The sequence below is a fragment of the Rissa tridactyla genome, chromosome 12, assembly GCF_028500815.1.
Source record: "Rissa tridactyla isolate bRisTri1 chromosome 12, bRisTri1.patW.cur.20221130, whole genome shotgun sequence".
Taxonomy (NCBI): Eukaryota; Metazoa; Chordata; class Aves; order Charadriiformes; family Laridae; genus Rissa; species Rissa tridactyla.
The window spans coordinates 2,978,033-3,264,077 of NC_071477.1; the positions used below are offsets into that span (position 1 = coordinate 2,978,033).

A 286,045-nucleotide genomic window follows, 5' to 3' on the forward strand; every position below is an offset into this window, starting at 1 on the left:
TCTGCAAGATACTAAGCAATTTTCCCCCTGCGCCCTGAAGCTGGTAAGGGCGCAGAGCTGCTAATGCTTTGTAGGATGAAGTTTTTTCTGAGACAGGAAAGCTTTTCCAGAAAAGCAACATGAGATCTGAACCTGCAGACCCAGGTAGAAGCAGTCTGGGTTTATCTTCCCCGTGCAGAGCAGACACCAAGAGTCTCAGCTCCCCTCCAGCCCTGCAGCTTTGGGAGGCGTATCACCGCTGGCGCTCTGGTTATGCTGGGTTTCTGTGCTGCCCCCAGAACAGACTGCACACGGCGATGCAACAACCACTCGCGCCTTTCCCAGGGACTCTTCTCACAAGCGGGGTAAAGCCTGACAAGCAGCAGCTGGCTAACATCAGCAAACACCGTCAGCTGGCCACGTGGGTGCCAAAGGGTTTGGTTTCTCACGGACCCAAATCTCTGCTCAGCCAAACGCTTCCTTTGACGGCAGGAGAAACCGAGTCACTATTTTAATTTCTCCCAACTTTAGGACACGAAGGATGATCGTACTTACGGGTGTGACAGCAGCAATGACACTGTGAGTTGTTCCCCCTTAGGAAAGTATTGACGTGAGCTATGGAGGCCCTGCTGACAGCAGCAACAGAAAGAAGCCGTGGCTTTCCTTGGCCCACAACGGAGATCTCACCTCAGCAAAGAAGTCTCAACTCGAGCAAAGGACGCCCTTTCTATACATCCAATGGTCTTGTCCGAGGTTCTTTTTTACTTAGTGCTTGTTCGGGGATGCTCACCAGGCCCTCTGAAGATGCTGCCCACTCATCCTTGCTCACACGTGAATCCATGAGAGATCTTACGCTACGAAGCCTTTCAAAAGGTTTCCCCCTTGATGAGAGCCGCCACTTCTCTGCAAGGAGCCACCGCGGCCTGGTGATCGAAGCCAACATCCCTCATCAGGCAGAGCTGCACTGCTGTTATAACCCAACTTGCTGCGGTGCAAAGCTCATTAATACAACTTGCATTCATCACCGGCCATTACGCGAAGGGCTGACATTTTGAAATACTTGGCAAATCACACAGCAAGGTCCCCTAGCCCCAGCGTACACGTTCCCTGCCTAAAAAAAGGATCTGTGGAGTAATGACTGACAGAAGGTCTTATTCACCAATGTCTTTTAGTCTGCACTCATGAATTTTCATCCCCATGCCTTCCTCATAGGACTTTCAGAAAGCCAAACTGATTTTATTGAATGTGACAGGAGATAACGGTGCTTTATAATAATTGCACTTTTTTTTTCCATCATGAAGACTATATAACTTAGCAACCTCCAGCTCGTTGATGAGCAAAGGGATGCTTTGCCAAGTCACAGGCTATAATGTAAGCATCTAGAGCTCTACTTACCCTCATTATATCCCACATAAAGAGGATGGCCCAGGAGGTTCGCACCGATGTCCAAAGCATCTTATGATTCAATTTGCCTCCTTATGGACAACAAAGGAGAAATTAGGGCAGGAGTAGAAACATACTGGAGTGCATCTCCCTTCTGAGAGACACCATGCTAAGATGGAATATGAACAAAATGGCTTGCTCTACCTTGTTATTCTGATTTATTCCCCGAGATGGGGCGCTAACTATTGGTTAAGGCCAGAAAGGGCCTTCATTTGTGAGACTTAAAGTAACCAGTTGCTGGAAAGTTACCCACAGCCAAAGGGAAGACTTGTGCCTACAACGTCTGCCCCTCTGAGGTGGGCGTCACTCCCCATGTGTCAAAGGGACAGGAGATGTAGACGGTTGGAACACGCCAGGCTGGAGATCAGAGGAATGGGTTCCACACGTGCTTGAGTTGTGTGTCCAGTTGCAAGTGTTGACCAGGTGCTTGGCTGCACAGCGGCTCCCAGGAGTGTCTGCAATTCCTGCCGCAAGCACAGAAAAGAAGGGCTGCGCGTTTTGCTAGAGGAAAATCAGGCAGTTCGGTGAAGATTAGAGCCAGAGCAGGAAGCAATATCACTCCCAAGTTCTGATTTTGGCACAAAACCACCGGTGCAGAGCTATCAGTATCCTAAAAGAACGCTCACATACTTCATTTCTTCCTTTCAGCCCCATCATTCAGCAGTGACTCTTGGTTTGCTCCACTCGTAATATTTTTCCTCCAACAATAACGAAGTTTAGCCTATTTTCATTATCATTCATTTGCTGCACATTCTAAATAGCAGGGAGCGTGCCGCTGTCATCGGAAAGCAAGAAATGATTACGTGTCCCGCAGCCAGTCCTCAGATTCTGGGGGACAACGGGAGGACATGGGACAACGGAAGGATTGCATTTGTGATGGCACTAAGCTCCAAGGAGACCGTCAGACGCTGCCACAGGTGCGCACACTGGAACACGCCCCGTGTTGTATACGCATACATAAAAAATACGCATGGATTCTTGCAAGTGGAGGCGGCAGATTGGCTTTCTGACTTGCCACCCACGCCAGAGCCTCGGTCTCTTCGCGTTGCCCGCTTTGCCGTTCTTTGCTTGAGATGGGGGAATTTCCCCTCGACCTCAGCCAGGGCTGGTGAGCGGCGATGCTTTCCCCTCACAACAGCACTCTCTGCATCAGGCTGACAACAATGAGGCAGAGCACAGGGGATGTAAAAAGTTCCTGAAAGCGCAGCTGATTTTGGGTGCACTCATTCAGCAAAACATTTTATGATGCCGCGTGTGAAGGACATTGTGTGAAATTAATTGTGCTACATTTAATTAGCTCTCTGTCTCTTTTTCAGGTCTGCTACATGCGTATTTCCTTTCTTCCTGTTCAATTATTCTACATTACTCTCTTTCAACTCCTTTTTCCATTTAGCACTGTAGCTAATTCTGTAGCTGGTTGTTTACTTAGGGAAGTGGAACTGAGGCAATTTGTACAGGGGAAAAAAAACCCTCCTGTGCTACAATATGCATTTCTAGTGGCAGTCAACAGAAACAGACCGTTTCTGCCTCCCCCTGTAGACCCCAAACAGCCAAAATTACCCCCGCCTGCACTTCATGAAGCAGGGCTGCAGCCTCGCTCACGTCTATGCAAGTCCTACCTCCTTGGCAGCATTTTAAAACCAGGAGGAGGAGATGCCGATGGCCTTCTGTCAAAGCAACAGAAGTACATCGAAGTCTACACCTTTGGATAGAGAATACGTCTGATTAATTCTCCGCTAAATGCCACGCGCAGCGGAGCTGTGTTAATCCGACTGTTTGGGCATCCGATCCTGGTTTGGATTAGTAGAAGTTCATGTTCCCGTGCTGGAGTGATTCCTATTCTCATACTCATTTTTCAGGTGTACTGCGGTGTCTTTCACCAGAAAGATACCTTGGCAGAAGCAGAAGGAGAAACAGGAGAAGCGATAGCATTAACTCGAATACACCGCAGCCACAAACCGATGCAGAAACTACCGGCAGCAGCAGGAGCAGAGGAGGAATAATCCAGCGAGCACTCGCTGATGGAGGGGTTGGGGTGGCCAAGCTCTAGGAAGGTGGCTGATGAGATGATGTGTACTGTGCAATCAAGGGCAATAATACATTAACTTCTGCCATCATGGGCATAAATACTGGTTAGCAAACATATCCCAGAGTCTATTGTCATACCCCTAGAAGCAGCCCAACCCGCAGCCGCCACCACTGGGTGATGGTGACATTGAAGACACACAGCAACATGGTGTCTAACGAACTGATGGCAGCAAAACCTGGGCAGCTTCGTTTTGCATCCCCAGTGGAAGAGGTCTGCCCCCCTCCCAGCTCTCACTCTGAAAAATTAACTTTGATGGGATCTTGCCTATTTCCCCCTTCTCTCGGTTGTGCTAGAATTTCTCTGAGATGTAGATACTGCCATAACAACCAGCTGACGAGACCGTCCCTCAGCTCAGATGTAAAGCCAGGCTTCCAAAGTTAGCATTTATGCAGAAGGCGAACTGGTATTTTGAATTTTGCCAGAACCTTAACCCTGACGTGCGCAAATCCACAAGTGTATTTGTTGGTGAAGAAGAGAAGTGAGTCAAGGCAGCAGTACATGAAACTGCATTAACACACTCTGTTCTTTGCCAATAAGAATCCAGGCTTCAGGGCAAAGGTCTGTTCTTCACCCGATTTTATTACGTGGCCTGGATTTAATTGTGAGCACCCTTTATCAGCTCTTTCGTTCTCTTTGTCAGACTCCAGATGCACGCGTAAGAACTCACGTTAGTCTTCCCCCGCTCTTTCAGCTGTCCCTGAAATACTGAAGCACCACTTTTCAGGGCAGCATCAGTGGCTCCTGGGCTGCCAGAGGGCAGCTGAAATGGAGCTGGATGTTTTTGTTAGAAAACCGCCACGTTATAGCCACATTAAATACATGTTGACGTGGCTGGAAGAGGAGCAAGTCCCCACGTTAGGGTGTAGTGCAGTGAGGATTTAAAACCATGAGGAAAGGATCTGTGACTGAAAAAGTCAGCCTGGGGAAATGATCACCTATTTTATTTAGCCAGTTTTGCCTACGGATCTGCTTTTTCTTTGCTTATTTCTCACTCGGCTCCATTACGTGTTTCCTTAGTCTTGCTGCCTATACACTATCCAATATTTGTGGGGTTTTTTTTCTCTCTCTGTGCCCTTACAACCCACTTCCTGAATTTCCCACCACAGGCTGGGACCACTCTACTGACAACGTGATTTTGTAACGCGAAATTTCATAATGAGCTGCTTTTTCCCACACCATTTCAAGGATATTCATTCAGAAGCGGAAGCCTCAAAATAGCACTTGTGCCACAAGTTCACACTGAAAACTGGGGCCAAATACAGGAGGAGTCTTTATTTATGAGTTTGGGTAAGCGTCAGCAAGCACAGCCTAAACTCGAATCCAGAGTGTGAAGAGAGAATTTGCAACAAATACTCGTGGTCAGTGACACTGAATGTGGTACGAACGGAACTGTGAGAGGCCAGCTTGTAATTCTGGGTCAGAGCCAACTGAATTCAAAGGATGATTTCCTATCATCTCTGATAGGCTTTGGCATCAGGCCCAATTTGCCTTAAATCAGGCATCTGGCACTTAAATAAAGGAAAAGGCTTCTGAAGTTGTGTTTCCAGTCAGGCCCGCGGCAATAAGCTTGTGCAATGAGAAAGCTCTCGTGTAATATTCCTTCCTGGCTATAGCTTTGTCCCAAGATGACAAATTGCTTTCAAAGAGACTCACATGATATAATTCTATTATAGATGCTCTGTGCACGTTTCATGATGAGTCTTTCTACTTCTTTAAAGTCCTTCAGGAAGTATATTTTCTATTAAGTGCATTGATTTATATAGAGATAAAGCCATGTGTTATACAGGAAAAAGACAAAGTAACTTCACCCTTTTTTTAAGGTGAAAAAAAAAGGAAAAAGAAGTAGAAAATAACAGAAAATGACATAACTTGTATTCTGTCAGAGTAATTATCTGGTGAAGGAAGAAATAAAAGCTGTTCCAAAGCAAGTTTAGGTAGGTGGGAACGGATCACCCCAATGTGAAATTAGCCCTTCTTTTATTTACAGAAGTGTCCTGTCGGAGATTTGTTTGTTCAATTGAAATCTGGTTTCTGCTCAACCCTTGGAAAACTGACTCACAGATGAGCTGTTCGTCTTGGCCAGGCGAGAGCAGGTTGTCAACTGTGGTGCAACACACGTGGCCTTGGCTGACTTGATAATCAGACTCCGACAGGTTGAAAGGATCTTGACGAGCCCCTCCTGACGCTGCTCGTCCATCCGGCTCTGCCAGCTTCAGGGGCTGGTTATTGCAGTTCTTCTGCACATTGGACATCCAAACAGCTCCTCAGCTGCTGCTGTTTCTCTAGGAACAAAACGGCCCAGTGTTGGTACAGGACAGATCAAGCCCTCACCTGCCAAGAGGCTACAGTTTGTGTCTCGCTAATCCGCACTTGCCCCTTTTCATGCTGGCATGATCCTGCACAGAAATAAATGTGTGCATAAAACCCCTGGCACTCAATACAGAGGATCTGGTTTTGGCCAAGAATATCGTGCAAGGAATTTCATGTGTTAAATTCTCTGGATCCTCCTTAGAAAAGGCAGTCCCTGGTATTTGCTCCGTTTCATGTATGTCTTTGGCTTTCACAGCCTCTTCATTCTCAATGACCCAAATAGTTTCTGTCATGTCTTGTTGATAATCCGACTGTCTTAAAACCTCTCTTAGTGTTATTAATATCTCATGCAGAACCATGTGAGCCCTCAGACTCACCAAAGCCCGTACTGAGAGCCTTTGGAAGCGATTCTCCCATTGCATCTGTCCCATAGACCAGGCTACAAATATGAGAGCAAAACGTCAAGTCCATGTTCACATGCGTAGAGACTTACTGCAAATTATACATACCAATGTTAGATATGTGATTACCAACTATTACTATATTAAAGGCACCAGTAACTATTTCACCTTTAATTATATTGATTAAACAACACAGGTGCGAAGCAAAAGGAGTTAATCGATTGCAGAGCACAGTGAAAGGCTCTTCCTTTCATCTCAGGAAGGTCCCTGGATGTAATTACAAAGACGCAGGTTGGCCCAGAGTGCCCAGACTGTGTTAGGGCGACGGGCTGCCCTTTGCAATTTCTGTCACCTCTCCGGCTTGTCTCCCTGGGTTCTTGCCTCTCCCGGATTTGTAGCGACATCCACAGCGGGAGCCGCGGAACCCTTGAGCTTTCTGCCATCCATTTGCTTCTCCTGACGTGAATTGGATGCACTGGGCAACCCTGGGGGAGGGTGGAGGGCAGGGAAGCGATTAGCAATCGACCCGCTCCCAAGATGAAACCATTTAATCTCAAGCAGCTGTGTGGAGGCAGCTGGAAGGGGCGATTTCTTGAATGAGGCTCCTTGTTATTGCTCTCTTTTGGAAGGAGGACTGGAGGGTAAGGGTGAATTGGGGTATTTCTGGTCTTTTTTTTTTTGTTGTTCTGCTGTCTTTTCAGCCTCTCTTTTCAACAATGACAGGATGTTTGATATACAGCTAAGGGCAGAAATGTGTGAAATTACATAAATGGGAAAAGAGGTCAAGCCAAAGCATTCTTTGGGAGAAATGAAATCTCTCTGAGCTGTCGTATCTTTTCTCAGCATATTTCTTTGCTTGAATCTTTTTGGCTAAATGGCCAGGTCCGCTGTCACTGTTTCTCCTGCCCCGCTCCTTCAGAGGGTGGTTTTTCCAGCAGTGGGCTGTTTTCTGGGGTTGGTATTGGTTCATAACTTAGAATCATAGAATCACAGTATCTTCATGGTTGGAAGGGACCTTTGAGATCATTGAGTCCAACCATACGCATACACAAAAAACCTCTACAATCTCTGTCACTAGAGCATGCCCTGAAGTGCCAAATCTAGACGTTTCTTAAATACCTCTAGGGATGGTGACCCGACCACCTCCCTCGGAAGGCTGTTCAGTGCCTGACCACTCTTTCAGTAAAGTAATTCTTCCTAATATCTAACCTAAACCTCCCCTGCCGCAACTTCAGACCATTTCCTCTGGTCCTGTCATTATTCCCCTGGGAGAAGAGGCCAACACCCACCGCTCTACACCCTCCTTTCAGGGAGTTGTAGAGGGCAATGAGGTCTCCCCTCAGCCTCCTCTTCTCCAAGCTAAACATGCCCAGCTCCCTCAGCCTCTCCTTGGCTCTGTTCAGCGTAAAACCAATGTCTGTGGAGACATGAAATGCGTATGAGCCATGAACATATGATGTCTCTATCCTGGCACACCCACTTAATAAGAAAAGCTGGGGAAAACGTTGATGCTATGGACATCTGCCTGCTGGTGGAAGCTATTCCTCATAAGTGTTATTTAGTTTACTAGAGCACCTAGAGACAACAGCAAAGCCAGAGTGCCTCTAGGTTTGACGTTGCTCTAATTTGGACAGTCCCTTGCCTACATCTGGGTTTCATTGTCCCCAAGATCTAGAGGTCCAGGAGCATCAGGTCAAAATTTTCATTTTGGGCTCATTGCTATGGCAGACAGGTGAGTTTTCTCCTTCTGTGGTCTGAAGATAAGTCATTTTTTTTTTCTCAAGTGCCAGCACAGCTTCTATTGAGTCTTCACAATAAAGATTCTATTGTTTAGTCATTGTTATTATTTCTAGAAAAGGAATGATTGTCAGTGCTGCTGTGGACTGATATTTTCTGTGGATTGGAATTGAATGAAAAGTCTAAATTAACAGTCTGCTATAAAAATGAAGAGATGGCAGCAGCTGTCATAAATCTGTCTCTCTGTGGAAAGAAAAGTGGAGTTTGCTGCTGATTTGCAGATGGTAGATCTGGGTCTCAGACCACCGCACAGTATGCCAAATGGAGTTACACTGAGGGCCAATGAATTAAACAGCTGTAACTGCATTGGCGAGAGGATACAAATCCTCTATTAGAATCAGAAAATAACCAGACAAATTATTTCCATCTTGCTGTTTCTTCTGGCTCGTGGTATGGCCTTTTTCTTAGGCGAAAGAACAGGGTGAAAGACGACGGTCTGTATGGCTCTAGGGGAACGCTTGGAACAAATTCCCAGACACAGCGCATCGTTTTGTACTGGTTTCTCTGTCAGCAGGTCCAAGGCAGATGGGGGAAATTCCCCCATCGTAGAGGGATGTGATGGTGCCATAGTAGTAATGACCTGCAAGATGGGGAGCAGAAAGTTGCCAAAACCTAGGGATCTTTCACCGTGAGCACCCTGTGGGGACTGCAAATGGATGAGCAATCCGGACTCTGTAACTGTAAATTCTGTGGGATGTGTGGGGATGGAAGACAGAGGCGAGGCCAATGTAGCACTCAAATTTTCCAGGTAGAGTTCTCCCCCCACCTAAACTTTATCTCTAGAGAAAAAGGGAATGTGGGATTGAAAGAATCATCGACAGAACTTGGGATCCAGAAGAGCTACGTCATGTGTCAGTGTTTTCTACCACAAATGGAACATTAAAAGTTCATCTTCCTCTCCTTGCCTGCAAGGCAAGTTTGTTGTTTCTTCTGCTTAGGAAAGAAAAAAGAAAAAAAAGACAGAAAGACAGAAATGCTGTTGTAGCCCATCTCCTAAAACATCACATCTGATGTGATAACTGGGAGGGAAAGTGGGTCACTCTGCTACAGCAAGTGACTTTAATTAAACTTCTTGGCAGGATCCACGAAGCCACTGTGTTCACACCTCTAATTTAATCTTTTTTGGGTGGTTGCGTACGGCTGCACCATCACCCTTTCCCCCTCTCCTCTGCTGGCATCCCTGTGCCCTCTGCTCTCTCTGACCCAGACAGCCCACTTTCACAGAAAAGCTGTAAAAAGTAAAGCTTGAGCTGTGTGGCAGGGGGCTGGATTGGTGGCATTTTGGGGATTCCCTTCTGACAGCCCTTCCTCCCTCGCTGCTCTTCTCGGAGATGGTGAAGAGAGGACAGGGTGGCACGGACGCAGCAGGTGCCTGTATCACACCTGCAGGCAATAGACGGCCTCTATACCTTGGGAGATTTTGGTGGAGAACAAGAGCTTTTAAATAAGCTCTCTGCAAAATTTTGCAAGATAAAGCATCCCGGTATAAAATACCGAGTTGTGTCATGGTGCCTCCTCCATCACATAGTATTAGATTAAGCGCAGCAGCAGGACAGGGTATTACACAGCATCACGGTGTATTAACTTGAATTTGTGCTCAGTGCGTGTGCATCATATGATAATGGTTTGCTGTCAGCAAAGGTTGTTCGGAAAAGGAAGACTATTAATACAGACATAATGAAAACAGAGGGAGTGGAAATAATTACGTTTCCTAGCTCTTGTTAGAGGAGGACTGGGGCTCGGGGAGCGCCATGCACAGCCTGAGCATGGCAAGAGAGGAGCAATTAAGGGAATTTAGAATGGGGGGAAAAAAGAAGTATTGCCACAGAAGCTGAGACCAGACGGACAACTTTTCTTCCTTTTAAATTACAAAGGATTCTACCTTTTTCTTTTTTTTTTTTTTTGAAAGTCCATGCCACCAAGTAAATAACTATTCATGGCGATGCTCTTTGGAAATAGCCTCATTCAGAAGCTCTGTCCCTGATAACAGACAAGCGTTTACTGGGTTTATAGGAAGAACAAGGTATTTCTTGGGAAAGATCTAAAGTTTCAGCCACCTTATTTCTGTCTTCCAGGCTTCTCATCAAAGGAACGAAACTTGATTTAGCACTGGATCGCTGTCTGTGAGTCACCTGTAATTTAGCCATCACTGATTTAGACAGGCATCAAGCATAAATGGACATGGAGTAAAAACCAATGGACAATTGATATTTTTCTGTCAGAGATAATAATTTGTAATACCGAAAACAGGACACAGCTGAATTTAAAGTGATCTCACTCTTGGAGAAGCAGTGAAAAACTTGTAAAACTATAACTTCTGCAGATATATTTTCAACATGTATATATTCAGAAGACCCTGGAGGAGGAGATTAAATAGAACAGGTTTTTAGGATGACACCTGACACCTGAGTTTTGTGGTCAAGATATTAGAATGCGAGTTAGAAGACTATGCTTTACTTCCTGGCTCTGCAAGAAATGCTCCCTGTGACCTTTAACGTCTCATTTATTCTCCTGCTGTCTCCAAAATAAATAAAATCAGAAAAATCTTAATATTGCTGCCCAGCCTCCGAAGGGCACTACAGTGATAAATGCATTCATGCCTCCAAGGCACCCAAGGAATGGCATTACTACAGCCTTATTAGAACCAAGACAGACGCTTCGTGCTTTGGCCCATCACTCACCGATGGGTCACCAACTCAACCCATACCCTATAAATGGAAGTGACAGTCACACGACAAATTGCAGGGCTGTGGGAAAGATGGATCTGTCCTGCGCTTCTGACCCCAGCACCTGCCCTCTGCCCACAAATGCATTTATTCCATCCTTCCCCATCTTTGCAAGCTCCAGTCTGCCAGCGTTTGACAACTGAATCTCAGCTTTGACGAGAAATATTTAGGGAAGTGGTTTGTGATAGCTGCAAGATGAGCAATATTCTAATTCAACAGTGCTCAGATAACAGCGTAGCAAGGTGGAAAGTGTCTCCCATCTTCTCTTTAACTCTATCTAAATTATCACTTTGCGTTTAAAGACTATTCAAATGAAACCCCTGCAGTCACCAACAACCAATTTCATTTCCAGTGTCATGGAATAAGTTACTATATATTATCAATAAATAGAGGGAGAATAATAGTTCCAGAGAGAAACGTTGTTCAAAAGGAACTCAAGTGGACTCGAATGGAATAACACAGCACAAAAAGATCACTGTGTCTAGCTTCATCACCAGCTATTTGTAGCAAGCACAGCATCAGCCATATTACCCCAAGGCAGTCCTGTCAGGATCGATGACATCTTTAATTAATCCAGCCAAGCCAAAAACAAAGGAAAGGAATCTCCGCATTCAATATTTTCTTTGCACATTGTGCATCCCACTGAAAAGCGCTCTGGAGAAGGTGGTGCAATAAGGCATTTCGGTACCCAGCCACCCATCTGCACGCCCTGCACCTCCCCTCCAAGCGCCTTGCAAGCCGCGCTGAGATGGGAAGCGGTTGCCTGCACCACAGAAGGTGTATTCTTGCCTTTCCACGGATCTCAGACTTTCAGGTTCTAGTCTTTTAAAAGCCTGATTAGTCACAAAGATTTTATCAGCCCTTTGGTAAAGGCTGAGCTCCATCAAATTTGGGGTGTCATACCCTTCTTCTGAGGATATCTGCATTCAGTACCCAACCTCTGCTTCAGTTCCTCTGAAGCAATCTAATGAAAGATATTAATCTCTCTGTCTCTAGTCCCTAGCTTTTACTTTTAATTACCTTCTTTGCTTTGCACTTGAGAAGTGAAGCCGCCAGGGCCCAAAATTTAATTTGGGTGGATCATGCACCTAAGCAGACCCGATGATAAGCCAGAGTATTGGCAACGCTACCAGCCTGGAGACAATGCTGCAGATGGCTGCGTGACCTCAGGTAGACCAGATTGTTATTAAACATGATCTCAGAACAACTAATTCTTTAGCAACTAGAAGTTTATTAGGCTCTATATTGACATTCCAGTCTCCAGCAGTTGACAGAACAAGTACAAATTCATCTTCTGGCTGACTGGGCAACCCTCAGCTCCTCTCATGTTGACAGATCTCAGCTGAAGCACATTTTCAGTTTTCTTGGCAGATAAGTCAAGGATTTTTGCCATCTGAGCTGTCTCAGGCCAAATTAATTCACTGCCACATACACGCACGCCCAGCTCGGGACAGTGGGGACATTATCTCTGTGCCAGGAAGCACACGGTAACTGATGGGTGAGAGGACACCTCAAAACCCAGGTGACCCTATCACACACCTCCAAAATGAAAGTGTGGTTCCAGTCCTGTCCAGCTGTGGGCACTGAAAAATGAAAGAATTTTATGCAATTTTGTTTATGCACATCCGTATGTATATAAATTGACACACAAAGACACACATGCACGTACGTAGGTGTTTGTGTGTGTGTTGGAGAACATCCATCCAGACAACCTAAGCAGAAAACAGAGCACTACATTAAAGTTGATTGGATTATGAGGAAACACTGTACAGCATACATATTTCAAAGAAAAAAGTAGAGTAGTAGAAAACATTTTCCCTATTGAGCCAAATGCCTTTTGCTTTACTCAAGGCACTTTTTTTATACTACATTTGGAGCTGTTGATGGTTTCTAGTGATTTTCTGCATGACCGTGAAGGATAGGGAGGGACTCTGTGCTCCTGTACCACGGGGCTTCATGAATGGTGCAATCGAGACCTTTCCGATAGCTCAGATGGCTGCGGGTAACAAAGCGATTACCTAGAGAACGCGGCAATTCGGAGAGTCTGAGAGGCTCTAGGGCCTTCTCTGCTTTTAAACATGATAATGTTTTTCCAGAAGCAGCACCCTGTGCTTGTTACAAAGCCCAGTTTAGCAAACCATATCTCAAAAAACCTCTTGCTGCTGCCACTTCACACCTTGTTTTCATATCGGACAGGGTCACTGTTGGAAGCAGGGCTCTCTCGGGCTCCTTGGGTTTCTCTGATTTCTCAATAGGACGCGGAAAAGCAGATCTCACCGGAGAGAGCAGCCACAGGAGGTCCAGACAAGGATTTTCTCATCAAGGGAACTGCCCGCTGTGTTTCTGCGATGTTCACTGGGAATTTGTGTGTATTTTTCATAAATTAGGTTATCAAAGAAGGTACAGACATCAACCACTTCTCATCCTAATGGAAAGAACTCTAAAAAGCTGTGAATATTGGCTAATCACACAAGTGAAAAGGGCAGCAATTCAATTAGCCAACACATTAATTATTAACATAGAATTTGTTTCTTCACTTTTCTGAGGAAACACAGCAAAACACTAAGATAAAAATCAAAATGCACGACAGAGGCAATCCCAAAGTGTGTGTTTACTGACACTTTTTAATTTGCACAGAGCTGCCACCTATGAGAAATAAAGTCCCTGTTTGAATCTCATTTCAATAAAACCCTCAAGATGTGCAGAGGGGACCCACGCTGCTGAAAATGGGTTTCTGGCAGCCGGTGGAGCTGGTTCCACTTCTAAACACCTACCGGTGGTTGCAACAGCTTCACCTGCAGGATCCTTGGCTCCTGCGAGATGAGGATGGTCCCATCCTGCCATCCCCATCTCTCTGAGGCTCCAAGACCGGGATGTCTGTTCTTCTGCTTCTCACAGCACAAATTTGTACAACTCAGCCAATCTGCCCCTTTCCTGCGTTCCCCGTACGAGTCCCACGGTAACCGTCCCTGCACAGACTTTTTGTGAGAGGCAGGACCTGCTGAAAACACGTTACAGCTAAAGGGAGATTGTATCTAGGAAGGGCCATTATCTAAATTTTGCGAGTGGACAACTGAGGTAGAGAAACAGGGTCTAGAATCTCACTCAAGTTTAAGAATTAAGGGTAAGGTTAACCCGTTTCTTGAATCCCAGCCCGGGGTCTTGCCTGAAACCCATTTTCTGAGCTGTGGTTGTGAAGGGATAACTGAAAAACTCCCTTTTCATTAACTTCATCATTTTGGATTCCATTCTGTTACCCTTCCCCAGACGGGACAACATTTAGCTCTGCAATTCATCTCACTTAAACCCCGGGAACTCTGTGGAAAGAGCAAGTCACTCATCAACTCGAAAATAGACAGAATCAGGCCTGTAGAAGGGGACGGAAGGAAAATGGGAAAGCAGAGGGTCTCCAGGGAGTTTAAAGTGTCTGTCAAACACACACCAAAGCTTCAGTTAAGTGGGCTGTGGAAAGTTTAATCGGATGGCATTATCCCAAACTGAATTCATTTGCTAGTGTATAATGTTAATGAACCTCGGCTGCTTTTGCTGAAAATAGAGGATGAATGTGCATTATTTTGAGTGCACGCATTAGCCACCACTAGTTCCTTAATTAGTTTTTCAAAGACTCTGTCTGAATAGAAAGGTTATGGAATAATAAGTGATAATGGACATTTGTTTTATTTGGTGCTCTTTCCTAATCTATGGGACATTAAAGAATGGGAAAGAAGTTATTTCTCTTTCCATCAGAGGTGTCCATGTTGTGGGGAAAATGAAGCATGTATCTTTTCCACAAATGATCTGAAACTCAGATCCAGGCAAGTTCAGCTTTGATGGAACTCCCTTTTCAAGGGACAATTTGCCTGCCAAAAAGGAGTGTATTTTTCATACGGCTTTTGGAACCTGCCAGCTTCGCTGTAATCCACTTGACTGATGCTCCAGTTCTCTTTAAAGAGTAGATCTGCATCTAAACTGCTTCAGATGCAAGGACAAAGGAAACAGTGAAATTCCAAGAACTGAAAGCCATCAAGGCACCGGCAAATGCATTGAGGTCCATGAAAAGAAATGGATCTGGAGCTACAGGGCAGGCTTTCATGGAGAAAGAGGGCTGATTGATGGAAACGCAAAACAGGCCAGGGTCTTAGACAAAGACGGTGTCAGATTTCCTGTAGAAAATGGGAACAGCCCTTGAAAGAGGTTTTTTTACTAGCAAAAACCTTTGCATTTTTAAAGCCAGATTATGTAGCAGTGCTCACAAAAGCAGTGACAATGATCTACCTGAAACAAGAGACCCAAACTCTTACCAGGAGCAATCTCCTGACAAAGGGACTGAAAGATGCACCTCTTCTCTCCTGTCTCCTAATGGGGAACCCCACTGCCTCCTTCACACCCACAGGTGAGGGAGGGGCACCCTTGCCCTGACATGGGTGAGCCGTGAATTCCCCCCATCTTTCTTTTGTAGAGATAAGATGAGGGTCAATGGTTTTAAACTAGAGCAGGGTTGATTTAGATTAGACATTAGGAAGAAGCTCGTTACAACGAGGGTGGTGACACACTGGCCCAGGTTGTCCAGAGAGGGGGTGGAGGCCCCATCCCTGGAGACATTCAAGGCCAGGCTGGATGAGGCTCTGAGCAACCTGATCTAGTGAAAGTTACTGCAGGGGGGTTGGACTAGATGGCCTTTAATGGTCCCTTCCAACCCAACACATTCTGTGATTCTCCTGTCCCTTGCTGAAGGCTCTGTGTCACTGTCGGTTTGCTGGGGGGGGAGCAGGGAGCGCCGAGCAGGGACCGTGTTCTTTACCAAAGAGCCATCCGTGCTTTGCAGCCAGCGTTTGCGGCTGGAAGCCACAAGAGAAATCTGAATCCAGGCTGCGATGGCGTGGCCTGGAGTTTGGGGACCGTGTGTGCAATGTCCATGCACAGGTCAAGCTGGGCTATCCCAGTCCCTTTTGAAACTAGTTTTGCTAAAAGAGCTCGGAATGCAGAGGCCCGTACAGTCTTTAATCGTTTGCAGTGAGTTTTGCTCTTCACAGAAAATTAGAGGCATTAACTACACCCACAGAAAGCTTGGCGTGGATGTCCATTCGTGCCCCGCTTTCACCGAGCCACGTTTAAATCACACGGTTAGTTAAATCAGCACAGCTTCGTGCATCAGGCAAGCATTAATCACATCGCGGGGCTGTGCTTCAGCCCATCTGCGTGGTGCGGAAGGATTTGTTTGAAACTGCCAAGAAATCATCCGTTCCCTCTGCTCCCTCACTGAGGATCTCGCAGAAGCTGGCTGGAGTTGTCTCCATTGGTTATCGATTGCCCTGATGGAAAACTTCAGCTTAAAATTTTTGAAAATAATTTATGGTATTTTCCAAAAAAAAATAAAAATTCCCAGACCATTTCTCAGAGTCATGGAAAGTTGAATGGTACCTTACCAAACAACACAATGACCATCAGCTTCCACTGACATGGCTTATGGCTTGATAAAAAATACTCAATAAAACAGTAGCAGCCATTTCCGTGTGTATGAACCTCTGTTCTGCATGAGAGACCCTCGACATTCGCATGCTAGAAATGTGGGAAATTCAGGCCCATTCCTTCTAGTATGTTATAGCTGTTCTGTTCACATCCATTTCTTCCACCCTCATATATAACTGCTTTTACCTTCACTCCTTTTGCTATCACTTTCTTATCATGAACTCTTGACATGACTGAACACATATAAAAAATGTAAATTTCTATGTTTCTATATAATTGTGCCTCAACATAACTGCGCAAGGCTTGATTCTGCTTGCAAGGGATCCATTTGCACACACAGACTCTGTATGCCTTAGCTATTTTCCTTTGATTTATTGCTTAGAATAAACTGTAAACACCGGTGTCTCTGTGTGGTTGTGCATTTCATTGTATCTCATTTCCATACTTCAGGTTTGCAAGTCAGACTCTGTGATTTATAGAGAACGAAAAATATGAGATTAATCTGTCAGCTCTGACACTGAAAAACTGACACATTGTAATGTCTGGAGAATTGCCCCTAATCAAACAATTTGTTAAATTGCAGTGTATTTAATTATTGGTAAATTTACCAGATACCGAAGCACAGAGCAGTCAAAACCCCTTCAGGAACCATTTTTCCTCGGAAAGCTGTTTCCTTGTGTCAGGATAGTATTTGCCATGTTCAAACTTCTCACCCTGGATTAGCAAAGTCTTTAATGTAGACAAGGATTACTGTATTATTTGCAAACTTATTCAACAAATGCTGATGCCACGATGAACAGAAGCAGTATTTTCCTGAAAGTCTGGGATAGAAATTAAAGCCTGAGGGAGACTAATATCATCCCAGGCTGTTCTGAAGATCACGAAGGGACAGTGAGGTTTACTTAAATGCTCTTTCATTTCAACCAGAAATTTAATTTCACAGAACACTAGAACCAATCTCCGACAACAGCTTTATACAAACTGTTTTTTTCTGCTCCTGTGAAGGACTCCTTTCCAAAGGACCTGCTTTTTCCACCAAAAATGTTTCTGACCAGCTCCTGCTCACACTCATGTCCCAGACATATTTAAAGGAGGGAGGAGATGCGCAGTATTGGCACTATCTGTCGGCCAGATGCGGAGCACCCTGCAACGCCCCGGCTATCGGAGCGTTCAAAGATGACTCACGGCCACCTGCACCCAGCAAAGAGGGAGAGAGAAACTCCCAGATTTCAGCCCAAAGAGCCCTGCCGCAGGCTTGCAGCTCTCACGGGTAGAAACGAAGCTTCGTCAGCAGACAGAAGGCATCCTTATTACTCCGGAGAGCAGCTCACGAGCCTTTCACTCCTAATTTGGGGTTTTAATAGAAGAGGGGAGAAGAAAGGTTGGAAACGAGATAAAATGAGGATCCCGTCTTAAATTCCAGTGATTCATGGATAACATTTTATCAAGGTATTTTCCTGCTTCCACCTGTCAAGTAAAATGCCAGTGGGCAGTATCAGATGCTTTCTCCCAGAACGCAAAGACAGGGAACCGGGAGACACAGATGAAGTGCTTGTTCACACCCAGCTACAGAACCTCCTGTGCTGCACTTTTTTTTGTCTTCTCTTGCCACACAATAGGGAATTATTGGCAGAGAAAAAGTGGAGAGCCCAAAAAGGGCTGCCCAAAGCCCTCTTGGAGGGTGAGCATGGTGGGCTGTCCTCTGCCATCGCCGATACCTGACGCATACTTGGTTCTGGGCTGTCCCAGAGGCACAACAAGACCCAGCACCTAAAAGATGAAGCCAGATATCGCAATAGAGTAAATACGATCTTGTTAACTTCAGATCAACACTGGGCGTCTTCCTCACCGTGTATCAGTCAAACATAAATAGGTCAAAAGCAAGGTAAATGGGTGAAAATTCATGTCTGTGATGTACCTGGAAGTAAAACTACGGGGTTTAATGTCCGGCTTTAAGCTCAATAGTGTTGTGCTGCAGTACCGTGACGATAAAGTCGTCCTTGGTCAGAGCTTTTGCATTATTTCATGTAATACCACTGGGATGCCCAAAGGACATGGGGGATTTGTCTTGAAAGAGGAATTCAGTCCCTCAGGATCCTGCCTCTTAGTCCCTCCAGTAATAGCTCTTTTCTGGAAAACAAATTTCAGTTTCTAAAAACTGGCTGCTGTACCTTTTTGGTGCACGACGCCGAGAAGGAAGGAAACATCTGGAAATTTCATTTAACAAACTTAAGAAGTAAGACTGTTTTTTGGGGCTGCATGTTCTCCCTGGAACACCTCCAACTCCTTACTCAAGGCTCTGTTTGTCTCCTCGGGGGAAACATTATAACAGTACTGATGTCCTGATGGATTAGACAATTTCTTAATAATTAATGACAGTTTCCCTGTACAGCTTGGTCAGCATCCCACTAAACAGCATAAAACAAATGAGGTAACAACAAAATAGTTCACCAGTAGGTAATGCAGGGCAAGAGCTCTCAGCCTTCTTTAATTTTGCTGTGCACCTTCAAACTCCTCCTGTGGGAAGCCTGTTTAGGGTTGCATTTTTTTAAATAGGAAATCAGGAAAATGAGCTCAAAATTTTGCTCTCAATAATAACCTCCGAAGTAGTGTAATTTATGTTCCTTGAGTGCAATATACTGTAACAACTCTGCAGAGGCTTCCTCACTGCAGCGTACCACCCACCCAGAAGATGAGCAGACGGCCACGAGGGAAGAGCCAAACCTCCCCAGAGGACAAGTCTAACCTAAGTTAGAATCATAGAATCTTTTAGGTTGGAAAAGACCTTTGAGATCATCGTGTCCAACCGTTAAACAGTTACCCTATGGAAAAACCTCTCCATTTCCCTCAGCTGAGTACATGGGGACTGAAGTTCAGGTTTCCACCTGAAGACCTGTCTGCAGATGCCCAAAGTGAATGTACCCCCACGTCTCTGCAGCCTGTAAAAGGCAAAGCGCCGTCATCCCCCGGCCACATCCCCACCGTTTCCGATCTCCTTCAGCAGTATCAGGGACTGATGTGCAGACGAAAGGACATAATGTTGCCATCAGAGAGGCACTGCCTTATTAAATCATTAATGCACTGCTGTTTTCCTGAATATTACTGAGAAATTATTATTTGGAGAAATAATAAAGTATACTTTATACATATACACCATACTTTTCATATATATATGAGGATAAAGTATTAGGAAAAATTTTCAGAAGCATCAGGTGTTGGTTCCCATAGACTTCAGTTATAAATTTTTCACTCTTGCATTTAACTATTTGAAAATATTATTCCATTCTTTATCATGAAGAGCACTAGCCATATGGCATAATCAAGCACAGAGTTACTTACTGCCAAAGTGTTACTTCCAAATACAGTTACTTACTGCCAAAGAAGAGCAAATTATAGCTGAAATGGAAAAATGTTGAAATATTTGACAGCTGTTTTGCTATACCTTCACCAAAAAGAAATAAGTGGAAACGAGGTACAACTCCACTATTTTCACACAGAGTGAGAAATGCAGGCCACATAGAGATTAAATACTATTTTAGGTGGATAACTGAGTTTGGCAGAACCTGCAGAAATCTCTCTTACAGTGTGTAAGAAAATGGCCAGATTTAAATATCTGACTATAGGTTATCTTTTATTTTCCTACAGTTTTTCTGTATTCACTATATATTCACTATATAATAGAAGCAGAAGAAAATTACAACTATTGAAGTCAAGATATCCATTTACCTACTGAGCCATGTAAACACATTTTTAAAAAACAAAGAGTTGGATTCGGAAATATTTTTAATCTGTTGGATCTTACAGCCTCATTCTTTACTTGTACAAAAAAAATCAGTATTGGGATCTGTTTCAGCTGAAATCAAAAGTCGCCTAAACCTGGGAAGAAATTCTGTCCTGAATGAAAATTTTCACCCCAGAGAAGCGTGTGGCTGGAAACCAGCGGGGATTTGAGACAGACCTCAAATCAGAGTGTGTATAAACTTCTTACGTTGTGATCAAGTCTGGCCCCAGTTTAGGATTAAGGTTATGAAATGCTAAAATTACGTAATCAGAAATGACGGCAGCAGATAATGTATCAAGCTGTTAGGGAAAGAAAGCTGTTCCAGCTAAATCAGATGGGCCTTTTTTTTAAATATTCTCCAAGCAGAGCTAAAGGATCTCCGAACGGGAGAGGAGCGCAACAACCAAAAATTGAAGCTGCTGACAAAAAATAATAGGCTGAATCCTCAAGTATGGTTTAGCAAACTGCGCCCTGAACAGAGTAAAACACGAGCAGACGTAACTCATCTTCTGTGTGCCAGAATATTCGCCCAGAGCCAGGGCAGACTATATGGCACCCAGCACCCAGGGACACCCAGTGCGAGAACATCCGTAAGGCCACGGGCAAAGCCACCTATGGAAACACATTCTAGTGGCATTAAGGCTGCTGTCCTTCTCCATCTCTGCATCCTCTGCTGGTGGCAGCTCAGCCACACCAGCAGATCTCCCAAAGACCTTTTAGCATATTTTATTGCCCATATGGGTTGCAATTCTAGCTGGAAACTCTCTCACCTCACCGTCTTCCTGTCCATGAGTGACCTACTCAGAGGTCATGCTGGTGACCCAGCTTGGGCTGCGCGCTGGGGACCACCAGGCAGCCCACATCTGCAGGAGGATGTCCATCAGGAACACACCCAGCACAACCAGCGTGGTCACTTAAGGCAATGGGGGCCCTTCAGGGCTATTGTCACCCCTGTGACGCAAACCAGGACCGCTGCTTTTGGTTCTCATAGCCGTGTCGCTTCAGGCTTGTGACTCTCAGCCATTCGCACCTTTTGCTGTGTGACCACTAGAGCAGGAGGTTTGGCCACCCCTCACTAGTTTATCAGAAGAGAGCTGCCTCTTTTACCTTTAAAAATATTTCTCAAATTCTTCTCTATCACAGGTGCCTTCATTGCTATCTCATTAAATGCAATCACTGATTAGACACCAATAAGAATTTCATGCCATTGTTCCAGCAAAAAATTGGTGCCGCCAACTTTCTGACAAGTACTGGGATGTTGTAAGCTTGGTAGGAGTTTGATTAAACTCTAAGTGGAAGTTCTGAGTGCCACCACCAAAAACCTCCCTGCAGCTATAGCCCCAAGTAGCACTTAGTCACCTGTGGGTATTCTAATTAATGAGAATTACAGAATTTCTCAATCAGGATCAGAATTCCTCGTCCCTCCAGCAATCTATCAGAAAAGGTAGATCCATCTGGGGGCGGATGGATGGATGGATGGATGGATGGATGGATGGATGGAGCTGAGCTGTTGCACTTACCACTGAGGGTAGGTCCCATTCGTGGCTGTGGCTGTAAATAGGCTTGAGGTGGCTTTAAACCAGGCAAGTACCATGAGCGCTACAGAACTCAATGGGGGCTGGAAAACCCCCTGTGGAAATTCAGTATGCATTGCACCTGTCAAGTAAATTAGATATTGGGGCAATGCCTCCAATTACTCCTGATTTAGCCAGTTAAAAGGTAATCTGGGTAGAACTGTATGACCTGGCAATTTTCATAGTCTAAATATAATTAGGCATAATTAGGAAAAGATGCCAGCTGGTGAGTATGATTTAAACCCAGGTATGAGTTAAACCCATTCTGTATAAGAAGAGGGCGGTTCACGTCAGTCAGTGCTCTAATCTCTCCTTCACACTTGCCGTTTGCTCTCTGTTGTGCATTCATCTCTGCAGTGCACTGAAATTTCATACTCCAGTTCATCCAGCCTTTACCTTTCAAGTCTTGCCAGTTCTGCTGTAGCTGACTAAATTCATGGGTTCTGGAGGCAAATCCTGGTTGGTAGGTGCTGCCTCGGAAAAGGAGATGAAGCAGTGAACTAAATAGCATTGCCCCAGCCCTTGCAATTTGCCATAGCCTTCTTGTAATTGCCGTGCTCTCTCTTTGGAGAGTCGCCCACGCTGCTCTGTGAGCGGCTTTGCCTTGATTGATGGTTCCTGTGCTCTGCTCTCTGGGGCAAGAGATTCAGGGACGTGTGCCCAGCACTAACCGAAGGCGCTAAAGGGGTTAATTAACATCGTTTAATAGCCTTCCCCTTGGCTGACTCAGGAGTGATGCTGGGAGGTTTGTAATATGGCTCTGCCCAGCCATCCCAAGCCTGAAAGATGCCAGTTCTAGGAAAAGGTTGGAAATTAGGGCCATGGATTACGGCTGGGGGGATGCTCTGAGGTTAGAGAGCCCTGCAGAGGATCCTGGAGTAGCAGGGAGAAATGGAAAGTTTCTCCTGCTGTTCATCAGGCAGAATAACCACAGCCAGCGAGATGCAGAGGACAAAGATGTGCCGTGTTCCGATGTTCAGTAGGGTACCTGCTTCATAATTAAAGGCTTTCATAACAAAAACCACTGCACAGTGGATTTTATAGCAGTCTATGAAGAAGCAGAAGGGCACGGTTTGCCTTCCAAGGTCAGCTGGGAAGCCTGTACTTAGACAGAAATGTTGTCTAATTGTGCCTGCTTTCTGCTTCCACCATGCAACGTCTCTGCCCTGAGGAGCTCACTTAAAATCAAAGCAGTGACAGGAGAAGGCACGGGATAACAGCTGGGGAAGAGAAAACTGGATGCTCCCAGGACATTTGTAAGCACCTTGTTCTGGGAGCAATGAAACCTGTAGCCTACAAACTGGTGTTTCATGGCTGGATTCTCTAGTATTTATTAAGGCGTACTTTTTTGTCTGAAGTCTTCCCTAAAGACTGCAATATTCATAATGACTCTTTCCTGTGTTTTCTCTGGTGTCTGCTACCATTCCCCCAACATGAACGCTAACAACATCCATCCTCCTTGCCAGGCTACCTTCTGCTACGAGGTTTTTCAGACATTAATTTCTTCAGCAACTCTTCCTATCATATGAAATGAAACCAAAACTGAGCATTTGGGACACAAACTCGGAGTCTGTTTACACAAGAATGCCTATGGAAAACGAGTTAGAAGCTGAAAGATGTGAAATATCTCTGGTCCACTGGATGTCAGCCTTTCTTTCTTACTTTTTGAGACACCTAAGGGTTTCAAGTAGGGCAGCTGGGGCTTGCTGTAATTCCTGCCTTTACCCACCCCATTGCTTTCAACAGCTGGAGACCATAAGCACTTGGGAACAGAGTCTGTTTTTATAAGACACATCTACAAATGCCTGATGCAAAAGGACTCTTACTGGAATTACTGGCTAGTATCACAGTCACATGAAGAAGAAAAATACCTGGAAATTGAACAAAAATTCATGCCTTTTCAGTCACAGGATAAAGCTAAAATCATTTTGAGTGTAGCTGGTGCAAAACAGAATTAGTACTTATGACCTTTTTCTTTTTAAATTAATAAACACTTTCTTTGCTACTCCTCTTCCCCTTTAGAAAGTAAGATCACTTAGAGATCTTGGATAGTTTCTCTTTTTCTGGGTGTTTGAGAATTGCCTGGTATTGCCTCAGGTTAACAATAATCGGAATAGAGCATTCTGCAAATGAGCTCAGGAAACTTACCCCAGGACATCTCTCAATCCATCCTTTGCGGACAAGTGTTTTCAGCTTCCTTGTCTGTGACTCCGCATTAACAAGATTGATGTGGCTTTCACTTCCCTTGGACAGGTGAACCTCTTTTGATCATCCATCACTGCTTTTCACCAAGTAATGTGAGCAGCAGCAGCCTGTATCCTTGTGCTGTAAGAAATAATGGACTTCCTACTCCTTCATGGTGTTAATTCACCAGATAAACTCAACGAATTCCCATTGGGAGTCAAGGGTACTCAACAGCAGCCCAGAGAAAGGGCTATGACATGAAAAGGGACATTTCTTGTGTTGAATCCATGGCTGCACCGTGTAGATAAGTATTGCTTAGTTGGCTGTCAACAGTAATGAAGATTTTCTTTTCTGCAGGCCAATATCAATAAGTGTTAGCACACCACTGCAGCAGCTCTGGTTTGGATTGTTGGGTTTTCTTCTGGTTTGGGGGGTTTTGGAGGTTTCTTGTTGGTTGGATTTGTTTGTTGGTTTGTGGAGGTTTTTCCCAGAAGACCCTAATAGCGGGTAGGCAGAATAAATCTTGGCAGAAGCCAATACGGAATAGTTTTAGGCCAGTAAAGGGAAGGATAAAGGAAAAGCCAACCTGAGGACACTCCTGTTTTCATTGGTAACACAATAATTTTGGGCTCAGACACACATGAAATAGGCCTGCTAACTACCCATGCTGGTATTCATTTTGCAGAAATTGTATAACAATACGAGTTAGTTTAGCCCCAGAAAAAAAACCAAGACAAATGTATTCAAATTTATCTTAAAACTTAGTATACATAATGAGATCAGTGTATCATTAATTCAGGAAGAAATTTAAGAACTGTTTTGATTTCAGGAGAGTTGCTCTTGACACACACCACTGAAAGCCACGTGTGGTGTTAAAACAGTGGAAGAAATCTTTTTAAAGCTTCTGGAGGGATCCCTTGTGTTTTGTAACATAAAAATTACACCTTAAGTGAACTTCTGAAATCCCTGACAGAACCAAAAGACCTTATTCTCCTTTCGTTTTGACTGGTGGAATTATGCACAGTTTATACTGATAAAAGCGAGGAGAATAAATAAACCCAGGCTGTGCACTAACACTCTCCAAAGGCTCATTAAGCTAATTGTGGCTTGCTCTCAGGGGCCTGATTCCAGCTTCACCTCCCTGCCCCAACACCCGCATGGCCAAGGGCAGCAGAGCTGCCTCTGTTCTACACCACCACAGCCGGCAGCAAGGTAAGTCTTAAGGCAAACTGGAGTACTGCGCGCAGCTCTGGAGTCCTCTGCACAAGAAGGACGTGGACCTGTTGGAATGGGTCCAGTGGAGGCCATGGAGATGCTGCGAGGGCGGGAGCTCCTGTCCTAAAAAGACAGGCTGAGAGAGATGGGGGGGTTCAGCCTGGAGAAGAGAAGGCTCCAGGAAGACCTTAGAGCCCCTTCCAGTGCCTAAAGGGGCTCCAGGAAAGCTGGGGAGGGACTCTGGATCAGGGAGGGGAGCCATGGGACAAGGGGAGAGGGTTTTAAGCTAAAAGAGGGGAGATTTAGATTAAAAATAAGGAAGAAGTTCTTCATTATGAAGCTGGTGAGCCCCTGGCGCAGGTTGCCCAGAGAAGCTGTGGCTGCCCCATCCCTGGAGGGGTTCAAGGCCAGGTTGGACAGGGCTCTGAGCAACCTGGGCTGGTGGGAGGTGTCCCTGCCCAGGGCAGGGGGCTGGAACTGGATGATCTTTAAGGTCCCTTCCAACCCAAACCATTCTATCATTCTATGACTCTATGAAAAGTGCAGTAGAGCTGAAATGCAGCACAGCACTAGTTTTAATACGACCACACTTCAGTTTGCTCCCCACGGCTATGCGAGAATTGTGATGCACGCAAAGCACTCAGTGGGACCATATTTCTGCCGGATATGTTTCTCACAAGAAGCCAAACTGCGTTTCTTTATTCCACTCAGACTAGTTAATTTTGCATTTGCAAAATGAGTACCAATTTCTCTCTGATTTTTTACTCCTCAAAGAGAGATTTCTTATGGTATGTCACTTTTCAATCACATGCACAAATTCCCCACCTGGAATTGTGGCTGTTTAGTTACCGCAGACTTGCTCCTCGTGTAATGGGGAAACAGCGTATGTATTATAAATCTTAAAAATACAAACCCAGCATGCAAATATGAATGTTACTCTGAAAGTCGGGATCTGCCTCTACCAGTAATTTTAATGCAAATAAACAGAGGTGACCTACTTTAGCACAACAGCTCTTCCCTGATATAGATGGCTCTTCCAAGATTTTCTTTTTGCTCTAGGTTAAGTTTTTATCTTGGTTACACAGGTGTGACTATGGATCTACTTACGCGACTTCAGCAGCTATTGCATTGATCCCAATAAGGAGATCTGGACTGTAGTGACTTGCCCAATGTGTCATAATGGGTTTGTGACAGAGATGAAAAGAAAATCCATGAGTCCTGATGCACTCCCTGCTGTTCTCCTCCTTACACAACACTTTGTTACATAAAACTTTTTCTGGAAAAAAAGTGGTGGGGGTGGGGGGGAATGGAAAAAAATAACATCTTTTTGGTTGTAAGCCAGTTTTCTGTATCAACATGGCAGTAGCATGTGAAGCGAAGCAAGATTTCCTCACAGCACCATGTGACAAGGCTAATCAAAATAAACATCCAAAAAATAAAGAAATTAAGGATGAGGTAGCAGACTGTGGGGAGAGCAGATGGTTATTTAAAATAACAGCAAATTTTGCATGCTGACTGCAACTATAGCTCTTGTCACAAAACATAGTTGTTAATGGCAAAAGAGAAGGCAGAAACATCATGAGGGCACTTTGTAGTGTTGGTGGAAGCAGAAGGATGAAAAATATATGGGGAAGAAGGTATTTTCAGCTCTCCGCAAAATCTGCCCCAAATATCAATGGCACTGGAGCAGAGGCAGGGGAAACAGAGCTGCAGTAGGTAGAAAAATCACACTGATCAAATTTGTCACACAATACAAAAGGTGTCTCACAAGCCCAGGGATCAGACACTGTGCTAAAGAAGAATCTTTTGTTTCCCCAGGAAAAGAAAACCACAGAACGTGTAGTTTACAGTAGTCTGAAACCTAGAAAAGAGGGTCCAGCCCCTGAGAAAGGAGCTGGGAAAGCAGGACTGCACTGGCAGCTTAGCTGACGTCGTGATTCAGCTCCAGCCACCAGCACAGCTCCCAGCCCCACGCATGAATCCACGACTTGGGTTCGAAGTCATGGGTTTAGCCGTGGGTTTTGCTAATCCTGCCATTTTACAGGCTCTTACTATGGAAAGGCTTGTTGCCATGGGTCAGACCCGCACAGGGCTGCAACGGGGATGCCCCTGAGCTGATGTACCAGAGCAGTTCAGCCGCCGTATGGCGGAGAGGTGGCCCGGGTTATTTTATCTGAACCTGGGCTCTGCAGGGATGGGGCAGCAGCTATACCAGCCCTCCCAGCTACTTCCATCCCCTCTGGCCACTGCCACTGCAGCCGGGCCAGCATCAGCCACGTGGCTCAGCATCACTCTGAGCCGCTGCTGCGCGCGGACTGCCCCTCGGGTTTGCGAGAATATATAGCAAAGAGAGGGGCAGATTATTGCCAGGCTGCAAATCACATTAAATAACAAAATAAAAGCCAAAGATGGGACCGTTTACAGACAGACAGGGGCATGAGCCAGTGTACAAACCAACTCTGTAGCCCCCAGGTTTGTAACCAGTATTCAGGTGGGTCACAGACTCTGATTAGGAGCAAAACACTCGCTCAAAGAGGCTACCACCACCTCAGAAAAGCTCCCAGTCATCTGAACAGGCTCCATTCATTTTGCAGATGCCATTCCCTGGTCTGACTCTATGAATATTACACTTGAAATGTGCCTGGTTTAAAAAAAAAAAAAAAAAAAAAACAACACAAAAACACCCCAAACAATCTCCTCCTGACATGGCTGTTGTGACAAATTGAACTGCAGGAAGAAAAACTTCTCTCTGTGCAAACTAACTGCCTGACAACTGTGTGGGAAGGTGGGCGGGAGCAGGAGGGGAAGGTGGCTCAAAGCATCCAAAAAAAATACATCTTTCTGTACTCCAGCCTGCAGCAGCTGCTGCGGGAAGTGCTCTGGAATAGCAACCTCCCTCTGCACACCCCAAACGGCGCTACAGCACCAACCCATCTGCTCTTGGAGACCTGATCTTCCAATGTTCCACAATCACAAGGAGCTCCAGGTCTGAATAACAAGGCAATGAAGAGTTTATCTACGTGGTCACCTCTGACCAGCCCACGGTTCACCCCAGACTGGGGAGGACGAGACACTTCACTGATGACCATACCCAGATTACCCCATCCTCCCTGCACCCGTGTTCCCTATGCCTGAGCCTTCAACACGGATCTCTGAGTCTTTCCTAGTGAATTGTAAAATAACGTGTCTTTGCAGTTCTACAGGGGAGGGACTCTGGGAAGGAGAGCTGGCCGGTGTTTCAACCCCCCGCGCCACAGCAAAATGGGCAGCTACCAATCTGGAAACAAAAAATAAAAATCCTCAGATTTAAACTCACACTTGTTTCACTCTGGCCACTGCCAAGAGCATTCCCCCAGGCAGCGCCATCCGTACTGGCCGCTTTCAAGGGCAATATATCCACCAGCATGTTCTTTTTTACAAATTCAGTTTTAAATGTGTTACTGGGATCTCAGGTGAAAACGGGGAGATGCAGCTTCCACAAAAGCGAGGATGCTGCCAACCAGCTGCTAAACAGCATCGTGGGGTCTCGGATTCAACGGAGGGGCCCTGGGAGCCTCTGCCTGCGGTTCCCTCTCTGCCCGGGCACGTGCTGTCTGCAGTTTGCCCAGTGTTCTCTCTGCTAACTGTAAATTCATTGCTGGCCCCCTGGCAAGGAGCACAGATTGCTGTTGTGCCACCACCCTGTCCCCTGGGAGCAGCCATCCAAGTGAGGTCAGCCAAGCAACGATACCAACTCAACAAAAGACATACATGCCTTTATAAGTTCACAGAAAATACCTGTTTCCTCCTGAGCCGCTAACTCTGAACCGCTAACTCTGAACCGCTTTCTACTGTGAATCCCCCTTTAAGGGGGAATAATAAAAATAATAATCAGAAATTGCAGACAAATTGCTTCCTCTCTACAGTTAAAACTTGGAGAAGTGAGCTGTCAGCACACTGAAAGAATGGAGTGCAGCCGGCTCCGCTCTGCGCTATTAAGTGTTTTTAGCACACCAGACACTTTAGGATCTTGGCACAGTGAGCAATAAATGCAGAAGAAGCATCTTTTCTGTCTCCTGCAGAGGAGGGGGAAGCAGAGGGACATATTCTAAAGCCTCAAAGGCTGGAGATGGCAGTGGCATAGAGGATGCAGCTGTACACTTTTTCCAAGGAGGACAGGTTTCCATGGAGCTCACACCACGCATCACCTGTGTGGTACCCACCCCGGTCTGGCCTTCAGGATGCGGGAAACCAACAAAGCCCTTTCCCCAAAACCTCAGCACTGGCTTTGTCATGGTATCGCTCAGAAAGGTGGACGTTTCCAGGTCGGATCACCCCCAAGGTCCATTTACTGCACTCGCCTTCTCTGACACTGGCAGCACCAGATGGAAGAAGGTGAAAAAAATCCCTGGAGCATCACAAGTGCAGTGTCCCTCAGATCTGGGAAGGCATCATCAGCCTTATTATCTGCATTTTAATATCCTTCCAGCTGGTTTTCTGCCCTAATAGAAATGTTTGTGTTTTCCATGACCATGAGACAGCTTTTCTAGGAGCTATTTCTCTCCTTCAGCAAAAAAAAAAATAAAAGTAGGATCCCTGAGTTTTCCTTTGAATGGAAGCTTTAGATCTGTTGCACCAGGATTCTCCTCACTCAGATACATCTCAGTTCTTGTCTCACAAAACTTCCTACTTCAAACTACATTTAGCAGCTTCCTCAGCAACAGAAAAGACAAAGGCAAAGGCTTATTGCCTGCCTAGAAACACAGAATTTTCTATGTCTATCCTGATAAACTACTGCTGCTGAACAGCAGATGAAATTAAAGCATTTTTCTAATTCTCTTCCTCCCAAGTGATCATCCTTGCAAAAATTAACTGTGTGGATGCCCACGGTATTTAAGATCACGATCTGCTCGAAGGTGTTTTCTGAAAAGAAAGGGAAGTTTTGCTGGGAGTCTCAGTTCCTGATGACTGGACTTTACAAAAGATCCTTCTGCAGCATTATCTAGATAAATTATAATTAAATTTCCTTAGAAGTCAGACATCTTTGTACTGGCTTTATACACCCTTTTCTTTAAACTCTCTGATTTTATGCAACCGTTTTATATCAGCCCTCATCAGCACAGTAGCTGAACACTTCCCACATGAAAACTGAGAGTGAATGTAAACTTCAGTTAATTCTTTGTATTTCTTGCACATTGGGGTAAAACCTCGGCTTTGATGGCGCTTCTATTTTTTATTTTAGATGTTACTATTTCTTCTTCATTTAATATTGCTTGATTAAAAGGGATTTATCGAATAGATATGTTGTTTCCTAAAGCTGATTGCATTTGCTGGGACTGAGGGCAGGATAAATCTCACCCCTAGCAGACAGAACAAAGATGTTTCCATTACGATACACAGGTGGGAAAAAGATGCTGGTACTCCAGAGCAGAATCCCAGAACCACAGCTTGTAACGTGGATGAGCACATTAGAAGGACCTAGGACAAACAGCAATATTGAAAGCTTTGGGAGAGCTGACAGAGACAGCATTAAAGCCTCTGACGAAGCCCCGTCTCCTGTGTGTCACCATACGGTGAGTCACCGTCCCGCTGTCGGGCAAGCAGAGCTATAGATATAGATATACGCAACCTAATACCCAATTTTCTAGTTCCTGCCAGAGCATTTGGATAGAGCTTTTTAGTCTGTTTAATTCAGTTTTGCAAATATACCCTACCTCAGTGGTCTCATGAAACAAAAGACTAGCACTTTCTTCATTGCCGAAGGCCTTGAAATTCAGCACGGCGACTTCATTACAGAATCGACTTCTCAGATTACATTGGAGTCCTTCAGATTTAAAAAACAGACACCTGGTGAGCTTCTGTATTACATTTCCAAAACTTCTTGCATTTAGCAGTATTTTCAATAAGTTTATTTGCAAATTAATTGGCAGTGTGATTAAATTCTTATTCAGGTTACTCTATACAACGATTCAAGCGCCCATGTGAATATGTAATGACACATAAGATTAGACTCACTAGAGAAGCAGAAAATGAACAGTGACTGGCAATGTTGGCTTGGATTTTTTTCTTTTGAAATTAAAGTTCTTGCCAAGCTCTATTACACACAAAAAATTACACACCCATGCCTCTAATACCCTAACAAACCTTTGCTTTGCAAAACATCCAGACTTGAAGGTTATATTATTAAGTACAACCCCAGAAGATATAATGGAGGCTATTGCCATGTTTATAGGGTTAGAATTTATTTTTAAAAATAGGAAGTCTTTCCATCTAAGGTTTTCTTGGCCTGCTCGGTGAAATACCAGCCAGGTAACAGGTAACCTCCAGTTTATTTTCAAACCATCTGGCCTCAAGGGAGCGGTGTACTTCGAATATCTACAAAACGTCGTTTTCCCCTCTACCTACAGGGCCTGAAAAAAAATAGAAGGAAATCACAAAGAAACAAATTCCCCTGCCCACTGCCCGGATTCGTTCGGGTTCCTCCTGCTCAGTGCCACCTCTCCCACCCATCACAGGAACCACCAGGACCAGAACCAGCAGGATTTCCCCAAGGGAAGCGCCCAAGTCATTCATGGGACAGAGGAGACGTCCGTCCTTTCTGCTGAGGTGGGAGGCTCTAAAGCTCAAATTCCCCCTCTCCTTTTGCTTTGCTGATTAAATCAAGCCCCCTGCTGTTTGTGGTTGATGGCTTTACAGGTATCATTCTCAGCCTGCTTACAGAAAGATATGCAAAAATACCTGATGCCCTCTGGCTGGAAATGGAATCGCCTAATCCGCAGGCACTTTCCTTGTAAACAGCCTGATCAACAGTCCACAAACCTCTGCAGAAAGTCTTCACCAATTTCACTAAATCCCAAGCTTGGACATGGCTCCTTCTTCTGGAATTTGGCATGCTCGTAGCCATGGTAGCTGTCTAATATCAGAAAGCATCACCGGCACTGCTGTCCCCGCAGTGTAAATGCAGATAACAACCAGCAGCCTCACACTAGACAATAAAACCCAGTGATGTTAACTGCCCATTAAGCCTGATGAGCAGAGCTCTTGATTAAGACAATAACAAAGTTAGATTTGGCTGTGATGATTGCAGCCGTTGTTGCTGTCAGAGCCCAGGTGCCAGGCCTGAGCCAAGCCTCCTCCTTGGTTTTATCTACAGCCACCTGTACTAGAAACGTTTTCGCTGTTCCCCTTCTTGCTGCCCGCCCGTGTCACAGACCAGCGCTGGCATCACCGAGCTGCTGCCACCGGTGCCACCAGCACCAGCCAGGGCACAGCAAGCGCAGAACCGCTGCTGCCGTGCCAGGGCTTCAGATCTGCCCAGTGAGCTGATCCCAGTGTGAAGTTGCAACCATTAAAGCCTGGTATTGTCACAACAGAGCCACATCCAGCACGTTTGGTCATTTCCCTCTCCATACTGAACCGCTGTTGTCTCAGGGCTGTGTCTGTCTGATTCACATCGCTGCTGGCGTGTAGTTTGTTACAGGAGCAGAGAATGCAAAATCAATGTCTAGGAGGGTTTTATAACTGAACCAGAAACACCGTGTTCTCGGCAGAGGAATGGACGAGAGATAAGAATGAAAATGAAGCTGTGGGAATACCTGAATCCTGCCCCACTTTGATATTTAGCGTGGTATTAAAAAAGGCAGTTACAGGGTTTCTTCTGTTAGTTCATTTATGAAAGACTGGGGCATTTTTATCTGCGAAGCCTTTGGAGCTCCACTATTAGTCCGTTATTATGATTTTTTAATTATTACAAATCATTTTTAAATCCTTTAAGGAGGCTTTGCTCTCTACAACTTGGAGAAGGTGCTTTAGAACAGGCTTCCTACCAGTAACAGTCCAGCAGGGCCAGGAATACAATCCACTGCCGTGGGATAACTTGGAATAACAACTCAGAATCCAGACTCCACTCTTCCCAGTAGAGTTGCTCCTAAAACAAGTCTCCTCCAAGCAGGTTGGTCACCTCTGGAGGCCATTCACTTGCAAAAACCTGGCAGCTCTCAGATAAACCACTTAGTTACAAGAAGATCCAATGCCCTTTTTAATAAGATATCGCATAGCGATGTTGAGAACAGAGCACCCACTGTCCATCACAAGTCCCGCAGGAGAAGGAGGGGGCAACAGTCACCTCCAAACCCCCACGAGTCCCAGCCGTGGCCACCAGCCAGGGCGGGGTGTGCGGAGCGGGTCCGGAGCAGGGAGCACAGGACAGGCCAGGCTGCTGCTACGGGAACAGAGGCACCTCGCGGGGCTCTTTCCAAATGGCTGCTAATGCAACAAAGGGGACCAAAAATAAGTGTTTTGCATGGAAAACAGCACTCACGGGCAGTTCCACTTAAATGCTGTGAAATCAAATATTTTCCACTTATAACTACAGCCCATAATGGCATTTCCTAAAGGATCCAACTGTGCTGCTGACACAGAGTAGAAGTGAACAGGATAGTCCCAATAAAGCCTGATGTCCAATGGGTTGCTGGGAATTATTTACGCTAACTGGTTCCCTGAAAAGCTTGTTCTCCTTCTGCAGAAACCAGGCAGGAGCCCACCTCCAGCATCACTTGGCTGCTTCTCTTGGTCTTGCTGTGCCCCTCCACAGGCAGCTCAGAGAAACACAAGAGTATTCAGGCAAAAAAACCATCTGGCAAACTTAGTCACAGACGTACATTTAAGGATGTGTGGGATTAATTATAGAGGAGAAGTTATACATGAGGAGTTGGAGGCCTGGGGTATTATGGTGAGAAGAAAATCGCAGATAAATTGTTTTCATTAGAGTGGGGAAGCATCGTGTGTGATCATCATTTATCCTGCACTTCATCAGTGCGGAAAGGTTGGCACTAGCACCTCCCTCGCAGCTTCTGTTTCAGGATGTAGCCCTGCAGGTACCATCGGGCTGCTGGACAAATACACTCTGCCATCTTAAGCTCGCCCAGCACCATCACTGCTGCTCCTTCTAAAACTCCAGCAAAATCACTTCTTTTCTGCCAAAGATGCTCTTGTGCTTTACGAGAAGTTTAAGAAAACTGTGCACACAGGCTAAAATCCCAATGCAAGCTCACTTTTCAAACTGTTTATTTCTACAGATCAGGCACTTTAAACATGTTGTTTGTCACTTAAAACAGTTACTCCAAACACTTCCAGCTATGTAAGTGTTATCTCTGTGCCAGTATTTCTTCCTAGGGGTAGCGGTAAGCCTGAGGACTAACATCAGATTGTTTCTGACAATAGAGAAATTTGAATCCGAGCCCAAATTGCCTGACTAAAATCTATTCCAGCAAGAATATAAACCAGCATACAATTCCAGATCATACTGCAGTAAACTAGGCATTTGAATTTGTACCCCAGATTACCTTTTGCACTTCAGTCTCATCACTTAAAATCAGTGAAAAAACATATTAACTGAACATACGGTAGTCACGGTGGATGGAGACTGAAGACATGTAACAGGGTATGCTTCAAAAAATCTTCAGTCTGGGTTGATTTAACAGTTGACGGTCCTCAGAGTGGGAGAGTGGTAACGAGTGAAAAGACCAGAGAACTAAAGCATTCAGGCTGGAAAGCGTTACTCCTCTGCTCCGTCGTGTGCAGGAATATCACAGAAGGGCCAAGTAGCAATAAATCCAAAGGCAGGTAATTGGTGTTAGTGCTAACTCCTCAGCCAGGAGAGGAGCGGTGTCGCAGGAGGCAAGGTGGATCTAATTCACTTAACTCCTTGACCATTCTTAAAAGAAAACCACTTTTACATTACAAAATTAGAGCCATGTTTATTTACTTGTAAAGTTTTGCTGAATTTTGAAAGGAAGAAACTGTCAGAGTGTACCAAGAAGACCAGTAAATAGCCTGAATTAATCTTTGGTTGCCCCCCATTCCCTAAGATGACCTGAATTCGTAAGTTATGCGAGCTCTGAAGTCTACGTGACCACTGGGTCAAGCCACGAGGATACAGAGAGATTTTGTTCTGAGGCTGAATGCAAATGCACAAAAAACTAATGATGATTCTGAAGAACATTCAGGTTTCCAGTTGTTGACACCAACAGAGCTTATAAAGCAGCAAAAAGACAGCTGCTCCCATCAAACAACATCAATTTGAGATCTGATGCTTGATCCCACTTATCTTAATTATAACCTTTCATTAACCGTCTAAAGAGAAAAACAATTCTAATATAGTATCTCTTGGCAGAAGACTCAACTGAACAGTAAATTGAGGAAAGAATTCAGATTCACAACGCAGTAATAGTCATAATGAAAAGCTTTTCCCTTCGGCTGCCCTCTCGTTGTAACAGGTCACAAAGTTCTAAAATCACATTTTCTTCAATGATCAGTGATATTTTGCAACGTAAATAGCAATTGTTGTTCCAAACTGAAAATTAAAATATTCGGTGACAGGGATGTTTGGGTTTGGTGACAGAAGTAGTTTCTTATATTATGACATACCATAGATATTAATACTACCTCTTAACAGGGCTTAGAAATATTCTTATTGTCTTGTCTTCCTAGATGTTTGAGGAATGTGGCAATTTAAACCTCTCGGACAGCCCTTGCCCTGTTGTGAATCCACTGAAACTGGCCCCAGTGCTGCCCACTGGGAGGTTTCCATCTCTCCTGCACGTGGGTTTGCAATCCTTTATCTGAGCTGGACTGGGATGTGAAATTGCCCAAAAGAGCAGTTTCGAAGCCCAAAAGAGGGTTTGAAATAGATCCGCCTGTAATGAATAAATAGAGGATAAACAAAAAAGGCCTTGCGTAATGCAAGTAGCGAGGCAGTATGAGCTGTACTGGTTTATAACGCAGCGTCTCCTTCTCTCACACCACTGTGAACCAGGAGCAATTCCAGTGCCTGAACTTAGTAGATTTAGTCCAGTGTCATAAACCAAGAGATCATCATCATGTTTAATTGTCTGTTGTTTAAAGTACTGTCTGTTCATAACTAAAGAGTACATTGTGTACTCATTGTTCCAGTAAGTTTGCAGTTTTCATTTTCTGGAAATATATTTGTCAATAAACTTCCTATTATGAACCTGAATATTACCTGTATTAGAATGAGGAGCTTCAAAAAGCCATTGTCAGAATTCATTTTATAAATCGGTCTGGAAGACAAATATAAAGACTCCTAATCAGCAATCCTATCTAATAAAACTGATTAGAAGAGCACAGGTTTGCATGAGCCCGCCTTGATCATAGTGAGAGCAAATAGAAACTGTTCTGAATTTGAACAAATTAGAAACAATCCCATCAGGGCACACAGGTAAGGTAATATACAGATATGAATTGCAGCAATAAAAGAGCAAGTGGAAAATGAGATACGATTATTTTTCTTAACAACTAAGTGGATCCAAGAAGAACAACTTAAAAAATTCAAGGTGGTGAATGGAGCTTATCATGTTCTTGGGTTCCTCTTTCAGAACAGACTGTAGATATACAGGAAAATTCATCAGCTCTCCCTAACTTCCCCTCCAGTGCTGAAGATAAATTACACTTTGCACACGGGTACGTAAACAGCTACACACCTTCTACATGGAGCTGTTTTCTAAGGGTGGTAAGATTCCTGTTTCATCCCACTTTTGATCATGGAGGATACTCAGACGGAATCAATCAGACTCCCCTTCAATGGAGAGAAATTAAATGAATTTAGTAGCAAGACTCTTTAAAACAGCTTTAGAAACTGCTATACACAAAATGGGGAGAAACTGCCACTTTCCATGTTGTGCCCATGTTTGAAAGCCACCACAGACGGCTGCAGGTGGACACCATCAGAACGGCAGTAGCAGATTCGATCTTGTCCTGTGCAAGAGTAGACCTTCCGCAGTCAGAACAGCATCAACATTGCCTCGAGGATGAAAGTCTGGCAGATGTATAAGGACAACAGTTGTGTTAGACCCAGGGCTAACGCTATATCCATAGGTGTTTCTATCACTTTCACCGATGAAAATCCTTCCTATAAAAAAAACAATTATGAGACTAGTTTAAAGGGATCATTTAACAAGGGCAGTGAATGACCCAGCCTTTTAAATTTGCCACAGACATTTTTTCCACCTCTCATTTTAGGTCTTTCTCTTCTTTGGCTATTGAGCATTTGGTCTTCAGGCTAATAAATAAAAGGGAGGACAGTGAAACCAGGTATAGGGGGAAGACGACAACATGAGAAAGGCCAGCATAAAAGGGAATTTCTGAGAAACTCAGCTTATAAGTAGATTTGGTGAAAGGTTCTTCACCCAACAGAGCTGGATGATATTGCCCTCTAACCAAGGTCGGGTGGTTCTTCTAAGGTCACACAACTTTTCCTTCAAAAGCATCAAAAAAAACATTGGTAGATGCAAGTTCTCTTCTAAACTTACCACAATTGTAAATATTTTCTAGTGGAGACTTAGTCATTCAAAAGGAAAATTGTGGTGATTATGTTTAACATCACCAAAAGTAGAGAGCACTTCAGGTAATAGCTTCCAGGGAGGGGAAATAAAGCACTGGGAATAAAGCCATCCGTTCAATCTTGTAAATATTTATTATCATTGCATGAGCAATTCAGAATTCTGGTGTGCAATGTTAATAGGACCCACTATAGTTCACCTGAGCCCCAAATTTCCTACTGTTAAAGCAAATCAGATTATTTTTTTAAAATTCTTATTATTTCATAAAGTACACCGTAGTCTATTATATGGTAAGGTGTGTAAGGATTCCAAATGAACTTTCATCTGCTTCTAACGGTGAACAAAAAAAGAAAAACTTTTGAAAGTCGGAAATATAATGTGATTGAAGGATTCTTATCTCGGGACTGCTAGGGAACCTAGGGCCTAATTCAGTACCTCTGAAGCTGCTGCAAAAAGAAGTTTCTATTTTTTTAGGCTTTGCTATCTCATGGCAGCAAAGAGAGCTGGGAAAAGAGCTGTGTTCTGAAATACTTGCTCTGACATATAGTAAGTTTGGCACATGTAGATTAAAGACATTAAATTTTCCTTCACAGGTATACAGTCCCCAAAATCCAAAGCGCACAGATACCTGATTTGAGACATACGAGTTAACAAATCCTTAATCAGGATGACATTAGCAGTTAACGAATGCACAGATTCTGTGTGAGCAACAGGGCCAGCTTTGCCTCTACCCCAGCCAGCTCGGGATACCTCGGCAAATCTAAAAACTAGCTAGCAAAGGAAGATTAGAAAAAATGAGGATTTTTATCCTCCCTAATTCTTTTGATGACACAGTAGCATCTCTAGTGTGATAAAGGATCTCCAGGGCCTAAGACTTACAGAGAGGTATAAAGTGGCTGTGGAATCACAGAGCTCTGACATTCCCTAGGATTTTCTTAAATTACTTCTCCAACTCCAAGGGACAATCTGTAGCAAATGCTCCGTCTCTACCTCCCGCTCCTAATGGCTTCCTAAAGGCTGACCTAAAGTCTTCTGAAGCCCGGAGGAAGACTCCCCCCAGACACCGGAACATTCTGTATCAGCACTTTCTTTGGACTGTGGAGGTCCTTTTCTAATGGGAAGGTAAGAAAAGTGGGAGTAATTCAGATCATCAGCAGAGACGGTTTTCAGAATGGGTAAGAGCAAGAGATACTTGATTACTCTGACATGGGCTGGAGGATGAGTCAGGAGCCCCAGGACGTGCAGGTGGGATCCAAAGCCAGCCAAAGCATGATGTGCACCTGAGTATCTGTCTCTCACACCTCGCTTTCCTCTTCCAATCCAAAAAGAAATAGTTAGCGAGCTTCTAAAAGTGTGCCCCTCAACACACAGTATAAAATCAAATACATATTTTCTTTATAAGTTTCTCACAAAAACAATGAAGTTAACTATTGTGAAAGAAATCGGGGGCCTTCCTACCATTTAGAAAATTGCTTAAATTTGATACTTTACTTCCGATATTGTGTCAAGAGCGCAAAACCAGCATGAATGGCTGAGGCAATTGAGAAATCCTGAGTAAGAGGAGAAGCCCTGCCTCTTTCCAAAAAGCTTACAGTCGCAGCTTGCTGGGAAAAGCTGTGAAATGTGCTAACTGGCTTTGGCGCTGACATGGTTATGCAAAGTAGACGATAGTAATAGTGCTGCCCTGCCGTCATTTACAATGGCATCTGCTCTCTTTCAATTTTATGTAATTTTCATTGAATTTAGATCCGTCAGGTTGCCCTGCCATAGGATTCATGTGAAAATGAGATCCTTATTCTCAGCAACCGAGGCCGTTGAAGAAACGGGATGTGCTAAGGCTGCTATCCATTATACAAAGGGAGGAAGATTATTCCCAAAATGAAAAGAGATGAAATCCATTCAAATGTGCAAGTTTTCAGTCACCTCCATTCCAGAAAAAAATGAGGCTATTCTAAATAAGAGGTCTGTATAGCACAGCTGGCCTCAGAATACTCTAACATATGTGTTCAGATGGGAATTATGATATATATGTAAAATTGCTTACAGACCTGACCCAGCACAGAAGGCATTCTGACAGGAATCAGAGTTGGAGCTTGGAGTGAACGCTCCCTCCTGCTAGCTTGAAATAGTAACTTTCGGGTAGAGGCTACTGAGCGAAATAAATAAGGGATAAAGCAGGACCAGCAATTTAAAGATGGACAAAGGAGTAGAGCACATTGGCCAAGTCAGCCTGTATCCATCCCCAATACATTCCCCCAACGCCAGAGTTTCATTATGTAGTGCTCCTAGTCGGAAGCAATGCAGAAGGCAGTAATTAGAATTTTGGAGTGCAGGAGAGAACTGCTGACCCCGTGGGCAGGTTTATGCAATTAAGTCTCTCATGAAGGTAACGTACATAATTTGCCAACCTTCTCATGCAATAGCTCATTGGCATCATTGACTTCTAGATCAACTTTTATCATCTCTGTACAGTTTATAAAATTACTGAGTTGCGGTACACAAGCAGCAACGCACTGAAATGAAGTTCTGCCTGCTGAATCAGAAAACAAAAAGTGGCTAAGTGTATCAGCCCATAACAAAAAGAATTGCACGTATTACCCTGGTAGTATTGTTAGCTGTATCTGTTCCTTTCTACAGGAACAGATATTTATATATATACATATATATATTTATATTTTTATATAGTGATGTCAGTCATGACAGTGTTGTCTGCACCCTTTCTTTAAACCTGTTTATTTATTTGAGGGTTTTTTTCCCTCCTGAGATGCCGTAGGCATGCACATGGTGAGAACTGACATTTTGTTGGCTATGAAGATGGAAACACTTCCTTGCTTCAGATCTAATCCAAACACTTTCAATTACTGATATAGTCACTTTGGCATTTTTGTGCTGTTTTAGAAGGAATAACTGGCTTTGAAATATTTGGTGTAAATTACAAGCAAAAAAGTAAGAGTCACAGGCCTGAAATATAGTAACCAACTGTCTCCTGTCTCCTCTTACAGGTGTCTCCTAAACCACCAAATAAATAGAAACAAGAGTCCAGTTGATATGAAATTCCACCTTCACTGAAATCAATGGATTTTTTTCCCTTTTGATTAACACTTAAGCATAAGACAACTAATTTTTTTGCAGTTGGTCTGTTTTATGATCATTAAAGATAGAGGAGAATTCATTGAACATGGTGAAGGGTAAAACTCAGAGACTTAGGCAGCAGCAGTCAAAGCTGCTCCTGATAGAGAACAGTTACATCTGTCTGGTTGAAGGCAAACTCTGACCCATGTTAAGAGCATCTCCTACCAACAGAACCACTGCAAATATACAATTTCTTCTCCATGTGATGGACTTCGCTCCATACCCAGCGAGGAATTTGGCTCCATCATCAGATATGTTGGCTTATCAAGCATTCTCTACTGTGAGTAATTATATTCTTTGCACGTGAGGATAAACCCAGAATTATACAGCTCTGGTTTGGTTCCGTAAATCAAACACAGGCTTGACATTATGGAATCACAACAGAAGAGCTTTTAAAATAAAACAGGAGACAGGACAGGCCTGTTTTCCGTGACTAATGAGGACAGAAGATCCTGTTACCAGCACTTTGTGGACTCTCTTGTTTCAGCGACACACTGAAGCTGGAGACGTATTCCTACACACCAGACAAGCTCAGGCGTTCTTTGACAAGTTACTTGGCTTAGTCCTGGATGGTGCCACTGATTTAGCATTATTGCAAGCCAAATTTCATCCTAACCTACTGGCTGCAGCTGCAGATTGTTCCTAACGCACTCTTGTTTGCCGATGGGTAGGGTCCGTACTAGGAAGCAATCTTAAACAGATGATGCAGTCTAATGGATGATGCTGAAGGGCACTTGGGAATACTCTGGAGTAGTCAAAGTTGAAATGCAAAAAAGGGCCCTAACACGACGTCCCAAACCCCTGACTTGCACAGTTCTGTCCAGGTTTGTATGCGCTTAAAAGAGTACACGTGCTTTATGAAAATCTGCTGCCACCCTCCGCCACGGCGAAAGGCTGAGCGTGGTTGTCATGTGAATGTCAGCCGGTCGGGTTCAGTGCTTGGCTGCTTTCCTTCTGGAGATCCTTTGTATTTATGCTGGCTCCTTTTTATTTTAAAGAGTAGTATTTTTGTTTTGAAAAATAAATATAAAAACATGACCCAGAGATGAAAATGATGATCTGAACAATCCCAGTCACAACACTGAAACTGCCAAGGAAGGGAATTCCTTCTAGATTTGTGCTGGGCAGTGGGGTGAGTGTGAGTTTAGTTTGGCAGGAACTTTAGGCACTACCAACGAAAATGACCTTCAGTAAAACATGCCACGGCATTCTGATGCTGGCTTGGGGTAGCCAGGCACTCATGAACTGATTCTTGTGCTCACCTCGAACCAGCTCATTCTAAATCCACTGGTTCTTCTTTACACTTCCCTCTAAGCCTGGGATATGATGGATTTATTAAACTGAAAAAGTAAGATGGCTTCTCCTTACACAATCCCCACTCTGCACTGAGATATTTTGAAGTGTAACAGCAGCAGTAGTGAACGCCTCTGTGCGTGCTTAGAGATGATTATTTGCACTGTTTTCAATCTATTTTTCAAAGGCTTGCCATCTGATGCCCATCTAATATCTAGCCTCTCTCTGTTGGGAGAATGAGCACAACCGATCACAAGGGAGAAGTTCCATTCAAGAACATATGTCTCAGCAAACAGAATGTGTCCTCTGTCTGCCAGCTGCTTCCCACACCCCACACCCCCCTATTTTGAATTAAATTCCATATTTTTACCCCTATCTGGCCATGCAGACCAGATCTGAGAGTGAATTCCCCATTCAATGCTCTTGTTTAAAATAATCGAACACAACTTTTTTGCCAAGAACTTAAGCAACTGGGAGAGGGCTGGGAAGTATCTCCTTGCCAGCCACTGGAAGAGGCAATGCTGCTCTACAGGGATGTGTGATAAGACTCTATCAACAAATAGGTTTATCTTTTTGGTTCTTCCTCCTTGATAGGTTTAATGGGGAGAAAAACACATCTATATCAAACAATTGTCATTTATTTATGCAAAATGATCAGGCTCCAACTTTAGGGCAATTCCCTATGCAGCTCTGTTAAGCAAAACTTCCCACAGATTTCACACCAAAAGAACGGATTTTGAAAGTAATGCTAAAGCTTACAAATCAGATCAGAACTCTGCTTTTCAGGGGTCTTCATCAGTCAGAAAGGATATTATATTTGGAAATACTGAAGTATGCCAAAGCACTGAGATTACTTCTCTTGTAGGACGATTTATGGACCTGAGAGTAACTTGGTGCAGGACTAGACCCCAAATTTTCTGCATGTAAAAACTACATATGTAATGAAATGGAATAATACAGTAGCTAATTACCCAGTTTGTCAAAAATTAAACCCAGCATCAGGCAGCAGTGACCACTGGGCACATCCATCAGCTTTACCAGGGCTCCCTGTCCGTGGGCTCCAGCGAACTGCAGCACTTCTGTAGAATAAAGCTGGTAACGCTCCCCTGGGGGTCTCAGGAGGTTTCATTCACCTATGTAAGAAAAATTCTGTTAGACTCTGTATCAAAGATGTACTAAAATCCCCAGCAAAGGTTAAGTGACCGGTTTTAATGCAAAAGTATGCAGATGATATTAATTGACAAGGTTCACATGGCATAGCAATAATCATCCAGGATTCGGAATGAAGTTTTAACTTTGTTAAGGGCACTAACACATGGTGTTCTAAAATAATGACAAAAATAGTTGCAACCATATTGCTTATCCCAGAAATACAACGCTTCTAGAGAGAATGCCAAATGCTAGGCGTATTTCTCAGTTGTTGCAGTGCCTTATGAAATATCAAATTGTCTCTGCAGGGGGACACGACCCGACCCAGCAAAGCGCTGAGCACCCTTCGTGGACATCATCGGCAGCCAGGTTTCTATGGCTGGAAGCAGCCTAAAGAGTGGCAAGAAAAAGAGAGGAACTAAACTGTGCTTGTCTGACGTGGCTGGTATCTGCTGAAAAACAAAAGTAAGATTCGAACTTGAACAAGACGAGGGTAAATTTTTCAGGATCTGAAAAATCTGTTCAGTGAGGGGGAAAAAACCTCTAAAATTTAAAGAGAGAAAAATAGAACTCTGGTCCAAATCCAGGCAGAGGCTGCGTGTGGCATTATTACAGGCTCCCATATGTCTCCTGGAGGCACTGAAAGAGACAAGGACATTTAGATGCAGGAAAATGTAATTATTTGCGATTGAAACAAATTAGCAGCCGATTTATGCATATACTCTTCCTGTTGAATTAACATTATTCTACTGAATTAAATTATTCTCATTTGCTATTGTACTTTCAGAGGTAGCCATATGTTTTTTCACATTCTGTCTCACATGCTACTTTTTTTAGTCATCAGAACTTAATGACATAAAAATTGCTATCTGAGTTGACACGGTTATTCCCTCTTGATGATAGTCTTTAAGTAGAAGCATAATGTGACAGCTGAGAGCACTGAAGCTCAGTGTTTCACACAGACTTAATATATATAAAAAAAAATTAGTCCTGCAAAACTTTGAAAACTATTCTACGGGGGAGCAATTTTTCTACTCTGCAATTTATTTGCTTCTCTGTCTTCCTTCATTTTTCTACACATAGAAACATGTGTATGAAAACAGGAATTTAGTTGTTCGGGAACCCACGTGCTCCCGCTGTGCAGTCATCACAGGAAATCACAACCCTCTCTTTCGGGAGCAGCTTCAGACTGGGTAGCAGCACAGGGCAAATAAACATTTGGAAGATTAAACAGGTCTGAGAGCCAGGGCTGGATTTAGGGCTGGATTTAACTGGAAAAGCGTGCAAATTTGTATTTGAGATCAGCAAAATCTTGCTGATATATAATTTTGGCTCAAAATGAGGAAGGTCGTGTGAAGCCTGAGCTGTGCAAAGGCAGGTCCAGCGCAACCAGGACACGGGTAGAGAGGTGACAGGAGGCAGAAGAAATATTTCTGGAGATTCCTGTAGTCTTGACCCAGAACAGTCATTCCAGCAGGATCTCTGTCACTCCGAATGGAGCTCTCACAGCAACAGTTATTCCTGGAAAATTTCAACAGCATCTAAACTGGACTGAAGCGAGAGACTCCTTTCCATTTGAGAGCCTGAACCCTGCTGGAAATGAGGATTTGTATCCAGGCGTCCCAATCCAGGATCCGCACCACCAAACTTCCCAAGGCTTCACACGTGAGGTTTTGGGTTTAACTCATTTCAGATGTTTACTTAATGTTAGGTTAATCTGTTTGGGGTATAAGCATTACATCAAGCCCCAAAGAATGGTATGAGTCAAGTTAATTCTTTGGGTAGCAAAGGTAGAGAAAGTTTTTCATTTCAGAAAATTGCATCTTTCCCATCCTGCTTTTTATTCTTTGGATAATTTGCATTGAAATAATGTCTCTTTGCTTGGGAGTTTTTGCCACCACTGCGTTATTATTCACTTGGAACAGACGTCCTTTGCGTATGATGTCATTGTTATTTGCTATTGAAATAATTTTAATGTCACAGAAAGGATTAAGATTTCAAGTGAGGAGTGAGCAATAGGAAAACCTGATCACCTAAGCAACAGAAGTCCTGTTTCATGCCTGTGTGTCTAATAATACCTAACAAGGCAAAAAAACCCTGTCACTGAGGGAATGATACATTCTCTTCCCAAAGAAAATGTTTTTTTATGCCTCAAATGACAGGCAAAGCTGGTGGGTTCTGCATTTTTTTTTTAAACGTGCCAGGAGTAGTTATTAGTTAAGCATCAGTTCAGGTTGATGTTGTGACAGGGACGAGCAGTTCGAGGGCTCCAAGGCGCTCGGGACCCTTCCCCAGTGCAATGTCCCACCGCGGCCGCGCCTTGGGCCCGAAGGGCGAGGGCTGGGGCGAGCGAGGCTTCCACAGGCCCCGCTCCTACGCCCCAACCCTCCGGGGATCCCAAACGCCGACCAGGCCCACGGACGCCATTTACCTGAGGTAAACCCCGCCACGAACCTCCTGCTCCAGCACAGAAGCCGCCCAAGGCCTCGCCCCGCCGCCGCGCCCCGCCTCGCCTCGCCTCGCGGCCGCCACCCCCTCCTCCCGGCCGGCAGGAGCCGCTGCGGCCGGCGGCGCGGCGATGGGCGAGGCGGAGGGCGGCTCGGCGGGCGCTGTGGAGAAGCCGCCGTTGCCCGCGGCCGGGCCGGGGACCGCCGCGGCCGTCGCTGCCGCCGTTGCAGCCGCCGCGGCGGCGGCGGCGGCCGCCCCGGAGCCCGGCGTGCCGGCGGAGGAGGCGGTGGTGGTGTGGAGCCCTGAAGTGGAGGTTTGCCTCTTCCACGCCATGCTGGGCCACAAGCCCGTAGGTGAGAGCAGGCCGCGGCCGAGCCGCGGCCTCGAGTAGCGGCGCTGTCCCGGGAGGAGAAGCAGGCGCTGGGCCCGGAGCGGGGGGGAGCGTCCCGGCCGCGCCGCTGTGCTGCCCCCAGCGGCCTCCCGGGCCCGCTCCCGCCGCGGCTGCCGGCCCGGGGCCCTGGGACTTCTCCCGAGCGCGGCGGGGCCTGTGGGGAGGGAGCGCCTCCGTGCCCGCCCGGCCTCCTCGGCCGTCCCTCGCCGGGGCACGGAGCCAGCCCTCCTCACCCCTCTCAGTCTTCACCTTTCCTGGCCTGCTGCCTCGCGTTTCCATTCCGTTGTGTTTCATGCAGGCTCTCTAAAAGCCCTGGCTGCGGCCCTGTGTGGACGCATTGCCCAGTGGGGCATCCTCAGCCCCTCTCCAGCGCAGCACCTGTAATGTAGGGTGGAATATCAGCCAGGCAGGGCTGACCGGGTGCCATGTGTCCTTCCCGGACTGTACGGTTTCCCTGTAATGATAGCATGTTTTTTTCATTGTGTGGCATAGGTAGAACTGTTAATTGCCCTGAGTTCTTCCCTCAGGTGTGAACCGCCATTTCCACATGATTTGTATCCGAGATAAATTCAGTCAGAATATTGGACGGCAGATTTCTTCCAAAGTGATTTGGGACCATCTGAGCACCATGTATGATATGCAAGCTCTTGTGAGTATAAAACATCGATGCAAGTGCGTTGTTATTTCTTATAGTTCAGGAGTTTTGACAGGCCAAAATCACTGGGCCTGACATGCCTTTCACGTCATTAGGAATTACGTGTCGTTCCAGTGAGTTGATAAGCTTTTCCTCATGAGGTGGAAGGCAGTAAAACTTGCAGTGGTTTGTTGTTGGATTTTTTTTTCTTACTGTGTTCTGACTTTAATAAAGTTGCCTAAATACTGATCCAGCAAACACAGGTACTGTACTTAAGTGCCAAACAAGGAGGTTATAGTGTGTTTATGTAAGAATTTGCCATGGTTGGATACCAGAAATGATCTCAAATGATCACGAGTCATGATCTCAAATACCTTTACCATCTAATCAGTTTGACATCAGGAGCCTCCTCATTCTCTAATGTTTGAGGTATCTTGTTAAGAATTATTAAGCTACTAATTGCATGTAGAACACAACTTGAGATTGCACTTCTAAATCCAAATTAAAGTTTTTAACAAAGTCATTCATAGAGATCTTTCTTTTCTTTCTAAGCACGAATCTGAAATTCTTCCATTCCCTAACATAGAGAAGAATTTTGCTCTTCCTGATGAAATGATTCAAGAAGTGAGAGAAGGTAAGTTCTGACAGCAGTCTCTTATTCTTGGTTGCTCTGATCTCATCTCAGGACAGGTAGTTTAACAGAACTCCCCCAGAAAAAGAGCGTAATGTGCCAATCCAGGGCCATTCTTTCAGACTAGTGTATCAGGAAAAGGAAGTGCTAAACACATAAAACTTTATCTCATTAATTTTTTAATCAGATGACTGAAGGAAACAGTTGGGGAAAGGAATGCTTCTTGTGCTGTTCATATTCTCACTGTCAGCCTCTGTGATTGACCACTGTAGGAAACAGGCTAGTGAGAGAGAGAGATCTTTGGTCAGATTCCACACGGTATTTCTCTTATTCTTAGATATAATGTAGATGAGATGCTAATATGGCACAAACATGTTCTCTTTATACCATTTAGACTCAATTTCTCCTTCTGGGTATACACAAAAGATCCATGTGCTTCATTAATACCAGTTTGCAGAGTGAAAGGCAGAATATGGTTCTTTGCGAGGCAATTAGTAGTTTATTGTGGTTATGCTTTGTTGAGACTGCTGTAATATTACATCAGACCGTAACTTTTGCTAAAACAGATGATCTGCACGCTGTAATGTGGTTGGTTTTGTAGCAAGATCATTTTTTGGACAGAAATCTTAGGTTAAGCAGCAAGAGCTGGATTTTCAAAGTTTAGCTGTATGTGTGCTACTTAGTACTGTTATCCAAGGTAGGAGCTGGGAAGTTCTAGCATCTGCCAAAGGAGTTCTTGGGATATTTTAAACTACAGTGCAATTCTTCTCAGTTACTAGGTACACTAAGCTTTAAACTAAAAATTCAGTGTAGAATCATAGTATAGGTAAGACATTGTGGTATGTTTTGCCTGTTTAGCATTTCAGTTTCTTTCTGTTAGTAATTTCAGTGGAACCTTTTGACATGCGGCATCATCTTGTTTCAGTGCTTTACCTTCTGCTCATAGTATGCCTTGACTGTTAGCTGTGTCTCTCTGTCACAGTGCAGAGGAACCTTTCTAAATTACTGCTGAATGTTGCACTGAGTATTTGTTAGCATTATGCACATATGCTGAGGCTACTAATCCAGAAAAACCACGTATGGTTCTTCAAAAGCATCTAACCATTGCCTAACAATCCTTTCTGTAGGAAAAGTAATGATAGAAGAAGAAGTGAAAGAGGAAATAAAAGAAGAGATGGAAACGCATGCAGGGCCAGAAGAAGGTAAATTTGTAACTCTCTACTGTGTAGTATGAGATTAAAAAACAACTGTAACTGAGAAATTAATGTTAAAATGTAAATCCCAAATATGGTGTACTTTGTGATTTGTATTCAGACTTAACATATACTCATGCCGAGAACTAGAATAATTTAAGAATGCACAGAGTAAGCAGTTGCCAATATCTGATACTTTGAAAGATTTCTGCTTTGCTCCTAATTCAGATGTGCAAAGTTGTATAGCTTTTGAGTTTTTTGGTTTTAATATGTACTTGACAAAACCCTGGGCGTCTGAAGTAATCTGAGGATCTCTGAAAGAAAGTTGAGTCCAATTTTAGTGAACCGAAATACTCTGTGTTAGGATCTTTGTAGTCATGGGGAAAAATAGTCCCTATAAATCAAAAAAGATTGTAAGATTGTATGCTTAAATGAGAAGGTGGGCAGAGTGGTTTTTTTATTTTACTTTATTTGCATTATCTTGCTTCTTTTAAATATAAGGCTTATTTTCCTAACACTTTGCTGTAGAACAAAGTCAAATGTGAACAGTAGAGATCCTGCTATTTACCTTAACAGACCAAGCCAACTGTTAACTTTATAATTTCATAATACTTATATCACAGAATAAGTGTTGCTTTAAGATTGAGTCTAATAAAAGATCTAAAAATGTATTTTAAAAATATATTAAATTTCACATTTTGTGTGTTCAGTTTTAAAATCTATCTATAATACCAAATGTAATGACCGTTGCAGATTATACATTTCATAGATTGGTCCTATGTTCTGTAAGTGTTACTATTAAGTATTTTAATTTTAAGCGCTGTTTGATTCCAGTTAATTAATTTCATTTTTAGCCTGTCAAAATACATGCCTGTCTTTAAAGCAAATAATAAAAGCAAGATGTGCCTTTCTTACAGAGGATTTTTCCTTTAAAAGTGAAAGTAATACTCAAGTGGTGGTTAAATATGCTGGGAATTGATTGGTTTGAAAAGTTTTATGTAATATGAAGAAATTTGCATCACTTCTTGTTTGCCTATGTGTGTAACTCTGATCTGGAATCATTACTTTAATCCTATTTCAGTTTTTGCACCCTCTGGAAGTTTAGGAAAAACAACTGAAAAGCCAAGCAGCAAAGAGAAAGAGAAAACTTCATCAGATTCTGGGTCCAAAGAAGGATCTGATAAGAGGAAGCGCAACAGAGTCACTGAAAAGGTCTTAAACGCAAACAGTAATCCCTCCAGTCCCAGTGCTGCAAAACGACGCAGAACATAAAGCAAGCTGTGAAAGACAGAAGGAATAAACTCTGGAACATGAGGAGGGAACAGTAAAAACGAGTAGCAGGATAGTCGCTACGTAAGCTTTTTGAGAAAGGAAAAGGTATCTGAGCCAGGTATTTGAAGAATCTGCACATTGGCTTTATACATGTAAGACTTTGTCTTTCCTGATGTGTTTTCTTGTCAGCACCGATGGCAATGGCCACCTTCTCAGGGCGCTGGGAGAAAGCTGGCAGCGTTAAGAGTTTACGCGTATGTGACAGTTCCAGTGGTTGCATTTCAAACAAGTAACGCGCTCTGCGGCAGCACAGGTCGTGAAACGAGTGCTCAGTGAAGCACGGAGCCTCAGTTCATGAAAAGCGTAGGTTATTTCTATAAATTTTGGGTCGTTTTTTCCACCTTTGTTACTGTCTTTGAATATTACAGACCCTGCGTGGGTAATGTTTGTTGGCAGTTTTACTTAGTGCAAACGCAGTGTTTGTATCAAATGTCTGAATTTGTTGGTTCACTAAAACTAAAATTCTTTTAAATACATATGACTACTGAGTTGAAGTATTCTTTCACCCTGTTTGCTGGAGGAACCTTTACTTCTTTCACCCGCAGTGATGTAACATTTTTCAATCTTCATAAGTTTATATACCATAAGTGAAGTGAAAATGATAATGCCCCTAGAATAATAATTAATTAGTGTCCTAAATAAAATATCCAGTGACGTCACATGGTTTTGTAAGGGATCAGCTGAGCTGTGTGTGTACCTGGAGATGTCGCTTCATCCATCTGCACTATAGTAGTATATAACAGGGGGTTTTGTACTTCATTATTTATTTTTTTTAAAGCCGTTTTAGTAGATGTTAATGAAGTTGGTGTTCAAAAATGTTAATTTTGTTTTACAACTTAAGAATCTTACTGACATTGTAATGCTTATCTTTTATATGCCGGAATGTTAAGATTTGATGAAGTTACTATTTTTCTGTTGTGAAAAAATAGACCACAATCAACAAAACACATGTTAAATGGTGAACGAAGTAGACTGAAATGCTACTGAATTTGTTTCACCATATTAACTACAAGTTAATGAAAAGAAGAATTACTTCTTAATCTGTCAGTACTGCCTTCAAGGTGAGGAACTAGGAACACGCGAGGTTTTGCTTTTATTCTAGGTACGTAGCCAAGTTCTTGTCTGCCTTATTTGTTTCAATTGTTTTATACCAAGAATAAATTTGACTTGTTTTTATTTTACTAAATGCTTATTGTTGTGTAACTTGTTTGAAAGTTATTTAGGTATGTTAAGCCCTTAGTGAAATTCGTCAGAAGTGCCTACCTCTTTTGGTTTTTTTTTACTAATTTTGCCTGGATCTTGCGAACTGCTACCCTGTTAGTTCTGTGAGATGTTTGATGAGAAATCCTTACCTGCTGAACTCAATAGCCAGGTTGCTGTAAGCTTCCAAACTAGAGGATTTTCTCTGTTCTAATGAGCAATTGTGAAGGACTGAGTTGAGAAGATGGAGTTTTTGTTGCAGTCTGTTGTGAGCGCACCTCTCCATCCTCTTGGAGGCCCTGGTGAGCTCTAGGAGGCTGGAACTTTTCCGGGATGGCCACTATAACCACTCTTACTGCACTTTAGGATCTGAAGTAGTGGGGCATAAACAAATTCCGAATGGGAAGGCATGAAATGCCATGGCTTTGGTGTTGTGCTCCAAGCGATGAGCTGTGCAAATTGTCCATCGAGGTGCCCCCCAGCTGGAGAGGTGCTACAGGTACCTCCATGGGTGGAAATGGAACTTCTGTAAGCTTGTGTGAGGCAGCTCCTGGCTTTAATTTTGATGTGTAAAAAAAATGCTCAATTTATTTGGTATGATCAAGTTCTTAGGAGTTGTAATCTTATGTCACTTACAGATCTATCACCGAAGGGAGTGCTGAAAGATGAAGGCCTCTTAAGTTTTGCTGTTTCCTTAAGAATTGAAGCCCTTTTTACTTTGTAGTGATCTTCAGAGGTCTTGGCCATAAAGTGCATATTTTGTAACTTTTGAAGTCTCCCACCTTGTGGGTAAGTCCTTTCCATCCAAGGGATTCTATTCAATTTTTATTTTTTTTGTAAAACCAATGAAATGTGTTTTAGAGCTTAAAGCATGTATAAATGTGTCAACATTGATGTAATGTTAATGTATCTCTCAACACCATCCTTGGGGCACGGAGACCCCACTTGGGATTTCATGGCCAATCTATCAACACAAGTTTCTTAGGAATTTGCTGGCTGCGGTCAGACTTTTGGAAGACGTAAATGATTTATGTGACCCGAGTGCTGCAGCTCTCCTTTCCCCCCTTCCCTTTCACTGCTCCCTGGCTCTCGGGAGGACTGGTTTGTATTAATTTCCCGTAAGAGGAGAATTCCCGCTCTGTGGAATGTGGGCGCGAAGGAGTTGGATGCCCAGGTCTTGCTGAACCCTTCCCTGGAGGGACGAGGAACACGCCCGCTGCTCCGGCGCCGTGTTTCCAACAGCACCCACTGGTGCGGCCCGGGGAGCGGGGGTGTCCATATCCTGCCCAGGACCCCTTGCTGCTGCCGGGAATCACTTTTCCCCCTGTTTTTCCCCCAGGCCGAAGGGAAGGACCCAGCTGAACGGCGGAGCGGCCCCGCGGCGCGAGTGAGTGTGGGGAAAGGGACGGGGCGAGCGCAGGGACCGCGCAGAGGGACGCACGGCGGCCAATGGGGGAGCGGCGGGGCGGGCGGCGACCAATGGGGTGGGCGGTACCGCAGGAAGGGGGCGGGGCGTGTCCGCGCTTCCGTCTCCCCCGTCCCCCCCCACGTGCCGGGCTTTGTGCCGTGGCCCCTTTCGGTTTCCCTTTGCCCATGGCGGCCTGGCACGGCTGCTGGGCCGAGGGCGGCCCGGCGGAGGACGAGACGGGCTTATGGAGGTACGACTCCACCTGGGAGGAGGACGACGAAGAGGAGGAGGAGGAGGAGGAGGAGGAGGATGGCGGCGGCGAGGCGGAGGGAGCAGAGGCGGCAGGCGGGGAGGAGCCGGAGGATGCAGCGGAGCAGCCGGTGCCCAGCTGGGCGCAGGGCTGCCGGCAGGCCCAGGTGGGTGCCGGTGGTGCGGGGGTCTCCCGGGGCGTGAGCGGGGCACAGAGCAGCCCCCCGAGGGGGGAGGAAGCCCCTTCCCCCTTCTAGTCCCTGGTTGCGGTTCGGCGGCCGTCGCAGGGGCAGCGCGATGGGTCTGACCGCTCTGTCGGTGCCCCGAGAGTCACCCCGGCCCTCGGGACTGCTCGAATACTTTGGCGGATGCGACTGATATGCACGCGTAGTCCCCCCCCTGCCCCCCGGCCACCCGCTCGGTGTGCTGTCATTGTACCTGGGCACCTTCTCCAGCGTCCCAGTTACTGTCGGGAACTGGAGCAGCTTAAAATACTTACAGGAAGGTAAAGGTTTTTGCCTTGGCAGCGATCACTAGCATACGATTTTGTCCTCGCCTTGATGAAACAGATCTTCAAAGAGAGGAGGTAGCCTGAGGTCCATCCAGAAATGAGCTCTGGGGGTGGCCAAGGCAGAGGTGTGCTGTGGCTTTGTGATCTCTTAAATTCTATTACACTGCCAAGAGCTGGGGTTTAATATTTTTTTTCCCACCATTCCATGGGATCTGGATACTTTATCCCATAAATATAAGTTCTGTTCTCTGTATGGCATCTGCCTGTTCACCACATGCCTATGGCCACTGAATTTGACATGACATCGATGTTCTTCAGCAGCTCCTTGCTTATGAGTGTTTTGTTGGTATCATCTTCCTTGTATGGTGGCCTTTCATACTCCTTCATGCTATCAATAAAATGCCATCACGTAACATCTGCTCACTTTCAAAAATAATCTGTAACTTTTTTTTTTTGACATGTTTTTTTCTAGGGAGCATATTATAAAGCAGGTCTGAAAACAAAAAAGATCCACTGATGTTTTTAAAAACTGCAGGTGTGTGGGCAGTTATGAGTGAGGTAGTGCTGCAAGATGTGAACACTTGTCTCCAGTGCCTTAAAATAATGTTGATTTGAAATAAAAGGACCTTGTTTTCTTATCTAAGGTCCCCGTCTTTACCATCAGTGTTCTTCTGTTTGATGTGGAGCGTCAGTAATTTCTTCTGTGCAAAACTGTGTCTCTGTTTTTCAGTCTTTCCTGGGTCAGTTGAAACATGGTACAGTCCCTTGATTTAACTCCTCCCCTTTCAGGGAAAGGGAAACTAATCTTTCGCTTGAGTTTCATTTCAGCGACTTGTCCATATTCTTAGAATATAAACAGGAAGATAAAGCTTTCTAATTAATATACTTTTAAAGGAGTTTAATACTAAACTTTAAATATTTATATAAGCATTAAGTTATTAAAATAACCTCCCTTTAAAAAAAAACAATGCTGTGCAACGTAGTATTCCAGACACTGGTGACAAAAATACACACTCTCTACTTTGCAAATAAAATCAAAGTTTAAATACAACAGATGGACATGCTCATGCTTGTCTCTGTGTCTTCATAGAGTTTGCTGCAGGGAATGTAGTTGGGCCTTCGCTGTGCGCGTAGATCTGTGAAAGGTCACGGGTGTTTTAGGTGGAATGGCTGTAATACTTAAAAGAAGACGCAGGGATTTCCTTTGAAGTGTTTTGCATTGTTTGAGGGCACGCTGTCGATTTTCTTTTGTTCATGGCTGGAGTTATGGTTTTGTTCACAAGTTATAATGCCTCCAGAACATTCAGATTGTTCTTTTTGAATGTGTTTGTTCTTCAGATATTTTTTTTTTCTTAGAGCAACTTCTGGATTGTGACAACTGTGAAAGCAAGGACCATTTTTTCACCCCAGTGACTGGACTTTTCAAACTTTGCCTTACAAGGGAGGATATTGGCCCTAAGATTTATGGCCCCTGGAATATTGCTCTGCATCTTTAAAGCGGAGTTCTTCCTTCAGTGAGGACTCTGTGGTCACCTCTGTCTGACAGTGCTTGAAAAATTTTTAAGGGCAGTGAGCATGAATACAGAAAGAAAGAGTAAATATTCTGCTATCCATTTATGCCCTTACAACCTGCTAAAGGCATGAATCGGTTTCCAAAACTAGTTCCTGCTTCTGCTGGTATTACACTAATTCTCATTCTTCTCCCCTCAGCCTAGGTGGTATACTTTATGGCTGAAGCTGCTAATGTTTTTATTCAATACTGAGGTTAGAGTTTTTTTTATTATTATTTTCACTACGCACTTTTAAAACCAACCTAAAATTCGGCTTTTATCTTTGTATCTCACTGGTGTCTCTGCAAATCCTCTGAGTCTGCTGTAACGCGTGGAGTTCATGTGTTAATAACAAGCCCTGTAGTTCTACCTTCTCCTTACTCTCCATCAACAAAAAGTTTTGATCCCTTTACTCGATTCTGTTGACTTTCTCATTCCTGTGTCTTGTTCACAATCTGCGTGTTCTTTCATCCCTTTCGGTTGCAGCTGGTTTCCAGTTTTCAGCCACGTATCGTTCACGTTCCTCTCTCCTGGCTTTGTTCTCTGCTTTCCTCGCGCTCCTTGCAGAGCGATGCATGTTCTGATTGACGTGTTGCAGCTTTGGGGGGAGAAACCCAGTTAAATTGCTTATTGGTGGGGTGAAAAATGGGGAGGTTTGACTTAGGCGTTTCAGTTTGTCTTCCTAACCTGGAAGGAAAGGAAAGGTTATATTTCTGTGTGGCTTGAATAGAAGTTTATAGAGACCCAGGAACAAAACCTGCTTGGACAGAGGGCAGAGTTTTGCTCTCTTTGCTTCCCCGTCTTGTTCTCTCTAGGGGTGTGCTCCAGAACACCTTTCTCCTGCATCAGCCTCAGAGCCCCTTGCACCGTGGCATTGCATCCCTCTCGGTATCTACACTTACTCTTCAGCAAACCAGTTCTTTTCCAAAATTGGAGCCAGTCTGCTGTTAGCCTGTCCCACCTGGCTGAGTTAAAGGCTGTGATTTTAGAAGCTCAAGTGTAAAGAATGTCTGGAAATTGATATTTTTTTTTTTTCTGTAATTGGGAGCATAATTTTCGTTACTCCCACATGTATCAGAATTTTATCCCTGTAGTTCAAAAGTTATAGTCAAAAGCATCGATGAATTTCAAAGTGCTGAATCCCAGTCTCTGCTTACATCTTGAACAAAAGAATAATATTGCTCTGTTCTGGCTGAACATATTTCTTAGTCTTGTGTTTGCAGCCACTTATAATGGTGGGTTTTTTCCCCAAATGTTAACAGTGTAGCAAAGGTTTTTATAGGTGCGTGCATTTCTGCAGCCTGGGTGGGTTCTGGGAACGGTCTCCAGCACTGGGATTGCCAGTCCCCAATGGGCCACGTGGCTGTGGCAAGTCCTACCCCTTGTTTTGGTCTATCTTGTCATGTATAAAATGGAAATCTCTTGCGATGTTGACAGGCGTTATTTTAGGTCATCACAAGTTACTGCATTTAAAGAACAACTCGAGCTTTATTTAAGTCTTGTCACCAAAGCGTGGGGGAATCTTAGTGTGTAAATGTGTATTTAAAATGTAATTTTAAAAATTCTGCATCGATGACTTCCCTCTGTGGATAAAGGTTTGATCTCCCAAGTGCTGTGCATGCTTCATAAATTCTCAGTATCAAGAATCAACAGGGCAGCCGAATGGATGACTTCCTTACAGCGAGGTGTTACAAACTCTAATCCAGTTCCTGCCTTAATAATTAATGAACCAGTGATCAGAGTTCACTAGAAAGTGCTTTTGCGTTTTTTATTTTTGCTCTGTTCAAGTGAGGTGAAGGTGTATCAAATTAAGTTAAAAAATAACTTGGGAGAATATTTGCTGCTTCTTTCTTCTAAGTTGCTTAAAATGCTTATTTCGCAAGAGTCTGCACATCTTATTCCTGCTTCACAAAGCTCCTGCCATCGGCTGGCACTGAACGCTCTCCCTGCACCGCGCTTTGCACTGGGGGGTCCTTTTATTCCTATTTTGGTGGTTCTGCCTTGACATTTCAGAACAATTTTAATGGTTCGTGAGAAGATGGTTCAGCTCTCAGCAAGACTAACCCTGTTTGTGTTGCTTGTGAAATGTATCAAAATCTTGTTATCATCCACTCTAAAAAAAAAAATCTATATATAATTCCATTAAAATACATTTTAAATTAATTCATACTTGCAACTTTTATTTTACTGAAGTTCAGAGGAGGAAATGAAGCTGTTCTTCATGAATTCTGTTTAAATGCTACTACATTTGGAATTAATCTAGCACATCTGTGTAGGGAGGAGAACCTGACACCTAATTGTCAGGTGGCTGTGGCACCACAGGTTTTTCTCTGCAGCAATTTGAATTATGAATAAAATCAAGTGAATTCAGCTGTAACTAGGTAAATCTGTCACTTGGCAACTAATAGGCATCATATGAGTCACTGCTGTGGGATATTCTTATTTGGCATATATATATATTTTTATTTTATTAGTAAAGCTTGGTTTCCAAATGTTTGAAACTAAATGCCTTTTATTTGTAGGATCAAAGATCAAATTTGTCACCACTGTCTCGGAGGGTTTTTGAGGTAGGCTTGATGTAAAGTTTGGTTACCTGGAGAGATGAGCAATAACGAAGATGATGATTGGAACGGAAGTCCAATAAAATAAATATCTGACGTGGGCCTAATATTGCAGACTGTCTGGCTCAGCATGATGCTAAATCTACAGGGCTGCTGTCGAGCGTAAAGCAAAGATGAAGGAAACTTTATTTCGATAATGTCTACAGGCAATGAGAATCCTGAATTTAAGGGATATTTTTGCATCTCGAATTCTACAGTTTTAAAGTCTGGTCTGTGTCTTGACTAGGACATCTAGTGACTCAGAGAGAGAAACAGATAGGCAGGACTTAGTTTGTCTTGTTTTAAAACCTTTAAGTTAAGGAAGAAAATGATATTTTACTGTTTGGGGTTTCCAGCTAGTTCTGACTGTTTCTCTGGGAAAACCCAACTGGGATAAAAGATAAGCATGAGACATGAAGACCTTGACTAATAAGATGAGAAAGAAAAATAAATGTTTGGGTTAAGGAGGATGGTGTGAATTTCCCTTAGTCCAGAGTTCTCTTGAGGAATGCAGAGAAACAACTGCAGTAACAAACTGGCTGGTTTTGGGGGTGCTGGGGGTGCAGTGGAGGGTACAGGAGAGCGATGTGTGAGAGATGCTGAATTTGGTCGGTAGATTATTTTTTGTCGCAGAAGACAACTTTATGGTGGATCTCTGATCTGTCTCTTCTCTAGTTCTCAGGCAGGCGCAACTGGAATGCGGCAAAAGACTTGCAGCGATACAGACATCGTTACCCGGTATGGACTGAACGACGATGCACGTACTCTCGTGGCTCTTCCTCATCCCATGCTAAGTTTAGGAACACTTTCTAGATTTGAGGGCACCCTTTTGTCTTTGCATTGACAGGCTAATGTGGTTTCAGTTGGGGTAGAGTTAACTTTTTTTTTTTATTAGCAGCTGGCATAGTGCTATGGTTTGGGTTTGGGATGAGAAGTACTGTTCATAGTGCGCTGATGGTTTTAGTTGTTGCTGCTGAGCTCTCAAGGCCTTTTCTGCTCCTCGTGCCAACTGCCAGCGATGGCCTGGGAGGGGACACGGCCAGGACAGCTGACCCCAGCTGGCCACAGGGATATTCCATGCCGTCTGGTGTCATGCTCAGCATATAGAGCTGGGGGAAGAAGAATGAAGGGGGGGACATTTGGAGTGATGGTGTTTACCTTCCCAAGTCACCGTTATGTGTGATGGAGCCCTGCTTTCCTGGGGCTTGCCTGTGTGGCTTTTCCTCTACCTATTAAATTGTCTTTATCTCAACCCACAAGTTTTGTCTCAGTCTTACTCTTCCATTTCTCTCCCCCATTCCATCTGGGGGGTGAGCGAGTGGTCCTCGCTCCCAGCTGGGGCTAAACCGTGTCACGGGCTCAGAACCTTTAAAGGAGTCTTTAGTGAGGGGGAAGGGATGATATGCATTATAAGAAACAAGCTGTTCCTTCCCAAAACACACTTCAAGGATTTAGCTTGAAATGTTTAGAAACATGAGGGAAAGCAAGAAAAAATGTTGAAGTAAATACTGCCTTTTAAAAGATTGCTGCTTGTTGATTTCTTGTTCTCATCTCCAGGGTTTGATAGAATCAGAAAACGAGGAGGAAGAAGAGATGTGGAACTTAAGCTTTTATAAAAATGAAATTTGTTTTTTACCCCACGGTAAGTACTTTGATGACTTTTTGATGCAACTCTTGAACTGGTGAAAGAGTAGCTTGGTCTATGTGGGACAGTTATTTAAAAAACACCCAACCACCAAACAAACAAAACCCATCACCAAAACAAAAATAAAGAAGAGCAAAAAAACCAACCCAAAACAAAAAAAAAAACGTACCAAGAATTTCCATTTTTGAATGTCCTTGTTCCTGCTGTGTGTTCCTTAATTTTTTGTTTGGTGGTAGAAAACTAAGGGGTTTTTTTCTGGCTTACCAGGATGGTTGTCTAATTTAGAGAAGCTAACGCCTGTATGCGAACACCTGGCTCTGGATAAGGAGCCACGTTGGGTGGCTGGCCAACTCTAATTTTCATTTGGTGTCATTTCTTCTTGCCTGACTCCTTCCTTTTCTTTTCAGGTTTGCATATTGAAACTCTGCTTGAATCTTGGTGGGACAACTATGAAGTTCTGGAAGAAAACCATTCTTACATACAGTGGTAAAGTACCTGCGTGAATACAGCGCCTCTCTTTAGTTGTGCCTCTTACGAGTCAGTTGTATCTGTGTTCCTGAATTCAGCTTTCCAGCAGGGCCACAATTGCTCCTGAGTAAAACTTGCGTCCACTTTATTTTTATTGAGTTGTATTCTTCTGGAAACAATGCAGTGGAAATCCTGAAGACTCGGGTTTCCGGTCAGCTGCGGAGTAGATCTCAGTTGTGCTTCGTCTTACAGCACACTGCGGAACCAAGGATCAGGGCAATGAGAGAGAGCCAGATGAGCGAAGTATGTTATCATTGGTGTAGATGATGCTTTTATGGCAGGGATTTATTTGTCATATAGTAAACTGCTGTGTCCATAAGGATGTGAGGTCTCCAAGAGATGCCTGTGATATCACAGTTTTTGGAATCTTTTTCAGTTTTAACAAAATGGGTACCCTGGGCTGGATGTCATCTTTGCTCATCTGGGCTGAAAAGTTCTTTCCTTTCAGGCTATTCCCTTTGCGTGAACACGGGATGAACTTGCGTGCCAGACCGCTCACGTGTCAAGAAATCCAGGTATTGAAAGCTTTTGTTTGCTTTGGTTTTTGTGAGATCTGAAAGATGTTAGGATTTTCCCTAAATACCTGAAGTATATATACCTAAATACCTAAGTATCTGAAGACTAGGTTTTTTTACATTGCTTCCTTGGGGCCCTAGTGTGAACGGAGCTTACTCCAGCACTGTTAAGCATTTGTCTTGTGTCCTGCCAGTAGCTACACCAGCAAATGGAATGTTTAGTGATATAATCAAGCCTTGTTTATAATTCAGGTGCGACTTAAACTCGTGCAGGTAATTAGGGAGTTGCACCTTGTACTCATTGGTCTGTCTTGTTTTCAGGCCTTTAAGAAATCCAAGGAAGTTATGCAAAGGTTTATACGAGCGTATCAGCTCATGCTGAGATTTTATGGAATCAATCTGATCAATGAGGAAACTGGAGAACTTAAGAGAGCAGAGAATTGGGCTAAACGATTTCAAAACTTGAACCGGTGAGTCTCTGTTTATGTTACTGGTCATTTACTACAGCCAGACGCTTCTGTGAGAGGAAAAAAAAAAAAAAAAGTCAAGAAAATCCTCAGCCCTTGAGGAATGGAGGCTTTTGTTGATAAAAAGTTAGCTAGCTAAAGTGTTTTTAACTTGGCTCGGCCTCTGACTGTAGGTCACCACACTCTCTGTCACTTTATTAAGTGGCAAGTGTAATAAGCAAACAAACCAGCTGAGCCTGGTTTCCTTTTGTATCTGCTGCAGCTGCGAACAGCAGGCATTCTTCACGTTGGTCTCCTGGAGCATGAAATACAGACTTGGAGATGTTAATATTTGCTCTAGCAGAGCTTGTGTTTAAAACTGTATTTTAAGCAGCCCCCAGGAAGGGCTAGGAAGGTACTGCTGAAGGCAGGGAGCAGCAGTAAGCCCACCTGTACTCCCATCTGCATTGTCAAATAACCTTTAATAGATCACACTCAATAATGCAGGAAACATTTTGCAGGTGCCCTGGGGGTTCGTTGTGACTTCAGGCTTGTAAGACTTCAACTCAAGGGCTCTGTGTGTCTTTTTCTTTCAGGTTTAGCCACAACAATTTGCGGATTACGCGAATCCTGAAGTGCCTGGGAGAGATGGGGTATGAACACTATCAAGTGCACTTGGTAAAGTTTTTCCTAACAGAAACCCTTGTTAAGAAGACATTACCAAATGTCAAGATAAGTGCCTTGGATTACTTCCTGTTCACCATCAGAAGCAAACGGAAGAGAAGAGAACTAGTCCACTACGCTTGGCAACACTTCAAACCTCGAGGCAGCTTCGTGTGGGGGCCGCACGACAAACTCCTGAAGTACAGGCCCCGCTCCGCCAGGTCACAGCTGCACCAACAGGCTGAGGATAAACAGGAAACTCCTGGTAAAAAATGTGATGATTCTGAGGAAAAGGATCAGAGTCGGTCTCTAGAAGAACAGAAAGCTGGAGGTGGAGATGCTGCAGACTCGCAGCCTAAAGTGAACGATGAAGATGTAAAAGAGAAGTTAAGTGAATATGTTTCAAAGGGAGGTAAAAAATGTGATGATTCTGTGGAAAAGGATCAGAACTGGTCTCTAGAAGAACAGAAAGCTGGAGATGACGCAGACTCGCAGCCTAAAGTGAACGATGAAGATGTAAAAGAGAAGTTAAGTGAATGTGTTTCAAAGGGAGGGGATGGTGATGAGGAGAAAGAAGCTTCACTTACCCAGCTGGAGGAGAAGGATTTAAACAGTGAGACTGAAGAAGTGCAGGCTACAGCAGAGAATGACTGCACAAAGGAGAGCAAGAAGAGAAAACTGGATGCAAATATGGCAGACGCTAAAAAGAGTGGACAGCTGAAAAGCCCTACTGATATTGAAAACATTTCCCGTAATCTGGGAGAATGTGCGATTGATGCAGAAAACCCCTCCTCAGTTCTGCTCTTACAAGCAGAAGAGGACGAGGACACACCGAAAGAGGAGGATGCAAGCATCAAAGACTCGGCAGGGCCAGAGACCGCTGATGCAGCTGTAAAACGGAGGAAAGTCAATGAAAGAACATCGAGAAGCAAAACGTTCAACTTGGCCATAAACCTGAACGTGGGGCCCTCTGCCTCTAATGCCACGGTAGATCCATCCGTTGCAAACGCTGAGGCTGAAAAAGAAAATGTCAGTGAGAAAAATGCAGCTGTGGAAGCGACAAGTGAGAAGGGGGGTGGTGACGCAAATGGTGGGGCTACGAGAGCCCCAGTTGGTTCCGAGACTGACTGGACTTTTCTCCAGTGAGAGATCTCCACATCAGCACCACTGCAACAGCGCAGTCCTTGGAGGCAGAAGTGAGGTAGATGGGGTGGAACAGCAGAAAAAGGCAGAAAATGCAAGTGAAAAAGAGCAAGCAGAAGTCACAGGCAAAAAACAAGTTCCAGAAAGCGTTGAGCAGAGCATGGCATCCGCTTGCCCTGAAGACGACACTGCTGAGGTTGCAGCGCAAAAAGACAAAAGCTCTGAGCACGCGGCAGAACCTGATGAAGAGCAGGTAGCAGCAGAGTGAGAGCAGCACCGCAGGCACTCGAGCAAGCGGCGATGCCGCTGCCGTACCTGCTGGGAGCCAGCTTTAGCGATTTGGATGGCAGAACTACATGGAAGAATAAACTTTCTTCGGGCTGATCCTGGCTAGTCCCTGTCTGACTTCCACCCTTTTTTAATCATCTGTAGTAATTTCACCGAGATCCAGCCCTTGGTTACCCTAAAGAGGAAAACTCTTAGTCATCGTCTCGGACAGGCTGTGTCCTGTTCCTATTTTTTTATCTGATGTTCGGGATTATCTTGGAGTAACAGGGATTTTCGCACTTTGCTTTGGTTCTGGTATGTCCCTTCTTAAAGAGAAGAGGAAAACTGATCTTTCCTTGTTTGAACTAGTCAAGTATTTATTAAATACGTGATTTTTAATGTAAGACAGCATGACCTAATTTGCCAGGCCTTTCTGTGACCTTGTACCTTCTATTTGCTATTTTGAAAGGCTGTACCTTCCCTGGAGGCTTATTCCTGGCAAAGGTGCTGTGTGTCTGCTCCCTAGGGCATAAATCATTATTTTTGTGGCATTTGCCCAAAAGAGACGAGTATATGCATTTCCCATCATGTCAGAGTGTAGTTGCCTCTCCTTCTATAAAGAAAGTGGGTTTGACTTTGGACTGGGGTAAAACACGTAGTCAAAACCTTTCTCTGACCGGTTAACCTTTGTGTACAGATACTGTTCTCTAGGGTGCAAAGTGATGGGTGATTTGTTCCCTTTGTCCCCATCAGAAGTTGCTTTGTAGTGCTTGTTAGAATTGAGAAATATGAATTGTCTGGTTTTTTCTAAGAGAAAAACCCTCAAACTTTGCCTGAAGCTGTCTAGAGCTCTTTTTCCCCAGGTTTTTCCACTGCCTTGAGACCCTTGATAGTCTTCCACAGATACTTATGTCCACTACTGATTCAAAAGCCTTCTGTCCTTAATTGCCAAAATAGAATGAATACTTGTTTTTTCACAACTTTGCTGTTAATTTGCCGGTGGATTTTCTGCGGGCCCATGGCGTGAAGTTAGATGTGTGACATTTAACCCACTTCCTAGTTAGGGCAGGATTGTTTTACCATTAATGACCAGCGTGTCAGACAGCTGAGAGCATGTTAGAGTGCAACATGTCTGGAAACCACTGGGCTTTGTGGGGCAGTTAATTGAAACTTTAATTGCAGGGGGTACGCTTGTCTGGTTCGTTTATTTACAGCCCCCAAGAATTTACTTTCAGACCTTGCCAGCTATTTGCCTGCCCTAACGCTGCTGACCTCCCCGTTAGCTATTCTGCCTGATTTACACAGTATTCAACCAAGTCTGAAGGAGCATTAAACAATTTAGCACTTTGGCTCCTAGAGATTTACAACAGAGGACCTGTTTCATGAAGCGGAGGAAACCGTTTCCAACAGCCAGAAGGTCTGGACTTGCCGTTTGCTGAGATTGTTTGTTTTAGTTTGGGGTTTGGTTTTTTTTTTGGGTGCTGTTTGTTTTGTTGTAGGAGATGGCTAGAGGCTCGCCCGCCTTGCCAGAGGGCAGATGCAGTAGCCTGTGCAATGTTCATGTTTTCCCTCTCTCTGCTACAGCTCTTAAGAAGCTTCATCTTTCAAGGAATTTGATCGGTGACTTGCCTTCCCAGACTGTAGGTCCTGATTCAGCATGCCGCATCCACGTATGTGGGAATAAAAGTCTGCGAGCTTAACATCTAATATTCATGGTCACACACATGCTGGAAAAGGCTTTTAATGTTCTTAAATTACTTCTTTTTTTTTCTTTTTCCTTATGAACAAATGGGGTTGAGTCGCCAATGAGAATACACTTAATTAGATACAAATACTTGAAGACGTTGAGTGAAAATTCTTTCATAAAAGATTCATAAGAAATTGTTAATTGTGGCTTTTGTACAGATTTATAGTAATTTTCTTATTTAATGAAGTTTTCATTGTGAATACGTGCTCAGTTGGGGCATAGATCCTGTATCTTGTTATGGTGATGTGTGGTTTGGTTTTGTGTTAAATGGGATTCCACGGTGAGCCCTGGTCTGTAGAGCTCAAACCAAACCCTTCCCATCATGGTCAGGTTTAGAGTTTTGGCTGTGGGTGCTTGCAGAAAGTTCACGGGATGTTTTCCAGCAGTGAGCTGTATCACAGAGTCTGTTCCATTAACATCACCTATTAAAGCATGACTTTAATGCATACCGGTTTCTACTTATGTTTTTTCCATCTTTGAGGGCAGGACGTGACCATCTGTCTGCCCCCCACCACCACCACACATCTGCTGTTGCTTGGGCACCTCCAACAAGCGGTCCAGCCCCAGGCAGAGGTCTGGTGGGCTCAGCATGAGATCAATCTGCTGCTTGGTCCATGTAGAGACGATGCTCTGTCTTCTGCCACCAGTGCACCAGTGTAAAATGTGGCCAGTGAATGTTTGTGGGGAAAGGGCACCCTGCCACGTGCTTCTTGTTTAATGATGCGCTTTGAAGTGTTTCAGTTTGCCCCGTCTTGGCTTGGTGCTGCCGTCCTCCCAAGCATGTCTGGAGATGCTCTGTGGAGCAAACGAGGACTTTGCTTTTGAGCAGCTTATGGGGCTCACTGGCATATGGGGGCTTTCGTCTGGTGGGCCTTTTCCTCCAGGACACAAGCTCAGGGGTGTGTTTGTGGCGATGGTTCTGGAGGTGGCTGTGTCCCTTCAGCTGTGACCCCCGTGCGTGGGGACATGGAAGGAGAGGAGGACCAGTCCTCCTCTGTCCTGTGGGGTGGGCATGAAGGTGAATACTCCAGGGCCCTTCCCTTGCTGGCCAGAAGCAGGCTGAGCTTGCCGCAGCCCTCCGAGCCCTGGCTTGCTGTGAGCAGTGTGTGCCCAAAGGATCTGGATCTGCTTTGCCTTCTCTCTTGCCATCCGTTGTCCCCGGTGCGGAGGAGGAGGCACAAGGTCTGTGCCGAGCAGTTCCTGCGACTGCGCTGCTCTCCCTCGGCGAGGTCTGGGGTGTTTATTAAACATAATAAAGCATTTGATTTACTTCGAAGCCATCCAAAGACATACAGACACACGCTCCCTTTCTGCCCCCAGCTGCCTGTTCCGCAAAATCTTGTGGGAACTTGGTAAATCTTTGAGCCCTTTATCCCTCTGTCAAGGCTGGTGGGATATTGGCTGCTGGGGAGCTGGACGGGCACACACTGCGGGCTCATAGAAACCTCCTGGCAGAAGGATGCCAAACTGAAACCTGGTATTTCATTTTTTAACCTTTGCTTTTCCACTTCTTCCTCTTGCTAACCAAATGAGCTGTGTCATCGCGGTCCCCATGAATCTTTCCACTGTTCCTCTCCGCTTCCAAGCCCCGCTTTGGATGAAATTGTCTTTAATCGATAAAGGGAAGCACGAAGCTATTTGCAGGAGATGCATCTTCGTGAATGTATTGCCATTTGGGATCACCTAGCTGGGAACTGTCATCCTGTTCCTTCCTTGCAAATATTTCAAAGGCAATTCTTCCTTTTTTTTGGTCACTCTGAGAATGTTTCTCCTTTTTTCTCCCTCCTTGTTTCTCTCTGCGATCATCTGTTCTCTGGTCAGGATTCATCACTTTCCCTGGAAATCGGCTGGCATTCTTTAGATCTCCCTGAAAAACACCCAACAGATGTGAATACACCTCCAGAGCTAATAAACCATCTCGCAAAGCAGTAAGTGCTTTTCTCTGTAGTGCAGTTGCACTCGTTACAGGTATATTAATTTCTCTAGTGAAGTTAGGTAGCCTCAGGCGCTCGATAGCTCTCGCTCTGTGTTACCTTTTATCTGTCACCACTGGAGTGGTGATGGGCTTTGAGAAATGCCCCGGGTGAGACCTGAGGAACGTCTTTGTATCCCCAGCTGGAGCAGCCGGATTTTGCTCCTGCGGCGTGTCTGCAAGTCCGGCCCTGCCGTGGGCTCCCTCCCTGTTTGCTCAGGGCTGGGGCTGCCCAGCGGGACATGAATGAGCTTCTCTTCTGCCTGCCTGCTGCTCCCCCTCCTTCTCCAAACCTCCCCTCTCCTCCCAGCTCGGCCCCTTTGCCTCTGCTCCTGAGCTCTGCCCTCCAGCTGGAGCCGCAGGTTTATCTGGAGGCGAGGAGGAGGAGGGATCTGCTGGACCCGAAAGGGTTTAGCTGCCCAGGAGGAACGGAGAGAGGCAGAGCCTGGGCACCATGGCTGGATTCTCCGCTCTCGGGCTTGTCTTCCTATGTCAGCTATTAGCCACGACGTCAGCTCAGGTAAGAAGCCTCGTTTATGTCTTATGCTCAAGAAAAAGGTCTGTAAGTGAAAAAGATACTGCGGTTGTTATACCTGCAGGGTGAAATGGCAATAGGCAGATCGTTAGAGTCTAAAATTTGTTAAAAATGTGTGTGTTGCTTGTGCTGTTATGCAGAGAGTGCCTGGCAAACAGCTGGTTTTTACCTGCGTAGGTAGGCTTTCAGATCGTATCCTTGTGTGTAGAAACTGCTGCTTTAAACTTTCTGTAAAAGTATTGTCTTCTCCTTCGGGACTGCAGTTACGAGAGAGAAAGCCTTGGGAAAGGGGAGACCTGTTGATGCGAGAGAAAGAGTTTTCTTTTACAGTGAAGTGGTAGGTTGCCAGTGAGACCGATCTCCAGATTGGGATCTCCATCTGAATCGGAGAATTTCTTATTCCTTCCCTCAATCAATTTCCAAATTTTACATTTATGAAATAGCATATTTAACCCCTGTTCACTTCAGACGTGAAGCTATATTAAACTTCCCTGTACGGTGTTAATGTTATTGCCTGGGGAAGTAGCTCCTCAGTGAGGTTTTTCATTGTGTTAGTGAGGAATTTTTGCAGCCTGGCTTGGGAATTCAGAGCTGCCCTCATCTGCTGCGAGCAGAGCTACTTCCACAATGAAACCTTTGTTCGCCGAAGCTACAGCAAGTTGCTCTCTGGAGCCCTCTCCATACAGAAGTCATTTATTGGACCTTTCTTTCCTTCCCCCCACCTCAGACCTCCTCCAAAATCCCAGATTTTCAAATGGCATCCTGCTCGGAGAGGAGATTTTTCCCTTTTTCCTTCTGTCTCCAACGGTGTCTGTCTTGCTTTTCCATAACCCCATCAGACTGGGACTATAAATTAATTTTTAACACTCGGGACCTATTTTCTGTGGGCTTTGCATTTCCTCCTCTGCCCCAGATGAAACGTGCCCGTAGGCAGTGAGAACCACGTCCTGTGCAACCAAAACCCATTTGCTGCCCAGTGGCCAGCTCTGATTCCCAGTGTAAGCCAGCAGTTAAACCAGCTGGGAGCCCTGAGGATGTCCTCAGTCAAAAAGGTTTTCCAAAGAACCTTGCACCGATCCTGAGCTCCTCCGAGTCCACCCAGGATGGCAGGGGGCCTGAGGGATGGAGGGTTAGTGCAGATGTAGGGTTATGCTGTAGGACTTGGCCATTGCTTTCTGATTTAGCCCGTACGTTTCTTCTGATGCAAAAATAAACTCTTCTCTCTCTTTCCCCCAATCCTTTCAGAGAGTAGGACCACAAGGCCCTCCTGGACCACGAGGACCCCCTGGACCATCTGGCAAGGACGGCATAGATGTGAGTGCCGGACGGCAGTGGGCAGGCTCGGGCGAGGGGAGGAGCAGAGGCAGAACCAACTGAGCAGAGAAACTGCTCTTGTTCTCCAGAGCCCCAGCTGATGGGCCATCCTTTGGAGACAGAGGACCTGGAGAACCACCCTACTCGCAAGAGACCTCGCTCTGCAAGCGTCAGAACAGCGAGTGGAGGAGCCGGGTGGCCTCGGGTTCATTGTCTCAAGAGAGAGTTCAGGACAAAGCTAGTGAATGCACAGGGGTTTGTGACCCTGCTTGCAAAGTAGAATATTTCTGTTTTGGTGTCTAGGGAGGGAGGGGAATGTAAGACGTGAGGTTGAGTGCATGGGTATGATGTGTGCTAGAGTCATTGCACGTTCTGTGGTTCAGAGAGACGCTTATGTGACACACCAGAGCATCCATGTTTCTAGAGAGGCTCCGAGAAACTCAAATGCGCAGTGCTGGACCCTGCTTTTACTTATATTTGTTTTATTTCATTGCCGTCAGTATGGCTATCCCTAACTTACATTGGCATGTGAGAGGTCAGAATCTGGTTCGTGTGTTGCCAGACACGAGTTGCCTGTAGTGGCACAAAAGGCAAATGAAATGGGCACCCTTAATTTCAGCATGCCGTTCCGTATACGTACACCTCCTGCAGAGGTAGAAGACTACATACCGGAGGAGAAAAACTTGTCCTATTATTTTTAATTGACGTTTCCGTAGAAATGAAAAATTTTGCTTCTGTGAGTCTGTTGGATAAGGCCTGAATTGTGTCTTGTAGCTGGCAGTAGATAAAGAGAGCATCAGATGGACCTTCAACTAGACCACATCAGATGCAAAAGGCCGGATTCACATTTCGATATTCAGTTGGGGTAGCGCTTGTCTCTCTAAGTTGCTTAAGGAATAGGGCAGGTTTTCTTAAAGCTCGTCTCAAGTAAGTTTATTGGAATTGGACCTTTAAGCAACCTTGAAAAAAATCTATTCATTCCATGCAGTCATTTTCTTTTGGATAAGGTTTAAAAAAGATATATGAGTTCCCTGGTATATGGTGAACAAGGAGCTTTTTTGTGCGCAGTGGTGAGCTTTCATAGTGGCTCTGTGAGCGAGGCTGGTCTGAAGAGAGAACCTCATTGATTTGCAGCCAGTCCCTCTAAAGTGTCCTTTCGACTCCTGGAGACCATCTCACTGAAAATCTCGCTCTGGTTTTGTAGCGTGAAAAGTTCAGAGCTGGTACCTCCATGTCTTTCTCTCCACTGTTTTTCGTGATGTGATAAAAGGCTTAAGGGGACGCCCTGGAAGAGGGTGAAGGACACGCGTTGACGCTGGCAGCAGGACACCAGCGTGGCCAGCAGGCTTCAGCAAAGGGTGGCTGCGTTTCTGCACAGAGTGAAAAAGAAGAATTTGGGAGGGATGAAGCCCTTCAGAGTTCAGGTTGTAACCAACTTCTGTGTATAGGCAGTCAGAAAGAAACGGATCCCTGTCACTGTGTTGTTCAGTTCCGGCTTTCTAGAGGATATTTCACACCTTAATTCTGGAACAGCGCCAGCATCGCTTCTGATTGCTCTTGGAAACAGGAGCCTGGGGAGATGCTGGTCACGTGAACTTACGCCCTTTTATCCACTGCTAAAAGCTTCAGAAGGGCTCCCTGTGGGACAGGCCAAATAGCAACATCTAATTAATATGAAGAACTGAGTCCTAATAAATCAAATGACAGAGTAAAGTATTTAAGGTGCTAAGTCTTGCAGTCCCAGCTTGAGCCTGGGGTTTCGGCTGTACAGGAATAGTCTCTCATTTGGACAGACTTGATCTACATCTCTCCTATGGATGTGGGTTGGCAGGTGCCATATTCACGTTTGTGGCCCGGCTGTTCAGAGACAGGCTCCGGGATGGCTTCTGCTATTCAGCAGGACATTGAGGCCTTTAAGGAATTGCACAGAAGAGGTGGAGGGCTGTGGCTAATGTTGAGTACAGTCATACAGCCTCCCAGTTTAAGGGCTACCATTTTTGTGGCAGTACCCTCTAAAAAATTACGGCGTATAAAATCCAGAACTGCTCTGCATTGCTGTCATAGTGCCGCGTGGAGAGGATGGTGTGGAGCCTGAGCCTGGTAGCATCAATTCTACCACTGCAAAGAATGAAACTATTATTTTATTTCTTTTCTTTAACAATGAGACTGGTGGTTTTTTTTAAAGCACGATCAGAACATTTCTGGGCCGTACCTATGCAAGTTTCCTGAACTCTGTAAGGTGCTCCAGCTGGGCTGTCTTCACAGATGGCTTTGGATGGTCACTGCGTGGGAAGAGTCGCTGAACGGTCTTTGAGCATTGCCAAGGTGTTCAGCAGTCCCTCACCGTCAGCCATGAGCAGTGAGCGGTGCGTAACGTACAGCTGAATTATTCAGGATATCTCCGAACAAACCTCGGATGAACCCCATAAGCACGATCTCTAGAAGCTGCTGCTTTCCTTCCTGCCTTTCAGTGAGAGCTGCAGCATTAAGTCCCTCTGAAATCTTTTATAATTATAGCCTTTAACATGCTTCACGTTTCATACTCAGTAACAAGCAAAATCTCTCTCTCCCAAGAATAGAAACAGCATGTTATGATCAAAAGAATTAGCGACAAGTTCCTGTGAATTATTTCTGGGGATGTAATTCCCCAAATTGCTAATAAGCAATTGTCACTTTTCAAAAATCAAGCTTGCGTTTTCCCCCTCCACACTTTCCATCTCCTGGCTTGACTTGCTAAGAAAGAGTAAACTTCCCTCCCTCTGGTGTAGCACCAGGAGAGCATTGCCTTCTGCTGACAGCCTTTGCCTCTAATTCCCAGTGATCTGGCGTTAGGGGTATAAACACTGATTAGGCTTTTGATTCAGCTGATTGAAGTTCTGGTGCTCCTGCAGAGTCCCGCAGGGGTCCGCAATGGCAGGATCAAGGTTCAGGATGGTCCCAAACAGCCTTTGCTGATGCTGTGACCTCGCTGTTTGGATTGCCGTCACACAGGCAAGAAGAAATGCGAGGAGCTGGCAGTCTCGAGTGATGGAGGAGGGAGTTGACCACCTCTGCTGCCGTTTCTAGCTGCCTTTGCAAACCATTCATTGCAAAAGAACTGCTCCTTTCATTTCCTTGGCAGGGGACTTTCCCCACCTATGATAATGATAACTATTTATGGAAAATTCATGGGCAAAGGACAGCAAAGGAGGTGCTTCAGCAAGCCAGAGGACAAAGATCCCTCTGTTCAACGACCCTCTGGTCTGTGCGTTGATCGGTCACTGGTGCAGTACATAAATCCTCTCCTGAGCAAATCAAGGCAGCCAGTCTTGAGAGATTTGCCCACAGACTTCACAGTTGCCGACATGGTAAATATAGAAACGTGCTATAAATTCCACGCTTTTGCTTACTGCCTTACAACTCCTAATTATCGAGGCCCACGGTGGGGATGGTGTTATTTCTAGCCTTGCTCTGTTAATAACCATCCTTTTTTCCATATAGATTTTCCTCTTCTGGGGTATCAACGTGCCCCTTCCCCTCCGCTCGCCCACAATACCCATCTCTCTCACAGTATTTAGAGCACTTATCCTAAAGCCAGGAGGGGAGAGTACCATCCAGACGTCTGGAACTGCGACACAAAGTGACTTTCTGCAGGATGAGATGGGAAACCAAGCTCCAGTCAAGCTCCTACTACTCACAAGTGATTGCTTCTTTTGGGGCCTAACAATAAAACATAAATATCTTGTTGTCTGGGGTCCGCGCAAGCTCCTGAATGATGTTACAGCTGGCTGAGCTAGAAGGATTGATTCAGAGACTTTTCAAATATTGTCTCCCAAACACCTTTAGTGCTGTCCTTAAAAGTTGTTTTCCGTTAGGATAGGAAAAAATGAGCGCTTTTGAAATATTTTATAAATACTGGGTTTAATCCAGATTGTGCAATTGGATTAGATGGAAATCAGTTGGGGGCTTCGTTCATTTGCTTTTCCTGTCAAAGTTCAGTCATATGAAGAAAATGATTGTAGACAGTTTGTTTGTTCTTCACTTTCTGATAGTTCCCAACTCCTGGTGGTACCACAGTTCCGTACTGTGTCCTGGATACCTGGAGCTCATCACTGTATCCCTCTGTTTCATCAGGAAGATGTTTGAAAGCCTCGATAGCCATCCACTGCCCCACTTGCAGACAAGCCCAAGCGCAAATAAATTCTAAGCATATCTGGAAAAAGTTGCAGGTGTTGGGCACCGTTCAGAAGCTCAGGTTCTCTCTGGGAGGTCGAGGATGTGGGTTTCACCAAATCTGCTACTGTAGATGTGGAAAAGGTTTATCCTTGATCCAGAGCATCAGCTTCATAAGGGTGATGGTGGTAAATCGTGGAGTGGGCGTGAAGGGAGACTTGAGCGCTGTGACGGCTGGGAACACCACTCTTGCAAACAGTCCGCAGAGAAGCGGGGTTCAGAACTAACACTGATGTCTTTTCTCTTTCATTTAGGGAGAGCCGGGCCCTCCTGGCTTGCCAGGCCCACCAGTAAGTATTTTCTGGTTGACGTTGACTTGTTCATCCTTCTGAGAGGGACACGGTGCAAGAGCTAAGGCCTACTGGCTTGGCTTTCCTCTTGATCTGCAGCAGAATTTCCATAAGGGGTACAGAGGAGCGGAGATGCTCAGCACTGGTCCTGGGGACAAGTGTGTTCCCCTGCTTCCATTGCTAGGGGAGGATATGCATGAACTAGAGCTCACCCATCACCCGCGTAACAAAAGCTGGTACCAAGCCACACATGTGTGGTTATTTCTGGCATTGGTCTCAGTCTGCTTCAGCTCTTCGGTCTGCCAAAGGGTGCTCAAAATTGTAGCAGGTGGCACAGCTCTTTGCTTTGGGCCACTTACCCCATCCCTTTCTACCCCTCTTACGGGTAACTGTATGCGTAAGTGATTAATTGAGTTGTGGAGAACTGAGCCAAAGCATTGAAACGTAGTTAGGATTTGGATATGGATTTATGGCAAGTTTCCTTTCTCTGCAGGAATTCTTCCATGGTGTAAGATTAATACATCAACAGATAAACTTCAGTCTTCTCACATGTTTCACATGTGTGAAACATCAACACATGTTGTGTTTCACTTGTTGTTACGTTAAAATTAGTTGCCTTTTTATCTGATTTAGGGGCCAAAAGGTGCACCAGGGAAGCCCGGAGCAGCTGGTGAAGCTGGATTGCCTGGCCTGCCTGGGGTGGATGTGAGTACTTTGTCATCTTCTCTTAGATCTTTTAAATAGGTAAATAGGTCTCAGATCTTTTAAATAGTTCACACAGGTATAGGTGCTTTCACAAAGGGTGTATTGGATCTACATGTGTGTGTATGGTTGGACTCGATCTCAAAGGTCCTTTCCAACCATGAAGATTCTATGATTCTCTGATTCTACATATATATCTTACATATCGTGAGAAACGTAAGAGTTTTAAGAGCTGAAAGCATGTCCTGATTGAATCAAGGAGTACGAGAACAATTTTGAGATACATAACTGATAGGATGGCGTTCTTACAATGAAGCGTTTCAGTTCTTCAGAAGTGCTCTGGGCAGGTCTGCAGAGACATGGGCATCACCTGACACTTCTGGAGACCAGTTCAGGAATCCAGTGGCACTAATTAGCTGAGGCTTGCTGGTCACTGGGCTGGGATTTGCCCTGCAGCTCTGGAGAGGTGACTGCACGCAGCCAGGTTTTCCCAGCTTACCAACTTACTGCCGTGGCAGCCGAGCGTGGATGAGGTTTTTGCCAGCACATTTTCTTTTGCATCAGGCGAGAGGAAGCGTTCAGTCAGCTTCCACAGCTAAGCTGCAACTCAGTAAACACCAGTAACGAGACTCCTTGGTGGTGTTCATCCACACTTCCGATGTAGAAGGAACCATACTGATAACTTGCTTCTGGTCCTTGCCTTTGTGATTAATCACAGAGAGAAGTAAAGTAGGCTTTCCTGAGAGCGTGGCATCCAGATGATTTGTGTTGGTGACAGGGACTTCCTACAGCTCTTATTATTGTATTTCTCTGTTTTCACACTTCTCTATCTTTTTTTTTTTTTTTACAGGGTTTAACAGGAACTGATGGCCCACCTGGCCCAAATGGGCCTCCAGGAGACCGTGTGAGTAACACATTAGATCCCGAGCCCCTTTAAATGAACATTGTCACTGCTTGTATTGATGATTTCTCATTCCTTTGTAAATTGGTGACGTTTGAGTGTTGATGATGATGGCTTATTTGCCTGTAAGCCCTTGCAGAATACTTGGATCCTTGCAAGGAAGCCCCAGATGGCTTTTCATTAGGAAAGAGCATGAGATCCATCTTTCTCTCACATGGGTTGGAATGGGCTTGGATAGTTCAATGGGTACCAGAGGAGAACAGCTCTGGTGATATTTCAAGTATCTAAAAAGTTCCTTGAAACAGTCGATAGACTTAATTACAAAGTTTATCAAAGCGAAGCTATTTTGGCCTTCATTTGCAGTCTGAGTACGCAACTCTGTTACGTTTATAATTACTGCCACTGTGTATTAACTGTTTAAACTTTTGCCTTTTGTTAATTCCGGGGCTGTCCATATGGCTGACATTATTAGCTGCTTTGGCATAGAGTTCCTCAGCCGGCATAGCAAGAAATAAGAGGTTTTTTCTTGCTTCCTGCATATTACAGCTCTGCTAAGGGGCACCGCAGGGATAGTGAAATGTCTGCCTGTGATGTTACAGATGTCCTTCACATCACCTACAACGGGGCTGGAAAGGCACTTCGGCCTCCTTGTGGCATTAAGAACTAAATATTAGTGAGCCATTCAGCACAGATTTTGATCCAGCGTGGTTATTTTCCCGTCTTCCAGGGAAGATAAGGCTGATATCCACAGCTAGTTTGCTGGTCTCTTGAACTGGGGGCTGCAGTGATGGGCTGAACACACATCAGTGTGCAGAGGTTGAAAAAGGTGGACTTTTCTGACATGTCCAGTATATCTCAATAATCCATTTCTTGCCCCGAGGAGGTACCCAAAGCTCAAAACACTGTGAGTTGTCTCATTTAATTAAGGGGATGAGTGATAGAGGCAAGTATCCTTGATACGTGCCTCTTCCTTTCCCACGTGTAAAGCAATGTTTGCTTGGCCACTGGGAGAGTTGAGCGGCAGGAGCCGGGTGTCTCCAAGTCTCCATCCATTGGCACTGCGCTGAAACCCATCTCCTTTGCTTTTCCTCGTGCCCATCCTTCTCCCCAGAGATCCAGGGCCGCAAGATCCTGACCGCTCTCGGTCTATGGCGAGAGTCCAGCGCTTTCTGGGAACTGATCCCCGACTTTTAAAATAGAAAAGTTTGGGACCACACACAGCAGACTGAGCAGTTTTGTGCCCCGGTTTTCCTTTCGGTGGTAGTGTTTGCCCATGCCCACTTTAGCACACAAGCTCCTAGTTTGCAGGGCAATTGAGCAGATGATTTCTGGGCACAAGAACTTCCTCTTCAGCTGTTTCGTAGAAGAACACAAACACAGTTACCGTAACTACATCCTCTGGTTTGACGTGCTTTCCCATGTCTTGTAACTCAAGCTGTCAGCATGGGGCAAACCTGGGACCTGCTGTCATTTATGGGAGCTTTTCAAGGTCAGTGGTCCATCTGGAAAATTGTTTTAATTGGTCTAATAAAAGCCCGGAAAAAGAAAAACCTGTAAATCTCTAGCACTCTGGAAAGGACAGCATTGTTATCCCGGCTTGCGTTCTTCTGCCCAGCTTCAAGAACATATTTCAGTCTCAGGAATCACTGAAATAAGCAGGTGGCTACTGACTGTTGTGGGACTGAATTCACACGTAACGCTATGACTTTTTCTGAATAAGCTTGTTTTTCTGAACTGAGAGCGAAGGTGTTTAGCATATGGAAGTGGGCTCAGGGAAGATGATTTTTGGTAACACGTTATTGCTAAATGTTTCTTTTCCTCTTTAAGCCACGCTTCATCAGTCCAGTGGTGATTCATGTCTGACCGGCGACAGAGTACTGGGAAGGCAGCATACTAAAATGATTTTTATCTTAAATACTCCCATCGCTATCAGCATCCATTAGCTTTTCTCATGGTTCTGCTTACAGACTCATCAGATCAAGCCTACGTGTTTTTTCAATTAAAACCCTGCTTAATTTTTAGCCAAGAACGAGCTGGGTTCTGACCTCAGTGCTAGAAACTGGTGTCCTTCATCGCAAAGTTTTCAAAGGCTGTTCTGAAGTTTGGTGCTTTACACTGTAAACAACGAGGAAAACATAATTATTCATATTTATTTACAAATGTCATATTAATCAAGTATTTCCTGTGCTCCGTAGTTGTATATTCATAAAGTATATAATTTCAAAATGATAAATTATGGTGAGATAGCTTTCTAATCAAACGAGAAAGAACATTGTCACCAGGAGAATGAGTTGAGTCAGACAATGTTATTAAAATCGAGGTGTAAATTAGAGTCTCTCCTTTGAAATTAATGGAGTCACATCAGCTTGCTCAGGGACTCGATGATCTTTTACCGTACCAAGAACGTTCGCTGCTGCGTGCTGCACCTTACACCCTCAAGAATATCAAAACTAAGGGGAGTAAAGTGCCAATGCTTGGCGTTTTGGGTCATCTGCCAACCTTTTGGCATGTGGGCCAAAGCAGGAGGGTGCTTTGCAACTGGTTTCGGTGGGGCAGGATTAGGGTGTAAGTCAGTAGGTGCCCAGAATTCCATGGTTTTGTTGTAGGAGGAGATCCCAGCTTGTCCCTTGCAACCCTCAGTAGTTGTGAGGACTTCAGCCTAAAGACGAAAGCGCCTGGAAGAAAAGCAGAGTAACCTGCAGCAAGAGAAGTGAATGAGCTGACATTTGCAGCACAGTTGATTTTTATTGGATTACAGCCCTCTCCCCACAAGACTGCTCCTAATGAGGCCTTGGGTCCTCGGTGTCTTTCTCCTTAAGCTTAACAAGGGAAAATATTTCTAATCTCGTTTGGTACGCAGAACATGTGGAAAGGGCTGGAGTCGTCCCTGGGATCACGATAAGCAGCGGTGTGCTGGGAGATTTTCCAGGTCTGCCCATCTGCCTGGCGCTCGTGGTCCTAGGGGTAGGCATCATTTAATTCCAGCTGAGGACACTATTCGTGAGGTGTTTCTGTGCATCACTTTGAGAACGTTTGGAGCGCAAGTTTGGGCAATTGGGCTGGCGAGAGCTGAGGAAGCCTCGTGCTGTGATCGCTCTCTGTCCCCTGCACGAGGAGACAGGGGCTCTGCTGGCAGCACCAGCCGAGAGCATCACAGATGCAGGTGAAGAGCTGTCTGCAGCAGGGCCTGGAGAGCTGCGCGGCTCCTCCGCAGCTCCCAAGCACCAGCCCAGCTTAGAGAAACACACCGCAAACTGTTATTTTATTTATCATTTGCCCCAAATTACACTGGCATTGCTGCACCTCCACTCCTTCCCTCCACTCCTTCCCTCCACTCCTTCCCTCCACTCCTTCCCTTCCCTTCTCTTTTTTTTTTTCCTTTTTTTCCGTTTCTTTTTAAAAGGAGTGACAAAACTGGCCTGCTCTCATCAGCTGCCTGCCACTGCTTTTCCTTTCCCTGTTGCAGCAACAGCAATTTTCCAAGGAGGGTCTCAGACCGCCAGTCAGCAACACGCACCCGGTATCTTTTAGAGCTATCTTAGCAGCTGCTGGCCAAGCTTAATGCATCACACTGGGGTGTTTTTTTTGTTCATTTTTATATTTCCATTCCTTTTGTGTTTCAGAGTTACCACCTATAATTAATTTTACACTCTACCAGCCAATGCTGGCATCTTTGCAATGCAACAAGGGGATTAAGAAGGTCGGCCTGTCTGTGGTACTATCTTTAGCTAAGCAAGAACGTAACAACTTCAGGAATGACTTAATTTTGGTCTAAGACATAAGATCACCGAACTCTAGTCAAGCTTAAGAGTAAGAATGCAAATTGGGGAAAGGAGATTGGGGATTTGCCAAGGAAGCTAGCGAAGAGGCAGAGGCTGCCAAATCTTTGTCGTTGCTTGAAGGGAAAATATATGAATTAATAAAATTCACTAGAAAGAGTCCAAATCTTGTAAATAGTTTCAGATAATTTAGTCATTGGATCTACAACATGAAAGTATTATGAATGAGAATATTTAAAATGGATGAAATTCAATTTATGAACCTTTAAATATTCATGGAGACTGATCTGAAGCCAGCTGTGACTTGCAGAATTGTCTGTTTAGTCTTTTGGGAGCAGCTCTGCTCTCTCTTGCTCAGCAAACGGTGAAGAAAGTTGCCGGGGCCAGTTCTGAACATCCATCCCTACTGTCTGAAAATGTCCTTCAGTCAAGTAATTAATCAGGAATGACAGAGCCAATATCCATAAGCTTCTACCCTTATATTTGTGAATTCAGCTGAGCATCTCCCGCTGCGTGCTGTGACTGTATGACACTGCTGGGGTTTTCAAACAAAGATCGGTGTCAAGGAGAGCGGGTGTTGTTGTCTACCCATATGGAGGTTTCTGGTCTATCCCTGCTAATTTGTGCTCTGGTTTATTCCTGTAGGGCGCGCTGGGACCTGCCGGGCCACCGGGACCAGCTGTGAGTAACTCCTAGACCTGCATGTCTAAAAATGGTGTGCAATATTATGCTAAAACCACCACCAAGAAAAGACAGGAAGCCTTGTACCCCAAACAAAGGGATCAAAGCCTGACTGAGTTGAAAATACCGTTTGAAGTGTTCAAATGTGTATGTATGACATGTTCCGCTAACACAGGGCTTGCTCTTAGTCTCTGAGATGTTACCAAGCAAGCCAGTTTGGGATGAAGACTAGCATATCAGATGCTATCAAAATTATTAGACGTTAGGTAATGTCTTAATAAAAATGAAAAGGAAAAAAAAAAAGGAAAAGCAGATAAACTAGAATCTCGTCTTCATAAATGTCTGTGTCCCACTGTCACGTCACCGTATGTGGCTTTACTTAGAGGTGTCTCATAGGTAACAGCGACGTAAAGGGAATACAAACTATTAGAGGCAACAAAAGGATTCGTCAAGACTCCAGCTCTGCTCTAATTGCAAATTACATTAATTGGGGACAGGGGAGTGCTAAGGAAACTTACAAGAAAAAAAAATAATTAAGCAGCATTTTCTGAGGTTTGCTTTTCTTCCTGTATGTTCAGTTTCTAACATCTTTTATTGTTTTAAATGTTGTTTCCAGGGCAAAGGACTACCAGGACCTCCGGTAAGTAATGAGGCTCTTGTTCAAAAAAGAGGTTTAAATTATTATATGAATGTTACTGGATACACTGAGTGTTACAAACCCACCCCAGGCCTTGAGTCCCTCTCCTGTGCCGGGGAGGGGGATGTGGAGTCCTGCAGGTCAGCAGCCTTCTGGGTTTTTTATGCTCACCCTCACCCCAGGGCAGCTGGCACTGATGTCAGTTCAAGGCATGGCAGCCTTGGAATCGCTGGAAACGACCAATTGGACAGCTTTTGTTTGGTGGGTTCCTGGGGCATCTCAGAGGGGGTGTCAGAGGGGGTGCAGGTGTTGGCAACACGTGATGATGACATGAGTGTGCTCCCTGGGAAGGTGGAGCAAAAAGGAAGGTGTGCATGGGTAAACCGGTGGTCTGGATGGGGATTGGGTTCCTCAGGGGGATTAGACAAACGAGTACAGCCAGACTGTTTGTTTGCCCCTGGGCTTTGGCAGCTGTGCGAGGTCGCCATGGGTGTAAGTCTCTCCTCTCTGTTCAACAGGGGCCTCCAGGACCCAGTGGGCTCCCAGGTGGAAATGGATTTCGGGGTCCTCCTGTGAGTTTCTCCTACCGTTTGATCCTCATTTACTGAACATGCCACAACCACAGAAGAATGAGGTTAATTTCTGGCCTCTTACCCCATTCTGGAAGTGTGACGCACAAGACACTACAAGCTCTACAAATGCCCATGGGCAATGCTATTCCTTGTATCAGCTTGTGTAGGGTCACCCCAGTCAACCAGTGCAATGCCAAAGATGTGCAACCGCTTGCAGCCGTATCTTCCTTTACCAACTATGAGTACGGACGAAAGAGCAGCCAATGTCAGGAGAACAGAGGTCAGCTACCGACTGGCATGTACTTTCGGCATCCTCAAAAGAAGCTACTGAACAGAATGGGTCTGATCTGAGGCAGCCCGTTCTGCAGAAATATACCATTGGTTTTGGGTGCCCACAGCTCCACCGGAGGGTACAGAGACAGTGAAAGCAGGGATGCAGGTGCAGGGATATGTTCTTCTGTCCTAATCCCTGTGCTTCCAGGTGCATCTGCTGTTCTCTTTGCACTCATAGAAGCCTCTGCAGAAAGAAGGGTGCAGCTTAGTCCCATTAGAGATATCTTGCCCCACATTCCCAAATATGCAATGGTATTTGGTAGCCACGCTTCCTCTCACTTTCCTTTTTCATTTAAATGATTAAGTAAGGGGAATTCTGACTATTTTTCACTCTTTTTAGGGACCTTTTGGTCTGCCAGGATTCCCAGGGCCTCCTGGACCACCCGGACCTCCCGTAAGTTGAGACTTGCAAATAAATGTGAGAAAATTCCCATGGGGAGTCCAGAATTTTCTTCTTGCCGCCCGAACGTGTGCATTTTATTTGCTGCCATTGCCTTGAGGACTCCCTTTCCAGGCTGTTTCAGCAGGCCATAAACGCTGTGCCCCAAGGAGAGCAGTGACTCCTCACTGGCTGCGCTTCGGCGTGTCGATTATCTCCTGTTAATTGGCTGTGCTGTGTGGGGGGAGGAACCCAGTGATATCCAGGCTTTGTGGCACAGACAGATCACGGGGTGGGCTTTCTGGTCTCTCGAGGTTTATCTGGTTGCTTGGATCATGATGTGTTCTTGTAGGGCCCGCAAGGGGGGCTGGAAACCAGCACGTCTCTGCTTTGGGTTTGCTGTGGTATCTCTGGAGGGTTGGAGGGATACGGGGGTCTTTCCCAGGGAACTTCCATGGCCCAAAGGAGGGCCAGGCTCAAATTGCTCAAATTCTGAAATCGCTGCCTTCATCACCTAAGGCTCAGGGCTCTTCCCCAAGCTCTTCTGTGCATCTCCAGAAGATAATTCCACCCCTGACGTGTCTGTTTTGAGGACCGTTGCTGCTCGTAACGTTCTGGGTTCGGGGGGCTGCATTGTACGCTGCGGGGCTGAGTATCTGCCTTGTGCTGACCCAGCCGAGCTGGGGCTCTAAAGGGCATTTTCTAGAAATTGTATTTCCTCCCGGTGTTTGCCTTGATGCATTTAAAAGACCGCGTTTCATGAATTGCAGGGTCTTCCAGGCACCTTTCCCGATGGCAGTGTGGACCTTCAGGTAGGTTTTCCTTTGTGTAGCATGAAAATATTTGTTGGTTTAATCCTTGATGTGACTTTTTGTTGGCATACTTGGGTGACTGTCGGACCGTTTAGCGTGCACCGTTCAGACCTGCGGACGTGGGCATAAACTGCCGTATCGCAGAACGCGTCAGCGTTGCGTGTGTCTTTACAAGACTGAAATGTTCTTTCAAGGCGGTAGATGATGCTAGCGCTGATTTTCTTCCTTGGCCTTTGCTTTCCAAAATGCAGGTTTTGCATACATTTTTTTCATTTACAAAACAACTTCAGCATTTGGTAAATGACAACAGCTTTTCACGCATCTGCTTCCAATCCTGCTTTGCAAGAGAAAAGGTCGTGCGTGTTGCACTGTTTATTTCCATGGATGGTGGCACTGGGTTCCTATGGGCATATGCTTTGCTTAGATTTCCTTCCTTATGAGAAAGTCTCGATTCCTTTCTTTCAGGGGAATGAAAGGAGCGTTAAGTCCGTGAACGATGGAAGTGACACTCCCAGATTTCGCAGCTGTTGTTGTGACAGCATCTTTGGTTTTCTAATTGGCGTGCCCCAGAAAAGCTCAGAGTCAGTTTAGACTGCCTTCTGGCAAGTCACGTGGAAGTTAATAGAAAATGATACTATTTCTGCAAGTTTAAGTTACCCTGTGGAATATACTAGAAAATTAAATTTCTGCTACAGAGGTGTTGCCTGAGGTTTTATTAAAAGAAAAAACAAACAAATGAAAGAAAAGCTGCAGAAGACAATCTCGTTCCCTATTTAGAATTTTTAGACTATGGCTTTTTAAGTCCCCATTAAATTTCCGTGCATGTTCTGATTTGTTCCCAGTCAAACCAGAGCTCCCACCAGGGGCTCACCCACCCCTAGACATCTGCAGGTACCAGCTCACTGGTATTGGGGTTAATTTTTTTATAGGTCCCCTTCTGATAAACTCTAATGCTTGTCCTTGTTTCGGCTAGGTGAGTTGTCTAATGGAAATCAATACACGTCAAGGAATGCACAGAATTAAATATGTTCCTAACAATTTACAAGATACCCGTCCAGCTTCACGGGGAGCTGTGGTTCTCCAGCATTACGGACTGCGGGCCACTGCCAGCCTTCAGAATTTCTCCCAGCCCGTGCTCAAAGTGAAGCAAACCACTCATAAATCATTTTTTTGTGGGTTACTGGGGGCCTGACCTGTTTAGGGCCCTCGGCCGTAGGGAAATGCCAGTGAATACATGATGCTATGAATGAATTAGATTTAGTGAATTTAGCCAAAACCCACAGGACCTTTTCACCTCTCCCTAGTCCCGAGACCAGCCTCCCTGGCTGCGCCGTCTGTACTCCATGAACCAAAGTGTGTTTCTGTTCCTTGCAGTGCCCAGCTCTGTGCCCGCCGGGTCCTCCAGGTCCCCCGGGGATGCCAGGGTTCAAGGTAAGAAAAATACCACCAGATACAAGGGTCTGTCTCCTAAAATAAATACCACGACGAACCCCTGGGATTAGGGTGTTTTATATACAGTGCACATCTGTTGGCTCCACACCCCCCTGAACCAGCCATGCGCTTGCCTGGGTTTATGCTGTCAAAACGGGAAACCCCGACACAGCCAAATATGAGACAAGAGGAGGATGGAGGGCGCGATCCTGCCCTCTTTGCATGCTGTTCCCACATCCATAGCAAGAGCTGCTCTGCCACGGAGCTCAATCCTGCAAAGCGTGCGAGCGCTCTCCCTTCTCCTTCAGCAAGGAGCTTCACATCCTCAGGTCCCTGCCTGCGCTTACGGGCGCGTTGCTTTGTGCCTCCATCCCTTGCAGGACTGCAGTCTGTCTTGGAAGATTTAACTGCTGCCTTTTATTCCTACAAATGAAATTTCACCCTTTGCCTAGGACAAGCATAAAGATTAAAACAGCACGCAAGCCTTGCCAGGCGCAGCTGGTGACCAGGAGCAGGCGGAGCGCAGCGGCTCAGGGCTGCCTCGGGAGCGATGGGCTGCCTCTCCAGGCTTCAGAGAGCTGTAAAAATCTCACCGGGTCTTAAATTGTGCTCACGGACCCGGTACACAGAGAGATACACGTTTTACTGGAGCAAGACATAACTTCCATGACTAAGTACAATTTAGTTGTCACTTTATACCCAGTGTAGCACCAGGCAGCTCTCTGTTTATGTCGTTTGATTCTGGTACATAAATTCTAGGTTGCAACCCTCAGGAGACCTCGCTCAGTAATCAAACAGCTCCTTCTCTGTCCCCTCTATGATTCACAGGAACTCTGTGCAGTAGGTCACACTCCAGCAGTGAACTGAAATAATAAGTTACTCAAGTTATTTTAGCAGGATTTAGCAAGAGTTGGCAATGGATGGACCATCTCCTGGGAAACGCTCTCAGTTCCTCATGATCTGACCTTTTGCAGGTCTGTTTGGTCTCTGAGCTGAGTCATAAATATCGTTAGAAATACACAATGTTTAGGGTAAAGCTATTCAAAATTCATAGCTTATGAAATGGAAAAACCTGTGAAGGTCTCCAATTATGATGCAAATGATGCACAGGACCTCTTGCGTGGTGAGGAATAGCATCTGCCACGGCTGAAATTAGTTCTGGGTCTCTCCCACAACAGTAGGAAGGGAGCCAAGAAGCAAATTGTATCTGAGTTTATATAAAAGATTTCCATGGGACATGGAGTTCATTGCAAGCTGGATGATGCAGACATTAAAGATGACTTAAACAAAAAGGGAGGTTAAAGATGCGGAATGGGGTTTTCAGAAGCGTCTCGGCCCCATTTTCAAAAGTAATGGGGGCTGAGTTCTGGTCCCCGACCTGTAATTGAGAATTGCGTGTGGAGACCCACAGCGTCGTCTTACTGCGTGACACTCCTGAAAAATGAATCTGGGCATTTCCTGAAACTAGATCAGTTCTGACACAATGGTACCTAATGCAGGAATGATGCATGGCTAATTGACCCCAGAAGTGACCTCCATTCACGCGTTTCCGGCACGTCTATAGATTATTTTCCCAGTAAGTCATTTGTGTTGTGGGAGTTTAGGTCTTACAGCTGTCTCACAAAACTCAAATTTTGAAACAAGACTGTACTGGAATGTGAATAATTGGAGCTCTTGCTTCTAGGGACACACTGGTCACAAAGGAGAACCTGGTGAAATAGGAAAAGAAGGAGAAAAGGTAAACTTCAATTTAAAGGGGGTGGGGGAGGGTTTTTCTCTTTAAAAGCAGCATAACAGATAGTTTTTTTCAATAAGACGGGGAGAAATGAGGCAATTAACTGAATAACAGGAAGTTACTATGACCGAAGTGCACTGGCTTCCATTGCTCTGCATGTATGACTGTGTGCTAATGCTTCAAGAAAATCCGTCTTCCCAATAATCATCGTGTTAAGATCAGTGCAATAAGTTAGCACCTGTTGTTTCACATCAGGGATGTCAGCTCAGGAAAAAAAGTCCTGCATTAATCACGCAGGTAAATTCCTGACTGGTGAAGTGTTCTTGCATGTAGAAGAAATTGCCTATGAAGTAGAAGCCAATTCTGAAGCAGAAATCTGAGTGGGATGGAGTTCAAGGAGAAATAAGATGGGAAGGTCCCTGGCTTTGGGTTGGCAGGCTCATGCGATCTCACCCTTTGTTTAATTTTTTTTTTTCCTCTCCCAGGGCAACCCTGGCCCTCCCGGTCCTCCAGGCATCCCCGGCAGCGTTGGCCTGCAGGTAACACCTTCTCTTCAGACCAGTTCCCATGACCTTTTTACCGTGAAACTCAATGGTGCCATCAATCATCTCGTGTGACACAAACAGCTCTTGCCTCGGCATAATCACAGGTGTCAAAGTTGATGCTGGTGAAAAAACAAATCGTGCCGGTTTCACTGAGCTTTAATTCAGGTCCTGCTTTTTTGGCACCTCGCCTGGGCTGAGATATCCCAGCGATAGCCACAGTCTTGCTGGTACTCCAGGAGAGCCCTGGGCAGGTTTTGGGTGGATCTGAGGCCGAGCTCTGGGCTGGCTGGGCAGCCTGGCAGGGGGGCTGGGGACAGCAGGACTCCGAGTGCCTCTCTGCATGGGGTGTCTCCAGTGGCACTTGCTCAGAGGTCATCACCGGGAAAATGTCTTGTTTCTGCATCAGAAGGCTGAGCTTCCTGCCGCTCTTCACTGTTTCTTAATGCTTTCTGTGTTGATGAGTGGCTACATCATGCTGTTCTGCCGTTTTATGTTTAACAGTGATTGGGTTTTAATTGATTTGTTTTCTTAATTAGGGCCCAAGAGGACTAAGAGGCCTTCCTGGTCCAATGGGTCCAGCTGGTGACAGAGTAAGAAAAACCTTCTGATTATATTTTTTTTTTTTTTTTTTTTCTCTCTCCACCACCTATTTTTCTCGTGCAAGGTCCAGGTGGCATTTGTCCTTACTGGAGACCACTGGGGAACTTGTAAAGATGCGAAGTGCAGGCTCTTTCCTGCACCTCCCCAAGCAGAACAACCTTCCAAAGGCGGGAGGAGTCTACATAGATGAGGGATTGACGGGATCAGGCTCAGTGTTGATTTAAGGACTCAGGAAGGACAAAGTGCTGCCCCTGCAGGACTGGCAATGCTGAAGAATCCTGCACAAAAACTGAGAAATGTTTTATGAACACTTCACTCTCTGTTCGGTCTCTTTACAAGAAAAAGCCAAAGAACCGCTGGTGGACAAAGATTTTCAGGACGTGAAGAGTCTCCTTGGTGAGAACAGGGTTAATCTCCAGCTCATCGTGGCTTTGGACTTTTGCCGAAGTCCCTTGACCATTGCCCTAGAGGCTGTGAACGGCTTTGAATTTGATAAAGGCATGCGTTTATTTAGGAACAAGTGTGCTATCAAGATAGCGAGGCCAGAATAGTGTGTGTCACAGAGATAACGGTGGGGAGATCCAGAGTTAAAACCTGCTTGTTCAGAGGGGGATCTTTTGCAAGGCTGTATTGCAGGCTAGCAAGAACTATGGGGTGTCTCGCCAGGGCTGTGTGTTTTCTTCGACTGTGGTATAAGGTGGGGATGCTGTTACCTCACCCTCTGCCAACCACAGCATTACAACGATGTATTATTATTCTTTGCAGGGTGACATCGGTTTCAGAGGGCCACCTGGAATGCCAGGACCTCCAGGGAAAGCCGTATGTATCTACTTCTCACCGTCTCTATGGCCCTGCCTTCCACGACCAAAGCCTAAAGCTTTTGTTCCTCCTGCACTACGCTCTTTGCTGCCAGGGGACAGGAGGGCTGTGCTGACCGTCTCCATCAGATTATTCCCTTTGCCTTTTTCCCTCCAGTTAGAGCAATGTTATTTCACCTGATCCAGATCTCATGATGTCTTTCCCTCCGTTGTGCCCCGTGCCAGAATAAGTCCACCACATTTCCATCGCTCTCTGTTCTTCGCTGCTCTTCCCTGAGCGTCAGCAGCTGTGGGCAAGCACTTGAGAGGGGCATCTGTGTTCTTCTTGGGAAGGAGGGTTTTGAAGAAGAATCAGTAAGCGCTATCCTGAGCTGATGTCCTTTGAGTCTGGTCTCAGTGCCCGCAGCTCACAAGGACGTCTGCTACAAGCAGAAATGGTTGTGTGTATCAAAGCCCTCATCCTTCTGCAGAGCTCGGGGGTGAAGCATAGGAGAACTCTGAACTGCACGTTACCTGTGGGCAATCCTTTGTACCCTCCTCACCACGCCCAAATATGAGACCAGAGCTGCACCTGCAGCATTATGGCCTTTCTAAGAGCATTTTCCACTGGCCTGCCACCCACTCTCTCCTTAGTGTGGATAATATGACGTCCACCTTACAGCAGACGCCTTCACCTGCCTACACCAGCCAACACACCACGATGTGCATTGACCCCGGGGCAGCACACCTCTGGGGTCCCCTCCCCAGTCTCTGCAGTTCTAGAAGAAATTCACCTGAACCAAAATAAAATGTGGTCCGCCAAACATTTAATTACGCCAAGCAGGATCTAGGCAGTAAATATTAGAGTTTTTCTCCTACCTGGTGTCTGGTTAAAGAAAATGCTTCATTAAGCGAAGGGGAAGATGGTCTGTCTCTGCCCCGAGGGGTTGTTGGCAAAGTCCTTGCTGCGATTCATCTGTGTGTCAGGAATTACAGAGTGTAACTGAGAAAGTACAGCCGAGCTCCTACGGGAATGTGTACGCTCACGCCTCTGCTGATGCCACCAAACAGCACAAAAAACCTTCATCATTTACACCCTTGAAACGTTGGTCTTTGTCGCTGTGTGAAGATGCTTAATGACTTTTCCTCCTCTGTCACAGGGAGACCAAGGAACCAAAGGACCTCAAGGATTCCGGGGGCCCAAAGGCGATACTGTAAGTGCAGTAAAACACCCGTCTGCTCAAATTTTGTACATGACATTCAAAGGAGTCTGTTTCACAGGTTTATTATGGCTTGTCCCCCCTTTATTTGAAAGGGATGAAAGTATTCCTCTCAAAAATGAGATGTTTAAGTCTTATTAAAGATGCCCAAGTGCTTCTTACACTCCAGAGCATGGGGATGAGATCTTACATCTCCATCCCTTGAAACGACCAAGAATTTTCCCAGCATTGGGCCAGTTTTCTGGTGTGTCCTAAAAGAACCGCCATACCTACAAGAACAGGACAGGAGCCAGCACAAACTGAATGAAACGTCCCCACAGACTTTGAGTATTATCTTTGTTGACTAATTGTTCCTAAGGGTTGTGTCCTGAATAACACAGAATTTATTGATGATTTCTAGGGTAGACCTGGACCAAAAGGAAACCCGGGGGCTCGTGGACTCATAGGAGAACCTGTAAGTCAATTAAATAGGATGCAAGTCTCACTGTTGTCTTGCTTGTGGATGGTGAGATAAAACATGATAGGAGAAATCTTGTGTTTTACAGTCTTTGCTGTCAAACTTCTGCTCTGTGGGTCTGTGTAACCTTCAGCATAATCCTGGTTGGACCAGACCCAGTTGTACTGCTGTTGGTGAAAAATCTCCCCGTCCCCCAGTACAACTGGAGTTGGACCCGTTGCCAGAAGGTTCTTTGGTGTGAAAAACCTATTTTGCAAACCTCAGTATCTGCTTCATGACCTTAACCTGTGTTGTGCATGGTTGCAGGGCATGCCTGGCAAGGATGGACGAGATGGAGCTCCTGGACTCGATGGTGAGAAGGTTTGTAAAGTCCTACTTAAACACTGCAGGAAAGATTTCCGTTGGTGTCCTGTGTGTGTTGCAAAGCTCTGGTGCCTGTCAAGAAAGAGCATGGCTGGAAAGCTTTTGCTTCTAAAGAGTTTTCCATTAACGTAACTAGTGAAGGAGAGAAGTTGCTTCTGTTAATTAATCCCAAGGAAATTCCCTAAAGAAAGAAGATGTATGTATGGGCCGTGCACATATGATCTAAACTCAGCTGTGTCCCTATGCTTAGCGGTTCCTGTTGGCTGACTCTAGGCCTTCAGAGACGCCTTTTGAGAGCTGTTGACAGAGGCATCTGTTAATTTTAATTGCCTGCAGACAAAGTGCTGTCAGGTACTAGTTGCCTGGTTTTTGAATGGGGATCCCGCTGGAACATGGACCACGTGGTGCCAAGGAGGGCTGGGAGCTGCAAGGGGACTAGGGAAGGACCTGGGGGCTCTGGGCACCCAGTGGGTGTCCGCCTTCTGTAGACACAACAGGTTCTTGGTCTTGCACATGTGGGGAGGGAGAAGATGACAAATGCCTGTCTGGGGATGTGTCCCCTACCTGTGTCAGACCATTTTCCAGTACCAGAGGGTCCCTCCTAACCTCTCGATATCCACAGGGTGATGCGGCTCGCATGGGTGCTCCTGGAGAGAAGGGACCGAACGGACTGCCTGTGAGTATGGCAGCAGGACCCGTCACCTTCGGGGCAGTGCAGCAGCTCGGGCTGCCTACAGAGACCCTTCCTGGGGAGAGGGGGGGTCGCTTTGCCGATTGTCTCACAAGGGGACCCATTTAAACCAAGAGGGAATGCCTTTTTCCCACCATTCAAACAGGGGAGCTGTGTACAAGATAGAACGGAAAACATCCGGAGTAGCACCAGATACTAATACAGTAATACCCTGGCTTTTGGCCGCTCTGACTCTGTTTAAAATTTAAATTTGAGGGGGGTTTTCTCTTTCACATCCCAGTGACTTGCGTCCCTTATGCGGGGAGGTAAGATCTGGGATACAAGTGACCGTAATTGAACAATACCCTGAGCTCTGTCCTCGCCTCACCAGTGTTCATTGGCAAAACGTTTCATTTTGCAATGCACACAGGCTGCCCAGAGAGGTGGGGGAGTCTCCGTCTCCGGAGACATCCCAACCCCGCCTGGACGCGTTCCTGTGCCACCTGCTCCGGGTGACCCTGCTCTGGCAGGGGGTTGGACGGGGTGATCTCCAGAGGTCCCTGCCAACCCTATGATTCTGTGATCTCTCCAGCCTTCCAGCCATTTAAATAGGGGTAAAGTATTGCTTTCTTCCCGTCTTGCAGAATATTTTGAACACCCCTGGAGAGAGGTTTCTGCTGTGCAGAATGTTGCTGCCGTTGCTCTATTTGTATATTCCTCCTCTTTGCTCTAATTGTCAAGGATTAGTGTACGTAGAGCTGCTAGTGCAGTCAGCAAGAGGGAAATTGAAGCCATAATTTTCATGGTGAAAGCTGCAGAAATGTAAATCCTCCATTGCTTCAAGCAAGTGTTGCTCCTTATGTGTCAAATCAGACCAGAATAACAAATCTAATAACTCCGCTGCTTCTGATATTGCTTTAATTTCGGGCTTGGGTTTTATTTTTTTCAGGGGCTGCCTGGAAGAGCAGGTCTTAAAGGCTCAAAGGGTGAACCAGTAAGTGAACCTAATGGTGGGTTCTGGTGGGGAAGCTACTAAACTTGTCACCCGCATCATTGCTCTTGTTAATCCTCGTGCGTGAGAGAGCGCTGCAGGAAGGCGCTTCTTCCTGCATCGAGGTGATGCAAAAATGAATTAAATTGGTGTGTCCTGAGCATCCCTCCCAAAGAGCATCCCTGTCTCGCTCAGTCTGAGATGGGATACGGTGGCACTGCCCTGGGGCTGGCAGCCCTCACTGCTCCCGGGACAGGACGTCTGTACAGCTCATCTGTTCTTTAAATGTCCGTGAAATGTCTTTAAATGTCCGTGAAACATTTTTTAAATGTCCGTTCTTTAGAATTTTCTCTTCTTGGTCTTAAAAATGCAAAGGTTTAAAGCTGCTTTTATTTCCTGATCCAGGTTTTAACTCTCTCCTGTGTTCATTCTCTGCAGTCGTGCCCTAACCGAGTGTTTGCTCTCCCCCCTGCAGGGCAGTCCTGGAGAGATGGGAGCGGCGGGTCCCTCTGGAGAGCCAGGCATCCCTGTACGTATCCCCATCGTTTATGCTTATCGTGAGATTTGCTGAGCGTGTTTTAAACCGAGCTGCGAAGCTGGAGCTCGCATGCTGCTTCCCTGCACAAATAAAGCTTTCAGGAAGGCGATAGGTGCCGTGCTGCCTGTAACACGCCGCGATGGGCGCTCCCGGGCGGCCCCACGCAAGCGGGGCTTGTGGATGGGGCAGCAGGGCAGGGAGTTTGGGATTAAAATAGCCTGAGATCCAGGCTATCCAGGCATACGTTCTGGCTCTGCCGTGGGTTGGGAAGGGTGGATTCATAGCTCCTAAATGACTTTGGTGACTGACTTTGGTGTTATTGCCAGGGCGACGTTGGTATTCCTGGTGAGAGAGGCCTGCCAGGACCCAGAGGAGCAACTGTAAGTACAACACTGCTGGGAAATCAAATAGCTACCAAAGTCGAGTTCAGTACCTGGGATGACTCTCTGGATAAAATAAAAGGCCATGTTTTCTCCTGGCATTGCCCCTGGGGAGTTTTGGCAGCGGAGGAATTACTCCCCCAGAAATGGGTCAGATCCCGCTCTCCCTGACAGCTGGGTGCAAATGCAAAGCAGTTCCTCCCGTTTCGTTTGGCAAAGAAAGCTGCAGTTGTCCGAGAGGTTTGTGGAGCTGCTACAGTCAGGCAGGAGAGACCGGACACTCCGCGGTTCCCTGGCTGGGCACTGATAATCAGGTTCACCTTGTGCTGAACGCGAGTCATTAATGAAGCAAAACTCCCATTAAGTTATTGCAACGTACATTCCCACCAGCTTATGGAACGTGAAATCCTTCCCGTTCCCCTGTCGCTTTCCTTGGAGCAGTAGAAGTTCACCGCAAAACCTGAAGCCGTACAAGCAGCAAAGCGGGAAAGCCTGGACGTCGTCAGGGTGAAACGACAGGGGCTTGAAAAGTGTTAAAAAGTTTTAGACCCGTTGGGAGTCTCTTGCCTTTCTCGCATGTAGTTGCGTGCTTTTCCCAACTGCTGGAAAATGTCCGTACGGCGGGTGCAACGCCAGAAGAGTCTCCGGGTGGGGAATCTCTTCAGACGTTTCCTTCTCCCAGCCAGTACCGCGGCAGGGCTCACACCAGGGACCCTGTCGGTGTGAGCCCCTGGGAGACAAACCCCACACACAGCTCTGGCAGTTTTCACTTTTACTCTGTGAACTGACGACTTTTTGAAACTTTGGGGTTAGAAACTGCTGAGGTCCCCAGCGGGGCATCTTGTTCCCGCTTTCATTGTGTTCCCTGCGTCATCTCGGAGCCTGAGAAATAAAAAGCACCAGGAGTGGCAGTGCAAACCTGAAAATCACTGCATGGCTACCTGTCGTGTCCCTCCTCGACAGCAGTGATAATAATAAACGGTATCAGGATGATACCAACTTGGTTTTGTTCACACTACGAAAAAAGCTAGGATACCGTTTATTTTGTCACTCCCCAACTAGTGTTGCCGTTGTGGTTGGACCTGACCTTCCAGTGGTTTTGTTGGGCTTTTTTTCTTTTCTGTTTTTTTGGTTTTTTTTTTTTCCCCCCCCATCTCTCAATCTCATTTTGAAATCCAGCAGCGAGTCTAACAGGATTTCTGGTGTTGTGCCGCTTGCAAGAAATGGAACAGTACGATGATTTATTGTTCGTGAGCAGCTGCTCTTTAAAATTCCACGGAGAGGGAAATCAGCCTTAGAAATAGACTAGACTATTAATATTTGTTTTTACGTCGGCAATTTTTCATCAAAATAGCTGGCCCCGCAAAAGGTGTCACGTTACTATAGAGAAATCAAATGCAGTTGAGTTAATTGCGTTGGTGCTGACCTCTGGCCTGGGCGCAACAGCAGATGAACCCGTGTTTATTTCTAACCTGGATTTCTAATTTCTGATTTGTGTTATTAGAGTCCTAATTTATACGAAATAGCGTTAAACTAATCTGCGAGCTGCAGGCTTGTCTAGCGTTAAGGCTGTTTGGCTCAAAACAATTTGGCTTTCTTTATTATAGCAAACCAAGGGTTTCTCCCCACGCGCAGGCTGTCAGGTTCTATCAGGTCCCACCACTTTTAAAGGCGCCGGCACAGCAGGGTCATTTTGGGTGCAATTTAACATAACTTTCCTAGAGCTCTGCATTTATAGTTCTCAAAGTTCCTCATCGAATTACCAGCAGAAGTCAGAAGCGGAAACAGAACGGCGGTTCTCCAGCGTGATCTCAGCAGTTCGGCTCCTGCCCCTGGGCAGAGCCTGGTTCAGCGCAGGGTGGCGGCGGTGCCCGCCTCGAGCCAGGCAGGGATAAGGGCGACCGGTTGGCATCGTCCATTGGGTCACGCATCGCACGAGGATTTCCTCTTCATGACGACCAGAAAAAAAATGTTGGGAGACAGTGGGTGTGTTCAGATCCCAGGGAGAACTTGTAGGGCTAACGATGAGGGGAAAAAAGCTCAAGGAAAGAAGAGAGATGCCGTTTAACACAGGCGCCCCCGCGCTGCAATCCAGAAGGCGGCGGGTTCCTCGGACGGCCCGTGCGGAGCCATCCTCTGCCTGCAGCGGCCGGTTGGGAGTTAATTTATGTCCCCTAATTCTACACCCAGCAGAGGCGGCTGTGAAAGGAGACAAAGCCGAAGTCCCACCTTCTAACAGGAGTTTGCCTAAGGCATCGATTTCAAGAGGACACTTTACGAAATGGGATTTAGATGCCTAAATTACTTAGGGCTTTTTTCGCCCAAGATCTTTATCGCATATGTGATTTTTCTCAGTAGAAAGCAATAGAGACTCCTAATGGTAATGCTCTAATGTTCGTGTTCTGCCCAGTGAGCCGGGCTCTTAACAGCACCTGCGCTAACCGCATAAGATGCTTTTTCTGTATTGCAAGTTCAAAGTTTGTCCAAGAAAGTGGACACAATTGCCTTTTTTCGTGGCCGAGAGCACGCAGCACATGTTTTACAGTAGCTTCTTGCAGAACTGGATCAATTAAAAGCGTAATATTGGGTTATCAGATCCCCTTTAATGTATATGGTCTGTGCTCTGTCATGCCTCCGCCTTTTGCTGTCACTGATCTTTACTGCTTATGAGTATGATCTGTCATTAAGCATTAATATTTATAAATAAGCATTTCTGTTAATAATAATATTAAGGAAGCTCAGTAAACACTGAGCACCGTTTCGCGGTGGCTCATCAGGTCCATCAGCGATGCCACCGCGTGCTGCGGTGCAGAACCGCCTGCTCTCCCTGTTAGACATGAGTTGAATCACACAAATAACTTCCCTGGTCCCGAATTTTCTCCTTGCCAAAGCTTTTCTTTCTCTTTTTCAGGGCCCGCTTGGTCTTCAGGGCCCCATGGGAGCCCCCGGTGTCAGAGGTTTCCAGGTGGGTGCCGACAGGGGGAGTTTAAGGTGCGTCACGTTCTGTCAGGCCACTGTTCTCTGCAAAGCTCTGGCCAGAGAAGCGCGTGATGGCAACAAGCGATGGGAAGAAATGTCTTTCCACTTGCCAGACCCAGACTGACACTTTTATTAACACAGTACGGTAGAAAAAGCACAGGGCTGGATAAGCTGCCTGCCGGAACAATTTATATTTAGTGTTTGTTAAGGGAGGGTTTGAGTTTGACCTATGTGAAGACGCCTGAATTCCTCCTCGACCTGGACGCTCCCAGCTGGTGTGTCTTCAGTCAGCTCCTCCCTTCTGCCGCACCGGGGCTCTCACGTCTTGTCCCCCCCTCTCCATGGGAGCGTTCACAACCAGTGTCACTGTTTCCCCAGTGAAACCGGCTGAAAACCAGTGTAGGGTGCTACCTTCTGGGAGCATCACTTGGTCAGGGGTCGCAGCAAAAGGCCCGGGCCAGCCAAAGGCTGGAGCGCTTCGGCAGCTGGCTGAAACGTGGTGGGGCAGAAATCAGAGCGCTCTGCCGACCAAAGCAAGCGGTCCCTGGGTCCTGGGGGGGAAAGGAGGGAGGACATCAAGGACAAATGACCTTTGTGAACATGTTGTGGAGCCTGGTGAACTTTGGGGATGTCAACTTTAAGCTGTCGCTCTTTCTTTTGTGTTTTCTTAACAGGGTCCCAAAGGTGCCAGTGGTGAACCTGGCCTTCCTGGTCCAACGGGAATTCGTGGAGAGTTAGGTGACAGGGTAAGGAGAAAACATCCATAACCAATTCCTGTTTGGGAGGAGTGAAATTAGAGCGTAACGGGGCCCCCAGACACGCCGTAGCTGGTGTCGCCCCCGCAAGCACAAGCAGGTTGGGTAGAAGGTGGGTGCGTTGGGTGTCCCAGCCCACCCACTGCGGCTGCCCAAGACGGACCCTACAGCAGGTAGCAGGACTCGAGCATCATGTCTCTGCTGTTCCTGTCCTTGTTTCCGTTTCAGTTCAGGAATTCATGCTATTTTTAGACAGCAGGGGTTGTTTAAAAGAGACTTTGGGCTCCATTTCTAGCCAGAATAGACGACTGGGGGCTTTTTCCCTGCTCTGTGTGCTGATTTCACCAAAGCCTTGCTCCCCGTGAGCACAGGAGAGCTGATCCACGCATCTTTGTTCTTCAGCTGCTTGATTAGGATTTCTGGATATATTTTTTTTTTTTTTTAAAAATTACAGTTTACTCGGTGATTTTCTTTCTGAACAGCAACACACCTGGGCCCCACGCCTCAGAATAAATGCAGCTTTTTTATTTAAATGAATTCATTCTCATTTAAAAGAAGCCAGCGGGGTAAAGTGAATGACACTTGTTCAGGGCTTGCAGGAGAACAGGAGCCGTGTGTTCGCCGGCTCCCTCGACTCCAGCTTTAAGGTGAAATTCCTGTATAAGCAATCACAGCGGCACCACGGGGGTTTCACAATGGCCCTTCTGTGCCGGCTCCAGGCAGGTTTAAAAGAGCCTCTTGGAGGGACCGTCGGCCTGGAAGCGTAGAACAGGAGGGTCATTGTGGAGTTCCAGGGTCCTGACTGCGTTCGGGGCTTCGTTGCGGTGAAAAAATGTATGTTCTGAGGGGAAGAGGCCCCTGCTCGGAGCAGCCCGGCGTCCAGAGAGCTGCTGCGGGCAGAGGGAAGGAAAATGTTATGCTTAAAGCAAAATAAAATATAATCTAGGGTTTATTTCTGGCTCTGAAGTTAAGTGTAGTTACTCTAAGGTGTAATTGTTGATTGTTTCTTAACGCCCTAGCTCGTTAACAGCTTTCCCCGGGAAAACACGCTGCAGCAGGTTTGGGTAACGCTGGAGACTTTGCGCCCCTGCGTGTGCAGGGGGTGCTGAGGGGAACGTCCCGCTGCCCCCCCCAGTCCCACCAGTGTCGGTGACAGCCACGTGTGCCCGGAGTCCTCCTCCCCGCGGGCACAGCGCTGCCGAGTTACACGCTCCTTACTGGGCATTTGGGCTGGGAAGACCCTAAAACCTCCGATTGTGTCTTTGTAGCCTAAACAAACAGCCTCCGGCGTCTGCCGGGGGGGGGACAAAGAGGGCGGCAGGTCCCACCATGGCTTTGCCCCGCTGCCAGCCCGGCCCGCTGGTCCCCGGCCTACAGAGCGGAGAGCTGCAAATACACGGGATCGATACAACTACAGCGCGCCAGCTGCGGCTCACCCATCGTGCTCTCCTGAAATCAATTCCGGCTTTTTTTTTTTTTTTTTTTTTTTTTTTTCCCTTTGCAAAGAAAAAAAAAAATTTTATATATATCCCTGCAAGCCTGAGTTAACAAGTACTGATACGCTTTTGCACAGCCCTTGGACTGACTGCGGCCAGGAATATAAACCAGCGTATCAGTACGTGTGCTTTCTTGCATGAGAAATACAAGAGGTTTAACGCGTTTGACCGTAAGATATAAAATAGGATTGAGGCGATACATAAACCATCTTGTGGGAGCAGGATATTGGGGAAGGGAAGGATCTGGCTGTTGTTGCTGTGGTAGCAATAGGTAAATATTTTTCCTAAGGATTTTTTTTTTTAAGATCGAATTCCTGGGGATTCTGGATGCTGGCAGCCGTCCGGGGCAACGTCTCGCTCGGCTCCGTGGTGGCACCGGTAGATGCTTGGCAGATGTGTTAGTTGTGAGGATGGCTGGTGGCCGTGGAGCTGGTGGTCCTAAAGTCCTGTCGCTTGTTCCTGCTGCTAGGAATTGTTACTGCTGTGAATTACACGGGTTTGAATCAAAATCTTCTGGGCTAAGCTTTTCTTTAAGGGACCGTTCCTTGCAGGACACAGTCTTTGGAGACTAAGCCGTGTTTTATTGCCATAAACTTTCATGGGGCCTTGGGACTCTGTGAAGTTGGAGGTATAAATCTGGATGATAATGTTCAGAAAAGAATATATCGTCTTTGCCATCGGCAAACACAAAATGGGGGTTATAAATAGCCACAGCAATTCTTGCATTTCCACATTCCATTGTCTGGTTTGCTCAGAGTTATTTTTTTCTTTAATAGAAATCCCTCCTTTTTTTAACTTATGACTTGAGCAAAATGACATGCCCTCGTTGGATGTGTTTGGCCTCCTCGGAGATTCTGTTCTGCTGAGCCATCTCCAGATCTAGTTATTAAAAAAAGATCAGTTTGCAGATGCCAGACTGATGAATGTGCTGTAGAAATCCTGTCCGAAGGGTAAAATCTTTGAATTTCCCATGTAGATTTTGCAGTAGAGAAAAAATCCTGGGGTTCTCCTGAGCTCCTCGTTGGCTCTGCTAAATGGACCCACAGTCACAGAATGGGGCTGAAAACATCTCGTGTCCTCTCTGTGGATGCCAGGTAGACAGAGTTAAATTCGGAAGGATTTTTCAAGCTGCCTAAATTATCCCTCGGGTGATAATCAGGTCATCGTCTAAATGTATTTTATTCCTGTGGCCGTGTTGTTCTGTGAATCTCAGAGTCAGGAGCACCTAACTCTAAATCCCAGGAAAACTGACAGTCTAATAAAGCCGTGAAAAACCATCCTGACTTTTTGCCGTTGCAGTAATAAATGTTTTCGTCCATTTTATACCGTAAGTAAATTCAGTCTCCTCCTCACGTCTTCGGGTGTGAAAGGCAGAGATCAATTGCCCGCCCGTCTCATCCTGGACCTTGGCCTTTCATTTGTGATTTTGTTAAATTGCTGTTCCGGTCGTGATCGCGAGATGACAATAATGAAAAGCAGAGGGGCAGAAGTAAAGGAGAGTTCCTGTCTCTGGGATGGAGGAGAAAGACGACTTTTGCAAAACAGGTTTTGAAGACTAGGATTTAAAGCACAGAATTAATTTTAGTTTTATTTAGGAGATGAGGAGGATGGTATGAAAAGGACGGTGTAGCTAACCTGTGCCAGGCAGGTGGGGAGCGGTGCATTGACCACCTCCGGAAGGTCTCTCTGGTGTGGTTGGATGAGGACGCGGTGGGCAGAAGACCACCAGGCCTGAGCTGGGAGGTCCCGGCAGCTGCTCGGCGCTGTAGGCAAGAGAAACTGTCCCACAACACAAAACTAGCTTAAAAGGATGCTTAAAAATCTCTTTTTGTTTGGAAGAAGTATGAATAAGATTTGGTCCCTCCTACTTGGCAGCTGGGAGATGAATTCCCAGCCCCTTGCTGGGTGAATGAATGTCTGACCGCACCAGGAATTCACAGGAAAATGCCAGTTTGAGCTCATTTGCCTTCTTTCTTTTACTTATTCTCAGGGTCCTACTGGTGTCCCTGGTCCCAAAGGTAACCAGGTAAGTGAAGCTGATCTTTCTCCTGGGATAACTTCCACGTCGTGGTCAGCAGAGCCGTTTAAACCCTGCCCGAGGTGCAGCCTCTGGCAGCCCAGCCTGCTTTCCTCCCCTCAAACACGCTGGAGCCGGCACCAACAAAACCCTCTTTGCTCCCGTTTTCCCTGTGTTAATGACAGAGACGTGGTCTGTTCTAATGGGGACGCAGGAAAATGCGGATAAAAATCCTGGAGACTGGCTGTTTATTTTGTACCCGCAAGGTGTGCCGTGCCGTACGCGAGCTCCTCGCATCATGTTCCTCCCAAATTAAGTTCCGAAGCGCAGCTTTTCTCTGCCCGACGCAGAGGATTTGTCCTCGCCTCAAAGACAGCCTAACAGACAAATGGAATCTTTTCCTTTTTGCTGCTTAACTTCCGTGGTTGGATTAGTCTCAGTTGATGAGCTTTTGAGCCACTTTTCATCAAATACGTGGCATACCTTAATGCGTGACTGGGTTTTTGCAGAAGCCCCATGCTTTTCCAGCAAGCGTTTCTTGTTTTATTTACGGTGTCAGCGTCTGTGCGGTCCCCATGTTGTCGCTAAGGGGAAGAGCAGCCTAACGCGCGTTTCTCTTGCAGTGATCTATGGCTGTCGAGCAGAAGTTACCGTAACAGTGTTCATTATCTGCTCTAATTGCCGTGCAATACGCCAGCTCCGCAGCAGAGTGTTCGGCGCGGGAAGCGCTGCCCGTGCGGCCGGTGCCGGCAGGGTGCCCCCGGCAACGCTGGGATGGCCCACGCTGCCGTTGGATTAATTGATGCGCTTTGTCACGGCCAGTAAAATTAATGTCACCGGAGCTTTAGCCACCTTTACGTTAGCGTCCCCAGAGAGGGAGGGTGACGGTCCTCACCAAGCGGTGGATCGCTTCTGTTTAAGGGCAGGATGAAGCCATTCTGCAGGTGACTCTTCCTTCTGAGGAAACCTAGAGGACACCGTTACGCTGGACACTGAACCTTTAGCTGTCGTTGCAAACTCACGTTCTCCGTGAGACCCAGAGCTGGGGAACCCGACATTTGGATTCCCTGTAAGAGGAGTGCCAGCGCCAGCCCGTGGATGTCTTCCACGGCCACCCCATCTGTATGAATTCAGCCTTTCGTCCCAGTACCAGCTTGTCGCAAAGGGCACCTCGTCCTCGTGCCAGCTGCCTTCCACCATGAGTGTCATCATCAGCTGGGGAACAGCTACTGTAGAGCTCAGCTTTGGAAAGAGAGAACTTCCTCTTGCTGAAACAGCTGTAAAGCTGCTAAGTGCCTCCATCTCCCTTAGGAGCTGAGGTTGTTCATGTCTCAGACCGAGCCTTATTGCCAATAATCTTTGTGCACCAGCAGGGGCAGTGTTAATTCTGGTATCTCCCTTTCAGGGCATTGCTGGAGCAGATGGCCTCCCGGGTGACAAAGGAGAACTGGTAGGTGTCCTTGAATTCGCTAGTGTTGACTCCTCAGATAACAGATGGGTCTAGAGGAACATAAATCAGGAACTAATATGGTCAGTCAGAATTAACGGTCCAAGAGCTCCAGCCCTGCTGGCTGCGAGAAGGAGAAGGCAACCCGAGGTTTCCCACCACCGTGTTCAGGGTGTGCATCAGCTCCTCTTGTCATCAGGAAGCACCGGAGAGCCCCTGTGGCCTTTGCAGAACGGTGGCGTATCGGTGCTCATTTGTCATTTTGCCCCTCAGAGGGGTCAACATTGCTCTGTCGGTGGGGGGTTTGGTCCGCCTCAAGAAGTAGCCAGGTTGCCTGGACCCGCATTCAGCATCGGGACCCGGGGTGAGTCCTGGCGTCAGAGTCCGCTCCCTGTTGTGCCAGGGCTGAGTCCGGTCTCCAGCAGCCTGTTGCCATTCCTGGCCCCTTTGCTAGAAAAGCCCGTCAGATGCCATGTACTTGTCCTCACGGCTTCCCGGAGCTTGGGAGGTTTGACTTTAGATGTGCATTTTCTGAATGGATCTTTCTTTCTTATTTCCCTTTTCATTCTAACAGGGTCCCTTTGGTCCCCCCGGCCAAAAAGGAGAGGTATGTGCCCCAAAAGGTTTGGGAGTAAACGTGCTTATTGCATCTTTTGGTGATGTATCTCCGTAAACTATGTTCTAGCGTCATTTCCTAGAAGCAGGTTTTCTTCGTGGTCATACTATAAAATTTATGACAATGACAATGTTTCTTCTGTCATTCAAAGCATTCGAATGTGTTTGATCGTTTTGCTGCAGCAGGGACTCCTGTTGTCATGACATACATACGTAAAATCACCCGTACGATGTAAGAGACGTTGATGATCAGCCAGATCAGTTAAGGAAACCCAGAGAAAGGTTTAACTAATCCCCGTGAGAAAAGAATGGACCATGTTTTCTGTTTTTAAGCAGTTGGGTTTTTTTCCTTCCTCGTCACAGCCAGGAAAAAGAGGAGAACTTGGTCCGAAAGGTGTGCAAGGACCTAATGGGACAGCTGGAGCACCAGGGATCCCGGGACACCCAGGGCCCATGGGACATCAAGGGGAGCAAGGTGTTCCCGGCATCACGGGCAAACCGGGGCCTCCTGTGAGTATTACCCGCTTCTGGGCGCAGTCAGGGGGGTCTCTGAAGCCAATAAATGGATCGTGGATTTTGGATGCGTATTCAAAAAATAAGGTCCTGCTTTTGGGCAGGCGGAAGGAGGTGACTGCAGGTGTGGGAGTTCACCAGTGCAAAAAAGATGAACGCCTTGCGAGGTTCAGAATTAAAATCCCCCAGAATGCGCGCCTGGGAGAATTAATCTTCCCTCGCAATGGTACATGGACAGATGATCTGCGTCCACTGGAACCGGCTGTAAGCCACCCTTCTCATTACAAGAGTGAGTTAGAAGTTGCTCATTTAAAAATCCAACTCCTGCTCACTGCTTCGAATGTTAGACGTGGTCCGGAGCTCGCGTTCCAGCGTTCAGGAAAGGCCAGAGAAGCCCCAGATGAAATACCTGGCCTAACACTAAAATGAATCTCTGCCGTTAGTAGGACAGAGCTGCTAAACTGAAGCTTTTGAAATGGGGAGAACCCCCCTGCTCTTCCTGCGGGATCCTGTGCTTCCTCCCCAGCTGCTGGGAATGAGCGACGCGTCCCGAAGCTTCTGTGGGGGACGGTTATTGATAACGTGGTTTGTGTAAGGACAGATTCTTCTGTTAATTGCAGGGCAAAGAGGCCAGTGAACAACGTATTAGAGAACTCTGTGGGGAAATGATAAATGGTGAGTATTACTGAGAGAAAACTGGCTTTAGTTGCCGTATTTAGCTGACCCTGAACATAAGATGGCTCCTGAGATTTGTTATTTTTCTGTCTCAGTAAGAAAAGATACGTTGACATTTAATGTAAGGAAATTATTCCAGAGGTCACCTTGTTGTCTGGGATGTCCTTCATTTTTCTCAAATGAGTATTTTTACATGATTCATCCTGCTGCCCTACAAAGTGTGCCGAAAGCGGCTTGGACACAAGCGTGGCACGCGCTGGGCAGCGTCTGCCCTCACCCGGCTCGTCCTGAACTCCCGCTCCCTCCCAGAGAGTCCTCCTCTTTCTTTGAACTTACTGTTCTGCATTTATGGTCACTGTTGGGGATGAAGTTGAAACTCTGAAATATTGTTTCAGAAAACCTGTTTTAATTATTTTTAAGTATCATTTGCTAGAATACTAGACATCTTTCAAAGTGGTTTAGGAAACGGGAAATATCAATGCCTTAAAAACCTGCAGGTTTCTGACCAAAATCTCCTTCTCTGGAGATGTAAAAAGAAATAAATAATAAAATTACTTAAAAACAAAACAAAAAAAAAATGAGAAGACAGAGTCAATGGTCAGTTTCCTTCTACCAGAAGCAGTAAGGGTGCAGGAGTGGCAGTGCGTGCCCTGCCCCGGCGCGCAGCCCTGCTTCGCCATCAGACACTGGGTTTTCAGCTGCTCCCTCAATTAAGGACACTTGGTGGCAGATGACAAACGGCCAAGCAAAGAGTGAAAGTGTCGGACCTGCTGTTTTTAATTGTTCCTTTCAGATCAAATTGCCCAGTTAGCTGCTAATCTGCGGAAGCCCTTGTCTCCTGGAATGACGGGTCGTCCTGGCCCGGCTGGTCCCCCAGGTCCTCCTGGCGCCGTGGGAAGCGTTGGGCATCCAGGTCCTCGTGGTCCCCCCGGGTACAGAGGGCCAACAGGAGAACTTGGTGACCCTGGTCCCAGAGGTAAGACCAAACCAACCTTCTTCTCCTTTACACCCATGAAATAAATGGCAAACTTGTACTAATTCCAGCAGTGGAGGAAAACCGATCAGGCCCTGGGCAGCTGACGCGGTTCTAGAGGGCGGGTTTGAGTCTTTAGGGTGCAGTGTGAGCAAAGACCCCGGCTGAGGACTTGGAGTTCCTCTTGGTCTTTCCCCTTCCCCTCCTTGGATGGGGCTGCAGTACACAACTCGCTGCTGAAATTGTCTGTTTGTGATTAAAGGTGACGCTGGCGAAAAGGGAGATAAAGGACCTGTTGGTCAAGGTATTGATGGGCCTGACGGTGATCAAGGACTTCAAGGTAAGGCTGTGCACATAATTTAACAAACCATGATAAATTAAAGGCTTAAGAGGGAGAGCTCTGCATGTTGTTGGCAGTATATTGTCATCGCATTGTGCCCGTGATGGTTACAGCAGGGCTGTTTTCCTGTGGGTACGGCAGGTGCAGACAATTTGAACAGCAGGACTCAGGTAGCACATCCCCTCTTCACACCACTCCTGTCTCCTCCTAAAGGTTTTGGAGAATGTTTCTGAGCAGCGGCTGCGGGACAGCCAGGCTCCTCCCTCGTTCTTGGTTTCTCCTGCTAATGGCTGTGAAAGGTCGGGAGCTTTTATAGATCGGGAAGCCAGAACCCTCTTACCCTCTCCCACGTGGCTGCCAGCGTCAGAAGGTTACTCTGTGCAGTGGCGCTTCATACTGCTTGTTAATGATTGCGTTAATTACTGCATGTATCAGCTCATGCAAAGGTGTGCGACGCCCGTGCAGCTCCAGCTCCTGCTGCCCGTGTCCTGACGGACGTGGTTTCGGTGCTCTGTTTGCAGAATGCCGCAGTGCAAAGCTGCAGCCTGGACCACCAGCTGCGGCCTCCAAACCTCAGCTCATCTTTACAGGTCAAACAAGAGAAAAAGGGGACAATATTTCATTTTACCAGAAACAGCTATGAACTGCCTCGTGTAATGATTTTGAGTGTGGTGGTGTTATTGCTCTGTACCTGGCTACAGTCCCAGTTCCTGAAGTCGTGAATCCTTTATCAGAGGATTCAAAGATTAATTTATGCAAATGAATGTGTATCTAGTAGGAAGTAGGAAGAATATTCTTTATTTTGCTCACCTATTAAAGCAGCTTTTCTAATTGCAATTACATCTGCACAATGATTCAGTTGCATCCATATAATTTCATAAAACCAGTTCTGCACGGGTGAGCAGAAGTCAGAGTGGACACATGCAGTAAGGAAAGCGCAATACTAAACATCTGCCTTCGACTACGCTGAGGTAATTCCAGTAAAAAAAATCCAATGCACATACTCCAGATTCAGCCTAAATTTATTCAACACCTCGGACTCAACAGGCCATAACAATTCTGATGTGCAGACACACAAAGAAATCTAAAAGTAATACATATATACATTTAAAAAAAAAAAAAAAAAAGAAGGAAATAATTCATGTAATCTTTCTCCCCTTCTTGTTTAGGACCACCCGGTGTACCTGGAATTACTAAAAACGGTCGGGACGGTGCTCAGGGTGAACCCGGTCTTCCAGGGGATCCTGGTACTCCTGGTGCTATTGGGGCTCAGGGAACTCCAGGAATATGTGACACGTCGGCTTGCATGGGAGCTGTTGGAGTATCGACTTCCAAAAAGTCATAAAACAAGAGTACAAGAAGTGGAGAAGTGACTGAATATTTAAATAAACAGTGCATTGTAAGAAAACAGACCGAATCCTCATAGTGATAAATGGACAGATGTTCCTTCTATTGTATTAAGTGGAGACTCTGAGACAGTTCTATGAAAAAGAAAGCATCAGATTTGAAAACTTTTAATTACAAGATGCTTTATGGGTATTTTCTCCTCCCCCCACTTATTTCCCAGAATTTTTACTGCTAAACCACCTCACCTTCCCTTTCTCCCTTTGTTCAAGAGACCTGCAAAGAGGAAGCGTTGTTCCTTTTTACCATCTCATCCCCCTAACTGTACTTAAGATCCTGAATTTTCTGTATAAATGTTTGAGCCTTGTCCGTTGAATTCCTTGTGCTGCTCCCACTGCCTTCAGTTAGGCAGGTCTGGGCACTAAGATACAGGGCGTTAAGGTATTCAGGCACCTCACCGCTGCTTACAGCAGGGGAAATCAGGCATTTAAATATCCCCTATTTTAATATCTTAAGATTCTGGCCTAAGTAAAGACCATAGCTTATGTATGTGCTGTCAGTTACCAATTTTTAGATGGCACCTCCAGTATTTGCCAAGACTAGTAAATAGTAAACCTCTTGCAATCCACTTCTGCGAAAGGTGTAATGTATATAGTTTAATTTACAGGGGAGATTTTTGTATATTTCCATATGATACTAAAGGACATTAAGTAACAGCATTTTCACGACCTCTACTTAAGCTATTTGCACAGTAATTGTGAATGAAACCCCAAATAAGAAAGGATGCTCTTCTGAAGTCCAGCCAAAAACACCTGTATGAACTGTTGTAAAAATAAAAGGAGATTTTTTTTTAACTTTTTCTTTGTGATGTTGTAAGTGTCATTATGCACATCAAATTAACTCAGCTAAATGCCATTTGGTTTTGCCAGAACTGGTTTTACTAGGATTGTTTGGAAATAAATTGCTGCAAAATTGTCCGTATCCGTGATTTAAAACAGTATTATTTTGGGAGAACTTTTGGTACTTTAAAACCTGCTAGCATCATCTATTTTAAAAAATTAATAAAACCACGCTCAGCTTACACACTATGCTATTTCTGCCCTATATGCTAAAGCTTATGAAGAAAGGAGTCATATTAATCTTTAAATATGAAAATAGTTTCTGCATTTAAATAATCTACTGCTTACAATGTGCCACTCTTGGACTAAAGTAACAATTTAAGAAGCTGTTGTACAGTTGTGTGATAGACATCAAAAATAGTACTGTATTTAAAAAAAAAAAAGGCTAACACCATTGTTTTTGGGACCAAGTATATTAAAGTGTGTATGGCAAATATGAACTCCATAATACCAGCACCGTTTAGAAGCCATGCACTTACTCAGTTAATCAATACAGCCTTTAAATTTTTAATGGAAAAAATTGGCATTATAATATGGTAATTAATTTCTTTTTACACTTGAAGAGTACATTTGCATCTAGTCATTAAAATAATAGGACAGACTGATGTTGTACAACTCTACCTAACTGTACTGGATCATCTTTAAAAAAAGCCCAAAACCACAACACAACAAAAATAAACCCCAAAGCAGAACCAGAAACAGAAAAAGAACGTATTTTTTGGTAACCAAAGGGGAAAAATACTTAGCTGTCATGACATTTTTCTTGTAGCTTCTGGTCCCAAAGCCCCTTTAACAGAGCACTGATTGCTATTGCTGGTAGTTAACTTCCATTTCCATTTTGAATAAAGAATATTTTCTTTAAAGCTCTATTTATGTATTTTCACAAGTTATAGTTTGCAATTCATGTTCAGCATGTAAACAGAGAAAATAAAATAGTTTGGGCCATTGTTAGCTAGCCACACTTGTACAATCCAAGGCGGTCAGTTCAGGCTACTTGGTCTCCATAGCCATGCGTGTTTTCTTGCACTGGACACGTTACAAATGAGTCTGATCTTGCTATTTTTAGCCTCCTGCCTGTTTTACCACAGAACAGAGTCTCAAATTCCTAAAAATCAAAATACAAAAAAGAAACAACAATTATGTTTAAGGTAGATATTTACTTGAGAGATACATTTTTTTGTTTCACTAGTGTCTTGTAAAAAGATATAATATGCCTTTAACAGAAGTGCTGAGGAGCCGTAGCGTCATCTGGAGAAGGAGGTTTTCCTCTACGCACTCCATCTACGCTCTTAAGCCAGACTTACTCTGGGGCTGCAACTACCCGTGTCGTTTTGGGAGCTGCTTAGAAAGGCACATAAGCCTTTACTGCTCTCACCCGCACTGAGACAGCGTGGGCATTCAGCTGTGATTCCCATCACTTCACTACCAGCTCGAGAAAATTAAGGAGGGGAGGGCAGGGAGGAATGCTTGAAGAGGACCTAAATCCTACATTGCCATCCTGATGCTATCACACTCAGGAACTGGGCTAACTAAAAAAAAAAACATATAAATTTTAAAATCTGATTAGAAAACCCTGAGGACAGCCTATGATTTCACACTACGGAACTGAAACTGCTGTGAGGACAGCTATTAAAAAAAAAATTTTTCAATTATATAGAGGTCCTTCACAAACAGCATCAAGCAGAAGCATTCCCTATACTTTTAGCTGTGTTATGATAGCTTTAAAACATTTCACATTTTTATCAAGAACAAGAATGAAATTAGATTTAAAACCTTTTTCAGAGAATCACCGTGCCTTTCCTGAATGTACTTCAGAAATGAAGTCGTCCATTGTAAAGTTGTCGCCTTATCAGTATCAACAGTGCAAAATGGAACCAGGAGATTCAGCTCATCACAGCAAATCCGGATCCTGCGCCTACAGGCAAATACAAAAGGTCACCAACCCACGGGCTAGAAGGAAGTTAAAAAATAAAAAAAGGAAGACGACTCACCTGCGCTACAAACTTTTTGTTTGCTACAAGCTTTGTATTTGTATATTAGTCATGTTAGATGCAAGTTACCTTATCTTTATAGAGTAACAAAACAAAGACGACCACAATGAAACATACATATTTTTTCCTCTAAGGAACACTAAACCCTTGCCACCTGCACTGCTTTTTCTTGTAGGTAAAACAAAGTATGTCAAATTTACATTGTACTCTGGATAATGACAGCAGTGTTACAGTATCAGTATTTAGGCTTCAAAAACTTCTGTCTTGCCACTACTCACAGAAATTACCTTCTGTCTCTCTCCATGCGGTTATGTCTTTCTCTTCGCTGAGTGACTCCGTCCTGTGTACCACTTTGCAGCTGCACACTGGCATTTGCCTGTGCGGACTGCCAAGGGCCCTGGGCAGACGCAGTACTCTGGCTATCATCGCGCGTATTTTGAATTTCACTCAGAGGTTTGCGATCTATGTTTGTATCCGATGGGCTTATTCGGCTGCAGCTTCTTCTGTTTATTGTTTGCTTGCATATGGTGTCTTCTTGGAAAAACAAAGAGGAAAAGGACAACGTATTTATAACCCTCCCACGAATCACTGAAAGTTAAGATCATGGAATTATTTTTTTTTTAATCACTTTATTTATGTGGAATAATCTTTGAAGCTTTATTGCCAGCCTAGATTGACTCTTACAGTAGTGCACGTCCTTCGGAAGCCCTAAGGCACTGCCTGCTGTTTCAAAATCCTCCTAGCTTCTATTTTCTCTGAGAACCCAATGAGATCCTGCCTGCCTTTGATAAGCATTTGAGGCAGTCCTTTAAACGTTCTTCAGTTTGATCCTGACTAGATCTGCTGTACCAACTTTGGAGTCAAAAGTGCAGAAAGAAACCAGTTGCTTACTGGAGCCCCAGATTTTTCCAAGGTACTTTGCAGCCGTGGGTTTTCTCATTTCAAGCTAGAAGAAGTGCTAAAGAATTTTGAAAGTACAGCTAAAATCATAGGTGCTGAACTTCTTTGGAGAAATCTAGTCCCATAGTCCCTAAGCACATCTCAGACATAAAACCCACACCTTTTATGATTCACTAAAATCATATCCATTCTAAAAAACACAAAAATTCAGAAAAAAAAGTAGATTTGAAGGTCAAGAGAAATCTAAGTGAAAAGAAGATAAACGGTTTACCTCCAACTTTAATCCAAACTTCCTCAGGCAACGCTTTAGTCATAGCGCCTACTGTCTGTTTTGTGGATTCAATTTCCTGATAGCAGAATGAGAACGTCTTGGGTATCCCAAGGTCTTGATGTTTGGCAGCTTCCAAAATAGTGCAAGATGTCCCAGAGGTCTGTGAAAACCAAAACAGACATACTTAGAAGACTATATGCATAAAAAGAGATTATTTTGATATCTTCATGTTAACTTCTTCAAGTTTTAGCCCCATGATTCAATGTGTTGTATCAGAATAAATCCCAATTACTTCTGCACACAACCATAGGATTTTAACAGACTGCTGCGGTTTTTTGGGATACCTCTGACATTTCTGAGTGCCACGCTACCATTCTCGCTTCAGAAGTTACTGGGAGTTCGGGGAAAAAAATATCTCTTTCATCAAAATCAATTAGGAAAAAAGGGACCCATGGAAAATGGTACTAAGTGTCTCTTTCTCGTCTCGCATAGGTGAAGCAGCTGCACTGATAAACTCAAGAAAAAAAGTCCTTCCAGTAAGAAATCTAATGGCCTATTGATCATTACCTGGCTGGACGTTATTACAAATAACATAACTGCCACACAATTGGTTTGCGTAGCAAATTACTTTTGATGGTTTTAAAGATAAGAATAAATAAATTGCATTACAGATCATTCTGATCATTCCTGTTCAAACCAAGTCACACTTGAACCCAAACCTTTAGAATTACATTGCACCTAAGAGGTTAATGCTATGAGCATTTGAAATCAGCAGAGTGCGAGTAGTGCTGAACACGTCACCTACCTGTGCAGGATTAGCACTTCCAGCAGCAGAACACGCGTTCATAGTAAATAACGGGTACGTGAACTGTAAAGAAGGCGTGGCAGGTGCCGTCTTATTTTTCCCTAATGCAACACACTTGTTGTCTTGCTGATGAAGAGGAACACCTATCAGTTCTGATGGCTGTCGAATCAATGTTACTAAACTTCAAAAAAAAAAAAACACAACAAAAGAGACACAGAAAACATACCAGACAACTTGAAAGTCAGTGCAGAAAAATTTACAGCTACACATACTTCTAGTAACTATCAGCAAGAAACCACTTTAATTTACTGTAAACAGAAATCATTACTATTGCCTACTTCAGGGACCAAAAAAAAAAAAAAAATCAGACGAGAAGGTATTTTATTCTGTGCCGTAACAATTCAGCTCTATGCCTCACTAAAATGTTGTATCAGCACACTAATACAGTTACAAGGCCAGACTGTAAAACAAAATTTTTGCTCAGTTTCCCCCCCCATAGTCAGGTCTCCACATTGTAACACTAATCAATCGCTCTTAATATTTTATGATGATCAAAAATTTACCGTGCTTTTAGCAAGTAAAACTAGGCAATGTTGTTCTCTCACCTTAATTTACATTACATGTTGTTATCAAGAATAAAGTTGTAAAAAGTAATTAATTTTGAAACTACATTCTGTACCATTTATGCACTATACAGAGGGGCCTAATCTGAGTCCGTGGCGTTGCAGCCACGTTTGACTGGCACAATGTTAAAAAGCCCAATCGATCATTCCCACGCATTAAAAAAAGTACTGTTCTTAGGTTTCAGGTAGAAAATTAGTTTCGAACTATATGATGATACATAGTCTAACAACATAAACTAAAATTAATTGCAACACACTTGTTAAGAGTTACTCCAGATTCTTGGGGTTCTTGACATCTGGGGTTTTCTGTCTGGATGCTGTTGAATCTGTCTTCCAACCGAACTCTGACTGCAGATTTAGATCTAGGCTCTGGTGCCAGTGCTGAATTTTCAACAAGTATGTTTTCTTTATTCGACCCATCAGAATTTTCATCATGTTTAACTTTTACTAAACTGTATCCTGGGACTTCTACAGAGCTACTGTTACACGTTTTATCTGTTCGGCTCAAAGGAAGGTTAGACTCACTAAGTAACATCATTCTGAGCTCCTGAAAGTCAGCATAGCCCAAACGTGGGTTTGAAGTTAGCAAACTGCTGTCAGAAGGGAACCCCGACTGACAGGGAACTGGGTAAACCGACTGGTGCCCAGAGCTGTGTGATGAACACCCGTCCTGACTGCTGTTCAGTGATGTCTGGTGCAGAGGGGTGTCTGCAGAACGACCAGGTGAGGAGAAAGAATTGAGCCTAGCTTCCACTTCACCTTCACTAGCTTGTGCCTCCGCGTGCGAGTAAAGTATGTGCTGCAGCTGGGTATACTCAATTTCCATCATCTCCACCAGGCTGACGTCTGTGGTGGTGAAGCTAAGATTTTGCTCACCGAAGGAATTGTCACTTGAGCTTGCAGGTCCACCAGCAGCCGGAGTGGGATCAGAAACACTAGCTGTGCTTTGAGGGATGGAGGTCTGAGGCTCCTCTGGGGCTGATCCTGACATGACTGCAGTAAACCTAATCAGTTACCAACGTCTCTCTCAACAGTGAGCCATAAAACCTACGAGAACTATCAGTATTATCCATAAAAAAAAAAAAGGGGGGGCAAAAAAAAAGTACTTAATACTGATTCTGTACCGCCGGGAGGTAGGAAAGGAAGGAAGGAGCTGCTGTACCAGACAGCCTGACCATGTGCCCCCCGGGAAGCCCGCCCTGCCTCCCACCGACACGGCTGCTCACGACAAACGCGCTCCACCGGCCCACACCCAGCCGGGGGAGGGCGGCTCCGGGCACTCCGCTGCCTCCGGCTCCCTCAGAGGAGCCCCCGCCCGCCCCAGGGCGTCCCGGGGGGCGCGGAAGGGCAGGCCCCGCCTGACTGAAGCCGGGGGTGGGGAGCAGCTCGCCCGCGCCCCCTGCAACGCCCCGCGGCGGGGGACACCCTGGGCCCCGGCGGGGAGGCCCCGGCGGGGAGGCGGCGGCGGAGGAGGGCGGAGAGACCCGCCTCAGCCCACCCGACGGCCGCGGGCAACTCCCAAACCCCCGGCACCCACCCGCCACCCACGCGCCGCCGCCACCCACGCGCCGCCGCCAACCACCGCGCGCAACCGCCAACGGCCGCGCGCCTACGCTCCCCTCCCCTCCCCTCCCCTCAGGCCCCTCAGGCCACGCCCATTCCCCCCCTCAGGCCACGCCCCAAGCGGCCGCCTCAGGGTCCCCCTCGGTCCAGCCGGGCCCCGACCCAGCCCGAGTGCGAGCCCGCCGCGGGGCAGTAGCCAGGTCGCCGTCCCTCCTTCCCGGCCTGCTTTGTCCACTTTGGGCTGGGGAAAACCAGCGAGGCGGGGGCGGTGGAGCCCAGTCCATGAGGAAGCGTCCAGAGCAGGGGACCGGCGAGAGGGGAGTGAGGAGGCTCCTCAAAGTCGCCGTCTCCAGCCGTCCCCGCAAAAGGGGAACGCAACGAGGTTTTCTTCACGCCCTGCCCTTAACCAGGAGCTCAGCGTTGCTTTTCCACAGGTGGCTACCTCGTTAAACGTGACCACCGCAGGCCCCGGCGTTCAGCTTCTTGTTGCTGTAGCAGCTGCGCGGCAGAGCTCAGGCACTCGGGAGCACGAGGCCTGGTGAATGGCGCCAGGTGCGTGGTCTGAGTCACCCCCAGTATTTTAAGAATCCTCCCCAAACCAGCGTGGCCAGGGCTGGGAGGATCCACGGATGACTGACCATAGGTCATGTCTGTCACCGTTTCCTGTCATGGAGGTACCATTCAGTACTGTCACCTGCTCGATACCAGCCACTGATGGTATGAAGGAAAATTCTAAGAGAGAAAAAAAGCCACCACGATTGGAAATTAACACCTGTGTTTGGTTTCATTGTTGCAGGATAAAGACTTTTCCCTTTTTTCTTTCTTTTTTTTCCCCCACCAAGAACGCCTCTGTGAAGCACTGGAGGCAGGAGGCTCTTCCCTACGTCCTGTACCCAGCTGCAGTGGAGGACAGAGCCCTGGATTTGCTATTCTAAGATTAAGTTACTAAATTATAAACACTTTAGTAGCTTGCTGGTGTTTAAAAACTGCTATTTGATAGAAAGTTAATCCAAAGGCCCTAAAAAAGTTGCATTTTTCTGGACTTGTGCTATGATGGTTCCATGAAAATGAGGTTGGACGCTAGGTCTTCTGCTCGGAGACCATCTGAACGCGTCCTCACAGACTCACTCCCTCTGTGGCAGGCATCTCACCATGGTCAGCAGTTTGTTTGTACATTTGCACTCAATTACTTATCTACTACTGGTTATGTATTTTAGTATGAAAAACAGATGCCTATTACAGAAGACACATTCTAGAAACAAACCAGAGTGCAAAAGGCACAAAAATGCTACTCTAACTCATAAACAGAATGAAAAAAAATATTAATACTATATGAATCTTTTATCCCCTTCAGGAAGTTAAAAAAATAAAATCTGTGTACTGCATTCTTGAATGACGTGCACATTCAGTCAAGGTAGCACGCACAGACATTTCCCATGTTGAAATGTACCATATTATATGAGGTGTAGCCAAAGTCTGAACGTTACACTGGTGACTTTGCTCTAGAAACAAAAGCATAAATTTTAAAAGCAGTTTTTTGCACGTTGGACTCAATAACACACTCTTCCCCTCCTCTAATCCTTCTGCACAGTCTCCTTTAGAATGCATAAAATTGGTATATTACAGTCTTTTATAGATGTAATGATCTTTCTGCTTACATCGTTCTTGACCTTTCAGAGGCTTTTACATAAAAATTTAGCAAAATACCCCTTGGAAAGTTAATTTATCTTAGTACAAACATAGGTAAAAGCTCAAAATAGTAGTTGTTTCATGTTAATCAAAAGTTTGAAGAGAGCCAGAGAATTGTTTATTTTTCCTGTTTCTTGCAATGCATGATAATAATCCAGTACCACTTTTAGTCTCTGTAAATTGAGTTAAATTGTTATGTTCTTTTCAGCCTAGATTTTACTGTCTGCTGCAATGCAGAACACAGGAACCTTGCTGCAAAAGCCACGTCCAGGTCACTATAAACCATATAAAGCTGTGGTTTAAAAAAAAAAAAATGTCATCATTGTCTGTCTGTATGCTGGGGTTTTTTTGCCACTACATGTGTGAGAGGATGCACTCACTGTCCCCAAATCGTGAACAGATTCCCCAAACTGATGGGTGATAAAGGAGCGCTTCCTAGAAGATGAAAAGCCACACATCTACTCATAACAATATAAAGTCAAGGAATTCATAAATGGTGTGAATTCAGTTTTTCTTAAGTTCAAAGCTGACCTGAATTAATGTTTTTTCTGTTCTTTAGATCTTTTGGTGTAAAGTCTTCAAAGGAAAATCGCAATATCATTAAAAAAATCATAATAAAATAGGGAATGTTTTAGAACTGAGAGACGAAAATCACAGGCACAGATTTTCATATGATTTTTCGAATGCCTGCAATTAAGCATCACTAGGTAGTGATGTCCTGCAAAGCATCTTCTTTCGTTAAACAATGAGGAAGTGAAACCCACGTGCCACCAGTCTTTTGGGGTGACTCCTGAGGCTTGTTGCAAAGTAGCAATATTTAGAAAATCATATACAGATACAGATTTAAGAAATGGACAACAGTTCTCCGTAGATGTTTATTCTACTTACAGTAACAAAAACCTGTGAAGTCCCATATTTTAATGTACAGTGATATATTTTGCCATATAAAATACAATTTACAGAAATTTCTATCAAGTAAACCTAAACAAACACACTTTTTGCATACTTTTATGTATGTCTTTAAATTAGAAACATCTCATTAAGAAAAAAATCTTACACCATAGTAGATGTTTGCATTTAATACCACCTCTCTGCATTTTAACGTTTTGTCTACAGGTTGGGAATACCGATGATCGTTTCAACCAGCAAATCCTTGATGTAGAAGGACTTCAAAGATGCACCAATATGAACTGTAAAAGCTGTAGTGAGATACATGGCATACACGCTACTTGTAATGTAGTCTTCAAGATGCAAACGTTTATAGGAATCTAATTTTACATTTTCAAAACTATTTTATAAAAATATCAAAATATTTACCGAACTGTTAATCTACACGGTCAAATAAATTAGCAGGGTTTTATTTCATACTTTAGAATTACGTACTTGAAGAATACACGGAAAAGTAGCAATGTGATGTATTTCACAGTGAAAAACCTCCCTCTCGAATCACAACACGAAGTACCACCACTCTCCTTTTCAAGCTTAATGCAGTTACACCTTTTTCAGTGGAAACTTTTATATACACTACCGGCCTAAGTAGGGTCTAACAACAAAAAGGTGACTTTTTTTTTTTTTTTTTTCCCCAGGAGCAAAACACTTTTATAATGAAAAGTACAATAAAACAGGGACATTTTTTAAGTCTATGGCAAAATTCTGCAAAACCAAAATGAAACCAAAAAATGGCTCCGCTACCTCAGTTCAATCTATGTAACAGATTTAGTGGCCTATTTAACGAACTTATTCTTCTTGCCTTTGGTATACCAATTCGTTTGTAGTCTTAGCCTTTTTCAAATAAATGCCTGATGTTTTTCTAAGTTTTGCTGGTTATAAAGGTGCTACTCTTGTATGTTACTTAATTACAGATTTGTAAAAATGTGACGTGTAAAACTCCTCAGCCTCATGAAAGAACTAAGTATGACTTGTTTCTTGGCTGTACACTTAAAAGATGGATTACAAAACACAAAATACCTGTATATAAAAAGGAAGATAGTGCACTTTAAGCTTATAACATTCCATTTTCAAATCCTCCGTCAGTCACGAGTAATTATTAACACTGTTCTGAGGCCTTTTCCTAAATACACACGACGCTTCCGTTGTAAAATAAACTAGACAGCAACAGTGGACGCCTTTTTTTAAAGCGTGTGCTGTAGGAACAACGTTGACACCAAAATATCACGTAAATGAGATGTAAAGGTATGGCTCCTAAGGTCTGGATTAAATTCTCTTATAAAATTACAATTCAAGTTACTGGAAAACATAACTTTATAATCTTAAAAAGCAATATGCTCTTCTTAGACTTTTTCCATTTCTGTACTGTAAATGGAAATTTTAAGATAAAGATGCAAGTAGAAAAAACAAAATTTCAGTACAGGTAACGCTGTGAATTTTTATAAGAAAAACATTATGCACAAAATGCAGCAAGTGAAAGTCCAGTATGTTCTTGCCTTTTATCTATTTGAGTATTTTCATTCACAGTTGTTCAAAAATTGCTAATTTGTCAGTCCATTTTGTAAGGCTAGTTTTACAACAGCATTTTTGTAAAGGTGAGAATATACACTATATACAGAAGATGCTGACTCAGTCCTTGCTGTGTTGTAAAAGTATATTAGTTCTGGGAAATATAGCATCAATCATATTTCTATGACTGATTAGTGGAAGATGAAGCTTCTGTTTCTGTTGGCTTCTGAGTCTCCTTCGGTGTTTCTGGCTTCATCTCTTTACCAGTTTCCCTACTCTTGCTCCGATCTTTGCGATCTTTTCCTCTCTCTCTTTCACGATCTCGATCTCTCTCTCGATCTCTTTCTTTTTCCCTGCTTCGATCCCGGTCCCTGTCTTTCTCTCGGTCACGATCTCTGTCTCTGCTTCTCGATCGCTCTCTATCACGTCTTCTGTAGGATTCTCTCTCTCTGGTTCTTGCTCTGTCTCGGTCTCTGTTTCTTTCCCATTCTTTACCCCGGTCTGAATCCTTCTCTCTATCTTTGTTTTGGTTTCTGTCTCTGTTTTTATCCCATTCCTTGTCTCTGTGTCTCTCCCAGTCCCTGTCTCTGTTCCAGTTTCTGCCACGGTCTCTTTCCCAAGGTCTGCCGTGTTCTCGATCCCTTCGTCTTTCTTCAAAGGGTCTCCCTTGTCGATTATCTCCTTGCTGAGGCTCTGGCTGATCTAAAGCCTTGTCTTTATTTCCTCCCTCATATCTCTCTCTCTGTCTCCCTTCAAATGTCTGGCCTCTAAATTCAGGATTTTTGCCTTCTCGGAAGTCAGATGCTGACCACTGTCCTTCCGACTCAGGTCCCTGTCCAGAAATATTGGAAAGAGATGCAGACGGTCCAGCTTCCTCCCACATCTCTTTTCTGTGGGATGGTGGATGGCTTGGAAGGTCCAGGAGCGGTCTTGGCGTTGGCTTCATACCTTGTGGTGACTGACCTTGGAAATGAAATCTAGAAGGGGGAGGTTCATTTTCTTCTGGAAACAGGGCAGGTGTGGCTCCTCTTGGTCCTCCAAACTGAAGCGGTGCTGGACCTCTCTGGTTGGCAAATCTGGGTGGTGGACTCCCTCTCCGTTCTTCAAACGGCTGTGGCAAAAGTCCTCTTGGACCAGGTATATGATTTGGAGCTGGACCTCTCTGCCCTTCAAATTGATTTGGGTGAGGCCCTCTTGGTCCCCCAAAATGACTTGGGGCTGGACCTCTTGGCCCTCCAAACTGAGGGCCTCCTCTCTGTCCTTTAAACTGAGCTGGTGGGGGCCGTCTTTGGCCTCCAAAAGGAAAAGGCGAAGGTCCTCTGTTTCCCATAAACTGAGGTGGATCTGGTCCTTCAAACTGTCCTGGAGGCCGAATCATTTCATTATATTGGGAATCTGAGAATTCCCTTTGTTCCATGTGAGGTTCCCTACGATCTTCAAACTGAGATGGTGACATTCCTCTTGGAACACCATGATAAGATGGGGCAGGGCCCCTATTATCACCGAAAAGAGATGGTGGTCCATGCTGTGTAGAAAATAAGGAAGGAATGGGACCCTTTTGACCTCCAAATCTTCCAGACGGAGGTCCTCTTTGCCCATCGTTATTTGGAGAATCGTGCTCTTCGGAGAACTGTGGTGCCGGTCCTCTAAAATTAGGTCCATGAGGTCCTCCCGGTGCATTGAGCATCAGTGGTGGTGGAGGCCCTCCTTTCTGCCCAGACAAAGAAAACGGAGGTCCAGCTCGGTTTTCTTCAAAGTGCTGTAAGGAAGGTCCACCCTCACCCTGAACTGATGGAGATTCAGTTTGTTCTACAAATTGATGAGACTGAGGATTTCTTTGTTCATCGTACTGCACTGATGAAAGACCCCTCTCTGGTTCAAAGTGACCAGCTGCCTTTTCCTGAGAAGTAAACATCGTATTTGAAAAAGAGTCCCTTCCCATTACTTCATTTGACTCATTTGACCACGATTGCAAAGACTGATTGTCACTTGGTGTGGAGAAATTAGGCTGAAAAGATGTACTTGGAGGTGTTGGAAGCAGCACTTTACGTAAAGGCTTGGATGCAGAAGGTTCTCCAGAAGCTGTTTGATTCATGTTTTCCAAACAAACTTGAAGAGTGTTTTCAAATTTGCTATTAGATGTCTCTTTCTGGGACACTGTAGAAGCCTTTTCACTTGAAACCCAATTATCACCACTAAACCCAGGCTGAGTAGCAGAAATTAAAGTCTTATCTTCCTTACCAAGTGAAGTCTGCAAAGCATTTGGAAAACTTGCTGGAGCCATTTCTCCTGTGGGTATCTCATTCTGTACCACCTGCGGCTTTATTCGAGAATCAACATTGTCATTAGTCTCTGTTGCCATTCTTCTGGCTTGTCGAGGATCTCTGTTCTGCCTCGGGTCACAGCCCTGGTTTAAAACTTGTGCTTGCTGATTTAAAGATGAAGCCAAATCTACTTTTTGTGTAGCTTGCTGGTCCTGATGGAATAATTCAGTCTTTATTAGGGAAGATTTTGGCGGTGGTGACATTAAAGCATCAGACACTGAAAAATGAGCCATTGAAACACCAACAGCTGCTCTTTGTTGTCTGAGGGCTTCTTCTTGTTCCTCCAATTGTCTTTTCTGTTCTTCTATTTGTTTGTTTAATTCTTCCAACATTTTTTGCTGTTCTACCAAGGATGAGGATGCAGACAAATCAGGCACGTACGAAGCAGATGTTTCCGAAGAATTGCTTTTAGTGTCTGTATACATTTTGTTAGGTAAATCATCAACAGTAACTTTTGCTTCTTCCAAGATAGTTTCATCTTCTGGATCGTAGGCCTCATCCTCTAGTTCTGCTGCATTAGATGGCTTTTCCATGTTGTATCGCTTTTCACTTTCACCAGTCTGCATTTCAAAAGCTTTCTCTGGACCATATTCTTCTTCAGGATCATACGGTCTGTCATCCTCCTCCTCTTCTATAGCTCTGTCTTTCGACATCTGTCCAAACTGTTGCACAATGGGATCTAACAGAGGAACAGCTGACATTCCTCCATCAACAGCGGCTTGACCTTCCTGATTTGAAGACTGGACAGTTTCAGAATCCTTAGCAAGAGGCTCAAACGTTTTCTTTTTTCCAAAAAGTGTCTGCAGGATGTGCTCGAGAGGCGTGGCAGTTTTTGAGGATGAAGAATGGGTAGCAGTAACACTTGCAGGAGCAGCGGTTGAAATTGGTGGGGTTACAGTAGTTGTGGTTCCACTTTTAATCGAGGAGAGTATTTTCAATACTGAAGGTGTAACCGCTGAGGCGTCTGGAACGGGAAGTGGAGGTGGAGGCGGAGGAGATCCAGGTGGTGTTGTACTTATGGTTGAATCTCCTGAATAAAGTGTGTATTTCGGAGTTTTCTTCTCTTGCGAAGCAGCCAGCGGCCCTTTAGAGAACAGCGATGTTTCCGTTTCCTCGTGTGTTTGAATTCTGCTTCGCTTTTCCTCTATCTTTTCTGTTTCAATGCCAGTGGCAAGACGCTTCCCCTTCTGACAGATAACCAATCCAAGAATTAGATTTGGCCGAGAAGACTCAAGACCTGAAAAGGGAACACAAAAATTGTATATGTAAAAAACTGATTTTTAATTATGCTTTCAGCAGAAACTTAATTATTTTAGATACTGGCAGCTACAAAAGTCATAAAGATAACAGTTTTTCTAAATTCCATTAGATGACCTACTGGCAATTTTCATTAGTCCGTAAGTGTATGCATCTGTATTTCTTTACTTTTTATATATATATTTGTATATAAGAAAAGAAATGTTTTAATTCATTCCTTGACAAAGATAAAGATGGCAGCAAGAGATATGATTATTAAAAAGTGTCTTTGCAAATGTTCAAAACCGAAGAACTATTTTATATTGTTGTGTTGTTACATAGGTTTTGTTGATGTTCAACCACCCCTACCTCTCCCCCTGAAAAGTCATATATTTACTTTTAAATGGTTTGCAAATATGTTGTATACACACAGATACTGAAAAGTGAGAAAACCTGGGCTGAACTTTGTAACTATCTTTCTCTTATAATCTACATTGACATTTACACCAGTCTATAATATTTTGTCTAGCTCTGAGTTAAACAAACAGCCGTAATTGCTAAGACGATAACCTCAAACCAACCGTGTTTGGAAACAGTATTAAAACTTTTAACCCACTCCCTGTGTGTTTGGTTTTTTCCCAGCTAGATATTGTTTTAAACCAGGATGGAAGCAGCCAAAGTGGTAACTCCAGAGGCAGAGGCGAGTGAAGCCGATGGGGGTTTGCTGTGCGGGAGAAGGGGCCCTGGCTGCGCTGGTTTTCTTGGCGAGGACATTGTCACCGGGGATGAGCCTGGGATGCAGAGGGCAAGGGGACCTGAAACCCTCTGCTGCAGCACCCAGGGTGATGCTGCAAGGCCTTTCTGTAAGTAAAAACCGCTGCGAGCAGAATTACTCCTTTGTGAAAGCTTCAGACTTGAATCCTTGCAGAAGTATATCCAAAAACGATGGGAAAGTTTCTGATAAAAAGGAAAAATGCAAAGGTCTGTAGGTCTGTTTCATGTTATTGTAGTTCTTTCTTTTACAGGCACAGTTCCCACTGGCTCTTGTGGAAAATAAACACGTCCAGATTGAAGGACAGGGAATAAATTCTTTAACATAGAGCTGGTGGCAAACGGAGAAAATCTGTACAGAGAGAGGCTATTTAACTTCTGGATTTAACGACTTTTAAAGGGTCTGTCTTTCCCCCATATGTGCCATTAGATACGACTTGCATCCAGCTAGGGAGCAGGAATACAGAAACACAAAACAATCTGTAAAGTAACAGGTAACATTCACTGTGGTTAAATGGCAAGGCGAGGACGCTGACCTACGTTCGTTGTTCCTTCTATTCACGATCCTCTAAGTTCTGCATATATGTGTTCCTTGTTCTTATTAAACCAAACCAACTGCTCGTTAAGGAACAATTTTTAAATATCTAATTATTAGCACCAAAAACTTTTTGACACCAATAAAAACCCCCCAGCCCCACAGATGCAAATCCATTCCATTAGCGAACGACATTCACAGATACATCACTTTGCTGAAACAACTGAATTCGAAGAAGTTCTAAGGGGACTCTTAAATTTACCATCTAATGAGAAAATCACATCATCTGTTTTCCTGAGTCTATGTTCACATTTAATAAATTTCACCTTTTCTAAGTGCTTTTGGTTGCTAACTTCACACTGAGAAATTAGAGAGTTTTGTATATTTTTAGGTTAAATGTGAAGTTTTGTCCATGAGAAGATCCATCGCTCTTTCAGCTTAAGCTAAATTCAGTCAGAACCTACATAAGCACAAGATGAAAAACGTGAATTGATGCCAAGGGCTAGCCCAAGCATTAGAACCAATTAAGTCAAGATTTCTATTTGCAGTTTGCTAAATAACACACTTTATGTTTTAAACTTAGTATTTCTCTTCAATACTTGCTATATATTTCATTAAGAAGTAACTTTTGTTCACAGAATGACCCCCCGCAAATCACCGGCGTTTCCACTTCTTACGCTCAAATCTTATCCCACGTAAACCTTATTTTCTACATAATGGGCTACAGATAATAAGACAAAGATGGTAATTTTTCAAATAAAATAAGTTAACGGCGAAGTTTTATGAGATCTCTTGACAACTCAGGGAAAACAAACCCCCCTCAAAATTTCTGTGTTCTGATTGTAACCGGTAATAGTACAGTGGAACAGTTTTAATCACTTACTGAAGAAACCAGCAAAGTCTGGTTACTCCCAGGAAAGAATCTTTTTAAAAAAAGACCAGAGAAAATGATAATGAAAATTTGAGGGCGATCTAAAGTATTTGCTTGAGATTTCCTATCGGAATGGCTCTCATTATAAATATGTTGAGAAACAAGAATAATGAAATCTGAGTCAAGGGTTTTGGATCCCAGTTATTCTGTAGAATACATTCTAGATCCAAAACAGAATTCCTAGTATTTCACAGTTCAGTGGTCAAGTTTTACATGGTTCTGTGGTTAAGAGGGTATTGGACATGCTGTTTTAAATAATCTTTTTTTTTTTTTCATTTTGTAATACATATTATTTCCTACTTGTACACCTAAAATTCACTGCCAAAAAGGTTTTTTCCTCCAGGTACAAGATTTCAGTGTTAGTAAGTGTTGCCAATTTTCACTTTCTTCTTATTTAGAAAAAAAAATATAAAACTTATAATTAAGAAAATTAACCATCTATATCAACAAAACTAAAATTTGCTAATAATTCAGTACATGCACAAATTTGCAGGACAGGAACTAAACAAATAATTCTTTTCAGTGAATCTAAGATTATTCAGAAAGGACCACATGACTTCACCAAATACTCAGTTGCACCCACAGCCTAAAAGCAATTCTAGCAGTTCTGTTCACAATAAGTCACTACCTTGAATGAAATTATATTAATATATAAGATCAAGGCATAGTTCAAAAGTAAGACAACTTAACTAGGAAAAAACTATTCACAATGTACAGTCAGAATAGACTCATTTGTTAGAAATGGTTCACTGTGTGTGAATTTGCTTTATATTTTTTATCGGTATAGGAATAATGACTCCGCGTTTGGTCGGTGCTGACCAGTGCAGAGTCTCTCACCAACTGGTGGTCAGCCAAAATCTCCTCATAGGCATTTGCTGGTTGTCTGCTGTTAAAAGTTTTTGGTTATCTGATTTTATGTAGAGACTTGTGATTTACGCAATTAGCCACAATGAATCCCAACCACTGAATAACTGAAATGAACGGGTTTCACGAATCCATCAGACAGGATCGCTAATAAACAGCAGTTACTGAAAAATCAGTTTTGAATGCCTGTAGAAAACAGAGATCAAATTTGCTAATTAAAATGGGGTAAAATTTTAATACACTTTCAAGACAATAAGTTCCAGTAGTAAGTTATTAACGTTGGTTATATCTGTTTAGAGTTTAGTCATCATGTAATAAATCCATTAAAATTTTACATTTTGATACTGTAATTTTACACAAATTAAATTGGAGTGATGCCTAACCTGCCTCCTACATTCACTCAGTTCAAAGCGATCAAACACTAAATGCCTCTTTTGAGTGGAAACCTCGAGCTGGACCAGCATCAAGGGTCAGTCCCATTCCATTTCAATATCCACAAATAAATAGGATAAGTGCCTAATTTTAGGTAATAACGCAAACGTTGGCTGCAGTCTCCCAGCATTGCTCAGTGACTGCCTTTCACAAGCAAGCGTTTTAAGAGTGCTGCAGGCTGTGTCAGCAGCTAAATTATTTATAAAATAGTTATTATCCTATTATGTATTTGAAGTCCATGTGCTGGTTTTATGGAGTTACGTCCTGTAACTACAGCCATTAAACCAGGGCACGCTAAATATTAGCATTGGATGAATATTTGTTTTTCTTAAATACATTTCTACCTTAAATCAGTTTTATCATATTTATGCATATAATGGCCACATCATTCCCTGTCATCACCAGCTGGTAAGAAGCTACCCAAAATTAATGTACATTGATGACAAACCCACGGGAACGGACTAAGCATACCCATGGTGTACATTTTTAAACTGCAGAGACCAATACAAGATATTCTTTAAATTTTATCACCGCTATTTAAATATTTGTCCCAATTAATCATGAGAGCAACTGACAACTATCAGCAAATCTGTGCCCCCTTATCTCAGGGCTACAGCTCACTTCCAGCATTGTAACACCACTGCACATCGAGGTGCGCTTGCGAATGGAACTGGCTGGCACCAAAAATCAGGTTTATAATGCTGTGTTCTTCTACCACTGCTACCTCTCATCACGGTATCTGCTGAGACGAAGACACCTCGCTCCATTCAGAAAACAGTTTGTTCCATTTGTTGCAATTTTTGGGAGGATTCTAAACAGCATGAGGAGATTTCATGCCTTCATACTTTAAGAAAAAAAACATACTTCCTATTGCAAACTATCAAAAGAGATATATCAACATTTGTGGAATCCTTTGCTGATATATGTCTGTTTTATTAAAATTAATTTAACTACCTAAGACGCTTGTTATGTTCCCAACATTGCCATTAAATCCCTCAATAAATCACTTTCTATTGGCAATTAAGTATGGTTATACTATTTTTTATGAAGTGCTTTGAGGTCTACAGATGAAAGTGCTAAATAACTTAAAAACGTGTATGTGAAAGAGAAGTAAATTCACACACAGTAAACCACCGCACAAAGACAATGCAGAAGAGCCGGGTGATACAGAAAATCTGGTAAGAAATGTCTGAGATTAATATAAATACGAATAACCTTCCATCTTCCGTTGTTTTTAAATCACCCATGTCAAAGGTTTTTTTGTAGATCTTCTAGGTACTAGTGCAGTTGAGAAGTCCTCAGTTGTGTTCCAAATCCAGTCCATCAGAAACCAGGAGGAATTCACAATCCATACGTGCCTGATGGAACTGGCTGATACACCTGGAATATCTTCTAGCTAGGATTTCTGGAGTGGCAGGGTTTGTTGTCCTCTCCCTCCTCCCACCTCCACTCATTCTTATCAAATCACCTGAAGCTCTCTAGAGCATAAAGCTTTTGGAGCCCTTACTAAACTCTATTTGAAGGTACACGATTAAATTTAAGGAGACAATGACCACTTTCCATAAAATATTTTTATTGATTGTGAAAGAAAAAAAAAAGCAGCAAATTCCATCAGATGTCATTAAAAAGTATGGATTACACGTCTGTTACGCTGCGGTTTTAATACATACACAAACCCAGACAAACAGCTTACCTGATTTTTTTGCCACCCCGTACTGGATCTGGTTTTAAAACACGAACACAACTTAGCACAACTATGAGGTAAAGGCTGCTACAGAAGTTTCCAAGAAGAGTGAACTGATGGCAGAGGTCGGGTGGAAGTGGCTCTTCTATGAAGCTGACATCATCTGGCCTCTCTGCCTTTGGAACCTTGTTTCTATTGCTATCCTGTAACCCCTTTGCCTACAAATATGTATTTCAATTTGCCTCCATGAACACCTCCTGTAAATGACGCCTATATTTCTTCTGAGCAATTCCCTCCAGTTTTGAAAAACTTTTGCAATTTAAACTCCAAATTACAAATTTCTCTACTAATACTCAGCAGAGTTTGTCTATGTTTGCCAACCCTCCAATCTAACGAAACCTATAATGGAAAAGTTGAAGTGTAAAAAGGAAAGCTGGGATTTCCACAGGACCGCAAGCAGGCACCTCACAGAGACTATGTGATTGATTTAGATGGCAATAATCCCTCCATTTTAGCTATAGCCTAAGAACAATGACCTGTGCACTGTTCGAGGATGGCTAAGACAGACTTGGGGTGTATGAGCAAAATCTCGTCTGAGGATGCAGAGCAAGTGCCTTTTGTAATCTCAGGGAGGAAGGGAGAGCATTTAACTAACAATGTTAGGAGTTGTTGTAGAAGCCATATGCCATTAACACATAAAAACCTGTCCCAGACACTGTTGCTCCTGCCTATGAACTCCGAGAATGCTTTATTGAGTTTAGTCCTAAACTGGTATTTGAGGCGTAGAGGACAGTCAGCGTCTCAGAAAGGTTTCATACCTACCGTTTGATATTTTCAGACCATTGCTATGGCAATGAAGTATTGCCTGCATTGTAACCTGTAGTTCTTCAGCTTCTCAAACTGTTACTTTATATAAAATCCCAGATACTTATTTGGAAACTAAGCATATGCACCTCCTCCATCCTCAGATGAAGATGACTTCAAATTTTGCAATAGAAGGGTGTTTCATGGTTGTATTCATGCTCAGTTCTTCTATCACCATGTTCAATGCACGAACATGGAGAAAACTCAAGCCAAACATTACCACTGGTGATTTTATCTAAAAATCGAAGACTGTAATACAACCTGCCTATACCAACTACTGGCTGGCACCTGCCAACCCTAAGGAATGTGGATCTTCTTCCCCCGGAACAAACCCGTTCTCAGAAGTCAGTGATTTGGCTCAAGTTTGCACCACCTAGAACACATTTCCAACACCTTGTGCACCATATTGCAGGCCCAGATTAATACTTGGCATGAGACAATGACAATTTAGAGAAAGCACTATGAATATTACCTTCGTCTTCAAGGATTTCTTGACTCCTCTGTAGGCTAAGTTTCCTGCTTGGTTTAAGCGATGGTGAGTGGCTTGCAAGGGCCCAGGTTTTGTGGATTTATGGGTCGCTGAAGATGGGGGCAGGGGGGTGGCTGTTGCCCTTTTTTCAATATAGTGGCTGTTCCACCTACTCAATTTAACAGGTAAACCTCATCCTCCTAATAGCATATAAGCATCTTGTTGGAAAGGCTATGTAAATTTCAGACAATTTTCTCTTGAAAAGAGTTGGATTTCCAATTTTTCCCTATTTACATACTTTAAAATTGATTTTATATAAAAAAAATTTAATAATGATTACATTAAACATTCAACAACAACTTGTCTCCGATTGACCTTTTGTTTTGTGATTTTACCTAGTATTTAACCTCCCCTCTTTTGTGCTTACCTGGTCCCTCAAAGGGCAAGAGTTTGGAAGGAATTGGGTCCTTAGAACTCAGGGGGATCAGGTAGAGATCCTTGACATGTCTGTTGTTATTAGCTACAACACCAAAACGACCACGACTGCTAAAATAGGAGTAGAGAGAGATATAGGCAACTTCTTCTTCTTCTGTTGCAGGATGGAAACGAATCAAACACAATTCCTGAAATACAAAAGCAAAGTGGAAAAATTCAACCTGCAACACACCAGCAAATCAAATGGTAAAGGGCAAATTCCAGGGGTAAAAATAAATTGTACATTTATCACTTTAACTAGGTTTTCAAGGCAATACTCTAGCTTTAAGAGAGAACTGCTTTTCAATTGGTAATATTAAAACAGAATCAGGTCTGTCGTTTTCAGAAATACAAATTACTTGTGTATCTAACATCAAACTAAACATCTTGAAGCTCAAATTAATATGAAATGGAAAAGTCTTAGTTCCATAATTTTATCTCTATACTATGCATAATTTTTTCATTTCTGAAGTGTTTTTAATAGTAAAATCTATTACATACTCTTAATGATAAGTTCCTTTAAAATTTGAATTTCCATCTTCAATACTGAATAAATATTTATATTCAATCATTAAAAATGCATTAATGGTATGAAGATTTAACTACTATGCAGCAGAGAGAGATCAAGAGGATCTGCAGCTCAATAAACACATTTCTTCGATAAATCAAAAATTTCAAAGGAGTAAGTGGTGTCAGAAGTTTTCCAGGTGTGACCTACGTCAGCGTTTGCTGTTTATTAATTTATATTATAAAAAGTTGTCATTTTATATTGCTGTATTTTTCTTCTGGGTTTTGCAAAGGATTTTAAGTGTATACCTTAGAAAGCGAAGATTTGAGTTTGCCAACATAATCCCAGACTGTCTTCGGTGAGATCCTCCCACCAATATGAATTGTATCTGGTAAATCCTAAACAAGAAGTATTACACGGTAGTATGAGAAAAACCAAGAGAGACTAACGAATAAAAGCAGTGCAGGTTGCCCCATCCCAGCAGCCTAGTGGATAATGCACTATTGTATTTCAGTAAACTTTTATACATAGTTTTCTAATTTCAGACAGGCTATTTCTAGATTTCCGGGTGTTTAATTATGGCACGTTACCATAAGGCTAACAGTAAATACGAGAGAGAAAAGGCACTCCCGAACAAGGATGGCAGCAGAATGTCTAATAATTCTGTACGCTCATTATTGACTTTGTTTTTATAGGGAAGCTGCTATCTGAAATACAGATTTTCTCCACACTTTCGGTTTCTCAGGAAATGCTGCACTCGTGACTCCAAGTCACATGAATTCTAGCGAGCTTCCTGTGTTAAGGACAGTGAAATCCATTTTAGCAAAAGCAATACCAAAAAGAACCACCAGCCCTGCTAATAAAAGTCCTAAACCACACATTTGTGTTTGAAACTTCCTAACAATCACATAAAATGCTTATTCATTTTAGCATAAACCTTTATACTATCTCATTATCTGAGCGTACACCCTCCCAGAATATCATCCAACTGTTTTTATCTGAAAATTAGTAAAAAGGATGGTATTTTCAATAAATGACCAAACTTTTGTAACAGATCACACCAGTGACCCATCTAATTTGAGAACAGAACAAGACATCTGCTTTAAAATACTGGCTCTAAAACTTCAAAAAAATGAAGCTGAAATAAAGGTATGTTAGATCCATGTTAGAGCCTGACATATGTATAAACTAGTTTAACGAGAGGAGAATTCTTCACAAATTTGTGAGGAATTTTTAGAAGGTGCTTTTTTTTGTTGTTTTCTTGAGCTACTTTTCCTATTACTAAAGGGATGCCATCACCACTACTACAGTTTCAATATATCTATATATAAATATATAGAGAGATATATATACAGCGACCCCAGCCTTTCTAGCAACAGGAACTGCAGCACAGATTGATTCTAAACACACGAAAATGTCAGTTCTAACCTCACTAAGATAATCAAAGCACCCGGAGACAGGATATGCTTTAGTGACAAATTTGGCCACACTTTGCATGTTAATAAATCCTTTCCAAATGGTGTTGAGACAAGAGAGAAAGAGGGAGGTGTCGCTGTCTTGAGGTGAGCGTGGCTCTGCAACACTGCAAAACAAATCCAAAACAGAAAGGTTACAGAATACAAATGAGAATGGTCCCTTTTTTTCTTTTCTTCCCCCCTCCTATTGATCAAATACTCAAGTAAAAGAATACGCTACAAACAAAAATCTTGTAACTGCAGTTTCATAAGGATATACTTTGCAATATTTACTTTTACTACTGTATATACTCAGAATATGAAAGAAATCCACTTCTTTTCAAGCTGATCAGTTGGTTAATTTTAATTCATATTCATAAATTCAGATGTAACAGTATTTTAATATAGGATGAAAATCTAGAACTACCTTTAAACCATCTCTCACATACACGCTTTCTAGATATTAATGTACACACAGACTTCTAAGTCTGCATAACACCCTTCAAGTTTTATTTATCTGTTGAAAACACGTTGTGGAATCTTTGCTGTCAACATATACTGATGCTCTGAAAATTTTGCCAACGACAGAAGGTAAACAAGGAGATGGTAAATTAAAAACCTGAACCCAGCTACCTGAGCTTTAAAGTGAAACATGCTCTTTGATTGGGGGGAAGGGAAGGGGACGTGGGACTTTGAGGATAACCACATCAAAGATTGGGTAGCTTGGCTTATTATTAAATATACGCACTTGATATTGGGTGAGTGATGAACTGCTAAGTATCTTGGATCTGGTGAGGATGATGGTTTTGTTAATATTGATTTGGGGACAGTCATAACTGGTTTTGAAGTTTCCTGTTTTGTTTCCCCTGTTGAAACTTTGTCAGGTGCGGGACCAGAACGCAGGGCCGGTGTCGCAACACCGGAGGAGCTGCTCATTGCTGTCCTCGGGTCTCTGCCAGAAACCGTTACGGTTGTGACAACTCCGCCGGCAGAAGAGGCAGGAAAAGCAGAAGCATCTTCAGGTACAGAAGAATCTGTATTGTTGTGGCCCTGGGTTGTAGGAATGTAAGTTCTTTCAACGCTTGACTGAGAAACTGTTTCTGCTACCGGTCCGACGTCGGTTTCCATCGCGCTTTCAGAGACGGCCTCTCTGGCAGGCTCTGCTGTTGGGGCTGGTGCAGAACTTTCATACTTTGGCTGAACTTCGGGTTTTGATTTCGATTCCACCTTTTTAACTGGAGCCACTGACTTCATCTTCTTAGATGGTACTTCATCTTCAGATGCTGAAATCTGACCTATAAATTTATTTTAAAAGCTTTTGATTACTATTTAACAATGAAATAGTTTGGAGAAAAACAAATAAACAAACAACAGCCTTAACATAATTCTTTTACTGTGCACAAAGTCAGCGCAGTAGATACCTGTACAGATTTTGCAGTTCAGGTCAAAAAGGTGGGCTCGATGTTGACTTGTTGTATCCTTCAACATGCTGCTAAAAACATCTACAGAAGGAGCACTGTTTAAATTGGGCACAGATCGGGATGACTCTTGCTGCTCCTAAAAGCGAATAAACACAAAACATATTCCAGCGGATCATTAATTTTAACCATAAAAAAAATATTTTGGGAAGCATTAATTAACTTCAGGGTTTGTTTTTTTTTTTTAAATAAATTAAAGGCCTTGGTTAAAGCATATCAGATAGGGTTCTCAAATAATATTTGTCCTCCTTTTATTCCACGGTGTTTTGAAGTAGATAGCTAATATTCAGAAATAAAAGATTTCTCTGTAAATTGTCAACGTTTCAGAAGTGCATGCAAAACATGCCCATCATTTGGTTGTTGCACACCTTCAAACTACAAGGGAAAATGCTCAGAGCACACCTCCTAGCTAATAATATCCTTACAGTTCATTTAAAAAATCTGCACTTCTGGTGAAAGTGATGCCCTAGTTACCACTTATCTCCCTCGACCTCTTCTTTCTGAAGCAATAGCCAATACTCACATCAGAATCAGACACTGGCGGAGAATCTTCCATATTTACAACTGACATATGTTCCCGTTTTACAGCTGTTTTCTTGATTTCATGAGATTTGCTTCTTGACTCTATCATCTGAAAGAAACAAAACCATTTTCGTAAAAAGTCCACATATTTATTTTATAATTTTATTCCCTACTTCGTTATCACTTGGTTAGTTATAGAGAAAAAGTATACTAAAACTGAACATTATTAGTATTTCATTATGAAGAAAATGGTGCATTAATGTAACGTGGGTGGTAAGGGTTGGCAAACTCGCTCTTAATTCATAAGGACATAGGGGAAAATTATGTTACTTACTGCTTTAGCTGGTTTCTCTTTCCATACAGACAGTTCTTTAGATAAAAGTTCTTCTGGTTTCATTCTCACTAGTTTTGACAGTGAGATTTCCTCACGAAGGACACGATGAAAAAGTCCCTGAAAACAAAACAGACTTCGTTGCCATGCTGAAGAGAACCTGCTTGGCCAACTAATAAGATTTGCAGTGCTGAACAGGCAAAACCTGTTCCAGTTTCTTAATTATCTACTAATAATACCAGCTACTTATAAACAAATTTGGAAAGGTGGAACAAACAGAAAATAAGGATGAAATAAACAGCAAGTATGAATTTTCCTCGTTATCACCAATATCTATCAATATAACTGAATAGGAATGTCAGAAGCTGAGCAGCCACTCTCCTGTTTCATATCTATTGTAGAAATTAAAGAAAAAAAGAAAAGAGGAGTTTCCAGTGTTCTCTAGTGGATATTTTCATCTGCACCAGCATCCATTTTTTTCCTTTTAAAGCATAAATATGATCATCTACACAGGTAGTATCCACCACGTACTACAGAATGTCACAAGAGGAGCAATTAATAAAGTCTGTATTTTAAGAAAGCCGTTTGGTAAATAAGTATTACACACCAAATGCCCAAACGTAATAGATACGCATGACCAACTAAAGTAGACTTTGAATTCCTTCTGGATAATTTTTTTTTTTAAATATTTGAATGGCTTTATAATAATCTTTTATAATATAATTCATAAGCCTCCATCTTGAAACTCTTAATCTTGAGGGTAGAGAGTTTGACATATCATTAAAACCCGAAAGTATGTTTCAGTATATGTTTACTATTTAAGGAAATTCCAAACCTGATTTTTGGGGTCCTTGAGATTGAACATGATGCTACGGTATTTACTCTTGTATCTGTTGTCCGTAACTTGAAACAAATTAAACATCTCCTTTTCAATATTGAGTGCTACTTTCCCTACTTCACTCTCTGTCATGACCAGATCATCGCTATCATTGACTCTGTTAAAAACAAGAAAGGGTACGTGCATTTACGTTAGGCATGAATCTTCAGGTAGCATTCATAAAAACTTAACTTTTCAGAGGAAGGAGCTGACCTGGCTCCTCCTCGCCCAGTGAAGGCTCAAGTCTCCTTTCGGTGACACCTCAAAGCCAAAGTCTATCTCGGCACCTTGAACCATGAGCTATGGCAACCTGCCAGCGCTGGCCACAGGCCCACAGAAGCCAGCCCTGGTGAGCAGCCATCAGCCTTTACCACCACTCCTGCTCATGGCACCCAAGTCAGGAGCTTTCTGCCCTGAAGGACACAGGGAGCCCCAGCATTGAGTCTGAGTCCTACATTTTCCACTGTGAGCAGACACCACCAGAACACAGTGCTCTATAGTAAGTACAGATGGCTGGGATTAGCTTGAATAATCCTTGTGAGGCTATCTGCTCCCGTTCGGTTTGGCTTTTTGTTTGTTTTTTTCTTACCTAAGCAATACATTTGTCCACTGACCAGGGTTTGTTGTTGACTGTTATGTTGGGAGGGGAGGGAATCTCTACTTCAGTAAGCCTTTAACCTTTCACTACGCTATTTCCTATACTGTGTTGCCTACCACCTCTACATCTCCAGCCACCACCATCACCAGATTTTAAAACTTCAGAGCACCTGCATTAGAAAAGCTTCCATGCTGTAATCTAATGCTCCGACTGCAATTGCCTCAATATAAACGGAACAGTGAGGTTTCTTTTTTTTTTTTAAAAGCTTTTTTTTTTAACATAAATCTGAAATGCCAGTTACACCTGTAGTAATTTGTAGTATAAATTCAGTCCCTCGATACCCCTTGTTAAGAAGTAAATAAAACTCTGCAGGCTAAACACCTACATCTAGTTGTAGCTTCCTATATAAAATAAGTGCTTTGAATTCCCACCTCTTCCATAAAATTTCTTTTAGGGACCGTCGAATATTTTGTCGAATCTGCGAGTTGGGTTGTGACTGGATAGGGCTAGCTGATGCTTTTGCTTGACTACTTCCAGATGCGGTAGAAATGGAAGACAGTGAAGGCTTTTTGAGTCCTCCACCCAAACTGGAAGATGTAGCTGGTTTTTTGGAAACTGATGAGCCATGAGAAAGAGAAGAATGTTTGGAAGGAACGCTGCCTGATGAAGGAATGCTGCCTGATGAAGGCCAAGGTTTCTTGGGAATTACACCTTTGAAACTTCCAGCAGAAGGTTTAAGTGGTTGCTTAGTTAGTGATGTGCTAGAGAAGGACGGGGACTTCTTTGAAGGCAGATTTTTAGGGAGAGAAGACGTCTGCTTCTCCATTATAGATGCAACAGCTTTCTTCGATGCCAATGTAGGCTCTGCTCTATCTTCATGCTTTTTCTCTTCCCTTTGAGCTGTTAAAACAAAGAAGAAAATACAATATTAAAGGCTTAACCTTGTAACTTCCTATTCATGAAGATCCGTTACCATCTATAAAGAAAAGTCTGTGAAATGACATCTCCAGAGAATAACTACCAAGTAGGCAATTTAAGCTATTTACTTTCACTAGCCTTTTTAAAAGTCATTTTAAAAAACACGCAGAGGTTGACATAATTTTTGTGAAGAAATTTGTGTCTTCGATCCTTCAGAGGTTACTTCATCTTAGAGGCCGACTGAAGAGTTTCAGAGAGTTCCATTTTGGCTTTAAAGGTTGAAAATTATATTTACAATCTACGCAAGAAAACTGAAAAGCAAAAAAAAAAAGGCACCACCTTCAAAGATTCCTGAGTGGGATAAGTTTCAAAAACACACCACATTTTCACACATTACAAAAAAAAAAAAAACAAAACAAAACAAAACGCAATACAACCCACATCTTGTATTTCCACAGCAGGATTCTCATAGCAATTTACAGAACCTGTTTATTACAGAGGCTGACCTGATGGTAGAGTCCATGAATTTGAAACTGCAGTACGACCTTAAGTTTAGTATTATTGAAGTTTCATAAACCCTTTCTCCCAGACTTTTTATTTTAAAGAGCAAGCAAAGGCAGACAAGTTACGTAGCACAGAAGTTGTTTAAAAAATTTAAACACATACTCAATGTACCTGGTTGCTGGCATTGATATTATACTGGTGACGTCGCCATAAACTATTATTAGATCTTCATATTCAGTTCCTAGCTAAATTCTAAATTTATAGAAAAATATGAATATTGCTGCTCAGTATTGCTGTGACGATCGAATGTCCACCATTTGCAAACTATTCCATTCACACTATTTCCATTTAAACAATTCAACACAGCAAAAAAAGCCAAAACCAAAAAACCAACCCCACACCCCCAGCAAAACCCCCTTCATTTCCCGGACATTAAAGCTACCTCGGGCTAACACCAGCACATTTATCCGGACAGCGCAAACAAGGAAGGGTTGTGATGGCAACTACCAAAAAACCTCTCCCGAAACACAACTGTTTTGATTAGAAAAGCAAAGTTTTCTCCCTAAAAAAGCCTTTTCTTCTCACAAATCCATAGATAATCACTGACCAGTTAACAAGTTAAATTTTAATCTGATGTTTTTAGCTAGTGAAGGTTTGTAGATGAATTAGCCCAGAAGCCCTAGCTGCAAAATGCAGGGCACTTCCTGGGAAAGATCCAGGAATTTAACTTTCCATAATTTTACCACAGACCAAATGGTCCCTTCTTCACCTTCCAGATCTGCCATAATGACAGCAGGAATTGCTAGGAAGGGCCCAAGTTGTCCAGTCTGTCTGTTCTGAGATGGACTTGATGGGGACAAAGCACTCCCGTGAAGGATGGTCCAAGAAACCCCACAAACCAGCCCAAGCTCGCAATGGAAACGCCCCTCAAACAGGGGAAGATTTGGAATACTTAAGGGACACGGTGTGATACTCCCTAATTCCGGGAGGAAACAGCCTTGCAACCTTCCTCTGTGCTTAACGGCCAGGCACCCCCTGAACGGAGCATAAGCTTCCAGCAGAAAGATGCTTCTAACCGCGGTTTCTTTAACAGGCTCTTACTGACAGCAGTTTGGTCACAAACACACAAACCAGTGGTTAAGATGAACTAGGAAACGATGCTGTACTTCAGCTTTTATAAGGCGAAGTATAAGGGTGTGCATGAACTTCTGCTGGAACACAAAGAGAAGCCAGAAGATCCAGAAATACAGTATATTTATCCTTTTTTTTTTCCTAGAAGCATTTTACAAGTAGATGCTGTGAGGAATTTTTCTGAGTGAGACTTAACTATCCGAAGTGCCAAACAAGAGACATGCCGTAATGCATTCAAAATTTTCAAGGAATGTGAAAATTTTGCTATAGATTAAAATTATTCTTCTTCCATTACTCCCAGTTTTCCCTAGAGACTGGTCTTGGTTCCCGTCGTGAGCCTGAGCTGGGGAGACCTTCCATGGGACCCAAAGTGCCTCCCTCATGTCCTCACCCCCCTGCCCCGCTATCACCACACTATCGCTTTGCCAGCCCCGGGACGGAGAGGGGGAATTGGGAACTATTGCCGATGGCTTTGGTTTGGGCAAATTGAGCACCCAAAACTTAACAGAGGTAAAAAGCCAAAACATTCTGAGTTATTAGTCCTGAATAAAGAGAAGGCGAATATCCAAAACATGCGCACTGGTAACGCTGCAGGAATTACTCTAATTCCATTCCCTTTATCCCGGTTTATTGGATCTTTCTTGTCCCTTTTCAGGCAGGCAGGACAGGAGCATGTTCCTGGGACTCATCACGGAAAGGCAGGCCAGCACAGCCCGGGTTTCAAAATGATGACAGCAAAATTCACTCCTCAGTGCTACGACATTTTAGTTCTTTTGGTTTATAGCACCAGTACAAAATGTGAAAGTCTAAATTTGTATTTAATCCTCTATATGCTACCTTTTTAATGATTAGTTCAAATTAGTTAACGAGAACTACATCAATAAAAATTAAAAATAGCGGTTTTGTGTCAATCAGACATTGTATATATGAGAACTACATCCACACCAAACCTATCTGTTACCAACAGCCATGTCACAGTAGGAATATGTGCTTGTAAAATAGATAAAAGTAGATTGAAGTTCCCAGGATTGAAGGGCAGCAGAATGAGTAAGTGTCCAAGAAGAAAGATGCAGAAGCATCCCTTATTCTGCAGGTTGACATCATGGCTATTTAGAAAGGTTGCCGAAGTGAGGTGTGTAATTCTGTGTGTCTTTAGCCAACAGAAAATGTGCAACTAGTTCTTAAGCTTCATGAAAGTTTAACAGTTTCAAACTACAATGCTACTTTATACCAACTAAAGCTGTCTACCTAGCAGGATGCGTTGATTAGAGAAACCGATGGTATGGATTTCGTATGTACTAATTCAGTCACATGTAGGTTTTTCAGCCCTTCAGAACATCTACCAACTACTCTATCAAATTTACAGGACACCTCACTGTATTTGAAGGACGCTGTCAAATGGTATGCACGTTTGACAAAGAATCAAGACTACTTAAACCCTACATATGCAAATAACCTTGGATGGCTGTAGATGAACCTAATTTAATAAACAAACAAACAAAAAAATCTTATCTCCTATTTTGACTATGAGAAACCAGAATTTTTGTCCTGTCAGGTTTTGGTTTTTACTGAGATTAGTGTTGTGCCGCGTCATCCAGCTGAGCCAACTCACTGTGTCTTTACTCAGGTCTCGGATCCAAGGCAGAGGAGCTGAGTGGGAGGAAGGACGGGGCTGTGGCTGCCTCTTCTGGTGGCAGCTTGCCTCTACTGACTTAGCTGCAACGTGAGCACACCCCGAGGCTCACACAGTCTTCTGATAGGTATGAAACTATGGCAAGTGTGTGTTTGGAAGAGTTAACAGAACTGTGTACTCTTTTCAGAGAGCAGTATGCTGACACATGTGGAATTTAGCTCCTGAACAGATGCTACAGTCGCTCAGCAAACTGACGGGAGATATAACGGACCAGGTATTCTCTCAGAGCACCGGTTTCAAATCCCGTTGCCTTGCAGTCCACAGCTTGAAGAGAAGACACAGGTCAATGTCTACTATATACACTGGCCACTGTATTTTTTACTGTGAGGTTTCCGGTCCTTTTCATCAGTAGCTCCAGCGTTCCTACAATAAATGCTTTTAAACAAATTTAAAATAAAAGGTTAGAGGTGACTACGGAACATCAGCCTATCCAGCCTAACAGACTAATAGGGAGCTTCACCACAGACAGATTAGTGCCAGAATAAGGTATTCAGTGGCTTTTCTATTCAGCACTTTTGAACACAGAGGTGTACCTCTCTTGGCTTGATGTTAGAAACGCTATTTAAAACGAAATAGTAATTCCTATTTTCCCCATTTTGTCCTGATCGCCACTTATTAGGACAGCAACAGAATTCTTATTGACTGAGGAGAGGCATGGGCTAGAAAGACAGAGAGGTACAGACAGAGCTACCCACCCAGCTCATTTCCAGAGTGAAACCCAACGAATCCTCTGGCAGAAAGAAGTGCACTCATTGCAGGGCTTCAGAAACAGCATTACTATGGTACGTTCGCTACAGACATAACTATGATCTCTCCCACTAGATGTCAACAGATACAGAACCCCTCCCCTAAGGAAATTCCCTGTGAAGCTAAGCCAAATATTACAGCACGCAGCCAAGAACAAAACTTCTGTAAGCAGGGGAGGACACAACTGCCCCATTATCTGCTGCGATACAGAGGAGTCTGTTGGAAGCCTGATGGTTACACAGCCTTCACTCCTGTGCAGCTCAACAAGTTTCATCATTGTAATGTGGTTGTTGAGGCCCAATTTAAGAATGATTTCCAGAGTGTGGCACTGTTTAATTTTGCATGAAGGATTTGCAGGATGCACTCATACCATAATCCCTCTCCTACGCTGGCAGGCTGTGTTTTACACCACCAGCATGGAAATTATCCAAAGGAAACTTCGCTCTTCCTCTGATCTTGTCAAAATACTTCTGTAGAGTGTTCAAGCCTACGGTGGTTCTTCCCCCCTTCCCTCTCCACCCAATTTTTCTTTGGAATAGCAGCTTTACAAAGACACTGCAAAAATCCACCACCCCCAGTTTCTAGTTAAGTGATCTCATTTGTGACGGGTATTTTGCTGGAGACATCATCTGGTTTTCCCAACTTTTAAATACTTGAAGAAACGTGCTATTACTTTTGTTTGCATAGTTTTAAAATTATTCAAATCACACTTTAAAGATCTTCAATTTCTTGCTCTAGTTGATGCTACAAGTTTTAAACGATGCTGTAGACAAACTATAGGCAGTTACACTTCAAGAGCCTGTTTCATAATGAGTCTGTAAGACTCAGATTTTTTAAAAATCTTTTCATAAAAAAAAAAAGCATCACAGCTACTACTACAGAACACTAAAAACTTTTGTTAAATATGTCTTGCAGCCGTGCAAGCTGATTGTTTGTTACATAGTACTGATTATACTTTCCCTACAGAATTAAGAATTTGGCATAAGGCTGTTCATAGATCAGAACTAGTGCCTCTGATGTCTAATACTGTCTTGTCATTTCCCTGGGATCTCCTCCATCTACACTAATCCATCTCCCCCCCACCCCCACCCCAGGATAAAACTCCTGAAGGCGATGTGTGGGGAGCCGAGGCCGATGGCTGCGTCGTCTTGTCCAGCTTGCAGAGCTGTCCCCAGTGGGAGCCCCGGCGCTGGGGAGCAGGAGGTGGGCAGCCCCCCACTGCAGAAAGCACTGCCTTGCCCATCGCCGAGCCTTCGCCAGCCCAGAGCGCGGGGCCGGCTGAAGCACCTCTGGGTTCTACAGAGACTTTCCATGCTCTTCCGTCACTAAAATAGAGAGGTTAAAAACAAAACAAATAACTACGACTAACTTTCAGGCGTATGCACAATATACATGTTTGTGTGGCACCAACAGTAAGAAAGCTGGCAGTTAACATTTTTCTGTAAAAAAAAAAAAAAAAGGATATCTGTAAAATTCCATAATACAAATAATAAAAATCTAAGAGGAGTACAGCTACTTGTGGCCCACCTTTTAAAGTGGATCATTTACGACACTTAAAAGGATTTTTGTGTCCTTTTCAAAAGAAGCCTAACATCAAATTAGAGGGAGGAAAATTCACACTAGTGCAGCTTGGCAGTTGTTAAAAAAGCAGTAATACCTGTTAGAAGGTATCCTCCAACAGCCTGCGTAAAGGCTGGCCAGAGGTAAGTATGTTTTTTTGAGAAGAGCTAATCTCTAAAGAAAGGCAACAGCAGTGGCCTTTACAATAGCTTAAATATCCGCTAGGAATGCAGGTGTGAAACGACCAACCAGAAGCAATAATCCATTTAGGAATTCACAAAAACCCCCACTGGCATTTTGAGTGTCACTCAAAAATCGGCCTGTGTTGTCCTGTGAAGTTCTGCACGGTGCCGCAGCTCCTTCTCGCCCAGCTGCAGGAAGCTCCACTGCCCGGTTCTGTCCCATCCTTCCCGCCTGCGGCAGCTGCCCCGGCTGAGCCACGCAAACAGCACAGGCAGCCTGGCTTGGCACACGTCGCAGCAGAAAAGGACAGTCTCTTGGCTCAGAGATGAGATATCTCACCCCACTCTGTCAGTACCTGAGGATTTAGGAACCGCACTTTCCCCTTTGTAAAACTGTTGAAACAGAGGATGGGCAAGATTTCTCAAATTTGGAACTGGTGGTGTCCTAACAGCTCCCCTTTGCCACTCAGCCCCACCATGTCCTAAATGGACGTGTCCGACACAGCTGTGGTACGACCCCTTTCTGCACGACTCATGAGAAAAATAATTTTAACAGAGAATTTAAACTAGCCCCTCCACCCCAACGCAGTGGCTGATACCAAACTTTAATCCATGAGTTCTTCCAAAGTGAAACCTTTTGATGCATTAGCCAACTTAAAAACCTGAACAAAACACATGGGTGAGCCGGTGCTTTAGACGTCAGTTATAAAGCACTCTCCAACGGGAGGTCACTTACCCGTTCCGAGCCGTTCCTCAAGAGCAGCCCTTGCAGTCACCCAGCTGGTTTGCACGCCTGACATCTCAGAGCCTCACAACCTTCTGGAGGAGCCGGTCCCGTAAGGTGCCACTGAAGCACCCTCTGGTGGCACCGAGCGCTCAGTGCCCGAGGCTGTGAAGGTGCCGTTTGTAACCGCTTCATTTCCAGGGTCATTCAACTGTCGCTTTCCTGAAACCTGTTTTTGCTAGACTTTTTGTCATTTCCCTTAAAGATAGCTGAGCGTTAGTTCTAAATAACTCAAAAGTGCTCATCTACACTTACAAAGGTTTCAGTGTTAGCTTTCACTGTTACCTGCCTATGGTAATACGTGTCTGCTTCCACTTTCAAGACCAAATCATACTTTATTGTTAAGCACTAGCGTTTCAGAGGTGGGCCCCTGTCCTGCCGCTTTTCTTCAAAAGTCTCAGTTCTAGTCTGCACAATAGTGAGCAGCTCATAATTAAGCTGCCTGTGTGCCAAGCCGTTATATTTGGACACACAAAGAAAGTACATCTGTCTTTAAAGTTAATTAATTTAGGAAACTCTGAGACAAGGGCCTTTTCTGTGCTGGCGATTTGTTTGCATTCAAGCCAACCCTGTAGCTATGCTCATGCAAATCTGTAGCTTAGATCCTCAAAGCTTTGTTTTAATCTACATGAAATTATAATGATTTATCTGGTCTACGTTAGTCGACTACATCTTCACAACTACACCACTCCCTAGCGAAAAACAGGCACTATCTGCTGCAAAAAAAGGGCTCCTTATTTTCCAGACCATTTATGGATTGGTCTCATGACTCCTTGCAGCAACAGGCCATCTTCAGGTTCCGAGTTCGGTACAGACCAGACGCAGCAAATCATCATCAGCAAAACTTGACTCCAAAGTGCAAGAGATCACCTCAAAACCACCCTTTTATTTGGGGATTAGCAGAGGAAGATCTTTTTCACTGGCTATGCAGTCAAGTGAGCAAGTTCAAAGAACTGAAGAATATTAGTAAAAGAAAGCAAAACAGCAATAGAGGGTGGTGAGTTGTTGGGTTTTTTTAATCAAACTTTCATTGCTTTCAGTGTTGATGACAAGAGATAAAACCACCCTAATATTCATAGTGCATCCATAAATCGTACCATGTTTCTGACCCCCGACCCTTTCCCTCAGCAATGGCTCCTTATACTGAAGCCATGCACCCATTATGGCCAGGGCGCTGGCTGTCTGTCATCCCAGCGCCTCAGGGGTGCTAGGTGCTTGAAAGGCAAAATAGGAACCATGCCAGCAGCAGGGACCAGCCTTCCTAACTTAAGAGACACGGCAAAAATCTTCATATGGCTGGCAGCCACAGGACAGATGTAACATACCTTGTAGAGCAGAGAAGGGGAGCTCCAGCAGTTCACAGGCAGGAGGTGGTAATCGCTCCCCAAGGATCCCACTGCTCCTTTTAATTGGCTGGGTCCCAGGGGATGCTGGTGCCAGCAGCCGCTACTGGTCTGGCTCGCTCCACTGCCAGGGTGCCGGCCCCCAGCAGCCCTGGGCCAGCACAGCCCCTGCCATCCTCATGGCATGAGTTCAGCACTGGAGCTGCCTTACACCAGCCGCTCTGGGACTATAATCTTCCCAAAGCCAGATCTCCAAGATGAACGTCTCAGAAGTTCTGCCAGACTCATCTTAGGTGTTCTGATTATTATTTAGTCCGTGAACAGCCTTTCTGAAAACTCCTTGAGTTACAAAGGGTCAACGCTAGACCTACATATACAGCAGCCACGTGCCCCAGAAAGTTGCCAGTAACATAAAAATAAATAATTCTTTTTATTCCCTTGGTACTACTCAATACTTATTGCCTCTTAGTATGGGTCTACATTGCAGAATACAGCATTAAGCAAAGCTTTCAAGGCGTTAATTCCGATGCCAGTAGTTTAGTTGTAACAGTATGGAAGCTGGCACCAGCAAGTTTTTCCTACGGGGAAGAACTCACACCAAAACAAAAGGGCATCGAGTTTAACTACAATCAGTCCTTGCAAACAAACATATTTATGACTTAAGAACAGCTCCTTAGTTTATGTAAAATATTTTTTAATAGTTAAGCTAAACCAACAGCGGTATATCCACAGACACTGCACTACTCAATTGAAGAGCAACAACTTACTGGCACCAGTCCGTGTGCAGACAGCGCCTTCACATTTTTGTTTTCGCAACGGTACTTACAGCTTCCTACATCGCTTCTACCTCCTGAGCCATAACTCCTCTGTCTTGAGCGCACTGCATTTTCCCCCTACTCTCTTTATAGTGGTATATTTTCTTTCTTTCCTGCCTTCGGACTGTCATTACAGAAAGAAAAAAAAAAAGTGACACAAGAAAAAGATACATAGATCAGGTATGCTGCAATCTAAGCATTTTGGTATGCACATCACGTTTTCTGATGATGGGCTCCCAATATGACTGTATTCCCTTTACGAAGTCTCTGTATTTTGTTAGAGGTGTATGGGAACAAAGCAGTACAAGTGCCCTTTGCATCTGAGATCGATACAAGCAAACACTATTCACTTTGTGAGTAGCTCTTGTGTGTAGAAACGTCTAGCTGCGGAAGAAATGAAGAAAACTGAAAGGGGACGATAAAAGGAAATGTGCGTCACCAGAGCCAGAGCTCTACAAAACCGGCCTCCCGCTTCCAGGAGGTGGCAGCGTTGTCTCCATAATTCACAGCTGTAAAGCAGGAGAGAAACCACAAACACTGTGCTTTTCGCTTAAACGCTTCCCATTCACTCAGTCCTGCTCATCAACAACAACTATGAAGCACTAGCACCAAATATTATAAGAGACAGCTATAAACTCATACTATTTCTCTGCCTGCAGTGAAGCAAACAGAAGTTTAGTGGCTTGGTGTAAAGTTCTCTAGAAGTTCTACCCCAAGAACAATAAGAAATAAACATTTAATGTTTATTTTTTATCTAATAAATCCTCTTCAGTCTCCTGTGCACTTAGTTACTTTTATCAATAAATGCAGTGAAGATGTTTACGTAGCTTTAGCACCCAAGTTGAGTAAATTATCAGTTCATGTATTTCTTTTAAGTCTAGTAAGTCAGCTGAACTTCAAAGATTCAAAGCCCTGATGAGTACTTGGTATACTTATGACTGAGTAGTTTAAAAACTGGGATACTGCAAGCATCTACCATCTTCCCCTCCTTTTGGATTAATTTTCTATTTTAAAACGGCTAATACATTTGCTGCTGACTTCTATTTAACAATTAACAGCAAAAATATAGAAAAAAGTCTCAAGTTTTCTTCTATCAAGCAGAAAACCTGTGTTCAGGTGCTTCAGACATATACACTGACACTGCTGACAGACCTCTGCATCAGCAAACTTCATGTTTGAAGTGTACCTTTACCCCCTCTTTACAGGGCAGCAGTGAATATAATGGACAATTATTCCTACAAATGCAATATATGGTAATAATTAGCGTAAAACATTAAATATAAAAGCCATCAGCAGAGTCAAATAAGCAGTGGACTGCTTTTGTGGTTCCTTCTGGAATACAACATGTTTATATTACACTGTTTGAAGTTTGTCCTCATCCAGTATAATTAAAAATAATGCTTCCTATTATTGTAAGATGTATGTCAGTCTGCTCCCAAAACTGAAACATTTCAGGAATCACTTCGGGTGGTGCTTCCCCACAAACACCTAGGTGATCTCACTGGATAAACGAGAGTCTGTTTTGCTTTTGTTATGAATTTTACATCTCCTTTGATATGATCTAATTATTGATAATTAGCACTAGCTCACGTGACAAATTCCAGATTTCTATCACAACTTGAATCTCTGAGCATCTCAACAATCCATATACTCGTATCAATTTGGAAGCTAGGGTGACTTTGGAAATTAAAGTTGAGCACTGCATATTAAATTAATACCAATTTTCCTAACGAAATTAAAAGCAACACTTCTGAAAGGGAATGTGACACATACCTAACCTCCTCTTATACGTGCAGTTCAAACACTGCCTGAAACTTTTAAAAGCACTTGTACTTAATATTCACTTATCAAAGCAAGGTCAAGGTATTTCCCGCTCTAGTTATTAAATGAATAAATAGGATTATTTTCACTGGGAACACCAAGATGTTACACAGTGTCATTATCAGGCTCCAGATTTTGGTGTACAAAGTCACTTCCAACTACAGTCCTAACTCATCCCCAAAAATACTTCATAACTTTTTTTGTAGCTAAGAAAGGCAAACTAATGGGGTAACAGAGAAAAAGAAATTGCTGCTCTATATAAACACATACTACTAGCACCAAATATACTTTCTTTTTTTTTAGATGCAAAATAGGCTGGGAGGAGAAAAGGGGGTTTGGTGGCAGGGTTTAGATGCGAATACACGATATGCCCCTATCACCCAGCACCTCTGTAAGAATGGCTCATTTTCTTCTTGCTATTACTTAATAAAACTACTGTCATATGTTAACAAACCCAAAAATCTTGTACCCGACAGGTACAGAGTAAACGTATAAAGTAAATCCATGTCTGAAATATGATGAGCTGACTGATGGAAAGAGTATTAGAGAAATTCTGCTAGTCATAAATTTCCTTAATTCCTAAAGGGCCTCGCGCACTGAGGTGACAGATCAGGATTTGCAGAACATGGCTTGAAGGTCTGGGAGAATGCAGGTGGTATTTCAAGATACTGTATATTGAAGAACCCCGTCCTTATTCTCCTCTAGGTGACCTTAAGTCCAAACATTAGACACCGAGAAGTCTGGATGACATCTTAAACGTCTTTCATAATCTATGTTCAGAAATACGCATTTCTAAGTGAGTCACTTTGTTCCAAGATTAGTGTCTAAACCAGATTACATGTTTTGTCCACTGCAGGTGCTTTTCTTGACAGACTACCTCAGACTTCAAGAGTTCTAACTTTTAGATACCCGAGGTGAAATGAGATGACTCTCACAAATTTTCCATAATGCTCTAACTTCTACGTTTTGAAGAGCACAGAACATTTGTTAAGTGAATAAAATCTTGTAGAATGCTCTTAACGATGAGGCAACAGCAGCTTCTCAGGAAGATTACAGCTCAAGCCCATCCAATCAAAAAGTAGGACAAATTTTTTCACAAATACACAAACAGTTTACCTGGGAATTTAGTAATGGCACAGAGACGCCACATATTAGTACAACTTACCTTAATAATAGCAATCTGAAGTTCTTCCTTGCATTTGATATGAGAGTTCTTCATCACACAAACTATGTTGTTTTCTATTCATTATTGAAGTCTGGTATATACACATATTTTTGAACCAATTTAACAATTTAGCTACAGGAGTCCGATTTTCTACTAGAATTTGTTAAATCTGTATAACCCCCAGCGTGGTAAAACTTAAGAGCCACCCCCCTTAAAACAAAGCCCAAACTTGCAGCCTTAAAACCGGTAATTCCTGTCTCCTAGAAAAAAACCTGTAGCAATAAGGACATTTTAAGTGATACAGTTATAGGGACACTTGCAATTATATTGAGATAGAAAGTGTCATAAAAACTTGACATGTAAAACAAGCCCTTATAGTTTCATTTATGTCTTTCCTAATTTTAGTTATTTTTAAAACAGTACAGCTTCTGACAAAAAAAGCTACAGCTTCTTTAGAAGCAGCTGAAAAAAATAAATCCAAGTTTATCAAAATATGTATCTTAAGAGTTCTCTATAAAAGAGGCACAGGGCCCAAGTAACAAAATATGCAACAAAAACATGCAGGGAAAAATTTAAAATATTTAAAAACATTTGATGTGGGTAAACACAATTAAAATATACCTAGTAAGTCTACTATATGCTATAATAATAAACATCAATTTAAGGTAGCCGGCGTCCCCTCAGTGCTTAAAAATTACATCTAAAAAAATCTCAAAGATAATTTATACTTAATGTGTTACTTTACATATAATGTGTTTAATAATTAGGTTTATTTCTGAAAAGAAAATGCAAAATTGGCTAAAGTGTGGTTAAGAAAGCTGTGAGAACTGCATTTCTGAATTCATTAATCTTCAAGTGAATAAATATTAGACACCAGGTCATGTGCTTTGTAAATGTGAAATGGAAGATTTCACCTGAAGTTCCACCACTGCATTATAAAACTACTTAGCTGGAGCTAATAAAAAAATGTCATTAGCAGAAAGACTTGTTCAGGCTACAAAGCAGTAATTACTTACCTTTATATGAGTTATATGGATGTTAATTCAAAAACCTGCAAAAATATGCAAGGCAATATCTCCGCCTAATATCCACTTCAGATGTGTTCTTGTGTGTGTGTGGATAATGTGTGAAGTATGAAAATATAAAGGAAAAAAAAAAAAGTACTGCCTCCCCCCAAACTTAAAAGTAAAGAATGGTCCTTAAATTATTTCACGTAAGGAAGAACAGCAGCAGGAAGAACTTGGATATACTTGACAGTTAAAAGCTGTTTGCAGAAGTGTAAGTATCACTGGATACCACGTTGAAGATTTCTTTCTCGGCACTAGCACTGAAAATGCAAGACCTGAGAGAAAGGTGCCAAATCTAAATTACAAAAATACAATTCAAATTAGTACAGTCAATTGCTGATTCACGGTGCACACTGTGCAACCTTTTTGTAAAACTGAACACGAATGTATCGATACTTACCTTTTCTGGTTAAGAAACAGTTATTGTCTTTACAGGGAAAATTTAAAGCTTAATCATGTAGTTTTCATCCAGAAATCAGCTGGGTAGATTGATAGGCTCTTAATCATACAACTGATACAAATGAAACTCCTAAAAGCGTCTCCCATTTGTGTTTATCTCTGTGTGCAAACCTTTGAAGGTGAAGAAAAGTAGTTTGGTGCCATATTGAGGGGAAAAAAAATCCTAAACTCCCTAGTCTTGCAGAGCCAAGAATGGATGGGTATTCAAAGAAAATGTAAATGATTATTCAGGAATATCCCTATGCGATACATACATTTGAACAACAGTGAAGATGAAATGGCAGTCCTTTCAGGCTTTACAGCATTGTAATTATGATCGCTTGCCCAGGACGGCGTGGTGTTTTCTGCTGCTGGCTCTTTAGCAATAGGTTGAGTGTTCACCTCCGTCTTGGCAGTTGTCAAAACAGTCTTCTTCATATTCATCTCTCTTTTCTCAGGAAATTGTCTCTTTTGGTTTAAAAGAGGCTTAATACCTGCCTGTATGATTAAAAGAAGCTTCATTACTAATAATCATAGAATATATATAATATTTTACAAACAAGCAGAGATATAGTTACATACATGTACATAAATTTCTTTTATAGTAAGCTCCTGTAAATACACTTGAAATGATGTAATTTCAGATTCAAGTCTATAAAGCAAAGGTAATATAACACTGTAACTTCAGGAAAAGAGAATGGTAAAGAAACCACCTGAAAACAACAGTATTTATCATCAAGATGTGGGGATTCTGCTTCTTTGTTTGAAAAACTACTGCCCATTTTATAGTGGTCTCAAAAGGGAAGGAGGGTGGCTTTTATTTCATCTTTTTCCTTCCCAAAGCATAGATACAATGCAGTCACATTAATTCACAATCCACAGTAATTCCAAATTACTGTCTAAAACTCAGTAATTTAGAGTTTAAAAAGGTAAAATTAATTTGGAATTAAATTAAGATAAAAGGTGTACTGCTTACACTTAGCTTACCTGCAGCTGAGATTTTGGCATGCCAGGTTTTTCAGATTTTGGTTTGATCTTTTCTTTAGGTTTTGGTTTTGCATCTTTGCCAGAACTTAAAATCTTCATCGTGGCTGCTGCATGTTTGAGAATGCAATCATTGCTGCAGTACACAGAATCAGGCTGAGCCAAGTTAAAACAGCCAGGACCGATGCACTTTGATGCACCAGGAGCTTCTATTATCTATGGATTGAAACGGAGTGAGAGTTCAAACTTCAAAGAGGAATCAACAGAAACATACCTTTATAATATGAAGAAATGTTTACATACATGTGTGCAGACAGCAGCTAGGACTGTTAGTGACCTGCACAATTGCCAGCGTGAAAACTTTCATTCGTGATATAACAGAAACAACCCATAGAAACTTAAGAATTTCACTCTTGTAACGCACTATTTTCAGAACGTGTTGTACTTTCAAGCGGTTGGTCTGCCTGCAATGAACTAAGGCAGGCTGGTTTCCTAAACTTTCAGATCCCGTGAGAACACAAATGTTTTTTTCTGATCCTCTACATCATGTGAAAAATCTCCTTAATAATGCAGAACTGGTTTCTCAAGAGCAAAGTTTCTAAAACACATTTTACTCTTGTATCCCCATCAGCAGCTGTCCTCAACTATGCACATATGCAAAAGGAAGTATGCAGCTATTCAGGTGTACAGATAATTCTTGCTCTAGAGGTTTACCAATTTTAATTTTCAAGTCTCCAACTTACATCAACACAACCCTTCTCCCAGATAATTTTGCCATAGCCGAATCCTTCTTACGCATTGAGAAGTTTGCATACATAATCTGTATTTTCCTCTACTTCACAATTACTCTCCATTTATATCGAATTGTTATATACTATGAATTTCCTCTTCAAATGTTAAGGTTTAGAAAATAGCACATTCCTCGAAAACAGAGTACGTTAGGTCAAAGCCTAGAAATGTGAGGAAGCTCTATAGGCTCCAACGTATCGTCTCTGGGTATTATGCCTTTAGTCTCACTCTTCTAGATTACTCCTAAAAACGTTACACAAACTAACCTAACACTCAGAACTACTGGAGTTTTAGACAGCCTCTCATGTATCAATAATCTGTAATTTTTAACTACCAAAAGCAAGGTTTTCAGGAATATTTCCAGTAAAAAAAAAAATACATTAAAAAATTATTTGCATAGTGTGGCTTATTTTTCCCCAATCAGAAGTCAGTAAGACAGCATCATCTGCTACAGATAAAACCTGGGTCTGAGAATTTTCCCATAAAAATTGAAGTTTATGCTTTAGAATACTTCTCCATCAATGTACACACCAAACTGTGAAGTACAAGAAAGAACTATCAATTCATGTTCCCTAAAATGCACCTCAAACTTCAGACTAACTGAGCTGTCATTTCTAATTAAGGGCATTAGCTCAGATGATGACAAAACTTTTAGTGTTGATGTCTGTACTTATACAATTTCTAAGAGTTTTAATCGCAAACCTAAACTCTACAGCTGTTGCTTATGGACAGCAACAAAAAGGAGTCTCTCTCAAAGCGCGTAGAATACTGGTGTAAGAGAACAGATAAAGTGCATAATGAGACTGTTCAGTCACTGTAACCTAAAGTGATTTCAGCACATCAACACAATAGCAATGATCTTTTTGCCCAGAATAGGCAGGGAATTCCACAGCAAGAGCGCGGTGCTTGTTTATACAAGCCATAGAGGGACCTTAACTGAGGAATGAGGGACAGCATGGGCTGCAACACAGACTCGACTGCTCAGCTCTCTCAAAATGTGTTACCACCTGGCAAACACAAGTAGAGCAATTCCGTTCCACTTCCAAATGCCAAAAGAATACTAAAATATAAGCAGTTCTTCCATAAGAGGCAAGGAGTTAATGATAATTATGGTTTTCTTTCCCTAAAGGAGAGATGCCTAACATGTTCAAGGAACTTGTTAGCATGCTAATAGCAAAGAGTAATTGGTGATTCTCAGAAGCAAAACTTAAAATTAATATTAACACTGTCAGTGAAATGCAAATCAACACCAACGGATCTGGACTCTCAAAAACATTTTTGTGTACAAAGAAGTACAAATGTATTTGAAACTGTATTTGAAAACATTTTTGAGAAAAATGCTGTTTTCTACATATTTATCTTAAAATAGTAAATATTTATATATTAAGCTCAAACTGTTCTGACCTATCCATTAAGCTCACTATGCTGATATGGATAACTCTACTATTTAAATTGACTAGAACTGGGTGGTGTTCCAGAAATGTTTTGTAGAAAATGTATTACAACAGAAAGATTCCTCCAGAGCGATGCTTATATTCAAAATCATAATACTTTTCTAGGGATGACTTCAAAGTTTAAAAATAAGGTGTAAAAGAACAAATTAATACACAAAAAATATGAACAGCTGTACCATTCTAACAGCAAATACGCTAAACATGCTCTTCAAGGCATAGTAAGAAGAAAAAGAAAGTGTTCAAGACGTTGACATTGTGATAGTAGCTTGGGCAGTACAAAGACAACCACTATAGCATGAAGGTTTTTTTAATTTGTGTATATTGAGCTGCAGAAGCTTCTTTGCCTGCATTTTGAATTGGGCATGGAACTTGCCATTACAAAATTTAAACTTCTTTTAGATTTTATGCCAGAATTTGCAATAATTCAAAATACACATTTTAATGTTTAAAAAAGGCAGTATGTACTAATAACCTGAAGAAGCATCAGGAAAAAAATCAGAACTTCAAAGACTAACTGTAAGTACAGAGAAAGTACAGCTGGAATTAACTCCAACACAGACACCTGTCAATGTTAAGTAAAAAGTTTCACTATCATCGAAAATGTCAACAACTGTTTGAAATTATTTCAGAGCTAGTATAAGCCAGTCCAAAATCCTAATATTTTTATTAAAAGAACACCTTATTATTTGACCAGGGCAGAAGAGCACAAAGTTGTAGTGGGGCATTTCCTTACACCTACATAAAACTTCCAAATCCCCCACTTCAGAAAAACCACTTTCTTAGTTTTAGTTCCTGTACTGATAGAACTATGGATAAACTTCTGCTAAACAATAATATTTAGCGGGTTGTTCAGCTTCATGTTTAGCTTTAAAAAACTAAGTCAGATTTACAGCCATGCAAGTAAGCCATTGTCACAATGCACTTAAGTGAAATACGAAGAATAAGAAACAAATCAAATACTTACAGGCTGAAATATCTTTAGTTTTTTCTTCCCACTTGGATTTGCAGCTTTTTCAATCCTACCCTTGATTCCTTGGTCCTCAACAGATTTTTGTTCAATTGTTCCGATGCTTGTGAATTCTGTGCCATCCACATTTACTTGCCCTGCTTTAGCTTCCTGCTGGTCTATTTCTGAAGCAGGCTCATCCTGTCCTTGTAGAATGGTGCAGTTTGGACAGATATAGTCCTCACCATTCCTCTCCAACAATCGCCCTCGAGCCTCAGAAATACCCACGCAGTCACCATGAAACCATTCCTCACATCTATCACAACAAATCATAAACCTGAAAAAACAAAAACACCAACCAAGGAACAGTAAAACATTGTGAAATTAAAAGACAATTAATACTTAACAGATATTTCAAGCAGATCTTAAGTACCCCACTAAAGTACCAGTATACTGTTCTGCCCTACTGTTCATTTCTGTATTCATTTGCTTATCCCCTCTTTTTAAACATTTGTTATGAACTCCCCCCCAAACTTGAAAGCAACCCAACAGCTCATTTATATACTAAAAAGTAAATGTTAGCATTTGGTTTAAATTTTTCATCACAGAAAACTTGTAGTTGAAACCTTTGCCTACCTGTTGTTATGTGGCTGACGACAAATACAATACAGAGCATTTGGGTCATAAATCTCAGACTCGGGTTTACTTTTGGGCAGTTCTTCGGGTTCTTCATCTGTGACCCCTTTTGCGCTGAGGGCAGGCTTTACCTCCTTCTGAACCTGAAGATCTTCGGTGTCTTCCTCAGACACAACCACTTGGCTTGCAATCTCAGTGCTGTCTGCAGTCTCAGGCTCTTGTTTGACAGGCAACTCAGACTCAACTTGTTTTTCACGCTGGGCGTCACCTGTTTCTGTAGGATCTTGTTCTGAATTTCTCTTCCTCAGCCGGATCTGTATATCCTTCAAGGTCAGCTGCACAGGTTTCTCTTCAACACGTTTCTTCCTTAGTCGATTCTGCAGTTCCTTTAGTGTCAATCCATCACTGTCGCTATCAGAAGTATCACCTTCCTCTTCCTCCTCCTCCTCCTCTTCTTCTTCTTTTGTGCGTCTGCTTTTAGAGCCTTTCTGATCCTTACTACTTCTAGTGCTAATCCTCCGAGTTGCAGGTTTTATATCTGGAGTGCTCTCAACACTGTCTTCTGAAGCAGTTTCAGCATCTGTAGCTGGGCAGGATGCCGGTTCACTCGAATCTTCCAGAGCAGTAGGGACACTCCTCCTTCCTCGACGCCTTACTGTTGTAAGAAATTCTTCCACTCTTTCTGTTCGTTTTGGTTGCCGTCCACTACGCCTGAGGTTTAAGCTTTGCTGCTGCTGTTGTGGCTGCTGTTCACTAGAGTCCACATCAATATCTCCTGCACCTTCTCGCTTCGCAATCGTAGTCCTTCGAAACCCCCAGGTTTTCCTGAACTCTTTACTTGTAGGCTTGATAGTTTTTTGTTCCTCCTCGTTGCTTTGCTCACCTTTATCATCCAAAACTGATGCTAAAAACAAGGGTAGAGTTATTAAACTGGTGGTGAATGAAGATGTTTTTCATAAGTGGGTTTTTTCCAACATAGTATTATTAGTATATTAGTATATATTAGTATATATAGTTTGTGATAATAGATCCAGATACCTACACATATGTATCTCCACCCCATTTTATAACCCTGAACACAGATAAAATACTTTCTTGTGAATGTAACAGCACAGCAGTAACCATTAAGTAGGTCACTGAACATGGTGCTAACATAATCCAGCTGTTATAAACTCTTTTCTTATTTAAATACAGATATATCCACACATATATATACACACACACACAGAGGACAAAAAAGCATATTTTCTGCCCAATTTAATAGGAAGAAATCTTACCAGGAGAACTATTTTCCATGTTGTCAGTATTAGATTCAGATTCTAATGGCACTGGCTGTGAACTTACAGCTTGTTCCATAGTATGGAGAGCCTGATATGCTGAAAATAAACATAAGGTTCAAAACTGAGATTCAAAAATATTCATAGCCTAAGTAATTACTGAACATTCTAACGTAATCCCATTATGCTAATGAGATACTGTTTCGATAACACAGGGTTAGTCAAAGAATAATGAGGGTTTGGATTTTAAACAAAATGTGAAAGCCAGAGAAATATCCCAGCCTTCCTTATTAAAATAAACTAGGTCTATATGTTGTCTACTAAACAGTTTCGCCATTATTTTTAAGTTGTTTCAGAAACACTGGTGGGTACGCAGGATGGAGCAATACATTTTCCCTTCATTACTTCTCTAACAAGTTTTATTGGTCAAAAGAAATTATACAGAAAAGAACAAAATAAAAATCTTCTCAAACATCCCCTCTGGATGAAAGAAAGAAACAAACAAATCTGCACTCAATGGAACCTGAGAAAGGCTCCTTGACATGATTATTTACAAAAAGGTTTTCAGCCTATATGATCTACCAGAATGACCGAAAAAAAAAAGATTCAAAGAACCTCCAACTATCACAGATGGAGCCATAGGAAAAAATAAAAAAATAAAAATCTGTGCTGACAACCAGGATCCCTTTTTTCTCAAAAAGGCATTTCCAGCATACGAGGAGACTCTCTTATTTGAGAAGACAGAAACAAATAACAAAAATAAATATAAAATCTGAGACTGCATTTTGAGCAATTCAGGAATAACCTGGTTTGAACAGGTATTAAAATTGGTATTACGTCATGGTGCAATGTTTTAAATTAATTGCATGTCATGTAAATGCTCTCCTAAACGAATGCAGAAATTATGTTTTGCTGTCATTGCAATTACATTGCTCATGTGAAACTATAATACACAGTAGTAAGTATATCTCAATGAACTGGGTAAACAGAAACAGTGTTTTAAAAACAACAACAAAAAACAAGCCCCAACTCTTCCACAAAAATATTTTTGTTATAGTTATATGCGCATGCCTGGCTCAAGAATCACACAGGTAAGCCAAAAGGGAACACTAACAGAATTCCTAAATAAAAGTACTTGCTGAAAGAATCAAAGGTATTTCTAACAGCTGTACATATTACAGTTACAAGTTCTCAGAGGCATCCTTCAGTAAGTTCTTCCCAATCTTGCAGTGTACACTGGGGATAAATGCCTCCTTATTTCATATACTGCATCAGTTACGTTAATGTTCTGTCTTATCAAACATGATCGCTCTATAGTGCGACTCCTCTGCTTTGGTGTATTACATATAACAATGTTAAAACAGAAATGCAACTGTCAATGCTATGGAAATGTAAATATCCATGCAGCTATGTTAAAAGTTAACACTGAAATTGTGACTTAAAGAGTCATTTCCATGAGATACTATAAATGCAGCAGTAAAAGCAGCAGAATCCAGAACATCAATTTCAATAGTAACTGATTACTTTTAACATTACAGCCAGAATGAAAAGTGAATTTTAAGCCTTTCCTACACAGGTAAAAAGCTGAAATGGCTTTAATTCAATATGAAATCCCATTAAGTTCCCCCACAAAAAAAATCACTAACTATACCTTTTAAATAAACAAAACAAAAAAACCCTAAAACCAACACTAAAATTATATTCACACCAGAAAAAGGCTGCGACAGAAGTAAGGAAACAAGTCAAAACAAAGTTTACATCTTTGTTTACCTTGGAAGATGAAGTTAAAAGCTACAGGCAGAGGTAATCCAAATTCTGAGATATAAATTCCAGATAAAAGGAAAAGAAATAAGAAGTCTCTTCAATGTCCTCTATGTGCTTTACCTGACACAGCATTAGAGGTTTGAACGGTTTCTCCCTGTAGCGCTGAATGAAAAGGAGAGCCAGAGGAGGGCAGCAAAGGATCAGAATCATTCAGCATTATCCTTCCAGCACATACTGAATTTCCAGATTCAGAAGTGCCAGACTGAGTCTCGGAGCTGTCAGCAGGACCAAACACTATCAATCCTCTTTTTCCTGCTGGCTCCTAGGGGGAAAGGGGGGGAAAAAGAAAAAAAAAAAAAAGGAGACAAAATAAGGCACTGATATATTTATGAACTTATCTTACTATTGTTTACATAAATTTTGAATTGTTTTGCCTCTATTACACTATAAAACAAATTCTGTTATTTTGCTTTTTGACAGTTTTCTGCTTTCAGAAAGACACTGGAACTGGAAAAGTCGAAGTAAAGCAATACCACATCCACCGCTTATCAACAGTTGAGACCTCTGAAATAAATACAAAATATGATTGTACCCTTATAAATTAATTTACATCCTATTAAGACTTCCAAGAAAGTAATAAATGGTAATCAACAAGTCTATTCCATTTACTGTATTTAAAAGCATCCATAGAGTGAAATTTAGTAAGCACACAATGTGCAATGAAAATGCAGAAATGCTTTTAAACTCCATCAGCACACCAAGTTTATAGCAGGGAAGATTTACCAGTTTACACTACTAAATTTCATCAGAGTAGACATCTACAGCTTTGAGGATTTAAATCCAAGTGGCTACTCAGTGGTTTTGCAAGGTGGGATAATAAAAATGTACAGTTGAACTTCAGAATTAAGGAATATTCCTTATCACTGTCCCTTTCACTAATAAGGTTTGCAATGTAGAAAATTTCAGAAGCTTTATTTCAAGAACAGCGGATTATATAAATAACAACACATTTTCCCCAAAAATAAACCCTTGGAAATTATTTCAAAATCACATTTAAAGCATCTGAACAACACGCGGAATGGCAATGGAATATCAACACTGACTGCTTGCTTCCAGCTCACCTAAGCTTCAAAATCCTTAGGAAATGCCTGCATTTAACCCAAAGTTGCCTACCAAACTAGAAGAACACTGGAAAAGAATTTGGGAGGAAACAAAGGACCAGATGGACAGGGTAGAAAAAGTCACTTTTGAACTGACCTATAAAATAAATCAGTGAAGACAACAGAACAGTACTGGACGCAGACTCTGCGTGTCAGCATTCTGCACTTAAAGATGCAGGGTAACTGCCATAGTAGGTGTAGGAAATAACTAAAACATCACTAATTCTTTCAAAGGAGTAAAAACTAATTGTTAACACTCCAGGTGGGGAGACATACACATTTCAGAACAGATTACATAATCTTTGACATGCCAATACACAGCCTGACTTTTCTTTTTGAAGAATACGTCATTATTTTCAAATCTCTCAGGTTCCCAACTCTTAAAGCATAGTTGCTGCTTAGAAACACATTTTACTCCCTAAGCAACTATCATCTCTAGGTGTTCTCCAATGCTATGTCACTGTCCCAAAAATAAGGGGAGGGGAAAAGACAAACCCCTCCTCAAATCTAGTTTTCATCAGTGTATCACTTTATTATTTCATGAACAAGAAATCTCAAAGTTTTCATGACTGTGGCAAAGCAGAATTAGGAAAAAAAACCACGAGCACACAGCTAAATCCACATCCGTATTTCCTTCCCCTCTACCTTCTCTATAGGGGATTACGTACATTACCTACATTCTTTCCCTCGGCCAACTATTTCCACTCCAAAAAGAGCAGAAAAGAATTAAACAAAAATAAGACAATAGAATAAACTAATTTTAAAGATCCTAGTGCTGTATCTCATGGTATTGAATACCTGCTCTAATATGTATTTTGCTCCATTGTCTGAATCAGTGATTATATCCAGGGAGTCAGTCACTGATGGCTGAAGACAGTCTGAGTTTAAAGTGCCTTCTTCCACGCTGTTGTTCTGTAACAACCTTTCAATCTCCCTGTTCAGAATCTCCAACTGATCACACATCATGCAATTTTTAAGTGATATGCCTAAAGGAAGAGGGAAAGTCAGCTAATCACTTCTTGTTCAACTCTAATATTAAACTATGAAAACAAACTGTGCCTCTAGAACATGCCAGAAGTGCATCCTATTTGAATAATTTTATCGAGCAACATATTAAAGGAAGAACTGTCTAAAGGACTGTCTTTTCAGTGCACAATTATGTATCTGTACGTCCAAGGCCCTGTGTGCAACACGCTCTTTACAACTACATTTGAGCCACAGAGCCGGTATCACTTAAGCATTCCAAAACGAGAATTGGCATGCTCACTTCTTAGGAGGCATTCTGGCTCGTTCAGTGCAATACGTTTTACAACGGTAGTCATACCCCACCCAGTGGCAAGGCTGTACAGTGCACAGTCTACAGCTCTGATTTCACATAAAAATAGCATTTTCAACACAAATAATAATTGAGACGTAAGAGATTCTACGGAAGAATCATGCTTCTTTTTGCATTAGTAGATGTCATCGCATTGCTATTACTTGTATTATTACCTACAGGGAAAAAATTTAACAGAACTGGAATTTTAAAATCATTTCAAATTTGAGAGGTATAAAACCACTAAAACTTAAACACTTAAAACACTACAGTTGCAGACTCCCTACATTCGCTATAAAATGCTTGGGGTTTTACAATTATTACTATTTAGTAGTTCTATTTTTTTCTGTCCCCGTTTGGTCCAAATTACTTTTCATGAAAAACAGAGTAAATTTCAGACTTCTTTTCCATGAATCTGCTTTTGCAGAACTGCATCTTAACACAGGTTAAAACTAAATGCATAAAAGAATCTGAAAAATCAAAGATTATCAAAACATAAAAGCGCAAAGCCTTAATTCACAATTACACTTTTAAACCTAGCAAGTCTGCTGGCACTTCTAAGCAAACGTTCTAGTAACTGCCTGCAGAAATATAAGGCATATATATATAAGGCAATATAAGGCAACTTTGTAGTCTTCAAACACCTGTTTCTCTTCCCAATTCAGTATGATCGTTTGTACATTTTGTTCTGTCAGCTACTCAATTGCAGCTGAGATACTGAGAAAAATATAAGCTGAAGCAGTAAACTGGTTAGCTTGTTTTAAAGGAACTGAACATCCGTGATCGATTAATCTCATTCCTCCTAATGCAATACATCAATCACATCTCTGAAACTGAAAATTCTAGCTGGTAACAGAAAATTATTGTACTTCCCCCAATAGGCAATTCTCATCAGCACCATCCTGCCTTTCTGACACATCTCCCTTAAAAAGGCTATTATATACATTGAAAAATGTGAGGCAAGAATCTCTATAGGGACACAGATGGGACAGAAAGCTAAAATAATGTTAAGAATAAACTTACATACTGTTGCTTATTCATAAAGTCCTCTAGTTTTGCACAGGTTAACAACTTCTCTGATAAGCACTCTCCACTGTGAAAGCGTGTAAGCTTTTAAAACTGACTATAAATAAAGGTAGAAACACAAATCAAGAGTTTCTTAAAGGAAAAATCTCTTCCCCTTCACAGATGAAGTAAGCTTTGCCAATACAAACCCTAGGCTGATTTAAATGGAAACACAATATACACAGCTGGTCCTCATTAAACAAAGGATTCACGGTGCTTATTAAAAATCCATGTTTATGGACTAAGAAGAACGAAGCACAACCCTAACATGAATTGGGCTGCTACTTGCTCCCTTCCCCCGTGCTCAGTTACGTGGGCTACACCACACATCCACCCATGTATCTCTGCTGCAGAAACAGTCACCCCAATACTTGGTAAACACGCAGCTTGTGAATCCAGCAGAAAATGAACCCACCAAAGAGTGATCCAAGAAGATTAAACAAAATGAACGTACAAACTAGTGTAAAGACATGCAAGAACAGGGATGGGCAACAAGATCCCCTTAGGCACGCTGAACTGGTGTAACCCCTTGCTGCTGGCTCATTAACACCTGCACACCACCATCAAGCCGCAAGCGCTTGTCAGATCTCAGCCAGTGGGACTTCATTAACTACCCCCTCAGTCAAGACTCTGTTTTAAACTCGCAAACTGTAATAATGTGAGCATTCGACTGAAACAGAACAGTCACTTATCTAAAAACAGAGCATAAAGGTGATGCACAGTATCTTGCGAATGAATATTCAGCCAAGAAAGCATTTATTCAGGTTTTTCTTCCCACAATAGTTTGCAGGTAAAGCGTTCCAGTTTCCTCGAAACAAGTTAGGCACTTGAATTCATCCTGGACCTAAATTCCGGAAGCAATTGAAGCACCAAAGTATCCTACCCTAGGAAAAAATCACAAAGCTTTTAATTTCAATTTGGTCAACTATTCTCAAGCAGTGGCAAACCCGAAAACATGGGGCTGCCCGCTCTGTCAGACTCCAGAAGTCATCACTCGCATTCAACATCCCTGTGGATTCTCTAAATACTGCCAACCTGTGTGTTTTCCAGTGTACGTGGCTTGAAGAAATTCCAGAGCAGTATCAGCAGACAATCTAACAAAAGAAAAGATATTCCCAAATTCCAAATCCTGCTGCTACTGCAATACCACTTGTTCACAAACACACGACAGAAAAATCCATCCTCCAACATGTCTTTATTGATCAATAAAATTAAAAAAAGAGGGAAAGCTTGTAATATCACTCCACTTTTCTGTAAGTATAAAGCATTCTGTGGTCTACTGACATCTTTCTAACCCAACAGTCTACAAGTCTCAGGCAAAAAGGAAGGAGAGAGATGATCTATGCCAGTAACACTGGTCTGAGAGGTGCTAACTGCAGGACAGGCGGCTCCAAGACACCTGGACCTGCTGGTGCTAACTTCACTAAGCCCTTTTAAAGATGTCTCAATATAACATCTTAATCTGATGATGACAGAGCAAAGCTTCTAAAGAACACCAACATTTACCCATCTTTTTGTCTTTATATTTTTAGACAAAGGCCAACTCAACAAATTGCTAACAAATATACGTTCACATCAGTATCTCTTCTTTCTTTTTTCCTCTCATTTCCCTGAAGAGGTAATAAAATGTTCAGTGGGTCCCCAGATGGAATAAAGATTTTGTCTTTTCCAGAACTTATCATTTTAGCTGCATTAAGAATCCACTGCCTCAGTTAGCTGGGAAGATTTCACTCTAAAAAAGCATCTTGAAAGACAGCTTAGTGATCAAACCTTAAACATGAACTCAAAAGAACCAAAAGAAATAATTTCTCCAGTATCTCGTGACTTGTGTAACAAAAAACCCCCCACCAAAACTATGTTAGAATTCAAGGTAAATTCCTCAGTTTCAGCTTTTCAGATTACTAGCTATTTTACTTAGCTTTTTGAGGAATCTGTATGAAAGACTAGTGATCTTTACCCTCTCATAAATGTTAATCCTCGCTGTCAACATCTAGATGACAATACATGCTGCACCTTATTCCATGTTCTTGGATGACAGCACTCTTCAACACTCAGCCAATTTGCTGTAATCTGCACAAATTCTGGTATCTCATTATTTACAAGCACCTTGCATGAATACTTTAGTCCAAATTATTAACATCTGGCACCTATTAGTTCTCTTACTCCCTACTCAGCCTAAGAACTCTACAGTAGGATATCTTTGATTTCTAAAGATCTCACACATACTCACCCCTACACAAGGCTCCAAGAAAGCAAGGTTCACCTCATATTAAGACTTGTGACAGACCCTAGTACCTGCAGGAGTTGTTTCAGTGTGACCTGTTACTTAACAAACATTTACTTCCACTGTGACAGAGAAAAAAAAAGGTGCGTTTTGGTTTTTTGGGTTTTCTGTTTGTTTGAGATTTTTTGGTTTTGTTTGTTTTTTAAAAGTCTTCATATTGAAGCTCCAGTTAATGGTTTAGATACATTGTGGAAATTCAATGGCGAGGGCCCAAGGACAAGACAGAAATCTCAAACTACCACAATGGCCAATATAAGATTCAGCAACTTTCTGAAAAATAGGGTTAGTGAGAAGACGACTGTTTGCATCTGCAAAGAAATTAAAAGTGTAAGTGTCTTATACCTTCTAGCTTTTAAAAGCAGGTATCATTCATCAGTGACCTGTTTCATCTCCGTGTCCTGACACAAATACAGCCTTCGCAAGTATTTAAGACACTAACTTCAATCACAGTGACTTGTAACTGGCCTTAGTTATCTTTTTCTGTGAGTTTTTTCAGAATAAGAAGGCTTGACATGCAAGGTATTTGGCTAGAACCAAAATATCCAGGATAGGTTTATTAAATATCAAAGAAACTGCAGAATGTTATAAACTGGACAGAAAATATCCTTTCCAGAATGATGGAACAGTGACTCCAATCACAGTTGACACTGCTCATTTTACTCCCTGTAAAAGAAGCACTGGGCTTAGCCTATGCCTCCTTTAAGTGTTAAAAAATTCCTAATAAGCAAATATATTAACATTACACGAGAAAAAAAAAATATTGTCTGAGCACTCATATAAGGACACGATTTCTGATGCAAATGAAAGAAATACTGGTATGGCTTAGCTGATGCCACTCCCACCTACAAGACAGATCCCATTAAAAACTACTTTGCATCCCTATTTGTCAAAGATGATGTGGGAAACCTGCACTCTTTCTACTAAGCAGCAGCAAAATTAATCCCTTCCCTCAACAAGCATTACAAAAGCAGCCCAAAGGAAGTCAGTAGGGCAAAACCTATTTTCTACATAAATGAGCAGTTCCTTTCAGACCACGGACAAAAGGTACAATCACTGACCCCTAAGAACGGCAGGGAACAGGTTCTGCTCTGGCACTGCAGAAAGTCACCCACACACAGGGCTGCAGTGCAGTTCTCTCCATCTGCTTGTTCACGAAAGGTGCAAACGCAGACTACTTACATGGGAAGCAAGAGAAAATCAGATGACAGAAAACAACTAATATATGGTCTTTTATTTTCATACAAAATGTATCCACTAAGTATCTTCCTTCTCAAAGAAGGAAAACACCTTTCAAAAAGTTGTGAAATGAGAGTGTTATGACAGGACAGAAGCAATGAGAGTGGAAGAGAGAGAGAGACAGCAGTCGTAAGGCTCAAGTCTCAATATGTGGAGACATAAGAAAACTGATGTGATCCCGGACTCCTTCCCCCACCCCTCAAATAATTTACTAGTAAAAAAATTACTACTTGACTGCTATAGACAAGCTGCAGTTCAAGGTCAAAAGTCCAGATATCCCTGGCAAATACAAAGATTTTACGGCAGGAAGAAGTTTACATTTGAAAAATCATGTTAAAATAAAACTTGCATAAAAGCCAAGTATTTCACTGCTTATAGTTAGACACAGAATAAAAACAAAGCTACAAAAAAATGTAAAACTTATCTGTAAACACTCTGCTGGCTATAAACACACTAAATCAATTCCAAGATTATAAACAAACCTACCACCTCCTATACCCACAATACTAAAAACTTCAAAGTGGTAGTTAATTCCTTCCTATACCAGAATCAATACATTATTCCCATTTGAAAAATCAACACACTAACAAGCTTTGAAATTCGCAATGTAGATTCCGTACTACATTTCTGTAGTTCATTACTACAGCCATGTTTCTCAGAAATACCCCATCCTAATTTAAGAAATGTGCACTCTTGTTAAATACTGCATGAAGCAGTAATAATTATAAGCAAATATAAGCAGTGCTATATAGCCAAATTAGGACAAAGTATCACCAAGATCTACTTTTAAGGTAGCTTTTAGTTTAGCTAACAGTATTCAACCCCAGATGCACATAGCATTATTAATTTGTCAGGGATGGCAACACTGATATCTACCGTACAGTCTCACATCACACCCTTCCACTCAAAGCTGCTGCTTCTTCCCTCACTTCCCCATCTCCCTTTACAAAGGCAGGTTCCAGTACTCGGAAAGCCTAATTTTTCAGCATTAGGCAGTACCCCATCTCATTACTCGCAAAAGTAATGGAAAAGAACTGACTTGACTAGACCAGGCTGCCCCAGGATAGACATGGTTGCACCAGAGGAGAGAGAATCTGCACCCTTTGAAGACAGTGGAAAGGAAGTGTGTGATGGTACCCATGCCACAATGTGAGGGAAAAGCTCAGGGACACCACAAGCACACCAATGCGATCAGCTCTCCCAGGGCAGGGGGGAATTAATTCAGAGGCTTCTGCATCTCTGTTAAAACGCCCTTCCTCTATCTTGCTGACATTTTATCACAGAATCATTGAAGGTACTGTAAGACCTTGTGGTGTCACGGTGTCACAAATAATTCAGTAGTGCCTGTCACTACCACATTTCTACCATCAGACACACGTGGAAAACCAGGAAAATCATTTAAATTAACTTTTGTGGTTTGCAGACTTTCTGGCTTTGAATGCAGGTTTGGATATTTTTGGTGCTGGAAAATTATTTCAAATGTCCAGGGTACGGTGCAAAACTTGTCCGGTCTTGGTACAGGACAGCCCATCAAGTACACATTTACGTGATATGAAATACTACCCAGATACAGTCACCTGATGCCAATCACCTAATGAGATTTAAAATGTAAAGATTAACTACCTTTTTTTAATTTCCAAAGATGCAGTAACAAGTGTTCAACTTTCTTCCAGATTTTCCTCTCATGAAAATTAAGTCAATACATTTATCAATTTCTCAAGATCACTTTTTTCCCCACTTGAGAAAGGTATTGAAGAAATATTCCAAATTGCCAATAAACTTCATAGCAAACCAACTTGACGGCTTAATTATTTTTAAAAGTAAACAAATGTATTCATTCCAAGAATTAAAAGAAACAGCTTCCCTTAAAAACAATAAATACATTCACTTTGTCTCTGTGCTTGTAATAATAAAGAAATTAACTTTTCCAAATTAAAATGTCTAGTCACCCATGATGAAAAACCCTCCCTACTGTATGTCTGAAACTAATGCATACACCATCATCCTTTCCATGATTTCTGCTGGGCTACTTACTTACCTTAGGTAAGCCTCATTAGAAGGCCACTGCATCCCATGACGGATAACCACGCACACACAGGACCGCAATCCTGCACATTTGCAGTGAATGTGGGACCTCCTGCAAGCATTGGATTTACCACGTACGCACAAAATCACAGTGCCATGCACGCACAGGAGACTCTAGTGCACAGCAGCAGACATTAAAGACACTGAGCGACTCCACAGTCTGACACAACTACTCCACGCAAAAATGCATAAAGTAGCTCCCTGGTTTATGCAAAACAAAATACACACACTGATGTTTGTTTTGATGTTTTTCTAGTCTTTCAGTCTTTCAGACTAGAAAAGCAACTTCCCAAGCAAAACACTTAAAATTTTCTCATTTCAGACTGCATCATACTGGATCAGAACAGTCAGGAAAAAAATCAATTAAAGGAAAGAAGGGATGGAACACTTCACTAAGTGCAGCAGAATGAGAACAGCAGTAGGGATTACAAGCATATTTTATTCTGGATTAGTAGCAAAAAGTGCTTCTTTGAACCAGGGTGAAGTTCTCACAGCTAAATTCAGCTAAACAGCAATTTGTCATAGAAACATTCAAGGCACTTTAGCAGCAGGTCCACCAGAAATCTGGCAAACGTGGGAATTTTATTAAATAACAGACAAGACTATGATCATATCTACACTACAGATATTCACTGTCACAATTGCACAAGTCAGGAATGTTAAGGGGTACAATCCCTAATCAACAGAACTGTGCTGGTATAAGCACCTCATATTGGTGTGATTACACCTGCAGAAGTGTACTTTTACCTGTATGAGCCATTCTGTTTGCAGGGTGGGGTAGCAGGTGTACACCATCCTGGTGCAGCAGAGTTTTATCAGTGTGGCTGCACACATAATGAAACTCTATCAACACACTAGTACAGGCCCTTTCAAGTAGGGAAGCAGTTTATCTCAGGAGGAAGCAAGACTTTGAAAGTTCATTCAAATGCCTTGAATGAAAAAAGTTACATCAGCAAACAGAGTCTAAGATATCTGGGTACACATTAGAGCTTTTGCCAGCACAGCCCTGTCCGTTAATAGCTGGGGACAGAACTGTAATGGGCGGCCGTACTGACAGAACTTCAGTACAGGACAAACCTTAACATAAGACGCTTATACTACGCACATCCTCCAACCTGTAGGCCCATAATTGTATTTGATAAACAAAATTCACATTCATTTTAGCATTTCTGCATTTGAGGAAACAGTAACTAACTTTAAGAGGAAAGAAAAGTATTATATACATGCCATTGGTATTTTTTAGTCCAGAGCTTCACAGGTGCTTAAGAGACTAGGCAGATACACTCTATCGGCTTACTAACAGACTGACATTTGGCTTTTTTACTACTCCTATATAATCTTCTGAAGCTTCTATTCACATTCTTCTGAGTAAACTAATCCCGTATCTGCACTAATTTTACCCAAAGACAACAAAATAAAATTGATTTTTTGGGGTCAAGTTTACTTCTGCTCTCAGGGTATGAACAGTATGAAGTAAAGATGAGACAGAAAACAGATTTTGCTCATTAAGAAAAGTTGTGAGTAGAACGACAAGTGCAGCTAGCTCTGCTTTCTTCTTTTTCCATTTTAGACAGATTAAGGGGGGAAAAAAAGGCAGCTTTCTGTGGTCAAAAGCTTAGATTAAAAAAAAAACATAACCACCTCTGTACAAGAAACCTTCTAAAGGTCCCAATACAAGCCGATTTTACAAGCCATGGTCCAAAGCTTACGCCAACAGAAATATCAATTACAAACTTTGATTGTTATTGGGTATTACTCAATATACAATACCTTTACACTCCCCTTCCATCACCTTCAATGAAAATATTTTACAAATACATACTACTTATTTGCCTAACATTCAATTTCTGCTACTGAACTTGACCTCTTTAGCAGCACTAAAAATACATTTTCAGCAACTGCATAGGGAACCATGTGTTTTGGAAAGGTAATTCACAATCTGGCATTCCTCCACTGAAGTACCAAAGAAATCAGTTCTTTATCATGGCTGTTAGCTGAATGGCAACAGTTATTCAGGCTAAATCTGAGAAACTTGCAGTTTAACTCTTCCACATCCCACAACTTGTTTATTTTTAAACATAAAAGATTACAATTCTACAACTGTCAAATTTCAGCTTGAATACTTACACTGTATTTAAAATTCCCTCTTCACAGACAGTTTTACACAAACTAGTAAAACTGTAGGGGATTTTTGTCAAGTTGGCATTATTACAGTACATATAATATTTAGGGATGTGTAACTAGTGTATGTAAAAAAGTTAGTTTTACATTATAATTAAACTATCTGTATCCTTTGGCATGTCTAGTTATCGTTGTCAGTACAACTGTGTATACAGAAATGGACTCAAAACAACTGCAGGATTATAATTTCTGACCCTATCAGCACAGCTGTTGAATAAAAACAACCATGGTTTTGCACTTTTTTCCATAATTTCATTTGTAAAACATGAGCTAAAATATAACTCCTGAAACAAGTTATAATTTTCATTCTTATTGCATGAAAAAGGCTTCATTAATTTAAGTGAAACAGAAATTAATTTCTCCTTCAGAATTTAGTGAAACACAGTAATTACAGCATACTGATTATGTTATTAAAAATGCAGTAAATACAGTTCAGTTCCCAATTTTGATTAGGGTTTGCTGTGAGAACACATATAATGCACATTTAATCTTTGTGTTTTAGATCCCTAACTGGAAATTTAAGATTTTTCTTAATTTTAAAGTCTATCAATGCTCTTGAGATTACCACCATTAATAACTGTGAAGTATTCACTTATTTCAGAACCTGTATTAGATAAAAACTTAATAGTAGCACAACCCTCAAAAAGTTAACTGACAGCTGACTAAAGATTCTCCTAGCGAACAGAGGCTTAACAGAACACAAAAAAGCAACGAGTTCTTGCATAAACTAGATAAGCCTTACTTATATTAAAATCCTCTCCTTGAATCTCCTACTACTCGTATCACTACGAGAGACACTAGGCAGAAAAAGTGCACCAGCAAACAAAACTGGTGCAGATAGACACTACCACTTCTGTCAACTAAAACCCACCTAATCTCACTCTTGCTAGGTACCGTCCCTTCTTCCATTTTATCAGTTAAATTTTATAAACTCTCAGCCTAACCCCTATGATCCTTGTCCTTCCTCTCTCCACTCAGTAATTCTCACTGAAGTTTCAGGCTGTAGAGAATTATAATGGTACAGCTGTAAATTACAACTATAAAGACAATTACCATATTAAACCAGACACAAATTAACATAATCTACTGTCCGAAAAATCTTAGTAGTGGAGCAAGTAAGTAGAACAAACTACCTTTTGATGAGTCCACTAGACACTGAAAAATATTTATTCCATTTTATTTACTATTTTGGACTCATACAATTCTATTAGTATTGCTTTTCGGAGTTTCAGGGTGGTTTTTTTAAATTCAAAAGACATCTTTCAGTTGTATGAAAAGCACCCTCTGAAGCACTGTGTGAATGATAGGTATTATTTTATATTTGAACAGTTTTAAAATCTGTAGTATTTCGTAGTGTACATAAATTTGCAGCAGAGCAAAAACTTCATTTGCACACCAATAGAAATTAACTAAAATATCCCTTAACCGAAAACACAGAAACTTTATAAAAAAAATGTATTTAAATGCTAGTCTTGAAATCAACAATAATTCAATTTGTAAATCACTGGAGTCATGAGGTCTCAAAGTAGGCTGAAGGCTAACACAAGCCTTTATTCTTCCACCAAAGTGCATTAGAAAAACTTTTCTGTGCAAAATGTTTCTGGAACCATCAAGGGAAAAAATTTAAGGCCTAACTGTACAGCTATTTTGAGCGTACTTCTATATTTATTCCTATAGTAAGTTCCAAATGTCAAAGAACGATAACAAGCAGCTGGCATACATAGAAGTGGAGCAGAACCCAAAATATCTATTACAATTAACACTGTATATGTATGCTACGCTTGTACAGTAACTACACATTATAATTTTTCATTGACCAGCAATTAAATGGCTTAAAAAGCTCATAATTTTTGTTTTTTGAAGCTAAACCAATTCAAATTACCACTTACAAGAAAACTGTGTAAAACAAAGACAAGCAAACAGTAAAAAAATTCTCATAAAATAAAGCAAAATATAGAATATCAGCTGCCAAAGAATTTACTTAAATAAGGCTGTGATGATTAAATATTTTAAAAAAGCTATTTCTGCAAAAAAAATCCTAGATTATCCAGGGAAAAAAAAACAAAACCAACAAAACAAAACAAACACCACCCAGGGAAATTATGAATGCTATATACATCCTTTTGAGTTAAACAAAAGGAATCAGCATTTTTTGTCTCCCTGAGTTCCTAGAAGGAAAACATGAAAGCCCATGCAAGAAAAACAGCTTGTTACACTATTTTGAATTACTGAAGGTACAAACAGCAGGCAGAGTGTAACACACATTTTGTAACATATTGAAAAGATAGTAATGTTCTTTCCAATTTAAAAGTGACATGCTAAAAACGGTAAGATTTTCTTAACCCACTATTAAAATACAGCTATCACTTGGAGGTATAAACTGAAAACTACTTAACTGTATGAAAATAAATTTGGTCACCAAAGAATAGCTTTGTGTAAGCCAAATAAGCAGCTCCAAACTACTATCACCTCCAAGAGACAGTATTTAAGTACATTAACGCAAAGGGTGGAGAATGGTTACTGACAGGGAATTTACTAAATATTTAAAGCCAGACAACAATTACTGCTAAAAATTCAATCCCTCCTGTTTTCCCCTCACAAGGAAGTCACCAGAACTTCATATAAGTTCAACTTTTCTTGTGTAACTCACCAACGAGGAGATCACCTCCACTGCCCGGAGAACACACTCGTCACCTCAAGGCAGGTAACTCTCACTCCCACCCTCAGCAGCCTGCCCCCCCCGACCCCAGAACGAGTTTTTGGGGTGGTTTCTGGCGGCTCCCCGCACCCCGCCACCCGCCGGGCCCTCCTCCGGTATCAGGGCAACGGTGAAACTCAACGAAAAAGGCGGTTAAAAGTCGGTGGTGACGTCACGGAGAAGCTTGCCGGCGTCAGCTTGGATATGACGTCGATCGCCTCAGAGCACAACCGTCCTCTCCTTTTCCCCCCCAAGATGGAGGAACCCGCCTTCCAGCCCGCTCCGCCCGGGGAGGGCGTCCTCTCCGCTCCGGCCCAACCGCGTTAGGAGCTTACGGGGCGGCGGCTTTTAGCTTCCTCCGGGGCCCCCGCATCGAGTCGCCGACCTTCTCTGGAACCGGGCCAGGCCTCCGGCGTGCCCGCGCCCTGCAGCCGCACCGACGGTCCCCTGAAAACAGGCCGCGCCGCTTCCCTCAGCCGCCCCCCCCGCCTCCCCTCCCCGCCCCGCCCGGGGCCCTCTGGCCGCCCTGACCCGCACCGCCCGCCCGCCTCCATTTTCTAGTCGAGCCCAAAGGCGTCCAGGCCGGAGGAGGCGGCCGCCCCTTTTTCCGCGACCCCTCCGCCGCAGCGGCGGCCTCGCTCCCTTTCTCCTCCCGTCCCGGTGCTCCTCCGGTTGCCTCCCTCACTCACCGCGGGGAGGGGCTGGGGGATCTCGCCGCCGCCGCGGGTCTCAGCCGAGCCGAGCCGCCATTTCCTCCTCGCAACCGCTCCGGAGCGTTGGGCGGGGGCGCTCCTCCCCCGCTACCATAGAAACCAAGATGGCGGCCAACGGCAGCCTAGAGCGCCTCGCGTTGCGCACGGCTCCCGGAGGACTGTCAGTAGGCGTTGGCCCCGCCTCCCGGGCGGGCGGCGCGCGCTCCCTCACGGCGCGGCGGGAAGGGCGCGGTGGCCTCTCAGCCCGGCCCACGACCGGGCCCGCTCGTCTCCGTCCCCTCCGGCTGCAGGGGAGGCCGAGCCCTTCCCCACACGGCTGCCTGCGGAGTCCCCGTCCCCTCGGCTCTAGGCCGCCGCACGCTGCCGTCCTGCGGCGGCGCACAGCGCCGGTCACCTCAGGGCTTCCTGTGCAGGCGAGTGCTGCAGCATCAACAACGGCTGCTCCCAGTTCTCTTATCAAAAATACGGGGTGATCTTACCTCACAGGAATTGCAGTTTTATTTATTATTCGTGAGGTTGCAAGTGCCAAAGCAAAACTGCACAATAGCAGTGCCAAACACTGTTTTGCCCACAGCGACTTCTCTCACAGCAGCACAGCTTTGTCACGGGATTAACATGGCAGAGGAGCTTACCTGCAGCCCCAACTGCTCACATCAGCTATGCTCCCCACCTGTGCTTATTCCACTGGGGATTTCTTTTGTTTTCCTATTCTACTCCATCTGTTTTAGAAAATCAAATAGCAATTGCTGTAGACCTCTGGGTCCAGGTTATGGAGTGCTGTGGAAGGGAAGCGTTCAGCAGATCAGCTCATCCACTGCATGAAGGCTTCCCAGTAAACACCCTTTAAAAATGGTTAGGCTACTCAAAATGCTCTCCAGGATCCAAGCTGCTATAAATCATTACAGAGAGTTAACTCCCATTTACATGTTTTGTTCCTACTGTCAGGTTTGTGATATTAGCCATCAGAAGCACCTACGTCCCACAGGCACTGAGGGGTCCGATGGTTTACAGGCAGACCCACAAGGCCATGCAGACACTCCTGACCTGGACATCCGAAGAGCCTTTTAGGCAGCTGGAGGTGTGAGATTTGGCTCTTTGATTAACCCTGATCCTGCACATTTTTCCTGATGTGTTGATAACACCAATTGCAGTTGGATTCCAGATAGGTGCAGTGTTTACTAAGATGAATTAAGGAATGAAAACATGTGGAAACATAAAAGCATACTTAGCATTAATTCTATAGAATTACAGCATTCTATCAAGTATTTTGATTACATCTTTTAGAAGTCTACATTCTATATACAAGACTTCTGGTGGTAAAAGCCCAGGATAATTTTGCAAAAGCTACTATTAGCTTTTCACCTGATAGCATAGTCAGCCTCTTTCTCCACCTGTAAAACTGGGCAGCATTAATACTTACTTCACACAGGAACACCAAGAGGTAAAAAAAACCCAACAGATTCCTGTGCAAAAGTACAAGACACCATGATTAAAGGCAAGCAGAAGTTTAATTTTTGTTCTGCAACTACAGAGCTACAATAAATCAAAAGCACGTGGAGGGGAAATACCTTATGATTCAGTAGATCAAGCTGCACTGTGATTTATGCCCTGGGAAAAGCTGATAACATATTGTTAACGGACAAATTTAGCATCTAGGGAGTGCTCAAACCCAGGACTTGCACACCAAGGGATGGGAACATGCAAAACAAGGGATTGCACACCAGCAGTGAACAGGGGATCCTGCAACAGCAGATCCAGCAGTGAAACCGATATTAAATTCCTCTTACACGCATTTGGTAAGAGGCTTACACCGTCTCAACGTAACACCGATTCACTTTGCACATCCAGTGAACACCATCTAAGGCACATCACACTTCCAGCCCACAAAACCCTACATCTTTGTGTTAAAGTCCAAGTCAGAGTATCTGCCTCTGCTGACAAAACACCTGTGTCACCTTCACTTAAATGGTACCATCAGCACCTCAGTCCTTTCCCTGCCTCATTCCCTTCCTAATTCTTTTCCTGTTAGAGCCTAATTTCCCTTAACATGAGAAATTTACTCCTGGGTTACTGGTCTGAATCTGCATTGTCCTGGCAGCACACAGGAGGAGCTTTTTTGGGTACCCACGTAACACAAGTTTTGTTTCAATTTAGGCCTCCTGTCATATAACACGACGATAGTTTCTAATTGGTTCGAACTGAAAACACTGCTGGGAGATTCTAGCGGAGATTAATGACTATCAATCAGCATCTAAAACAGTCTAATAAGCACCTTATCTATCTCTCCTTCTTAAATACCGGAGAAGCTTATGCTAAGATATCTACAAATGCCTCAGCACTAACTCTCCTTAAAACTTTTCTCCACTGCTTCCCAAACTTTTCCCGCGATAAGGCAGTCAGTACACTGAGACTTTCCTCTGCAGCAGATACATCTTTATTTGTTTATCCCTTACGTTTCCCCAATTATTCTTTCTTAAGCTTTGGATGTCTGCAAATTGGCCTGATTTATATTTGTAGTGTCTCACACAAGGGTCTTTAGGTGCAACCCATAAAACTACAATTTGTGACAGGCACTAAGGCATCATCTTCATGTTGCACAGAGATGGTGTCCCCAGATCTGGGGTGTCACTTCTGCTCTCACCCACCTTTCCCTTCACCAAGATAGCAACCTTTTCCAGTGTTTGAAGATGCGAAACCCTTAAATATAAAACTTACTTTATGCTCACCCTTTCTCTCAGCACTTCCTCACCGAATGTTCTGGTGAGCCAATTTCAGCAGTCAGGTAAACACCAGAGACAGAGTTAGCCCATGAAAAGAGTAGGGATGAAAGCAAACAAGCAAGTTCTCTTCCCCTCCTCCATCTCTGCCAGGTGTTGTGGGTTTTTTAACAGATAATTGATTATTTTAAGTCAGGAGAGACTAATTTTTGTTGGCTGTGCTCAAGCTTTACCTTTTGTTGTGAAAAAAGGGCTCTGTCCTCAGAGTTCAGCACTTCACTCAAAATAGGTAAGTCAGGTGTCAAGGTAGTGTATCTTCTGGGTCCTTGATCCTCCAAGGCTCCTGATAGTTCATTTTTCCTAAAGATTAGATGAACACAGAGAAATACTTTACTGAGGGTTAAGCATATTGACATAAATAAAGCAACCCCCTTTCCCTACCTGCTGACAGAAACTTGCAGATTTTTTTTTTCCCCCCCTCCAATTCTAGGTAAACTCTCTCCCCCTCCCTACAATATATAGCTTTTTTTGCAGGGATTTTTGAGACTTCTCCAGGAATTAGTGATTTTGGTTTGGGATTCATTCCATTCAACTCCAAATATCAGTGATCAAAATACCTCTTTGAGATTAGGATTTATCAAATCCTAATCCATGTAAAAATTCTACAAACTGCACTGAATTACAGTTATTATATATTTCTTTTCATCTCAGTTTCGTAGTCTTGCCCAAAAATCCAACTTTCCATGTTATTACTGCCCTAATTACTGCAAGATTCTTGTAGGACTGTGGCATATTGAAGGCATGGAATAGTTTCCTGAAAGCAAAGTAGTTTGTTTCCATGCATTTTAATCCAACTTTGGAGTCACAGAAGTATCCTGCAAGGTTTCCCCTGAGTAGTAAAAGAAAGTTTTGGTTCCACCTTTGGGCAGAATGTGAGGGTTTTTAACAGAAGTTAGGCTTTCGTGCTAGGAAAAGAGGGAACAACGTAGGAAGCTTTTGCCCTGAACTGCTGCACAGCTTTGTATCTTCCTATCCCCATCTTAATTTTGCGAGGTTTAACAAACGAAAGCCATGCAAGTTTGTTATTTCCAAATCCTTGGGTATTCCAGGCTATGAAGCACAGGGAACACAACCATTCCTCTTCACTAAAGACAGACACAGATATTATACATGGGGCAATTAAACACTTATTCAGTGAGAAACAAATTAAAAAGGGGAATACAGAAGGTGACAAGGCAGCTTTCTATCAGGAAAGAAAAAGTATAAAATATGTGTCATTTATTACTTAAGATACTGCTTATTCCCCCAAACACGCACTTTTTATTGCGCCCAGAACATTAGTAGGGAAAAAAGGCCTGTATCTAGATAAAGGAATAATAGTTCTATAAGCTTTTTATATACTTTGGATTTTAACACATTGGGCTAGTGCTGCCTTCAAAAAAAAGGTATCACTACAAGGAGTACTATCTAACCAAATATAAACAACTCATGCATTAGTCACTTTGTTTTCAGACTCAGTAAGAAAATGCTTCAATAGTAACATTCAAAGTGCGTTTGTTACAACTAAAGTGCCTGTAAAGCCTCTTTTCTCAAAAAAAGCTCAGTTTCTAAGAAGGTTTTATGTTACGAGAAGCATCAAAAAATTAGGGAAAGCATTCAAAAGGGAAAAAAAAAAGAGAAGGCAGCTGGCCATAATATTCTGCACAGAAAGATAAAAAAACTCGTTTTTTGTTAACATTATGATCAGAAAAAATGCCAACTCCTAAAAATATTTAAAAAAAGCCCCACCCCAAACTGTTTTTCATGACAAGCAAAACCTCAACTCAGGAGGGGCCTTTAGCCCCTTTTTACTTTTCTTTACCTCAGGGACAATAAAGGGGGAAAGGGACATTTCTGTTGCAGTTGGTTGAACATCCCAACCTGGGACAAAAGAGGTGTCGGCACCTCACACACTGCCACACGGCACCTCACGCCCATTTCAGCTTAGTTATTTGATATAGTGTGCTACTTATTAGAAAGCAATTACACCTGTTCTTTACCTGTAAACGGCAATTGCGGTATGAATTACACCCTGGTGCCTCCTCTCTGCTTGGGGTGCGCTTCCCTCTCCAGAGGAGCCACAAACCCTCCCGGAGGGGGGGGGACACCTTCCTCCGCTCCCTCTTTATTGCAGAAACTCCTCCTTTTGGGGAGGAGCCGGCAAGAACCAGGCGGGACAGCGGAGCCCAAGAGAGATTTCCAAGGCTACGGGTTCAAAAAGAGAGGCTGAACGTTGATGTTTGAGTTAAGTGACGTTCATTGCGGTTTTAGCCCGAAGAAGAGCCCTCTCCGTCCGTAGGAACCACTTGCCACGCTGAACCTTTCTTTGTCACGGGGCTAACAACTGTGTTATTAAATACTTGAAGTTCTTTGGCCAAAACTCGGCATTGTTTACGAACTCGGAGGTTTGTTTGCGGAAATAAGTTAAAATAATAAATTATTGATGACATTGTGGATTTTCGCAGTTTCGATGTAAGGACAATCGGAATTAAAGTGTGTTTTGGAGGCTGCGCTTTATGGCACAGTTACAAAAACAATAATCACGGGATGATTTAGGTTGGAATTGACCTTATAGCTCATTTAGTCCCACCCCCCTGCCCTGGGCGGGGACACCCCCGCTGCACCGGGCTGCCCAAAGCCCGTGAAAAACGAGTGATTGGATCCATGTCCCCAGTCTGTGTAAGTCAAATTACATTTTTGAGGAGTATCGTTTGCAGCACGTCAGAATTTGTACCTCTTGAGGCCATTGAAACACCCAAACGGCGGCGTTGCCTCGGCCGTGACCCCCCCGGGCGCGGCGGCGGCGGATCGGGAGCTCTGCTCAGCTCTCCTCCGCAGCCCAGCCTGCCAACAGCAGCGGAACCGGCACAACCATACACACATGTACCTACAGCGGCCCTTCTCCCCCGCGTTGTCCCAGCGGATCGGCTCCTGCCGGGCCCGGCCCCGCGGCGGCCCGCCCCGCGCCGTCTCTATGGTCCCGGCTCCCCGCTGGAGGGCCGTACCGGCACGGCCAGGCGGACGCTCTGGCCCGAGAGACGGCTCTATGGTTGCGTGTTCTCGCCCTTCTCCGGGCGCTGATTGGCTGGGAGGACGGTTCTCGCGAGACCCGCGCGCCAGCGGCCTGGCGGAGGCGGTGGAGGGGCCCGCGTTCGTGCGTCGGAGCCGGCAGCGCCGCGCGCTCGGTAAGATGGCGCCGGTGGATCCGCGCCTTCCCTCAGGGGACGGGGGCTGGCGGGGCGCTTCGCCCGGCGCGGCGGGATGGCCCGCTGTCACCCGCTGCGGGCGGTGGGGAGGCGCCGGGCCTGTGGCGAGCAGGGCCGAGTGCTTCGGTGGCCCGGGCGCTGCGGAGGGCCAGGTCGGGGGCGGGCGGGAAGGTCGCGGTGCCCCGGCGGGCGGGGACCTCGTTGGGGTCGGGCCGCCGCAGCCCGTTGAGGCGGGAGCCCCTTTCCCTTCTCGACGCGTAGTTGAGAGCGACGTGAGCGGGGGGCCGGGGACCGATCGGCCCCTTAGGCGGCCCCGGGCTGAGCTGCCTCCCGCTGCCCAGCTTCCTCGGGGCCAGCGGGGCTTTGGCCGTAGTTTAGAAGGAGAAAAACCTGTGGGAAACCGGCCGTTGCTGGGAAGGCGCGCTGCCGCTCGTGTTGGTCTGAGAGGGGTGGCGGTGCCTGTTGCTGCTGTTGTCGCCGCCTCTCCTCCCCCTTCCGCTGCCCCTGCGAGCGTGACTTGAAGGTAGAAGTGATTAAATGCCGGCTTTAGCGAAGCGCTTTGCTCCCAAAGCTGAAAAAAATATAGTCGAGAAAAATACTAGGAGATACCACTTTAGTAGCGTTGACGTGTTGACAGGAGTACTTTTTGGGACAGCAAAGCTAAGCTAGTGTCTTTTAGTTGTACATTGGATAACATATCACACACAGATTTGTAGCTTTACAAAACTGGAGCTGTTCCATCTCAGTTTTGGTGAAAATTTTAAAGTAACTATCGTTTACATAGGCTTTGCTTTAAGGATTTGTTACGTTTTTTTCTGGCTAGCTGTCAAACTGTTTGATTCATTTGTGTCAGTTTGTGATGCTGTGTGTCCTGTCTAACTTGTAAACAAGGTTTATTTGGAGTGAATTTAAGAGTAACTACAAGAAGATGGTATTTGAATTTTTTATTCTGACACTTGATGAAAGCAGCTTTAGAGACTGACTAGGAGATGTTAAAGAGTGCAGGAACAAGGAGGAGAAAAATGTAAAATTGTGGTTTGAGATAAAAGGGTTTCTTTTGGGTTATTAATTTAAAAGATATCATAAAAAAAGTATGAAGATGGTAGTAACACAGTGCTTATACACCTTAAACTAACTTTCCTCTTCAATCATGTTAAATGAGATGCTTTTCTTTTCTTGTAGTAAGAGTCCAGGATGAGTTATGCAGAAAAACCTGATGAAATCACAAAAGATGAATGGATGGAAAAACTTAATAACTTGCATATCCAGAGAGCAGACATGAACCGCCTTATCATGAACTACCTTGTTACAGGTAAAAACGAGTAGTATGCTAGGAGGCTCTTAAATGCATGTCACTTACTTTTTCAAGACAGACGCTTTTGGCTAGAATATGCTCTAGATGGAGTGACTTAAGGACTTTGAGGACTTAGTGATTGCTGTTGGGTTCTCTTAGCAATGTACAACTGCTCTTGTGTTCTCTTAAGTGGAAACTGACTAAAATTCAGAGCAGTTGTCATGCAGTAGAAGTGATGTTATCAACCTTAACTCTTCTCCTAAAAGATGTAGAAAAGAAAGTATTTTCTGGAATGCTGTTAACAAACATTACCTGCTTTTGTATGATGTCCTTTTTTGTGCCATTAAAACAGAGTTCAAGATATGTTGCAGTCGTTAGATAGTACTCTGAAAGCTGCACAGAACAGCTATCAGAAGCAAGTTTTAACTAGAAAGATAAACTGTAAAAGGGCACTGTTGTCAAAATAGTTTGAGAACAGAAATATTAACCCCTGCAGGATGTAGGCTAACTTTATATTTGGAACAATCAAAAACCCTCGGAAATTGTCCCTAGCAATTATAATGCATACCAGCACAGTAAGCTATGCTAGGGTGGAGGCATCTGTATCCGATCTACACCCTTGTTTACACTGGTGTGTAAGTGAAGCCTGTGGGGTGAAGGAAGAGCATCTTAGTGGTGTAGATCATTTTTGTGTGTATGAAAGCATGACTTAGGATTTCAAACAGCTGCTGTAACTTTTAAAAAAATATAGTGTTAGTACAAGACAGCAAAATGCATTTTCTTTTTCTGTTTCTTCTCAGTAAAGCTGCTAGGTTTGTGTAAACAAATTGAGGGTCTGGAGGGAGAAGTAAAACCACTCACATTTTGGAAATCCCATTTTGGAATAAGTACACTGCTCTATTGAAATACAAAACAAGCTTTCAAGTTAAGAGTTATCAGACTACAAGTTGCATGCGTCCTTAGAGAATGAGGGCACTTGAGTTAAGAATGAATTAAGCATGTACTGCTGGATGCCTGTTGGATAAACACCTATTTAAATAAGAATTTTTCAGAATTTCAGACTTAATCTTTAAACCCCCAAAATGAACAAACAATACTCAAATCTTTTAATTTAAGCTGATTTTTTTGAAGTGTTTCATAAAATATATTTTATAGGTAAAATGTTTCTATTTCAGAGGGCTTTAAAGAAGCAGCAGAGAAATTTCGAATGGAGTCTGGAATTGAACCCAGTGTTGATTTAGAGACTCTCGATGAAAGAATAAAAATTCGAGAAATGATATTGAAAGGACAGATTCAAGAAGCCATTGCATTAATAAACAGCCTCCATCCAGAATTGTTAGATACAAACAGATATCTTTACTTTCATTTGCAGGTAAGGACAGGTGGCAAACGTGATTTTTGTTTTAGAGGTTGCGGAGAGACCGGGGAAAAAGGGGTGCAGGTTTTACGAGTATGTTGGGAGGTTTGGACATGGATGTTTGTTCTTGGCATTGTTCTGTAGCAACGGGAGACTCTGTGGCATGATGCAGGAACCATCATATACAATGAGTAATGTGAAAATTTAGCAGCAGTGCCCTGTGACTTGCCAACTTCCAATCACTGTTAGTCTGAATTTCTAGTAGTTCCTTTAGTAACACATCTTTTCAAAACCCCTTACTCAAAAGCGTTGGGTTACCTTTTTCGGTAGATTTTGTAGACAGGTCTACTGCTCCTTGTCTCACACATTGAGAAGAATTGACCTCAAACTGCCAAATTATGGATTAGCGTTTGTCTCAGATTACAAATTTACATTTGAAGATTACAGTCTTGAAAAACTGCAGATTTGTTAATTTGTTTAGCTAATATTGCTTTGTCTTTTGTATGTAGCAGCAGCATTTGATCGAACTGATTCGGCAGCGTGAGACAGAAGCAGCTCTGGAATTTGCTCAGACCCAATTAGCAGAACAAGGCGAGGAGAGCAGGGAATGCCTGACAGAAATGGAGCGTACACTGGCTTTGCTTGCCTTTGATAATCCTGAAGAATCACCATTTGGAGACTTGCTTAACATGATGCAGCGACAGAAGGTAGTCCTTTCTCAAAAGGAAATTGATGTCTTTTATTCATATGTAGTGAAAATGATGTCCAAATATTTTTTAAATGTTTAGAAAAAAATCTATTTAGTGGTATGCAGAATAACAGAAGTATTTCTTAAGCAAGATTCAAACCAAAAAGCTGTTAATGTATTCAACTACTTGGCTCTCTTCCTTGTTTTCTTCAGGCTCGTAGTTTATGGAGCTTTATCCTGACCATATTCTGAGGAATTAGCTCACTAGGTGTGATCTTTCCAGTGTCTGTATGACATTAGCAGTATTAATCATAGAAAAACTATTACTGAACTCCAGTATTTCTTTTCCAGGTATGGAGCGAGGTTAATCAAGCTGTTCTAGACTATGAAAATCGTGAATCAACACCCAAGTTGGCAAAATTACTGAAACTACTACTGTGGGCTCAGAATGAGCTGGACCAGAAGAAAGTGAAATATCCCAAAATGACAGACCTCAGCAAGGGGACGATTGAAGAACCCAAGTAAAATGTGTGCAGATGGACATCAAACAATCTTAGTACTGCACAGTATACATTTATATCAGTCTGTGACTGAAATATTTTTACTACAGTACAGCACTCAATTCAGATTTTTCAATGAACATCTAATTTGAAGGGAGAAAAGTCCCTTTTAAATGCTGCAAAAACTGCATTGAAAGGCGCTGTATCTCTTTGAAAGTCTGACTTAGGCTATGCACTATAATACATTTTTAAAAACAATTAAACAGGACAGAAAAAATAGCATTTTTAAAAGTACAGAACTCAAGCTTTCTAATTGGCTACTGATGCCTAGTTTAGTGGCCAGTGAATTAATACGGAGTTATATTGGCAACTATTCAGTTAAGTTTAACTGTCTCCTGTTTGAAATGTGTATATAGAACAGTGAATATTTTCTACCTTTAAGTTATAGGCAGACATACATTCCCCTTAAAAGTAACTGGTCAAGTTTTCATCTATAAACTTTGCAGTAAGGTCAACCTTTTGCTTAGGAAGTAGTGTACAAACTTGTAAATCATAATTTAAGGACTTTTTTTTTTTTCCTTGTTTCTGACTTTTTGGTGCTTTATATGGTGAGAGCTATGTTCATAATGGATCAGTGACCCATCTTTTCAGGAGGAGTATTGTTGGAAATAAGGGTTTTTTTCTTAATTTTCACGAATGACCAAAATGGCCCCCAGAGGCATTTGAAGGTTTTTGTTAGCAGGGGGCTTTCCCCCCGATATTAAACTTGCAGCTGTAGAGACTGCAGTGATTCCACTAAAGCTTTGAAGGCCCCTGGATGTTTGTAAGCTGAAAGACAGGCTTGTGTTAGGAGATCAAGTGCGGGGGAGAGATGCTCGTTGAAGCCTCTGATGCATCATCTTGTGCAGGATCTGCCTTTGTGCTTGCTGAATAAGAATCGTAGTTTTAGAGCTACTTGGGCTGTTTTTATGCCTTGAGCTGAGCAGAGCAGGGCTGTCTAAAACCAGAATTTTTCTGTTTTCTCAATTCTTCCATACCTTTCTGAAGAGATGCAGTTCATCTTCACCTGTATTTGTTTACTGACTGTCCTCACTCCAGTTAGGATTATAGTTCTAATGTTTTACATGTGAAGTCCAGACTTTCAAGTCAACAAATGGTAATCTTCTGGGTATGGGATGTTCTGGTCAACTGAATTTTGCAGCACTGTACGCTGGTATATATCCAGTGGTAGTAAGCACTAATCTTGCCAAATCAATCTCTAGATTTTTTTGGTCCGTATATCAAGTTATTACAGATTTGGTCAACAAAGACCGAGCTGATGGGTGAAATAGTTTAACATCATGAGACACTGGCAGTTGTCACACCAGTCCCATACTGTACATAATCTTGTCTTGTATGGTAGATATTACCCTGTAGAATGAAACTTAGTTTTCACTTAATTTTACTGGAATACTTAACGCATTAAACTGTATAAAGCTTTGCAGATACACCTGATTTATGGAAACTAACAAAACCTGTTACTGATTGCATTACTGTGAACACTGTTTACTTGTGTAGCTATCTTTTTGTGGGGGGAAACCGTTGTTTGCTAAGCAGCTATTAGAGATGTGGAGCGCCAAGGTTAAGCTAGATGATGGATATAACAAAATTTGTTCCCATTTATTCCCAATCGTTCTGTTCTCCACTTTGAGGCATTTGTAGTATGGAGGTCTTAAAGTTTATGCATAACAAACAAGCTATCAGTAGCCCCCCCCCAACTACAGCAGCAGTCTGGCTTTCCTTCACACCCAGGCTGGTTATTCTAACACCAAACTTTTAACAGTTGTGGTTTGTTTTTTTTTTTAATTCTTTTTTTGGCTTTTTCCAGTCGGTTGATGTCTAAAAACCATGTATAACTTTTAGTTTGTGAGAAACTGTATGGTTAATGTAACTTTGTTTAATAACAAACTGCAGAAACAAAACTGGAATAGCTCTAATTTCTTCATCTATAACTGATCAGCTTTTCCTCTGTTCTGACGCTTGTGTTGCTGAATCTCATTGAAAGCTTCTCCCGGATGAAGTGGAAAGTGGTGCGTTTTTGTGGCATGACTAGCATTTTTCTCCATGAGAAGTGCAGTATTACAGTCCTGGTTGAGAAGTTCACTGTACTTCTAGAACGCTACATTAATTTCATATAGTATTTGGGCAAAGATTGAGCATAGATTACTTGAATTTTCACTAGCTTGGGTTTTTTTTCCATTAAAAAATAAACATGTTTTTTAAGGGGTTTAATATAAAATTAGTATAGAACTATTTCACTTTGTTTTTATGAACATGCCACATTGATAAGCAGCTTTAATCTGTAAAGTTTTTGGTAACTGCAAGAAAATATTCGAAAGCTATGCATTTTAGAGAAAGCATAAAGGTAGTGATAATGGTACTTCTAAGGATCTTTATATTAGTGTATATAAAATAGTTTGCATATACAAATATAATATATAATCTGTTTGAAATATTCTTGAATGGTAGGGGCTGTGAAACATATTATAATTTATGGAAATATTGTACACAGTAAACAGACCTCTCAGTACACGAATGAACTTTTGTCATATGCATGAGAAATGTCTTATTTGGTGACTACTAATGAATGGGATTTTGTTAACCCATTTTTGTTAGATAACCACTTTAACAAATACTATTAAATGCCACTTTGATCAGTTTGCTTTAGTGTAAAAATACATATTTTGTTCCACTTAATTTAGAACAATATGAAATGACTTTTGTAAGAAGATTTGTTCCAAACTCAGCGGTGGCAAACAAATCTGGTAATTAAATGTGGTACACTACACTCATTCCTCCCCCCAGCCTTTCCTTTGTTGGAAGCAAATAAGATTTTTTTCATTAATGCTATGGACACGAAGCAGTTGGGTTTGTAAAATAACCTGTCTCATATGCCTCTGCAGCAAGGCTGTATATCCAGTGTGTTTTGATTAGGCTACAAATCTCTTCCCTTTTCCAAAACCTGTCACCTCCCTCAGAACTGTCGTCTTAGCTGTTACCGTGTTTCTTTTCTGCCTGTCAAATCTAAGCTGAGCTGTGGTTGCTTCTCTTGTGCAATGGAGTCATTTTGGAAGGGTGGGGGATAACGGGTTTCCATGAAGATGAAGTACCGGTGGTACTTTCTGAGAAATACTCACTGAACTGTTTAATTTTATATAGCTGGAAAACCAGAGGCTGCCGCACAGAAACTAACAGCTGAATTTTAAGTAAAGCATTTCCTCAAGACTTTTGAAGAGGCAAACTTAGACAGCTTGAAACCAGGTGAAGTACCTCTCTCTCTTTAAGACGATTTCATTGAAATGCTTTCAGCTCCTTCCACCCACATGAAAAGAAAAATTGAAATGAATGTGGAGAGCACTTATGTAGCATTTAAGATGTGTGAAATTGCCTGGAAAGAATTCTGTCTCCTTTCCACTCCTTGTACATACAGGGGAAGCCATTACATTATTCTAGGACGATTTTACTGTTTTTAATTTGTAAAATTTATGCTTTGTATGCTTGAGTATAAGCTTAAAAGCATTACTTAAAATCCTTGACTAGTAGATGAGTGTTGCTCGACTTATTTCAAACCACTTTCTGTCCAAGTTCGTTACAAAGCTTATTAAATTGAGTTGGAGCGTGATCCCTGTGTGTCTTATCTTCACGGGTAACGGGGCCACCTGCTCTTAAGCAGCCTTGAAATACCTCAAAGAATATAAAAGGATACGGAATCATATTTTGCCCGAAATCTGCCTTTAGGCTACAGCAGGTTGAGACGGGTCCGACCTGCGCTGTTGGTCTCTTCCATCCCGCAGCGATGTCACTGGTCAGTATTTGTTTCTGCTGTAATTTTCTGGAGGAGGGCCGAGGAGGGTTGATGGCTGTTGCGGAGCCGTGGTGTCCCCAGTCCTGCTCCTCAGCTGTGCCCAGACAAAACACACAGCTTCACCCTCAAAAGGATTTGTATTTCTCAAGGGACATGTTTAGGTGCTAGAAACTATTTTTATTCCTTTCCTCTCCCCTCCTGCCTTCATCTAATTAACAATAAGGACAAGATTGGCCGAAGTGCCACTGATACCATCAGACACCTCCGAACCAGAAGGCCCCGTGCGTTCTCCATCACGCTCCTCGTGTGAAATGGGGATTCCAACAACCTGCTGCTGCCTTACACCCACCCGGAGCAGTTCCTGCACGGGAGCTGCTGTTCGCTTCAGAGCAGTCTCCATTTATCAACTTCCCTGATCATTTGCTTACTTTTCAGCATTTTACTGTCTGCAGCGGTTTTGCAAAGTTGCATTATTTAGCACTGGAAACCACGTGCATTTTCTTCAGACCGTGGGTAAGTTGCGTTGAGGCTGCTCTTGGTCAGTGGGGACCTTCCAAGCTGCGGTTGGACTGTCCTTTCAGACACAGCAACTGCCCCTTATGGAATGTGTGAGCCCATTTCTCCTCTCAGACCCCCTTTGGGATTTGGTCTGGATCTGTGCTTAGCTCCATAAAACCATTGTCTGGATGAACTTCAGTGATGGTAAATGTCAGCTCAAATATTGACCCAGTAATCTTTGGTTTAATCTTTTGACTAGGCTGAACACAGGAAAAAGGAGAGCAGATCGGTGTTCTTGCATCAGATTATTTTCTGTAGTCAGCACCTGTCTTCTGAACCGATTCCATTTGCCATTTCGTCAGCTCGGTGGGAGGCTTGCTTCCAGAAAATTCTGCAGCAGTAAAAGGAGTGATGTCTCTGTTTTCACTTTTTAAACTTATTTATTTGCAAGTGATGGATGTTACGCTCAACCACTTTTTTAACTGCAGCTATTTTTGACAGTGAAGCTAGCTTCTTACGTGAGACGGGCGTTAGTCAAAGCAGCTATTCATCGCGGAGGTGATGTTGAGTGGTACAAGGAGTGGACCTGGAAGGGTACAACAAATAAAGAAAACTTTGTGCAATGTGTTTAATTTCTAAATTGAATCATTATTTCAGTAAGTTAGTAGCCAATGTTGCAGTGTCTGCTGGAGGTTCTTGCATCCCACAGCACTGAGACTTGTAGTAAATCATACAGGAGTATGAGTTAATAAGTATTCTGTACCTGTGATTACCGCAGCATGGCCCAAACCTCCTTCTGAGCTTTTTACACGGATTTCACTTCAGTTACATCAGCACTCATCTCCCCTCCTGCCTCGAATTAACTCCAAACATATACACTATTTAAAAAAAACCATATTGAACAATGGTTTTGATTTTTGGCTGCATTTTACCATGACTTGGCTCCCTCTTCTGGATATGGGCTCAGTAGCAGAATGAATAAAAATATTTTATAGTTTCCAGTTTCCTGCCCAAATAAAGGGAGGAAAGGCTACAATGGGACGAAGGCTGAGCCTGTAGTTACTACACATGGTTCCCCTCAGCTTCCACCTGTACCCAAGCTGCTTGGATTTGGTTTCTGTGTTGTTAGCGGGTCTGTGCAACGTGTGTGACTCTGTCACGGGCCTTTGGGGGGAGATCTCTCCTCTGAGGAAGAAATGCTGAAGCAAATGACAGAGTATGATTTTATGATTTGTAATTTATTTTTTTTTTTACTTTTGTCAGCCCTGGTGACCTCCTTCTTGAGTTGTTTCTGTGGCATATGAGGAGCCTTTTGCTACTTCACTGACTAAGGTTTAGCTTAATAATACTGTTACCCCTCTTGATTTAAGTAGCCAACTGCCCTTCAGGGACCTGCAGAGTGTTTGTGTTCGGAGAAGAATGGGTGAGTTTGCTAAACATTGGTCTGCTACAGCCTTCATTTTAATGATCACTTTACAGGCAGCTGTCTGCAGGAGTAGCAGAGGGGAGATGCCTGCCCCACACCTTGTACTTTTTGGTGCAGCCCAGCAGCTCCAGTGCCTTTCCCAAGGGCCGTGTACGACCTTGGCCAGGAGGTGCAGGAGCTTCTCCATCCTTCCCTGGCCTGAAGCTTTGCCATGCCTGCATCCAAGCTGCTCTCGGCCCCTGAACAACGTCTTCACAAAGCTCCTCCGCTGGCTCATTCAGGTTCCTGAAGTGAGTCATGAGTCCTCTTGTGTTAGACTGAGATAACCATGATTTTAATTATCTTTTTCCGTAAATGAATCTGATTATCTCAGATCTTACTACAGCAAGGCAACAGCTCCATCCAAAGAGTTAAATCAGGCTGTAACAATAGTGATTCCTGTTTATTTTTGCATTGAATTCTTTGGATGGGAATATCATATTCAGTTCTAATCCTTAAAAAGCAGAGGCGGAGACTTTTCTGCTGTCAAAACCATGAAAGCTGGAGGAGCAGGGTCTGTCTCACCAACGGTAATGTTGCACTTTCCAGGTATCAGAGGGAGAGGAGAGACCCTGTTTAGCCCCCTGTGTAGCCCCGCTCGGATGGGGATGTAAATATTTACCGGAGGCGGAGAAAAAATAGAAAAAAAGAGGAAAAAAAAACCAAACCCCACGTTTGTGGGTGATGGATGGAGAAAACACCACCAGCACCGGCCGAGCGCCTTCCCCGCCCGGGCACCCTCCGGGGCCCCGGGTTCGAGGCTGGCCGGGGCCGGGTACCGGCAGCGGTGGGGGGGAGCCGCCCGCCCCCGGGACTTCCCGGAACGGGGCGGCGGGAGGCGCTGACACGTGGCCGCGGCCCGGCGGGGGGAGGGAGGGAGGGAGGGAGCCGGCGGCCGCCGCGATGTGAGGCGGCGGAGGCGGAAGGCGCTGCCCGCATGGCCGCGGGTGGCGGCGGCAGGAATGTCCCGCTGTGCAGCGCCGAGCACGGCCCCCGCGCCGCCCAGCGCGACGGCATGAGGAGGGATGGCGGCGGGGACCCGTACTGGTCCAGGTAAGGCTGGACCCGCTCCTGGGAAAGCCGCTCCCCTGCTTGCAGCGCTCGCCCGGGGAACCCCCCCGCGTCCCTCTGCATCCCCCGGGACCCGCCGCAGCCGCCTCCTGATGCCGCTCCCGGAAAAAGACGCCGCTTGGGGATGGAGGGGGTCGGGCAGCCCGGACCCTTCCCGCAGAGGCGGTGTCGGGAGGGGACTCCCGCGGGGACAGTGGCCGCGATGTTGCCGGTGCCGGACCCCCGGCTCCCCGGCCCCGCTGCTGCCCGCCGGGGGAGCGGGAGGACGGTGCCGGGGACACGGTGCCACCGGCCCGGGCAGCCCCCGCCGGCTCCCTCCGCCGGGCTCCCGCGGAGACGGTGGAGGAAAGGGGGAAGATACGGAGTTACGGTGAAACACGGGGGGGGGGCGGCGGCAAAAAGGCTATTTGGCTTATTTCTGGCCTGTAGTGAGTTATTTAAACAAGCCGTTGAAACCATTATGAGGTGGTTACCGAAGTGTTCCAGCAGGAATGTTTGTATTGGTGATAGAAATGAATTAAGATAACGTCTGGAATAGGGGCTGGGCAGCAGCTAGACAGCGCGAACCGTTCTTCAAGTTAAGTAATTAAGATAGTTAAAAGCACTATTAAGCCGTTAAAAGCGCTATTAAGCCCGAGCTCTCCTTTTTTAACAGTAGGGGCACAAGCAAACACAGGGTGGTCTCGTGTTTGGAGCAGGGGCTACGAGCCAAGGAGCCAGCTGGGCTACCTGTGGCCGCGCTGCTCCGCTCTGCCGCCCCGGGAGGTCACCCAGCACCTCGGCCCCGGGATCCGCTGCTTCTCTCCGCCGAGGCGGGGCGAGATGGTGATTCACAAGTGCCATGTGGCAGCGGGAAGTGATGGTCAGAGGCTTTTTCAAACTGGGAGCCCCTGGACTCCACCGTGTTGTCACCGCGCTTTTGAAATTTGGTTCAGTTTAAGGCCACCACGAAGAGGAACTAACGCCTGGCTGCCGCAGCGGTGGCCTGTCCCACCGGCTCCCCTTCACCTTCGGGGACCGTGTCACCCCTTGGCGAGCTCGCCCTGGCAGGAGAGTGGAGGGGAAGCCACGGGGACAGGTGCCAACGGTGCCAACGTGCAGGAACGTGTGGCCAAGGGTAAGAATTGCCCCGTCCAGCAGCAATTAGTCGCTGGCTGAGTTGGGGTTTATCATCAATCGCTTCCTGCAGCGGCAGCAGGCCGATAGCTGACGTTAACTGCCCTCTGAGGAGGCTCCTCCTGTGGTTAGAGACCTGGAAGTCTGATCAAACCCACAATTAGGTCAAGAGTAAGGGGGAAGGTCTCAAAAGCAGATCTTTGGCGGTACGGTTGTTTAACATTTGAAGATTCTCTCCCCAAAAAGCAGTTAGGAAAATTCCTTCTCTCTCTCTCCCCTTTTCTAACTTTTCCCTAAGTCTTCGTGAAAATGGGAGTGGTGAGAGAGGAAGAACCTCGCGCCGAATTTTCACGAAACAAAGTTTCTGCATGTTTTTCCTCTAGAAAAAATGAAATACATTTGGCCACAGCAAACCCTCCAGTTTCCCAAATCTCTGAGAAAAATGCAAACCATCGGTAACAGTTTCTAAAGCGATGATTTATTGATCAAGGCAGATGCATTTTGAAGCGACTCTGACCATCTTAAGTGCTGCTAGTAATTGAAAGAATCCAGTTAATGGGAAGGAGCGGCAGGATAACCAGTCAGGTGGTTATCTATATTGCAGAAATTCCAGAAGCAGCGATCACCTCCCCGTTGTTTGGCGTAGACGCACACGCGTGGTCGCAGCCCTTGTTTGGGGAGGGTTTATGGAGGATTGATGGTCTACAGGTGGTATGTACAGGTATGGTAAACAGGGTGGGAACGGGGCGGGGGGGAGCAGAGAGGGCAGCGATCCACCAGCTCGTGCCGGCAGGTCGGTCCAGTTGTATAAATCAATTTGGCGGACGGTTTTCGAACAGCGTATGCAAATAAATAGCTCTCACCCTTGCCAAGTAATGAGTTACTGCCATGGAGGGTTTTATCAAGTGGGGGAAGTGACACGGGTCCTCCTTTCGTGCTCCAACAAAAGACATGCCAGGCAGCCTTCCAAGATCCGTCTGCGCCGTCAGTGCAAGGAAAGATAAACAGTTATCTCGGCAGGTTTATTTTTCCATCTTTGTTCATGCGGCTTCTTCTTTCGTCCTCCCTTTTTTCAGCTGCCTTTTCCTTCCTCTTCCACTGTTCTTGCCCTATGTTTTATCCTGCCTCTCCAGCTGCCTTTCCCAAACTTTTCTGCAGGTTTCCAGCGGCTCCGTTAGCACACATCTCCTCTTGCTCTTCCAAGAAAAACGCTTCAGGATTTCTGTCTGGGGCTTGAAAAAACCCTCGCGTTTGCGTAGCGCGTCTGGACCTTTAGATAGCGCTTTTTTATGGAGATCTTAACATGCCAAAGCAGGATCCCTCGGGCAGTGGGTGTGCGTTGGCAGCTCTGGTTTGACTGGGGGGAGACCGAAGCGCTGAGAAGAGAAATCTGCGGCTAAAGGTGGCGCACGAAGCCACGGGCAGGTCCAGCAGGAGCCACGGGGATCGCAATTTGGATGGTGCCTCCAGGAGAGAAACACGACACAGAAAATTCAGCGTGTCCTGGGAAGCGGACGACTCCCGAAACCGCTCTGCATCTCCCAGCCCCTGTCTGCACCTGAAGACAAGGGATTATTCCAGCAATTTCTTTAAGCTCCAGAGGTAAAAGGGGTTGTACCGCCGGCCACAAGCTGCTCTCCGGCCGCCTGACCCCACTCTTTGCCCGCGGCCACGTTGTTTTTCTGAGCTCTGTGCCCTCATCTTTTGTTAACATCACGTTGCAGCTTTAATTGCGTTTACTTATTTTTTTATTTTTTTTTGGTGGTTGGGTTTTTTCATTGTACAAGTTCTCCTTGTACAAGTTCCTCACCCTGGTTTTAAGCGTGACCTTGCTGAGAACTTTTTTTCACGTGGAGAATGTAGGCAAGACACGCGGTTTCATTCCTGGCTGGTCCACGTCTGCCCTTGGCTCAGCGCGCGAAGCACGCCTGCGCTTTTTTATTATGTCTCCCCACCGCCTCCACCTGGACTTAACAACTATTTCCAGCTCATACGAGCTGCCGAAATCTAATTTCATCTTCGCTTTTGCCGAAAGCAAGAAGCGGAGAGAGGGAATAAACCCCGCGCTGCGCTTGCTGAACACCACTTTGTTGCCATCTGCGGAAGGAGTTTGTTCATGGGAGGCTGACAGGAAACCAGCAGCTTTCCCAGGAAAAAAAAGCCCTGTGTCCTCCGTGCTGCTCTCAGCGGCTGTTTGCTGGTGGATCGGGAAAAAAAAAAAAAAAAATCAAAAACCCCTCCTCTGAACCCCAAGGCTACTTTTGACAGCGACAGAGGTTTGGTTTGCAGCACGATGAAATCGGCTCGAGGAGGGGGGGCGGGAAGAACCCCAAACCTCTCTCTTGACAGGCACGTTAGATTCTCAAGGGAAGGAGAAATTGTTGTTGAGAAAAACAAAGAGAGAGAGAGAGGAGCGAGAGGACTGTCGAGGCGGGTTAAAAATAACCACCTGGGTATTACCTGCTGGCCCAGGAGTGTCGGCAGCACCGCCGGGTTTGCGCCACCGCCGTCAGGTGGTGGATCACTTGGTGGATCACATAATTTGCGGTGGATCACATAATTTTCAGTGGATCACTGTAAATGAAAGCTGTAGGCCGGTGAGCTGGAAAAGAGGTTTTTGAAGGGGGATGCTGCCGTGGGGCTGGGGCTGGGCCCCGGGGAGGAGAATGTCCCCGGCCTGCGGAGCGGGAGGCGTGGGGGGGACCGCAGGCATCGGGGACATTCCCCTGGGAGGTGGCCCAGTGCCACCAGGGTTTGCCCTTGGTTTGGGGCTGGTGGCCCTCCAGCCTGGCTGGGAGCTGGGTGCCACCTCAGGGGCTCGTCCCCAGCCTGCCCATCCCGGGGTTCTTGCAGGATGGTGGGTGTCCACAGCGGGCTGGGGGCGCTGGAGGTGGCTCCAGCTGATGTACCCTCTGTGCATCTCCCACAGAGCTGGTTTTAGTCTCCTTATAGAGAGGGAAACTGAGGTAGTGATGCCCGGGGGTGGGCAGTACGCCCCGGCAATGCTACCTGCGCCCGCCTTGGCCACGGCGCGGCTCCGATGCGGATCGAGAGCTGCCGCTCCTGGTTCTTCTTCCACTTCCAATTCCAGTTATGGAAAACACCCACAAAACCTCGGAGACGGCTTCTGGCCAAGAGCTGTGGCTGGGACACACTGTTGGTAGCCTCGCTGTCTAACACAGCTCTCGTGCCACCTGAAAACGCCTGACGGTCCGGACTCCTGCCTTGCAGGGGGTGCTAAACTGCGATCTAATGGATAGCCCGAACTCCAGCCCGTCCGTTTGAACAGGGACCTGCAGTGTCTGCAAACAGACAGACCTGCAGACGGGGGGAAAGGAGGGAGGCAAGTCAGGAGAAATAAAGTTGAATAAATATTTGCTCTGTGGTATCTACTGGAGAAATTCCTCTGGCAGGAAAACGCACTGCAAATAAAGATACCCTGTGCTGCTGGCTCTCCTTCCGCCGCGGGACAGCTCGGCGTGGTTTTGCCCCTTTGGGGCTCTCAGGCATCCTTAAAAATCGCTCTTAATCACAGTGCCCCAGGCAGGGGACCCGCTTGGTTGGTGGGAGCTGGGTCCCAGGGGAATGGCTGGATGCTGTGGAGCCAAGCTGTGTGTGGAGGAGGAGAACCGGGGGAGCTGAGGCAGGGCTGCTCGAACGCCCGGCTGGTGCCGTGCAAAAAGCCGCCCAGGAAGAGTCATTAGAGGGCTCGAGCTAATTATAGTCTGTCTGGGTGGTGGTTGGAGGTTTACGAAATAGGAAGTGTTTTCTAGCTGCCCGGCTGGGTGAGGAGGGTCTCGGTGACACGCAGAAGGGGATGCACCTGCAGCGCCTGTTTGCTGTAAGCAGAAAGGCATGACGGGGCCGGAGAGCACGGGCTGGGCAGCCAGGAGCCGCCGCCGTCACGCGGCACCCAATTAAGTCCATTAGGTGTCCCCAGACAAGCTCGGGTGATTCACCTGGCGAGGGGTTGGAGGTGGCCGTCCCCTCTGGTGGAGGTTTCTGCCCCGTGGAGCCGGGGCTCGGCCGGGACCCACACTGGGCTGTGGGGGGATTCTCGGTCTGGCCGCTGAGACGGGCACGGTGGCACCGGTGACTCTGACTTGCTTCGTTTCGGACGTGCTCTACTCTGACTCAGTTTGGTTATCTCCAGATCAGATTATCTCTGCCTCCCGCAACAGCAAAGCCATTAATTTGTTAACGCTGGTAAAGCCCCGCTTCTCGGATGGCTGGTGTTACCTACAAAAACTATTTGAGTTGTCATTATTCCTTAGTTTTTGAAGGAGAGTTTTATTTTTTCCCCTCTGCGCTAGCCGAGGTTTCTCCTGTAACCTTTGCTGCTGCTGTTGTGCACTGAGCAGAACATTGACTCATCGGCAGCTTCTGTGATAACTATAATTAGGAGAAAATGCATTTACAAAGCTCTTTCCTCTGATGCAAGCACATCATTGTCCTTGCAGAGAAATAATTCTTGCCGGGCTTCCAGGTGGGTGTGGGCAGCTAGTGATTACATTTAACACTCACATTATTTGAATGGCTTTTCCTAGCTGGATATCCTACCTACGGAGCCAGTGGTAGACTGAAGCCGTCCTTATACTCCCCACTTGTTTTCAGTGCAAGTCTCTACCGATGCATTTAAACATATAGGAAAAGAATATAAATGTACAGAATGGAGTAGCAATCAAAGAAAGCATTGAGAGTGTGTCATATACCTGGAGACTTATTTAGTGCTTTTGAAAAAGAATAAAAGTCAAGAGAAAACAACTCAACTGGAGTTTTGTCAAAACATCAGCTGGGGTGGAGGGAGAGCGTCTCTGCCTAGCAATCCCGTCCCGCTGCTGTCCCTGAGCAGCGCTTTGGATGGCGTCTTGCTCTTGCAGGGACCCGTGTGGCACTTTGAACCCCGCTCTCGGGCAGGTGGGACTTGCTGCCTGGCTGACCCGGCACCGCTGGCCTGCCTGCCCCCCCCTGCCACCCCCAAATCCCCTCCTGTCCCCCCAGCACGGGGGCGGGGGGCTCGGATGACTCTGCCAGGGCTTGGAGGAAGGCTTGGGAGCTCACAGCATCCCCTCCTGCCCCTCTGCCCTGATGCCGGAGCCCCTCATCGCTTCTTTGGGTCCAATCCACTAGTACCAAACATGCTGCCCTCGCCCCCGCCTTCCTCGGGCACCGGCACTGCTGCGCGTGGGCTTTGCTTTTCCTGCTTGCAAACACCCACTGGAGGGAGCAGACCTTGGCAATATTATAAAGAGAAGCAGCGTAAAGTCTACTCAAGCTGCACAGGTCTTTTTCTCTCCATCTTGCGCCTTGCACAGCCGTGTAGGGTTTGGGGCCAAGGAAGAACAGTCGATCTAATTATCCCATTAAAATGCTGCTGCACTCATGAGAATAACTCCGGGAGAGGAGGCAGAGCTCAGCCCCGCTCCGGAGGGTGAGAAAGCTCATAAAGGGCTCCCTTTGCTTCGGGGAGAGAAGCACAATTTAGAAAACTGTCTCAGCAGCTGAATATAGGAAATGCCTACGCACATCGCAGGCTGCCGCCGTTTTACTTGGGCACCTCCGTTGTTGCAGGTTGAATAGCTCGAATTTATCAGCGCCGCGCGGCTGCAGATACCGGCAGAGGTTACGGCCCCGCGCTGGCAGCAGCCCATGCCTGCGGTGCAGCAGCACTGGTTCGGCAGGCGCGGGTCGGTCCCTTACACCTGAATGCATCTGATCCCGGATCGCCTTGAGACACCCCTCCGAGGGCTCTCCGTCACATTTTCCATCGCCCGTTACCCCCCTGCCTGCCCTCTCCCTCCGATGGGGGATTTATATACCCCAAACCTCCTGCCCGAATCGTCCCGCTGGGTTGGTCTGATGGGACCCGTGCTTCACCACAGCCAGATGAGGTCGGTGGAGCCGCTGCCCCCGGAGCTGGCGGGGGCAGGCCATTAGAAAACAAATCACCTTTGGTTTTGCAGCAAATTAAGTTATAGTTTCTGCATATCTTCCACGCGGTGTAAGACCAGGAGGAACTCAGAGAGCGTTTATCACGCAGTTCAAACGCCTGAGGCAGGTCAACCCTTATTCCTCCAGCAAAGAAACGTGAGGTTTTCTAGTTCCTGTGTTATTTCGTACGTGTGCACAGTAACAACGGTTCCAACCTTCAAAGCACCACCTGAAACACTTCTAGTTCCTGCTGCCGGAGGCTGGCACTGAGCTGCTTATCCGCCTCATCAGGGAAACGGCAATAAATCCACCTCCAGCGGGCACAGCTGCCCGGTGTGGTTTACTTGCCATTGTTCCTTCGCCTCCCTCCGTGATGGGCCATTTGACGCGTTTATAAATGGGTTTGTGCTCTGTGGGATTAACCTGCATTTATCATAATTCCAGGACAGAGAAAGGAATGCTCATTTCAATACAAAAAGTGACCCGGGTTGTTTCCCGCGCCGGAGGTGGGCACGTTTAGTCGGGTGGAAAGCACGGAGGTCAGTGCCCCGGCACAGTGAATTCCCCGGTCAGCTCTGGAGCAGAGAGTCTGTTTGCTCAGTGCTTTGTGCTCTGGGCACAAAAATAAGCAAATACAAATAATACAAGTAGCGGGTGTTCTCACTAAGCTTTTAACTCTGTAATTCATGGGCAAAGGGGGACCCAGGCTGACGTGAGCGGGGAAGGCAGAGGAATTCGTGTACACCCAGCAGAACGTGGGTTCCTGCTCCAGAAGCACGTTGCTGGCTTGGAGCAGAGAAAATTGCCTTCCTCCTTATTTCCAGCCTGTTTCTTCTGCAGGAGCACTTTTCTTGGGGCGGAGTACTCGTGTACCAAAAAATGCACTCTGTTAACGTATTGTTACTAATATTATCTTAAACTTCTTATCAGGCCAGGCTGGATTCTCTTGCTCCTCTCTCTGGGCTGTTCACCCCCATCATGTCTTGTCTCTCACTAAAGAATTCCTCCTATTTAGGAAGGGTAACACACACATTCCCCTTGGGGAATGGGTAGGAATGCCAAATAACGAATGTTTGCTACACAGACAGGTGTGTCTCATTGCAAATGCTCCCAACCTCATGCACTGACCTTTCCTTTGTTACCCTTATCTTTTAAAGAAGAGTTTCCAAAGCTTTTGTTTGGGGAGAAAAGCAAACAGACCGGGTTTCCCCCCACCTTTCCCACAGTCAGCGCTGCCGGAGCAGCCCCCGTGTCACCTTGCAGCCTACGGACAGACATGATTTTGCTGCTGGGGTCACATAGTGTTTGGGATGAACGTTAGCGTCATTCCTAAAAGTCTCCAGATGCGATACACATCTGTCAGATGCGTGTCAGAGCCACTGTGCCGCAGGGGGATTGCGCTGACCTTTATTTTATCAAGACGAGACTCCTTACGCCTGGCAAGCAAACCAGTCAGACCCGCAAGTCCTTGCTGTGCATGGATCTACCCTTCCATAGAATCATGGAGGCATGGAGCAGTTTGGGTTGAACGGGACCTTAAAGCCCACCCAGTGCCACCCCCTGCCCTGGGCAGGGACACCTCCCACCAGCCCAGGCTGCTCCAAGCCCCATCCAACCTGGCCTTGAACCCCTCCAGGGATGGGGCAGCCACAGCTTCGCTGGGCAACCTGGGCCAGGGGCTCACCCCTCTCAGAGTGAAAAAGTTCTCCCTAATCTCTAACCTAAATCTCCCTCTTTCACTTTAAAACCCTTCCCCCTCGTCCCATGGCTCCCCTCCCTGCTCCAGAGTCCCTCCCCAGCTTTCCTGGAGCCCCTTTAGGGACTGGAAGGGGCTCTAAGGTCTCCCTGGAGCCTTCTCTTCTCCAGGATGAACCCCCCCAGCTCTCCCAGCCTGTCCCCACAGCAGAGGGGCTCCAGCCCTCCCAGCATCTCCGGGGCCTCCTCTGTCCCCGCTCCAACAGCTCCGTGTCCTTCTTGTGCTGAGGACTCCAGAGCTGGACATAGCACTCCAGGTGGGGTCTCACGAGAGTGGAGCAGAGGGGTAGAATCCGCTCCCCGACCTGCTGGCCCATCTGCCCTTTCCCCATCTCCCTCTCCATCCCTGCAGGCCCGAGTCCCGCGTCTGGACGGTGATGCTGCTGCTGGGGACGTGCCTGCTGTACTGCGCCCGCGTCACCGTGCCCGTCTGCGCCGTCGCCCTCAGCACCCACTTCGACTGGGACAAGAAGCAGTCCGGCATAGTGCTCAGCAGCTTCTTCTGGGGCTACTGCTTGACACAGATTGTTGGAGGACATATCAGTGATCAGTACTGGAAATTATTCTTGTGTTTTCCTCTGCTCGGGCTTTTTTAATCACCCTTAGCTTTGTTTGGACCTCTGGGTTCAAGTCTCGACAGTGGCTGGGACAGGGATGGGGTGGAAGGGTGAAGGATCTCCATGGGGAGAAGGTCTCTGGGGCACTGCAGGTTGCTCTGGAAGCAGCTGAGGTCTCTCCATCAGCTTCACTCAGGGTCTGGAGCTCTGATTCAGGGAGGACACATGTAGTTTTGACTGTCCGATTTGATCTCTGGGTCTTAAAATCAGCGCTGTGCTCACAGGGCAGCGTGCACCACAGGACCTTGCACGGGCACAATCCCCGGGTGACACAGGGAGTGTCTACACTGTCTTTACTGGTTCCTGCAGAGCAGCAGCCAGGAGAGATCCACAGTCAATGGATGCTCAGACCAACATAGGTTTGGGTTTTTTTCACCTGGAAACAGTGAAGAGCACTTTTATACCAGCATAATTTTTCTGATGGAGGCTGTTTTTAGCACTGGTTCAGTAACTGGAATAAAAAAAGCAAACCCACAAGCTTACATGTTAAGCTGGTGGAAGAACTAGCGGGTGTAAAGCAGACTTTATTTTAGAAAAGTGATAAACGCTGGTGCTCTGTGCATCGTTCATAGCTGCTGCTCACCGGGAGTGTTATTTGTCCATTAACAAACAGTTTAATCCCAGTGGTGCCAGACGGCCATTTGGAAGGGTTTATGGCTGCAATCACTAACCACAAGAAGAAAGTATTTCCTTTTTGCAAGGAATACAGCTTTTTTTTTTTTTTTTTCCTACGTGATCTGCATAGTCCATCTCCATTTTCAGCTCAGCACCTCCACTTTTTCCACCCTACATTCTCATGCAGTCTTTTCACAAGCAAGCCCCCATCGCGGTTTCCATCCTGTTTGGGAAAACCAAGTGTTTCCGTTTTATCGTATCAATTAAAAGCCACCTGCCCCCGTTTGCTGTGGGGAAAGATGTGAGCATTCACCTGCTCGAGTTCCTTTCCCCAGCCACCCTATTCTTGGCGAGGAGGGCTTTCCAGTGAATTCTTTTGTGAGGAACACATGCCTGGAAGGAGTGCATTATCCATGCAGCGCGCTGTGCTATTTAATTATGTTCCTTAATAGTTTGCAAGCAAACGCCTGCAAAAAAACCCCAAACGTTAGCAGGCAGAGCTGGTGTAAAAGAGCAGATGGAAGAGAAAACACCGTCAGTGGTTAGGAAAAGCAGAACGGTGACAGCAGCTTGGGCTTCTCCTCCATCCGAGACCGGGGTGCACTGGTGCGGTGGTGTCTCGGGGCTGGAGTCTGCTGGAGTTGGTGGCCAGTGTCCTGGTGAGGGCAACGCCGGTGACCGGCCACTGGCCGCCTGCTCCAGGGGAGGTGGTAATGGAGGAGCTCAGAGCTGCTGATCCTACCACCCCCCCGAGGGATAAAGACATTTGTAAGAGGAGAAGAACAGGTTTGACTCAAAGGTTGCTCTTAAAAACAGGCTAAACTAGGAAGCACACGAGGCTGGTCTGGGGGGCTTTGCCCTTTTGCCCCCAGCTCGTGGTTGATAACGTGTTTTCTGTCTTCCAGAATAGGAGGGGAGAAAGTCCTTCTCCTCTCGGCATCAGCCTGGGGGTTCCTCACGGTCATCACCCCGCTGCTCACTCACGTCACGTCTGCCCATCTGGTTTTTATGACCTCCTCCAGGTTCCTCATGGGGCTGCTGCAAGGTGAGAGCCCTGAGCGCGCCCGGCCGTCTGTCTGTCTGTCCGTCTGCCCAGGGCATCCGCGCAGGGCGGCTCATGGGCGGTAAATTCGGATGCAAACCATGAGGTTTGCAGTGCTCGAACCCCTCTCCTGCGTGTTCGAGCAATCCTCTGCCTCAAAACTGCCTCCGCATCCAGAACTTCTGTGGGGAAAAAAAAAATAAATTACATTTCTAAAGTAATTCGCCAGCAAATCATCCCCCTGTAGAGATGTCTCTGCCAGACATGGGCTGCTGGCTTCTGACATCACCAGCGCTCCTGTTTGAATTTCTGCATTTTAAAACTCCTTCAAAGCACTTGGGGAAAATTGGTCCTCGCCAAAACTTTTGGATAACTTTTGGATGATTTTCCTTCCCTCTTGCTGAGCCGCGGCACTGGGGGGCCGTTGGGGTAAGTGCGTTGGCACGGATGGATTTACAGTGGCAGCAGTGAGGATGAAGCAGGGGATTGCGGAGAAGGCACAAACAAACCTTTCATGGTGACGGATTCACTTATTTCATTTTATATCCCTGTTTTGATTTCGCCAAAGGCCTTGTTGCGTTGTCTCGGTGCTTAGGTCCTGATGGATCTTTTAAATTTGCTTTTGATTTGCTCCCGAGGGCACAGGAGCCTGACTGCTCCCTGCCTTGCTCCTGTTGCTCGCAGGGGTGTATTTCCCGTCCCTGGCCAGCCTCCTGTCCCAGAAGGTCCGGGAGAGCGAGCGAGCCTTCACCTACAGCACAGTGGGGACTGGCTCCCAGTTTGGGTAAGTTCAAAAGGCTTCGAGCAGCGAGTGACAGTCTCCAGACATCGTACGTGATGAAATGCCATGAAATAGTTGGAGGCAAAACTCGCAGCCCAAAGTACGTGTGGATTCCTGGGTCCTTGAGGATACCCGCTGCAGCTGAGGAAGCCTCGGGCGCTTGCTGTCGTGTGTGTCAAGGATTTATGTATTTTTTTTCTCTCTCTTTTCAAGCCGGACTTTGAAGAGTGTTTGCAACATTTAATTACTGTGAGAAACAGCCTGATTCAGTAGGAAGAGCAAGAGTCAGCCCGAGACTGGTCACCTGTCCTCTCTGACAGATGGGGATAATATCACTTCCCCATCTCTGCTGATCTCCATGAGAATTGCCTTTCTAAACGAAAGGGCTGCTTAAAAGCCAAATAGAAATATTACGGCGTTTAATCACTTAGTTTTCCAGTGCACTCATTTCTTTGGCTGATTTATGTGTTTTCTGGGATACTTTCTGCACACCAGCGGCCTCATTTTCTTTCCCGGACGAGTGTGTTTCGGCGCGGGGCAGGCGAGCGTGAGGTCCCGTAGCGGCTTCTCCTCCCCAGCTGAGGATCCTGAGATGCCGTGTGGGGAACGGGGCAGGTTGCGGAGCCGTGGGGTGACCGGGCAGTGCCTGCACACCCTGTGACTGACGGCTCATTGAAGTGCATTTAGTGACCTGGAGCGCCCACCCCGGGAAGCATCTCCCATCGATGCCGGTGGTCCGGGCGCTGTTAGCCAGATCAGCTTGGTTTCCCTTGCAGGACGCTGGTGATCGGCGGTGCAGGATCTCTCCTCCTGGACTGGTACGGCTGGGAGAGCGTCTTCTACTTCTCTGGTTTGCTCACTTTGCTCTGGGTTTACTGCACCTGCAAGTACCTCCTGGGCGAGAAGGGTGAGTGCAGCCGCCCGCATCCCTGAGGGTGCGGGACCCCGGTGGTACCTCCCGGCTATTTTCTGCAAATCCCCCTAGTTCCTAAGATCATGCCTGATTTTACACGAAGACGTTTTGTTCAGATGTCTTCTATAATGTACCCCGTGCCTCACCCAAGATGCTAAACCCATAAAACAAGGTTTTGAGCTCTTGCGTTGCTGATTGGAAGTCCCACGCTGGATTATATTCCTGTCGAGAGCCTGATCTGACTCCTCAGTTCTCTTAAGCACCAGTGAAAACACCAAACAGAGCATGATCTTCAAAGTGGATTAAGCTAAAGCAGGGCAAGATACTTATTTCAAACTAAGAGCATCTACACATAGAGCTTTTAAAAACCAGTTAATCCGGAATATCTCTTCCCAAATAACTGTCTGGGAGTAATTCCACGCGTGGGCAAACCATTACACCTGGCTACAGCGTTATTAGCGAGCGCGTGGTATGTAGGGGCCCAGCTCATCAGGCGTCTGCCTGGTGCTGCACAAAATCCAAACCTGGTCCTTGCCCAAAGAGATTTCTCTTTAATTTTAACCAGAGATACAACAAATGGGTGAAGGTGGCTGGATGGGCAAGTGTTGTAGATGCAGCGGAAAAATTTTGGTCAACATAAGAAGGTGTTTTCACGAGCATCCAGTGCGGGTATTGCCATAAAAGAGAGTTAGAAAGATATTAAAGGTAGTCGTACAGCGGTCTCCCAGAGCTCCCTCCAGCTGCACTGAAAGTTACTGATCAGAGCTTTCCTTTGTATGTTTTTTTTTTCCCTGCAGAACTCACCATCCCCGTAGACTATTTAGTGAGAGGCCTCTCCATATCCAAGCAGACCAAAGTGCCCTGGAAGCAGCTGTTCAAGAAGGCGCCGATATGGTAGGCAGCTGCGGCGGCGCCGAGCGCCGGCAGGGCTGGGGAGCAAACTCCTTCCCAGGGCTCCTCCTCCTCTCTCTGCTTATTCCTTCTGCCTGTGTGTATTTTGTCTGCTTATCTATATATTTGGGAGATATGACCAGGTTTTGTAATCCCATCTGTATAAATAAAGAACTCAAAAGGTAAGCTTGACAAAAGGCGGTTTGTGCTCTGTCCAGAGGAATGTCAGATTTCAGTATTACTGGCAAATTTTCCTCCTTCGCAGGCTGTTCCCTGTGTATGTTGTGTGCTTCTCCGGAGAGATATTCTCTACCGGTCCTGTTAGAAATGGTGCTTGTGATGGGCTCCTAAAAAGTGCTGCTCAGGGGCACGGGGTGGCACAGGCTGTGTCCTCATTGCTGGCAAAACCGCTTTTTAATAGCCATTTTTGCTTTGGGATGCTGCATTTGGTACTGAAGCTCATCCAAGCGTGTTCCCAAGCGCTGTTCACAGCCGGGGAGGAGGGCGATGGGGCTGCAGGGCAGCAAGCCCATTCCTGCCTTGAATAACCACGGACCATCTGCTGATAACAAATCCCTGGAACGCCCTGGAGAACACCTCCTGGAGCAGGGCAGCTCCTGCGGCGCTGGAGGGGACTGGTGGGAAACGCGCTCGCCCAGTTGCCGCTGCAATGAGCCTCGCCTGGCCCCGGGGGGGTGGCGGTGGGGAAGGAGCGAGCGGTGCAAGCCAAAAGGAGTATCTGTCTATGGAAAAATCTCAAGAAGCAATTGCAGCGCTGTGAGGGGTTTATTTATAGACCAGGAACTGAACTATTGGGTTGCTCGAGTGCCTGTTTCCCACGCAGGGTGACCTGTCGCTCCTGATTATTTCCTCCCCGCTGTGTGTTTTCAGGGCTGTCATCATCGCTCAGCTTTCTACGGCCAGCACGTTTTTCACTCTCCTTTCCTGGCTGCCGACTTTCTTTAAGGAAACTTTCCCCGACTCAAAGGTGAGTTGGCTCCGGGACGCAGGCGCTGCCGGTTCTCCCCGCGGATGAGGCGGTGCCGGGTGCTGGCCGAAACGGGTTGCCTGGGGAGGAGGATGATGGCAGAGGGAGTCGGTGGGAGCAGGCTGGGAGGTGGGAGGGGGTGGGAAGTTTCCTGCGGGGTCAGGAGCCGTTCCCCCCTTGCGCACGCGTTTGGAGGTGCCAGCGAGCATCCTCACTCCAGGGAGGCAGAGGCCGGCCTCTGGTTGCTCATTTAGGGATGCTGAAGTGAGGCAGAGCCGGGGCACCTTCCAGGCAGGGATGAGAGGGTTATATTTGGTTTTTAGACAGCTTTTCTTCCCAGGGAAGGACGGTTTTTGAACGGCACAGAGCTCACGACGTTACGCTGTTGCAAATGATCCCCAACACATTCACTCCTGTGTTTTCTCGGGGGTTTTTAACTGTGCTGACATTGTATAGCTCGGACCTGCCTGCAAAAATGATAGTTACCATTAACGAGTACTTCAAAAGTACTATAAAGGCTTCTCTCTCCTCAGCACAAATGTTGTTCCCATTTTTCAGAAACCCAGGCAATGCTTATCTGGGCTAAGGGCTGGTATTTTGATCTTGCTCTCAGAAACTCAGTCAGTCTTTGCCACAATGGCTCTGTTAGGTTTTTATAATTTCCAGAGCTGCTTACAAATGCCTTTTCATGTTACATGTGTAAGGCGCTTTATGGCATACTTGATATTTATATTTAAATCATGTATTAAACCGGCAAACATATTGTCGCGGCGAGATCTGTGCACCTCGCGTAATGTGCTTGTGCAGCAGTAATTTACCATCTGTTAAGCATTATAGGATGGTGCCCTTATGTAAGAGGCTCTATATAGTGTTCCTGCAGCTGATAATCGCTTCATACATGCTGATAAAACGGGGCTTGAGGATGCTTGATTTTAAAGGATGGATGTTAATCCCTAATGCGGGAAACCTATGTCACCTACTGGCCAAAGTCCCTTTCTGCAGTGAGCTGCCATCACCGCTGCCTCCAGCCCACCTGGATGGAGGCGATGGAAGGGTCTGGCTCCTGCTGCTTGGGGCCGTAGGGATGCAACAAGGGTGGCTTCGGTGTGTGGGGACTGACTTGCTGAGCAACCCCAGCTGGTGTTAACAGACACCAGAGGTGTTCCCCCTCAAGCCCTATGGGGTAACGTGTTCAAAAATGACCAAGGCCCGAAGTTTCAAAGGCACTGAAAGATGCGGGTGGACCCTGGTACGATTTCCAGGAGCAGCTGAAACAGGATTATTCAAAACCAAGATTATTCAGCCCTCCTGCGCATCCTGAAGCCAAGCGAGGGAGGGAGGGATGCCTCCACGGGGCGATGGGCTCTGAGCGAAGGGGGAGATGCAGGGGACGGTGGATGGATGGGGAGGTTCAACCAGCTGAGATGAAACCCAGCCCAACCCGCGCCGATTTCAGCTCCTCCTGGGATCCGGGCACCAAAACGCCTCTGAGCAGCTCTAATCCAGATGACCGGTAATCATCTGTGATTACAACTGCAGCAAGCTCCCTTAATTGAAAATAGACCAAAGTATGTTGCTACCCGTAATGTTACCTAATCCTGGCATTAGAAAATCCAGCTCCGTCGCCTCAGCTTCCCAGTAACGCTGCTAATGAGGTTGAAGCTGATGTTGGAAATTTTGCCGACGGCTTTACTGATGACCCAGGGGGCAGAGGAGAATCTGCAGCTGGCTTCCCGGCGCTCTGTGGCTCCCTGCCACATCACCTTGCTGAACAGTAAACTTTGCCACGTCTAATCCCTTCTTCCCGGAGCAGACGGAGCTTTCTGCCTCTCCCTCGGAGGCAGGGCCGCCGGGGCGGAAGGGAAGGCAACAAACAGACAAAGGCTACAGCCCCGTGGTGTGCCTGCCAGCCTTGCAGCGGTGCTGGGTGTAGCCGAGAGCTCGCTGTGCGAAGCGGGTAGAGATCCCACAAAAGGTCCTCGTCACCTCATTTTTTTTTTGCTTTCTACAAGTATCACAGACTATCAAATAAATTATTTGCCAGCAAACCCAGCTCTGACAGCAAACCTCTCTTGATTTTTGCTCCCTTTCAGGGCTGGGTGTTTAACGTAGTCCCCTGGCTGGTTGCGATTCCGACAAGCTTGTTCAGCGGATTTCTCTCTGATCATTTAATCAACCAGGGTAAGAGCTTTTTTGGCTTTTCCTCAGCTCTTTATTTTATGTGACGCGTGAAGAGGACCTGGATGGGGGGAGGTGGGCTCGTTGGTGGGGAGAAGATGACCCAGCAAACAGGCAATGTGAGGTTCTGATACGAAAGTGGGATAAACACTCCAGGGTCCAAATCCCATCCATGTGTTTGGGGCTCCCTTTGATCTCAGCCACAATATCCCCCTGGAGATGAAATCCGGGTGTCTGAACAAGGAGACCGGGTGAGCTGTGCTGAACTGCAACTCTCCTTTCTCTTCCAGGGTACAAAACCATCACCATTCGTAAGTTCATGCAGGTAAGAGAGCTGAAGCCGCAGGAGCGACGCCTGAGCTGCCCGCCGGGCTCTGCTCGCACGGCGGGTTACAGCCGGAGTGGGGCTGGGGGGTGGTTACGGGTGGATGGAGGAAAGGGGCTGTAGCTTTGGGGTAGACTGATGGCCGGTGCGTGTGGGAAATGAAATCCAGAGGATAACCCTGACCGAGGAACAGAGCGTGGACCAACGGTGACGTTGAGCACAGAGATTTGTGAGTGCTCCAAAGAGGTTTTCTTTCACAGGCAAAGGCCAACCGTAACGCTGTCATTCCAAATGACCCCTTAGATACTGAGGAAATAGCAATACAAGGACGAACAGAAACAGAAATGCTGGGTGAGAGCACAGCACTCTCTGCTCCGCAGCATCACATCCCTCGGGACAGGCCTCTGGCACAGAAAGGCAGGACACCGGGGCAAAAAAGTGTCTTGAGAAGCACCTGGTGCATATGGACTCTTGCCATCATAAAGGGAACAGTTTGTCCGTGAAAGGAGTTGCTTTCTTCCTTTCAGAAAATGCGCTGTGCTATTTAATTTTCCCTTTCTTCCAGGTCATTGGCTCCGGCGTCTCAAGTATTTTTGCTTTGTGCCTGGGCCAGACGTCCAGTTTTTGCAAAGCGATCGTGTTTGCCTCCGCCTCTGTTGGGCTTCAGACCTTTAACCACAGGTAACGAGCGTGGTAACGATGGCAGCTGTGGCCCATAGCTCTTATCCCGTGCTCGGCATTCCAGGGTCTCAGAGGAGGCTGCCTCCCTCCTGACGGTCAGAGCGAGAACTGGCGCTTGTCGGAGCATCCTCTGCTGGTCCCTGCCAGGCCGGCGGAGTTCAGCGCCTGCTGGGCTGGAAATGATGCAGCATTCCATCCCCCATCCCCGTGTAGCCTGGGGAAGGGCTGGGACCAGCAGCTATTAGGGAGATGGAGCAGGAGGGGAATTGTGTCTTGACCCCTCTGAACACTTTGAGTTGAATCCTTTTCCTCCTGGTACTCTCCTGTGCTGCTTCACTCTCAGCCTCTTTCCTCCTCTCTCCTGATGGTGGCATTTATTGTCTAGGACCTCTTCCTTCTGCTTGGCAAGCTAAACTCCGTGTAAATGATGAAAAAGCGACTGTGCTCCATTAAAACTGCCATTTCCCCCCTCTCTGTTTCTCCTAGTGGCATTTCAGTAAACGTACAGGACCTGGCCCCCTCGTGTGCTGGCTTGCTGTTCGGTAAGGACTCCGGTGGGGGTTCGGCTGTGCGGGAGAGGCGGTGTGTACGGGAGGGGACACGGTCGTCACCGTCACGGTTTGAGCAGGAGTTGCTCTGTGCAACGTCTGCTCCGTATGTGCGGCCTCGGCTTCCTTCAGCGGTACTCCTGCCATTGCCGGGGGCGGGCAACCGCACCAACTTGCGGTGTTTTTTTGCCAAATTTGCCAAATGCTTGCCTGCACCGAGGGGAGGGGATGGGGACGGGGCTCGGTTGTCCCAGACATCAGCAGGACATTTAGCTGTGCATGCCGACCGGGCAGCGGGTGGGAGCCTGGATGCAGCCGCTCGTGTCTGTGGGTTTCTAATATACAATTCCTTTCTTTTCTTGACAGGCGTTGGGAATACAGGCGGAGCCCTCCTAGGTAAAGTGCCTTCCTGCGGCTCATCCTTTCCTGGGGAGTCCTCTCCTCGGAGCCGGGCAGGATCTGGCCCCAGAGCCTTTGCATTTCTTTCTCTTCTCTCCTGTCCCAGGTGTCATTTGCGTGTACTTGGCTGGCTACCTGATTGAGACAACTGGCTCCTGGATTTCTGTTTTCAACCTGGTGGCTGCTGTTAACAGCATTGGCCTCTGTGCCTTCCTCGTGTTCGGAGAGGCCCAGAGGCTGGACACAGACTCTGCATATATGGACCTCTAGAGATGAGTCCAGCAAGCAGCTGAGGAACAGGAGAGTGTCACGTCTGTGTGTCATTGTCGCACAAGTGCCAAAGAACTTTTTTTTTTTTTTTAAGGTGTTTACCAGGAAAAAGTATACTGAGACTGAGTACATAATGGGTCTGGAGGAGACCCATGGGAGAAAAGAAATTTAGAGTTCATTTTTTGCTCAGGGCATAGCTGATGGCCTGCAGAGCCATTCAGCTCGACGTCTCCAGTGAAGATACGGCCTGTGTGACCAGTTTGCCCCAGTCCGTGTCTAGTGGACAAATATCCGTGTGGCCAAAGCAGCTCACCTGGCTTGTCTCTGAGGGGAGCTGGGGTTTGCGTGCTCTGCCCCGCAGAGGGGATCTGCTTTGCCGTGCCGGGAGCGGGTGCCTCCATGGTCTGTGGCCGCAGGGAGGGTGGCCGGCTCTCAGGCAACACGTGTCCTCTGAGCTACATGGAAGGAATAACCCAAACAAACATACCTCTGACCTTAATCCTCCCTCACGTGCCTTCATCCTGCAGTCTGCTCCACAGGTACAAGCCAGGTGTACAAGAGAAAGGGTGGTGAGATGAATTCAAGGCTTCCCTTCAGGGCAAGTCTTCTGGCTGGATGTCTGCCGCGGACGCAGGGCCATGAGGCTGCATCAATACTGCCTTCACAGTGCCGGAGCTGAGCCGGGGGGCTGCAGAGCGGAACGCTCAAACCAGCAGAGCCCGTCTTTGCTCAAGGGCAGAGCTCAAGGGGTCCCTCCTCTGCCGTATCGCTTTACTCCAGCCCTGAGCCGAGGCTGACCACCTCCATCGCGAGAGCAGAGCGCTGCAGTCGCCCGGGGCCAGGCTCGGCTGGGCTGACCTCGCCACGTAGGTGCTGCCGAGGAACCCCCCGGAGCTGCTTTGCCGCGTGCTGTGAATGCGTGGGAAGAGCAGGTCCCGCTCTGCGCTACGGATCTAAACTCCCAAACGCTTTCTGCTCGATTAGACGCGTCCTCCGCGTGCTCCCAAAGGGACACCGGAGACTTCCCAAAGAGCCTGCAATGGGCAGGTTTGGTTTCTACGTTAAGCGTAAAGCAAATTTCTGCGCTGGGGATCCATAGTACTGGATGTGGATCCCGGCGGTTCCATGTCAGAGGGAAGTACTCGGCTGCACGTGCCTCTGAGCCTGAATGTCTTAAGTTATTTATAAATATTTTTAAATTTACGTACCAAATCCTATATTTTATGTACTTGAGGCCTGATTCTGCATGCCTATTTTGAGTGGTACTCCCACCAAACCCCACAGTATTTCTAGAAGGGAAGGATTTACCAGCCTACAGTTTCTGGTTTTGTAGGATCTATTTTAAATGTGACATTTCGTATTAAAGCAATTCATTGCTTTTCCTCCCACCCCTTGCTTGCAGCCTGAAAGGATCTTTTTGATGTCTCTGGTGCTTACCAGAAAACTTCAGCTGAAGCTTGAGACCAGATTTCCCAAGGCGCCTCGCCGTGCAGGAAAGCTATAGGTTCAGATTAATTGTTCTTAAAAAAAATAATAATGATTATCCCCTGCTTCTCCTTTTGTTTTGGCCAAATTTCTTCTTGGAAGATAAGTTGGAGCTGTGTTAAGTTTCTGGATTGCTGGGTTTATAGTGAAGATATTGACAGCCTTTTAATTGCAGAGACACTAATGGGTGCCACTGAGCTAAGCTGGGCTACTCATTGGGGCGTTAAGGGATACAGATGCAACTGCCTGATGGCTTCACAAGAAAATATAGGATTGCTGTGGCTTGACTGGGGGCCAGAGAGATAAAATATTTTTTTTTTTCCTCCTTCTGTGCTTTTTTCCCCTAAAAGGCTGGTTGCTTCCATAGGTACAAGTCTGTACCTGGGGTGCGGAGCCAGGACACACGGACGCTGCTGGGAAGCCTCTTAAAATCAGCGGGTAAAAGGGGGAGGGCACAGAGCAAACGCAACCCAGGCTTGCCAAAGAGGCCCGAGGCTCTGCAGGCTTCTCTGCCAGCCTCGTCCCTCCTCCAGTGCGAGCAGATGATTTGCAGGGATTTTTCTATAACCACATAGGAAAAAGAAAAAAAGGGTGGGTTTTGTTTTTTTTTTTCTTTTTGCATCTTCCCATGCCATTCGGCGTTGCAGGTCAGGAGCGCGAGGAGGGAATTCTGGTTCTCTTTGCTGGTTGCACCATTTCTCGTGGAAGAGTTGGTGAGTTTAAATCAGTCACATTCGAACCAGGCAGCTTGGCCACCCCTTGGCTCCACAAGCTGGGAAGTCTGGAACTAAGATCTTCAAAGGGAAGTCAGCGCTGCTGGCGGTGCCTTCCCTGTAAAATCCAGCTAACGCTTTGGTGGGCGGTCCGGATTGTCTGGCTCTGTAAACGGGCTCATAAGTTAAATATTTGAAGTACATTTGAGACTTAGATTTCGTTATGTTCGTACCTCTGCGGCGAAGTATTGAAACCATTTCACGTAGCTGTACTATTGTTTGTTTAAGCAACCTTGCCAAAGCTTGCTGTCTGAGAGTTTTTGTTATGGAAGGACCTAAAACAATAAAGGCAGCGAATCATTTGCACACTGTCCAGTTTTCCTTTGAATGCTGAGGTGCCAATTTGTGTGCTCAGGAAGGGACAGACAGAAGTCAAGTATATTTAGTGGGATTAACTCCTTAGGGCTGGTGCGAGCGGAGGGGGAGGCTGTACTGGAGAACATCAGGGCTGGCACATTTTCACTTGTACGTCAGACCTCGGAGTACATCCAGCTACATCTTCTTCCCACTTATTTTGGAAAAATGACTGAAAAGCTGTCTTCAGCGGAGCCGTGGTCGGTACAGCATCGGGGGACGTGGTCTAATGTCACTTATTAGAGTAATAACACAAAAGCAAGTCTTCCGTTGGGTGGGATACACCCCCGCAGCCAGATCGTCTTCCCCTTGGAGATGGTGTTAAAAATAATACTATTCCCAACTTTTTTGCATCCTGGCGGATAGGTTCGACCAGATGCCAACAGAGGGAGCTGTCTGATTTGGGATGTGGCAGCTCCCGGCTGGCTGAGCGAGAGCTGCCGAGCCTGGCCCTGGCACAGCTGGCACGGCGGGCACAGCTGGCACAGCTGGAACAGATAGTATGGCTGGTATGGTTGGTATGGCTGGTGCGGATGGTTTGGGAGGGCTGGCACAGTGGGTACAGCGGTTGGTACATGTGGCACATCTGGCACAGCTGGGCAGCAAGCGGAGCCTGGCCCCACCGAGGAGCAGCCCCGGCTGGTGGCTCCCACCTGTGTTGGAGAGTCCCAGGACCTGCTGTCCCAGCATTCGCCTTCCCGCTTCATTTGGCGGTTGTCCAGTTAGCACGAGGCCGGCGAGCAAAAGTTTGGGACTACAGTTTAAAAGGAGAAATAGCCACTAAAGGAATTTTAAAACCTCATCTATAGGGTCATGTAATCAAGAAAATACCTTTCAGGACTGCAGAGCCCACTAATTTTCTCCTCAATGTGCTCAGAAAAAAAAACCCAGCATGAATCTTTGTGGTATGAAAACGGTGCTGAAGATAATTTAGCAGAATGCAAGTTATCCTCAACTTTTCCTGTCCTTTTGCTCTTCTTATAAAGGCATAGACAAACCTCTGACATACACACGTGAGCTGTTTTGACCTGAAAAGCCCTAAGAAACCACAGACCCTCCTTCTTCTTCATGGTATCCTGCAACCGTGTAAAGCCTGAGAGAAAAGAACGAGCTCTGCCACGTTCCTTCCATCATGCGGGTGCCAGGGTTACCCTGCCTGCCGGGCTGGAGCCCAATTTCCAGCCTGCCCTGAGCAGGGACAGGTTCATAGAATCACAGAATGGTTTGGGTTGAAAGGGACCTTAAAGGCCACCCAGTGCCACCCCCTGCCCTGGGCAGGGACACCTCCCACCAGCCCAGGTCGCTCCAAGCCCCGTCCAGCCTGGTCTTGAACCCCTCCAGGGATGGGGCAGCCACAGCTTCTCGGGGCAGCCTGCGCCAGGGGCTCACCACCCTCACAGCAAAGAGTTTCTTCCTCATATCCAATCTAAATCTACTCTCCTTCAGTTTGAATCCGTTACCCCTCGTCCTATCATTACACCCCCTGATCAAGAGTCCCTCCCCATCCTTCCCGTAGGCCCCCTTTAGGGACGGGAGGGGGCTCTAAGGTCTCCCCGGAGCCTTCTGGTGCTAAAGGGACTGGGAACCTGGGACGGGGCTTCAAGGCTGATTAGTGACAGGTACGTTGTACGTGAGTTGGAACTGACGGGCCAGTTTGTATTTCAATTGTTTGGGGCACATTCAATAGCTGGCTCTAGAGCATTGGAAGGATACTGGTTTATTGCAGTTTGCATAACACTAAATCAATAAACACATTCAAGCAGATGGAAAGCAAAACACAGGAGAAAAATAGCACTATTTGGAGGAGAAAAGAAACAGCAAAGAGCACTTCTCGCTGGTACTTTCGCCTTGAAAATACAAGCAGATGCTCTCACAGCAGAGACCTGATCTAACATCCACCTGCCAGGTCCCCGGGGCTGGGACATGCCCCAAAGACACCGTCGTTCCGCAAAGGGCACCCAGCGCCATAACAAGCAAAATATCACCGTTTATTGCAGCCGTGACCTACTGCATGGTGCCTAATGAGGAATTTTCCATTTCAAACTTTAATGCAATAATTAAGATGTCCATTAAGGTCTTTACAGTTTGACTGCTTGTAATTAAAAATGGGGGGGACGGGGAGGGGGGCGATGGCAGGGAGCTGTGGTCCAGGGCATCAAGCTCCTGCCGGCAGCTTTAAGTGCTCTCCTTGATTTTTCTTCTCTGTTTTATTTCTTTCTTCGAAATGATTTCCCTGGTTTTGTTTGTAACTGTCCTCAGGGCAGGTGGCCTGAAAAAAACGTGAAAGCCAATCTTAGTTTCCACAAATGCTTGGGTTTAAAAAAAAGCTTTTACTCTCTACCAAAACACCCCCAAACCACCAGTGCTCCTGGGCGCCAGTTTTTGGGGGTGTCCCTGAGCAGGGACATCCTTGGGGCTCCGCAGGCATCACCTTGGGCCAGACTGCCCCCTCCGACGGCGCCGGGAACACAGCGTCAGCCAGGATGGCCCAGCTCCATCAGCAAAGAGTCACGGGAATAACCCAAAAGCACAGCGTGACCGGCAGCCCCGGGAACGGTAACCGGGGGTTTAATGCTCCAGTTGGTTTCCAGGCCGGTATAGCTCCCTGCTCACGCAGCTCCCGGTGCTGGATTCAGGGTGGGGTAGGCTTTAAGCCAATAATGAAAAGAGAAGAAACCCCCACATAAACCCACATCTTCCAAAGTGTCTCTGCTCCTGGGAGGTCCAAGTCCCATTATCCAGTAATAGGATTTGGCCTCCTAAACCGGGACTGAAAGACTTGTAAAATTTTGCTCCCAAATCACCAGATTTTTGCAAAGGATTAACAAAAATTAATGATTTGACTGAGGAAGTAGCTGCCAGACGAGCTTTGGCTGATCCCTCGAATCCCTTCCCAAATTGCTTTCCCTTGCTCTGGAAAACCACCGATTTACTGGTGACTCGCTCTTGCTCTTCCAAACGCAGCGCTGGGCGCGATCTCCTGGCACTTTGGCATTAATTATTCTCTAATAAATTGTTATTAATTTCAGCTCCAAAGGAAAAAAAAAATAATAAAAAATCCCACTTCCATGGGAGACAATGGAAAGGTACACGTGTAGCAATTATGGGTAGGACTTTACACAAAGAATTAGCAGCCTACTCGCGCATGTCCTGCATTCTCATTAAAGGCAAACCGTTGGCGGTTGACAGGGGATTTTCCTGTGCAACCATTTAGGCTCGTTGCAGCTGTTAAATTCCTTTCATGTTGGGGTTTATTTTTCCCCCCTTCTCCCATCAAGTCGCAGACAAACCCGCTCATTTACGATCTCTCCTGTGAACCCGCGTTGAGTTACGCGTGGGGGGAACGCTTTCATGAGACTCAGCCCTTCAGATGCCTGGAGCCAGTGCGAACGTCGGCTGGTCACGGCTGCCTTTCTACGCTTTTGCTCCTATTTTGCCCCAAAATGAGACAAGCGATGGCGCGTGCCCATAAACCCGGTGTCGCGAATTTCTCATCTGTGATCACCTTTGCGTGGTCTTGCTGCTGGGACCAACCTGCTCCTCCAGCATCCTCCCTCCGGCTCCTCCATCCCGTGGTCCAGCGCTCTCCCAGCCCGTCTCCCCAAGCCCATTTAGCAGGTTTGGGGGAGCAGACAATGTCCCCCCCACCACATCCCCAGGCTCACGGGAGGGAAGATGAGCCCTCATCTTCTACACCCCAGACCCTGGTTATTTACCGGTTATTTAGCAAAATAACCCCCCTAAACAAATAGTATCATCAGCAAGAGCATAATCAGATATCAGACAGTGGGTTTTCAGATGTGTAATTTATCGTGATCTGTTTTATTTCATGTCATTTCAGCCCATCTGGGGCACAACTGTGCTTTGAAAAGGGCTGGAGGTTGCAGTTCCCTCTGCAGGAGCCACCTGGACCAGCAAGAGCTTGGCGTAAAACCCCCCTCCTTGCAATTTCATTTTCCAGAAAGCTCTAAGTAGGACACGCGCTGCAGCAAAGTGGGTGACCTGAGGAGTGTTTGCCCAGCCCCGGGCTGTCCTGCGGGAGACAGGCTGTTCTGCACCTGGACAAGAACATTCGGATCCAGGGACCACGACAAATCTCTTCAGAGGGGTAACCTGTTTTCCGGGATTTTGTGCCTGGAGGCAGCTGGGAGTACGAGATTCAAAATTAACCCATTTCTTAGTTAAATGATGCATTTTTCGGGCTTAAAAACTATGGGGAAATTTTGATTCACCTCCAAATCAGACTTTTTTCCCGGCTCATGGCTCCATGACAAACTAAGTGAAAAGCTTTAGCCTTTTTGTTGCCGAACTTCTGGATGCAGCTCTTCATCCTTTGAGCTCTGCCAAAGACTGAATGATCTCTCTCAGCGCCCTCAGGTCATTTCAATATTTTGAGAAATGCACTGTTTAATTTTGATTCCAGTTAAAAAAATTAACTGATAAAATTACTGAAATCCAGAAACAGAGACAGAGCCTTGAGATGGACAAACTCTTCCTGGCAGGTTTTGGAAATCTTTCGTAATAGCTTGGGGTTGAAAAATGGGAAATGATCTAGAAAATAAACACACCTGGAACCAGCTGTATTTTAAAGGGTTTAGGATAGAAATCGCGCCTGAAAGAGCATCATTAAGATGTATTACCCACAGGTTTAAAGGATATGGATAAAGCTGTTCAGGGTGGAAACTGAACCAGATACGCTAATCCACACGCAATTAGATGCTGGATTTGCCGTGGTAGTTAGCCTGGCCGAGACCCGCCTGGGTGGGTTGTATCTGTGTGCACTGTCACAGTTACAACACACATGGAATAGCCACACGAAAATCTGGCTTGTAACGCCGAGGTAATGCAATTTGGGCTATTGGAGGCTGTTTTTGCCTCTGGGATGGAGAGGGGGCTGAAGCTGGCAGCTCAAATAAGGCATCTGCCCCCAGGAGTGCCCAGACCACCGGGAACCAAGAGGGGCTTCGCTTTAGCACCTGCCCTTTTCTGCAGAGCCCAAAACTATAGCGTGAGTAAGAAACGGCGTATTTTGGCATTGCTCAGGGCTTTGGTGTTTGTAGGTGACTCTTTGCCCCTGGGCTGGTAAGGACATGTCACTGTTCTCAGGAAAGACACCGTTTTCTCTCTTTCCCTGCAATGCAGTGCCAATTTTTATCCTCTTCTGATGGTGTCTGTTCATCCTCTCCCTCCTCCTCCTCCTCCTCCTCCTCCTCCTTGGAGATTTCTGGATTAAAGAATAAAGCACAGAATTGATTTCCTGAACGTGCATTAGAGAGGATTATTCCAGGAGATTCATCCGTGTTTGGTGGATTAATATTTCCAGGGAAGGGCATCTCCGATCTCAGCCAATACTTCTCTCAACATATCCTGGAACATTTTTTGCTTTTGCAGGCGAGGAGGAGCATCTGTAACGGCAAGAGACAGACAGCAGAAGTTCACAGCACCGGCGCTGGAGCTTCAGAATCTTTTGTAACACCAGCATTTCCCATATAAACATATGAAGGGTGTTTTATGTGAATTCTGCCTTTTCTTCATTCTGCTAATAATAAAGAATAAAACCAGATACACATCAGACAGACAGAAAACACTACCGGCGGCAGGGAAATCAGGTACAAACCCCTGCGTAGCATCACTTGCCACCAACAGTACCCTCTGAGAGAGGGGCACAGCATTCAAACGACATAGGGGCCTGGCCAATTAATTAATTTGGCCTCCATGCCCTGCACAAACACAGCAGATCGAGGGCCTATTACGTTATAAGAGCAATCTGTGAAGCCTTTATGGCTTCGTGTGGCTCTGAATTACGCTTCAGAGGTGAACAACTAAAGTGGAGCTAAAGCTCCCCCCTGGTCTGTCTTGCACGCGGAGGAGACTCTGTGAATAATTGAGCAGAAGAGGCAAAACCTTTTCCCAGGAGAGGTGGAGGCGAGTCAGCCCCGAGCCCTAATTGAGACCTCGGAGACCAGCCTTTAGATGTTAACCAGCCGGACAAAAGCGATGGCTCCTCAGTCACGCTCGGACAGATCAGCTGGGGTCCCCTCACACCCGGCTTTAGCAGGGCTTGGTCTGGGAAAAAGAAGAAAGGAATAAAAAAAATTAATCAGATTTTAGCAGGGCGGGCAAAAGAAAGCATTCAGAAGGGCTGCCTATCCATCCCTGGAAATGTCCTTCTAGGTGTTGACTGCTCCATTTGCTTGTACTCTTGCGTGGTCCAAGGTGTTAGAAAGCGAGCCAGGGACCAGCGCCCGCAGGTGGCATTGTCCTGCCCCAGCGACAGCACATCTGGCAGCTACTCCAGAGAAGGAAAAGGTCTTTGGTTTCACACTGCCCTCCGATCCGAGGAAGGCACTGGGGGTTGTAGCCACACTCTTCTGAAAGTCTGAAATGCTTGGTTTCAAGACCTGGTTTGATTTCTGCTCCCAGTCTCAGCCTGGTCTAGAACCAGGGCAGGAAATCCTAAAGTGTCAAAGAAAATCACCTCCATATCTGTAAGGACGCGGAAGGAATCGGGGCCACTGCCTGGCTCTGTAAGGGACTGGGAAAACCTGGCAGCAGCGGAAGGGTCATTCGAGAAGGAAGGGTGGAGCTTCACTCACCCGAGACGGACACCGGCATTCGGAGCAGGAGATGGGAATTGGGAACTTTAACTCCTGAGCTGCTCTGAAGAAGCAAAGAACTGTCCTGGAGGCTGGGATTGGGATGTGGGTGGGAAGGTCACAGCAGAGAGTACCTCTTACCCCTCCTCACAACGCATTTAAATGCATTTATCTCCCTGCTTTCCTCCGGCTCTCAGGGACGATGTTTCTCAGGCAGAGGTTTCTATCCATGACCTTCAGGCACATTTTTAGAGGTGACACCAGCCCTGTTAGATAATCCAGAGGGAGCAAAGCAAGAATTTGAAGTGCAAGGGCAAAAGAATTGGTTGACGTTTTGCCCGTCTCCTGAGCAGCAGCATCCCAGCGGCTGCGTCCGCATCCCCGCAGCTCTGCCGTGGGACGGCCCTTTGAGCAGCACACACAAATCTTCCTTGGCGAAAGCGTGGATCCCTCCAACCAGGGCTGATAAACCACACGGGCTCACAACTCTCTCGTTTCGTTACCGTTGCCAAACTACAAACATAGCAAACGGATTTGCCTTTTATTAGAGCCACCAGGAATTTGGAGGAATAATTTTCCCAGCTGGTGCTCAGCACTGGGCAGTGAGGATATCTCCCTGTGTGCCACGACCCTATGTGGGATGCTGAAATGCGGAAATATGACCTGGCACAAAGAATAAACACAAGACTAATTTACTTAGTCCCATCACGATGTGCTGTTAGCTAATGCCTCAGCAATGCAGTACCAACAGGCAACCCAATGAATATTGTCTTGCTTGGCTTCAGATAGAAACTTCAACTTGAGACATGGGTTGAAACATCTCTTTGCGGTCCCTCTTGCTTTCCTCCATTTTTCCATGGGAATCACAGGAATCTCCATCTCCTTTCCTTGTCCCCGTAGCCAAAGTATCCCACACCAGGTCACCCTCTTTTTTGCTTTCTTCAACAAATAATACAAGAGTTTTCTGTACCTCTGTGTACCTAAACAATAGGGATAGTTGGATAGCATCTTCCTTTTCTCCCAATTCCTACTTTTCTGTAAATAATGTTTTATCTCTAAAAGATTCCTCCCGCCTCCCAAGCCCCGCCGGAAAAATACGGCTCTTAAAATAAAACATTTGGGGTTCAATATGGATGTACTCCACAGGAATTTCTCTTGGTTTTGTTTTCCGAGTGTTTCGAATGGAAAACTTCAACCAGATGGCGCCCGAGAGAGCGCCTCGCAGCTTTGCATCTTTTAGGACTGATACAACTCATCGTCGACTGGAAAATAGCTTCTTTCACACTGTTCCTTACACGGCGGCCCTTTTGGCGACGCAGCTCAGCAATTAAAACCTGCACTTGAGAAACGATTCCTTTCACTGTGGAAAATAAAGATGATGCTCCTGAGCTCCCAGACATTGGCCCAGGGCTGGGAAGCCACCCGAGGACCTGTCCCCGACGCAGTTTTACCGCAGGAAAAGGAGAGAAAACAGGAGAGCGATACAATGCTCAGCCCTTGGAGAGAAAAGGGCCGCCTGCGAGCGCGTGTGCCGGAGCTGCATCCCAGGCTCCTCGTAAATCTCCCCCCGTGCAGCAGCACCGCTTGCTTGATAAATGATGCTCCAGCCTGAAGTGCCAAAAGGAAAGGGGAAAAAAACACCACTTTTTTCCTTTCCCTGCTTCTTTCTAGTTATTTTTGACAAGCTGGAAGAGAACAGGGGGAGAGGGAAAGGCTGACGCATGTTTGATATACACTTTTGATGGAGCTTTTGCTTTATTATGTTTAATTGAAAAGTGTTAACGTCGTCCGACATGAATATTCAGCTGATGCCTTTTGGTGCTGTTCCAGGAGTTACGATCGCCTGTGATTCCACTACGGCTTCTCAGCACGGAGCCCTGTCAAAGCCAGAGTGACAGTGGGGAAGCTATTAATTGAAATAGCTTCATTAATTAGTAATTAACAGCAGGGTAATGACTATGTCACACATCGTATTTCAATGAATGCCCTTCATGTGTTATGGGGCCTTTAATTAAAGAATATGCATTTTAATTAAAGGCAAGTTTGGCCCTTTGGCCTGCGGAATACAAAAGACATTTCTAACTTTCAGGACGGGGAGGAGGAAAGGTGAGTGTGGGGGAAAACGGGATGAGCACGAGGCGTTTCAAAGTTAAATCCCCGCCGCTGCCACGGCTGCAGCACGGTGAGGAGCAGCCGCTGCCTTGGCAGGATCCGTGCATAAAGCCGGGGCCCGGCAAATCCCATCTTTGCACCCTGGGGGGTCGCTGGAAGCTGCCCCATGCCGTGCTCGATTCCCATCTGAAGATGCAGGTTTGGGGATTTTGGAGCAGCTCAAGCACAGCTCCCATCCTTCACGGAGGTTCCTTGGGAAGAAAGTAAATGTCACTCCCGAGACAGGCACGAGGGTAGGAGAGGATCATTTCAATGAGCCAAATAGGATAAATTACAGCAGATTTCGGTCTTTGCAGATTCTGCTGGGTAGGATTGACTCCCTGGGACTGGAGTGGGCACAGCGTTGCTTTCTGTTGGCTGTAGGCACAGCTCTTTCTGGAAAGATCCCACACATTTGCTCAGAAAGACAATTTGGAGGTTTGAAATATATGGACTACACGATGAGCGTCAAGGGAAAGTTTGGGAAAACAGATCCAAGGTGCCTGAAAGCTATTTACAATCTTGAGCAAAAAAACCTCAGAACCCACAAAACAATAAAACCTCAACCCAACCCACCCAGCAACAACCACCAAAAGGGTTCTTTTACATTTTGATCAAAAAAAGCATTTTCGTTTTAAAAACAAAAAAAACTTCAAACTGGCCCCTTTCAAAAATAAACTCTGCTCCCCTGACATCCCGATCTGAAAGACTGAGGAGAAGCTTCCCAAATGCGATGAGGATTAGATGAGTGAGACATTGCATTTCAAAGAGAAAATGGCACATCAAAGGCGGCTCCAGCCCGATATTGAACTACCCACCCAGGAGGGCTCCTGCCTGGAGGATCGGACAAGGCAGAGGCGGTTGCTGCTGCTGGGAGCACTTGGAGAGAAGGTGGGAAGGGCAGGAGCCAGCCCCACATCTTCCTGAAGGCGGCTGGGTCTGGATCAGGTCAATGTGGGTTTTGGGAAGCACATCTGCCTCTCCCGGCTAGTGATGTTGGTCGAAAAGTCATCGCTTTGCCCTGTGCTGCTGAAATGTCAACAGTGTAATCGTCTCTTTAAGCAATCGCAGAAATTAATTTATTTAACAAACTAAGAGCATCTTCTGCCTCCCTACCTGCCCATTTCCAGAAGGTCTTGGGTGAGGCATCCTTTCCCTTGCCGTTACGTTGCCAGCGTGTCTCAGGGATGGCCAACCCCACCAGGAGCATGGGCTGATCCATCACGTGGGGGGTGCTGTTTCCCTTGAGCAGATTAGAAATTGTCTCAATTTAAGGGCTACAGAAGAAATTGTGCTAAAACTTAGTCATAAAAGCCAATAGTTTCACCGTGAGAAGGTAATTTATACTACTACCCATGCTAAAATATGACCCTCTTATTACATTAGAGCCCTGAACTCCTCCAGGATCTCTTCAGCCTCACTGGAGAGGGCGCGGAGAGACCTGCAAGTCCCCGATGCCCAACAGCACTAACTGAGCCCACCGTGGGTCTCGGCATGGGCCAAATCCTTCCAGACCCCCCCAGTACCCCATGGACGTGAGAGCTGGAAAGCAGGACACACATGTATGCACCAAACCGAGACTTGGTGGCCGTGGTGCGGAAGGAGGAGACGCAGAGGAAATAAGGTTTGGAGCAAAGTGGGCTGGGACGGTGAGACACCATCTGCCAAATCCCTTCTGCTGCTCGGGGGAAATACATGGAGCAAACACGCGGGTGTCGCAATTCAGAGTTACACTTTGGAGGAGAAGTTGGGGGAGGGAAAACGTGTGAATCACCCAGGGTATCCAAGTGTGGTAATTAATGCTAATAACATTAAATAATTTAAATGGACAAGCAATATTTTATGTTATATTTCTTTGGCATTTTTAGTGGTGTCACACTGGGTTTGTCCTTGTGTCCTGGATCAGTAACATCCCATTCACCGTGAGTAAAACCAAGGGTGACTTTGGGGTGAGGGGTTGTTTTAAAGATCACTTGTTCTTTTTCTATTTCTCAAAGTAAAATTCTAGCTATGAAATTCCTACCCAGGTGGGAACGTAACTTGTACAGACACAAGTGGTTTATTTATTTTGCAACGGCAGGTATTCTGTGCAGCTGTGGGAAGACGGACTATGTTTCTGTTCACCACTAAGGCTTGTGTGTGTGTGTTTTGCTGTTACACTCACTCAGACAGTAAGAACAGCATATTTTAAGCATATTTTCACCTTTGGGCCCTACATCTATTCAAGACCCCCTGGGTTTGGTTTCACAACCTGTGCTAAAGTTGTGACCAAGCTGGAGGGGAAAGGGCCATCACAACATGTGTCAAAAAAAGCCTTTGGTTTTACCACGATTGCTTATACGATTGTTGAAATGCTGTTGGTGTGCTCAGCTGTGTACAAAACACAGAGATCAGGTTTGCCTCCTGAATAAAGCTGCTTGAAAACTCATATGTAAATTTTTAAAAGGAAAATGGATCCCTGGGTAAATAAATTCCGGTGGCACAGAATAGCAAAAGGTGCTATCGTTTTTCCAAAAATAGGAATCAAACCCTCTGGTTTTCCAGTTGTCTGATCTGTAATGCTGGCTGGGTTCACCTTAGCAGAAAAAACCCTAAATGGGTCTTGATTTTCTTCAACAGTTCTAACAAAAATAACTCCTGATTTAGGGTCGGTCTTTGTAGACTAAACGTAAACATACTGAGCATGAAATGCCTGGATTGCCCCAGCCTTCCCCCCTTTCCTGCTGTAGGGCAGAGAGATAGACTCATAGAATCACAGAATTGTTAGGGTTGGAAGGGACCTTAATTGGTTGGAGTGTTTTTAGATGCAGCTCTTTGCAACTCTGGAAAGTTTAGCTGGAAATTTATCAAAATACAGTCAAATTCCTGTTCAGATGCAGCGCAGACTGGGGGACAGGAGTCTGGCTGGTCTCCGTGGGACATCTGGGACATGATTGTCCTTTTTATTTGCAGACACAGCAAGAAAGTCCAAACTGGACGCGAGCCACCCTATGCAGAGAAGAGTTTGGCCCTGACTCATGGTGACCGCCATTCAGGTCTGATGATGCCCATGAGGTTGGGAGGTTGAGGACTCTTCACCTGGGAGAAGAGTCTACCATGAGTCTGCCCAATAAGTGCAACTCGTTAAGGTAATTGCTGCCGCTGCAGCGAGGCCACCCGACGGCCCCTACTCATGGCCACGGGATGCCAACAGCCCCATCTGTGGCCGATGCCGGCTCTGGAGTCAAGCCAAGGCTGCTCTACGCTTTAGCTCCACCTGGGAAGAGCATCGTGGCAGAAGACAGACAGACGTATCCTATTTACAGGTTTAAGTGAAATCCAAACATCCCCGCGACGTGCGCCGCAAACCCGTGTAAATGCCTGACCTTGCTCTGCGTTCCCTCTGCTGTACAGCTCCAGGAGGGGAGCCAACTTGTCCCTTTTTTCCTCTGCTTTTTTTTTTAATACCTTGTTTGTTGTGTACCAGCGGTCGCCTCATCACTTTCAAATCAAACGCCTTCTTCCTTTATGCTCCCAGAAATTAAAACATGGCAAGGCCTTTTCTTTTTTTTTTTTTTTTTGCCTTGTTTTTGAACAGAAAGATTAAAAGTTGTTTGAAGAATAATGTTTTCCTAAGTTTTAGCTGACATTCAATTTTAATGACTTTTTAAACAAAGTAACTATTAACTGTGCATCGTTTTATAGTTTCCTGATGTCTGACAGGTGTTTTTGCCCATGTGGGAAACAGATGCTAATAACATTTTCCCTAATAGCTCATAAATAATAAGCATTTAGCATTTTCCTTTGTATACTGCTCTGTCAATAGCCAATTTACTTTTCAGAAGCCACAACGTTTTCCTGTCAATCAGTTTTAGCCTCGGGCACTTTTTGGTGATTAGAAACCCCTTAGAGAGCGAGAACTCCAAATTAGTTTTAAATAAAAAATAAGAATATTCATGCTGTTGAACATCTAAAGGTAAAAAAAAAAAAAAAAAGATCTGGGTACATAAATATCACTGGTGGGGTATTAATACTTCATAGAAATAGAGTGACCAACTGCTCTCCGGAGAAATGCAGCAAAGACACGCACATGACACAAAGAAAGTAATGTATGCTGGAGAAAAATAACTTTTTATTTTAAAAAGGAAGTAATTTAGGGGTTTGCTAATCTAGGAGAGCTATATCACCTTCTCGTTTGGAAACTTAGCTGCAAATCCAGCACAGCACTTGATGCCCACCGCGGTGTCTCATTCTCTCCATGCGCCTTGGATCAAGTCCTGACATTTTGTCTCTTTCCAGACGAGAAAAGGGGTAAAGCCAGAATCTTTCCCCCGAGGGGAGAGCAGATGCAGAGCTGGGATGTCCACAGTGGTGGGCACCAAACCCAGGAGGTGCCTGGAGGACCACAGGGACCACCTGGAACGGGGACTACCTGGAACAGGGACCCCCTGGAACAGGGACCAGCTCTCCAGGCAGTTGTCTTCTGATGGTTCATCCCTACAGGCACCCTCCATTTTCTAGAGCCACAAGAAGTGTCAGATAAGGGTCCAGGTATCTCCTGTCAGACCTTTTAGGCTTCACTGTAATATCTACGCACCTCCCAGGTAAAAACGGTTTTGACAAACTCAATTTAAAAAGCTTTGCCCCCGCTTCCCCCAATGATCACAATAAACAGCACTTTGGAAGAGAGAAGGACCCTGTGCTCCAACATTCAAACATATCTCTGGCGGTGATGCGTCCAGCTTTCACAGCAGCTTTGCACCCCCTGAGTTTATCACAGCAGCACTTTGGGGGCTGTTGGACCTGCAGCAGGGTTCCGGTCACCGCTGGAGACAGGACACCAATATGGATGGAGCTTGGCTCCAACGCTGTTAGGCCTTTTCTGCATAAATGAGCTGAAATTCATTGATTTCACTGTTCATTAGCCTTACATCATCACATTGCGTTGTAACAGGCAGCTCTTCCGCCAAATTTATTTTCTCACTCATTTTGCAAGAGAAATGGAGTGATGCAACCTTCGCCAGCCAGTACGAAAGGCAGCACTTTATTTTAAGAGAAAGTGGCCTCATTTATTCTAACATATTGACCTGAAACTCTGCGGCACGCTGACAAGTCCGCTGCCGCACTGAATACCATTAAACCCCAAGGGGTCTTAGTTAATCAAATGTAAACATGAATAATGCAGCGACATAAAATGCAGGTATCACATGTACACAAGACAAAGGGTCAGGCAGTGGGTTGGTTTCTTCTGGTTGATTTTTCTCCTTGAATGAAGGAAAAGGAAACTTTTGCCCTCAAATGAAGTGGTTCTTCAATTCTTACCGTCAAACATGGCAAGAGTGACGTGACCCACATCACTTTCTTCCCTGACGAGCTCATTTTGCAGCAGCAGTGGTGTCACAGCAGCTCCTTTTGAAATGGCGGCAATGGAAGGGTTAATGGCAGCGTTAAATGACTGTCCCTGGATTTAGCATCAGCGCTGAGGGGAGGAAGCCTGGGTTTCTCTAAGCAATTCAGGCTGCCTGGTTGCCCATGCAGAAGGCAAACATGCCTAATGTTTCAATTCACATGTGGTGACTTTCTAATAATAGGGGTGTTAATTGAGAGTAGAATGGCTCTAGCCGGTGAGGAACAATTAGCTCCTGCTTTTACAAAACGTACCATGGCACATCCGTGCATAGGAGGCTGGAAATCACTTTTGCATTTCTAATTTTTAAAGCTAAAAGATGGCTGTCCTGGAAGCGAAAGGGCTTCTGGCACCTGGCTGGGGCGTCGCGTTAGCACTCCTTATTGCAGAAGAGTTCCAGCAAACAGCCCTGGCACCACGGACTGTCGGGTGCTGGGTTTTGTTCAACGCCTTCTGCTCAATTCCCAACTCAACAATGTCCTTCAAGAAGTACTTGCCAGGAATAGCTGGACGAAAGAAAGGTCGATGCTTGGTATTGCTGGGGTCATAACGCTTTTTCATGGTCTGGGTGCTGGTGGAGCACCAAAACCTGCGGGAAGTTTTGAGACTCGCTCTCCAGATGGTGTTGGTGGGAATTGTCACTGCTGAGTAGCTCAGCGTTAAGTGTAAGAGGTTTGAAAGAAACCTGAAAGGCTCATGACACTTTTCTGTCTGTTATTTTTCATTCATTTACTCCTTGGTAATCTTCTGCCACCCATCCCCACCAGTCCCAACCCCTTACCGCTGCTGCTCAGGCTCCCACGTGGGAACAGTTCAAGCCAACCTCCTTGGCCAACCTCAACAGCCTGAAAACGAAGGGGAAGCTCTTAAAAAACCCACACACATCCTTACGAGACTTGCTCTTGCATGTCAAAGTGATGGAGAGGAACCAGAATAACCCCAATGAGCTATTTCAGTGTATTTAACCCCAATTCTTTACGCCCCTGCACTAGTCAGGAACAATGCCTGGGTTTGGTCTTTTCCCTTCCCTTTGGTTTTTTTGGCTTACTGCACACCAAATGGTAAACTGCCCCGAAGAGCTACCTCGTTAGTTTTTCCTCTCTGAGCAGTTGGGTTGAAACATATGCCATTAGACCTGATGTCCCCAGTTAAAACCCCTGTCACATCACTAAATATTTTAGCAAATAAAAAATTTTTTAAACACGCGGCCAGATGTCCACGTTGACATAGTGCTTAAGGCGTTTGACTGATAAAAAGCCCAGGCCCTTGGTAAGCGGGGATTTAAAAACATGTCCTGAGGCAAGTGTGTGATATTAAAAACATCCTGGGCTCTTTTGTATGGAGATTTGCATACGTTGAGGTTTTAAAGAGAGTGTCCATCTGTCACTGAGCATTCTCCCAATACAACAAAGCATCGATAAATATTTTGAACCACAGTCACTTTTCAGCAGGCACCAGCAAGGAAGCAGAATGGTTTCAGCTGGGATATCCATCGCTTTGTGCAATAAAAGGAGCTGCAGTTTCACTTGGAAGCGATGTTTAATATTTATGAGGATGACAGCCCCGTACAATTACAGAACTACAACCTGGCCCTTGGGTGATTCCATAAAAAGTATCAGCCAGCCAGAGCAAAAAAAAAAAAAACAAACCACAAAACAACAACCAACCCTCAAGCTTTTGTTCTGGAAAGCCTGGTTGCTGGATGCAGTGCTGTACCGCAATCGCAGCGGCACCCGCTTGCAACGCACATGGCAGCAGGGCTGCTCCCGCGTCTGTTGAAGCGAGGGAAAGACTCCTGCCAGCTTTAATGAGCTCTGGACCGGCCCGGGTGCAGTTGAGTTGTCACCAGAGCGGGTGAAATTCGTCGTTCTTAGCATACGTGTTGGGAAGAAAGGGTCAAAAATCCAACCGGCTGCAGTCCTGTTCAGATCCATTGCGTCAGCGGAGGGTTTGGCTGCTTGGGTTTAAGGCAATATTCAGTTTTAAGGCTCGGTCTGGGGTGTGAGAAAACATACAGCGGCAGCAAGGATGGGGATCCGCATCTTCTCACTATAGTAGAAAGCCCAACGGCGTGGGAGGAATTTTTACAGAAGGAAAAAGCGGGCAAGCAGGCATGGCTCGGTGCCTTGAGGAGCTGGCAGTCTCATTTCAGGCAGGACAGAGCCGATGACCAGCTCTCCAAGTTCCACATTTTTGTTTAGTTTTGCTTTTCTGGGTTGACATTTTCCAAGGAGGTGCCGCGTTCCTCTTATTCTCCAACCGCCTAGGAGATCTGAAGTGTCTAATTGAGACGAGACATAGTCACAGCACAAAATCGGCTTGCAGCAACTATTTTAGTTAATTGGACAATTACAGTTTAAGCACGTGTGCATCTGAACAGATTGACTATCCAAGTAGATTTCCAGCCTGTCCTTCTCTTATTCTTTCCTTCCTTTAATCCGAACCCAGTCCGGAACTCTTCCTGCCCGACCACTGACCCTTCTGAAGAGCCACCTATAAAATAGATGGTTATTAATCATGGTTTTTTCCTGTTTCTCTTGCAAAGCTGGTTCTAAGGGTGCAGCAAATATTATGCTGTTGATGGCGGGAGCTGCCAGGTGGCAGATGGGTTTTTTCGTAGGTGCAGCGCGATGGTCTCACACAGGATACGGGTAGGTGGTGGCTGCGTATCCATCTTGACTGAGAAAGAGGAGTCTCTGCTAGCACATGTTTGGGGGTATTTCTTTAAGTCTCATGTTGAAGTTGTTAAAGATCTGAGGAGAGTTTCAAGAAAGCAAGAGGCAGACAATAATATAAAACAACTCTCTTTTCATTTGCACAACACACATATTTATTGGAAAAGCATTGATTTTTCTTCCAGGAGGCGATACATGTTTACTGCTGCTTGAAGGCAGCAATACTTTATTTGCAAGCATGTGTTGTTAAAGGAAACTCTGACTTTCCTGTCTACAGTCGTAGTACGGCTTCTACCCACGCAAGGGACACCTGGTAGGCGTCGGGACAAACCCGGCGTATCTTGATGGTTAAACAGCGGCATCAGTGGTGTCAGTGGTTGTGGTGTTAAACGCGTGATTGCTTGGGAGAACAGGAGGATGCGACGGAGGAAAAACGGCTTGTGACCATATTGATGTCAGGGGGTGACGCGGATAAGAGCATCAGCCAAAGACATTCCAGTCCTAAGGCCTCCAGTTCGGAGAAAGTGAATGCTCACCTGCTTCATTAATCTCTGCTTGAAGTTTAAACTGCCTAATATGCAAACTGGGAACTCGACGCGCAGGTGCAGCTCACGACCTTTCTGCACGCTCAGTTGCCGGCAGTAAGACACGGGATCAGACAGCTTCGTTCTCAAAAAGAGATCTAGCGTTCTAATCTTTGCTTGTATTTTGGGCGCTAATTTATATTAAAGGGCCATTTCCCCACTCAGGTGTAAGAGCTCAGCTGTCATTTAATATAAGGGCTTAGATATTTTCCTGAAGAATAAGGACTCGGAAGACTCACAGCTTGCATCCACCCCAGGGCTGTGGCACCTTTCAGGGGCTGGTGACATACAAACCAAGCGTGTAAATATTATGGTGAAACCTGGTTCCCACAAATTTGAGACTTGGGCTGCTGGGAGGGATATTTCCACATCCTCCTCAAGCCCCCGTGTGGAGCAAACTTCCGCTTCCAAGCAGATCGCCGTCCCTCCTTGGATTAAGCAAATGAATTTCAGAAGGTCCACCTCAACGACTGATGGAAATTGGTGCAAAGTTTTTTTTAATTTATACTTTGCCACATCAAGACCATGCATGAGGGAGTGTTAATGCTTCCAACACAAGCAAGAGCCAGGAAAACAAATGGTGGCTTCAAAGCTTTTCTGGATGGTCCCAGTCCCCTTTGCAGAGGGGATGCGGCTGCGCATTGGACCAGTTCGGCTGGGCTTTGGTTGATGGCCAGCGCTGGCTTGGGCACACCAGTCCTGCAGCCCCTGCAGCTGAAGAAGGGCTGGAAGAGTTTTATCGACCATGGAACAACCTGTTGGTTGGTGCATCCTCGGTCCAGCACCGACTGCCTGGGGAACACGCACACCGTGCTCGCCTCAGCCAGAGCCGGCAGAGCCACGCCAAGTGACGCTGGCCCTGCCTCTTGCCAGAGAAATTAAATGCCAAATCCTTTGCTTTTTACATAGCCAATTAAAGCCAATTAGGCTACTGGTGTGAGCTGGGCACACCAGCACGGGGGTAAAGGCAAAACAGCGCTGCGTGCCTTCGACAAGCAGAGCTGAATTACTCTCTGTTTTTCCCCCAGAATGATTCAAGCTAAGGGAAGAGGCACTGGCTTGGGAGGAGAAGCATTTCAGAGAGAAAAAAATCAGCCCTCGCTAAATCCATATCCCATCTCCTCAAAGCTTGCTTACTGCCAGCTCCCTAATTTATGTAAACTGGTCGTCAGAACTGAATTAAAACCTACAATTAGCAATCCGGGAGGGCACGACTGTAATTCAGACAGATGTACCACTTAAAAATATTTACATAAAGCTTGCAGGATAACTAGCACTCCCAGAGGGAGCCATCAAGCAAACCCCCCGGCACGCTGGCACAGCCGGCCACGGGGCAACGTGACTCGGAGCTTTGGGGTGATGTCCACCAGCTGGGCTCATCTGCCCCCGTCTGCAGAGCCCAACCTCGGCTCAGATCGGCAAACTGCTGCAACCACAGCTGCAGCTCTTGGGAACAAAACGTATCGAGACCTAAAGAAGTTACCAAGAGCCTGAATGTTTTCTGACCTTTTTCTCAGAGGAGATGGGAGAAGATGCTCTGGAGCCAGTGGGAGTTTCTTAGAAGCTGCTCAGAAAAGCTCAAAACCATCTTAACAGACCAGGAAAGCCTTGTTGCTTGCTGCACCATAAGCTCATTGGCAAGGACACAACAATTAGGACTTTCTGAGCTTCGAATCCAGGAAGAAGGACATGACACGGAGAGCAGCTTGGCTCGGTGGGCAGAGCAGGAGGAAGGGGATCTGATTTTTGGTAGCCGTATCAAAGGGCTGGCAGCTGCCTCTCAATTCACTTTGTTGCTTGTAAAGGCCAATTCAATCTAGCATTTTCTTCTCGGGAAAGACTCTCGAGATTAATTTGCACTTTTAAAAACTTGGGATTATTGACCAGACTAGAAAGCTTTCACCGTGACTGGTTGTGAGCCAGGCTTACGCTTTTGTTTTAACCAGCTTGTGCCAGCAATGGGCTTTTGTTAGAAAGCGTGAAGCAGCTGAGGGAAAAGTTTTAGTTTGCAGAGATCCATTGCTGTCATGGTGCAAAATTTAGACTTGTTTATACACAGCCTTAGTCGTTCTCCAGTGCAATGTGGACGGGAAGGAAATCCCAGTGAACGGATGCTGGGTCCCACTCATTGACCTCTCCCTCTGGTGCACCTTCTTTTTCATCTCCCAAATCATATGCAGGAGATAAACTACCTCTGGAAAGCAGCACCTTCTACGTGTCAAGAAACTCTAAATTAGAGGCTTTATCTCCAATTTCAGAAGCAGGTAAGGATTGCTTGAAAGGAACCGTGTAGGTGGGGCTGGGGTGGCAGGAGGGCTCTCGGGCGTTCTCAGGGGGGTTCAGGAGCCCTGAACCAACACACCTGCCCCAGGGCGGTAAAGCTGGGAAACACACTTGTAACAGCCAGTTCTAAAATGGGGCCAGTTCACGCAGACGATGAGGACAGTCATGCTGTTTTAAATCCCCTGCAAACCCAATGACTACAATTGGCTCAGACATAGCTCTGGTAGAACCAGGAAAAGCTATTCACAGATGTCAATTTATGGAGATAAGCTTTTTTTTTTTCCTCTGCCGCTGGCCTGGCTGCCGATAATCACCATTTTCCACCTTTCCAGTTGCAGAAGTTCATATTTAATGTAAAGAAATTTCAGCCTGGAGAATGCAAATGAACTTTTGAAGATATTTCTTTGATACTCGCTGGCTGCTCTCACCACACACGGTGTTTCCTGCTCCCTTACTGGCGACCAACACCTCCTCTGGCACTGACTCGTATTCCCAAATGATTGCAAAAGCCTATGAATTTTTCTCAAACATTTATGGGAATACTGAGAATATTCACAGCAATAGATGAAAGAAGACTGAGTACCAGATTCAGTCATTTATTGGCAAAATACAGAAAAAAAAAAAAAGTGGTTGCCCCGTTTTGTTTCTATTCTATCTGTGGCTTGCTCAAAACTTTCCAAATTTGAGTAAACTTTCCTTTTAAAATGGAATTGATATACACCAAGCTTGATTCATCTGCTGGCCTTGGCGGCTGGAATATTTCAGCAATGGGTTTGCTTTGTTTCAGCATAATAGAAGTCGAAAAAAATACTGCAGACGAATTTTATTATTGCAGCTTTTATATGGGACATGAAAGCGTGCTAGTTTAATACAAAGTCATTACTGCAGTTAAAACCATTAAGTTAATTAATATGGACATTTATTACCACCGATAAAAGATAATATCAGGGGATTTATAGAAACAATATATCTGTGTATTCTTCCTCCTAAAGTCTCCATGAAGACAGGACTTTCAGTGGGGCGGAATATATTGTAATGGCACCTGTTACAGGGGCTTGCACTGAAGGTAGGTCAAGGGGAACACCTGCAGGAGAGTCATTAAGAAAACCCCGGCCCCGAGAGCACCAGGGCTTGCCAAATAAATCCTTCAACCTTTATAATTGTGAGACACTGAAGGAAGGAGAAAGTCCCTTGGTCCAGCCAAGCCCTGAGCGGGAGCTGTCACTGTCACCTATTTCTTTTATCGGGAGCGACCCCTCCGCTACCGAACGCGGGGACAGCGTCACCTCCCGTCCTCAAAGAGAAAGATAATTCTATACTCGGTATTTTAGCTGGAGAAAAGTCAGCAAACCCTCAGCTTTCACCCCTTCCGCCTCTCCAGGTCTTCGGAGCTGAAAAACCTCGAGTTGTCCCTGACTGCTCTTGGTCATTTCCTTGTACTGATGCCGGATAACAGTTGGGAGACGTGGTAATTTAATAAAGCTTTGCAAATGTAGACAACTGCAGAGTGTGATAGAGGGGCCGTATCAATCACGGTAATGACAGACATTAGCAGAATGCCAAGTGTTTTGGTCTCAACAGATCTGTCACCGGTTTGCAGGCGGCGGTTGTACGTACAGCTCTGCGCAACGGCCGCTCTCGCTCAGGGCTGTCTGCAAAGCTGTCACTTCAGGAGGAGATTTATTGGGCCGATACATGTGATTTATGTCAGACGGTTTCAGCTTTTGCTAACTTGTGTGCAGCAATAGTAGTCAGCAAGCAATTAAAATCTTTGGGCCGTTGTGCTGGAAGCTGCAGGAGAGTTGCCCAGAGCCGTCATTCAGCACCGTCCCCTCTTAAAACTCCTCATTTTGGAGGCTGGGGAGAATTTCAGGGACTGCCCTCCCTGGCATGGATGGTTTCTTCCTCTACTTAAACCGGTGTGAATCTGGTTTGGGGGAGGGGATTTTTAATTCTGGTTTTCTCTAGCTCCACGTGTGGAAGTCCCCAGGTGCCGCGGGATATCCACCCCTTGTGTGTCCGCTCCTGCACGCCCACAGTGCCGTGGCCGCGGTCTGCAGCCAGCGGGAAGCACCGTTAGATACAGTGACCCAAACGAACCTCTCCTTGCCTCATGGCTAAGCCCAGGCAGCCTCTGCCCACGCGTCTGCTGTGACCCCCCTCTGCCAGGGAAGCTCCCCAGGACCCCTCTCCCCGCCTGCTTTCCGCTCCCCCGAGCTCCCGAGCTGGTGACCCTCTCGGCGATGTCCATCCACCCAAACTGCTGCTGCCGCACCCGTCGTGGGAGCAACCAGGCAGAAACCCGGCGCAACCACACCCGGCTATGGCAAAAATCAATTTTCTGGAGCAAAAATGAATATGGGTGGATCGTTTCAGGCAGCATCTCCTCAAGCTGCACTTGCACACCCGCTGCCGTCATCCCAACGCCGTGGTCCATCCTTCCCGCGGCTGCGGCTGTCAGGAGCTGCAGACGCTGATGAGCGGTAACGACCTTTCCGCCGCCCCCCAGCCCCACAGTCAGAGCCGGGAGCCGAAGTCAAACTGGTCCGACTGAAGTGTGGCCAGCCCAGCCCTGTGAGCCCCTCCGCACGCTCCCCTGACCCAAACTCTTTTAAATCCGACAGCACTTTGGAGATAATTAGCCTCATTGCATATACACAACGGCTCTCCCATGAATGATGCAGGCTTAATTACTAATGATGGGGCTGGGTTGGGTTTTTTCCCCTTCTGTTACAACTGTGAGTGATGATAAATACACACCTTAGAGGGCTTTTGCACCCGCTGAATGTTGCAGTCCTTTTTTTGCCTTTCTTTTTGTGGTCTTTCAGATGGTGTTTGAGAGATCAGATTATTTTTCCCCGTTACAAAATGGGTACGGGAGGCTGCAGGCAGCCGGAGTTTTCTGTGTGCAGATGATGCGCTTGGTAATACCTATTGCATATTTACATCTCTTTTCCCCTTGTTTTATGTACAAACTTCAGTTCACATTGGAAGTAATAACGTATTTGTGTTTCTGCACTTTTCATCCTGTTAAAATCACAAGGAAATTTTACAGAGGATCGACCGCCCAGTGCAGGGAGCAGCCATCAGGAAATGCTGCATCCCACTGCTTAGCCGATAACCGCGGCTTTTATACATTTTCCAACACTTTGCGCTGCAGGGACAGTGTTTATACGTCAGAGGTGAATATTTGGTGCTTAAAAACCAGCAGAGCCTTTCCCCTAATCCTTAGTCCTGCTCTCGGTCACTAACGGTGCGCAGGCAGAGAGCTGTGACGGGGGAAGGTGCTTCGGGAGGGCAAACTCCAGTGATGGGCTTACTTCAGATTTTTGGCTCCAGCCCAGCTTTACCACTATTCAGCCAGGCTTTTCTGGTATTTACAATTTTCCCGGCTGTTTTTCCTTCTCCCAGCACCCCACAGGCCGGATCCTTCCCGCCCCCCCCCCCAACAAGCCAGGAAAACCCTGGGGCATCACTAATGAGGCGTCGGGAGGGGGTTTGTGCCTTTTGGTACAAGGTGGGTGGAACAGATCCACCTCTGCTCCTTTAAAATGCTGAACGGTTCCCTCCTTTTCCAGGCAAAGGCTATATCCACCCTTTTGGCTCATTTTTATTTTTTTTTTTACCATGGGCCTGAATTGTCCGATCCGTTACACGCAGGACCTGGGTGTGAAGAGCCAGGTAAATCCAGGATTACTGTCAGCATCCCAACACGGTCTGCGGCACCGAGCTGTACAGCCTTGCACGCCAGGTTGGGAAGAGGGTATGTTTGCTTAAAGTAAAGCAAAAAAACCCCTAAGGAACCAAACAAACCCTCTGGAAAAACTTCTGCTGAGCAGAGGTGATCCGAGCTGACATTGAGAATGGTTTGATTTACAATAACAGGGAGATAATATTTTGCTAAGCCTCCCTGTAATACAATGTGTGTCATTTTAAATTTCCCATTACACTGAGCAATCTAATAAATAAATGCCCCGGCTGCAATAAACATGAATCATTCAGCGCGGAGAAGCTCTCAGCAGTCCTGTAACAAATATCTTCTTCCTACCGGTCTTTGGAAGTCACCGATTAATTTGACTTTCAGCTGGCTGGCTCGGGAGCAGGGGAGCCCGGCTACTGCCAGACAAGTGCCGGCAAGATGCTGGGTCAAACTCTGCGGAGATTTAGTGACAAATCAGATTTACAAATTAGGGATGTGCCGCTCTGTAAAGGATACGGCTCAAGCCCGGTGATTAGCAAGGATGTGGTGGAATAGAATTGGCCACGGGGGTTTTGTAGGTTTGGGTTTGTTTTTTTTTTCAATGCTAGAAACCAAAAGCAGTTGTTTTACATGCTGCAGCAATGAAAGCCGCCTTCTGAGAACAAGGAAGAAGTTCATGTTATTTGTCCCCTAATTTCTGCTGTTAATCTTTCACCGGATTACGTGCACGTGAAGGTATTTTAGCTATCGTCTGCCCTCATGCCAATATTTGTTAGAATTTGGGGTGGAATTTAATATGAGTGATGTTAGGAGAAACAGGTCAGGGTTTCAGATTAACACCAATAACCATAATGAGAACAGATGCTTATATCCATCTGGAATGTAGATTTAATATGGTAAATTCATAGCTCAGCCCATGAAATGCAATCATCAGATGTTTACTGGTCCCAATTTAATGAGCGATTTTGGATTAAACGGGGGCCAAACAACAAGCCACCAATCTATATTAAATCTCTGCAAAATGAAAATTGCAAAGATTTACTTAGGGTCATTACACAAGAAAATTTAATCACAACCTCATCCATAATGTCACATCGTCATCAGACTGATAATTGAAATGCCATGTGAGGGATTATGAATAACCCTCTGTTTATGAAGATAGCTTTCTGATTATCTCTATGTCCTGTGAGTAACATAAAATATGATTTGTATTAACGTACATGGCCCTTGCCTAAAAGAAACCCGTTGGGGATCTGCAGAAAAAGTCTGATTTCTTCCCTTCCCTTCGCGGTTACTGACGGGAGATGCCGTTCAGTAACGTTATTGCCACAATTTTGAAGCTGCAGGGGAAGGTGCCGCCTTGCATACAGCATCGCAGGGAGACAGGGCCCGCCGTATCCCTGCAGCTGTGTGGGCGCTATGAAGTATTCAGCGCATGATTTTAGTAAGCAAACATTGATTTGTCTAGAATCAATATTAATTTTTCAGACCGCTTGTTCTCTGGGGCAAGAAATGTATCTTCCAGGATGTACTAAACACTTAGTACATTTGGGATGTTATTAAGAGCACCCTCTTGATTTTGGGATGTTGCAAAATATTCAACTCTTGGATATCTGACAATTATATATAATTGTGCATTGCACTGGGTTATACGGCAGCCTACAAACAGCCAAATTTCTAATAGCGTTTGGTTTGAAAAGTCCATCTAAATATTTACAGAGCGTGTGCTGAGGGACTCTCTGCTGCAGCCCGGAGGGTGAACGCTCGGCTGAGATACTCCAGAATCACACAAAGGAGCAACAGGCTCTTCTGGAGAACAGGTGCAGGTGCTGCTGACACCCCTGCAAAGGGTTCCTGCACCCTTTGCTTCCAAATTGACGCCTGCTTCGTTATTTAGCTCACACTTAGGTCACCCAGCCAGGCAGGAGGTGATGCCCTGCTCTGCCACCGACTTCCTTGCCAGCCCTGGGCATGTCACCTCCTCCCTGGGAGATGGTACCACGAGGCCAATGTACCCCGCTGCAGGAGATGACCCAGCAGAACCAGTAAGCGCCCTGCACAGAGGATGGGATTTCTCATTTTCTGGCCCCACGGATGAGATCTCGATTGGAGTAACTAAACTAAGCGTCCCCCTGCTGAGCCCAGGGTAGGAGTGAGGATGAACCCAGCAGCTCATCTCCAAAAAAGTGGCCGCCCCCTCCTCCTCCGAGCTGCCTGAGCTCAGCCTGAAGACGCCACACACCCCGGGGATGCAGCTCCGTTTGGGCTGAGATCGGGGGGCCAGTGGGAATGTGCTTTTCCCCTGTCCGGGGCTAGTTTCTCTGTCCCCTCATTGTCAGTGCCGCAAAACTGATCACATCCGCTGTGATTTAATTGCCCTGCATAGGAAGTAATTAGCCCCTTTGTCAGAGAACAATTAAGCAGCAAGCTCAGGAACAAGAAGAGCCAAAGTAGAATAAAAGCCTGTCTCCTGCCAGTCAGGCAGAAGCCAGCAGTCCCCGAGACCAGCATCTCACATGCCCGCAGCGAGGCATCCGCACAGTCACGTCCTTCGAGGAAAGGTTTTGATCAGCTCCCCACATTGCACTTATTTATCCAAATTTTAAACAGCTTTAGCCACCTACATGCCCACACGGAGAGAGCGAAGGTTGCCAGTGGATCTCAACCCATGTTGAGCTTAACGGGCTCTGAAAAACTTTTGCATCCACTTCCTAGCCCTGCTACCCTGGGAGTAATGTTCCCCTCTGGAAATCATTTGTTTCCGAGCAAATCTGCGCTCCTCTTTGACTGCAGCAGGCATTGGGCAACCACAAGTGGAAGGAGCCAGACTTTCCACCAGCAGTAAGTGGGAGGCAGAAGAAAGCTGCACACTCTGCAGGTGAAGGTTACGCCTGGCATCCATGGGACGCGTAGCCCTGAGGTCCGACAGGTTTACCAGCGCCCGTGGCTGAGGATCCACAGGAAAAAAAGTTGCTGTGTATTTAAAACATGGGTCTGCTGTAGGTAAGCATGACACATAACCGGAGAAAGCAGTGGAGCAACCTGGTGGACCCACAGATGTCCATCAGTGCCACCACCCTTGGGCACGGTGTGACATTGCTTTGGCTTTGGTCAGGAGGTACCGGGCAACGTGGGAAAAGCGCAGGCAGAATGGGTGTTGTGAGTTGGAACTACAGGGCTTGTCGGAAAACCCAGGCTGAGCTTGTCGCCCTCAGATGAATGCCAGGGTGCCAGGTCCTGGAACAAGGTGGTTACTCTGCCCCCACAATTGGCTCGGGAGAGAGGGAGCACACATGGAGCCTTTTCCATCCGGCTCGCCTGGATCAATGACCGGACCCCGGCTTTCAGCATTTACACAAGCGGCACAGATAAAGCTATTTAAAACAAGATATCCGCAGAGAATGGGCAGCCATACACTGCGCGTAATCTACGCCAGAGCACGCACCAGCAGCGATACACAACCAACACAATTAAATGCAGATAAACAGCTAAGGCATATCCCTCCGTGGACCAGGGTAAGAGAGGACGTTATTTTAGAAGAAGTCCTCATGATGTTCCTGCCTGTCCGACCATTGGAAAACCGAGGCCAAATCCCATGTGGGTGAAATTTTACCCAGGATGCCGCATAAACAACTAAATCACAGGAGAAAAAGGGCACTAAGTGGCTAATAATGGGGCGGGTGCCTTTTGTTAGTTGGACATAAATGATGCTGCCCCAATACTTGAGCACACGGATTTCCACCTGCGGGCGTTGGCAGAGCAGACAGATGGGGATGACACTGCTCTGATAACTTCACCTCAACCTACGCTGCTTGAAGGGGATGGCCCAACGCTGCTGCCATGAGACGAGGTGGTCTCCAAAATCACCAAAGCACCACGGAAAGGTTCCATGGGAAGTTTACACCCTTAAAAAGAAGCGTGTTTTCCACTAAAGCTACAAAATGTTCCCTGAGCCTCATTTACAGGCTCTTTAATCCCTTATTGGCCAATAGCCTTTTAATGGGGATTAGTATGAAGGAACAGACTGGGTGATCTCTCTGGGTTGGTGTTTGTCGTGCCATGCAAAATGCTGAAAGATGAGCCATTCGGAAAATACCTGCCACCGAAGGTGCACGACCCTGACTGTGCCCTGACTCAGGGGAGAGAAGCAGCTGTGGTGTGGGAGGTGGATATCCCTCGGAGGCAGGTTGGATGTGACTTGAGCTCTCATCTAGGAGCTGTTTGGCCCTTGCTGTCCCGGAAAGTAGGTGATTCCATCAGAGATCACTGACAGATGGCGGCATATCCAGTGGCATATTTAATGGCACCCTGAAATGCCACTTCCCAGCTATTCCCTGCTGCCACCATGGAACAAGGTCCCACTTTCCCAAGGCGAGGATGACGAGGGTGATGTGTACCCAACGTGTGTGGGCTCTGTGCACCATCTTCCCCTTCTCCTGCCCAAGAACCGGGCAGCTCTGCCAGCAAGCGGACAGTGACCATCACCGTCTCGGGACCTGCGTGTTTAATGGGCTTAACCAGCGTTACATCTCCCAGGCACCTTCCCTCCTCCGGGCTGACCCATATAAGCGTCTAAGAGCATTGTACCGCTGCCAGGCGATGGTTTGCTCCACTGACATATGTCCCCGTGCGATATTTAAACTGTGAGGTTCTAATCCCGCAATTACCCATTAGGGAGGTCATTACACAAGGGCCGGCAGAGCAAACCTGGGTGGAGATTGACGGCTTTCATTAGCCCCTTCCTTTTCTTCCAAACCCTGGATATCTTACCAAGTTTCTCTAGACATAAGGTGCTGGAGCGGCTTCAGCTCTGCGGTGACGACAGGAGACTATCTGCTAGGCTTTCATTGAACAGTTGGGCTGAGTGTTGCCTGCCTTATTACCGAGGGTAAAAAAAATAATGAGTCATTATTAACGGTTGCTGGCATGTGGGCAAAGTTCAAAGGTGTTGGGTGAGGGCCAAATCAGGCTCGCGCCCATGGCTGCACGGCCGCAGAGATGCTCCCACCCCTGGCTCTCCCTGCAGCTCTGGGAAACAGGAACGTAAAAGCAAATACCGCGACGGGGACAGAGCTCTCCGGTGCGCACCGGGGCCGAGACGGCAGAACGCTTTAGTGAATCCTGTTCTGTAAAAGTGCTCATCTGAAGGTGACGGCAGCCACAAAATGGAGGTGTTAAGGAGAACTGACGCATCAGATAAGCTCCAGCTGTCGCCTCCAGTCAGCGCCTCTTCTCCTTCCCCTGTCTGGCCCTCGTCTCTTGGCTAATATCCCTAATGATTAAGATTGAGAACATTTTTTTCTTCTTTCACTTTCAGCCTCAAAGGTCGAACTTTGTTTTTCTTCCTTTCCTTCTTTCAACAGTCTCATTTCTCAAAGAAGAGGCAGTTGAGACCCAGGAAAAGTCAGCAGTTTGCTGCTTGACCTGTTTCTCTCCAGAAAGCTTGTAAGACACCTTTCGGGTGCTTTTCTGTATCCTCCAGGTAAACACAGCTCCAGACCCTGCATTCAGTGCTGTTTTTTTCTCTCCTAACCACAGTTTAAAAGATCAGATTTGAAGCTTTTTTTTCTTGCTGCAAAACATCTTGTATTACAGGTCAGAGGAGCCCAACCCAAAGTCTCTAAGGCCACACTTGGGACACAGCATCTAGCCTGACACAGATTATTTTTGCCGTATTTTCTGGTTGACAGTTTGGTGAGGCGGTGGAGGGTGGTCTGCGAACATCTGTGAACTACCGCAGTGGCTCCGAGTCCAAAAATTAATTGAACATCATAGACTCTCTTTTTTTGAATCATTTCATAGAGTGATTTTCTCATACCTTCCCAGGTACCCACTTTTTGCGTGGCAGATACTAAAAGCATCCCTGGCTCCTGTAACCGTGCCAGGAAGGACCTGTCTCCCTCAGCTCCCGTAGCAGGGTAAGGCACGATCCCCCTCCGTGCAGAGGCAACGTATTTAGGACCTCTTGGGACACTTAATTTTGCTTGAATAAGCCCAGAGGCATAAAGTTAAGTGTATGTGTGGGTATGAGATCACGGGCTTTAAATGGACAAACATTCATTGTCGTGCTGACAAACTGGCCAAAGCAGATTTAGCGAGACACTGATCGATCCATCGCTCCACCTCGGGATGTTACTTTGTGCGCAGAGATAAAAATATTTTAAATTAATTTCTCCTGTTGTCTCAGGGGTGGAAAGCTGTGGAAAATTCCCCAATGGTGAAGAATGTCACTTACCAAAGTCTTATTCTGTCCAAGTAGAATGGTTGATAAATGAATGTAAATAATCTACAGTATTTTGCTTTAAATAGTCCAGCATCAGTTAGAAATCTCAGAAAGAGAATGAAACATTGAGAAAATGTTGTAGAACTGATCCCTTGATTTGTTTTTTTCCAATTGTGGCTGTTTTGAAAATATACTGTGCTTACTGACGTGAGCAACACACAGAGAAGAGTTAAAAGTGGCACATTATCTTTCCAATGACATATTTAGCCAGTTATTCAGGCTATAATGAAGCTGTGTAATGAAGTCAATGTCCTTGAAAGTTCTTCATCAATTTTTTTCTCATCTGTCAGCATATCCACTTGCCGACACAATATTAATTAAACACAACATTTCCTGGAGTGTTGAAGTGAAGTCCCATCACTGATAATGAACAGGTTTAGGAGAGTCACATCCCAACAAAATTACTTTTTAAACCAGCCTTATTAAGCAGAAAATTAGACCTAAATCACCCTACAACATCCTCATTAAAAGCCACTGATCCTTGGCTGCTTCTATGTTCTAACATCTTTAATTAGCAAACTGCTAGTCTATCTGCCATGATAAATGCTATTAATCTTACCTTTCATTTGCTTTCTCTTAACCTATCGTTTGCCCACTTCAGGGAGACACAACGCTTCCACGAAAATTCATTTTATTGTGTCTAACGTCCTCGTAAGGATGAAAAACGTGGCAGTCACGGGTTAAATGCGATGACTCTCTCTCCGTCCTCACTCCATCACTGACTTTCAGGATTTGTAGATATCTCGGATGGCAGATGTGCTGTGTTTGAGGGGAAATTAAGAGTATTTTCCAGTAGATATGGATGGAAAACTGCTGTCAAGCCTTGATAGCAAACCCCAGCGCAATGTGGATCGGTGCCCTGCCTGCTGCCCTACTGGAACCAGGGAAGAGTTATGGGCGTCAATTAAAAAATCTTCTGGGTGTCTGCGAAGGCTCCGCCCAAGGAAAAGAAACGCTTTAAAAACACGACTGCATTTTAGCATTGTAGCTACTAAATCTGCACCCTTTGAGTAGCCTTTACAAAGTGTGACAGCTTCACAGCTTCCTTAATGTCCGTTCTCGGAAGCTCCAGAATGTATCAGGACAAATAACATACTGCATTAGGCCACTTTCCCGTTACATTAATCAGATGTAAGCATATAATGCAGTGCCATACTACGCATTTCAGAAATGCATTATTATTTGCTGGGTTCTCAGGTGCAAAATGCCATCTTGTGTGTGGAGTGTTTTTTTTCCCAGTTTATAACTGCGGAATCGGGACTTTTCAGTAGGTTCGTGCTGGCTGATTTTTGCGGTGCGTTTGTGCATCACCTTCTTACAGCAACCAATGCCACCACCTTCAGCTCTCAGCTCCCGGGCAACAGGGCAGTACAAATTTGACCTCACCCACGCAAATATCTTGTGTGATAAATCCGGTTTGGGTTAGTCAGTAGGTCTTTTCAACAGGCCTCTGAAAGAGGATCTGACCTGGATTAACATTTCACATCCTCATCGCAGACACTCTCCACAACCCTCAACTTTCAGAGCTTAACTCTGAAGTTTGTCGGCATAATTGACTCCATTTACCCCTATTCATTTTTCTCTTTCATTGTTATTAGCCCGTATTATTTAGTGACCACACTTGCTTCCCCCAGACGCAAACACTTTCCCTAGGCAGCTTTAATTGAAAGCTGCTTTTAATTTCTCATTGCCTTGGGTTATTCTGATTGCTGATGGGCAGCTCCTTATTGGGGCCAGGTTGTTCTAACTGCTAGGAAACCGCAGCCTTTTCAGCTCTCATTTTAAGCCCTAATTCTAGCACTAGGCTGTAAGGCAGGGGCTTCTCTCACCGTGTTTGTGTCTCTGAAAACCAGGCATCTCTTCTAAGCTACCTGTGCAGCTTCTGCGTTCAATGTCAGAATAAGCATCCCCAGAAGGTGACTTGTCCGCCTAGTCTGCAGTGACGTGAATTACCCTTGGGAAACCATTATCTATTATTCCTCAGGACGGAGACAGCCCCAGCTTAATTAGTTGTCTGACTTTTAGATGTTGAGTTAGGGACAACAATCTGACTCCCCGCGATTTTTTTTATTTCGGTCTGGAGGAGATGAGTCACGATTCGTTTGCAAGAATCGTATTGGTGAAGCTGTGCCTTTCTAATGAAACCCTTCTCTCGCCCCCAATATGTTTCCATTATCTTGCCATCAGGAAATAATTTTTTCTGCAGCACGCGAGGGCACATGACATGCTCATTTACTCGCACACATGCGAAACCAGATTAACTACTCCATAAATTAGTTAAAAGATTTTCCCAGAGAAAATGAAGAGGAAAGACATGTAATTTCCACTTCTCAACTCCTGAATGGATGAAGATACTCTGTCTCCTCTGCCCAGGACTCTCCAGACAGATACCAGAAATCAAGATCACCGAGTTGTGATGACTGAGCATATGTGAACACAGGGGCTTCAGTCTATCCCAAGCTATTCATGTTTTTCTCTCAAAATTGATGACCACAGTGGTTTGGGTTTTTTTCATATTTGGGTTAAACTCCACCATCCTGTGCCTCAAAATTTTGGGTATGCTGACCCTGAGTTTTATCAGCTGGGCCAAACGAAACCCTGAATTTAGGGTAAAATCACATCTGAATGGAAATCGAGATCAGAAGAAACTTTTGGTCTAACTCAAACAGAGCGTTTCAGGCCAGCAGCTAGAATAACGCGGCGAATGAATCATAGGCCAGAGTAGCAAACAGACTGAAAGTTATTAGAGAGGCATCGGAAGATTTGTGACGAAAAAATATCAGCCTTTTCCATGATTGGGCTGGTTACGGGGCATCCTTGTCCGAGCAGATACCCCTCACATCGCTACAAGGCTGAGACACTTTCTGCTGCCCAAATCCCAACCAAACCCCAACCCGCAGCCCCCCGGAGGAGCTTTTACAAGCTTTTAGATTGTATTAAAGTGCAAAAGATGAGTGTTACTACTACCGCGGGACCTGATGGAGTTACACCCCTGTGGAGCATACCTGCCACGCTCAGCAAACAGGCGGAGACACAGGTTTTTGTCTGGGCTGAATAAAATATCTTCTGTGCCTTACCTGGGTTGTCTCCTTTTGACCAGAGCGCTCCTCATGTCATCTCTTATGAGATGGGGTAGGTGAAAATACTGCTTTCCTTTCAGACAACTAAAAGCAGCCATTAAAAGCGTTTCAGGCAGCAGAAATGCGTGCGTGTGCCATCAGCAATGTTGGGTGTCACACGGGAGATCCTGGGAAGGGCCAGAGAATAGAAATGAAGTGCTAGAAGTCGACTGCCCAAATAACGCTGATCACAAAAAGGGAATTTTATGAGGCCGGCACTTGTCTCATTGGAAAATGAGAAGGCTCCCTGCGGTTAGGGGAGTGATACTGGTGAAAAATTAGCGTAAGAACCAGATTAGCTCTGCGGAATGAAAACCAAAGGTTTTCTGAGGGGAAATTACCGAGAGGGGAATTACAGCTTGGAGGTATCACCACCTCAGGATGAGTGAGAGCAAACCAGGGCTGGTGCAAACGCAGAGGCTAGGCTGAAGTAGGGATGTGACTATATGAATAAAACAATCCCTGTTAGAAGCGCCAATTTTCCCAGTAAAAAGAAAAACAGAGTTGTACAGCCGTGGTAGCACCTCCTCCTCCTCCCACTGTGTCTCAGGCTTGCTCCCTGGGGTCACCAGCTTTGTGCAGGACCCTCTCTGAGGCAGGAGCCGCTGGCTCGAGCGGTGACAGAGACACAGAGAGAGCAACAAAGGACAGCCCCGCGATGACACTTCACGTTACAGACCGATGCTTTCACAGACAGAGCCCGGATCTTGGCTGGAGACTTTGCCATCTCCCCCGTTGCAGGGCAAGAAGCGACGGGTGCCGAGACAGGAGCTCGGAGAACCGGAAAGCTGCGGTTTTGCACCCAGGGCATGTTTCTACAGCAAAGCGTTTCATAAACCCTGGCCCAGATTCTCCCCTATGACTCGACTGCACTTAGTGCAAGACAAGGATTGGAGAACAAAGGTGGCTTGAAGCCACCTTTATGCCTCTCCACTCTGGAAGCAGCTGGGGACTGGCTGGTCCCAGGGGTAATTTCAAGTTGCCTCGGGCTAGCGTAGCAGCAGGAGACTGCTAGAGAAGAGCCAAGATGCAGCTACACCTCCTTTTCCATCGGCTGTCACTGCTCCAGAAGGAACCGGGAGGTGACTTGGGTGACACCACTGCCACGATAGAGGCTCAGCCTTCCAGGGACCCCGAGTGCGGGGAGAGAGCGTGAATGTCAGTCCGGATGCTGCCGAGGAGGCAGCACCATGTGCAGCTCGTTTAGGAAAGCAGCAAGCCCAGATCATCCGAATTCAAACATGGTGAGCCGCTCGCGCCGGCCAGTGTGTGTCCCTGGGCAAACGCCTTCATCTTTGCTGTGCCTCAGGGCAAGGCAAGTGCAGAAGGAAGTCAAAAGCAACAGAATTTCACTAAAATAATCAGATGCTGCTTCCAAATTTGGTTTAACTCTAAAAAAAAACCCATGTAAATACCCACAGACATGCACACTCGATGTGGTAGAGAATTAGATTTTTCAATTATTTCTACAGAAACTATTTGCAGGCTGGATCAGAAGCCCACCAAGGGCAGAAGCACCTGCAGGGGAGATAATCTGCAAGAAGGAGAACTTCCACGAGCAGTCTGGTCCTAACAAGCGCACGCAAGAGCTCAAAAAGGAAAGGAAAACCTCTTGCCCGACAAGGGATTTTGGTTTTGCTGAAATAAAATCTAAGACGGACCCCAAACACCTGCAAAGGAGAGACACATTTCAGAAAAGGTGCTTTTTGCGCAGTGCTTACCCCCCCAAAAAAAGGGTTACCCCAAAAAAATGGGTATTTGCGAACTGCTGCAAGCACCTGAACGAGGAGTCAAGTCGCACAGGAGCAAGCTTGCCTATGTCGTGTGATCTCTGGGTACCAAGATTATTCTATAGAGTGCCACATCCGATTGCAAAAAGAGCGTTAGGAGTAATAGAGCTCCTCTAACTAAAGTGTTTTCTGTCCTCAAATCTTCCAGGAAACCGACGGAGGCATTAGAGGGGGGAAAAAGCCGAGGGGAGAAAACTTGTTAGAAGTAAAATTGTATTTTCTTGGACATTGGAGAGGATGTAAAACTAACCCAGAGGCCTCCAAGTCAGCAGCCATTTTACCATTTTTGCGAGAGATTCTCATCTTTTTCCCCTACAGCCCCAGTTCTGCCGTAAACACTGAGCGCACCCACCACGGCTGTCAGCCACGGAGCCTGCTCTACACTGAAGCTGCCGGGAGATAAACAAATACTTAAGGTAATATAACTCACAAATGGGCGGCATAAGGATTTCTTCATGACATCTGTGTGAAGAGCGCAATGCATGATTTTTTTTTTACTTTTAGCAAATCAATAAGAATAGGATGCATTTGGAAACCAGTAAAAGCCAAGAAACGCTGGTTCTCCATCGTTCTTACCGCAAACCTGCCGACGGCAGAATGGGAAACTAACACCCTGTAGTGGCCCAAGCCATCTCTTTCTTTTCTAAGGGTAAAATAAAATGATGAAAAAAAAAATTATTCATGGATTTGTCAGGTTGAAAAGCTCTTCAGGAGACCAGCGGTTTTGAGGCAATGACACCTGTGCTACCATCAGATGATGTTGTACAAAGTTTCATGAAAACATAATAAAAGCATTCCAGCAAAGCTACCAACAACTGACGGAAAAAAGACATATTGGGTAAATAAGTGATAGAAATATTCATTCGTGCACGCATGCAATATATGTGAAGACGTTATAAATACGCCTCAACGTCTCATGCAACGTGGAGGTGCATTTTTACACAGCTAAACACGCCTGCACACACAACCACATTTATCAGCGTAACCTAATTTTGAAAGTTTTTTTTCTCTTCACTAATCAGTCGGCTGCCGTTTGCTCGAAGGCAAATAAAAGCACGATAAATTCCTTACTGGTGTCACGGCAGAGGAACCATTACTAGGGAGTGCAGAAAAGTTGAGCACTAGTAAATTCTGATGAAGACCATTACTGTGATTACTGTTTGTGCAGAGATGCGCCGGCCCCATTGTCATTTCTCATACTACATCAAGCAACGGCTGGTGGGGACCTAGTGCTGCTGTCGCCCAACTGAATGTGACCTTTTTTGGGTGACCGCGTTGTGGTGGGGGTTTTCCTACTCCTCTGGGAAAGCGTGAAAAAGAAAAAAGAAAAAAAAAAAAAAAAAAAGGAAAAAAAAGTGCAGACCCTAGGATGCTATGTAAGGTTTTAATAAACGGAGAAATTAAACAGATGAGCTTTTTTGCTTTTAAATGTCAGCATGGCAACTTCCCTGTCATTTCCAGGAGAAAAGGGAAGGGGGTAAATATCTTGGGATGTGGCGAGTTTTAAGCCGCATAATGATGGCGATAAAAATCTATAATGTCAGTTGCCTTGTGGCAATCAACAAACATTTTGCATTATGCTTGCATCTTAAGGTTTGCGGCCAAAAAACAGATTTGCCTCTGTCTCATTAAAATAACGAATGCAGTCCGAATGGATCTGCAATGATTCACTGTACGTCACAGTAAATCACAACGCTTTTTGGAGCCAACTGACTATGGCCTCATTACTTTAGACAAAAGTGGGCTTGGAGGAAAAACTGGGGTGATGTTTTTTTGCTCAGCCATGTTTTTCCCTTTGAAATACTTAAGGCAAAAGAGCAGATAGTTTTTCTCCCCATTGGTAGCCGGGGAAGGTTGGGTTATATCCATAGTACAGTTCTGTATCGATACACATGAACACACCAAGTGTGGGGAAATAGAAATTAAGCAAATACAAATGGCATTAATGAAACAGAGTCTAATGAATGTGAATCACTGAGGAAATTAAAGTCTTAAAAATGAAAGTAAGCTGTTAAATAATAATAAAAAATACATATATTTTAACTATTTGACTAGAGTTTGAAAAGCAGCATGTTCTCCTTCTCTCTTGTGTAAGACATCACACATTTGGGGTTTGTCTTCTGCAAGTCTTTGTTCTGCAAATTTCAGTACCTGAAGTGTAGCAAAAAAATTAAACCCCATTTTTTTTTCTTTGAAAGAGCTTAGTTAAATATCTCTACAAATGAATTGTAACACTAATACTTAAGATTAATCTATTTGGCCTAAAAGAAATTTTGAGATCTGTGCTTGAAACTGTTTTGCATTTCAGGAATAAACATTAACTCAAATTTTACTATTGCTAAATGTAGCTAAGAATATTTTAAAAATTTAACTGGACCATTTAAAAACTATATGTATTTATAAATACAAATAGAAATAAGAACTTGAGGTAACAGGTAAAAAAAATAACGTGAATTTTGACTATGAAAAGCTTATATATAAGTTCATGGTGAAAAAACATATTTAGAAACATCTAAATGAATGGCAAAGATATCTCAAATACTTTCTTTGTTTTGGTAATTGTTTCCATTTTCTCTTATGCACATATGCTTTATTGTAAAATCCTTGATATTAAGCTATTTTCCTACAAAACCCATGCAAACATATTTCTAATTTGATAGCAAAATATTTTGTTATATACCCATCAGGTATTTTTTATTTCAGGTAGGAGAACAACTGCCTGAGAAGCATTCATGGAACGGCTGATTTAAATGTTATAAATCCCTGAATTTTTCATCTCCCTTTGAACAGAATGCCAAAGGGGATTAAAGACTAAAGACATATCACAAACAAATTTACATTATTAAAATTACTGTAATCAAGAGTCTTTTCTAGCCTTAATCAGGATTAGTGAAAACAAAAACCCACAACTTTTCTATTGTGTAATACTAATCAAAATTCTATCAAATGACAGATAACAGGGTAAAAGCGGTTTTGAAAATTAAAAATATTGGTGGGTGTATTCTAGTATTCTTTAAAAGTATTTTCCCCTATTTGAGATGAGAGCAATGATTTCTCTGCTGGCATTTCGCATGGCAGGCAATAAGCATAGGCAAAACAAATTCCAAGAACGCTGCGAAGTCTGACCTCTTACTTTTGGGAGGAAACACACTTGTTTGAAGATACGCAATAGAAGCGGGAGGGGAAAGTGCAATGCTTGCTTCTGTTCTCCTAAACTGTATGCTAAATAATCCGAGTTGTGGAAAACTCCACTAGAAACCTGCCGTAGAGAGAACTCGAGCCTGCAGGACACGCACCGCGACTCTCGCTGCTGAGCTGGCAATAAGCAGGTTTGGTCTAAAGAACCGTGACAGCTTTTCAGCGAGGTCTTTATCCACCGTGCCCCACGCTTTACAGTTACGCTACAAGGCTAATACAGTAAAGGGATAAAGCTTGTACAGAGATTGCTGGGTCCTCTGGAGCCTCTTAAAGAAGGCAGCATTATGTTGGGTTCGGAAGCCACCGCTGTGCTCTGGAGCATCAGGCCCCATCCTGCTGTTGCCGGTATCACCAGAAACGCTGCCAATTAGTAAAGCAGCAGCAGGGCTGGACCCTACATTCATTTCACCCTCGTAAAACGCCAATTGCTATTTTAGAATGAAAATTATAGAAATGCATGTGTAAAGAACAATCCTGAAAAATGATCTGAGAACAATGACCAATCGCTTCCTAAAGTCTCGGAAACAAGCTCAGCAATGCAGCAATATTCAGATATTTTGACAGTATGTCAGAAAATCAGCTATATGGATTAAAGAACAAGGAAAACCGCATGATTCTCACGGCTTCTTTCTAGGAACTCCAACCGATTTAACTTTCTGCTGGTACCTGAAGTAGCTAGTCGCCTTCTGGGCCCTCCATCTTCAAACCTGTTGCTTGCTTGTATTTGGTTAAACAAGATTTTACCTTGCAAGCTCAGGACCGCTAATGTTAAATCTTGACTGATGCAGTGTGAACTGACAGCAGTTTCCAACGCGCTATTAGTAAGGTTATATTGGTTAGTAAAGCATTAGTTTGGGTTAGTGACTAGAATTACACAGCTTAAAAAAAAAGCAACAGACAGTGGAGCAGCATCTCCTCTTTGCGTCTCTTCCTAATGACACCTCATGCTGGTCGTTCTTCAAATTTAAAGAAAAACTAAATGAGGTTAGAAAACAATATATTGTATTTAATTAAAAGTTGGCATTATGTTTTCTTCAAAGTATGAACATACCAGAATAACGAGTACATTAGAACACATGATCTGTATTTCAGTTCCATCTGAGCACACACCATAAATCCTCCTTGGAAAAAAAGTGGGCATCATAACAAGAACATTTGAGCAGAAAAAAAAAAAAAGATCTTAGCGTTTTGAAGTCCTCCCTTCGTATCCTCTGAAACACCAACTGGAAGCAGACATTTAAAACCTTACATGGTACACAAAATAAGGTGGTTGTTTTTTCATATGCCAGAGAAAGGGAAAAACAAATGACAAGTTCCGGGATCTCCTCCCCGGAATAACCATGCAGATCTGCAAGGTTAGCACTGGTGCTTCACGCACACAAATGCAGTAGTCAGATGCGATTCTATCCCCTCCCAACAAAACCATCTTTCCACCAGCATTAGGCATTCACTTGGCAGCGGTTTTAGCAGCAGCTCAGCACCAAACATAAATCACATCGAAATAGATGCCTTCCTGTCAGCGGGAAACACAGAGGGCTCTGTATGGGAAGAGTTAAAATCCTACAAGTCCATAGCGACTTAAAGCAACTCACAGGACTGAATTTTCAGATTAACTGAGACGTTAGTCAACTTTGTTTTAGTTTAGTCTTAATTTGTTTGTGGCAGAAAAAGTTATGATTGGAGTTCCTTCTATTTTTGAATTAAAAAGCTGTACTTTAAGGTCGATTTTAATAATGATTTACAAGTTCCTCTGGTATTGCTTTGATAAGTTCTACATTTCTGTTTTTAATACCTAGACTTTTAACAGTAGTTAGATACTCATGCTTGCTAGTTTTTCTATCAAAATTTTCTTTAATGCAGGTCTGATCTTTTATATTTGAAATTCCATGTTCAGCCTCCTGAGATTGCTTAATTCAAAGTGAGCTCTTAAAGAGCCTTCTGAACATTTCAACGACCCTCAGAAGGTGGATTTTTAGGATTCTAGGTAGATATGGTAATATGAGCAAGTTTTTTACTCATGTGAATTATAGGAAAAGAATTAAACAATCACTGTACTAAAACCCATTCTTCCAAAAATAGCTTGTCTCTAAGACTACGAAGAGTTTTTTAGGCTCTGAAATTAGTGAGCCACATTTTTTGCCATAATTATTTGAGAAAGAAGCAATTATGAATTCCATCATTATTAGTGTAAGCCTTTAACCAAACCAAACTCATATTTAATATTAAGCTGTTAAATACTTTGCTCTCAAACTATTTTAGTTTTGGTGAAAAATGAACAGTTAAACTATATTTAAATATCCCCAACTGCTCAATCTTGCATAATTTCAACCAGAAGTAATACAAATTTACCTAAAAATCATGATTCTCCATTAAACTGACCCCGTTTCCAAAATATTATCTAGCAACAACTCAGTCTGCAAAATTTTAAATGACCTTTGCTGATTTGCAGTTTCCAGTCATTTTTGCTTCAGTAGTGCTTTTGGTTGGCTTTTGCTTCATCAGATGTTTTTAAGAGTATTTTCAAGATTTTCTTTTATGGAAAAAGGTAGAAGAAGTAAACAGTTCTGTAAAACTATTCTGTAAAAAAAGAAGAAAAGAAGATATAAAAATGGAAATGAGCAGGAATCAGTTTTAAGCATATGTCTTTATGAATGAGGCTTAATCACACACTTCGTTTTCCAAACACAAAAAGTCTTTTGGAAATGTATTAATTAAAATTACGTGCCATAGACAAGCGGCTTTAGAGGGATGGCAGTCCTTTTCAAATTAGCATAACACTAGCGACAGGCATGGAAATTGGTTTAATAACCCTAAATAGTTACACCCCACTCCTAACACAAATGGCCACAGACAGCTCGAGCCCCTCAGGCTGCGACTGTACCAGTTTATGCGGTTGCTCTGACATTGGGTGGGTATTCCAATCCGAACAGAAATAACCAAATGCACCTCAATTATTATTATATAATGACTAGCGAAGCATACAAGGCACCAAAGCGTTAAACAGCATAAACCAGAAAACCAGAGTAAACCAACATGAGCCACATCAAAAACTCAGCCAGCGAGGGACTCACTTTGTAACTTGTACTAACACAGTCAATACTTGGCAAGAGATTATTAGTTTAGTCATGATATTAAACAGCCAAACCCCACACACAGGTCTAGGGTCAAGCGGTAGATACAACACAAAAATCAAGCCAAAGGGATAAGCGGAGTCTTTAAGCGATTTCCTTCCCTGCCATGTTTTACATGGGGGTCCTCAGAGCTAAGCTCGATGCTACAATAACCCCTTTTAAACACCACTTTCAGGGCACAGCATTCTCCAGCAAGTGTCAAAACACACACTAAATCTCTACCTACTTAGCTCTAAATGTCAGGCATAAGCAACATTTTTTTTTTTTGGTGTGCTCACGATTTATGAGAGCCTGGAGAAAAACCAAATCCCTGCTGATAAGGAGGGATAAGGAAGAGCTGAATGTCCACCAGCTTTTTCCAAGTATTCCGATCATTCCCCTAACTTCACAACGCTGCTCTTCCACAAAGCACTGCTGCGTCCGGCTCCGCTTTACCTCACTTCAGCAGGGGTTTTGCTTTGACTGCCAGCTGGCGTTAGAGACATGTAGGACAGAGAAAGTGGTTATTCATGTCTTTTATTTATTATAAATACATATAAATATGTTAAATGACTTTTTGCTTTATCGTGATGAGCAATGAGTTTGGAAAAAATCATCTGGGAAACTTAACCAAGCTGAGAAACAGGCAAAAAGCAAGCATTAGCATACAATCACAGGCTCCTCTCAGTTCAAGAACGGGTTAATTATTTTTTTTTTTTTAAAAGCAAAAAAAAAAGAGCATCTTATTTTGAAGCATCTATTGTTTTATCAAGAGTGCCAAGTTTCCCCCCTCCCGTGAGCTGACCGAATGACATTTTCATTTGGATTTGCGGGTGCAGTCCAACCCCAGCTGGCTACACAGGACACCCCCCCCACCCCGTGATTCTGAAACATTGCATAGTTTTGCAGCCGGATTTTGCTTCCCCCGCCCCCCTTTTAAGCAATTTTTAACACAGGTTGATCACACCAAAGAAAACTCACTGAGGTTCCCATTTCCAGATCTCTCTCCCTCCCTGTTTTTCTATAGTTTAGTTTAAAAACTGCTCAGAAACTTTGTAGATCTGAGCAAGTGGAAAAGTAACATTATGCTCACAGTCCACTAACAGGCTGGGAAGGAAATAACTCTACAGATGAAGCTGCATGTGGCAGGTGTAACTAAACAAAGCCGAAAGTGGGTGTTTTTGGGGTCCACGTCAACTGCCCAATATTTCCAAATGGGGTGCAGGGAGGGGGGGTGGATTTAAGAGAAGCAAACAAAAAAAGAAAACCCAGACTTAACTGATGGTAGGAAGCCAGGGCTGATGGTAGTGGAAAGAAAAGTGCACATAAAAGAAAAGAAAAAATAAAATAAACCCAAAAAAGCCCGAAGCAGCCCGAAGTCAGGGCTTGTCGTTACAGTGTTTGCAGAGGGCAGAGGCGGCTCCTGTGAAGGCAGTGCATTTCTCGGGGCAGCCGGGCAAGGCCGTGCCGCCGAAGGGGTAGACGGCCGACTGTCCGAAGGGGTTGAGGGTGGCGGGCAGCGGGGCGCTCAGCGCCTGGCCCTGGTTCAGGTAGGCCACCAGCCGCCGCATCTCCTCCAGCGCCTGGGCCTGCATGAGGATGTAGTTCTTGGCCAGGAGCAGGGTGGCGATTTTGGAGAGTTTCCGCACCGAGGGGCTGTGGGCGTAAGGGATGACGGACCGCAGCCCGTCCAGGGCGTCGTTCAGGTCGTGCATCCTCCGCCGCTCCCGCGCGTTGATGCTGAGGCGCAGCGAGCGCTGCTCCTTGGGCTTCTTCCCCACGGCCGCCCCCTTCAGCTTGCCCTCCCGCTCGAAGGCCGCGCCGCCCTTCACCCCGGCCTCGAAGCCGTCCTCCTCCTCGCCGCTCTGCTCGCCGCTGCTCTCCGCCGACTTGCCCAGCGCCCCGGGGTGGAAGTCCGCCCCGCCGCCCCCCGGGTAAGTCCCCCGCGGGCCCTCGCCGCCGCCGCGCATCGCCCCGTAGGCGAAAGCCGAGGGGCCGTAGCCCGGGGCCAGCGCCAGGTACGCCTCGCCGCCCAGCGACTTCAGCTCGGCCATCGCCTCGGCGGGGAGCGGGGGAGCTGCGCTCCGCCGCCGCTGAGGAGAAGCGGGTGGAGGAGGCGGAGGAGAAGTAGGCGGCCCCGCCGCTCCGCTCCGCGCCGGGGGCGGGCAGTGAGGCGGGCACCGGCCCCGCCGCCCCTTATATCGCGGAGAGGGGCCCGCCGGGACGCGCCCGCCGCCCAATCGCAGCGGCCGCGGCGGGCAGCGCCTGAGGCGGCGGGCGGGAAGGGGCGCGGGGACGGGCAGGACCTTCCCTTCGTGACCGGACCTTCCCTTCGTGACCGGCCTCCCGCTTCGTGACAGGCCCCTTCCCTTCATGACCGGCCTCCCGCTCCCCTCACCCCGCCGTTTCAGGGAGATGAGGTGTCGGGGTACAGCGGGCACCTGGGGACCAAAGGAGGTGCCACCTGAGGAGTGAGCAGGAGAAAGCAGCTCCGAACAGTGAGCGGGAATGGACAGGAATCACTGTCGCCCTTATAGACCTTCTGTCTGCTGTCTGGGAGGAGGCAGCGGAGGAGAAGCTGCCGACATGAAGAGCGCAGCACCAAGAGTATTACCTGTGTTACCTGGAGCTGCCCCCGGCCGCTGGAAGGGCAGGGAGAGCATCATGAATTCCTACCCCCGTCTGAACGCTTTGGAAACATGAGAGCAGGTTCCGCTTTTAGAAGGGGACAGTGCTGAGCTCCAGGCCCGCAAATTGACTTGTTTCCCTTTCTAAAATTAATGAGAAAAGGCAATGGTTGCACCAATGCTTCAGACTGCTGCTTGCTGTAGCCCTTGTTAGCCCCGAAGCAAGTAAAGAATTAATTAGGGAACCAAAATATTTTCTGGAGACTTTTCTATTGTGATTCTTGGGGAAAACTGGGGAAGTGAAGACTCTCCTCCACTCCAGACGTAGGACCATGAGCCACTCACGGTACACGTCGCGATGGGAGGCAAAGGCATGCAAGGTCTTGCCAGCTGTGGGCACGGCTTGCTGATGGGGCCGTTCTGATTTGGGTGGGGATGACAGAGGAGGCACCAGTCATGCAGACAGATTTCCGAGGTAAAGGCCCTGTCTATTTCCATTTTCTTCAGAGACTGACTTTGCTCCTCCCTTCCATGTGCCAGAAAAATGAATTTGATCCTTGGTGAGTCAGTCCAGCTCTGAAGGGAGCTGAAGGAGTTGTGGGTACCAGTGAGTGCTAAGCTCAGAAAGGAAGCAAACCACTGCACATCATGGCCTGCAGTGTGTGAGAAATCATCACTGCGGGGAATCGTTGCCAGGAGTGGTAGAGTGTCCGGCCCATGGAGAAATCTCATGGAGAATCCAAGGCAGCCACTGGCAAAGGTGAGAGCTGCGTAGAGAAGGATAATCAGGGTGCTTTGTCCCGTGTTCCTGCATTGAGATGATAGAGAGAGCTTAATCTTTAATTGCAGCAGAAAGAGGTCCCAGTCTTGCTTTTTTTCTAGGCTTCTGAGACTGCTTCACGGTACTGAGTTTTGGTACAAAGATAGCATAAGGGCATACCACGCTTTCTCCAAGCATGACATGTGCCTGGTCCAGGCTCTCAAGTGTCTGCTTAGAAAGGATGGGGTGAATGCTGTGTAGTGACATACAGATGCGAGCAGGTGGATATTGCCCGCAGGCAGATGCAACGAGTTGATGCAGATGTACCTGGTAGGTTATTTGCTGTAGTAAATAGCTTGGGTGTTAAGGTGACACGAGGCTTTTTCCAGAATGGGTTTTGTTTTTATCAGGCCCTCTACAAAGCGTAGTTAGCTTGTCCTCTTCCCATCACCTCCCTTTATGCAGTGTGCTAACGCGAAATGACGAGCTTGTCTCTCTCCCTTCTCCACGTTAGAGCCAAGAGTGCCGAGATCTGCAGTGACACATGCACCCTCACCCATGGATGGAGAGCTGCTGCCCGCAGTGAGGCTGTTCCCCTCCCCTGTGAATGTAAGTCTGGCAGGTTGTGTTTCTGCTTTTCGGAGTAGTGGAGCACATAAAAGCAGCTGCTGTCCAAGCCTGGCTGTCAGAGCGTGCACAAGGTTTGACCATCAGACTTTTCACTGGTCTTCTCTTATCTCACCTCCAGTATCTGAACATGTTACAATATTGTCACGTCTCTTTTTTCGCTACCCTTATCAGGCTTATCAGGCCATGAAGACCAATTACTGGTTTTAGTTGCTTAATTGTTTTACGAGAATCGGAACACTTAACTGCTCCTGGGACAGATCCCTGTATCTATTCACGGTGACTTTCAAACACAGGTGAACCCAGCATAACCTCTGCTCATCTCTGGAATCAGTCCCAAAATCCAAGTGATAATAGACAAAGGGAGTGAGGTACTAGAATATTATCACTGTCATAAATCATTCCCATGAGAAAGATGATCAGGGATTGTTAAAAGCAGGATTGTCCCCTGCTGGAAATGATTTACCTTTTTTTGTAATGTGTTGAGATCTGGCAATGAGAAGCACTAGAAGCGTTACAGCGCTTCAGGAATTCTGGTTGTAAAGACACATTACAAATATTGCTGGCTTTCGAAGTATGTCATAGGCATCTAACAAGGCTAATGCCAGGCGAAGCAGTGGGCTGAAAATCAGAAGTAAACACTTTTCAACAGGCTCTCTAGTGCTTTAATAAATAGATGAGTTCTTCAAGGGTTATTTCAATGCTGAAGGGCAGCTTGGGAGGTATACCAACTACAAGAGAAGACAGCAGAACGATTTACTGCTTTATATGTAATTCCAAAACACATAGCTAAGGGAAATCATTTGGAGCCTGTATGAATTTGAAATCAAATCAGGTTTAATGCGCTACCAAAAAATGCACACGGAGGAATTTGCTTTGGACTTCTCCCTCAAATTTCGTCTGTGAATATGCGTCTTTGAAAATATTCAACCTGGTTCCTCACTGAAAACCGAGAAACAGGAACATCAGAGTTGGGTTTTGTCATGTTGGACTAGAACAACAAAAAAGGAAAAAAAAATAGCAGAAGGGTGTGCCTCATATGTAAGAACATTGCAGAAAATAAAATTTCTTCCATGTGCTTTGGGGAAAAATGGACATATGCAATAGGAAATAAATTTATCAGATGCTGTAGAGTATTTGCCAGCTTTAAAGTGGGATTTTTTTCTTCTACTGTTTTACGTATTCAAAACTTGGTGTGAATATTAATAACTAATAGATGACTACTATCACTGTAATTATAATAGTTATTGTAACTGTAAGTTCCTCTAGGGAGGACCCATACCTTTATTAAGACTCTTTTCGAGTCACAAACATTTTATAAATAAAAGGCAGCGTCAGCAATTTGATATCTGCATTCCCCATGTCTGCCTCCCTAAATTCAAGGGGTTTCTGTTAGCTTGACCAGGCAAAGCTGCCTACAAAGAGAAACACTTGCTCCTTAACTGCCTGCGGGGACCGGACCACGACTAGCACAGGCTGCCAGGGCTGCACTGACCTTCTTTTGTTGCTGGGGCTATTTCGGGACTACAGCTCCCAGCTGCAGCTTGGAGACTGCTCTCATCCTTCAGGGAAGAAAAAAAGTGGATTTGGAAGTTGCAGCACCTGTTACTACAGGAAGAGCTTTAATACAGTTTACTTCGTTTTAAGGCAAAGAGAGGGAGAAAAGGATGGAAAAAAATGTATTTTCTTCAATTTCAGTTTTACTTTTAAAGCTATGCACCTAAATAAAACAATGCGCCTTACAATGTCAACATCTGCTGTCTGAATGTCTAGAGGACTGGAATGAGATAGGACTAAGCTACGAAGCACAAACCTTTACTCAGAGCTACACATTACTTGTCCCATATAGATAAAAGACCTCAGGGTTTGGGGTGGACCTATTATCAAAATGTATAAGAAGATTCGTTGCAAAGTCTGCCCCATTCATTTCAAAACTTTATTTGTTTTGCTGGATAACAGGGGGGACCAATTCGCAAATGGATTTTTTTTTTCCATCAGAAAAGAGGAGGGGGCAACCATGAGAAATGCACTCTTCATCCCTATCGGACAGAATGGGTATTAAAAGAAGAACAAAACAAAATTTCCTGAAAAGGTCAGAAGGAAGGAGGTTTAAGAGAGAACAATATGCTCTGATCTTGTGGGTTTTTTTTGTCAGGACGGGGGTTTGGCCAGCCTCCCCCGCGGGCCCGGTGCCCTCCCCGTTGCTGGCTGGCCACGTGGGCTGCGGGCTGGCCACGCCGGGCTACAGGCGGGACCGGTGGCCGCTGTGACAGTCCCATGCTGACACCTAGCGACCACCTCCTCCAGAGCCCGGCGGGCACCCGCCTCCGCTCCTCGGCATCCAGGCACAGGGAGGCAAAGCGCAAAAAAATTAGGATTGACCCAAAAGACTAAGAGGCACAATAAGACCGTGAGCGCTTGTGGGTCTCGGTGTGTAATCCCACACCCTGTGTTTTGGATACCCGCCCTGCAAATACAGCCCTGTTCCTGGGGGCAGCTGTCACTGCAGCACACCCAGCAGTCTTTGGACCTTTTATTCAAATATGTGGAGAGTGGAAAGTGAAGAGGTGTTCAAGCACCGAAATGAGTGAATGGATCACCTTCTGCTGAGTACAAATGATGCTGGGACAATTGGAGTTATTCTACCCTGAAAGCTCAACGGGAACTGCTGGAAATAGTGGGTGAATGCTGCTGCCCTCGGGTGTAATAGCAAAACCAACCAGGTCAAAAAAGCACAAGATACGGCAATGCTGTGCTCGTTCTAGCTGTTTGGAAATGGTGGGTAGGTAGAGGACAGAAACTCAAGGCAGGGAAAAGCTGTCAGAGCTCAGCCTTGCAAGTGTCTGGCCAAACACACAGAATCACAGAATGGTTAGAGTTGGAAAGGACCTTAAAGCTCATCTAGTTCCAACCCCCTGCCATAGGCAGGGACACCTCCCACTAGACCAGGTTGCTCAAAGTCCCATCCAACCTGGCATCTATAGATCTGGACTAGCTGGAGGTCGTGGCTGTCGCCTGGAAGCATGACAGGAGTCTAAGAAGAACTGGAGCTGCTGAAGTGTTAGTGTTTCTGCTGTGTTCTTGTCTATCACTTGCCTATCACACAGCTGAGGCTCTCCTCAAAAAATCCCTGAATGATGCAGGAACATACCATTTTTATTTTAGGGGAGGAAAATCTTATGGCTAAGGCACAAGACTTTGGATAGAATACTTCTGTTCTCAGCCCTAGCTGAAGCTTACTCAGGTACTAATAAGGAGTTGGATTCTGATTACAAAACCTGCCCGAGAAGTTAGGTGGATGTGTAAAGAGTCTGCTTATGATCCTCTCTGCTGTAGTGGCTATACTAGCTATGTATTCAGAGTAATATGAAAGACAGGGAACGCTTCCTTTACTGTCTGATCCTGAAAAGACCACCACAAGCCCTACAGCTTATAAGAGCACCCCAAAGAGCTTCAGTACAACAAAACGGTCAATACTGTGTTGCTCTTCAGACACAAGTGATGCTAAAGTAAGGTCTCTGTCAGTAGCCGTCCCTTCAAGGACCTAGCAGGGCACTTTCTGAAGGGGACTTCCAACAGGGAAGGAGGAGAGCTCCATGCAACTTTAAAGGTTATTTCGAAGAAGTTTATTCAAATGAAGAGTTTGTTTAACAAATACAGGCCTCTGGGATAGGTTTTGCTCGGCGTGTGTCACTCAGAGTCATACTTTTTCCCCTTCACTAGGTGGCAGCAAGAAGATAGGTATAAGGATTTGCAGGGTTATTTTTTTTAATACCCTAAGGCAGAGAGTTTTCAACTGTTTTCCTGTTTGAATGGATTTCTTTAGCTGTCCCCGTACACACACAGCCTTCAACAACGAAACCAACAAGCAGCAGGTTGGTCAAAAGCCCCGGCAGAGGTGCCTGGAACATCCCTCTCCCAGGCAGGAGGGAAGAGACCCTGCCTAGCTCCGGGCTTCGGTGCGTGTTTCAGCGCGGAAGGCGCGATGGAGAGATTCTCTGGTCTGCAGTTCCCTCTGCTGGCAAAGTCTCTCCTTGCAGCAGCCGGGCTCAGGCAGCTCCGGCTGCAGCCCCACTGCCAACAGGTAGACCTGGGAGGGGGTTAGCACAGCAGATGGCATGGGGAGGAGGGACAGGGACACACTGGAGTAGCCTCGGATGTGCTGCGCAGGGCCACAGTAGCCCCTGCCCTTTACAAGAGCAAGGAGACATCATCCTCTCTTTCATCTAGCTCCAGTTTAAGCTTGCAGATGGGATACCGGCTATCGAAACTGGATGTACGAAGGGCCACAAAGATGATCTGGGGGCTGGAGCACCTCTCCTATGAAAACAGGCTGAGAGAGTTGGGGGTGTTCAGCCTGGAGAAGAGAAGGCTCCAGAGAGACCTTAGAGCCCCTTCCTGGCCCTAAAGGGGCTCCAGGAAAGCTGGGGAGGGACTCTGTCAGGGAGTGGAACACTAGGATGAGGGAAAATGGTTTTAAACTGAAAGAGGGAGATTTAGATTAGATATTAGTGAGAAATTTTTCACTCTGAGGGGGGTGAGCCCCTGGCCCAGGTTGCCCAGAGAAGCTGTGGCTGCCCCATCCCTGGAGGGGTTCAAGGCCAGGTTGGACGGGGCTTGGAGCAACGTGGGCTGGTGGGAGGTGTCCCTGCCCAGGGCAGGGGGGTTGGAACTCGATGATCTTTAAGGTCCTTTCCAACTCAAACCATTCTATCATTCTATGATGTACAGCTCTTGCTTCTCCCAAGTCCTTCTCCTCTTCTTCCTTCCCATTCCCCTGAGACCACCAGGCCTTTATCACTAGGACAAAGTTCTTTATGGCAGTCAGCAACGCACAGAGGTCCCTCAGCTCTGGCTACACCCTCTACAAACTTGCTGAACAGCCCTCATCATTGCCTCTGCTAAGAGAAGGGGTTTGCTTGGATATTCATCAAGACCTACACAGAGAGGAAAAATCATATATTTTCAGGGAGTGACTGAAAAGTCTTATGCAGAGGTATATCCCAGAGCATGAAACCATGAAAGAGAAGAGAGAGTGACAAGGACCCCAGCTGCCCCTTCAAAGTGCAAACAAAAATGTTGTCTTCCTTCACTGAAATGAAAACAAATGCTAAACACAGCTCCTTCCTAAGCTAGAAGAAATGTTCAATGCCTGCCTGCCTCTGTTCTTCACAACTCTCTGTTACAAAGTCACTGTGCATCTTGGTAACTCTCCCCAGCTGGGTGCAAGGATCCCTTTCCTAGCCAAAGCAAAGGAGATAGCCCTTCTCAGGTCCTCTCCCAGCACAGGGGGGCTGCAGGCCACCAACACGCGGGTACTTAGTTTGCCAAGAAGAAAGCGTTGATGGAAGCAGCAGGATGCAGAAGGAAGGGATGGTCTGGCTGTTCAGAGCTGAATACGTGTGTAGTCATGGTGTGGCTAGTGGGATGTGCAGCCTGAATGGCCAAGTGCATGCTCAGGTTGTGCAGACTGGCAATCATGGGCTTTGGTTTCTCTGCTCAAGCGTAATAATGAGTGTCTGTTGTCATATCCTCAAGTCTTAGAGGCATTAAGGGAGGTGCAGGGGACTCTCCTGCTAACCGCTGGTTTTCTAAGACACAGGCTTCTCCCATCGAGTATGTCTGTTTGGCTCTTCCCCCTCTGCAGAACTGACCTGTGCATTAGTGAAGGTGATGCTTGAGAGATCTGTATGTGACAGGTGGCCTTGAAGAAAAACTGAAATGGAAAGATGTTCCAGCATGGGTCAGGGCTGACAGTGGATGCAGGACATGTCACGATTAAAAGAAATGGAGCCAGGCTTTCTATCAGAAGATTTTTAGAGTAGGAATTTAGTTCAGAACAAGGTCTAGACTTCTCTCCCAAAGACAAATGATCTGTTCTCTTTCCTGCTTTTCAGGAGGTTTCTGCTTCTCTGGATGCTTTCAGTTCCCTCCTGCAACGTGAATATCCCAACCTAACAAGTGTGGGAAAACTTGGCTGTTCTAATAAGACAGGGGAGCAGTCGAAAATGGATTAAGAAGGGATTGAATGTGTCTTGTGAGAGCTTGGCTATTGATTTCTAACCCTCCCATTCCGATGTTATTGCAGAAATGATTTTCTTCTTCACCGTGCAGAGATTAAATATTAATAAATAGAAAATTAAAAAAAGGGGGAGAAAAAGACCAGATCCCAAGACATCCCAGTGCACAATTAAAAAGCAAATGAAGGATTTCTAGAATGAAAAACTTTGTTTCCTCAAGTTTTCTTGAACTCAGAGTAGAAACATAAGGGGTTTTGATGAGATCATTTGTAGTATTTGTATTTAGTGTTTGGCAGCAGAGGGGTGTGAGTTTGAGCCACATCCCATTGCCGTAGGTTGAGTATAAAGATAGAATAAAAAGGATGGAGATTTACTTAGATCCTATTCACCAGTGACCCATTTACTCACTGATGATGAAGTAAGGGGGAAGATGCAGGTCTGCTCTGGCTTCACTTACACTGCATCCTGCAGTCACACTCAGTTCCATTAGGTTTCCATTTATTATTTAACATGAAGAGATGGAAGACAAGGCATACCAAGATGACTTTTATGCCCTCGGCGTTTCTCTTGCACAAATATTGCACAAGCTGCTACTTCCCATGAATTCTGTGGCTCCCAAGTGAAACCCACATCCTTGGGTCTCTGAAGCAGGAGAGGAGTGGACAGGCAGCCTTTGCCTGCAGATCAGGACTCCCAACGTGCACAGGCTTTGCAAGGAAATCTGCTCCCTGCTTTCAGTTCTCCTGTGAGAACTGCAGTTATTCTTCTGCACCATCTCCCCTCTCATTCCAGAGAGCTGGGCAGTGACTGAATGAAACAGGGGCACAACGAGAATCTTGGGTCCAGCTTCTGCAAGATCAGTATTCTCTCTGTAGCAGGATACACACGGAAAATGCAACCGAAAGTTTGGAGGCGTTGGATATGGAAGACGGTTCTTTTTTAAGGGAATTGCTACCATGAGAAGGGGATGTGCTAGGGTCTTAGCCAAAGGCTGCAGAAGTGTCTGTGTGTCTGCCACCCATCACTCACATTCTCTCACAGCACTCTAAAAGGTTACTTATGTTGGTACATTGTCCAACAAAGTCAGAGCAAAGTTAGTGAGTGGAGACAAGAGAGGAAGAAAGAGGAAATGGTTCTAGGGTCCCATGAACATAACCAAAGGCAGGGTTTGGCCCACTGCTTTTCTGCACTCCTGTCTGCAACTGTCAGCGGTGTTGCTGGCTGATTTCCATTCTAATCCAATAGCTTTCAAGCGGCACAAGATGTATGATCAGTGTTTTACATCCCAAAGAGGCCCTTCTTTGACAGACTCATAGCTGGATGTACCTCGTCTGTTCCTGTCTCTATTCATCTTCTTTTTTTATGATCTCCCTTGAATTTAGTGGCCGTGGCTTGTTGTGGCTTTGCTGCTGTCAGTTCTTCATGGCCTTAATGCTCAGCCGTTTGAAGTCAGCTCATTCGCTTTGGATCCTGTCCCTGTGTCACTCATTTTATTATGGTCCTGTAGCCTGTTCTTTGTTTCCTCAGCAAAGCAAGACCAGGTGGGACTTTCAAGATGGGCAAGTCAGCGGGGAGAGACCCCTTACTTGGATGGCAGAAGTGCTGACCGCCGGTAAAGGAGAGGGAAAAGAATTCTTTCTCTGGATTTAAGGGAAGTAGGTAGATAAATTTGTGGCAAACACATGGACAAATGCAAACCTGGCCCTGGGCTTCAGATTCTGCTGTAGGGCTGAGCAGATGGGGCTCCAGTCCTTAGTCTTTTACCCGTTCGCTCTGTGTCCCAGGTCCTTCAAATCAATGGGAGTCAGGAAGCCAAAGGTTTGTGAAACCCTGGTTATAAAGTGCTAGAGCTTCTGCGGCTAAACAAATGACTGCCTATCAGCAGAGCTGGAGTACCTAATCATGTGCACTCTCAGTCTGCTCTGAAAATAAAACACCCTAAATTGGAGAGTGGTCCAAGAATGCTTATACAGACAGTTATTGGGATCAGCTGATGGGTGGTAACCCTGTAAGCCACAGTAAATCAATTGCTTTCTGTTACTCCTCATGTTTCAGCTGCTTTCTGCCCTTCAGTTCCTCATCCTCAAAATAGCAGTGTTTGCAGTCCTGGGGCCTGAGACGATCACTCAGAAATGACTGTAAAGCACTGATATTGTAGATAGTGCTGGAGTTCCATACTTCTCCAGCGTTGCCTGGTAAGATGGTACACTAATAGAAAAAAGTGAGTAAATGCCCTTCCTGGGTGTATAAAAAGAGTGTGTGCAGATTATCCAGCATGTCACACCTAGGTTTAGAAGCAACATACGGCATTATTTGGCAGACGCTGGGCAATATTTAGTGATTATGCTAGCTATATATAATGGAATTACAGAGGGTGTGAGAAAGCAGCACCTCCTCCCATCTGCCCCCTTAAGGGATGCAAATGCCTTGCTATAACACTGTTCCCCGAGAGCTAGAACTTTAGCAAATAAGGGACTTTATTAAGTTGTTAATAAGATTTCATTTTCTCACTAATGCCGCGGTGCTACATTATTAATTTAAAACTGTATTTAGCCTGACATGCTAAAGTGCTAGGCCTCATTATTAATGCATAAACCCATGCCTCTGTTGTTTAATTAAACACCATGATTATGAAGTTCTGATGTGGTTTAATGATAGCAGGCTGGAGTGGCAGTACATTCCTGTGCTCAGATCTCCCCCATTCCCCCCTCCTGCTACTTTCTCCTTTCATTTCCCTTTAAAAGCACAAATGCAGTTGTTGTTCTGCTGAATAAACACCACATGACAAATGATGTTGATCTTTCCAAGGTGACATAGAATTGCATTTTTATTTTCCTCAGCTTAGCTTCTTATTGACCGGAGATTTCTATCCTCCATTTTTTACTGTCTCTAAAGGTAACTATTTCTATTTCCCCAGAAGACGATGTAATCCTTGCTCCCAGTAAAGTCAACAGGAGTTTCCAATTGATTTCAATGGGGCGGAGCTGCACTCAAAGACAAGAAGAGAGCTAGAGAAGAAGCTTGGACCATTGTCATGTATGTCTGTTTAAACATGGTCGCTTTTAAACCGTTCTTATCTTGGAGATGGAGCTTGGTCAAGGGAAGACGATTTTGTACTGAATCACGTAAGAATTAAATGGATCTAAAACAAGATAATAAAGCCTGTGGATTTTTCCTTGTTTCATTTTCCCCACCAGAATCCTTCTGCATTGGGCTCAAGTGTTTTGGAGTCATTGTTTCATGCAGCCCATAATTTATTGTATTCTCCTTGGTGTCCTTTGCAGGACCAAGACCTTCTGGGTATTTCTGAGAGACTTTCTGCTATGTATTCCCTCCTTTCTTCCCCCAACATTTGGCTTCATCCTCTTATTCCTCCCTATTCCTTGTGATGATTCTTTCTGAACAGCAGCCTACCCAACCTGGCTTGCAGAGCTTCTTACTTTATTGACTAGGAGTAAAATTAAACATATTCTTGTGTACTTTCCTGCTTAATAAGGATTTACACAGATCAGCCCTCTGTGCCTTTGTTTCTCTCCACACCCCTTGCCTGCTTGTCTGTTCAAACAGGAAATTGTTGGATTTGGAGCCTGCCATCTCCCAGACTTTGGGGTCCTCTCACTCTTTTGAAGGCAAAGGAGATTTTGCTGTCGTCTTTACCAGAACCAGAATTTTATCCCAAGCTGTTTTTCAGCCAAGGCAGACACTGGTCTGGCTAGAGGAGAAGGAAGAGGAACAAGTTGCATGACTGCATCAGGGATGCAGGAGCACTCATCATTCTGGCCGTTTCTAGCAGGGTGGGTAAAGTCCCTCTCTATTGCCATCCAGGTGAATTCACGGATGACAACTAGCGCTTTGCTCAGCAGAGCCCAAATTCTATTTTTAAATAGGCATTTGGTTGAAACACATCTTCGATTCTCTTCCTTGTATCTCTCAAAGAAGAAAATTGTTCATTGTAATCAACCTTCCTTCACATTCTTGCACTGGAAGTGAGTGCACAGATCTGTTCTCTGCATGGGCAAATACAACAGAAATGTTACCAAGCTTAATTTCCTTCAGTAGATTTTTTTTTTTGTAAAGTATGTGTTCAGCAAAGTAACCTTTCTCTAACAAAGAGATGACCTTTTTGCATTTATGTAGTGCTTGTTGCTAGGATTTAGATCTTTGCTGAAAGCTGTTATTTCTCTTAAGTACAGGAGAAAGTGCATTTTCACCTCCATGTGGGTAAACTGTCATTTTCTACTGTTCACTGCTTTTCTCACCATGGAATAATAATTTGAGGTTCAGTGGGTTTTTTGAGAGAATGCATCCCAGGAGTGTGGTGGGGCCTGGGAAGTCCTCTACGTTGCTAGTGGGGGAGAAAAGGAAGAGGAGGGAGAAGGCTTCTGAAATATTTAAGGCCTCTGAGTACTGCAGTTGCTCAGCTTCTGCCATCAAATCATATTCAATTTAGGAGGGTCATGCAGGTATTTTATAATCGTACACAAAACCCAGCCAGTGGGTAGTTGAGAAGCTATACATGTATGCATAATATATTATTTTTCGGTGGTAGCACTAGCATCCATGGGAAGCCACTTTAGGTAGATTTAAGAGGATTCTGTCCAACCGTGATACTGATGAATAACAGAAATAATCTAATATTACTCTTTGTGTAGCTGTGTTACCGGCGTTATTACAAGTGGTGATGCAGTAGGAACTGAGCCACTTCACATGCAGTGGGCTGTAACAGTGAAAGGCAGCATTAGACACATGTATGCAGGTCACTCCATAAGACAGAAATTAGTATCTCACTCTTTCTTGAACTGTTTCTATTAGTTTCTGTAGTAAGAGACTAAAAGAAACTGCAAAGAGCAACTTGACTAGTTATCTCTTTTCTCTGCAAATTGAGCATGGGAAAATCCCTCAATTCCTTTGGTGTTGGAAATGTATGAAGACCGTGCCTAGTGGGGAAAAAGACCCAAAAACTTCAAGCATTTGCAGCTGCAGTTGTCTCCAAATAGGAACATGCAAAGTAAAAGTGTCCCCTAAGAATAATCACACTTTTCTTGGTCAAAATTGCTCTTCAAATGCGCGACTCCATAAGTTGGATATACTGTTTGCCAGTCTCACAGTATTTCAGTTAGCGGAAGGCAGCATTCTAAGTATTTATCAGTGATGTAAAATAATTGAATTGAATGTATTGCTGGGGAATGGCACAAAATTGCACCGCTCAGCGCAGAGTGCCTCGCATGCTGTGGTTTCCAAAAGGTCAGTCCGGCCAGCCAAGTTAACAGCAATAGCCCCGCTTTACATCCTCTTTCTCTGTCTCACGCGCACTTAGAAGAGAGGGAGCGATTGACAGTTTCATTGCAATTGAAACAACTAAAATTAATCAAGTCCAAATCCCTCCTGTCCAAGAGACCATGAATTCAGCTGGATCAGAAGCCCTTGGTTAAGCAGCCCCTGAAAGTCTATCAGAAGTTTATTAGTATGGTAATTTATCTGAGTAAGCGCATAAAGATGCTAATTGAAATGGTTTTTTAATGCATTATTTTTTAAAGGGAGAAAGGTTGGGGATTTTCTAGGAAGAAAAGTAGAATTGTCACTTATGTTTCATCGTGTCATAATGTTATAATTTCATTATTTTCCTATGCTTCATTTTAATTTTTTTTTATTCTAAATGTGAAGAACAAAGAACTTGATACTCCAAAGATTTGGGGCTCATGCCACGTCTGGTTCTGGTCTTGATGCATGGAGATAGATTGAATTAATCAAACTTCTTCACACTGCTATTTAATCGGGTTTACAATTAGCTGAGGGCTGCAGGTCTCCCGGGCCTATCAGCTTTGCAAGCAGAAGCTGTAATACAGCAGCTCTGCAGCCACACACTGGGAGTGCCTTACAGACCAGATTGTCATAATGTGGCATGAAATTAAAGCGTGATGTTACTTGACAACAGAATTTCAATTTCTCCCTCCCCCCCCGCTTTTCTTTTCCTCTTTAACAAAGTCTCTACCTAGAGATAGGCCTCCCTGTTGAGTTGCACCCACCTGCTCTAAGCTACACAGCTGCCTTCAAAAGAGTTTCTGATACTATTAAACCAATCTGTGTTCCATTACAGTCATTCTGGTATTCTTCCCTGTCTGCTTTCAATGGCAGATTATTTTGCTGTGAGGAGCTAATAAGCATACAGCTCTTAACTTGTTTCAATTCTTACTCAAATGTATTGATTTCCTCTCTCCCTCACTTCTCACAACACGGAGGGTTTTCGCTGGCGTCTGTCCTCCCCAAACCCGCCTGCACAGTTATGTCAAGCCTCCTCAGCTGCCACTTAGGGTGGTTAAACCCACCCCCGTTCAGATAAACACCGACGAGTGGAGACCCTGGGCCGTTTTTTCCTTCCGTCACCCCTCATCTTTCAGGAAGCAGTGTGGATGCACAGTTAGGAAATGGGATTTTAATACCCCCTCCCACAAGCAAGTCAAGATCTTGTGAACGCCACCACCACAAATTAATTATCTGGATGTTGATGGTTTTGTGTTGTTCAGGAAACCTGTCATAGAAGAGTTGAAAAGAAGAACAGAATGAACCCAGGAGGGCTGATTGGAAAGAGGTGAGGATTAGGTCAAGTTGGTAATGGAGGATGTTATTCCCCCCTTGAACTGACCTGGAATCTAATCTAATTCAATATACTCCTTAGAAATCAATGGGTAGATGATGAAGTGTTCCCTGCAGTTATAAAGGAAAAGGTTGGCCATACGTTCCTGATGCTGAGATTTGACTGTGGAATAAGCTCCTGAGCTGCAACACTTGAAGGTGCTGGAGTTACACTGCAGAAGGAGAATCGCACTCTAGGTTGAGATGCCTGGCCAAGTGGTGAACACGGGGCTCGCCTCTGGTGCTACTGAAGGGGATGGGTGAGGCTCCTGCAGAAGCAAGGTCTGGCCTTTCATGGCACAATTTGGTTTCTGTGGACCACGCTCGCTGGTTTCTCGTGACTTCTCTAGGTCTGTGAAGTGATCAGACCCACTGGTGGCCTGGCCCTTCAGTTTGCAATGATGGATTCTGCTCGTTAGTTCTGTGCTTTTTTCCACCTCTGCACTGAAAAAGTGTTTAAGTTCCATCTCTTCTAATATCAGATACTGAATGGAAAAACAAATCGTATCCACGGAACAACACCTGTAGATGGCTGACAGAGGTGAGATTCATGCGAAACAGACATAATTATGTCTTCTACATTCACTGTCACTGTATCCGTTGCCTGAAATGTCACAGAGCTACAATTTTGAGAGTTATTTGGACATATTTAATTGGAGTAGCCTCCATTTAGTTATCAAACGTGGGAGCAAAATGAGCTTTGCTTATAAAAACCCCCAAACTCTGTAAACCTCTGTCCCCCATTGCTCTCCATTCTTTTTTCCTTCCTGCACGGCGCTGAGCATCTCCCAAGGATTAAGCGATTATTCAGAAAATTGATTCTGCTCCCATTGAAGGTGATTACTTCCCCCATGCTGAAATCCACAAAAGCACAATCAGGTACACGACCAAGGTAGTTGTAAGCATTTGCATCTTATACAGGTTGGCCTGCAAACACCTGTAGTTTTTCTGGCTGATAGCAACCATTTATGGGCATAGGGGGTAAGGAAAAAATCAGTGAACTTTAAAAAGCAAAATAAAAAGAGAACATTTTTCTGATTGAGAAAAATCAAGCTTAATGAACTGAGATGAAATAATTTCCTCAATTTGCTTGGACATTTTAAATTAAAAGCAGAGTGTAACCTCTGCTTGCAAATTACTGTAAACATTTCAATCACTCTCTAATTTGTGGTAAAAGGGAGGAATGGCTGGACTATGGAATACAAATCAAAGATCATTCCTGGGAAGTCAGACTCTTTGTTTTCCTCTATTTTTTTGGGCAAGAGTATCTAGGACTTCACAGAATTTATATTTTTTTATATATATATATGTATGAATATTTATGAAGAACTTGCGAGTGACAGACCAGGCTGGCCCTGCAGGCCCAAAGGAATTAATGTAAATTCCAGTCAACCATGAAAACCCACTAGAATTGAACTGTATTTCAGCATGGTGGATAAAGCACATCAAAGAGCGGAATTTCTATAAGATAATTACACACAATGCAACTCTAATCACAGAAAGACTGTGGATATTGCTGATAAAGCGTAATAAATCTTTTATGACTACGCCTTGTTCTGCTGAATCAGCTTTCTGTTTCTATCGCACTGAACTCCAGATTCTTGCCCTTATTTATATATTTACAATTTTAAAAAACACGTCAACTAATGTTTAACTGTAGCTTCTGTGAATGGTTTGGGCTTATTTAGTTTTTTGTTGTTGCACTTGTTGAATTGCAGTTAGATCAACAACAGGAAAATATTCGTCTCTCCTGTCTGGCAAGTCTGCAGAAATAAGTTGTCTATAAGCTGAGAACCCGCCTTTCTGTTGTATTTTAAGAAATTGGAATAATTTCGGTTTTGACAGTTCAAAGTGTTCAAAATTCAGGCTCCCTCCCTCATACTCCGTAGCACCATGAATTCCTCTCGCAGACTCACAGAATGGTTGAGGTGGCAGAGGCCTCTGGAGATCATCTAGTCCAACGTCCTGCTCAAGCAGGGCCACCTGGTTGCCCAGGACCATGTCCACTCACATTTTGAATGTCTCCATAGATGGAGACTCCACGACCCCTCTGGGCAACTGGTTCCTGCACTTCACCCTCACCATAAAATTTTTTCCCATACATTTAAACAGGATTTCCTGTGCTTCGCTTTGTGCCCATTGCCTCTTGTCCTTTCAGTGGGGACCACTGAGAAGAGTCTGGCTGTTTCCCTTAGACGCGAGTGTAAGCCTGGGGAGCGAGCAAGCCCTAGCACAGCCTATCCTCTGCCAGAGATAAGGCCTGATGCTGATAACACCCCGTTCCTACAGCAGTGGGGGAAATGGAAACACAGAGCTGATGGTCACTGACTGGTTCTTGACAGTTCTTGGGGACTCATTGTGTCTCACTGTGGATGTCGCTCGTATGTCACAACATCACCTGAGCACCAGCAGACGCATTTATGGGAGGTGTCTTTACTGTTCCTTAGTGAAGAAGCAAAAGTTTTCCTTCTTCATGTGAGCTTTGCCCTTCATTTGTCTTTCTGGCATATGGGCAGCAGAAGGTCTCTGCTTCTGACAGAGTGAAAGAATTTTACATACGGTTTAATTACAGTAAATTATCAGCAAAAGGAAGAGTTTGCAGGGGGACAGCTGAATCCCACTCATGGGTTCACTGAACGTCTGCCCAGGATCTCAGTGCTCTGCCAGGTTTCACAGTGACACTTTGCTCCACCCCAGAGGACAACTGTTTTGCGAAAAGCCCATCTCTTGGTGTCTCTCCATGCTGGGAACCTTGCTGGAAACGACAGCATGGGAAATGGCTGGCTTCTCAGGCTGTTGTCTCAACTTTGTGCTCTGGGAGGAGCACGGAGAGGAATTTGGCAACAGGATCAATATTTCCCAACTCCAGATTCGGATCCTCTTCGAATTTCAGAACTGAGAGGCTGATGTCCTCTCTGGCTGTTGTCTTCATTAAGTCTACAGTGAGTTTGAACATGAACCGATATATCCTCTGGCAAGTAGCTAGATCTTCTCTTCCACATCTATCGTGCACTCCCCATCCCTTCGACAAGTGCATGTTGCTCAAGTTATACTTAAGGCTTTCCACAGCTCTTCTGAGTGCGCCGTAACTTCAGAGCCTTATTTATATTAGTAGCATCACCCTGGTTGTCACCCAATGGGAAGCGCTTTTGTGTGCAATCCCCCGAGCAGACATGAAAGACCATGTCAGGACAATGGAGGGTTGCAGAAGATGTTCTTCCTTTGCCTGATTTACATCATATCTTTGAAAGCGTGTCCCTCCTGTGACAGTCTGAAGCGAATAAACAAAGTTCCTGGGGAAATGGTATGCAGTGTTCAAACACTTTGCTGAACTTTAATGTTCTGTAAGTTGTAAGGGAATGACTACAAAAGCCTTGGAAGAGCAAAGGAAGAGAGTTAGCTCAAGGCAAGGTGATATTCCCTCATTAAAATCTATTTGTGCAAAGTTAAGATGTCAAAGAAATTTCACTTGTTCCAAGAGGGTATGAAAGCCCATGTTATTAGTGATCAGAAGGGACTCGGGAGTCCTATTTGCCGAAGAGGAGGCTGTAGTGAAAGAAAGAAAAAGAAAAAAATATTGTATTTGAGCATTATCTGAGAAGAATAATGAATTCACTGCCTTAAAACAACAACCCAAGTTGTTACCCAAGTAGTGATCATAGAAAATATTTTTAAGGAAAAAAAATCTTCAAAATGTGGGCTGAGATTCTGCATGCAGTTTTTCCAGCCGTACTGCTGCACACAGAGACACCCACAGTCCAGTCCCGAGGGAACCAGCCTCGTATCATTTCACCTGTTGTCACTGAGGGTCAATGAGGCTGGTAAAGACCAGATTATTCATTCTTAGATTGTCCAGATGTATGCTTATGTGCCCCAGAACCGGGGTATTGCAGGCAGGGTTAGAATGAGAAATCTAGCATTAAACCTGGCACTTTTTTTTTTGTATTTTCATAGCTCAGTGGTGACAGCATCCGGGGTTTTACAATCCAAACACTCCCCAGATGCAAACCCTGTTGTGGTTTTTGGGGGTTTGGCCCTTTAGTGTTGGCAGAATCAGCATTTGTATCTGTGTTGGAAGTTGCCTGAGCAGAGATGTGGCAAGGAGCGGTGTGTGGTCAGCCTGCCCTTAACTGCCAGGGAGGACGGGGGGAAATGAGCCTGGGCCTTCCATTCTGCACTTCATGGTGTATTAGCCACTTGCAACAGTGGGAAAAACTGCTAAAAATGCCGGTCTGAAGTACTAACGATCCCGCTTCCAGGAAAAGTAGCGTTGGCTGATGCTGGGGCATGCAAGTGAGCTGGACTGCAAAATTGAGCAGTGTTCCCAGGCACCGTGGGACCCTTTTCTGTGCTTCTTCCCAAGTGCTGTACTCCTCGACGGGATCTGCGGTGGGACCTGCTGGGGAAGCTCAGCCCGTGCTCAGGGGGAGCAGCCGTGGGAGGGGGCAGTGGTGACAAGAGCACAGACAGAAATGGAGTCAGGACAGCGAAGATTATGACCCTCCGGGGCCCTGCCAGAGCCTCGGCTGCTCCATGAGCGGAAACTGATGAGGATGTGCCTAGTGCTCACTCCATGCTCTTTTTTTTTTTCTTTTTCCCTGAGAAATCAGCCGAAATCTCCTATCTCTGCCTGGGCTGGCCTGTCCATCTGTTTTGACGGCTTCTTTTATCGCCAGCAGCCATGTGAAGAATGAGCACATTAAAAGGTAAGGCTCTCTTTTTGTGCTGATAGTGGACGAGGCCCTCCCCCAGTTTTGCATTAATGTAGAGTGGCGACGTGGCCATGGGCTGATTGCATTTGCTAATGTTAATCACCAAGGGGCCAGGCGAGGTGAATAAGTGAACTATATTTTATTCAGTTTGACAGAAGGAGGAGTCGAATGGAAATTATTTTTATCTCTGGTTGTGGCCGACCTAAATTAATGCTACCTCTGGTGCCGAAAGGCTCAGGAGAGCAGATGTCTGTATTTCATATGCTCTCCTTGGTGGGGGTACGGCTGTACCAAACCAGGCGTCAGGCTGCGTGTTAACTTAGGGACAAAGCTGAGCCGTGTCCCCGGTTGCACGGGCTGGGCAGCCTGAAAGATGAAGATGTGGGGAGCGAGGTGGGAGTTTGTTTTGCCTGCTTGAAACAAAGGCAGGTCTCTAGACCTGAATTTCGAGTGCTGGAGGAGTGGATGGCAGGTTACCATGACATGTGCAGAGGGAGAGCAAGGAGGGAAGATGCCTTAGTAACTCTTCAGCAAAACGCTTATTAATTGCTGGGCACGGGTGACGATTACTGTCCTGCCAGGAGTGAAGAGCTCTGTGAGCATTGCTCTGTCTGTGCTGCTTTTATCTGAGTGGGCTGTTGAGGCTCTGCACTCCCGGACCAGGTACACAAGGGTACATGTTGAGCTGTTCCCCAGGCTCACCCAAACCTTGCAATCTAAGTAACACTGAAAGCTTTCAATGTTTAAATAGGGGGTAATGCATTGCAAGGGACAGATATTGCTGCTGCTGTGCCCAGGTGGGAGAGAAGTTACTGGAAGCCCGGCAAGGACCCTTGTCTCTAACCCTGCTCCTGGGGAGCTGGGCTGGGGGCTCCCTGCGGTGGGATCCGGGCACTGCTTGCCCAAGGGCTGTACAGGGGACTGGTAGGAGAATGACCAAGGTCTGGCAGTACCCAGGCACCAGAAAACCTTTCCTGCCTTGCATCTTTCATTTTTTTTCTTGGGAAGGCATCTCGTATTTGCATCTCGCATCAGCATCTTGAATTTGCTTCTTGGAAAAAGCAGCACCGTGCTAATGATAGATAGGGTGAAAACCGAGCAGTCACTGGAAAGAGAGAGGATGGAAGAGGCTTAACGAAATCTACCCAGGGAATGAAAGAGAGATGGGAAGGAGAGTGAACGGGGAAGCGAATGTGATAATTGGCAGAGCGTGGTAAGCAGTGCCACCCACACAGCGATGGGTGGGATGTTGGGAGCTCAGGCAAGAGGCACCGCAAGCACATTTCCATTTCTCTACTCTCTGTATCACGCTCCTCTTCTCATTTCAAGGTCTGATCGAGTCTGACTATCATCACCCTTTTTTGCTGTAAAGACACCTATTAATGTTGACAGTTTAGGTGGCTGGGGGATGTGGTATTAGTACTGACAAATGCTGGTAATTTGCAAGCAATGTTTTCCCTCTAGCACCAGTGGGAAATCACCTAACCTTTGCCAATAATTCTCAACATAACTCACAAAACCTCATCTTCTATCATTACGAGGACCGGCATTTCTGAAAATTATCAGCTTCTTGAATCCATCCATGCTAGACTATACAGAGGAGGTGATATTAATCAGTGTGTGAGGCCCACTGTAGTATTAAGGATTCTCTTACAAGATCTTTTTACCATATGCTCCCTGATATTAAGCTTACTTGATTATGCTTTCAGATCTTCTTTCCCCGACCTGTCACATCACTTGGCTTTAACTATTTTTTAGCTCTTGTTATTGTATCAATTTTTTTTTTTAACCATAATTTGCTTAACATGTCTGTGGAGAGCACTTGTGTATGTTTATGCTTTAAAGCAACACTGATTAATCAGTAACTGGTGGACTGGTGTAAGTGCGATTGGCACGGATCTGAAGGCTGCAGCGGGGACAATGAGCTGAGGATCTGACCCGCCGTCCATCCACTGAAGCATAAATAGCACATTTTCAGAAGTGCTGAGCTTAGAGCAGCTTTGCAGAATATGTTGAGCTGGTGGCCACTTAAGTCTTTGGCAAATCTTGCCTTAATTTTTCAACTGAGAGTATGCAAAGAAACGACACTGACAGAAGATATCCTGAGCCCAGGAACCTCCTGCATTCAAATACAGCCTGGTCTTATTTTGCAGAAGCTATAGCCAAACAATGCTGGTAGCGACTGTCTTTAAAGTGAAATTAAAATGTAATGAGGGTGGGAGGCAGGGACAAGCGAGCATGGACCATCTGAGCTGTTGCAATTCTAGAATTCATCAGTGCCGCTGAAAGCGGCGAGCGGCTGTTGTGTTATTGATGCAGGGGGAGAGCGAGGTTATTGCATTATTGACATACAGTAGGTGGAGAAAGATTACCATGTTAGCAGCGGTACAAGAAGCGAGATTATCCAAATGCAATAAGCCATTGTTACAGCAATGACATTTTTCCACACCTCCCCCCCCACCCCCCGCTTCCTTATCCCGTCCTTTCCACCTCCCGCCTGCATAATATTAAAGGTCAGTAATATCCAGACAGATGGTTGGGAGGGTTTACGGAGAGGGGCTGCTTGCTTTGGTCATTTTTCTGAAATGGTGATTGTGCTCAGAAAAAAAAAAGACAACATTTGGGTTTTCCGACTGGGATTAACTCATCTGAATGCTGTACTAGGCAAGAGAGAATTTGGGTTAAGAGATTGTCCCTTCCACTGACATCTGCGCTGCTCTGTGTGACAGCTCTGAGAGGCACAGCTGCATCTTAGGCACTAGAATCACCAGAGGATAAATGCCACTGGATTTTGGCTCTTTATTTAATAAATAACTTTATGAAATGTTTTTTTGATGTGAAAAAGGGATGGTAAACTTTTTGAGGAGGGTGTCTGCAACGTGTTGATCCTCAAAAGACTCCGATCCCTCATTGAGAGAGTATTTATCTCTCAGGTTCACTTTTTTGCTTTCAGAGGAAACCCGTCTTCTCTTACATTTCAGTTCCCTGGATTTAGTTCTGCCTTCACCTGGAGCTGTTTGTTTGCTCTGGGAGCAGGAGTCCTAATATTAAACCATAATTGAGTTAAATCGTTACACACTGCAGAGAAAGAGACTCACTGCGTAAAATATCCTCCCTCAAAAATGCATCACGCTGTGTTCGTGGGTCAGATCTGCAGCTCAGAGAAGTTCCTGTCAAGATTCCCTATCGATGGCCGTGAGTTGTGGAGCTGGCCCGAAGTGATCAGCTCATATCCTCTTGGATTTAATTGGGTTACAGGGGCGACTTCTGATCCCTGGTCCCCAGGGAAGGAGCCACAAAGATTGCCGCGTCTGCAGCAATCTCATCTGTCCACGGTTGCAGTCAGGGAGAGAAGAATGGCTGCTTAATCAGACGCACAATCTGAAAATGTCACATTATTATTTATGAAGTGTTTAATAATCACACCACAATCATTGGATGCAGTGAGGTGGAAAACAAAAATGTATTTTTTCAAATAATATATTCGAATTCTGTTATTTTGTGAGAAAAAAACCCAACACCCTAAGTAAATGATTTCTTTTAATTTGAAGGATACAGTTTGCGCTAGTCTTGCAATAATGCCTGGTTTATGCGTGGATCAGAAGTCACTCGCAGCTGGGGTGGTCTTGAATTCAGCAGCCGAGCTCAGCCAGATGTGCCCTGCTGCTGGCCACACGCTGCTCTGAAATGCTGCAAAGTTTGCTCAGCTCTGAGCATCGCAGCCCAGGCGCAGGATTCTCTCTGGGAAGCTCAAACCCGGCTGTGTCTGCGAATGCTAAAAATAATCTACCGCTTTTAGATAAAGCTATGGCACGATGGCATTTTCAGCTGGGATAAAGAAGCAGCTCTACCATAAAACCCACTTATTAACTATCCCAGGGGTGGCTGGAGAGCAAACCACATTTGGGTAGATGTGGGTCTGGAAACCAGCGTGGTGCAGGGAGCGTTTCTGCTGTGGGCACGTGTTTGCATGACGCTGGAGAACGTGGCTTGTCTCCTAAGAAAGGCGAGCAGGCCACTGCGCGTACTGAGGGAGAAAAAGGAATAGATAGTGTTTCTTTGCAGACAGAAATTAATCTGACAAATGTTGTGACCAGGGAATTATTTTCTAGAAGAGCTTAAGCTTAAAAATATAAACATTTATCCTCTCTCAGTTTTGCCTCCTTTCTTTCCAGGTTGGCCTTTTATTTACCGACGTCTTGCTTCATTTTCATATTTTCAGGTCACGGCTCTTATTTGGAGCAGGGTCCTCTGAAGAGCTGAGCTGCTCCGTGTCCTGTCGCGGGGGACGGGAGTTCAGAGCACATTTTTCCTCCAAGGCTGGCGCCTTCTGCTGCCTCCTGGTTCCTGTGCCAGCAGGATCAATGGAACACAGCCGAGGGGATGGCAGAGTCCAGGCATGCAGTGCTGCTCAGGAATTTGTGCTCCCTCTGTTGGCTGCCTGGCTCTGGAGCAATGGAGTTAAAAAATAAATGTTATTACGTTATGTCAGGCAGAAACAATTTCTCTACTTCTAATTGCCTGGTGACCAGCAAGCCAACTTTGAAGGGCACTATCAAAATATCAAAAAAGGGCCTATTGCTCCAAGAATTTGACTACCCAGCTGCTTCCGAATTTGGTGTGTTGTGGATAACTCGGGGAATTAGACCTTGATTCATTTAAATGCTTCAATGCGGGGAATGTGTCTATGTGGGAGGAACAGTGTGAGGACTGTGGGCTCAGGTCTGTGCAAACCGCAGCAGCTTCAGGGATATTCCAGCACATCCCCAGGCAAAGAGCCGTCATGGTGCCTGGCGGCCAGACACGTCCCCAGAATTGTCATCTGTGCTTTCGACCTGGTTGCAGAGATGGTCCAAAGCCTTTTGCTTGGCGTGTGCCTCCATGGCGATGCCATCAGGTCATCCACAGCTCGCCTCCACGGACACTTGCAGCAGAAATCACCGAGTCATCGAATCCTAGAATGGTTTGGGTTGGAAGGGACCTTAAAGATCATCTACTCCAACCCCCTGCCATGGGCAGGGACACCTCCCACTAGACCAGGTTGCTCAAAGCCCCATCCAATGTGTCTGCCTCTCTCCTCGTACTCTCCACACCTGCACCTCCCGCCCCACGGACACGTCAGTGATGGCATGGGGAGGACGACAACCCAGGCCCATACACGTATTTCATAGAGCTTCCCATGGATCATATCGTCTCTGCCGATTAATGCAGTGCAATCAACAGTTTAATATGTTACTACTAAATACGTTAATTATATTATTCCTTTCTGACACTGCAATCACTAGATTTTTATGCTTTGATGCTGAATCTAGTAAAACTTTAAATTAGAGTAATTAAATAATTAGCTGTAATATGTGACAAGCCAACAAAACGATTGCTGTTTTATTATTTTGTGGTGCCATCGTTGCTTCTGCTTGTGTTCAGGCAGCCGGGCCTTGCAAGGGAGTACACAATCAGAAATACCATCTCACTTCAGAACCAGAGATCTCAGCCAGAGTCAATTCTGACCAGGGAAAGCAATTTGTATTGTCTTGAGCCCCAACAGTAGCTCTCCATGTTTTTCTGACTTCTGTTTCTTTGTCTTTAAGATATACTTCACCAGCCCTTTCTCCTTAGGAATTATTTCTGCTCTTTTCCAAGGCTCTACTGTCCCTAATGGCTTTTCCCTCTCCATTTAACCTCACACTTCAGTGCACTTGTTTAGGCTTTTATCTTTGGTTCAGGGCTCTGGCTGTTTTCCGCATGCCTTTTCTTTTTTTCTTTTTTCTTTTTTTCTTTTTTCTTTTTTTCTTTTTTCTTTTTTTCTTTTTTCTTTTTTTCTTTTTTTCTTTTTTTCTTTTTCCTTTTTTTCTTTTTTTCTGTTTTTTTTTTTGTTTTGTTTTAAATTTATATATATATTAGCTGCCCAACACATCCCTGTGACAACTGGAAAAAGAAATATCCCCTTTTCTGCCTGAGGAGCTCCTGCTGGGGAAAAAGGGCCGGGTGAGGTTTCACAGTGTAGCTCTGGCGACATGAAATGTATAAAACTGGACAGCCCTGCAAGAGAAATAGATCTGTCAGTGCCGCGTTGTGGTATGCTCAGGAATCAAATATCAATTTAGATGAGCAGGCAAGATTGCCTGCACAGGCTTGGGCTCTTCTTCTCTTTCATTTGGGCTCTTTACCTCCTCTCCCACTCCCTTTGGATCTCCCCCGCTCTCCTGCTTATTCCTGCAACCAGTTGTGCCTGAGCAGCACACGAAGTGCTTGGAAAATCCCTGGTTGCAGCAATCGCAATTACTAGATTTTATAACTCTTTTGGAGATCATTGAGATTTTTAAACCGACATCTGAACAAGGTGCTGTTTTCGAGGATGTCAGCTTTTAATGGAGCCTTTGTTCGTTTGCTTGTTTATTTTAAAGCCAGCCGTTTTCTTACAGGTTGGTGCCAGGAGGAAACCCTGCTCTTGTACATTATTCAGGACCCTTTAGGTGAGAATGGGGGTGCCTCCCCAGACCGTCTGCGGTGCTTTGGCCCTGCAAACCACGGCCACAAGCTAAATGAGAGTGTCCTCGTTTACCAGCTCCCTCCCATGACAGCGGGCAAACCCTCGGGAGCGGTGTCCAAAAGCGTTTCGGCATGTGTTTTTCCAGCCAAGTGCCCCTCGTGCCATCCATCCCTTGGCACGTGGACATGGGCATCGCACTGTGGGTGAAACCCGCAGCCTGTGCCTGCGCGGGGAGGCAGGACGCCGGGCTGGGGACCCTCTTGAACCACCGGCTCTGTCCCTCCCGCACGGCAGACTCCGTCCCTCCTGCACACGTTCTCCTGTTTTCAGCAGCTCTTCCAAAAACCGAGAGCAGCAGTGCTGTGTTTTGCAGCCCCACAGAGTGTGAGGAGAAGTGACAAGATTTTCCTATAAATATGACTCTAATCACACAAATGTGCAAACCCCTTAGGAGAGATCCAGGTGAATTTCACACTCTCTGATGGGTTTTTGTTGTTGTTTCATTTTCTTGTCTTTTTTTTTTTTCCCCCTCTAATTTTTTTACATCGCTGCAAATTCTGGGCTGCACCTTACCCTTTTTCTTGTAGACAGCTTAGGCTACATCCCCAGAAACGCAAAAGGGATCTAAATTAAATACTTCACAGCAATGCAGTGCTTTACAGCCTTGAATTCATTATTAATCCTCACACTCTCTCTCTTGGCCGGCAACATCAAAACGGGCTGTCTCCTCTAAAATAGGGAGAAAACAGGGCAAAAGAGCCATGTTAACTTTGGTTGCCCACTAGCACCATCGACTTTAGTGGGCTTCAATCAGGGGTTAATTTGGCTTAGAGAGATTCTGTTTTTTAAAAAAATAACCCTCCAATTTTCCTCTTGTCCTATCTGTGCCTTTATTTGGTGGGTATCGATCCTGTGATGCCACCCGTGCCCCCGACAGAATGTAAAACTGCCAAGCCTTTTGCTGTTGCTATTTTTCTGGCAACGTGAACACTATATATATTCCTCATGATACATTTCAAGCATTTTACATCATACGTACCTATCTGGCATCACCGGTCCCTGAGATGCTGCTTGCTGGTAAGCTTGATGGGGTATGAATTTTGTTAGCTTCCCCAGGGAAAATTCATTCTCTCACTTGTTTTAACGTCTTTTTTAAATCTTACAAAGGAGCAGTAGGGAGTAACCTTGCAAAGTAAGAAGGCTATTTAAGAAAAAGGAAAGAAGAGAGTCATTGTTGAGCAGGCCATTTTTTTTTTTCCACAAGAAGCACTATTGTAAAATGTTAGAAATTTGAATATAGACACTCGAATGGATTTTTAGCACAATCAGTGGAAACCCCAAAATAGGACCGGAGAGGTAATTAAGGCACTTTGCTACTAACTCCTTGGGTATTCGATGGGCTCGGCTCTTGCACAGCAGAAGCTGGGTATTGTTGCAGGGGGATGTCTGCAAAGTAACTTACACCGGGTGGAAGTTTGATGAGATCTAACTTAAATAGGTGCCTTTTAGGTCATGTTGCCATAGCTCTACCTTTCAGCCCATTATAGAGCAGCCTGCGTGCAAACCAGTGGGATCTATTGTCCGTCACCTCCGGTGCTATTTATATGGGTAATTTAATTTAACACCAGCAGGAGGCTTACAAATAACTCTCCCCAGCATGAGAGGAAAAATAACCTCCAGTGCATATTCATACAACATTTTTGACCTGCAGGGATGACCAGGTTTGGGAGGGGATTTGCGTTTGTTCTGTTGGGAGGAGAACCGAAGCCAGTCCATGCCTCTACCCTTGTTCTGGTTTATTTAAGGGATTTCGTAATTCTCCTTTCTCAGAGCTGGGTCTCCAGGGCCCATCATGTCCCTGCCAGTTCTTTCTCCAAGCCCTTGCATTTGCTGTACTGCATTAAACTGCGCAAATCATGTCTGCCTTTATGACCAAACCTCTATACTGGATTTTTTTTGGACCATTACACAAACCCAGTGCCAAAGCCGGCCCTACAAACACTTGTATTGGCCCAGGTGCGATGTGTGTGGCTTTTAGGGGATGGGGGCACGGTAGCTGAGGGCTGGGAATCTCCGAACCGCATCCCTAGCCTTGCTGTGCCAGCCTGTGTTTTGGGTGATGGTCTCTCTTGTTTTGGCTATCATGACACTAAGCCTCGATGGAAAGGCAACTGCAACTGCCAGTTTCACGGAGGTTATAACCCACCCATCGCAATATGGTGTATGTCTGCGTAGAGAGAGGATTTATAGGCTTGTGGAAAGATGCCACATGCTTACTAGCCGGTGAATAGAAATAAGAGAGTACTAATTAGATCTGTGATGTTGGCAGATGGATCCATGTGTCAGGAAAAGAAAGCACTGCGCTATACAGAAATCCGGCCATCTTTCAAGTGTATTCATCAATATATGTAAACCGGGAGGAAGAGTTATTCCACATTTTAAGAACACAACACAGATTTCAGCGCCAGGCTCCTATGAAAGATGCAACCTTCCGAACCGAGCCATTTCTGAATATGTCGTTTAACTTATCTCACGGTGCAGCTGTGTTGTCTGATTCCAAATGTCACTCCCCAAGTTTGGGGAGATTTCTGAAAGGAAATGTGCTCGGTATTTCTTGGGCTGCCTTTATTAAATGAACCAGACAGGGAACAAGTGGATACAAATGGTTTCATTTGGCACATGGGATATATTGATTCTGGTATTTTATCCTGCAAGTATGATTAGATGGAGCGGAAGTTTTCCAAGCTGGGTACCAGTTTTATTTAGTGCCTTCGCATGTCTAGGGCGAGCTGGTGGCCCTGCCTGCAAAGCTGGTGGCCCAGGTGAATGCATAACACTGGTTTGCCTGCCGGTGTTAGTCCTTGCCCTACGGAATCACAGAATGGTAGGGGTGGGAAGGACCCTCTGGAGATCACCCAGGCCAACCCCCTGCCAGAGCAGGGTCACCCAGAGCAGGTGGCACAGGAACGCGTCCAGGCGGGTTTGGGATGTCTCCGGAGATGGAGACTCCACCACCCCTCTGGGCAGCCTGTGCCAGGGCTCTGCCACCCTCACAGCAAAGAAGTTCCTCCTCATGTTTAGGTGGAACTTCCCATGGTCAAGTTTGTGCCCGTTGCCCCTTGTCCTGTCCCCGGGCACCACTGAGAAGAGCCTGGCCCCATCCTCCTGACACCCACCCTTCAAGTATTTATAAGCGTTGATAAGGTCCCCCCTCAGTCATCTTTTTTTCCAGACTGAAGAGACGCAAATCCCTCAGCCTTTCTTCATAAGAGAGGTGTTCCAGTCCTCTCAGCACCTTGGTAGCCCTCTGCTGTCCCCTCTCCAGCAGTTCCCTGTCCTTCTGGAACCGGGGAGCCCAGAACTGGGCCCAGTGCTCCAGACGTGGCCTCCCCAGGGCAGGGCAGAGGGGGAGGATGACCCCCCTCCGCCTGCTGGCCACACTCTTCTTGATGCTACGCTGCCCTGCACCACTAAACACTCCTTTCTTTTGGTCCCCCCCAAACGGAGCGACAACATGAGCTAATACCCCGCTTCAGCTCTAATCCCCAGGCCAGTGCCTATCAAAAAACTGTATTTTGCCTGTGCATTGACTGCGGCGCATGAGAAGGCGCTCTGGTGCATCCTGCCAGGTGATGCTGCCCCTGACACTAATGCTCCCCAGGAACCCAGCCCTGGCAAACCCTGGAGCGTTCTCACCCATCACTCAGAGTGCTGATGGCTGAAGAAACATGCTCCACTTTTTTGGGAACTGTGTTTAATTATTGCACTCAATTAGTCACTTTCCCTGCCCCCACACTTTATTTATAATTTTTTTTTCCACGAGTCATGAAAAGGTTGTAGCCAAATGCTTTAGAGATGGCAGATGATTCACAGATAACCCCCTCTCCTGTTTTGTACTCACAAGAAATTTGGGAACCAGAAAGCGAAGTAATTTTTGGACTAGTGCAGCGGCTCACGCTGGGGCCGTATAGCGATAAATTACCTGGCCTCTCCCTTCTCCTTCCCTCCGGTGGCTCTGGCACCTGTGCGTTATGATTAATACAGGCATTGCAGGTAATATTAAGCACATTGGAAGGTTTCCATGAGCCAAAGGCTATTGGGGGCCATTTCACGGGCTGGAAGGAAGGCCATTAGGGAAAATGTGGGCATTGCAATTTCATAAAATGCATGAGGACCTGGCTCTAAAGGAAGACACACCTCTCTCCTTTGAGAGGACACCCTGGAAAGGCAATGCTTTATTTTCCCAAAGCCTTTTTCCGCCTGCTTAAGTTCTTGAGCTGTTACAGAAAATAGGAACATTTGGGGCCTATCAGTGTAATAGCTAATAATAGCCTCACAGTTTACTTATCTTCACACGAACCCTTTAATATACCCAGTCATTTTCTAACAGATGGGAAACAGGTATGGAGGAAACCTAAGCAGCTGGCCCAAGGTCGTACGGGAAGGCTGTGGCAGAGCCGGAGCCGAGCCCATCTGCAGATCCTGAACCAGATCCCCAGCGACAGGGTGCCATCATCGCCTAGCGAGCAGCGGGACTTCGCATGCTGAGAGATAAGCCCTGTCCTGGACCATCTTATCTGGACGGCCCTATCTGCTGCCGGAGGAGGTCTCAGGTTGCTGCGGAGGGCTGAGACTCCTCTGCCCTGACGGACGCTGCAGCCTGACCCGGGGCTGGGATTTCCGGAGGAACAAGGCGGGCTCAGCATCCCTATGAGTGGTAGCCAGGATTTGGCCTTGTGCAGCAGTGTCTATGCTAGGGAGAGCTGCAGGAGCTGCTCACCTTGCGGAATGCATGCAGGTATACAAATACAGGTGTATATAACCTACCCCCGGCACGCAGCTGGAGAGGTTCAGCTCGCTGCCGTGGGCTCTGCTCCACCTATGATTGAGCCCACCCCGCTCAGACTTGCCGTGCTCCCATCGATAGTTGTTCGTACGGCATTTCCACGTTCATTTCTGTCTGGTGGCCTTCGCAGTAGGTGCAAAAAAGTGCTTGTACAGACACAGCCGGGGGTAGAGGGGGCAGGTCCTGCTTCTCCCTGCCAGCTCTGCAGCAGCCTGGGAACATATTGTGAAGGGGATGGTCTCCCCTGGGCTCCCCAGCACCTCCTCTGGCAGCCCCCAGACCCAGGGGGTGACATTTTCAAATCCACCAGGCTATTTTAAACAGGACCATCTTTTTTTTTTTTTTTTTAACACTTCAGTGAAACAGATGCTCGAGTTGTTCCTTAATCTAGAAGGTAACTGCTAATTAGTTTTGTATACAGTGTAAGCCTTCACTCCACATGGCATATTTTGTGTCAGCGAAGGATCCCTATCAGGGACTTTATCTGTTTGCTGTCCTCCCCCGGTATTCAAAAGAGAAATGGAATTTCCATCCCCAGCTCTGCCTTTCCGCTCTTATAGTTTCTCTCTTAAAAATCAACTCCTGCATCCCGTGCGGCTGAAACGGGGTGTTTCGGAGGAGGGGACCAGCCCCTGCCCCTGCTCCCTTTCTCTCTGCACGGCTCCCGGGGGGAGCCCACGTGTGTGTCGGGGCTGCACAGGAGGGTTTTTTTCCTTCCGCAGGGCCCCTCTGCCGCATGGGGATTGCACATGTGTGGGAGGAACACAGTGCATGGCCCATTTGAAGTCGCCTTTATAAATATTCAATTCCCCTTGACGCAACGGGCAACCCAGCACAGCAGCCCCTCATGGTCTTGCATGCCAATAATTTGCAGATTAAAACTCCTCCAATGTGCATCTCCACAATGGGCCCTGCCTTATCTGGAATGGGCCTGTGGAACTATTGTGGTGATAATCTGGGGATTAAGAGACTTTAATAAAAAGCTTTGACATGACAGGTCATAGCCGCTCTGGGGAAAAAAAAAAATAAAAAAAAAAATCAAATCTGTTACTCCTGAACGGCTTAATCCTGCGTGAGCCGGGATCCTCGCTCTCCAAGGGTGCCGGGGGGATTCAGAGGCGCTCCGCACCTTGCTCCAGGAGCTCGGGGTCCCCTAGGATGGGGCTAATTGCCTAACGAGTTTGCTGCTCTTGGTGTGCCCGGTGCAGCGTGCCTGGGGGGACTCCAACGCCTTTTTGGAGCTTTTCTTCAACCCGCCCCTTCCCCAGGGCTGCTACTGCCCTTAACCCTTGGCCGCGGCGGACCCACGCTGCATCCATCCATCCATCCTGAGCTGGTTGGGATGCTGGCTGTAATTCATCCCTCCGCTGGGATGGTCCTGCCTCTGCTCCCCGGGGCATTTCGGGGGGCACTCCCGGTTCAGCCACCCTCCTGGACCCCACACCGCGCGGACGCCCACCCACATTAATTACATTTGGGTTCCTTACGAAAATACCGCGCTGCAGCAGTCCTCATCCAGCACTTGTCTCTAAACAAACTGTTAATATTTTAAGTGTCTTTCATGAGCCTGAGTCTAATTAATTAAAGGTTTATGAAAAACAATTAGGTTTTGATAGGGATCACCTTCTCTTGAGTCCCATGTCTGTACAGAAAAAAAGAGAGGGGTTAGAAAGGCTCAGGTTGAAATTTAGAACTGCAGTGAATAAGAGAATACACAAATCCCACATGGATTGGGGAAATTAGGACATTTGGTGCCAGATTGTCTGACTAATTAGATTTCTATCAAGTCCTGAGGGACTGGCTGATGCAGCATTTTAATTTAAAGCTGCAGCAGCAGCAGCAGCAGCAGCAATTTTTTCCTTCTTCTCATGTCCTTTATCAAGTTGCCCGTGTTTTCAACATGCAACCGCTTTCCTTCCTAACGTTGCAGCTCTGCCAGGATCGAACCTTCTCGTCCTGCGTTGGGCAGCGTGGGTCTGCTCTTCGCTGTTGGGTTTCCTTTGGGTGGGAAAACAACTCTCTGTGTCTGCAGGGGGATTTTCCCAGAACATGAGGCCCGGCATTCCTTGGCAGACACGTGGGATATACCCGTGTGGGAGAAAGCTGAGGTGTCTCAGAGTTACCCGGTACACCGACTAGTCTTTATAGTTGAGAGCATCTTCGAAAACTGGCGTATTGTGCAGGAAACGGAGGGACGTAGCCCTCTCGCTGCTCTCTGGACCCCCCGTCTCAACAGCTCACCAGGCATCAGGAGCGCGGCTTTGCATTCCGGACAAAACACTGGCCATTTCTTGGAGTTAGTTCATTTTCCGTCCTCAACCTCTCGAAATTAAGATCAATGCTTAAACAACTGCTCCCTGCGGGGAGAATAGAATGGCACCTCTTTCAATTATATTAATTTAAAACGCGGTGATGCGATTCTCCTGCATCCAGATAGCGGCTGGAAAACAGAGCAGCTGGGTGGCAAAGCTGTGGAGCGGGTACGAGCCCAAGGTCCCCATCCTGTCCCCAAACCATGACATTCAGGCACCTAATTTACAGCAGGAGTCTTAACTTTTAAGTCCCTGAAGTTACAGGGGCTGAACTCGGGTTTGATGTGTATGGAGCAATGCACAAATCGATTCAGAACTGCAAAATTGTCAGATCCCTCCTTAGTAGGCGCCAAAATTTAGTGTTAATTGCCCCCAAATTAGTTAGCGTTATTGAAATAGAGTAAGTGGAGTTTTTTAAAGCCGTTTCTTACTTGACAGTATGAGATTGCAAATATTCCTGTGCCCTATTTAATGAAAAATTATTATGCTATTATTGCTATTTTATATGATGGATACATAATTAACAGGGTCTATAGAATCATTTCTTCTCCCATTTTGCTCTACTTCTTCCAGATTATTTTATCAAAAAAAAAAAAAAAGATAATGGAATTATATCTTATGCTTCAATGAAACTGAAAACTATTATTCCTCTCGATAACCAAACCCAGGAAAGTCAACCATTCCAGTGAATATTAAACACAAAAAGCACATTTCAGACGTATTATGAATCTGCTGCTAAGTCTTTAACTCATCGCTTTGTGAAGAGAAGTTCGGCAGCGGAGGGAGCTGAAATGAAATGATGGCCTCTGAAGACGGTGAATTTCCCAGCCTTCATTGATTGAAAGCAGGCCTATAACATTATTGAAATGGTTTCACTTAACCTCATTTTCCCGTTATTATTTTGTTATGCTTTTTGGGGAAGGTTCTATAATACTTATTTACTCCTGTCAGTGATCCCTGGATGCTAAAAAAGATTTAACCCCACCGCGTTTCAGCCGGATGCATCGCACAGGAGGCAACAGGAGTCTGGCCAGGACCAACATCGCTGTTTGTGGCCCGATGGTTTCAATTTACAGTAGATGTGTTAAAGAGGGAAAAGGCCAGCTATTACTGTAAAAGCATTAAGAGCCCAAGTGACGGATGAGATCCCACTAAACTGGGCAATAAAGAAACACGGAACAAAAAGGACATTTCTAGCCCCCAAATGCCCGGAGCTGCTGGGCTGTGAGAGGTGCCATAAGCATCACGGTGAGAGCAAATGAGTTTGAGCTCCTGGGAAAGGCGAGCTCTTATTTCGGGTCCTGAGAGGGATCTCGGGTCTCTTGAAAAGGTAAAGATCCCTAATTCTCTCACCCAGGTTTGTAGACCTATAAAGCGCTCCTACAATTTTGTGCTGGTGCTTTTTCACCCTTGAAATGTCAGAACAGATAGAAAATGCAGAATGACGATTATAAGACACACTTTCAGCAAGCTGCTTCTGGAGACATTTATTTTTTCCCCCCACTTGCTCCCCTCCTGTTTCTCTCTCCACCCAACAGAGAAATACAACAAATTTCAAACATATTTGGATTAACCAGAAATTAATTTTCTTTCTTCTCCTTTTCTTTTCACTGAAAGAAAAACAAAGAATGGAACAAGCCACTGCTTTGCATTAATGATACTGTTTCATTTCCCTTTCTTTTGTTTTAAATCCCATTTTATTTTCAAATTAAATGGAGGCACATCCAGAGAATAATTTCTCTCATTGGAAGGGAGTCGTCAGAAATGGGAAGGAGGGATACGCAGTTTGTGCTCACGGATTGGGGAACCGAGCCGAGATGTCTACGTTTTCAGTGGCTAAAGTTCAAGAGAGGAAACCCCCCACACTAGAGGTCTGAAATAAGAGAAGAAAAAAGGTATTGGTTCGAAAATTGTCCAAATGAGGTAACTTCAACTTTTCCTAAAAATAATTCCTGCTTGTAACTGCATTACGCCTGTGAAAAATTGTCTGTGGCTCTGCCAGAACTAATGCAGTTTCAAAAATAAACTAGTTATCTGAAAATGCATTTATTGTATTTATTATATTATATGCAGTGTGTGTATTGTAAAGAAATTGTCCCGAGTGACCATGATGAATGTTATTCATATCATTCTGTGAACACCACCACGACGAACAGGTTGCGGATTGCTTCCCAACACCGTGTAACAAGCCTAGCCAGAATTTCTGAAGGAAAAGCCAAAAAGTCTTGGTTTAGCCATTTCCAAACCCGAATGGTTTTGTTTCTAACACAAACGCTTCCAGGGTTCACCCCTCCTGCTTTTGAGCTGGAGGAGCTCCCTGGGACGGTCACAGGGGGAAGGGACACGGGTCCTGCCGGCACCGGGACTGGGGTGGGGGACTTGGATAAACGCCGGAGCGGTTGTGGGCCATGTGTCCCACTGTGAATATGTGACACGTGAGGGTGCTTTTGATGGCGTCAGTAGCGGGGACAGATTTGGAACTCCTTTTTTTTCAACCATTCTTTAAAGTTGATACACCAGAAGCGTATCTGGTGCTCACAGAAGGTGTCTCGCTGCCTTCCTTCAGGCAACTGGGAAATTGGGGAAAGGCTATCAAAAATTTGGGGCTGGCTGCCTTTTTCTGCCTGAGCCGGAGGGAAACAGTGGCAGGAGCGGGTGATACTGGCTCTTTCCTGGCTCTGCTGGTTTTATTGCAGAGGGTCAGGGATCCAGAGGCTCCTCAGGAATTTCAGGGACACTGCAGCATTTAAGCATCTCTCTCCCGTTACCCATCCTCTTGCTGTAATGTCAGTGCATTTTCCCTCCAAGCGCTAGCTGTTTACTATCCAGGATGCCTTCTTTAATGTTTTTTAAGTCTAAAAGATGTCCAAAGCATGATTTTGCAGAAAAGCAAGGGAATCAGGACCAGCTCCTTTGCCCCTGACTGTGTCTGACGCTGCCCAGGCGCGGGGGGCCGTGAGCTGGAAGCCCCCTGGAGCCCGCAGGAAGACGGAGAACGTTGTCTTTCCAAAAAGAAACTCTTGTTTTTTGTGGATTCCTGGCTCTTAACTCCAGTCCAGAGAGGTTATACGTTATTTTCAATAGCTCACATGTAGTCCAAGCAGCTGCGACAAACAACTGCTCTGTAGCAGGTGGATGATCTATGAAATGCTCTTGTACGAAAGGCAGGGGATAACTTGTTTTACTGCTGTTCCAGCCATTGGCATCAAGTGATTCACGTTCTGTTGGCCTGAGAGGTTAGCCAAAAAATGTGGGATTTGAATGTTATTTTCTGTCTTTGGTTCGGTCCACAGAGAAGATGCGAGAAATGATGTTTTCCTGAAAGTAGCAGAACTCTGCCAGGAGAAACCAAAGTTCTGCCTCAGCAGCTTTGAGCCCCTTCTGGGGAATAATAAACGGCCCAAAGCATCCTTGCTGCTGCCCTGAGTACCAGGGTTTGCTCAGCCGGTGTCTGGCGCATCCTGGCTGCTTTCCCCTCCATGCCGCCGGACCTTTCTGCCCAATACCAACCCACGG

At 44.9% G+C, this 286,045-nt stretch overlaps 8 protein-coding genes and 1 long non-coding RNA gene across 20 annotated transcripts; 5 read left to right on the plus strand and 4 right to left on the minus strand.

Moving 5' to 3' along the window:
* Positions 1-11,988: 11,988 nt before the first annotated feature.
* Positions 11,989-45,520, minus strand: LOC128916839 (uncharacterized). Of its 2 annotated transcripts, none has more exons than XR_008469059.1 (4): positions 45,312-45,520; positions 42,703-42,864; positions 30,662-30,771; positions 11,989-13,100 (listed from the first exon to the last, which is right to left on the minus strand). It is a non-coding gene; the product is annotated as an uncharacterized LOC128916839 (long non-coding RNA). The 2 variants fall into 2 exon arrangements; XR_008469058.1 differs by lacking the exon at positions 11,989-13,100 and adding an exon at positions 23,734-23,894.
* Positions 45,444-50,695, plus strand: MRGBP (MRG domain binding protein). The gene is made up of 5 exons (XM_054218909.1): positions 45,444-45,681; positions 46,247-46,368; positions 46,906-46,987; positions 48,112-48,186; positions 49,259-50,695. The coding sequence occupies exons 1-5, from the start codon at positions 45,459-45,461 to the stop codon at positions 49,447-49,449; spliced, it is 693 nt and encodes a 230-aa protein (XP_054074884.1). The 5' UTR covers positions 45,444-45,458; the 3' UTR covers positions 49,450-50,695.
* A 1,528-nt stretch (positions 50,696-52,223) lies between these two features.
* OGFR (opioid growth factor receptor) lies at positions 52,224-64,427 on the plus strand. The gene is given in 10 exon segments (XM_054218903.1): positions 52,224-52,533; positions 54,588-54,641; positions 56,950-56,994; positions 57,703-57,765; positions 58,585-58,669; positions 59,080-59,158; positions 59,649-59,715; positions 60,037-60,185; positions 60,758-61,957; positions 61,959-64,427. Coding segments are annotated over 10 exon segments (2,250 nt in total). The 5' UTR covers positions 52,224-52,302; the 3' UTR covers positions 62,236-64,427.
* A 1,965-nt stretch (positions 64,428-66,392) lies between these two features.
* On the plus strand, positions 66,393-104,835 carry COL9A3 (collagen type IX alpha 3 chain). Its single transcript, XM_054218904.1, has 32 exons — positions 66,393-66,473; positions 67,734-67,802; positions 72,269-72,304; positions 72,938-73,009; positions 73,857-73,910; positions 78,332-78,367; positions 78,984-79,007; positions 79,523-79,576; positions 80,250-80,303; positions 81,059-81,100; positions 82,475-82,531; positions 84,216-84,269; positions 84,752-84,805; positions 85,348-85,401; positions 86,177-86,230; positions 87,369-87,422; positions 87,829-87,882; positions 88,192-88,245; positions 88,871-88,924; positions 89,868-89,912; positions 90,385-90,438; positions 90,774-90,827; positions 93,739-93,792; positions 94,481-94,552; positions 98,048-98,083; positions 99,480-99,524; positions 100,096-100,128; positions 100,500-100,646; positions 101,270-101,324; positions 102,118-102,300; positions 102,560-102,637; positions 103,807-104,835. The coding sequence occupies exons 1-32, from the start codon at positions 66,408-66,410 to the stop codon at positions 103,980-103,982; spliced, it is 2,028 nt and encodes a 675-aa protein (XP_054074879.1). The 5' UTR covers positions 66,393-66,407; the 3' UTR covers positions 103,983-104,835.
* Positions 104,836-105,870: 1,035 nt separating this feature from the next.
* Positions 105,871-110,461, minus strand: TCFL5 (transcription factor like 5). The gene is given in 7 exon segments (XM_054218905.1): positions 105,871-105,894; positions 105,896-105,985; positions 106,654-106,795; positions 107,159-107,402; positions 108,043-108,202; positions 108,848-109,028; positions 109,728-110,461. Coding segments are annotated over 7 exon segments (1,575 nt in total).
* Positions 110,462-113,583: 3,122 nt separating this feature from the next.
* DIDO1 (death inducer-obliterator 1) lies at positions 113,584-173,940 on the minus strand. 9 transcript variants are annotated; one of them, XM_054218897.1, is made up of 20 exons: positions 173,777-173,860; positions 173,043-173,247; positions 171,237-171,363; positions 168,263-169,749; positions 153,670-153,871; positions 151,786-151,884; positions 150,509-151,412; positions 149,891-150,209; positions 146,687-146,899; positions 145,975-146,197; positions 131,963-132,431; positions 130,892-131,051; positions 130,060-130,176; positions 129,727-129,834; positions 129,147-129,282; positions 128,474-129,020; positions 127,700-127,853; positions 126,580-126,669; positions 125,717-125,912; positions 113,584-118,740 (listed from the first exon to the last, which is right to left on the minus strand). In XM_054218897.1, the coding sequence occupies exons 5-20, from the start codon at positions 153,764-153,766 to the stop codon at positions 115,361-115,363; spliced, it is 7,212 nt and encodes a 2,403-aa protein (XP_054074872.1). In that variant the 5' UTR covers positions 153,767-153,871; positions 168,263-169,749; positions 171,237-171,363; positions 173,043-173,247; positions 173,777-173,860; the 3' UTR covers positions 113,584-115,360. The 9 variants fall into 9 exon arrangements, 7 of the variants coding, with proteins under 7 accessions (XP_054074872.1, XP_054074875.1, XP_054074876.1 ...); XM_054218900.1 differs by lacking the exon at positions 173,777-173,860 and having other exon boundaries at positions 168,263-169,063; positions 169,707-169,749; positions 173,043-173,745; XM_054218901.1 differs by lacking the exon at positions 173,777-173,860 and adding an exon at positions 167,526-167,998 and having other exon boundaries at positions 173,043-173,745.
* A 196-nt stretch (positions 173,941-174,136) lies between these two features.
* Positions 174,137-181,748, plus strand: GID8 (GID complex subunit 8 homolog). 2 transcript variants are annotated; one of them, XM_054218911.1, is made up of 6 exons: positions 174,137-174,227; positions 175,431-175,560; positions 176,718-176,914; positions 177,409-177,606; positions 177,939-178,115; positions 181,286-181,748. In XM_054218911.1, exons 2-5 carry the CDS (start codon positions 175,443-175,445, stop codon positions 178,110-178,112), a joined length of 687 nt encoding a protein of 228 aa, XP_054074886.1. In that variant the 5' UTR covers positions 174,137-174,227; positions 175,431-175,442; the 3' UTR covers positions 178,113-178,115; positions 181,286-181,748. The 2 variants fall into 2 exon arrangements, with proteins under 2 accessions (XP_054074886.1, XP_054074885.1); XM_054218910.1 differs by having other exon boundaries at positions 177,939-181,748.
* A 3,065-nt stretch (positions 181,749-184,813) lies between these two features.
* Positions 184,814-206,559, plus strand: SLC17A9 (solute carrier family 17 member 9). Of its 2 annotated transcripts, XM_054218906.1 has the most exons (13): positions 184,814-184,947; positions 194,120-194,317; positions 195,905-196,044; positions 196,726-196,825; positions 197,599-197,729; positions 198,533-198,629; positions 199,518-199,614; positions 201,708-201,795; positions 202,083-202,117; positions 202,683-202,798; positions 203,285-203,340; positions 203,713-203,742; positions 203,852-206,559. In XM_054218906.1, the coding sequence occupies exons 1-13, from the start codon at positions 184,832-184,834 to the stop codon at positions 204,013-204,015; spliced, it is 1,368 nt and encodes a 455-aa protein (XP_054074881.1). In that variant the 5' UTR covers positions 184,814-184,831; the 3' UTR covers positions 204,016-206,559. The 2 variants fall into 2 exon arrangements, with proteins under 2 accessions (XP_054074881.1, XP_054074883.1); XM_054218908.1 differs by lacking the exon at positions 194,120-194,317.
* A 42,322-nt stretch (positions 206,560-248,881) lies between these two features.
* On the minus strand, positions 248,882-249,556 carry BHLHE23 (basic helix-loop-helix family member e23). Its single transcript, XM_054218912.1, has one exon. The coding sequence runs from the start codon at positions 249,554-249,556 to the stop codon at positions 248,882-248,884; it is 675 nt and encodes a 224-aa protein (XP_054074887.1).
* Between the last annotated feature and the right edge of the window lie 36,489 nt (positions 249,557-286,045).

Bases quoted from the DNA above. Each gene is read 5' to 3' on its own strand.
- COL9A3 (XM_054218904.1), top strand. From the start codon at position 66,408: ATGGCTGGATTCTCCGCTCTCGGGCTTGTCTTCCTATGTCAGCTATTA. The intron at 102,301-102,559 runs GTAAGACCAAAC...TTGTGATTAAAG, and splicing joins TGGTGACCCTGGTCCCAGAG to GTGACGCTGGCGAAAAGGGA. The intron at 102,638-103,806 runs GTAAGGCTGTGC...CTTCTTGTTTAG, and splicing joins CGGTGATCAAGGACTTCAAG to GACCACCCGGTGTACCTGGA.
- MRGBP (XM_054218909.1), top strand. From the start codon at position 45,459: ATGGGCGAGGCGGAGGGCGGCTCGGCGGGCGCTGTGGAGAAGCCGCCG. The intron at 46,369-46,905 runs GTGAGTATAAAA...TTTCTTTCTAAG, and splicing joins TGTATGATATGCAAGCTCTT to CACGAATCTGAAATTCTTCC. The intron at 46,988-48,111 runs GTAAGTTCTGAC...TCCTTTCTGTAG, and splicing joins GATTCAAGAAGTGAGAGAAG to GAAAAGTAATGATAGAAGAA.
- SLC17A9 (XM_054218906.1), top strand. From the start codon at position 184,832: ATGGCCGCGGGTGGCGGCGGCAGGAATGTCCCGCTGTGCAGCGCCGAG. The intron at 202,799-203,284 runs GTAACGAGCGTG...TGTTTCTCCTAG, and splicing joins CTTCAGACCTTTAACCACAG to TGGCATTTCAGTAAACGTAC. The intron at 203,743-203,851 runs GTAAAGTGCCTT...CTCCTGTCCCAG, and splicing joins TACAGGCGGAGCCCTCCTAG to GTGTCATTTGCGTGTACTTG.
- GID8 (XM_054218910.1), top strand. From the start codon at position 175,443: ATGAGTTATGCAGAAAAACCTGATGAAATCACAAAAGATGAATGGATG. The intron at 175,561-176,717 runs GTAAAAACGAGT...TTTCTATTTCAG, and splicing joins CATGAACTACCTTGTTACAG to AGGGCTTTAAAGAAGCAGCA. The intron at 176,915-177,408 runs GTAAGGACAGGT...TTTTGTATGTAG, and splicing joins ATCTTTACTTTCATTTGCAG to CAGCAGCATTTGATCGAACT.
- BHLHE23 (XM_054218912.1), bottom strand. From the start codon at position 249,556: ATGGCCGAGCTGAAGTCGCTGGGCGGCGAGGCGTACCTGGCGCTGGCC.
- DIDO1 (XM_054218895.1), bottom strand. From the start codon at position 173,925: ATGTGTGTATGGTTGTGCCGGTTCCGCTGCTGTTGGCAGGCTGGGCTG. The intron at 131,052-131,962 runs GTGGGAATTCAA...TGTTTTTAACAG, and splicing joins AAAGAAATTTTATGGAAGAG to AGTCAATGATAGCGATGATC. The intron at 125,913-126,579 runs GTATACACTTAA...TTTGTATTTCAG, and splicing joins TCAAATCTTCGCTTTCTAAG to GAATTGTGTTTGATTCGTTT.